General features: G+C 45.5%; 12 protein-coding genes across 41 annotated transcripts; 6 read left to right on the forward strand and 6 right to left on the reverse strand.

Moving 5' to 3' along the window:
• The first annotated feature begins 4,618 nt into the window (after window positions 1–4,618).
• On the forward strand, window positions 4,619–46,882 carry LOC110489148 (UDP-N-acetylglucosamine--peptide N-acetylglucosaminyltransferase 110 kDa subunit). Of its 22 annotated transcripts, none has more exons than XM_090198785.1 (23): window positions 4,619–5,367; window positions 7,263–7,413; window positions 7,990–8,233; window positions 8,504–8,572; window positions 12,422–12,538; window positions 13,219–13,298; window positions 16,607–16,802; window positions 17,360–17,500; window positions 19,654–19,754; window positions 19,914–20,067; window positions 20,323–20,424; window positions 20,708–20,905; window positions 21,517–21,675; window positions 22,456–22,545; window positions 22,728–22,853; window positions 26,941–27,111; window positions 28,243–28,359; window positions 28,699–28,869; window positions 35,833–35,880; window positions 36,146–36,298; window positions 38,811–39,063; window positions 40,064–40,187; window positions 45,424–46,882. In XM_090198785.1, exons 1-23 carry the CDS (start codon window positions 5,331–5,333, stop codon window positions 45,602–45,604), a joined length of 3,183 nt encoding a protein of 1,060 aa, XP_090054911.1. In that variant the 5' UTR covers window positions 4,619–5,330; the 3' UTR covers window positions 45,605–46,882. The 22 variants fall into 22 exon arrangements, with proteins under 22 accessions (XP_090054911.1, XP_090054915.1, XP_090054918.1 ...); XM_090198789.1 differs by having other exon boundaries at window positions 20,708–20,887; XM_090198779.1 differs by having other exon boundaries at window positions 4,638–5,367; window positions 7,230–7,413; window positions 16,607–16,817.
• Window positions 46,883–52,215: 5,333 nt separating this feature from the next.
• On the reverse strand, window positions 52,216–60,473 carry LOC110489154 (uncharacterized). 3 transcript variants are annotated; one of them, XM_021561761.3, is made up of 4 exons: window positions 59,215–60,473; window positions 54,636–55,183; window positions 53,664–53,817; window positions 52,216–52,545 (listed from the first exon to the last, which is right to left on the reverse strand). In XM_021561761.3, exons 1-4 carry the CDS (start codon window positions 59,405–59,407, stop codon window positions 52,430–52,432), a joined length of 1,011 nt encoding a protein of 336 aa, XP_021417436.1. In that variant the 5' UTR covers window positions 59,408–60,473; the 3' UTR covers window positions 52,216–52,429. The 3 variants fall into 3 exon arrangements, with proteins under 3 accessions (XP_021417436.1, XP_090054928.1, XP_090054929.1); XM_090198802.1 differs by having other exon boundaries at window positions 59,885–60,164; XM_090198803.1 differs by lacking the exon at window positions 53,664–53,817.
• Window positions 60,474–82,891: 22,418 nt separating this feature from the next.
• Window positions 82,892–91,175, reverse strand: LOC110489153 (uncharacterized). The gene is made up of 3 exons (XM_021561760.3): window positions 90,428–91,175; window positions 88,759–89,366; window positions 82,892–83,513 (listed from the first exon to the last, which is right to left on the reverse strand). Exons 1-3 carry the CDS (start codon window positions 90,618–90,620, stop codon window positions 83,247–83,249), a joined length of 1,068 nt encoding a protein of 355 aa, XP_021417435.2. The 5' UTR covers window positions 90,621–91,175; the 3' UTR covers window positions 82,892–83,246.
• A 1,891-nt stretch (window positions 91,176–93,066) lies between these two features.
• Window positions 93,067–95,308, reverse strand: LOC110489155 (uncharacterized). Its single transcript, XM_021561762.3, has 2 exons — window positions 95,012–95,308; window positions 93,067–94,728 (listed from the first exon to the last, which is right to left on the reverse strand). Exons 1-2 carry the CDS (start codon window positions 95,199–95,201, stop codon window positions 93,476–93,478), a joined length of 1,443 nt encoding a protein of 480 aa, XP_021417437.3. The 5' UTR covers window positions 95,202–95,308; the 3' UTR covers window positions 93,067–93,475.
• A 12-nt stretch (window positions 95,309–95,320) lies between these two features.
• LOC110487782 (germ cell nuclear acidic protein) lies at window positions 95,321–106,743 on the forward strand. 3 transcript variants are annotated; one of them, XM_090198804.1, is made up of 13 exons: window positions 95,321–95,453; window positions 95,595–95,708; window positions 95,832–96,042; window positions 96,375–96,441; window positions 97,689–97,738; window positions 99,108–99,171; window positions 99,255–99,334; window positions 99,719–100,183; window positions 100,486–100,651; window positions 102,637–102,784; window positions 103,041–103,176; window positions 103,783–103,987; window positions 105,656–106,743. In XM_090198804.1, the coding sequence occupies exons 2-13, from the start codon at window positions 95,619–95,621 to the stop codon at window positions 105,885–105,887; spliced, it is 1,914 nt and encodes a 637-aa protein (XP_090054930.1). In that variant the 5' UTR covers window positions 95,321–95,453; window positions 95,595–95,618; the 3' UTR covers window positions 105,888–106,743. The 3 variants fall into 3 exon arrangements, with proteins under 3 accessions (XP_090054930.1, XP_036799245.2, XP_090054931.1); XM_036943350.2 differs by having other exon boundaries at window positions 99,719–100,123; XM_090198805.1 differs by lacking the exons at window positions 102,637–102,784; window positions 103,041–103,176; window positions 103,783–103,987; window positions 105,656–106,743 and adding an exon at window positions 102,035–102,209 and having other exon boundaries at window positions 99,719–100,123.
• Window positions 106,744–111,835: 5,092 nt separating this feature from the next.
• LOC110489157 (uncharacterized) lies at window positions 111,836–119,043 on the reverse strand. 2 transcript variants are annotated; one of them, XM_021561765.3, is made up of 5 exons: window positions 118,699–119,043; window positions 117,752–117,913; window positions 117,168–117,296; window positions 112,776–112,913; window positions 111,836–112,287 (listed from the first exon to the last, which is right to left on the reverse strand). In XM_021561765.3, the coding sequence occupies exons 1-5, from the start codon at window positions 118,699–118,701 to the stop codon at window positions 112,198–112,200; spliced, it is 522 nt and encodes a 173-aa protein (XP_021417440.1). In that variant the 5' UTR covers window positions 118,702–119,043; the 3' UTR covers window positions 111,836–112,197. The 2 variants fall into 2 exon arrangements, with proteins under 2 accessions (XP_021417440.1, XP_036799249.1); XM_036943354.2 differs by having other exon boundaries at window positions 112,158–112,287; window positions 112,771–112,913; window positions 118,699–118,836.
• Window positions 118,829–128,520, forward strand: LOC110489156 (sterol-4-alpha-carboxylate 3-dehydrogenase, decarboxylating). 2 transcript variants are annotated; one of them, XM_021561763.3, is made up of 8 exons: window positions 118,829–119,459; window positions 119,651–119,709; window positions 119,863–120,024; window positions 120,202–120,348; window positions 120,550–120,678; window positions 122,174–122,316; window positions 122,661–122,763; window positions 126,567–128,520. In XM_021561763.3, exons 2-8 carry the CDS (start codon window positions 119,689–119,691, stop codon window positions 126,897–126,899), a joined length of 1,038 nt encoding a protein of 345 aa, XP_021417438.3. In that variant the 5' UTR covers window positions 118,829–119,459; window positions 119,651–119,688; the 3' UTR covers window positions 126,900–128,520. The 2 variants fall into 2 exon arrangements, with proteins under 2 accessions (XP_021417438.3, XP_021417439.3); XM_021561764.3 differs by lacking the exon at window positions 118,829–119,459 and having other exon boundaries at window positions 119,546–119,709.
• Window positions 128,521–132,643: 4,123 nt separating this feature from the next.
• Window positions 132,644–166,721, forward strand: LOC110487783 (uncharacterized). The gene is made up of 17 exons (XM_090198806.1): window positions 132,644–133,040; window positions 135,860–136,411; window positions 136,779–136,896; window positions 137,666–137,773; window positions 143,464–143,526; window positions 145,428–145,478; window positions 145,619–145,699; window positions 146,043–146,105; window positions 146,240–146,875; window positions 147,153–147,203; window positions 148,745–148,804; window positions 148,908–148,985; window positions 155,934–156,002; window positions 158,169–158,243; window positions 159,446–159,577; window positions 165,306–165,411; window positions 165,659–166,721. The coding sequence occupies exons 2-17, from the start codon at window positions 136,402–136,404 to the stop codon at window positions 165,755–165,757; spliced, it is 1,800 nt and encodes a 599-aa protein (XP_090054932.1). The 5' UTR covers window positions 132,644–133,040; window positions 135,860–136,401; the 3' UTR covers window positions 165,758–166,721.
• Window positions 166,722–169,644: 2,923 nt separating this feature from the next.
• Window positions 169,645–181,079, forward strand: LOC110489160 (ras-related protein Rab-9B). The gene is made up of 3 exons (XM_090198808.1): window positions 169,645–169,868; window positions 174,739–175,075; window positions 175,620–181,079. Exons 2-3 carry the CDS (start codon window positions 174,926–174,928, stop codon window positions 176,079–176,081), a joined length of 612 nt encoding a protein of 203 aa, XP_090054934.1. The 5' UTR covers window positions 169,645–169,868; window positions 174,739–174,925; the 3' UTR covers window positions 176,082–181,079.
• A 59-nt stretch (window positions 181,080–181,138) lies between these two features.
• Window positions 181,139–192,691, reverse strand: LOC110489159 (myelin proteolipid protein). 3 transcript variants are annotated; one of them, XM_036943356.2, is made up of 7 exons: window positions 192,538–192,688; window positions 190,787–190,973; window positions 187,106–187,262; window positions 185,989–186,160; window positions 185,218–185,291; window positions 184,521–184,586; window positions 181,139–182,025 (listed from the first exon to the last, which is right to left on the reverse strand). In XM_036943356.2, exons 1-7 carry the CDS (start codon window positions 192,539–192,541, stop codon window positions 181,849–181,851), a joined length of 837 nt encoding a protein of 278 aa, XP_036799251.2. In that variant the 5' UTR covers window positions 192,542–192,688; the 3' UTR covers window positions 181,139–181,848. The 3 variants fall into 3 exon arrangements, with proteins under 3 accessions (XP_036799251.2, XP_036799252.2, XP_090054933.1); XM_036943357.2 differs by lacking the exon at window positions 181,139–182,025 and adding an exon at window positions 182,315–183,999 and having other exon boundaries at window positions 192,538–192,691; XM_090198807.1 differs by lacking the exons at window positions 181,139–182,025; window positions 192,538–192,688 and adding an exon at window positions 182,315–183,999 and having other exon boundaries at window positions 190,787–190,989.
• A 17,916-nt stretch (window positions 192,692–210,607) lies between these two features.
• On the reverse strand, window positions 210,608–217,424 carry pcdh20 (protocadherin 20). Its single transcript, XM_021561771.3, has 3 exons — window positions 217,201–217,424; window positions 214,526–214,719; window positions 210,608–213,170 (listed from the first exon to the last, which is right to left on the reverse strand). The coding sequence occupies exons 1-3, from the start codon at window positions 217,222–217,224 to the stop codon at window positions 210,737–210,739; spliced, it is 2,652 nt and encodes an 883-aa protein (XP_021417446.3). The 5' UTR covers window positions 217,225–217,424; the 3' UTR covers window positions 210,608–210,736.
• A 1,611-nt stretch (window positions 217,425–219,035) lies between these two features.
• On the forward strand, window positions 219,036–228,093 carry LOC110489162 (uncharacterized). Its single transcript, XM_090198809.1, is given in 5 exon segments — window positions 219,036–219,209; window positions 219,484–219,669; window positions 220,558–220,638; window positions 224,144–224,206; window positions 227,827–228,093. Coding segments are annotated over 5 exon segments (498 nt in total). The 5' UTR covers window positions 219,036–219,166; the 3' UTR covers window positions 227,952–228,093.
• The last annotated feature ends 9,407 nt before the right edge of the window (window positions 228,094–237,500 follow it).

Genomic DNA, 237,500 nt, shown 5'->3' on the forward strand with positions numbered 1-237,500 from the left:
GTGTGTCAACAACAACAGTGTGATAGTGTGTCAACAACAACAGTGTGATAGTGTGTCAACAACAACAGTGTGATAGTGTGTCAACAACAGCAGTGTGATAGTGTGTCAACAACAACAGTGTGATAGTGTGTCAACAACAACAGTGTGATAGTGTGTCAACAACAACAGTGTGCTAGTGTGTCAACAATAACAGTGTGCTAGTGTGTCAACAACAACAGTGTGATTCTGTGTCAACAACAACAGTGTGATAGTGTGTCAACAACAACAGTGTGATGGTGTGTCAACAACAACAGTGTGATAGTGTGTCAACAACAACAGTGTGATCGTTTGACCAGCGCATAAGCAGGATACTGAGTAGCTAGTTATTTACTCCGTGTATCGGTCGTAGCTCATTATTTATCGTGTGTATCTATATGGGTAAACATCAAACATTTCCCCGGTAGGCTGTTAATAAGAATGGTGACGAACAGAAAACAGAGGAATACGGTTTCCCTTCACAGGTGGTGCTTTTTTCATTGGTTACATTCAATTAATTATATAAAAAAAAGGTTGTCACCTTTATCTCGCTATTCATTTTCTCTACAACCTTGAGGATTGGCCCTCAGTCAGCAAAATGTCAGGATCAGTTAATCATCTATTTATGTTTCTTTCTGCTGCCGGGTTTTCTTTACAAAGTCATGTGACGTTGCCTCTGTGGACTTTCAAGGTAACCTAGTGGCTGTTCTACCAACTGCAAGTCAGGGACCTGGAAGGAGGGAGATCCCAACTTACCCCCCCTATATTAAACAGAGACGTCTTCCCCGTTACTCATACCCCAACCTAACCCCCCTATATTAAACAGAGACGTCTTCTCCGTTACTCATACCCCAACCTAACCCCCCTATATTAAACAGAGACGTCTTCTCCGTTACTCATACCCCAACCTAACCCCACTATATTAAACAGAGACGTCTTCTCCGTTACTCATACCCCAACCTAACCCCACTATATTAAACAGAGACGTATGAGTAACGGGTAAGACCCCAACCTAACCCCCCTATATTAAACAGAGACGTCTTCTCCGTTACTCATACCCCAACCTAACCCCCCTACATTAAACAGAGACGTCTTCTCCGTTACTCATACCTCAACCTAACCCCACTATATTAAACAGAGACGTATGAGTAACGGGTAAGACCCCAACCTAACCCCACTATATTAAACAGAGACGTATGAGTAACGGGGGAGACCCCAACCTAACCCCCCTATATTAAACAGAGACGTCTTCCCTGTTACTCATACCTCAACCTAACCCCACTATATTAAACAGAGACGTATGAGTAACGGGGGAGATCCCAACCTAACCCCACTATATTAAACAGAGACGTCTTCCCCGTTACTCATACCCCAACCTAACCCCACTATATTAAACAGAGATGTATGAGTAACAGGGGAGATCCCAACCTAACCCTCCTGAGTGGCGCAGCAGTGTTCTAAGCCACTGTATCTTAGTGCTAGAGGCGTCACTACAGACCCTGGTTCGATTTCAGGCTGTATCACAACTGGATGTGATTGGGAGTCCCACAGGGTGGTGCACAATTGGCCCAGTGTTGTCTGGATTAGGATTTGGCTGGGATAGGCCGTCATTGTAAATAAGAATTTGTTCTTAACTGACTTGCCTAGATAAATAAAACAATATATTAAACGGGGATGTATGAGTAATGGGGAAGATCCCAATGTAACCCAACTACATTGAACATCATGAGCATAAGCTGTGCAGATATGTGTGCCAGTATCTGAAACTGGACCATCTGTACACTAAAACAATTGTGCTGAGACTCTGGTCACCCATGAGATAAGATGGCAGAACACTGTTGTCCAATAGGCCTAACTATAAAGCACAACCACATCCCCAAAAAGGAAACACCTCTATCGGTACAGAACAAAACATTATTGAGCTCGGGACTATATGGCTGCATTTACACAGGCAGCCCAATTCTGATATTTTGCCCAATTATAGGCCTAAGATCTGATCTGGTAAAAGACCAATAATTGGGCAAAAGATCAGAATTGGTCTGTCTGTTTAAATGTAGCCTATTAGGGACACAACCCAGCCTGAGAGAGTTTAGTGAATGGGTGATAGTTCTGGTAACCCATGAGATGAGCTGTCAGAACACCGTGGTGTGGTCCAGTAATGATGGCTCAAGAACATGGCTGAGACATCACCACTCTTTCCGAGGGTCACCGAGCAGATTATGGGATTATTGAGCGGGTGACCCTCGTCTTTTTACTATTTATGCAGAACATTATTGGGGACACAGCCCAGACCCAGTGAATCAGTAGGTGATAGTTTTGGTCACACATGAGATGGCAGAACTAAATGAGGTGGCCTAGTAATTAAAAAACACAACACCCCAAATATAATCACTACGGGCACAGGACTATGGGTCCTTTATTGAGGACAGTCCAGATTGAGTAAACTAATGTGAATGGGTGATATTTCTGTTCACTCATGAGATAGCAGAACAATCTGGCCTAGTAATTAAAAAATACCCCAAACCTCATACATCACCACTGGGTCGTGTTCCTTAGGCACCAAATGTAAGAATGGACTGAAACAGGGAGGGATGATCTGAACATGTCCGTTAAGAAATGCTTGTTTACCTTTGCAACATGTTTTGCTACAGTGTGCCCTGATAAATACAACCCTGTTCTAATGGGTACAAGATTGTGTATGCTTCCCAAATCTCACCCTATTCCCTGTATAGTGCACTGCTTTTCACCACAGCTCTATGGGGTCCTGGTCAGAAGTAGTGCACTATATAGGGAACAGGGTGTCATTTGGGCCTCTATCAGGGTCCCAGCACAGAGAGTTAGTGTGTGAGTGGGTGACCCTCTTTTTAATCACATTTCCTAAAATAGCCTGGCCTGCTGTGTCTATTCTCTGTGGGAAACTGAGCCATTGAGATGGGCGAAAGAATGAAAGCAGAGCTTGTTTTGGTGAATCTGCCCAGCAGTGAACCTTGGTGTTGAGGAGATGTGGAGGTGTGTGTGTGTGTGTGTGTGTGTGTGTGTGTGTGTGTGTGTGTGTGTGTGTGTGTGTGTGTGTGTGTGTGTGTGTGTGTGTGGGTGTGTGTGTGTGTGTGTGTGTGTGTGTGTGTGTGTGTGTCCACCCTGATGGGCCTGAACAAAGATAAAAACATGTCAGATAGAATTGCTGCAGACACTGCCCATTACCCATGACATCATTCCCCGGCCCTAGCTGCGTTAGGCGATGACTAACCAGCACAACAGAGCCGAGGGGAAAGAGAGGGATGGAGGGAGGGGTGTGGAATGAAAAAAAGGGGGGACAAACACACAAACTGGATGCGGCTATGCATGCTCTGAGAACATAGAGGGGACTAGAGAGGACCAGACATGACCAATGGTGTCGGCCCTGTTCCCATAGAGCGGCTCTGGGAAGAAAGAGCGGTGCAGAGTCCCCCTTTCCAACGTCTTCAAGCAGGGCAGAATGTAGAATGGGAAGTCAATCTCTCACATCAGGTCTCAACGTCCTTCAGGATCTCTCTAGACATGTCAGTCAGCTGGAGAGGCTAGAGGAAAGGGGAGGGGCTTTTCATTTCCATGGTAAAGAGGATGATGGAGAGTGGGGATACAGGAAAGGGCACAGGTTTAAGAGAGAGAAATAGAAAGGAAGAGAGAGAGTGAGATGACATGTTACAGGCCCTCTCGTACAAAAAATTAAGTATTTACAAAAGTTATAGCCTGCTTATTTTTGTCAGTAACTTATTCACACGTCACTTTCTCCAAAGATAGTTGACTCTGTACAAATGTTTTATTTAAAAAAACATCTTTATTTAACTAGGCAAGTCAGTTAAGAACAAATTCTTATTTACAATGACGGCCTACACCGCCCAAACCCTAACCCGGACGACGCCCGAGTGGTGCAGCGGTCTTTGTATTTATTACAGAATAGAAAGTTTGAAAAACAAAGATGACATGGTTATGCATGTCTGGTTATACATAGCTGTGTGTGATTGGATAATAATAAACATCTAAGGTATAATAATAATAATAATAAAAGTAATAATAATAACAGGCTGTGCATTACAATCTTGCAGAGTTTACATCAGGGGTGTCAATCTCATTCCATGGAGGGCCTGCAGGTTTTTGTTTTTTTCTTTCAATTAAGACCTAGACAACCATGTGTGGGGAGTTCCTTATTATTAGTGACCTTCATTCATCAATTAAGTAAAACGGAGGAGCAAACGCCTGCACACTCGGACTTCCGTGAAATGAGTTTGACACCTGTCCTTTACCTTCTCCAAATGTCTGTACAACGATTGAAAGATATGTGGCGACTGCCCCCTGTTGGTCGTGGTTCAAAAATGAAAGGTGCCTAAAGTCGGCGGTTCTCATTTTGCCAAGGTGTGCACTGTCACTGCACATTACGTACTATTTAGTTAGTTGTACATGGACACAACAATTATCAAACAGGGGGTATAGGAAAATGAAGGATACGCATCCATTGTTTAATCATTGTGCAACGAGAAAGATGTTGACCACAGATGTGAATGGTCGTGCCCCGCCTTCCTACCCAGACAAGTGTAAATGATTTCTAGTTAGCCATCAAACACTCGCCATATGTATTTTTCTGTCTTTCAATCAATGTCATAACAACTCAGCCTTTCCATCTGCTAACTGCTTTGGTTTATCTTCACTACCCTCTATTTTCAACCTTCAGAACATTCGTGTCACTCTTCGACTTGCCGCAGTGCACATGTGGGGAATGATGCACCACCAAAACTCTGTATCCATCCGCGCAAAAATAATTATTTACAAAATGTTTGCATATACTCGATTTTAAAACGTCGGGTGTGTTCCCTTTGAATAATTAATGAATATTAATTACGCTCATTGGACCACACACCACCACGCTCATTTTCTGTACAGTTTGTGGATTGATTATTTTTCGTTGGATCTATATTCTGGCAACAAAAAAAAAAAATCCCTGGCTGAGGCTCATTCGCCATTTTATGACTCGGGAGTCGCTTTGTTGAAGTCGAACCTGCGCTTCATGATTGTGAATTTGAAGTAAATGTAGAGCTAGGCTGATTGCGAGAAGTTATATCGGCAAGGACGGCAAATAGCATAGGAACTAGCCATCTGAAAATAGTGACATTCTTCTTGACTAGCTAGCGTTGACTCTGTGGTTAGCATAGCTAGGCTAACAGCTTTAGCAAGCAACGGCTCAAGAAACGTCGATCAATCGACGAAATAAAATTCTCTTAATTTGATATTATCAAACTACAACACTGACGACCACCGTGCAAGACTCGAAGACCGAGGAGATGGCGAGCTCCGTGGGAAATGTGGCTGACAGCACAGGTAGAGCTCGCCCCAGTTAGCATTAGCTCTCTAGTTAGCTTCCTCGCTAGCATGACACGAGCCTATGCGAACATCTTGCAGAACCATTTTTTTGTGCCAGCGTGTAACTAATCCAAATGTTGCGCCATCTTCAATTATAGCGTCAACTCAGATTGTATTGGTCACATACACATATTTATCAGATGGTATTGCAGGTGTAGTGAAGTGCTTGTGTTCCTAGCTCCAACAGTGCAGTAAATTATCTAACAAGGCACACATCTAAAATAATGGAATAAAGAAATATATAAATATTAGGAAGAGTAATGTCGGATTTGCATTGACTACAGTATAATATAATACAGTATAAATGAGGAGTAAAGCTATTTGTAAACATTATTAAAGTGACTAGTGTTCCATTATTAAAATGGCCAGTAATTCCATGTCTCTAGGGGAGCAGCCTCTAAGGTGCAGGGTTGAGTAGCCGGCTAGTGATGGCTGTTTAACAGTCTGATGGCCTTGAGATAGAAGCTGTTTTTCAGTCTCAGTCCCAGCTTTGACGCACCTGTATTGACCTCTCCTTCTGGATGATAGCGGGGAGAACAGGCAGTGGCTCGGGTGGTTTTTGGCCTTCCTGTGACATCGGGTGCTGTAGGTGTCCAGGGGGGGCAGGCAGTGTGCCCCTGGTGATTCATTGGGCAGACCGTACCACCCTCTGGAGAGCCCTGCTGTTGCGCGCAGCGATACAGCCCGAAAGGGTACCCTCAATTTTAAATGTGTAAACGTTTGGAGGTCTTAGGGACCAAGTCGAATTTCTTCAGCCTCTTGATGTTGAAGAGATGCTTTGGCGCCTATTTCACCTCACTGTCTGTGGGTGGACCATTTCTGATTGTCAGTGACCCAGAGGAACTTAAAAGCTTAACACCTCCACTGTGGTCCCGTCGATGTGGATAGGGGTGTGCTCCCTCTGCGGTTTCCTGGTGTCAGCCAGGTGTGGCTATGTAGCGATCTGTTGTGTAAACACACTAAATGGATCAGCTATGCAGATAAACCCGCCAGACATGAAGACGGAAGTATGTTATTGTATTGGCCAACTTGAACAGTCCCGCAAGACAACATTCGTTTTATTTTCTTGATGTCTTTCCTAACGTTTGATACAATACAATTTAGCTAGCTAATGTAGCTAGCTTGTTGATCCTGTGTGTATTGACTGATTGTGCTGGGTCTGTTTTCCTTTTAGGCATGCATCAAACGTTAGTTACCCAGATGTTGATGGGGTTGTATTTGTCCGCCATCTAGCGTCCATTTGTAAACCGTCACCTTACGTTTCATCCAGCAATGTACTTTGGTCCGTTTTCATTTCATCGCACAACATTGCGTTTTTCATACCATTTCATGTCAGACAGTTCTAACTAGCTAATGGTAATACTTATCTCTTCATGATAAGGGCGCTGATGACTAGCTAACTTTAGTTAAAATCCTAATAATTCACTTACTATGTTTCTTCAGCTCCTGTTATCCAGCTAACAGCAGCTAATCATCTAGCTAGTTGTCTTTCAAAGGAAGAATGACAGTTGAATTCTTGAGCTCATAAAACAGAATAACAGTAGCAACCTGGCCTATAGTCACACATTTTGTCTCTAAAACTCATACCCTGTGATTGACAGTTAATCCCTACACAGCTTTTTTTTTTGTCAATTATTGATTAATATACTTCAGTGCAATTATGTATCAACCAAAGGCATTTATCAATTATAAATAGTCTGATTTATGAATTCTCCAGTACTTTTATCTCGTTTATTATTTTGTCTCTGTCCTCGTGTTCTTCCATCACCTCTAACGTGTTGTTTCCCCCCTCCTCGGGTTGTTGGGTGTTGGTGCTACAGAACCGACAAAACAACGTATGCTTTCCTTCCAAGGGTTGGCCGAGCTGGCGCACAGGGAGTACCAGTCGGGTGACTTTGAGGCTGCCGAGCGCCACTGTATGCAGCTGTGGAGGCAGGAGCCCGACAACACGGGCGTGCTACTGTTGCTCTCCTCCATCCACTTCCAGTGTCGCAGGCTCGACAGGTGAGGTGGGGGGGAGAGTGAAAGACCTGGAGGTCAGGGGTCAGCTCACTGAAGTCAGTCTACATGGTCTGGAGAGAATACTGGGCCCGCTGTGACTGGCTGGGACTGTAATACACTGGCTGTGCCGACAGTTCATACTACTACGACACATCTGTGGGGGTGTGGCTTGTCTGTCAGTGATCTCCCTACATGTTCTATTGACCTCTTTTCCCACTCTGACATGACTCTTTTTACAGTGGTGGTGGTGGCTGTTTTCTCTTACAGGTGTTAGGTTTGATCTGTCTGTTTTTCCCAGGTGTCTTGGGTTGTTCCTCTGTCACTATGTATAATAAGCACAAGGAAGTTATTTGTTGTGAAATTTGAATTCAATTTAAGTTGAACCCCCACACACACACACCTATTCTAGTTGTCCCACTATCTCACAGAACACAACACACTAGCTAGTGTGCTAAATGAGATCTCCCATTGACTGACTTAAGTATCACTATTGGACCACACAGCACCACATCTCTCCAACCCAGTACTACCACACACCCTACCAGCCTCGTGACCCCCTCCACTCATCTGTCCCTCCAGGTCTGCCCACTTCAGCACCTTGGCCATCAAGCAGAACCCTATGCTTGCTGAGGCCTACTCCAACCTGGGCAACGTGTACAAGGAGCGCGGCCAGTTGCAGGAGGCTATAGAGCACTACCGCCACGCCCTGCGGCTGAAACCAGACTTCATCGACGGGTACATCAACCTGGCAGCCGCCCTGGTGGCAGCGGGGGACATGGAGGGAGCAGTCCAGGCCTACGTCTCAGCCCTACAGTACAACCCTGTGAGTAGACCTTGGGCCCAATTCATGTACCCCATCATAAACCACCAGCCCAGCACAAAACCCGATGTTTTGGTGTTCTGCCAAACCTTTATGCTGAACAGGTCTTACACCCCCCACCCCCCAAGCTACCCCAATCTGATATCTATTCCAGTATCCTACCCAGACATTTGATGATCACTTGTAGATCTCAGACTGTAACATGTGTTAGTCAGTCTAGTAGTCCATTTCTGGTTTGGAGCTCTAATCTCTTGTTTGTTTCCTGTCCCTCAGGATCTGTACTGTGTCCGTAGCGACCTGGGGAACTTGCTCAAAGCCCTCGGGCGTTTGGAAGAGGCTAAGGTATGTTCGAGGGGCTTGACACCAGCACAGCTTTTTGCTTATCTTTTGTTTGTTTAAAAATTTACTTTGTACTTTGATTTCTTTGTAAGATGTTTTGTCAGTTATATCCCCCCCGCCCCCCTTTGAGCCCGATGGCCAAAGTTGTCCCCGTTTCTTCCCACTCACTCAGACTTTTCACTCAATCACTTGAGTGTGATTTTTCTCTATCCCTGATGCCATCTAAGGCCCTTCTCTACCCACCCCCCCCCCACCCACTACGCCCTGCTCTGGGCAGGCCCCCCACTGGCTCTGGGCAGGACCCACGCTCTGGCAAGCACCCACTGGCTCTGGGAAGGCCCTACCCCCCCCACTACACCCTGGCTCTGGGCAGGCCCTGCCCCTCCCCTACGCTCTGGGCAGGCCCCACGCTCTGGCAAGCCCTACACCCCACTACACCCTGTTTCTGTGCAGGCCCCATACCCCCGTTATACCCTGGCTCTGGGCAGGCCCCATACCCCTCCTCCCCCAGATTCCCCCTCCCTCTTATGAGGCTAATAATGTTGCTTTATTTTGAAGGGAGAGGGGGTATTTTCTACACCCCCAACCCATTAAACCCTCCTTTTCTTTCTATTACGGATTTGAGACGGCTTTATACTTTTTTCTTTGGGCCCAGGTAGAATAGTCATCTTCATTCTCACTACACCTGCACACAATCCCCCTGCTCTCTCTCTTTAGTCCCACAATGCTCTTCTCGCTGACCTCTCCACCTCCGGTCAGCCCCCCTCCCCTCACAGGAAGAAAGGCTGGGCTTTACAAATTGGTAGCAGTAATTATGGTTCTGATATGGATATTTTATAAACACATAAAACAATAAAGTAAACAAAGGTGGTTTTGGAGGGATAATGCTGGCTCGGTCTTGGAAGGATAAATGAACTGATTAAGTTAGTTAATCTCTTTGCAATGCAAAAGATAAGATGGCCTCTAACCAAACCACATCACTCCAGTTATTTAACAAAAAAATTGACCACCCCACCACCCAATCCAGTTGTACCACTACCCCCTACCCATGCAGATTTGCTAGTCTTCTTGTATCTTATGGGGTGCCCTCTGACACCTTTATCTACTCTTAAGCCATTTTATGTCTATCCCATCTCCCTGATATGATATCTGTACCTTCCCTGGGTTGGGTGAAAGCTGGAGTTGACATCTTGCTAGGTGACCTGGTGCCAGGCCATCTTATTTGGTGCCAGAAGGGGGAGGAGCTCCAGGGAGCTGCCGGGCCAGCCCCCCTGCACTGTTGCTCCTTCCCCCCGCGCGCTCGCTAGGGCCGGCGGAGTGTGCGCGCTAAGAGCTGCTTTCCTGACACCCCAGCTACGCCCCCAAGCTAACAGCTCCCTGCTGAGTGGGTAAATAGAACAGTCAGGACTGTACCACGTTTTCATACTGTCACACACACCCCTCCTTACAAGAGCTTAGTACGTTCCGATGCTGCGTCAGGCAGACAGCTCACAAACTGCACTCCGCCGCCCGCGTTCAGTTGGCTTGGGTAGAGAGAAACACGCATGCGCAGCAACCAGCGCTGACCTCTTTATTTCAGAGATACCTATGGAGGCTTCTAGATGCCCAAACATTACACACTGAGGCTTTTCTTCTCACTCCCCATTGGCCAGGATTCAAGCACAACAGGACAAAGAAAAAGCCAACCATTCAAAAAAAAAACAACCTTTTTGAAGAAGAGGTTGAAGGAAAAGCGTATGCTATGACATATTATTCCCAAAGAAATGTCATCAGCTCATTTGATGAAGATCAAGCTAGTTATCCTCCCTCCTTTCTCCTAGCTTGGCCAAACTATTAATATTATGAAACGCGTTATCAAAGCCTTTCTTCCCTCCTGCCCCCCCCCCCCACCCTCCCCTCCTGAAACATCCATTATTTTTCTTAGAAAATACAGTAAATGTTGCATGAGTGTAAACAGCAGATTGTCTTTTGTAGTGTTTTCTTTTAAAAGACGTTTTAATTATTTTTCCATATGAGAATTAAAATAATTGTGTATTGTTTTGCGGAACTTTTACTAACGCTCTTGTTTTATTTTGTCTCTTGGTTTTTTTTTTTCCACGACTGATGATGTTATTTAGAAGGTTGTTTCAGGTGGGTGATGACATTACTCCTGCTACCGTACCCTAGGTGCCCTGGCTGAAACACGGATCACTAGGGCAGCATCAGTCCTCAACCACCAGCTGCTGAGGTTGCCGCCCGCCCCTCTGACAAACAATATGGTAACGGGTTTGTAACTGCCAGCGAGAGAGAAACCATGAACTACTACGTTATGCCTGAGCAAGAAGCTCCTCTGTCTTGTGGCAGAGACTCTGAAGAGCAGAGAAACAAAACAAGAAAAGTTAAACAAACAAAAACACACAAAAAAAAGAAGTACAGTAAGCATTCCTTTTTTAAATGTCTTAAATTACCATAACGGCCAAAACGTATATATCAGTAAATAAAATAAAAACATGGCAAAAATGGAAGCAATTAGCGGGGAAAAGATAAAATCCTGAGTAAGAACCTCTAACTTGTTGTCCTGTTGATGTAGTTTTTTTCCTTCTTGGTTTTGGAGCTGCAGCGTTCTGCAGATGATGCAGACTGCGCTGTGAGTGTGCAGTAACGCAGGGGCTGCGCAGCGAACAAGGCAACCAAGGCCAAGAAAGCATCAGGCACAAAGCTCCCCTCCCCTCCTTCCCCCCCGGCCTGCTGGGTACAGACCCCCCCTCCCCCCGACGCCCTCTGTCAGCCTGGCACCCAGCGTACCCCCAGCCTCCCAAGAGGACACCATTGGCTTGCTTAAACAACACCTCTATTTCCCCATTGCCCTGCAGAACAGCCCCTGGGCTCTGGTGGTAGATCAGCTCTCCTATCCTTCTCTTAGGGCATCAGACAATTGGCCGTCTTGATGCCCCATAACTTCCAAAACTCCCCTTCTCTATATTCCCCCTCTTATCTAACCATCCAACCAGCCGCTTGGCTGTGGTCTCCAGGTCCTCTAACCCCAACTCCGTCCCCTGCCACTCGTTGGTCCAGAAAGGCATTGTGGGTACAGAGAGTGTGGCAGTCTAGGTAAGCAGGGCGTCTCCCGGGGCTCCGGGTCTGCAGCCAGTCCGCAACGCGGCCGGGTTCAGCGAGCGCAGCGGCGGCAAACATCGACCTCTTGTTGCTAAGCAGCAGCAAGGTCGGCAGTGGCGGTGTGCGTGGTGATGTGATTGTAGCCAAACACACACCTAGGACATGCCCCACCCACGTAGCTTTTTGTGCGCAAGCATTACAGGGACCTCCACCTGCACGCAGCACCCGCCATTCAAGGTTGTGAGATACCACTAGTTACTATAGTCAGCTGTCAAATAGACTGCAACCAACATAGAAGTTACTGGTTGTGTTATGAATTTGAATATCATTTAGGTATTTCCCGTCACATTAGCATCTTATTATCGGCTGTACGTTACATAGTAAAGCAGAGAAGGCTCGTCAACATTTCTGTTCCTCGTCTTGTGAGAAAGAGGCCATGATAACTGCAGAATGTCGGTCTGCGTGTGGGTGCTGGTTGGATCTGCGCAGCGTAGGAATAAGCCAGGCAGCTTAGCGCCGCAGATTTCAGCGCAGGCGAGTCCATGCTGCACACTCACTTTTTGCTTTAGTTGAGAACGGTCACTAATTCTGTTTCCTCTGCCCCTTTTTGTTTTTCTTCCTGTTTTTATTCTCTTCCTATCTTTATTTTACAACCTTTCCTCCTACCTCTACCACTGCTCCCGCTCTTCTTTTCCTCTACCGCTACTCTTCCTCTCCTCCTCTTCCTCTGGTTTTGATTGTTAACCCATTTTGAAGGCGTGTTACCTGAAGGCTATTGAGACTCAGCCCAACTTTGCGGTGGCTTGGAGCAACCTGGGCTGTGTGTTCAACGCCCAGGGAGAGATATGGTTGGCCATACACCACTTTGAGAAGGTGAGACTTTTCTACACAGCCGATGATGTAAAAACAAAAGACAGGCCAGGATAGTCTGACTGACTAAGGGTTCATGTCTGGGTTGAAAAGTTTGATAATTCACAAACAATACTATTCATGTCTGAACTTTTTAAGTACCGTCCTAGTAGAGTGTACACAAGTGAACAGGGAAAGGACAGTACACAGTGAAGGGGATTTTTGGCTGAACAAAATTAAACACCAATGCTGGATCTATTCAATCGCTTAATACAAGTTGCAACAAGAGCAGAGGAAATGTCTAACTTGGCCTTCGACCAGAGATGCCCCTTATGACGTTGTTTTGCCCATTAAGCCAAAACAACGTCAGCTGCTAGCTACACAATCAGTGTTCCACAGAATACAACAACAATCGGTGTCCTTGGACCTGCAGTCTGGCGTCAGGCCCTATCAACAGATATGAGTAACACCCAGAATCGCATCTAGTGACCAACCCGTGACATCAATGGAACGCTTGAAATCATGTGGATTACATAATGAAAACATATATAAATATGCAGAGCATTGTGTTAATTACGCTTAACTTAATATTAACTTAAATAGTCCACATTACAACTGGTGTTTGGAGGAAATGTTTAACACACTTCTACTACAGTATATGCTGTTCGTTGTGTATGATGTATGGATTTATGGGTATTTGTCAGGCTGTGACTCTGGATCCCAACTTCCTGGATGCCTACATCAACTTGGGCAACGTTCTGAAAGAGGCTCGCATCTTTGACAGGTCAGTGACTGTTCCCATGATATAACCAGTTAAACCTGAAGACACTCCCTTGTTCGTGTCATTTTATAATTCTAATCATCTAATCATTCCAAACACCACCCTATTCCCTGTGTAGTGCACTACTCTTGACCAGGGCCCATAGGGCTCCAGTCAAAAATGGCACTATATAAGTAATAGGGTGCCGTTTCGGCCGTAGCCTAGGTATGACGTTCTGACACCTTGTAATTACATTTGAAGAAAGTCAAACACAGAGAATCATGCACATGAAAGTAGCAGTAGTAGTAGTAGCAGCAGTACGCAAACCCAATGTTTTTGTTGCGAGTAGAGCGTATGTCGAGCCTTGGTGCTGGTTTGTATGGGAAGTTTAGTATCTTGTCGGTAAGTCAAATAAAATAAAACATGTTTTTATGTAGATTGATGGATACTCTGACGTTGTGTGGTATTTATTTAACCTTTTTATTGAAAGCTGCAATATGTAACTCTGGGCGACCTGACCATGTTCACACAGAAATGTGAGTTATAGATCTGTCGTTCTCATTGAAAGCAAGTCTAAGAAGCAGTAGATCTACAGTGGCTTGTGAAAGTATTTACTCCCACCGTGGCATTTGTCCTATTTTGTTGCCATACAACTTGGAATTAAAAACAGATGTTCGGGGGGGTTTGTATCATTTTATTTACTCAACATGCCTACCACTTTGAAGATGCAAAATATTTTTTCTTGTAAAACAAACAAAGACAAAACAAAACTTGACCTTGCATAACTATTCCCCCCCCAAAAAAGTCAATTTTATTATTTTTTTCACCTTTATTTTACCAGGTAGGTTAGTTGAAAACAAGTTCTCATTTACAACTGCGACCTGGCCAAGATAAAGCAAAGCAGTGCCACAAACAACAAGAGTTACACATGGAATAAACAAGCAGACAGTCAATAACACAATAGAAAAAAATAGTCTATATACAGTGTGTGCAAATGGTGTGAGAAGTTAAGGCAAATAGGCCATGGTAGCAAGTAATTACAATTTAGAAAATTAACACTGGAGTTTTAGATATGCAGATGACGATGTGCAAGTAAAATACTGGTGTGCAAAAGAGCAGAAAAGTACGTTTTGAAAAAATGATATGGGGATGAGGTAGGTAGATTGGATGGGCTATGTACAGCTGCAGCGATCGGTTAGCTGCTCGAATAGAGTTATAAATATTCACTTACCTTTGATCGTCATCAGAATGCACCCCCAGAATCCCAGTTCCACAATAAATGTTTGTTTTGTTCGATAGTTCATCTTTATGTCCAAATACCTCAAAGTTAAAACATTCCATTACAGTTTGTAGAAACATGTCAAACGATGTACATAATCAATCTTTAAGAGGTTATCATAAATCTTCAATAAAATTCCAACCGGACAATTCCTTTGTCTTTAGAAATGAAAAGGAACGGAGCTCGTGCTCACGGCCGTGCGCGTGACTAAACTAATGGCTTTCTGCCAGACCCCTGGTTCAAACACCTCTTATTCGCTCCCCCTTCACAGTAGAAGCCTGAAACGTTGTGAAGACTGTTGACATCTAGTGGAAGCCTTATAGTAAGTGCAATACGACCCCATTTACACTATATTGGATAGGCAATCCCTTGAAAAACTACAAACCTCAGGTTTTCGCCTGCCATATGAGTTCTGTTATACTCAGACATCATTCAAACAGTTTTAGAAACTTCAGAGTGTCAAATCTACTAACAATATGCATATATTTGCTTCTGGGCCTGAGTAGCAGGCAGTTTACTCTGGGCATGCTTTTCATCCGAAAGTGAATATACTGCCCCCTATCGCAAACATGTTAATGATGCGGAATTAAAATTGCTGGCAAAAGCCTCTGTAAGTTTTCCTTTTTGGTTATAGCCTCTTACAGTTAAGTGCCTGCCTGCTATTTTTCCTCTCCGTGACAACAGTCACGATGACAACAAACTCACTCGTGAGGTAAAAGGTTGGCATTTGACCATGTATTCCAAGACTGGTGAACAACGGACGATTCCACCGTCCTCGAGTCAGCACACCAGTTGTTGTTGTTGATGAAGAGGGGGAGGGGGGGTGGATCTTTTCCAAGAGCCATGTTTCAAAAGAGCAGAGAATATTGCAGTTTCTAGAGTCCCGTTGGTTGCAAATCCGCCATCAAAGTTCATCCATCCCTCTTTTGAAGTGACTAGTAGAATTGAGGGAAAGGGTGGCTGGTTCTCCTGTCGCCTTAATCTCGCCAGTATCCCCTCTCTAGCCTCTAACGGCTGTTTCTTCTTGGTTTGCCCAAAAATTGGGTTGGAATTACAGGGCAGATGAGTTGGAAGTGTAAGGTGGAATTGCGCTAACTGCCGATCTGATGTTCAAAAGTTGTCGGTTTATAAGAAATCATAGCAGATACATTAAAAAAAAAAGTAAAAGTTTTTTATTCAAAATGGCAAAGTTGGGTGGTGGCCACTGCCTTAACAAATACTTATTTTACAAGGGAGACCTGATGAGAAGCTACAGCTCAGTAGCACCAGTACCACTCTACTCTCCTCTACACATCACTAGTACCACTCTACACATCACTAGTACCACTCTACACATCACTAGTACCACTCTACACATCACTAGTACCACTCTACACATCACCAGTACCACTCTCCACATCACCAGTACCACTCTACACATCACTAGTACCACTCTACACATCACTAGTACCACTCTACACATCACCAGTACCACTCTCCACATCACTAGTACCACTCTCCACATCACCAGTACCACTCTACACATCACTAGTACCACTCTACACATCACTAGTACCACTCTACACATCACTAGTACCACTCTACACATCACTAGTACCACTCTACACATCACTAGTACCACTCTACACATCACTAGTACCACTCTACACATCACCAGTACCACTCTACACATCACTAGTACCACTCTCCACATCACCAGTACCACTCTCCACATCACCAGTACCACTCTACACATCACCAGTACCACTCTACACATCACTAGTACCACTCTACACATCACTAGTACCACTCTCCACATCACTAGTACCACTCTCCACATCACCAGTACCACTCTCCACATCACCAGTACCACTCTCCACATCACCAGTACCACTCTCCACATCACCAGTACCACTCTACACATCACCAGTACCACTCTACTCTCCTCTACACATCACTAGTGCTACTCTCCTCTCTGTATCCATGCATGGCTGGCTACCTGAGTCCTCAGCCTTTAGTACCTACTATTACTACTAGCGTTTACCCACCCTTCTCTCTTTTTCCAACCATTCAGAGCGGTGGCTGGCTACCTGCGTGCCCTCAGCCTGAGCCCGAACCACGCCGTCGTCCACGGCAACCTGGCGTGCGTCTACTACGAGCAGGGTCTTATCGACCTGGCCATCGACACGTACCGCCGCGCCATCGAGCTGCAGCCCCACTTCCCTGACGCCTACTGTAACCTGGCCAACGCCCTCAAAGAGAAGGGCAATGTAAGGAAGAACACGGTGTGTGTGTCCAAGCAGTGAGACACTGCTCCGTTATTCTGCATCCCAACTGCCAGTGTGAGAGGCATGACGGTCCCACCAGGCTGTGCCCCGTGCATGCCATGTCTGTCGTGCCTTCCTTGACCTAATTTAGGAGATGGGGGGGGTGTTTTCTCCACATATACAGAGAGGAGATCAGACTGGGTGTGGTTAGATAGAAATGCATGACATCTTGGTCTTCCAGCTGGTCTGTTTCATGATTGTTGATAGGCCATCCCTTTCAACAGTGTTCCAGACAGAAAGATTATTTTGGGAAGTGCAAGCATCCCCTGTTCAGCTACAAACAGGGTTGCAGGTATGGGTTCCAGCTTTCAGTTAGCAGTGTTTGTGTAGCTGTTGTCTCTGTTGGGGTCTCCCTTTTCTATTGGCCCTGTCTGGGCCTTGGTGTCTGTCTGTACAAAAATGTCTGTTTTTCCTGTGTGAGGGGGGTGTCTGTCTGTATCTGAGTGTTATGTCTTTATCTGTGAATGTGTGTGTGTGTGGTTTAACCCCGTCTCTCCCAGGTATCCGAGGCTGAGGAGTGTTACAACACGGCCCTGCGTCTGTGTCCCACCCACGCAGACTCTCTCAACAACCTGGCCAACATCAAGAGGGAGCAGGGCAACATCGAGGACGCCGTCCAGCTCTACAGGAAGGCCCTGGAGGTGAGACGGATAACCATAACTATGGCAGAATGCTCATAAAAAGCATTGAAATGTATCTCTTCCTCCCCTTCTTCTTACCTGACATATAAAATACATTTTACCAAGACAAATTATTATTAGTGTTCTGAATCGTTCAGCGAGGTCTTTCTCGAACATAGTGCCTTCGGAAAGTATTCAGACCCCCTTTTCCACATGTTGTTACGTTACAGCCTTATTCTAAAATGTTTCCTCATCCATCTATACATAATACCCCATAATGACAAAGCAAAAACAGGTTTTTAGACCATTTATTTGGAAAGGCACACACCTGTCTATATAAGGTCCCACTGTTGACAGTCAGAGCAAAAACCAAGCCACGAGGTCAAAGGAATTGTCCAGAGAGCTCCGAGATAGGATTGTGTCAAGGCACAGATCTGGGGAAGGGTACCAACAAATTTCTGCAGCATTGACGGTCCCCAAGAACAGTGGACTGTGAAGCCACTCTTCAGTAAAAGGCACATGACAGCCCGCTTGGAGTTTGCCAAAAGGCACCTAAAGACTCGGACCATGAGAAACAAGGTTCTCTGGTCTGATGAAACCAAGATTGAACTCTTTGGCCTGAATGTCAAGCGTCACCTCTGGAGGCAACCTGGCACCATCCTTATGGTGAAGCATGGTGGTGGCAGCATCATGCTTGGGGATGTTTTACAGCGGCAGGGACTGGGAGACTAGTCAGGATCAAGGGAAAGATGAACGGAGTGAAGTACAGAGTGATCCTTGATGAAAACCTGCTCCAGAGCGCTCAGGACCTCAGACTGGGGTGAAGGTTCACCTTCCAACAGGACAAAGACCCTAAGCACACAGCTAAGACAACACAGGCGTGGCTTCGGGACAAGTCTCAATGTCCTTAATTGGCCCGGCCAGAGCCCGGACTTGACCCCGATCGAACATCTCTGGAGAGACCTGAAAATAGCTGTGCGTCAATGCTCCCCATCCAACCTGACAGCTTGAGAGGATCTGCAGAGAAGAATGGGAGAAACTCCTCAAATACGGGTGTGCCAATCTTGTAGCGCTCGTACCCGAGAAGACTCAAGGCTGTAATCGCTGCCAAAGGTGCTTCAACCAAGTACTGAGTAAAGGGTCTGAATACTTATGTAAATGTGATATTTCTGTTTGTTTTTTTGGATGAATTTGCTGAAATAAGTGTTCTTTGTCGTTATGGGGTGTAGATTGATGAGGGGGGGAAACCATTTAATATATTTTAGAATAAGGCTGTAATGTAACAATGAGGGGTCTGAATACTTTCCAAATGCACTGTGTAATTAATATAATTTCCAAGAAGAAGGGGTTTTTTTGGTAACGTAATACTTCTCATAATAAGCACTTAGCTCTGATTCCAAGAACACAGGATGAGATGTTACTATCCTTTGTGCAAGCACTTCCAAGAGTTCATGAACAGTGAGCCTGGTGAAATTTGGCTTGTTTTACACCCTGTGAGAATGTGCCTGAGGTTGGCTGGCATGGAACAGAGGGCATGACAGGCGCAGATTTCTCACCGCAACTTTTGAGAATTTTACATTTTCTGGTCGTTACATTTACAGCTACATTTATGACACGGGCCGAGTTGAATTTGAAAGCCTTTGTTAATCCAAATATTGGTTTATGCTCAGGGCTCCATTGACATCTCACATCCTCAGATGCTTGTTTATGTGAGAAATCTACTGAAAATAACAGGAATTTCACATCGATGTGAAAACGTATACTAAAATATGGAAATACATGTCTCAATATGGACCGTCTTGCCTCATTTTATGTCCTGCAGATTTGATTAAAAAGACTAGCTGATGCCGTTTCCCAGATTTATATATATAAATCTGGGAAACGGCATCAGCTAGTCTGGATTCTGTCCAGAATAAATGCTACCTGCCAGCTCACTGTTGAACTGGTCATCCTTTTTTATATATATATTTAAACACTTTCCTCTGGCCTTGATTTAGTCTCCCGGTCTGGCCATCCTACAAGGGTGAAAACTCTACTTTTGGACGGATTATAAAAGAGACATGACGTTTCGACCATAAGCTTTCATTGAGAAATGTCTACACAATTAACATATTGGTCAAATTGTGTATTTGATTGGGCACCCTATAACCTGTGGGTGTGGTTGGTGTCTTCAGGTGTTTCCAGAGTTTGCTGCGGCCCACTCTAACCTGGCCAGCGTTCTGCAGCAGCAGGGGAAACTCCAGGAGGCCCTCATGCACTACAAAGAGGCCATCAGGTCAGCAGACACACACACACACACACACACCCTCTCTCTGTCTCGCTCTCTCTTTCATCTCGTTGGTTTGACACTCCATAGATACACTTTCAGGGACTGTGTTTCAAGGTTCTGAATGGAGTTGTTTTGCGTCCTACTGAATTGTTTGTGTGTCTGTAGAATCAGCCCTACGTTTGCTGATGCCTACTCCAACATGGGCAACACTCTGAAGGAGATGCAGGATATCCAGGGAGCTCTACAGTGTTACACCAGAGCCATCCAGATCAACCCTGCCTTCGCTGACGCTCACTCTAACCTGGCCTCCATACACAAGGTGACTTTCACCTGCCATGTCTGTTATTTCCCACAATCCTAAATCAACTCCTATCAGACCTACAGCAGTGAAGTGAAGTTGATTTGGGATTGGTATTACTCTTTTTTTTCTGTCACTAATATTCCGCAGGGCCAAATTCACCTATTCTCTGCAATTTAGTTATTTAATTCATGAAAATATTAAAATGCTTGTATTTATAAAGTAAGTTGTCTTATGATTCCTTTATTATAATATGTTAATCTCCCTCCCCCCCAGGACTCTGGTAACATCCCAGAAGCCATTGCGTCTTACCGTACTGCCCTGAAACTGAAGCCTGACTTCCCTGATGCCTACTGCAACCTGGCACACTGCCTGCAGGTATACACACACACACACAGACACACGTCTCCTGTGCCAAGTTACTGCAGATACACTTGAAGCCAAATCCTGATTTGAGACTCAACTGTAACTTGAGTATAATGAATGTATTGATGTGAGACATTAGCAGAGAGTAGCCAAGTAAGGCCCAAGAGTTACTGCTCCTGTATTATGTTTCTCTGATTTACATTTCAGACTGCCTCACAAACATCTCTCACAAACACACTCAACACAGCTGTCTCCTCTCTCACAAACACACTCACACAACTGTCTCTCTCACCAGATTGTGTGTGACTGGACAGACTATGATGATCGTATGAAGAAGCTGGTGAGCATCGTGGCTGACCAGTTGGATAAGAACCGCTTGCCCTCGGTGCACCCCCACCACAGCATGCTGTACCCCCTCTCTCACGGCTTCCGCAAGGCCATCGCTGAGAGGCACGGCAACCTCTGTCTGGACAAGGTACAGGCCCTCATCAAAGCAAGTACAGTATTGACCTTTTATTCAGGTGAAAGTTGGGCTGGGGTGCTTGCATGGTAACGGGTAAACGGTAAGACGGGATGGCTTGGAAGTTACTCGTCTGGTACATTTTGAAGGAAACTTATTAGTAGTCTTTTGTTTGGTTAAAAATAAGCAGTAAAAAGCAGCCTTGGGTTGCTTGCAGGGTAAAGAGGTTGGTTCAGTCATAGATGGGTTAAGAGGAGTTAGGTTTGTGTGGTTAGTTGGCTGTTAGTTAGGACAGGTTCAGGCTAGTTGTAACGGTGTTATGGACGAGTGATCTGGTTTTACTCTGGCTTGTCTAGTTGGACCACCTGAAAGTAGCTAGTTTTAAGGTCATTATCTGACAGGCTATGATGTTCCAATGTCCATACTAGCAATCATTCAAAGTAGGATGCTAGTGTAGATTTGTTTGGAAGAGAGCCTTGGGTTATGTCTCAGATGGCACCCTTGTCATTACATAGTGCACTACATTTGGTTAAAAGTAGTGCACTATATAGGGAATAGGGTGTAATTTGGGACACATAGACTATACCACAGCTGATAAACTAACGCCCCCCCCCCCCCCCCCCCCCCCTCCTGTACCACCACAGATCAATGCGCTCCACAAGCCGGCCTTTGAGTACCCCAAGGACCTGAAGGCCAGCGCAGGGCGTCTGAGGGTAGGATATGTCAGCTCTGACTTCGGGAACCACCCCACCTCCCACCTCATGCAGTCCATCCCCGGCATGCACAGCTCTGAGAAGTTTGAGGTGAGCGGTTTCTAACTGTTGTCTCATTACCACTAGAGATGTTGTCAGGCAGATTGGCAACAACCAGTGATTTCACACCTGGATTTGATTGTCATTTGAACAAATGTTTTATTCTCAATGAGACTTAACTGAATAAATAATGGATTATTAACTGAATAAATAATGGATTATTAACTGAATAAATAATGGATTATTAACTGAATAAATAATGGATTATTAACTGAATAAATAATGGATTATTAACTGAATAAATAATGGATTATTAACTGAATAAATAATGGATTATTAACTGAATAAATAATGGATTATTAACTGAATAAATAATGGATTATTAACTGAATAAATAATGGATTATTAACTGAATAAATAATGGATTATTAACTGAATAAATAATGGATTATTAACTGAATAAATATTGGATTATTAACTGAATAAATATTGGATTATTAACTGAATAAATAATGGATTATTAACTGAATAAATAATGGATTATTAACTGAATAAATAATGGATTATTAACTGAATAAATAATGGATTATTAACTGAATAAGTAATGGATTATTAACTGAATAAGTAATGGATTATTAACTGAATAAATAATGGATTAACAAATCCATTTGTGGCCAAACGGTACATTTAAATTCTATTTAAAAAAAAAAAAAATTAAAATTAAAATACGTCTTAAATTGAGATATAACAGCCATACTATACTGGCTGTGCATCTGTTCTAACAGTTGGTCGTAACATGGTTATAACATGTCTGGTTGTTTCCCTCCCCAGGTGTTCTGCTATGCACTGAGCCCAGATGACAACACCAACTTTAGGGTTAAAGTGGTGGCCGAGGCCAATCACTTCACTGATCTGTCACAGGTGAGTTAACGCAGATGGAGAACTGAATCTGAGTACTTTAGAAGCAGCTTCATTTTCTCTTCGCCCGTTCCTCTATACTGTAGAACATAGAGCCACTCTGAAGCCACATTCAACACCTGAGAGAGTACTGATTTTTAAATCCTCTCCCTCCATGTCCACTCCTCCTGTCTGTCCTTTGTCAGCTCCCGTGTAACGGTAAGGCAGCAGACAGGATCCATCAGGATGGACTCCACATCCTGGTCAATATGAACGGCTATACCAAAGGAGCCCGCAACGAGCTGTTTGCCCTGCGCCCCGCTCCCATCCAGGTGAGATACAGGCTTTATTTGGCCATGTTAGTTTCTTATACATTTTACCCCCCTAGAATATTGGAGGAGGCATCCAGAGGTTTATATCCAGAGGCACAGGACTGAAAGTGACTGGCCACTGCTTTGTCATAAAGTCAGTGCTAAGTGATACTCCTGTGTCCCCTGTTTAGTGGCTGGGCTACCCGACAGGGATGTAGTGCTGCTGTAGAGTGGGGGAGTGACGCTCCCTCACCTTTTTTCATTCTTTTTTTTTTCAATTTGAGTGCTTGGCGCTGTTAAAATATTTCAGAAAAATTATATTTAATTACCAGTGAAAGTTCATGAGAATTTATCAAATGACCATTGGCTATAACGGCCTATGGGTAGTAGGCTATAACGGCCTATGGGTAGTAGGCTATAGCGGCCTATGGGTAGTAGGCTATAACGGCCTATGGGTAGTAGGCTATAACGGCCTATGGGTAGTAGGCTATAACGGCCTATGGGTAGTAGGCTATAGCGGCCTATGGGTAGTAGGCTATAGCGGCCTATGGGTAGTAGGCTATAGCGGCCTATGGGTAGGAGGCTATAGCGGCCTATGGGTAGTAAAATGGTGGTTTGTTCTGTCTGGCGGTGGTGCGAGTGATGTGTGTGCAGAGGCACGTCGGTCGCAGGCTTGACCACTTTAAGAGGCCCAAATCTGACAAGACCAGCCATAGACAGACCTCTACCAGGGGTTGCTAAAATGTCTGTCCTCGGTGTCATGGACTTGGGGCTCGTGTCCAACGCACTTTAACTCGCCATACTGTCCCGAGTCCTTAGCTTACAAAAAAACGCACGACTTCTATTGCGTATGCAGGTAAACTGATGTACTGCATGAATCTTGTCATCCCACCAACGTGATATAGGATCCGAATTCACTGCGCTTCTGCGTTGATGTTCATAAAACGCCACGGATCCCTTTCTCTACTGTGGAATCCTTTCAGCACCTGACTCGAAGGGTGCTCAAATCGCTTAATAGGCCTGCTCATCACTTATTATTATTTTAGCCTAACCGAAATGGGTGTTATGGGTTCGATACAGATTCCGATTTTTGGGGGGAGGGGGGGGGCAACTTACCAATATGATAGTGCCTTCGGAAAGTATTCAGACCCCTTAACTTTTTCCACATTTTGTTACGTTACAGCCTTATTCTACAATGGATTATAGTTTTTTTTCTGCAATCTACACACAATAACCCATAATGACAGTGAAAACAGGTTTTTAGACATTTTTCCATAAGTATTTAAGCCCTTTGCTATTACTCTAAATTGTTCTGATGCATCCTGTTTCCATTGATCATCCTTGATCTTTCCAGAAATTGGAGTCCACCTGTGATAAATTCAATTGATTGGTCATGATTTGGAAAGGCACACACCTGTCTAAATAACGTCCCACAGTTGACAGTGCATGTCAGAGCAAATGAGGTCGAAGAAATTGTCCGCAGAGCTCCGAGACAGGATTGTGTCAAGGCACAATTTTTTTGTAGATTGAAGGGGGAGAAACAATTGAATACATTTTTACTGTAACCAAATGTGGAAAAGGTCAAGCAGTCTGAATATTTTCTGAAGGCACTTTACAGCGTGGAAACTAAAGTTATATTTTTCCCACATCGTTCTCATAAATTACCATCCAAATGCCCAATTGTCAAAAACAGGCTTCAAATAGTGAATTCTTACAATGTGACAATTCAACAGATAACAGATATTAAATAAATTATCAGCCGATGTCGGTAAAAGGCCAATGTCTTCTGACGACAATATCGGTGTAACTATATATATCTGCTTTGTTGTGATTATTACAAATAGGAAATGATCACTTCTCACGATGGTGCTCGTTTAGTAGGCCTAACGTCAGATCAAAGCTGAATCGATGTCTCGCAAAGATCACCGAATGATTCATTTGTATGTTACGTAGCCCAACAGAACAGAATATAATGGCATACGCTGTTATGACATGAACACCGCTGTCATTTCTTATCCGAAGCTGAATAGTCAAACAATCCTCACGCAGCCAAAACTCAACAGTGTGCACCACAGAACAGTGAGCTAGGTGTTTCGCTGGATGTTTACATCTGAAGCATCCGGTTGGCATTTCCACTCACCACCAAACAAACACGGTAATGAGGAAGCCCAGTGGCCGGCAGTGGGAGGAGATACATTTTTGGCCTACATTCTGCAAATGTCCCCTTTTTTTTATTAAATTTGTTTTTCTCTATGTTTTTCTGTTTCCAAATCTAGAATCTTTAACAGTGGAGTAAGTTTTGTAGACTGCCAAAGTTTCCAAGAATTCTGTTTAGGAGCGTCAGGGCAAATTGAGATATTGCACATGCACAGATTAGGTGTTCCCTAACAGCAATATGCTACAACGCGCCAATAGGATCTTGCTAACGCGTGCTTGATTCTGCCCACCTCGTTGCTTGTTCTCTGCCCACTGATTAATTTGCTCCTGTTGGAAATGTCAGACCACAACCTCTCTCTTGGGTTAGTTATAAAAAATATTTGTCATGTTCCTGTAGGCAGGATATACTGAGTGTACAAAACATTAAGAACGCCTTAATATTGAGTTACAGACCCTTTTGCCCTCATAACTGCCTCAGTTTGTCAGGGCATGGACTCTACAAGGTGTCAAGCATCCACAGGTATACATACTGGTCCATGTTGACTCTACAAGGTGTCAAGCATCCACAGGTATACATACTGGTCCATGTTGACTCTACAAGGTGTCAAGCATCCACAGGTATACATACTGGTCCATGTTGACTCTACAAGGTGTCAAGCATCCACAGGTATACATACTGGTCCATGTTGACTCCAATGCTTCCCACAGTTGTCAAGTTGGCTGGATGTCCTTTGGGGCTTGAACCATTCTTGATACACACAGGAAACTGTTGAGCGTGGAATACCCAGCAGCGTTGCAGTTCTTTACACAAACCGGTACGCCTGGCACCTACTACCATACCCCGTTCAAAGGAACTTAAATATTTTGTCTTGCCCATTTACCCTCTGAATGGCACACACACAATCAAGGTATCAATTATCTCAAGGCTTAAAAATCCTCCTTTAACCTGTCTCCCTGTCTTAATCTACACCCAAGTGGATTTAACAAGTGACATCATTAAGGGATCATAGCTTTCACCTGGTCAGTCTGTCATGGAGGCGTTCGTCATGTTTTGTACACTGTGAAACCAAATAGGCCTATATGTGTAATAGTTAACACCATCTGCTTTAATTTGCTCATGAAACAGTAATTCAACAAGCTCTAACTGCATATCCCCATGAAAGTGATTGAGATCAAATGATTGGCAGATATGCAGTTAGAATGTGATGAAGGATCATTCCTGATTGACAGTGATGATGGCCTATTTGGAAAATAGGTATGCCTAATTTGGTGTTGAGGGTATTTAAATATATATGAACTGTTCCTTAGACAACAAAAAAATCCTATCACATGGTATTGGTCACATACACATTTATCACATGGTATTGGTCATGTACCAGGCGGGGATACAGTCCCGACAGGATGCTCTCAATTGTGCATCTGAAAGTTTGTGAGACGTTTTAGGGACCAAGTCAGATTTCTTCGGCCTCCTGAGGTTGAAGAGGTGCTGTTATGCCTTCAACACACTGTCTGTCTGGGTGGACCATTTCAGATCGTCAGTGACGTGAAAGTTTGGTCATAGGTCTATTCTACAGTGATGTGAAAGTTTGGTCATAGGTCTATTCTACAGTGATGTGAATGTTTGGTCATAGGTCTATTCTACAGTGATGTGAATGTTTGGTCATAGGTCTATTCTACAGTGACGTGAATGTTTGGTCATAGGTCTATTCTACAGTGATGTGAATGTTTGGTCATAGGTCTATTCTACAGTGACGTGAATGTTTGGTCATAGGTCTATTCTACAGTGATATTCAATAGGCTACATCTGTCGGTACAGTCTTTGATTGATTGAGAAATGATGACCTCATAGTGTACGCTCCTCACCCCCCACACAAAAAAATGTGCACTACACCAGTATAATGAATGTCCAAATAAAGTTCACACTGCCAACTGCTCTCTCTCCCCTTCACAGTGTATGTGGCTGGGCTACCCGGGAACCAGCGGAGCTCCCTTCATGGACTACATTGTGTCAGACAAGGAGACGTCCCCCTTCGAGGTGGCAGAGCAGTACTCTGAGAAACTAGCCTACATGCCACACACCTTCTTCATCGGAGACCACGCTAACATGTTCCCCCACCTCAAGGTGAGATTCCTGTTTATGCAGTAAACTAAGGTTTGTTGACGTGTGGACTTGATTGGACCATATTGTGCGGCTAATGTACAGTGTGATTGGTTGAAATTGCAAGCCCGCTTCTTGTTCTGCTGTAATGGATCAGTTTTTTATGTGGTTAATTTTGCGTTTTGAATGCTTTGTGCGGAAATCTTATTTGCGTAATATTTTTAAGGTTGTTTTTGTTTTGTTGCATTGGATGCGTCTCACCACATCCGCCTGTTTCGCACTTCCATATCGGTAATGGAAGGCGAACGAGCTAGACCGGTGTTTGTCAGACCATGAGACATCCCAAAAAGCGTCCGAATAGTTTGGGCTACACACTAATATGACCCCTCTGTGGTGACACTCATGATTCTAACTTACACGGATTCTAACTAGATGTTGAACTGAAAAACAACTATTTCCATTGATCGTTAATTCCCTAATTAACCTCAATACTCAACGCAGAGGACTAATCTTAAAATATTCTCACTCTCAAGACTTGCTGGTTCTAGAGGTTCCTCTGGTCTCAGAGTCTGGGAAGATTGTTTCGTTATTGTGACCCTAGCGCAGGGAATGACCTGCAGGCCACTGGGTCTTGACTGTCTGGTCTCGAAAGAGTCCGTTCGGGACTTTAATGAGGAATGTGGTGGAGAATTGCACTTGTTTTGATTGATGTGAAATGTTATGCCTCTTTTTTTTTTTTAAATTAGATTTGTTGAGATGTGAAAAAGTAAAGTGAAGGTGTTTTGAGACCGATCCTGTTGATTAATTGTTGCCAGGGCAGTCTTGAAAATGAGACCCTGGAGAATGTATGTATGTATGTATGTATTTTTAAAGCCTTGATCTGAAAGAAAAAAGACTAGCTTTGATGAATGAAAATGTCGTCTTTTTAGATCTACAACCCTGACTTGGTTTCTTGTAACGACACTTGCCATGCAGTTCACCTCTTCACCTCCAGTAATCTTCTGGTGTTTTCTTCAACAGTTCACCTCTTCACCTCCAGTAATCTTCTGGTGTTTTCTTCAACAGTTCACCTCTTCACCTCCAGTAATCTTCTGGTGTTTTCTTCAACAGTTCACCTCTTCACCTCCAGTAATCTTCTGGTGTTTTCTTCAACAGAAAAAGGCGGTGATTGACTTCAAGTCAAACGGCCACATCTTTGACAACCGCATCGTTCTGAATGGCATCGACCTTAAGGCCTTCCTGGACAGCCTGCCTGACGTCAAGGTGGTCAAGGTGAGATGGTGAATAGCCCTAACCCTTCCTGGACAGCCTGCCTGACGTCAAGGTGAGATGGTGAATAGCCCTAACCCTTCCTGGGCAGACGTCAAGGTGAGATGGTGAATAGCCCTAACCCTTCCTGGACAGCCTGCCTGACGTCAAGGTGGGACTGTGGGAATATTCTGTGACCATATTTCCATTTGACTAGGACCCACCAACTATTGGAGAGCCCCCCCATTGTCTGTTCCTGTTCTTCAATTTGAACTGTGAAGAGTTTTTTTTTTTTTTGCCCCCTTTTATCCTCCTGAAAATGCTTTGTAAATCACTCCTTCCTTCTTGTGGTCTCCTCTCCAGATGAGGTGTGCCAGTGGGGACAGTGGAGTAGCAGAAACCAACGAGGCTCTGTCCATGCCCGTCATCCCCATGAACACAGCAGCTGAGGCCATCATCAACATGATCAACCAGGGACAGATACAGGTCACCATCAACGGATTCACTGTCAGCAACGGACTGGCCACTACACAGGTACTGGGGGGGGACTGGCCACTACACAGGTACTGGGGGGGGACTGGCCACTACACAGGTACTGGGGGGGGGGGGACTGGCCACTACACAGGTACTGGGGGGGGACTGGCCACTACACAGGTACTGGGGGGGGGGGGACTGGCCACTACACAGGTACTGGGGGGGGGACTGGCCACTACACAGGTACTGGGGGGGGACTGGCCACTACACAGGTACTGGGGGGGGACTGGCCACTACACAGGTACTGGGGGGGGACTGGCCACTACACAGGTACTGGGGGGGGGACTGGCCACTACACAGGTACTGGGGGGGGACTGGCCACTACACAGGTACTGGGGGGGGACTGGCCACTACACAGGTACTGGGGGGGACTGGCCACTACACAGGTACTGGGGGGGACTGGCCACTACACAGGTACTGGGGGGGGACTGGCCACTACACAGGTACTGGGGGGGGACTGGCCACTACACAGGTACTGGGGGGGGACTGGCCACTACACAGGTACTGGGGGGGGACTGGCCACTACACAGGTACTGGGGGGAGACTGGCCACTACACAGGTACTGGGGGGGGACTGGCCACTACACAGGTACTGGGGGGGGACTGGCCACTACACAGGTACTGGGGGGAGACTGGCCACTACACAGGTACTGGGGGGAGACTGGCCACTACACAGGTACTGGGGGGAGACTGGCCACTACACAGGTACTGGGGGGGGGACTGGCCACTACACAGGTACTGGGGGGGGACTGGCCACTACACAGGTACTGGGGGGGGACTGGCCACTACACAGGTACTGGGGGGGGACTGGCCACTACACAGGTACTGGGGGGGGACTGGCCACTACACAGGTACTGGGGGGGGGACTGGCCACTACACAGGTACTGGGGGGAGACTGGCCACTACACAGGTACTGGGGGGGACTGGCCACTACACAGGTACTGGGGGGGGACTGGCCACTACACAGGTACTGGGGGGGGGACTGGCCACTACACAGGTACTGGGGGGGGACTGGCCACTACACAGGTACTGGGGGGGGACTGGCCACTACACAGGTACTGGGGGGGGGACTGGCCACTACACAGGTACTGGGGGGGGGACTGGCCACTACACAGGTACTGGGGGGGGACTGGCCACTACACAGGTACTGGGGGGGACTGGCCACTACACAGGTACTGGGGGGGGACTGGCCACTACACAGGTACTGGGGGGGGACTGGCCACTACACAGGTACTGGGGGGAGACTGGCCACTACACAGGTACTGGGGGGGACTGGCCACTACACAGGTACTGGGGGGGGACTGGCCACTACACAGGTACTGGGGGGGGACTGGCCACTACACAGGTACTGGGGGGGGGGACTGGCCACTACACAGGTACTGGGGGGGGACTGGCCACTACACAGGTACTGGGGGGGGGACTGGCCACTACACAGGTACTGGGGGGGGGGGGGGGGGGACTGGCCACTACACAGGTACTGGGGGGGGACTGGCCACTACACAGGTACTGAGGGGGGGACTGGCCACTACACAGGTACTGGGGGGGGGGGACTGGCCACTACACAGGTACGGGGGGGGGGGGGGGAACTGGCCACTACACAGGTACTGGGGGGGGGACTGGCCACTACACAGGTACTGGGGGGGGGACTGGCCACTACACAGGTACTGGGGGGGGGACTGGCCACTACACAGGTACTGGGGGGGGGGGGGACTGGCCACTACACAGGTACTGGGGGGGGGGGGGGGGGACTGGCCACTACACAGGTACTGGGGGGGGGGACTGGCCACTACACAGGTACTGGGGGGAGACGGGCCACTACACAGGTACTGGGGGGGGACTGGCCACTACACAGGTACTGGGGGGGGACTGGCCACTACACAGGTACTGGGGGGGGACTGGCCACTACACAGGTACTGGGGGGGGACTGGCCACTACACAGGTACTGGGGGGGGACTGGCCACTACACAGGTACTGGGGGGGGACTGGCCACTACACAGGTACTGGGGGGGACTGGCCACTACACAGGTACTGGGGGGGACTGGCCACTACACAGGTACTGGGGGGGGGACTGGCCACTACACAGGTACTGGGGGGGGACTGGCCACTACACAGGTACTGGGGGGGGACTGGCCACTACACAGGTACTGGGGGGGGACTGGCCACTACACAGGTACTGGGGGGAGACTGGCCACTACACAGGTACTGGGGGGGGACTGGCCACTACACAGGTACTGGGGGGGGACTGGCCACTACACAGGTACTGGGGGGAGACTGGCCACTACACAGGTACTGGGGGGAGACTGGCCACTACACAGGTACTGGGGGGAGACTGGCCACTACACAGGTACTGGGGGGGGACTGGCCACTACACAGGTACTGGGGGGGGACTGGCCACTACACAGGTACTGGGGGGGGACTGGCCACTACACAGGTACTGGGGGGGGACTGGCCACTACACAGGTACTGGGGGGGGACTGGCCACTACACAGGTACTGGGGGGGGACTGGCCACTACACAGGTACTGGGGGGGGACTGGCCACTACACAGGTACTGGGGGGAGACTGGCCACTACACAGGTACTGGGGGGGACTGGCCACTACACAGGTACTGGGGGGGGACTGGCCACTACACAGGTACTGGGGGGGGACTGGCCACTACACAGGTACTGGGGGGGGACTGGCCACTACACAGGTACTGGGGGGGGACTGGCCACTACACAGGTACTGGGGGGGGGACTGGCCACTACACAGGTACTGGGGGGGGGACTGGCCACTACACAGGTACTGGGGGGGGACTGGCCACTACACAGGTACTGGGGGGGGACTGGCCACTACACAGGTACTGGGGGGGGACTGGCCACTACACAGGTACTGGGGGGAGACTGGCCACTACACAGGTACTGGGGGGAGACTGGCCACTACACAGGTACTGGGGGGGACTGGCCACTACACAGGTACTGGGGGGGGACTGGCCACTACACAGGTACTGGGGGGGGACTGGCCACTACACAGGTACTGGGGGGGGGACTGGCCACTACACAGGTACTGGGGGGGGGACTGGCCACTACACAGGTACTGGGGGGGGGGACTGGCCACTACACAGGTACTGGGGGGGGGACTGGCCACTACACAGGTACTGGGGGGGGACTGGCCACTACACAGGTACTGGGGGGGGGACTGGCCACTACACAGGTACTGGGGGGGGGACTGGCCACTACACAGGTACTGGGGGGGGGACTGGCCACTACACAGGTACTGGGGGGAGACTGGCCACTACACAGGTACTGGGGGGGGACTGGCCACTACACAGGTACTGGGGGGGGACTGGCCACTACACAGGTACTGGGGGGGGGACTGGCCACTACACAGGTACTGGGGGGGGACTGGCCACTACACAGGTACTGGGGGGGGACTGGCCACTACACAGGTACTGGGGGGGACTGGCCACTACACAGGTACTGGGGGGGGACTGGCCACTACACAGGTACTGGGGGGGGACTGGCCACTACACAGGTACTGGGGGGAGACTGGCCACTACACAGGTACTGGGGGGGGACTGGCCACTACACAGGTACTGGGGGGGGACTGGCCACTACACAGGTACTGGGGGGGGACTGGCCACTACACAGGTACTGGGGGGGGGGACTGGCCACTACACAGGTACTGGGGGGGGGACTGGCCACTACACAGGTACTGGGGGGGGGACTGGCCACTACACAGGTACTGGGGGGGGGGGGGGGGGGACTGGCCACTACACAGGTACTGGGGGGGGGACTGGCCACTACACAGGTACTGGGGGGGGGGACTGGCCACTACACAGGTACTGGGGGGGGGGACTGGCCACTACACAGGTACTGGGGGGGGGGACTGGCCACTACACAGGTACTGGGGGGGGGGGACTGGCCACTACACAGGTACTGGGGGGGGGGGACTGGCCACTACACAGGTACTGGGGGGGGGGGACTGGCCACTACACAGGTACTGGGGGGGGGGGACTGGCCACTACACAGGTACTGGGGGGGGGGGACTGGCCACTACACAGGTACTGGGGGGGGGGGACTGGCCACTACACAGGTACTGGGGGGGGGGGACTGGCCACTACACAGGTACTGGGGGGGGGGGACTGGCCACTACACAGGTACTGGGGGGGGGGGACTGGCCACTACACAGGTACTGGGGGGGGGGGACTGGCCACTACACAGGTACTGGGGGGGGGGGACTGGCCACTACACAGGTACTGGGGGGGGGGGACTGGCCACTACACAGGTACTGGGGGGGGGGGACTGGCCACTACACAGGTACTGGGGGGGGGGGACTGGCCACTACACAGGTACTGGGGGGGGGGGACTGGCCACTACACAGGTACTGGGGGGGGGGGACTGGCCACTACACAGGTACTGGGGGGGGGGGACTGGCCACTACACAGGTACTGGGGGGGGGGGACTGGCCACTACACAGGTACTGGGGGGGGGGGACTGGCCACTACACAGGTACTGGGGGGGGGGGACTGGCCACTACACAGGTACTGGGGGGGGGGGACTGGCCACTACACAGGTACTGGGGGGGGGGGACTGGCCACTACACAGGTACTGGGGGGGGGGGGACTGGCCACTACACAGGTACTGGGGGGGGGGGGACTGGCCACTACACAGGTACTGGGGGGGGGGACTGGCCACTACACAGGTACTGGGGGGGGGGGACTGGCCACTACACAGGTACTGGGGGGGGGGACTGGCCACTACACAGGTACTGGGGGGGGGGACTGGCCACTACACAGGTACTGGGGGGGGGGACTGGCCACTACACAGGTACTGGGGGGGGGGACTGGCCACTACACAGGTACTGGGGGGGGGGACTGGCCACTACACAGGTACTGGGGGGGGGGACTGGCCACTACACAGGTACTGGGGGGGGGGACTGGCCACTACACAGGTACTGGGGGGGGGGACTGGCCACTACACAGGTACTGGGGGGGGGGACTGGCCACTACACAGGTACTGGGGGGGGGGACTGGCCACTACACAGGTACTGGGGGGGGGGGGGGGGGGGGGGACTGGCCACTACACAGGTACTGGGGGGAGACTGGCCACTACACAGGTACTGGGGGGGGGGACTGGCCACTACACAGGTACGGGGGGGGGGGGACTGGCCACTACACAGGTACTGGGGGGGGGGGGGGGGGGGGGGGGGACTGGCCACTACACAGGTACTGGGGGGGGACTGGCCACTACACAGGTACTGGGGGGGGACTGGCCACTACACTGGGGGGGGGGGGGGGGACTGGCCACTACACAGGTACTGGGGGGGGGGGGGGGGGGGGACTGGCCACTACACAGGTACTGGGGGGGGGGACTGGCCACTACACAGGTACTGGGGGGGGGGGACTGGCCACTACACAGGTACTGGGGGGGGGGACTGGCCACTACACAGGTACTGGGGGGGGGGACTGGCCACTACACAGGTACTGGGGGGAGACTGGCCACTACACAGGTACTGGGGGGGGACTGGCCACTACACAGGTACTGGGGGGGACTGGCCACTACACAGGTACTGGGGGGGGACTGGCCACTACACAGGTACTGGGGGGGGGACTGGCCACTACACAGGTACTGGGGGGGGGACTGGCCACTACACAGGTACTGGGGGGGGGGGGGGGGGACTGGCCACTACACAGGTACTGAGGGGGGGGACTGGCCACTACACAGGTACTGGGGGGGGACTGGCCACTACACAGGTACTGGGGGGGGGGACTGGCCACTACACAGGTACTGGGGGGAGACTGGCCACTACACAGGTACTGGGGGGGGACTGGCCACTACACAGGTACTGGGGGGGGACTGGCCACTACACAGGTACTGGGGGGGGACTGGCCACTACACAGGTACTGGGGGGGGACTGGCCACTACACAGGTACTGGGGGGGGGGACTGGCCACTACACAGGTACTGGGGGGGGGGACTGGCCACTACACAGGTACTGGGGGGGGGGACTGGCCACTACACAGGTACTGGGGGGGGGGACTGGCCACTACACAGGTACTGGGGGGGGGGACTGGCCACTACACAGGTACTGGGGGGGGGGACTGGCCACTACACAGGTACTGGGGGGGGGGACTGGCCACTACACAGGTACTGGGGGGGGACTGGCCACTACACAGGTACTGGGGGGGGACTGGCCACTACACAGGTACTGGGGGGGGACTGGCCACTACACAGGTACTGGGGGGGGACTGGCCACTACACAGGTACTGGGGGGGGACTGGCCACTACACAGGTACTGGGGGGGACTGGCCACTACACAGGTACTGGGGGGGGACTGGCCACTACACAGGTACTGGGGGGGGGACTGGCCACTACACAGGTACTGGGGGGGGGACTGGCCACTACACAGGTACTGGGGGGGGGGGGGGGGGACTGGCCACTACACAGGTACTGAGGGGGGGACTGGCCACTACACAGGTACTGGGGGGGGGGGACTGGCCACTACACAGGTACGGGGGGGGGGGGGGACTGGCCACTACACAGGTACTGGGGGGGGACTGGCCACTACACAGGTACTGGGGGGGGGGGGGACTGGCCACTACACAGGTACTGGGGGGGGGGGGGGGGGCTGGCCACTACACAGGTACTGGGGGGGGGGGGGGGGGGACTGGCCACTACACAGGTACTGGGGGGGGGGGGGGGGGGACTGGCCACTACACCGGTACTGGGGGGGGACTGGCCACTACACTGGGGGGGGGGGGACTGGCCACTACACAGGTACTGGGGGGGATGCACTGACACCACCACACAGGTACTGGAGGGGGACACACACACTGACTCCACTACACACAGGAAATGGATAAGAATGAATATCAGTTTATTTTGTTGGTTGGATGAAGCTCCTTTGTGGTTGACCTTTGATCCCAGCCATATGACATGACTAGAGTCTGTAGTGTTACATCTCCTGTATACTGTGTGTTTTCAGATACTTCCATTGGAGGTGGTTGTAGTATCAGGGTCTGTCTCCCTCCAGGTATGACACACAGACAGGCTAGTACTGGAGAAGTACATTGGGTCACTTGCATGCCTACTTTTGGGTTAGGACACCTGGGGAAATGGTTCCATTACTGTCGTCTGTTTTCTCAGCTCCGAGACCGAACAGGGGTGTAAGGGAAACACTGTCACTATGCACTGGCCTCTCCTCTGACCCCTCTCTTCCTCTCTCTGCCCCCCCCCTCCTCGTTTCTCTCTGGTCATAAATATCTCCATCGTAACCACCGCCTTGTCCTCCATCTCAGATCAACAACAAGGCGGCTACAGGAGAAGAGGTGCCTCGTACCATCGTGGTGACAACCCGCTCCCAGTACGGCCTGCCTGAAGACTCCATCGTCTACTGCAACTTCAACCAGCTCTACAAGATCGACCCTCCCACCCTGCAGATGTGGGCCAATGTAAGCATCAAGCTAGAAAACACTGTTCCAATCATCCTGTTGTCTGAGGTCTTCATGTTTCTTCAGGAATTCCTCTTGTCCCTGACTCTCCAGGTGAAATGGCATCTTAGTCCCTATGTGATAGTCTATTAGCTTTGACCAGGCACTATGCTCTGGTCAACAGGAGTACACTATATAGGGACTCTGGTCAACAGTAGTACACTATATAGGGACTCTGGTCAACAGGAGTACACTATATAGGGACTCTGGTCAACAGGAGTACACTATATAGGGGCTCTGGTCAACAGGAGTACACTATATAGGGGCTCTGGTCAACAGTAGTACACTATATAGGGGCTCTGGTGAACAGGAGGACACTATATAGGGACTGTGGTCAACAGGAGTACACTATATAGGGGCTCTGGTCAACAGGAGGACACTATATAGGGACTGTGGTCAACAGGAGTACACTATATAGGGACTCTGGTCAACAGGAGTACACTATATAGGGGCTCTGGTCAACAGTAGTACACTATATAGGGGCTCTGGTCAACAGTAGTACACTATATAGGGGCTCTGGTCAACAGTAGTACACTATATAGGGGCTCTGGTCAACAGTAGTATACTATATAGGGGCTCTGGTCAACAGTAGTACACTATATAGGGACTCTGGTCAACAGGAGTACACTATAAAGGGGATATGGACTCTGGTCAACAGGAGTACTCTATATAGGGACTCTGGTCAACAGGAGTACACTATATAGGGACTCTGGTCAACAGTAGTACACTATATAGGGACTCTGGTCAACAGTAGTACACTATATAGGGACTCTGGTCAACAGTAGTACACTATATAGGGACTGTGGTCAACAGGAGTACACTATATAGGGACTCTGGTCAACAGGAGTACTCTATATAGGGACTGTGGTCAACAGTAGTACACTATATATGGACTCTGGTCAACAGTAGTACACTATATAGGGACTCTGGTCAACAGTAGTACACTATATAGGGAATATGGACTCTGGTCAACAGGAGTACACTATATAGGGAATATGGACTCTGGTCAACAGTAGTACACTATAAAGGGGATATGGACTCTGGTCAACAGGAGTACTCTATATAGGGGATATGGACTCTGGTCAACAGGAGTACTCTATAAAGGGGATATGGACTCTGGTCAACAGTAGTACACTATATAGGGAATATGGACTCTGGTCAACAGGAGTACACTATATAGGGAATATGGACTCTGGTCAACAGTAGTACACTATAAAGGGGATATGGACTCTGGTCAACAGGAGTACTCTATATAGGGGATATGGACTCTGGTCAACAGGAGTACTCTATAAAGGGGATATGGACTCTGGTCAACAGTAGTATACTATATAGGGACTCTGGTCAACAGGAGTACACTATATAGGGACTCTGGTCAACAGTAGTACACTATATGGGGACTCTGGTCAACAGTAGTACACTATATAGGGAATATGGACTCTGGTCAACAGTAGTACACTATATAGGGGATATGGACTCTGGTCAACAGTAGTACTCTATATAGGGACTCTGGTCAACAGTAGTACACTATATAGGGACTGTGGTCAACAGTAGTACACTATATGGGGGCTCTGGTCAACAGTAGTACACTATATAGGGACTCTGGTCAACAGTAGTACACTATATGGGGGCTCTGGTCAACAGTAGTGCACTATATAGGGGCTCTGGTCAACAGTAGTACACTATATAGGGACTCTCGTCAACAGGAGTACACTATATATAGGGACTCTGGTCAACAGTAGTACACTATATAGGGACTCTGGTCAACAGTAGTACACTATATGGGGGCTCTGGTCAACAGTAGTACACTATATGGGGGCTCTGGTCAACAGTAGTGCACTATATAGGGGCTCTGGTCAACAGTAGTACACTATATAGGGGCTCTGGTCAACAGTAGTACACTATATAGGGACTCTGGTCAACAGTAGTACACTATATAGGGACTCTGGTCAACAGTAGTACACTATATAGGGACTCTGGTCAACAGTAGTACACTATATGGGGGCTCTGGTCAACAGTAGTACACTATATAGGGACTCTGGTCAACAGTAGTACACTATATAGGGACTCTGGTCAACAGTAGTACACTATATAGGGGCTCTGGTCAACAGTAGTACACTATATAGGGACTCTGGTCAACAGTAGTACACTATATAGGGACTCTGGTCAACAGTAGTACACTATATAGGGACTCTGGTCAACAGTAGTACACTATATGGGGGCTCTGGTCAACAGTAGTACACTATATGGGGGCTCTGGTCAACAGTAGTGCACTATATAGGGGCTCTGGTCAACAGTAGTACACTATATAGGGAATATGGACTCTGGTCAACAGTAGTACACTATATAGGGACTCTGGTCAACAGTAGTACACTATATGGGGGCTCTGGTCAACAGTAGTACACTATATAGGGGCTCTGGTCAACAGTAGTACCATTTCAGACACACAGCAACTTACTCACCATCTCTCCTGTAGATCCTGAAGCGTGTTCCCAACAGTGTTCTGTGGTTGCTGCGTTTCCCTGCGGTGGGCGAGCCCAACATCCAGCAGTACGCCCAGAACTTCGGCCTGCCCGGCTCCCGCATCATCTTCTCTCCCGTGGCGCCCAAGGAGGAGCACGTGAGACGGGGCCAGCTGGCCGACGTGTGTCTGGACACGCCCCTCTGTAACGGACACACCACCGGCATGGACGTCCTCTGGGCCGGGACACCCATGGTTACCATGCCAGGTGAGACAGAGCTTTGCACTCGTTCACTAGCCTCCACAAATCAGAGTTGGATTGGTGTTGACAGCCTCCACAAATCAGAGTTGGATTGGTGTTGACAGCCTCCACAAATCAAAGTTGGATTGGTGTTGACAGCCTCCACAAATCAGAGTTGGATTGGTGTTGACAGCCTCCACAAATCAAAGTTGGATTGGTGTTGACAGCCTCCACAAATCAAAGTTGGATTGGTGTTGACAGCCTCCACAAATCAGAGTTGGATTGGTGTTGACAGCCTCCACAAATCAAAGTTGGATTGGTGTTGACAGCCTCCACAAATCAGAGTTGGATTGGTGTTGACAGCCTCCACAAATCAGAGTTGGATTGGTGTTGACAGCCTCCACAAATCAAAGTTGGATTGGTGTTGACAGCCTCCACAAATCAAAGTTGGATTGGTGTTGACAGCCTCCACAAATCAGAGTTGGATTGGTGTTGACAGCCTCCACAAATCAGAGTTGGATTGGTGTTGACAGCCTCCACAAATCAAAGTTGGATTGGTGTTGACAGCCTCCACAAATCAGAGTTGGATTGGTGTTGACAGCCTCCACAAATCAAAGTTGGATTGGTGTTGACAGCCTCCACAAATCAAAGTTGGATTGGTGTTGACAGCCTCCACAAATCAGAGTTGGATTGGTGTTGACAGCCTCCACAAATCAAAGTTGGATTGGTGTTGACAGCCTCCACAAATCAGAGTTGGATTGGTGTTGACAGCCTCCACAAATCAGAGTTGGATTGGTGTTGACAGCCTCCACAAATCAAAGTTGGATTGGTGTTGACAGCCTCCACAAATCAGAGTTGGATTGGTGTTGACATGAGCTGGAGGGAGTTTCTGCGTCCCAGTCATTTCCTTTCTAATCTGTGATGGGAACAAATGGAGAGATAATTGGGGTGAACGGTTCTGTGTGCTGTTGTAATGGTGGTGGGTGAACGACAGGTCGGTCTTTAAATGTGACGTGTTCCCGTACAGGTGAGACCCTGGCGTCACGCGTGGCAGCCTCTCAGCTGCAGTGTCTGGGCTGTCCCGAGCTCATCGCCCACACCAGACAGGAATATGAGGACGTGGCTGTCAAACTGGGCTGTGACATGGAATAGTAAGGACCTCTGACTAACACACACACTCCAGCTAGCGCTGTCTCTCAATCTGCCTCCCTCTTCTCACTCTCAATCTGCCTCCCTCTCTTCTCTCTCTCAATCTGCCTCCCTCTTCTCTCTCTCAATCTGCCTCCCTCTTCTCTCTCTCAATCTGCCTCCCCCTCTCTTCTCTCTCTCAATCTGCCTCCCTCTCTTCTCTCTCTCAATCTGCCTCCCTCTCTTCTCTCTCTCAATCTGCCTCCCTCTCTTCTCTCTCTCAATCTGCCTCCCTCTCTTCTCTCTCTCAATCTGCCTCCCTCTCTCTTCTCTCTCTCAATCTGCCTCCCCTCTCTTCTCTCTCTCAATCTGCCTCCCTCTCTTCTCTCTCTCAATCTGCCTCCCTCTCTTCTCTCTCTCAATCTGCCTCCCTCTCTTCTCTCTCTCAATCTGCCTCCCCCTCTCTTCTCTCTCTCAATCTGCTTCCCTCTCTCTTCTCTCTCTCAATCTGCCTCCCTCTCTTCTCTCTCTCAATCTGCCTCCCCCTCTCTTCTCTCTCTCAATCTGCCTCCCTCTCTTCTCTCTCTCAATCTGCCTCCCTCTCTTCTCACTCTCAATCTGCTTCCCCCTCTCTTCTCTCTCTCAATCTGCCTCCCCCTCTCTTCTCTCTCTCAATCTGCCTCCCCCTCTCTTCTCTCTCTCAATCTGCCTCCCTCTCTTCTCTCTCTCAATCTGCCTCCCTCTCTTCTCTCTCTCAATCTGCCTCCCTCTCTTCTCTCTCTCAATCTGCCTCCCCCTCTCTTCTCTCTCTCAATCTGCCTCCCCCTCTCTTCTCTCTCTCAATCTGCCTCCCCCTCTCTTCTCTCTCTCAATCTGCCTCCCCCTCTCTTCTCTCTCTCAATCTGCCTCCCTCTCTTCTCTCTCTCAATCTGCCTCCCTCTCTTCTCTCTCTCAATCTGCCTCCCTCTCTTCTCTCTCTCAATCTGCCTCCCTCTCTTCTCTCTCTCAATCTGCCTCCCTCTCTTCTCTCTCTCAATCTGCCTCCCTCTCTTCTCTCTCTCAATCTGCCTCCCTCTCTTCTCTCTCTCAATCTGCCTCCCCCTCTCTTCTCTCTCTCAATCTGCCCCCCTCTCTTCTCTCTCTCAATCTGCCTCCCTCTCTTCTCTCTCTCAATCTGCCTCCCTCTCTTCTCTCTCTCAATCTGCCTCCCTCTCTTCTCTCTCTCAATCTGCCTCCCTCTCTTCTCTCTCTCAATCTGCCTCCCTCTCTTCTCTCTCTCAATCTGCCTCCCTCTCTTCTCTCTCTCAATCTGCCTCCCTCTCTTCTCTCTCTCAATCTGCCTCCCTCTCTTCTCTCTCTCAATCTGCCTCCCTCTCTTCTCTCTCTCAATCTGCCTCCCTCTCTTCTCTCTCTCAATCTGCCTCCCCCTCTCTTCTCTCTCTCAATCTGCCTCCCCCTCTCTTCTCTCTCTCAATCTGCCTCCCCCTCTCTTCTCTCTCTCAATCTGCCTCCCCCTCTCTTCTCTCTCTCAATCTGCCTCCCTCTCTTCTCTCTCTCAATCTGCCTCCCCCTCTCTTCTCTCTCTCAATCTGCCTCCCCCTCTCTTCTCTCTCTCAATCTGCCTCCCTCTCTTCTCTCTCTCAATCTGCCTCCCTCTCTTCTCACTCTCAATCTGCCTCCCTCTCTTCTCACTCTCAATCTGCCTCCCCCTCTCTTCTCACTCTCAATCTGCCTCCCCCTCTCTTCTCTCTCTCAATCTGCCTCCCCCTCTCTTCTCTCTCTCAATCTGCCTCCCTCTCTTCTCTCTCTCAATCTGCCTCCCTCTCTTCTCTCTCTCAATCTGCCTCCCTCTCTTCTCTCTCTCAATCTGCCTCCCTCTCTTCTCTCTCTCAATCTGCCTCCCTCTCTTCTCTCTCTCAATCTGCCTCCCTCTCTTCTCTCTCTCAATCTGCCTCCCTCTCTTCTCTCTCTCAATCTGCCTCCCTCTCTTCTCACTCTCAATCTGCCTCCCTCTCTTCTCACTCTCAATCTGCCTCCCCCTCTCTTCTCACTCTCTATCTGCCTCCCCCTCTCTTCTCTCTCTCTATCTGCCTCCCCCTCTCTTCTCTCTCTCTATCTGCCTCCCCCTCTCTTCTCTCTCTCAATCTGCCTCCCCCTCTCTTCTCTCTCTCAATCTGCCTCCCCCTCTCTTCTCTCTCTCAATCTGCCTCCCCCTCTCTTCTCTCTCTCAATCTGCCTCCCCCTCTCTTCTCTCTCTCAATCTGCCTCCCCCTCTCTTCTCTCTCTCAATCTGCCTCCCCTCTCTTCTCTCTCTCAATCTGCCTCCCCTCTCTTCTCTCTCTCTCAATCTGCCTCCCCCTCTCTTCTCACTCTCAATCTGCCTCCCCCTCTCTTCTCACTCTCAATCTGCCTCCCCCTCTCTTCTCTCTCTCAATCTGCCTCCCCCTCTCTTCTCACTCTCAATCTGCCTCCTCCTCTCTCTCAATCTGCCTCCCCCTCTCTTCTCTCTCTCAATCTGCCTCCCTCTCTCTTCTCTCTCTCAATCTGCCTCCCCCTCTCTTCTCTCACTCAATCTGCCTCCCCCTCTCTTCTCTCTCTCAATCTGCCTCCCTCTCTTCTCACTCTCAATCTGCCTCCCCCTCTCTTCTCACTCTCAATCTGCCTCCCCCTCTCTTCTCACTCTCAATCTGCCTCCCCCTCTCTTCTCTCTCTCAATCTGCCTCCCCTCTCTTCTCTCTCTCAATCTGCCTCCCCCTCTCTTCTCTCTCTCAATCTGCCTCCCCTCTCTTCTCTCTCTCAATCTGCCTCCCCCTCTCTTCTCTCACTCAATCTGCCTCCCCTCTCTTCTCTCTCTCAATCTGCCTCCCCTCTCTTCTCTCTCTCAATCTGCCTCCCCTCTCTTCTCTCTCTCAATCTGCCTCCCCCTCTCTTCTCTCTCTCAATCTGCCTCCCCTCTCTTCTCTCTCTCAATCTGCCTCCCCCTCTCTTCTCTCTCAATCTGCCTCCCCCTCTCTTCTCTCTCTCAATCTGCCTCCCCCTCTCTTCTCTCTCTCAATCTGCCTCCCCCTCTATTCTCTCTCTCTCAATCTGCCTCCCTCTCTTCTCACACTCAATCTGCCTCCCCCTCTCTTCTCTCTCTCAATCTGCCTCCCCTCTCTTCTCTCACTCAATCTGCCTCCCCCTCTCTTCTCTCTCTCAATCTGCCTCCCCCTCTCTTCTCTCTCTCAATCTGCCTCCCTCTCTCTTCTCTCTCTCAATCTGCCTCCCCTCTCTTCTCTCACTCAATCTGCCTCCCTCTCTCTTCTCTCTCTCAATCTGCCTCCCCCTCTCTTCTCTCACTCAATCTGCCTCCCTCTCTCTTCTCTCTCTCAATCTGCCTCCCCCTCTATTCTCTCTCTCTCAATCTGCCTCCCTCTCTTCTCACACTCAATCTGCCTCCCCCTCTCTTCTCTCTCTCAATCTGCCTCCCCTCTCTTCTCTCACTCAATCTGCCTCCCCCTCTCTTCTCTCTCTCAATCTGCCTCCCCCTCTCTTCTCTCTCTCAATCTGCCTCCCCCTCTCTTCTCTCTCTCAATCTGCCTCCCTCTCTCTTCTCTCTCTCAATCTGCCTCCCCCTCTCTTCTCTCACTCAATCTGCCTCCCCCTCTCTTCTCTCACTCAATCTGCCTCCCCTCTCTTCTCTCACTCAATCTGCCTCCCCTCTCTTCTCTCACTCAATCTGCCTCCCCCTCTCTTCTCTCACTCAATCTGCCTCCCCCTCTCTTCTCTCACTCAATCTGCCTCCCCTCTCTTCTCTCACTCAATCTGCCTCCCCTCTCTTCTCTCACTCAATCTGCCTCCCCCTCTCTTCTCTCTCTCAATCTGCCTCCCCTCTCTTCTCTCACTCAATCTGCCTCCCCCTCTCTTCTCTCTCTCAATCTGCCTCCCCTCTCTTCTCTCTCTCAATCTGCCTCCCCCTCTCTTCTCTCTCTCAATCTGCCTCCCCCTCTCTTCTCTCTCTCAATCTGCCTCCCTCTCTCTTCTCTCTCTCAATCTGCCTCCCCCTCTCTTCTCTCACTCAATCTGCCTCCCCTCTCTTCTCTCACTCAATCTGCCTCCCCTCTCTTCTCTCACTCAATCTGCCTCCCCTCTCTTCTCTCACTCAATCTGCCTCCCCCTCTCTTCTCTCTCTCAATCTGCCTCCCCTCTCTTCTCTCACTCAATCTGCCTCCCCCTCTCTTCTCTCTCTCAATCTGCCTCCCCTCTCTTCTCTCACTCAATCTGCCTCCCCCTCTCTTCTCTCTCTCAATCTGCCTCCCCCTCTATTCTCTCACTCTCAATCTGCCTCCCCTCTCTTCTCTCTCTCAATCTGCCTCCCCCTCTCTTCTCTCTCTCAATCTGCCTCCCCTCTCTTCTCTCACTCAATCTGCCTCCCCCTCTCTTCTCTCTCTCAATCTGCCTCCCCTCTCTTCTCTCTCTCAATCTGCCTCCCCCTCTCTTCTCTCTCTCAATCTGCCTCCCCCTCTCTTCTCTCTCTCAATCTGCCTCCCCCTCTATTCTCTCTCTCTCAATCTGCCTCCCCCTCTCTTCTCTCTCTCAATCTGCCTCCCTCTCTTCTCTCTCTCAATCTGCCTCCCCCTCTCTTCTCACACTCAATCTGCCTCCCCCTCTCTTCTCACACTCAATCTGCCTCCCCCTCTCTTCTCTCTCTCAATCTGCCTCCCCTCTCTTCTCTCACTCAATCTGCCTCCCCCTCTCTTCTCTCTCTCAATCTGCCTCCCCCTCTCTTCTCTCTCTCAATCTGCCTCCCCTCTCTTCTCTCACTCAATCTGCCTCCCCCTCTCTTCTCTCTCTCAATCTGCCTCCCCTCTCTTCTCTCACTCAATCTGCCTCCCCCTCTCTTCTCTCTCTCAATCTGCCTCCCTCTCTCTTCTCTCTCTCAATCTGCCTCCCTCTCTCTTCTCTCTCTCAATCTGCCTCCCTCTCTTCTCACTCTCAATCTGCCTCCCCCTCTCTTCTCACTCTCAATCTGCCTCCCCTCTCTTCTCTCTCTCAATCTGCCTCCCCCTCTCTTCTCTCTCTCAATCTGCCTCCCCTCTCTTCTCTCACTCAATCTGCCTCCCCCTCTCTTCTCTCACTCAATCTGCCTCCCCTCTCTTCTCTCTCTCTCAATCTGCCTCCCTCTCTTCTCACACTCAATCTGCCTCCCCTCTCTTCTCACACTCAATCTGCCTCCCTCTCTTCTCACCATTGCTGTAACTGACCCGGTTCTCCCCCCAGTCTGAAGATGATCCGGTCCCGTGTGTGGAAGCAGCGTATCTGCAGCCCTCTGTTCAACACCAAGCAGTACACTATGGATCTGGAGAAGCTCTACCTGCAGATGTGGGAGCGTCATGCCAGCGGCAGCAAGCCAGACCACCTGGTCAAACTGCAGCCCGTCGAGAGCAGTGAGAGCGCCTGAAGTCCCAGACCCAGGGTGTGTCCCAAATGGCACCCTATTCTCTATATAGTACACTGCCTATGACCGAGGCCCGAGACATAGGTAGTGCACTACAAAAAGGAACATGGTGCTTTATGGGACACGACCCCCCCTGAACCAGACGTCCCATCGATCGATGCACGTCGCCCCCACCCTGACCTCTAACCCCCAGACCTCTTAACTCCAGTCCCTCCAGAGCAGCAGAAGCATCTGGGCTTGAACTCTGACCCCCAATCGCCCCTAACCCACCACTCTGACCCTCCTGCCCAAAGCCTATATGCTCCCCTTTAGCCCCCTTCATCCCTGCCTCCCTCCCCTGTGACTTGGACTCTTGTCTGTTGTAGAGCCTGCAGGTGTGTCTCCCTCTACCCCCTCCCTGCCATTCACCTCCCTCGTCATCATATCCCATCCATGTTGGTTTCCCTGAGCCAGACTGAGCCAGAACCACTCTGCCCTTCACCTGAGACTCTTCCCCCAAACCACAGCATCCACACTGGGTACGAGAGGAGGAACACCCCTTCTCCATCCCTCCCTCCCTCCATACAGCGCCTAGAAGAGACCCCCCTTGGCTTTTTCACTTCCCTTCTGTGTGTGTATATGGGACTCGTTAGGGCCTTGAGGTTTGAGAGCCAGTCCCAAGCCTCCATGTAATAATTGAATATGTAATAAGAGGTTGATGTTATAAGAGTACAAAGGGACTGTGTTGCACCGCAGTTTGAAGATCTAGTCACTCGTCTTGAACTAAAAACATTGAATCAGCTTAAACATGTTAAAACATTGTCTTTAGTTTGCAGCTGCTCTTGGTAACTCTGCCAGGATTTGAGTAGATAGTTTCATTATCAGATTTCAGAGAGAAAGATCATAACCACTTCCTCCCCCCCCCCCCCCCACCCACCCAAATGCCAACTTTTAAGGATTTTGTCATGTGTCAATGTAAGAAAACAAAAAATATTCTCGATGGCTTTGTCCTCTTGTTCGATGTCACGCACTATGCTTGTTAAGACCAAACCTTGTGGATAAATTGAGGAGTTTCAGTACTACCCCATTGGAATGGTCCTGTTTTTCTTCCACCCTTAGTTATGCTGCTCCTCTCCCCCATGCAATGATTGATTTTTATCACTCAAACCAGGAATGGCCTAGGTAAGTATTTTCTGAGCAGTTTTAGTTTTGTACTCTTGCCTTTGTTTTATTGAAGCTCTGTCTGGTATGCTGCAAGGCTCTGACTCCATGTCTGTTGAAATAATAAAGAAATAAGGCCAACCTCTTGGAATGTGTGGATCATTTTACTACCTTAATCAGGGTCGTGTTGGAGCACATTCACCCATATTGCTTCCACCTTACAGATCTGTTTTTGTTTTACTCAATTTGGTATAAAAACTATTTAGAATTTTTTTAACTACACAAGACACGATGGGAACTGTGGCATTTTTCAAAGCTGTAAATATATTTTCTAAATGTAACATCCTATAGTAAGTAGTGTAATAGTTAACAAACAGCAAATGTGTTCATCAAAATAAAACTGCCTGCTAAACAAATAAACAATATAAATACACGGGACTCCCCTTCAAATGAGTGGATTTGACTTTTTCAGCAACACCTGTTGCTGATGTGTACAATCAGGTACACAGCCATGCAATCTCCATAGACAAACATTGCCAGTAGAATGGCCTTAATAAAGACCTCGGTGACTTTCAATGGGGCACTGTCATAGGATTCCACCTTTCCAACAAGTCCGTTCATATTGTTTCTGCCCTGCTGAAACAGCCCCGGTCAACTGCAAGTGCTGTTATTGTGAAGTGGAAACGTCTAGGAGCAACAACGGCTCAGCCGCGGAGTGGTAGGCCACACAAGCACACAGAACGGGACCGCCGAGTGCTATAGCGTGTAAAAAATCTTTGGGGAATGCCAGGAGAACACTGCGTGCCCCAATGCATCGTGCCAACTAAGGTTGGAGGAGGAACAATGTTCTGGGGCTGTTTCATGGTTCGGGCTAGGCCTCACTACCAGTGAAGGGAAATCTTAATGCTACAGCATACAATGACATTCTAGATGATTCTGTGCTTCCAACTTCGGCAACAGTTTGGAGAAGGCCCTTTCCTGTTTCGGCATGACAATGACCCCGGGCGTAAAGCGTGGTCCATACAGAAGTGGTTTGTCGAGATAGCTGTGGAAGAACTTTACTGGCCTGGACAGAGCGCTGACCTCACCCCTAATGAACACCTTTGGGATGAATTGGAACGCCAGGCCTAATTTCCCAAAATCAGTGCCCGACCTCACTAATGCTCTTGTGTCTGAATGGAAGCAAGTCCCAGCAATGTTCCAACATCTAATAGGAAACCTCAGAGTGGAGGCTGTTACAGCAACAAAGGGGGGAACTAACTCCATATTAATACCCATGATTTTGGAATGAGGTGATCAGGTGTCCACATACTTTTGTTAATGTAGTGTATGTTTACTTATTCAAGTGAGCTAGTGTATTTGGACCTGCATTGTTATGTTGAATGATGTCATGATTTTAGGCCTGAGAAACAAGACTCCCTGGTCTGATGAAACCAAGATTGAACTCTCTGACCCAAATGCCAAGCATCACATCTTGAGGAAACCTGGCAACATCCCTACGGTTTAGCGTGGTGGCAGCATCATACTGTGGGGATGTTTTACAGCGGCAGGGACTGGGAGACCTATCAGGATTGAGGGGAAGATGTACAGAGAACCTTGACGACAACCTGCTCCAGAGGGCTCAGGACCTCAGACTGGATAGAAGGTTCACCCTCCAACAGGACCACGATCCTACGCACACAGCCAAGAACGCAGGAGTGGCTTTGGGACAAGTCTCAATGTCCTTGATTGGCCCAGCCAGAGCCCGGACTTGAACCCGATCGAACATCTCTGGAGAGACCTGAAAATAGCTGTGCAGCAACGCTCCCCATCCAACATGACAGAACTTGAGAGGATCTGCAGAGAAGAATGGGAGAAACTCCCCAAATACAGGTGTGCCAAGCTTATAGGGTCATACCCAAGAAGACTTGAGGCTAAAATCGCTGCCAAAGGTGCTTAAAGTACTGAGTAAAGGGTCTGAATACTTACGTAAATGGGATATTTCCGTTTTTTTTATTTGGAATACATTTGCAAACATTTCTGCAATCCTGTTTTTGCTTCGTCATTATGTGTTATTGTATTTTCCTCAATCTACACACATCTAATCCATTTTTAGAATAAGGCTGTAACAAAATTTGGTAAAAGTGAATGAATGCACTAATTTCAGCCAATAGTTTTGAAGCTGGTACCCATTTTTTGTGTACTACATCATCCAATTGTGTACTATTTCATCCATTTCGTGTGATATGTTACAAATCCAATTGTGCAATATGTTATGCTTAAGATCCAGGAGGGCATCTTTAAGTTAAAGTATGTGCACTACTTTTAAGTCTTGTTTTAAGTCTTGTTTGGTGGAACCACGCCACGGGTGGGTAACCGCACATGTTCTTTATGCAAACTAGAATATTTGCATGGAAATATGTCGCCATGGAAACCTACCTCATGTAATTTACATATGGTGTAATGTGTTGCTGCTTGTGGGATGACCATCCACATTAGTTTCAGTTCATGACTGAAGCATTTCTAAACTATGTTCTACAACAGTCTATAGGTACATCATTCATTTTAAAATTCCAAATAAATATATAGCAATAGAAGATTGCGGCATTAACCGCGATTTTGCACCACCAACAATGCCGACCTTGATGTTATGGAGAAGGTTGTACTTTCTCCTTGTCCCGCCACTTTCTCAGCTCTTGATGTTTGACCTTGATGGCTGTTTTATGCTGCACAGGGTCAAATGAACCCTTGATCACTGTGCCACGGCTGCAAATAGATACCACAGGAGATCGTTAAATCAAATGGCAGTAATACAGTGGGGCAAAAAGTATTTAGTCAGCCACCAATTGTGCAAGTTCTCCCACTTAAAAAGATGAGGCCTGTAATTTTCATCATAGGTACACTTCAACTATGACAGACAAAATGAGAAAAAAAATCCAGAAAATTACATTGTAGGATTTTAAATGAATTTATTTGCAAATTATGGTGGAAAATAAGTATTTGGTCACCTACAAACAAGCAAGATTTCTGGCTCTCACAGACCTGTAACAACTTCTTTAAGAGGCTCCTCTGTCCTCCACTCGTTACCTGTATTAATTGCACCTGTTTGAACTTATCAGTATAAAAGACACCTGTCCACAACCTCAAACAGTCACACTCCAAACTCCACTATGGCCAAGACCAAAGAGCTGTCAAAGGACACCAGAAACAAAATTGTAGACCTGCACCAGGCTGGGAAGACTGAATCTGCAATAGGTAAGCAGCTTGGTTTGAAGAAATCAACTGTGGGAGCAATTATTAGGAAATGGAAGACATACAAGACCACTGATAATCTCCCTCGATCTGGGGCTCCATTCGAAATCTCACCCCGTGGGGTCAAAATGATCACAAGGAACGGTGAGCAAAAATCCCAGAACCACACGGGGGGACCTAGTGAATGACCTGCAGAGAGCTGGGACCAAAGTAACAAAGCCTACCATCAGTAACACACTACGCCGCCAGGGACTCAAATCCTGCAGTGCCAGACATGTCCCCCTGCTTAAGCCAGTACATGTCCAGGCCCGTCTGAAGTTTGCTAGAGAGTATTTGGATGATCCAGAAGAAGATTGGGAGAATGTCATATGGTCAGATGAAACCAAAATAAAACTTTTTGGTAAAAACTCAACTCGTCGTGTTTGGAGGACAAAGAATGCTGAGTTGCATCCAAAGAACACCATACCTACTGTGAAGCATGGGGGTGGAAACATCATGCTTTGGGGCTGTTTTTCTGCAAAGGGACCAGGACGACTGATCCGTGTAAAGGAAAGAATGAATGGGGCCATGTATCGTGAGATTTTGAGTGAAAACCTCCTTCCATCAGCAAGGGCATTGAAGATGAAACGTGGCTGGGTCTTTCAGCATGACAATGATCCCCAAACACACCACCCGGGCAACGAAGGAGTGGCTTCGTAAGAAGCATTTCAAGGTCCTGCAGTCTCCAGATCTCAACCCCATAGAAAATCTTTGGAGGGAGTTGAAAGTCCATGTTTCCCAGCAACAGCCCCAAAACATCACTGCTCTAGAGATCTGCATGGAGGAATGGGCCAAAATACCAGCAACAGTGTGTGAAAACCTTGTGAAGACTCACAGAAAAGGGTTAGGATCAGTGATGAGGATGAGTGCTCACTAAATGCAGGCGCATTTTTTTTAACAAGTGCCAGAGTTCCAGGATTCACAAGATACATGTACACCGTTGAAAAATATATTCAAATTACACACACACGCCTCAAAGTATTCTCTTTCCTGGCATAACCCTTTCTCCTCACTGTCAAATGAGAGCTTCGTATAGCCTTACAGGAAACTGATCAACCAATCAATTGTTACATGGCTTCAATAAGGCAATAAATCACAGGTAAGACATTCAGGCAATACCATCCGAATTCCCATAAAAAGTACACATTTCAATAAGCAGTGTGAACCCTTGTCCAAAGGACATGAAATGAAACCATACAAACTATCCTCCCCTGGGATAATTCCCCAGTGTCGCACATCTCCAAACAATCTGTTTGACCGCTGACTTCCAGACCAGGAAGCGCCAGAATCCTCGCCCAACACGAGAGACAGGAAGTTAATTACACAAACCTTTACAATTTCAGTGGTTAAAACAAAAAGAGAATCCCAAAGATAAAAAAAAATCCCAAGATAATCTCCCCTTTTGTCTAAGAAAGTCATGACCATCATGCGTTTAGGGGAAAAGGGATCATTTGGTACATGTATTAAACTATGAGTTTGACCAACTCCAGTGTCCTTGCTTAGGGGGTCCGGGGTCCTCCCCCGGGATAATTTGTATGTTGAAGGACTGAGAAGCTGAGTCATTCTACTCTAAAATCAAAGACAAAATGTCACCACCTGAAATATAATTTCCACCTCCAGAAATGGGCCCAAAAACATATTGGTAAAAACAATGTTTAAATTATTTTCAGATATTGGACTATGCATAAAGCCTAGGCATGGTCCGTCTATATTATCAGATGAGCCATTAGCAATAAGCATCATCGCCTATAGCCAACTGATGAAAGGTTTTATAATCTACATTTACCCCCATTGAACCAAACATCCCGATTGTTATTATAAATATATAAATAATTATTCACACAAAAAAGGTTTCTATTTAAAGAATTATTTAACTTCCTTTCTTCCCCCTTTAAGAGCTCTGTTGCACCTAAAGCTTGAAACTCTGCATTTGTTTAACGATGCCACACGCGATTGAAGGAGTAGAGAAATAAACGTGGTAGCAATGTAAAACTGGGTTCCCCCTCATTTTTTTTAAGGGACAAAACTGCTTTCAAAGTGTTTTTGCGAGATAACATTAAGAATTGCTGTGCATTGACTGCTTGTCAGAGAACCGGTTTCCCTCCTATGGCTCTCACAACTTGAATGCACCTCGAGAGGAATATTTATCTCACATAGAACACACAACAAGCAGACTAGATAAATAGATCTACTATTCTACTATGTGGTTGTCTGATTTTGTTTTAATAAAAATATGACATGACAAAAACAGTAGCACTGGAAAGTTCCATCCTGAGTTAAGTTTAGGCTTTAAAACACTTTCCCAGCAGCTACAAACAGCTGTCTGAGTTAAAGCGCTGTGCATTATAGAGACTATTTCATTCTGTTCATCTAAACATCAGTGTCATCAACAACCATGCATGTTGGTTCAGTGCATTTTTATAGTGACGGGCGTGCAGCTTCATCACATTCCATCTCATTCTCACTGTAGTCAGAAGAATGTCCTCCTCTCCTCAGGATCCGCCTGCTCTCCTCAACCTTCACACGCAGCATTTCTACACACACAGAGACAGAGAGAGAACATCATGCATCAAATATACTGAAGCCACGTCAGACTCAAACCAGGGTCCAGCGACTGTCAACCCAACATCTTAGCTGTTACGTAAAGTGATCAAATCAAACTATTTGTCACACGCGCAGAATACAACAGGTGTAGACCTTACCGTGAAATGCTTACTTACAAGCCCTTAACCAACAGTGTAGACCTTACCGTGAAATGCTTACTTACAAGCCCTTAACCAACAGTGTAGACTTTACCGTGAAATGCTTACTTACAAGCCCTTAACCAACAGTGTAGACCTTACCATGAAATGCTTACTTACAAGCCCTTAACCAACAGTGTAGACCTTACCGTGAAATGCTTACTTACAATCCCTTAACCAACAGTGTAGACTTTACTGTGAAATGCTTACTTACAATCCCTTAACCAACAGTGCAGTTCAAGAAGAATTAAGGAAATATTTACCAAATAAACTTGAGAAAAAAAAAGTAACAACATAACAATAACGAGGCTATATACAGGAGGTACCTTTACCGAGTCAGTGTGCGGGGGTACAGGTTAGTTGAGGTCATTTGTACCTGTAGGTGGGGGTGAAGTGACTATGCAGAAATAAAACAGATCCAAACCTCTTGATGAGGTCACTAGGTGTTGGGTTAAGGTCAGATGCTTCAATATTGTAAATGAATAAAGGCACCCCCTCCTTTTGGTGAGGTTTGGTGGTTGCTTAGGTGCTGCCCATGCTAAAACTAACTATGGTCCAAATGCACCCTTTCTCTATGGACTCAGGTAGCCAAGCGGTTCAGAGCATTGGGCCAGTAACCAAAAGGTGGCTAGTTTGAATCCCAGAGCCGACTAGGTGAACAATCTGTCGATGTGCCCTTGAGCAATACATTTCACCCTAATTGCCCTGTAAGCCACTCTGGATAAGAGCGTCTGTGAAATGTAAATGGAGTCAACTGAGCATGGAATGGACTCACCCCGAGTGGGTGGAATGGACTCACCCCGAGCGGGTGGAATGGACTCACCCGGAGCATGGAATGGACTCACCCGGAGCATGGAATGGACTCACCCGGAGCATGGAATGGACTCACCCGGAGCATGAAATGGACTCACCCGGAGCGTGGACGTCACACTGCCTGAGTCTGCACTTCTGTCTGATCTTATTGGATCCTCCAAACTTCTTCATGTCTTTACAGAAATCACACTGAGCACATTCCTCAGTCCTCCTGCATGGCTCACACTCCCCACACATACGGAATGAACGCTTCTGCACACATGGGAATCACACGGGAATCACACTACAGGGTGTTCTCTGTATATAAAAGGCTTGGGCAGGTCATTATATCTATCTATCTATATCTATATATAAATAAGTGATGGAGAAACACTGTAAACTTATCCATGGCAAAATGCATAGAATTACAGGACATTTGCTTTAAAACTGCAGCATTTTCTCTCAGCTTCATGTCAGAACGTATAGGATTGCAGGAAATTTGCTTTAAAAACACAAATTCCCTCAGACGTCAAGATCTCAAAAGTGTTCTTGCCCAGAGCCCAGAAAGAATTCAGCCGTGTCGACCCGTCCATTGACCCACCCACCACCTAAACCCCTTTTAAATCCAGGATCTCCCCCTGGGTCACTTCTGGTGACTCTTAAAAAAAGGACATTCTACTTCAAAATGAATTCAGATTAAATTGTGAACACCATATTAAAATGTTTTCCCTGTCAAAGACTTATAACATGTAGACCAACAGATGCAGCATAGCTGCTTTTAATAAATAGGCTGAAGCGTGGGGTTGGCATCTGCATTTACCCCCCAAAAAACTAAATTCAGCAAATATACATAGTAACTTAAAAGAGCGTCTCGGCAGAACTAAGATATGCCACAGAACTAATATATACCACAGAACTAATATATACCACAGAACTAATATATACCACAGAACTAACTCTGCTAAGTGAATATAGGGGAAACCCTGTACATTCTGAAGTATTTTCCACGCTGGCATTATATCATCTTTGTGTGCACTTTCCATACATATTAAATAAAAGAAAACATTTGACACAAAAGTCTTCCTACACACCTTGGATTTACCCCTCCTGCCTCCAGTTCTGGTATGGAACCTTTCTCCTTTCTTTGTCTGTTTTCTCTTTGACTTGAGTGTCTTAAATCCTGATTGTTGTCCTCTACTCTCCACCTCATCACTTTTCCTGTTTTCACTCTGAGCTGCAGAACAGTCTAGAGTTACTGCGGAGAGGGGCTGAGAGTCACTGGCTGGTTCTGATACTCTGTAGTCCTCTACATCAGGTTCTAGTTTGATCTCTATAGATGTGTTGGTGAGTAGAGAGTCCCTCTCTCTGTCCTCCACAGTTTGGGTTTGGTGAAGATGTGAGGGCTGAGATGGGTTCTCCTGATCACAGTCACTTTCCACACAGGAAGAAGTGAATATGGAGTCGTTGGTATCCAAGAGCTCTAGAAGCTCATCTTCCTCCTGACTGGTAAGCAGTTCCTCTTTAATCAGTCTGGGCTCTGGGCCCTCATGAATCAGCCTGACTCGCCACTCCTGCTCACAGTCCTGCTGCTCAGTGGGAACATCCTCTTCAGATTTGAGGAAAGTGAGCTGCTGGGGATCTGATAGAGAAACAATAGGACATATAAAGTTGTTAATAATTCAATAGAGGATTTCAATCTAAAGCTGAATGCGAAGTTCTTTCCTCTGGTCCCTGAAACATGTAATTGAAATATGTAGAAAAAGCTAAAGTTAGCTTGCTAATTTATAATTTCTGTTTTACTGGATTTAGAACCGTGTAACGGTATAGCTTCTGTCCCCCGCCCCTATCTGGGCTCGAACCAGGGACTCTCTGCATACAGACAACAGCCACCCTTGAAGCATCGTTACCCATCGCTCCATTAAAACCGCAGCCTTTGCAGGGCAAGGGGAAGAACTACTTCAAGGTTTCAGAGAGAGTGACGTCACCGATTGAACCGCTAGCTAAATGATTCAACAATACAATTGCAGTCATGAACAATTCTCTTTGTGAAACCGAAGTGAAATGGCTAGCTAGTTAGCGGTAGTGCACGCTAATAGTGTTTCAATTGGTGACGTCACTAGCTCTGAGACCTTGAAGTAGTTGTTCCCCTTGCTCTGCAAGGGCTGCGGTTTTAATGGAGCGATGAGTAACGATGTTTCGAGGATGACTGTTGTCTGTATGCAGAGAGTCCCTCGTTCGAGGAGAAGGACGGAAGTTATACTGTTACATTTCCAACATTAACTTGCTATCTTTCTGATGTTTTTAAATTCAGCTAATGCCCCCAAACCAGGCGCGAACTGCACTTGCCAGCAGTGAATTGCGACGAGTGAGGAGTGAGGAGTGCCGGTGGAGCATTACTGTCTCAGCTTCCTAAAGAAAAATCTGGCTTCCAAAAACGAAAAGAAAGAGGAGAGAAGAGAAAGAGGAGAGAAGAGAAAGAGGAGAGAAAAGAAAGAGGAGAGAAAAGAAAGAGGAGAGAAGAGAAAGAGGAGAGAAAAGAAAGAGGAGAGAAAAGAAAGAGGAGAGAAAAGAAAGAGGAGAGAAAAGAATGGGTAAAAGTGTGTCAACCAACTTTTCACAAAGGAAGGTGGGTGTAGTCCGTGAGTGGTGGAAATGAACCTGTTTAGCTTAGTCCATAGTGAAATAGGCTACTTTTGCTCCCCTAACATTAGTTAGTTAATATCTTCACAGAAAGTTCTGAGTGTTTACATTTCGCTCCTCTTGTAGCTGACATTTAATCAATGCAGGCAAACTTTTAGCAAGCTATCCCCTGCCTGGTGCCAGGCCCAACAGATGCAGCTTCAGGCTCAGCAGCCCTATCTCCCCATCAACCAGCCCCGTCTCCCCATCAACCAGCCCCGTCTCCCCATCAACCAGCCCCGTCTCCCCATCCCCATGAACCAGCCCTACTCCCAACTGAAGGAGGTGAGCAGCATTGTGTTGAATGACATGTCATTTGGCATAATTGCAGATACTGCAATGCATTGAGGACAGGAATGTAATTCTCCAGTCAGGAAAAATCTCACTTGACACAGAAGGCAGCCAATATCAGAGCCTTAAAGGAAGAGATGAATGGGAGTCTCTCCTGTCTGAGGCAACACTGATTGCAACATAAATGGATGCTGCACCTCAATTCAGCAAGGAATACAGCCACCAGAGGAAAAGGAAGAGATTCCATGATGAGACCTCTCAAGAAAGTGACTTTGCTAGTAAGAAGGCTCGGCGCTGGGCTCTAGGTGAGTAAGGCTGAGCGAGGGTCAGTGATAACTGTTTAATGGCTATGGATATTGGATCACTACACACATGATGCCCACAGGCTGAGAACACTATGGCATTGCGGTTGGTGATCTTCGGCTTGTGTGCGGCTGCTCGGCCAAAAACCTATTTCATTAAGCTCCCGACTAACAGTTATTGTGCTGACCGCCGTTGTTGATCCTAGACGCTTCCACTTCACAATAACAACACTTACAGACGCCCGGAGCAGATCTAGAAGGGCCAAAATTTGACAAACTGTTGGAAAGATTGCATTATATGACAGTGCCACGTTAAAAGTTACTGAGCTCTAAGGCCTCCCGGGTGGCGCAGTGGATAAGGGCGCTGTACTGCAGGGCCAGTTGTGCCATCAGAGTCCCTGGGTTCGTGCCCAGGCTCTGTCGTAACCCGCCGCGACTGGGAGGTCCGTGGGGCGACGCACAATTGGCCTAGGTCCGGGTTAGGGAGGGTTTGGCCGGTAGGGATATCCTTGTCTCATCGCGCACCAGTGACTCCTGTGGTGGGCCGGGCGCAGTGTGCGCTAGCCAAGGTTGCCAGGGGCACGGTGTAGCCTCCGACACATTGGTGCGGCTGGGTTGGATGCGCACTGTGTTAAGAAGCAGTACGGCTGTGTATCGGAGGACGCATGACATTCAGCCTTTGTCTCTCCCGAGCCCGTACGGGAGTTGTAGCAATGAGACAAGATAGTAGCTACTACAACAATTGGATACCACGAAATTGGGGAGAAAAAAGGGGTAACAAACAAAAAAAAAGCTACGGCCAATGTTTGTCTATGTGGCTGTCTACTTGATTTTATACACCTGTCAGCGACGGGATTACTGAAATAGCTTATCCACATAATTGTGTGTATATTTCACAGCGATTTAGACGGTACAACTCCAGGGTCTACGTCCTGCACAAACATTTAGCAATCTATCTTTGGTATTTGTTACGTTCCCCAGTTTATGTGTTGTAGTTTGTGTATTTGCATGTGTTTTATTTCAGGAAATGGCTTCCTGAAATCCCTCAAGCAGCTGATTGGTTGACTCCAGGGCTAATTGGAGAGCTGACCCCGCCCCCTCGTCAAGACACAGCTGTCTCCAATTACACATTCATTCTGAAGCTATATAAAAGCCAGTGTTCTGTTCAGGAGAGAGATTTGGAGGTAGGGATTGCTGAGAGAGATTTTGCTGAGGTCATTGCAGAGTGATTGATTGTGATAGAGAGAATTTTGCTGGAGGTTGATTTGCTGGGAAGTTGGTATGTTTTGTGAGTTTGTTGCTCATAGAGCTTTTTTGATGTACTTTGTTTCTTAGTTTGTTTGTGAAATTGTTTAATATTCTGTTTCATTTGTTCCCAGGGGAGAAGGGGAAGGCACCTTGGGAGTGTTTAGGCAAGAGGCCCGCGGGCATACATATACCCGTAGTATATTCACTGTCTAGGCACACTAGGTAAGACCTGGGCGGACCACCCCCTGTATTTTGGTTAGGGCACCAGGTGGTGCTAAGTTAGGTAAGTAATGGGCAGGCAAGATAGGACAGGGGGCTTTGAGATTTACTTTCTTTGTTTTGGTTCCGTCCAGCCCCTTTTCCCCATATTACCGTGTAAAGGAATAAAGTCCTTGTAAACGGTACCACATTCTGTCGTCATTCTTACTCGCACCTACAGTCGATACCTTTTTCACTTCACGGCGAGTTTAGTTGTAGCGGGGTGTTGCGTTCCCTCTTCATAGAGGCGTGCGTAACAGTATTGTACAGTTGATTTCTAAATGTATCTTCCGTCATTATGATGACTAAACTTGTATACTAACTCCACCAATATGAAGTAAAAGGGATGTGTAATTCCACTGAATTTTATGGGGTGAAAATGCAAGTTTGTAAGGTGAGTTAGAGACAAACTGTCAACATTAGGGAAATTAGCGCGATATACAATTTGATATGGAAAAATAATTAAACATGTCAATTTAGGATGATAGTATGTTGCCCACACAAAGTATTGCAACAATGACATCCATTTTTCAGTCATTGAACCTTTTATGCTCTCAATCACAATTGAACCAGCGCTCTAAACTAGCCTCCATCCAGTCTGTGCAGCCTGAATGCTTATACTTCCCTAGTTTAATAATGTACATGTTTTAAGTATCGACTGTAGAGCGACTGGAGAGTCGGAGGTTAATTTCAAAAACTTTAGCCTGCACTCAACTCCGTGAAGGAGATACTTGTCTAGCCAATACAGTAACTGGCTGTATCACAACCGGCCGTGATTGGGCGGCGCAACATTGGCCCAGCGTCGTCAGGGTTTGGTAGGCTGTCATTGTAAACAAGAATATGTTTTAACCTGACTTGTCTGGTTAAATAAACAAAACTGGTCAATACAAACCTGCTCTGTATAACTTTATCTCCGGGTTGAAAACCAAATCCAACAGCCTCCGCAGACGGTTATTCTCCTCCTTAGAACGGGAGATTTCTTCATACAACTCTACTACTGTTCTGTCGACCGCCACGGATATCTCTGCAACAGCCGCTGTTAGTCGTTCAGTAACATACACGTTCAGCAACTGTAGTTTAGACATTTTGACCGGAATGAAAGTCGACAAGTTGGTATTCTGTTCCGCCTATAACGTTACATTTGACATGGACGAAAAATACAATTGCGATAGCCTATATAAATAGCGTGCAAATATTAGCTTCGTCCTCTCTGGCAAAACGCGTTTAAACGTTTACTTTCAACCCCAACTTCAGCCTTTACCTAATATATATAAAAAACAACGCTTTCCGGTGAGAAATTGTGGGTGGGGTAATTCCTTATTCTACATGTCAGAGAGGTTTGTTCTACATACGGTATTTCTATCTGAACGTTCCAAAACGTTGCGTCATACTGAACCCGGTCTAGATCAACACTTTCTCCCTTGAAGCAAATTCACCAGAAGTTCAGTGGCGCTCACTGATAACAAAGTGTTGTACATCGTGAACAAATGCAGCTCTGGACAGTGGTAAGGCCACAATTGCCACTTGCGGTGCAAAAAAAACCCGATTAATTATGGACTCACATTTATTGTGGTATTGTGTTCGGAAGAAAAGTGTACTCATCACCTTGAAAGCGAAGATTAGAGACTCAATTCAATTTGTATTGCAGTAGCTCTTTTTCCAATGGTCAAATTAACTATCAGATTGGTCCCGGGAACTATATAAAGAAACGTTGAATTTGGACATTATGCGGAAATGTGCTGCCTTTTTGAATTTTGTGTAACGTCAGTAATCTAGTCAAGGAAGCGTCATTCTAAATATATTGGTACACTCCACTATATATTGGTACACTCCATTGCCAAATAAGGTGCTTGTTTCTAAATGAAACCAGAAGGCGGTACCACCCAGCACATCTAGAAGGGAGTGTATTTCATACCGAACCCCTCCCTTGAGGTGACGTGCCTCTACATCACGATTGTTCAAAAACTAGGGCAAAAAGAGCTAGATTTACTACTAAAATAGTCTACCAAAATATCACTTCTGCAAGGAAATGGCAAAAAGACCTAAATTGACGTGTTTTACTATAACTAAGCCTTGATGAGAACAAACAAGAAACCCGCACACTGCTGCTAGTATCGCTGCTCTTTTGATTTACGTATCGGCCTCAAGGCCTTCGTCCGGGGCTTTTGTCAGTGTTTATCATGTTCACTTGTATGTAGACATTACTCCACCCACACGGTTGGAGTCGGGGGAAAAGAAGCAAGTGTTACCAAATATAACAATGTGAATTTCATAAGTATTCTAATAAAGTGAGTACATAAAACGTGTTAAACACGTCTGTAAAACCACAATGAGGACATTGACATTGTCATTGATTTCCAACCCATTTCCTGTATGTGGGTGGCAGAAATATTCACACTTCATGTTGTTTCACTGTGCGCAACCTCAGCATTTAATATCTACCATTTTATTTTGTGGCTGGCAGTTGGCATGGACCAATTTGTCTCGTAAATTGCGACCTCTCCTATATACTATAAGTGGTGGATTCTTACATTGAGCTGGCAGAGCTGTGTCGCAAAAGCATTGCCCCTCTGACCAACAAGCCCCGAGACAGCTTCTATGACCAAGCACTAAGACTTCTGAATAGCCAAAGACTCCAAGAAGTGAGACTTCCGAACAGCTAATTAATGGCAGCCCGCCCACCCTCACCCATGGTCTATCTGCACTGACTACATGCCACTCACGGGTCTCTACCCACACACTCTTGCACAGGCCTACACTGACACACATACACTCACCCACCACTTATGCTGCTGCTATGTTGATCATTATTATAATTGCTGGTGCTACCAGTCACTGTTTTCTTCCCCACATACTGTACATGTACATTTCTACCCCTCTGGTATCTCTGTACATTTGGTACTGGCACAGACCCTGCAAATAGCTTCATTTCTCGTGTTAAAACAACAACGTTATACTATTTAACATTGAAGACTACATTGTTGGGAAAGAGCTAGCATTCCACTTCACTTGTTCATGTGACAAAACTTTAAACTAATTTGAAACTCGTGTAAATGTTGATTATTTTTGACTAATTAACTTCCTTTTGATATCAGTTATGAATAAAGTATGTTTCTTTGGACCAAATGTACTTGCATCTCTCTTGACGTTTTGAATAAACACATAGTATGGGTTGTATTTTCTCCAGTGTCCACCAGAAGGAAGATTGTAGGATATTTGGCTTTGACGTTATAAGGTATTTTGTAATGAAAATATGTGCATCCGATGCCACAGTAGTATAGTTGAACCATACAGCAGTAAAAGTCCAGCAACACTTCCTATGACTTAGTAGGGTGAGTTTGAACCTAACGCTGAGTCTTTTCCTCCTAACTTTAGCTGAGACAGGTAGTAAACTTTTTCCTCTGTAGTCCAATCAATATACACTGCATAGTTCTGTTGCATGGGTAAATAGTCAAACTCTGAATAACCAAATAATTAGTATTTATTAGCAAAAGATAGTAAGACAAATGCTGTGCACAGCACATAGCGTTACGGTTTGACAGAACTAGTGTAACAATACAACTTTATGGACCGTCCCCTCGTCCATACACGGGCGCAAACCAGGGACCCTCTGCACACATCAACAGTCACCCTCGAAGCATCGTTACCCATCGCTCCACAAAAGCCACGGTCCTTGCAGAGCAAGGGGAACCAAAACTTCAAGGTCTCAGAGCAAGTGACGTCACCGATTGAAACGCTATTTAGCGCGCACCACCGCTAACTAGCTAGCCATTTCACATCCGTTACACTAGGATAATGTTCCATATGCAGAAAAAGCTTATTTCTCTCAAATGTTGTGCACAAATTTGTTTACATCCATGTTAGTAAGCATTTCTCCTTTGCCAAGATAACCCATCCACCTGAGGTGTGGCATATCAAAAAGCTGATTAAACAGCATGATCAGTACACAGCTCCACTTTGTGCTGGGGACAATAAAGGCCACTCAAAAATTTGCAATTTTGTCACAGATGCCACAGATGTCTCAATGCTGACTGCAGGAATGCTGACTGCATGCTGACTGCAGGAATGTCCACCAGAGTTGTTGCCAGAGAATTTAATGTTCATTTCTCTACCATAAGCCGCCTCCAACGTAGTTTAAAAAAAAAAATTGCAGTACGTTCAACCGGCCTCACACCCACAGACCACGTGTACGGCGTCGTGTGGGTGAGCGGTTTGCTGATGTCAACTTTGTGAACAGAGCAAATATTCAGCAACTTCTCACAGCCATTGAAGAGGAAGGAGTGAGACAACATTCCACAGGCCACAATCAACAGCCTGATCAACTCTATGTGAAGGAGATGTGTCGCGCTGCATGGGGCAAATGGTGGTCACACCAACTACTGACTGGTTTTATGATCCGAGCCCCTGCTTTTTTTTTTTTTTAGGTATCTGTGACCAACAGATGCATATCGGTTGTATTCCCAGGCATGTGAAATTCATAGATTAGGGCCTAATGAATTTATTTAAATTGACTGATTACCTTATATGAACTGTAACTCAGTAAAATCTTTGAAAATTGTTGCATGTTGCATTTATAGTTTTGTTCAGTATACATGAGACTATAAACCACTAGAGGGTGTTACTAGGATAATATACGTGGCTAAATCTCAAGCAAACAGGAAATACATTTAAACCGTGATAGGATCTTTAAGAACCAAGAAACAATTTTAAGCATTGCACCACTCATATACATACACAATGAAATATTAGAAATATAGCAATTTCTCACTTATCTTTCATAAAATAGTCATTCTCTTTAGTTTAAATTGTTAGCTGATGTAGTTATACTTTTGTGACATTTTAACATTATCCACTGACAATGCAAAGCCGCAAAGAAAGATTGATTTCGTATCCTACGCATAGCGTTTTAACGCAGACTTGTATTTTAAAGGCAAAATCGGAAAACCGGCAGTCTTAATGTTTCTGCGGTGATGCTCATTTGAAAAAGCCACGCTGAAGAGACGTTTCCTTTCGCCTGAGTGACAGCATCCGCTTCGCCAGTTTTAAATCTGCCGAATGTTTGTCCATTGGCGCCACCGTGCGGCCAAACTGAAGTATTCCCTACTGAGAATCATTTTTATTTATTTAATCAGGTAGGCAAGTTGAGAACAAGTTATTTACAATTGCGACCTGGCCAAGATGAAGCATTGTAAAAGTCTAAACTCAAAGCTGTTACTTTTTCTAAATAGTAAACGTTGTGTCCAACCTCGAACACCAAATATTTAATCTTCAAATAGTGATGAATAGCGATATTAAAACTTTTGTTTTGTTTAACAAAATGTATTTCACCTTTATTTAATTAACCAGGTAGGCCAGTTGAGAACAAGTTGTCATTTACAACGGCGACCTGGCCAAGATAAAGCAAAGCAGTGCGTCAGAAACAGAGTTACACAAATGAACATACACAATAGAAAATATTGTTCTATATGTACAGTGTGTGTAAATGTAGAAGAGTAGGGAGGTAGGTAATAAATAGGCCATAGAGGCGAAGTATTTACAATCTAGCATTAATACTGGAGTGATAGATGTGCAGATGATGCGCAAAAGAGCAAGAGGGTAAGTAATAATATGGGGATGAGGTAGTTGGGTGTGCTATCTACAGACTAGCTGTGTACATGTAGATCGGTAAACTGCTCTGACATGTAAAACGGCAACAGCTGTAATTTATGTACCAAAATTACAGAACAAAAGTGACCACAACACATTCACGTAGGAGTCAAACTTGAATAGGTTATCATTTTGTTTTTTTAAACATAACCTGGAAAATAAAGGTTCATGTTTTGAAGCTGCAATAAGCAATCTGTAACCTAACCAACATCTTCCCAAGATGAAACAAGCGTAAGCAAAGATCATTTGGTTGAGAGACATGACTGGCTGAAATGTCCTTTGTCTCAATCTACAATGAATGAGAAAAAAACAAAACAATGGTTGATATTTTTTCCATTCAACCTTGACTTATACAGGTTATTCTCACTGAGAAATCTATTTAGCAAATAAACAGAACATGTAGTCCTAAACAGAAATGCACTCACATATCCAGAGTAGGGTTATAGAAGATGTGATGAAAATGTGACAGCAGGTCAATTGTAGAAAACATAATAAGCTTGTAAATAAATGTGTTGTATAGAAAATACAGTGCATTTGGAAAGTACTCAGACCCCTTCCCCACATTGTTACATTACAGCCTTATTCTAAAATGGATTAAACCAACACAAAAATCCTCAATCTACACACAAAACCCCATAATGACAAAGCAAAAACAGGCTTATACATTTTGGCAAATTTAAAAAAAAATAACTACTCAGACCCAAAATAGAGCTCCTGCATCCTGTTTCCATTGATCATCCTTGAGATGTTTCTACAACTTGATTGGAGTCCACCTGTGGTAAAATCATTTGACTGGACATGATTTGGAAAGGCACACACCTGTCTATCTAAGGTCCCACAGCTGTCAGTGCACGTCAGTGCTTGTCAAAACCAGGCCATGAGATCAAAGGAATTGTCCGCAGACGTCAGACAGGATTGTGTCGAGGCGCAGATCTAGGGAAGGGTACCAAAACATTTCTGCAGCATTGAAGGTCCCCAAGAACGCCTTGACCTCCATCATTCTTAAATGGAACTAGCCGGCGAAACTGAGCAATCGGGTGACAAGGGCCTTGGCCAGGGAGGTGACCAAGAACCCAACGGTCACTCTGAACGCGGAGAACCTTCCAGAAGGACAACCATCTCTGCAGCACTCCACCAATCAGGTCTTTATGGTAGAGTGGCCAGACGTGTACGCTGACAATCCAAAACTGCTTTCAAACGTGTTTTTGCGAGATAACATTAAGAATTGCTGTGCATTGACTGCTTGTCAGAGAACAGGTTTCTCTCCTATGGCTCCCACAACTTGAATGCACCTCGAGAGGAATATTTATCTCACATAGAACACACAACAAGCAGACTAGATAAATAGATCTACTATTCTACTATGTGGTTGTCTGATTTTGTTTTAATAAAAATATTACATGACAAAAACAGTAGCACTGGAAAGTTCCATCCTGAGTTAAGTTTAGGCTTTAAAACACTTTCCCAGCAGCTACAAACAGCTGTCTGAGTTAAAGCGCTGTGCATTATAGAGACTATTTCATTCTGTTCATCTAAACAACTGAGTGTCATCAACAACCATGCATGTTGGTTCAGTGCATTTTTCTAGTGACGGGCGTGCAGCTTCATCACATTCCATCTCATTCTCACTGTAGTCATCAGACCGATGTCCTCTTCTCCTCAGGCCCCCCTGCTCCCCAAGCCAGACAGGTCAACCTCCTCATCCTTCACACGCAGCATTTCTACACACACAGAGACAGAGAGAGAACATGATGCATCAAGTGAATTCAGGGGGAAGCCACATCCAAGACTCGAACCTGGATCCAGCGACTGTCAACCCAACATCTTAGCAATTACGTAAAGAGCTCCAAACCTCTTGACGAGGTCACTACAATACTGTCAGATGCTTCAATATTGTAAATGAATAAAGGCACCCCCTCCTTTTGGTGAGGTTTGGTGGTTGCTTAGGTGCTGCCCATGCTAAAACTAACTATGGTCCAAATGCACCTTTTCTCTATGGACTCAGGTAGCCAAGCGGTTCAGAGCATTGGGCCAGTAACCGAAAGGTGGCTAGTTTGAATCCCAGAGCCGACTAGGTGAACAATCTGTCGATGTGCCCTTGAGCAATGCATTTCACCCTAATTGCCCTGTAAGCCACTCTGGATAAGAGCGTCTGCAAAATGTAAATGGACTCACCCGGAGCGGGTGGAATGGACTCACCCGGAGCGGGTGGAATGGACTCACCCGGAGCGGGTGGAATGGACTCACCCCGAGCGGGTGGAATGGACTCACCCGGAGCGTGGAATGGACTCACCCGGAGCGTGGAATGGACTCACCCGGAGCGTGGACCCCACACTGCCTGAGTCTGCACTTCTGTCTGATCTTATTGGATCCTCTTCATGTCTTTACAGAAATCACACTGAGCACATTCCTCAGTCCTCCTGCATGGCTCACACTCCCCACACATACGGAATGAACGCTTGCAATTAGGAGCAGAATACGTTTGACTAGAAGATGTCAAATGGGGCAACATAGTGGCCGCCCTGCCTCCAGTATTGGTATGAGAGCTTTCTCCATTCTCAATCTGTTTTCTCTTTGATTGGAGTGTCTTAGACCCTAATAGCTGTCCTCCACTCTCCACCTCATCCTCACTTTCCATGTTTTCACTCTGAGCTGCTGAACAGTCTGGAGTTACTGCGGAGAGGGGCTGAGAGTCACTGGCTGGTTCTGATACTCTGTAATTCTCTCCATCAGGTTCTAGTTTGATCTCATCAGTTGTGTAGGTGAGTAGAGAATCTCCCTCTCTGTCCTCCACAGTTTGTGTTTGGTGTAGATGTGAGGGCTGAGATGGGTTCTCCTGATCACAGTCACTTTCCACAAAGGGAGAAGTGAATATGGAGTCTTTGGTATGACTGGTCTGTAGTTCCTCCTGTTCCTCTAATCTGTGTGGGCACTGGGTCCTCCTGAATCAGACTGGGGCTCCACTCCTGCTCACAGTGCTGCTCCTCAGGGGGAACCTCCTCTTCAGATATGGGGAGAGTGAGCTGCTGGGAATCTGGAGGAAAAATAGGAAATATAGTTGGACATTTTTCAAATTGTTGAATAATTTGCATCTAAAACAGAATCCAAAGTTCAACGATCTGGGCCCTGAAACATGCAATTATGAAATAATCTACCTAGTTATTTTATAATTTCTGTTTGATTTAGAACAGCTAGCTCTTTGATTCAACAATACAGTTGCAGCTAGAGTGCATTCTGGGGATCCGTATTTTACCACAGTGCATTCTGGGGATCTGTATTTTACTACAGTGCATTCTGGGGATCCGTATTTTACTACAGTGCATTCGGAAAGTATTCAGACCCCTTGACCTTTTCCACACAGCTTTATTGTAAAATTGATTAAATAGTTTTTCCTATTAATCCACACACACACACACACACACACTTCCCCATGACAGAGCAAAAACGTGTATTACAAATAAAAAACAGAAATACACATTTACATAATTATTCAGACCCTTTACTCGGTACTTTGTTGAAGCACCTTTGGCAGAGACTACAGCCTCGAGTCTTCTTGGGATTCTTTATTTAACTAGGCAAGTCAGTTAAGAACAAATTATTATTTACAATAACGGCCTAGTGGGTTAACTGCCTTGTTCAGGGGCAGAACAACAGATTTTTACCTTGTCAGCTCGGGGATTCTATCTAGCAACCTTTCGGTTACAAGTCCAACGCTCTAACCTCTAGGCTACCTGCCACCCCATAATGAATGGGCTGCACATGCCGAGAGAGTACTTTCGAATTGGTCTGCAGTGTAGCATCAGTCTATAAAATGAGCTGCTTGTTGTGCAGATAATCCTTTCTACTGATGTTTTTTCTAAAGATATAACGTCAGCCAAGTTGAACTGCTCTCAACCAGAGTGACTTGACAACGGGTCAAGCACGCTGCACAAACTGAACGCAAACGACACAGGACGTCTTGTTTAAAACCTGTTGAATCTAGGGGGCACTATTTTAATTTTTGGAAAAATAATGTTCCAGAGTAAATGGGATATTTTGTCAGGACAAGATGCTAGAATATGCATATAATTGACAGCTTAGGATAGAAAACACTCTAAAGTTTCCAAAACTGTAAAAATATTGTCTGAGTCTAACAGAACTGATATTGCAGGCGAAAGCCCGAGAAAAATCCAATCAGGAAGTGACTCATGTTTTGAAAGCTCTGAGTTCCGATGCGTCCCTATTGAGTAGTGAATGGGCTATCAACCAGATTCCTTTTTCTACGTATTCCCCAAGGTTTCTACAGCATTTTGACGTAGTTTCACGCCTTTATGTTGAAGAATGAGCGTAAGCGACTACATTGCTAAGTGTCCGGCTGAGGGTGTAATAGAGGTAGCTATTTTTCCTCCCGGTCTTAATGAAAAACAGCTGTCCCGGTGGATATATTATCGAATAGATATTTAAAAAACACCTTGAGGATTGATTATAAACAACGTTTGCCATGTTTCTGTCGATATTATGGAGCTAATTTGGAATATTTTTCTGCGTTGTCGTGACCGCAATTTCCGGTCTAATTCTCAGCCAAACGTGAAGAACTAAAGGAGTTATTTCGGCTACAAAAATTCTTTAAAAAAAAATAAAATAATAACATTTGCTATCTAACTGGGAGTCTCGTGAGTGAAAACATCCGAAGCGCAAAGGTAAACGATTTCATTTGATTGCTTTTCTGATTTGTGACCAGGTTGCCTGCTGCTAGCTAGGCATAATGCTATGCTAGGCAATCGATAAACTTACACAAATGCTTGTCTTGCTTTGGCTGTAAAGCATTATTTCAAAATCTGAGATGACAGGGTGATTAACAAAAGGCTAAGCTGTGTTTCACTATATAACATGAATATTAATATTTTCTAGAAAATATTTTTTGTCCGGTTTTTGTCCGTTGCGTTATGCTAATTACTGTAGTTGATGACAACGCTCCCGGATCCGGGATGGGTAGTTACAAGAATTAATGAAAAGGGGTTGCAGTCTACTGTCATGACGTTGGCCTGGGGGGGTATGTTTATGACAGTCATAAATACCTCTTCCCCCCCTTTTTCCTCACTCTACCCTACTGCGGTTACATTTACAAAACCCTTGTTTAACAGAGATTCTGGGAACATCTGTAGGTGGGGGGAAATTAACTACACTGCTCAAAAAAATAAAGGGAACACTAAAATAACACATCCTAGATTTGAATTAATTAAATATTCTTATTAAATACTTTTTTCTTTACATAGTTGAATGTGCTGACAACAAAATCACACAAAAAATATCAATGGAAATCAAATTTATCAACCCATGGAGGTCTGGATTTGGAGTCACACTCAAAATTAAAGTGGAAAACCACACTACAGGCCGAGCCAACTTTGATGTAATGTCCTTAAAACAAGTCAAAATGAGGCTCAGCAGTGTGTGGCCTCCACGTGCCCGTATGACCTCCCTAGAACGCCTGGGCATGCTCCTGATGAGGTGGCGGATGGTCTCCTGAGGGATCTCCTGCCAGACCTGGACTAAAGCATCCTCCAACTTCTGGACAGTCTGTGGTGCAACGTGGCGTTGGTGGATGGAGCGAGACATGATGTCTCAGATGTGCTCAATTGGATTCAGGTCTGGGGAACGGACGGGCCAGTCCATAGCATCAATGCCTTCCTCTTGACACACTCCAGCCACATGAGGTCTAGCATAGTCTTGCATTAGGAGGAACCCAGGGCCAACCGCACCAGCATATGGTCTCACAAGGGGTCTGAGGATCTCATCTCGGTACCTAATGGCAGTCAGGTTACCTCTGGCGAGCACATGGAGTGCTGTGCGACCCCCCAAAGAAATGCCACCCCACACCATGACTGACCCACCGCCAAACCGGTCATGCTGGAGGATGTTGCAGGCAGCAGAACGTTCTCCACGGCGTCTCCAGACTCTGTCACGTGCTCAGTGTGAACCTGCTTTCATCTGTGAAGAGCACAGGGCGCCAGTGGCGAATTTGCCAATCTTTGTGTTCTCTGGCAAATGCCAAACATCCTGCACGGTGTTGGGCTGTAAGCACAACCCCCACCTGTGGACGTCGGGCCCTCATGGAGTCGGTTTCTGACCGTTTGAGCAGACACATGCACATTTGTGGCCTGCTGGAGGTCATTTTGCAGGGCTCTGGCAGTGCTCCTCCTGCTCCTCCTTACACAAAGGCGGAGGTAGCGGTCCTGCTGCTGGGTTGTTGCCCTCCTACGGCCTCCTCCACGTCTCCTGATGTACTGGCTTGTCTCCTGGTATGCTCTGGACACTACGCTGACAGACACAGCAAACCTTCTTGCCACAGCTCGTATTGATGTGCCATCCTGGATGAGCTGCACTACCTGAGCCACTTGTGTGGGTTGTAGACTCCGTCTCATGCTACCACTACAGTGAAAGCACCGCCAGCATTCAAAAGTGACCAAAACATCAGCCAGGAAGCATAGGAACTGAGAAGTGGTCTGTGGTCCCCACCTGCAGAACCACTCCTTTATTGGGGGTGTCTTGCTAATTGCCTATAATTTCCACCTGTTGTCTATTCCATTTGCACAACAGCATGTGAAATGTATTGTCAATCAGTGTTGCTTCCTAAGTGGACAGTTTGATTTCACAGAAGTGTGACCGACTAGTTACATTGTGTTGTTTAAGTGTTCCGTTTATTTTTTTTGAGCAGTGTATATTCTGGTAATCCGAACAATTGAACATATGCAGTGGTACTTAATGAATATGATGTCAGTTCGGTTGTCATCGGAGACATTCTCATCAATGATAAGATGACAAACGCTACAGTGGAAAGTCTACACAGAGTTATCGGATTCACATGTTTGAATATGAAAGGATTTGTGATGGGAAGAAATGTGATTTTAGCTTCTAAAATGTGACATTTGTGTTTTCATAAGATAGGGCTGCTCAATCAGTGGCCCTCCCCTGTGAAGGGACAAGGGCTATACATTTTTTTATATATTTTTTAACCCTCCTCTCCCTTCCTATATAAAGCCTTGACGACAATATAACTTATATAACTTCTTAATTATAGGCAATTAGCAAGACACCCCCCAGCAAGCTGTTCCGAGGATAAGGAGGGTGTGTCAGTGTGTCATCCTATGTCAGAATGGTTCAGTTAATAACTACAGAACGAAGCCAACATCAGCGTGAGCTTTGGTTGCAAATGGTATGAACTTTGAACTCTTATTCACTACAGAAGTGATATCACCTAGCCGTTGAGTTAGCAACCGCAGCTGCAAACGTAGGTTAGGAAGGAACAGGCAGAGTATCCCATCTACCACACAACGATGTTACTTACGCCTTAATGTTAGCTAGCTAACATCAAACCTATTTTGTTAACTTTAGCTAGCTATGACAACCGGTTTGTATTGCTAGTGCTCTATGGATTGGGATTATGGTTCATTGTTTGGCTAGCTAGCTACATAGCTAAACAAGACTCCACTTCGCCAGATGATTACATGACCCATCAAGTTAGCCAGGCTGTGTCTGATGGTGATTACGGCTATCTGGAATTTGTCTTTCAGCATCAGTAGAACAACAGACTCTCCTCCACCAGTCATACAAGGAGAATTTGATGGGAGGCATCAGACCAAAGAGAGCTGGCCCAAGCAAGCACAGGTTACACCTGAAGCATGAGGACTTGCAGTGAGTTTTAAACTTCAACAACAACTACGCAGAGGATAATGCAATAGTATTACCAGGACACAAACACTTTGGTGGAAACTGCTGCCATCACGTGACAACAGCAGCGGTGTGGCGTCTCTACAAGGAATCGATGACAACACTTACGTGAAGCGTAATAACATTTTGATGTGCTGTCATCGATTCCACCAAGCTGAGGAAGCAAGAGCAGCATCACCTGCTTGTTCAGAGTGAGCGGTCTATCTACCAGGAGATGGTTGCTGACTGCAAGACCACCTGTCAAGACCTGTAGTTGTCTTTCCTTGCTGGTTCAGTAGGGCCTCCAGAGACATCAGGATACATTACAGCTTTGACTTCGCTCAACAAGTCAGCAACATGCCATCCTTTATACTGATTAAGGACATAGATGGGATATATACAAACTACATATGGGAAGAAATGGGATTTTTCCAGAACATGTGTGCTCATTTCTGCGGGTCTGCATCACTGCCTGGTATGGCAATTGCTCGGCCTGCGACCGCAAGGCACTTCAGATGGTAGTGCGTACGGCCCAGTACATCACTGGGGCAAAGCTGCCTGTCATCCAGGACCACTACACCAGGCGGTGTCAGAGGAAGGCACTGAAAATTGTCAAAGACCCCAGCCATAAACTGTTCTCTCTACTACCGCATGGCAAGCGGTACCGGAGTGCCAAGTCTTGGACAAAAAGGCTTCTCAACAGTTTTTACCCCCGAGCCATAAGACTCCTGAACAGGTAATCAAATGGTTACTCTTTTACACTGCTGCTACTCTGTTTATCTTATATGCATAGTCACTTTAACTATACATTAATGTACATACTACCTCAATAAGCCTTACTGTATATAGCCTTGCTACTCTTTTTTTCAAATGTCTTTTTACTGTTGTTTTATTTCTTTACTTACCTACACACGCCTTTTATTAGATTTTTTCCGCACCATTGGTTAGAGCCTGTAGGTAAGCATTTCACTGTAATGTGTTGTATTCGGCGCACGTGACAAATAAACTTTGATTTGATTAGACACCATTAGATGTGCGCCTGTCTGGGGAGTGGACATGACTGTTTATTTGTTAACCATTACTATGGCTCTTAAGTTTCCATGCCCTAATGTGAAACCAAACTCTGATTAGTCCAAGGCAAAAAGACAACGGTGGCTAAATGCCAGAGGAGATGAGTCATTAAGAGGAGTTACTGTGTGTGACTTAAGGATGTAACCTGTATAACGAGTGTGTGGCAAGGCTGGAAAGTTAGTTGTTTTCATGAACCAGCTCAGCTTTTATTATATTGCAATAAAAGTATATTTGAACTCACAGCCTCCAGTATTTGAGAAATATTATTGACTGAATATTTTCATGACAGACACAGGCAAATGCCTTTCACTGAGCTGTGTAAAGACAGACTGACAGAGGTGAGACAATTCATTAGAATTTCTTAATGTTAGTTGTTTGCAGGTGCACTATCCTTCTGACCCTATGCAGCCAGGTCCCATCTACTTTTTAACTCAAAAGTGTGTCTTGTTTGATGTCTGCTGTGAAGGAACACAAGTCAACTACTTGATTAATGAAGGCAAGTCATCCAGCGAAGGCAGCAGCTCAGTCATCAACTACATGCACCATTTCTTCACCAACTACAGAGATGGGGAAACACGTGGGGACCTGAAGTGTGATAACTGCAGTGGCCAAAACAAGAACAAGTTTGTGCTCTGGTATTGTGCCTGGTGGACCCGGCACAAGCGCCACCACAGTCTGGACCTTCACTTCCTGATCAAAGGCCACACCAAGTTTTTGTTATAAATAGTTGTCTATTTTTGATATTGCTACTATGCGAGTAACCATTTTGCTGTAGCGTTTGCACCTTCGGTAGAGACCCATACACTTGGTAAGATGTGGCTGGTGATTACAGCATTGCTTTCACATGACCCATCAATTGTGTCTAGGTGTGTCTGGGTAAGGTGTCACCTAATATTTATAAAATAGATATATTTTTTTTATATGGGCTCTTTGTTTACCTGTAATTTTTCCTTATTGTAGGCTTCTACTTTTAATCTTTAGTACATGACCTCATGTGAATTCTTAAAGAGATGGGTGGCTTTTACACGGAACCCAAACCTGCTGTGCACGTGCGCCATCGTGCATGAATTTATTTTGTCCCCACGCACCAAACGCGATCACGACACGCAGGTTAAAATATCAAAACAAACTCTGAACCAATTATATTAATTTCTGTACAGGTCTAAAAGCATTAAACATTTATGGCAATTTAGCTAGCTAGCTTGTCCTGGGATATAATTAATCCACACATAAAACAGTCAACTGAATCGTTTCTAGTAATCTCTCTTCCAGGCTTTTTCTTCTCTTGAATTTATATTGTGATTGGCAACTTTCATAAAATTAGGTGCATTACTGCCATTACCACTGACCTTGTTCGTCTTTCAGTCACCCACGTGGGTATAACCAATTATTATTATTATAATTTTTTTTTCACCTTTATTTAACCAGGTAGGCTAGTTGAGAACAAGTTCTCATTTACAATTGCGACCTGGCCAAGATAAAGCAAAGCAGTTCGACACATACAACGACACAGAGTTACACATGGAGTAAAACAAACATACAGTCAATAATACAGTATAAACAAGTCTAAATACGATGTGAGCAAATGAGGTGAGATAAGGGAGGTAAAGGCAAAAAAAGGCCATGGTGGCAAAGTAAATACAATATAGCAAGTAAAACACTGGAATGGTAGATTTGCAATGGAAGAATGTGCAAAGTGCAAACTATAAATAAAAATAATGGGGTGCAAAGGAGCAAAATAAATAAATAAATGAATACAGTAGGGAAAGAGGTAGTTGTTTGGGCTAAATTATAGGTGGGCTATGTACAGGTGCAGTAATCTGTGAGCTGCTCTGACAGTTGGTGCTTAAAGCTAGTGAGGGAGATAAGTGTTTCCAGTTTCAGAGATTTTTGTAGTTCATTTCAGTCTCTCGATGCGCAAAACTGATAGAGACATACCCCAAGCGACTTACAGCTGTAATCGCAGCAAAAGGTGGCGCTACAAAGTATTAACTTAAGGGGGCTGAATAATTTTGCACGCCCAATTTTTCAGTTTTTGATTTGTTAAAAAAGTTTGAAATATCCAATAAATGTCGTTCCACTTCATGATTGTGTCCCACTTGTTGTTGATTCTTCACAAAAAAATACAGTTTTATATCTTTATGTTTGAAGCCTGAAATGTGGCAAAAGGTCGCAAAGTTCAAGGGGGCCGAATACTTTCGCAAGGCACTGTACCTTGGCAAATAGAGGCGCAGTTCAGGTATGAATGTCTGGGATTATTTGTCAGTCTTATCCAATACCAGGAGTATCAAATTCCAGTCTTTGAATGATGCTGTGTCTGCATGTATGTATTACAATTATACACTTCAACAGTGTTTACCACTCTTGGTCCTGGGACATCAATGGTTACACATTGTAACTATGCATTAGATAAGAAACATTATTTTACTAGTTAAAGGCTGATTTGTAATTAATATATGCAGAAATATAATTTGAAAACAGCACACTACACTTCCTATGCATCATGTAAATACTCTAAAACAGGTTCATCTCAATATCTAATTTCCTTTAGCTGCATTGATCTGATCAACACTGGATAGGTGCAGTATTTCACCAAATGAGACTTAATTTCAACCAGTAGATAATGTGAAACGCTTTATTGAAAGAAGTTCATTATCCAAGTGTTATAAATACATAATACATGCATTAGAAATATTATAATTGTAATACTATAAATACCAGTTCAATCTGTACTTCACCGCACATCCGTTGTGAATGATAAAAACAGAGACATGGCGAGAGGTGTAAAAGACAGAAAGAGAAAGAGGTAAGAACAGAGAAGCAGGGAAGACAGCCTATGATTAATGAATCGCAGTGCTACCCTAATATTCTCTTTAGTTCTGATGGATTCTGGGTACTAACACCAAAAGTTGGGACAGGGTTAATTATCAGGTCTCCTATTGGAATATTGAGTGCTTTGGTTTAGAGGGTCTACACCAGAAGTTAATGGTTATCTGTAGGAGGAAGGTATATTGTTATGGTGAGTGAATGAGGACCCAAAAGCGAATTAACTTAAACAGAGCTTCTTTAATTACCAAACATAGGTAGGCTCAGACGGACCGGCAGATTCCGACAGGACAAGACAAGGTTACAGCAAACATGACGACAGTCTGGTTCAGGCATGAAACACAACAAACAAGAATCCGACAAGGACAGGAACAGAAACAGAGAGAGATATAGGGACCTAATCAGAGGGAAAAAGGGAACAGGTGGGAAACGGGGTGAATGGGTAGTTAGAGGAGACAAGGAACAGCTGGGGGAAAGCGGGGGAGAAAAGGTAACCTAACAACGACCAGCAGAGGGAGACAGGGTGAAGGGAAAGGACAGAGACAAGACACAACATGACAGTACATGACAGTACCCCCCCACTCACCGAGCGCCTCCTGGCGCACTCGAGGAGGAAACCTGGCGGCAACGGAGGAAATCCTCGATCAGCGCACGGTCCAGCACGTCCCGAGAGGGAACCCAACTCCTCTCCTCAGGACCGTACCCCTCCCAATCTACGAGGTACTGGTGACCACGGCCCCGAGGACGCATGTCCAAAATTCTACGGACCCTGTAGATGGGTGCGCCCTCGACAAGGATGGGGGGGGGGGGGGGGGAGACGAGCGGGGGCGCGAAGGACGGGCTTGATGCAGGAGACATGGAAGACCGGGTGGACGCGACGAAGGTATCGCGGAAGAAGAAGTCGAACTGCGACAGGATTAATGACCCGAGAAATACGGAACGGACCAATGAACCGCGGGGTCAACTTGCGAGAAGCCGTCTTAAGGGGAAGGTTCTGAGTGGAGAGCCAAACTCTCTGACCGCGACAATATCTAGGACTCTTAGTTCTACGCTTATTAGCAGCCCTCACAGTCTGCGTCCTATAACGGCAAAGTGCAGACCTGACCCTCTTCCAGGTGCGCTCGCAACGTTGGACAAAAGCCTGAGCGGAGGGGACGCTGGACTCGGCGAACTGAGATGAGAACAGCGGAGGCTGGTACCCGAGGCTACTCTGAAAAGGAGATAGCCCGGTCGCAGACGAAGGAAGCGAGTTGTGGGCGTATTCTGCCCAGGGGAGCTGTTCTGACCAAGACGCAGGGTTACGAAAAGAAAGACTGCGTAAGATGCGACCAATAGTCTGATTGGCCCGTTCTGCTTGACCGTTAGACTGGGGGTGAAAGCCGGAAGAGAGACTGACGGAAGCCCCAATCAAACGGCAAAACTCCCTCCAAAATTGAGACGTGAATTGCGGACCTCTGTCCGAAACGACGTCTGACGGAAGGCCATGAATTCTGAAAACATTCTCGATGATGATTTGTGCCGTCTCTTTAGCAGAAGGAAGCTTAGCAAGGGGAATGAAATGAGCCGCCTTAGAGAACCTATCGACAACCGTAAGAATAACAGTCTTCCCCGCTGACGAAGGCAGTCCGGTGACAAAATCTAAGGCGATGTGAGACCACGGTCGAGAGGGAATAGGAAGCGGCCTGAGACGGCCGGCAGGAGGAGAGTTACCGGACTTAGTCTGCGCGCAGACCGAACAAGCAGCCACGAAACGACGCGTGTCATGCTCCCGGGTGGGCCACCAAAAACGCTGGCGAATGGAAGCAAGCGTACCCCGAACGCCAGGGTGGCCGGCTAACTTGGCAGAGTGAGCCCACTGAAGAACGGCCAGACGAGTAGGAACGGGAACGAAAAGAAGGTTCCTAGGACAAGCGCGCGGCGACGGAGTGTGAGTGAGCGCTTGTTTTACCTGCCTCTCAATTCCCCAGACAGTCAACCCGACAACACGCCCCTCAGGGAGAATCCCCTCGGGGTCAGTGGAGGCTACTGAAGAACTGAAGAGACGAGACAAAGCATCAGGCTTGGTGTTCTTAGAGCCCGGACGATAAGAAATCACAAACTCGAAACGAGCGAAAAACAGCGCCCAACGCGCCTGACGCGCATTAAGTCGTTTGGCAGAACGGATGTACTCAAGGTTCCTATGGTCAGTCCAAACGACAAAAGGAACGGTCGCCCCCTCCAACCACTGTCGCCATTCGCCTAGGGCTAACCGGATGGCGAGCAGTTCGCGGTTACCCACATCATAGTTACGTTCCGACGGCGACAGGCGATGAGAAAAATACGCGCATGGGTGGACCTTGTCGTCAGAGAGGGAGCGCTGAGAAAGGATGGCTCCCACGCCCACCTCTGACGCGTCAACCTCGACAACGAACTGTCTAGTGACGTCAGGTGTAACAAGGATAGGTGCGGATGTAAAACGATTCTTGAGGAGATCAAAAGCTCCCTGGGCGGAAACGGACCACTTAAAGCACGTCTTGACAGAAGTAAGGGCTGTGAGAGGAGCTGCCACCTGACCGAAATTACGGATGAAACGACGATAGAAGTTCGCGAAGCCGAGAAAGCGCTGCAGCTCGACGCGTGACTTAGGGACGGGCCAATCAATGACAGCTTGGACCTTAGCGGGATCCATCTTAATGCCTTCAGCGGAAATAACAGAACCGAGAAATGTGACGGAGGAGGCATGAAAAGTGCACTTCTCAGCCTTCACAAAAAGACAATTCTCTAAAAGGCGCTGGAGGACACGTCGAACGTGCTGAACATGAATCTGGAGTGACGGTGAAAAAAATCAGGATATCGTCAAGGTAAACGAAAACAAAGATGTTCAGCATGTCTCTCAGGACATCATTGACTAATGCCTGAAAGACAGCTGGAGCGTTAGCGAGGCCGAAAGGAAGAACCCGGTATTCAAAGTGCCCTAACGGAGTGTTAAACGCCGTCTTCCACTCGTCCCCCTCCCTGATGCGCACGAGATGGTAAGCGTTACGAAGGTCCAACTTAGTGAAAAACCTGGCTCCCTGCAGGATCTCGAAGGCTGAAGACATAAGAGGAAGCGGATAACGATTCTTCACTGTTATGTCATTCAGCCCTCGATAATCTATGCAGGGGCGCAGAGACCCGTCCTTCTTCTTGACAAAAAAAAACCCCGCTCCGGCGGGAGAGGAGGAGGGGACTATGGTACCGGCGTCAAGAGCTACAGACAAATAATCTTCGAGAGCCTTACGTTCGGGAGCCGACAGAGAGTATAGTCTACCCCGGGGGGGGGGGTGGTTCCCGGAAGGAGATCAATACTACAATCATACGACCGGTGTGGAGGAAGAGAGGTGGCCCTGGACCGACTGAACACCGTGCGCAGATCGTGATATTCCTCCGGCACCCCTGTCAAATCACCAGGCTCCTCCTGTGAAGAAGAGACAGAGGAAACAGGAGGGATAGCAGACATTAAACATTTCACATGACAAGAGACGTTCCAGGAGAGGATAGAATTACTAGACCAATTAATGGAAGGATTATGACAAACTAGCCAGGGATGGCCCAAAACAACAGGTGTAAAAGGTGAACGAAAAATTAAAAAAGAAATGGTTTCACTATGATTACCAGAAACAGTGAGGGTTAAAGGTAGCGTCTCACGCTGAATCCTGGGGAGAGGACTACCATCCAGGGCGAACAAGGCCGTGGGCTCCTTTAACTGTCTGAGAGGAATGTCATGTTCCCGAGCCCAGGTCTCGTCCATAAAACAGCCCTCCGCCCCAGAGTCTATTAAGGCACTGCAGGAAGCTGACGAACCGGTCCAGCGTAGATGGACCGACAAGGTAGTGCAGGATCTTGAAGGAGAGACAGGAGTAGTAGCGCTCACCAGTAGCCCTCCGCTTACTGACGAGCTCTGGCCTTTTACTGGACATGAAGTGACAAAATGACCAGCGGAACCGCAATAGAGACAGAGGCGGTTGGTGATTCTCCGTTCCCTCTCCTTAGTCGAGATGCGGATACCTCCCAGCTGCATAGGCTCAGCTCCCGAGCCGGCAGAGGAAGATGGTAGTGATGCGGAGAGGGGGGCGACGGAGAGCGCGAGCTCCTTTCCACGAGCTCGGTGACGAAGATCAACCCGTCGCTCAATGCGAATAGCGAGTTCAATCAAGGAATCCACGCTGGAAGGAACCTCCCGGGAGAGAATCTCATCCTTTACCTCTGCGCGGAAACCCTCCAGAAGACGAGCGAGCAAGGCCGGCTCGTTCCAGCCACTGGAGACAGCAAGAGTGCGAAACTCAATAGAGTAGTCTGTTATGGATCGATTGCCTTGACATAGGGAAGACAGGGCCCTGGAAGCCTCCTCCCCAAAAACAGATCGATCAAAAACCCGTATCATCTCCTCCTTAAAGTCTTGATACTGGTTAGTACACTCAGCCCTTGCCTCCCAGATTGCCGTGCCCCACTCACGAGCCCGTCCAATGAGGAGAGATATGACGTAGGCGACACGAGCAGTGCTCCTGGAGTAAGTGTTGGGCTGGAGAGAAAACACAATATCACACTGGGTGAGGAACGAGCGGCATTCAGTGGGCTCCCCAGAGTAACACGGCGGGTTATTGATTCTGGGCTCCGGAGATTCGAAAGCCCTGGAAGTGGCCGGTGGATCGAGGCGGAGATGGTGAACCTGTTCTGTGAGGTTGGAGACTTGGGTGGCCAGGGTCTCAACGGCATGTCGAGCAGCAGACACTTCCTGCTCGTGTCTGCCTAGCATCGCTCCCTGGATCCCGACGGCTGAGTGGAGAGGATCCGAAGTCGCTGGGTCCATTCTTGGTCGGATTCTTCTGTTATGGTGAGTGAATGAGGACCCAAAAGCGAATTAACTTAAACAGAGCTTCTTTAATTACCAAACATAGGTAGGCTCAGACGGACCGGCAGATTCCGACAGGACAAGACAAGGTTACAGCAAACATGACGACAGTCTGGTTCAGGCATGAAACACAACAAACAAGAATCCGACAAGGACAGGAACAGAAACAGAGAGAGATATAGGGACCTAATCAGAGGGAAAAAGGGAACAGGTGGGAAACGGGGTGAATGGGTAGTTAGAGGAGACAAGGAACAGCTGGGGGAAAGCGGGGGAGAAAAGGTAACCTAACAACGACCAGCAGAGGGAGACAGGGTGAAGGGAAAGGACAGAGACAAGACACAACATGACAGTACATGACATATATAGTGTGGTGAATTAAGCTTGGAATGTGCTGAGTGCAGGGGAAGCGATCACACGTGGCAGGCATTGCAGTAAAGATGCAATGTTTGTTCAGATGTGTAGAAGGAGACTCAGCCTAGGAGAAAGGGTTAAATATCAGTGCTTGTGTGAACAATGTCTTTGTCTAATGCAGCTGTATTGATCTCTCTGGGAAGAATAAACTCGGTTTAAGCTTTCATAGTGTCTGAGTTTTTACTCTGAGAATTAGAACCTAACAGTTCATCACAATTACATAAGTGTCTCTAGTGGTGTCTCCTAACCAGCCTTGGGCTCCCAGTCAGCCCAAAGGTTATCTTAAGAAGGGAAAGGTGGTCAGTTGTACAACTGAATGCATTTAACTGAAATGTGTCTTCCGCATTTAACCCAACCCCTCTAAGTCAGAGAGGTGCCGGGGGCCTGCCTTAATCGACATCCAAGTCTTCGGTGCCCAGGGAACAGTGGGTTAACTGCTTTGCTCGGGCAGAATGATAGATTTTTACCTTGTCAGCTCGGGGATTCGATCCAGCAACCTTTCTGTTACTGGCCCAACGCTCTAACCACTAGAGCGGGTGAGGTGGCGATGATGGGACTGGGGGTTGGCATCCTCTCTCACATCAAAACATACCTGCAGACAGATGGAGAAAGAGAGAGCATGTTTAAGCCTTGTGTTTTGTCTTTATTCTAACACTGTCAGGCATCATAATCATCAGGAGGTGAAATGCAAAACTGACCTTGGATCATTAACTCTGGGACGACTGCATCTCTATCTATATTTCAATGTAAAGCGTCTCTTTAATAATACTTCCTGTTGACCCGACCAAGTGACCTCTCACCTCTGATCATGCTGTGCCCTCTATGTAGCCAGTTCAGAAGAGAGAGGGGTTCACCAACACAGCTGATATAACCCTAGAGGATTTAGGGAGAAGGGGGGAGAGGGATGAAGTGGAGGAGAGAGACAGTTATTGAGAAAATAAGGTAGTTAAAGAGACAGTGTTCAACAGGAAACTGTGTGGTTGGCCTCACCTGGTGTCCACACCACACTAAGTGGCTGCAGAGTACTTTATACTGAAAAACATGCACAGACACACGAGGACAAACAATATAGCGTAGTTATAGAAATAATGAAGTGTCTTACTATTCTCCATAGTTGGTCCTCTTGCCTATTCTTTGAAGGTGGAAGGAACCACAGTTATACACTTGAGCCTGCTTACTGCACAACACAATCCATCAATCAGATTGATACATGAGTGTGTAGGTGTTGGTTATAGGCTGTCTAATTGTTCTACATTTTTTCAATATGGGGGATTTAAAATAGCCTGTTTTGTTTTTGTACAGACATCACACCCTTACCTAAACAGCACCCTCACCTGAGAAGTAGAAATCAAAGGGAGAGAAACTGGGAATTGAATAACTGTAGTTGACAATAGCGTAAATGGAAGAATACTCTTATTGCAATGTGGATGTCTCTTAAAATAGTCTTTGGTTGTGCATAGTGTAGCATAGTGTCAACTAACCTGTACCCCCGCACACTGACTTGGTACCGGTGCCCCCTGTATATATCCTCCACACTGACTCGGTACCGGTGTCCCCTGTATATATCCTCCACACTGACTCGGTACCGGTGTCCCCTGTATATATCCTCCACACTGACTCGGTACCAGTGTCCCCTGTATATATCCTCCACACTGACTCGGTACCGGTGTCCCCTGTATATATCCTGCACTCTGACTCAGTACCGGTGTCCCCTGTATAGAGTCTATGTGTACATTTTACTTTAGCCTACTTGGTAAATATGTTCATAACTATTATTGAACTGCACTGTTGGTTAAGGGCTTGTAAATAAGAATTTCACAGTAAAGTCTACACTTGTTGTATTCGGTGCATGTGACAAAAAGTTTGATTTGATTTTCCACATTGTTGACACCTAAATGATTTCTCCCTTGTATGAGTTCTCATATGACATTTAACCCTTAGATACCCAGACCCAGTTGTCCTTGCACGAACATGAAGCTGTGATTAGGAGACCCAAATAACATATTACATATACTGTAACATATGTCTCTTTTAAATACAAAACACAGAAACCACTCAGTTTATCAACTCTTACAGCTCTATTTCAATGTGAACCAAGTATAACCCTGAGTTAAGTCCTGAATTGCAAAAGAAATGGCAAAATCTTCATAAATACACAAAATCTCAATAATAATTCATAATATATTCAACTCTGATAAAGACAGGAGAGAGAGTGTGTGTGTGTCAATGTGTAACATTGCGTTTAAATACAACAATAGCAATAAAATGGCATAAAACCATCGAAATATAAACGTTCATCATGAAGCCTGACTCATCACTTCTGAAATCCACGTTCCAAAAGAAGCATCATATATATTGAACAAGTTGTTCATCGTGTCAGTGTGTAATTATTTCTGCATCGTAAACATCTTGCACTAAGGCATGTGGTACAACTTGTAGCAATTCCTCTCAAAAGTGAAACACAGTCTTACGTCACATTTCTGACAGAGGGTATTCGTTACATTTTTCTGGCAGACTTTGCAGCGACCCCGGGTCTCACACTTCACTGGCCAGTGTTCAATTTGATCCGTGCGGACATCATCAGTAACTCCAGTACGGACCACTTTGGGTGGCTTTGGAGGGTGTACGGCGTCAGCAGCTGGACGTCCTCTTGTATTAGCTTGGTTCAGGCCTGTGGCAACCTAACCAAATAATCATACAATATCATCATTATTATCACTATCATAATGAGTTACTATTATTATTAGCCGTTAATCACTGTCGTCATAGTGATGAATGCAAAAGCATCTTAAACAGTTGAACGTTTCTTGGGTGGGATGCTGAAAAAAAGATGAACACGTATGAAATACAGACAGCCAGAGTGCACACGCACACGCACACACACACACACACACACACACACACAGACACACACAGACACACACACACACACACACACACACACACACAGACACACACACACACACACACACACCCACACACACACACACACACACAGACACACACAGACACACACACACACGCACACACACACACACGCACACACACACACACTACTTTTGAGATGGTTATTGTTCAACCAGTCTGAGAATGCATTGCGAGACAAATTATTGGGATTTATCAAACTGTTGCATGCAACATATACGCATGTTGTCATTGATAAATCAGAGCCAAACTAATTTGCTGTATGATATAGAGATGTTGGAACTGGGCCATGACAATTTCTAATAGAAAGCACAAATGGCAAATTTGATCACATTTCTGTAGGGTTTTTTTCATCTAAAAATGCATGCTGCCTATAGCCGTAGTCAATCACTGGCCGCGCATTCTGCAAGATTGATTGTCTATTCGAACAATTTAAAAATAAATGCTACAGCCCACACTTTTATGAAAAAGACAAATTGTTGTTCAATATTTAACTTATCAATACATGATTGTGTTTCTATCTCTTGCCTTGGTATAGGCTCTGAGATGAAAGGCTATGATGTCACGTTCCTATCGCACAACAATGCTGTAGCATATCCATATTGTCAAATATTTTAAATAGGCTACGGGTCTATTTACTTTCGAGCATTGTTGGCTATTAAATGACCCACTTCAATTTGCATACCGCCCCAACAGATCCACAGATGACACAGTCTCTACTGCACTTTACACTGCCCTCCTCCACCTGGATATGATTGGACAGGGTAGGCAACAACACCTCTGCCACGCTGACACTCAACATAGGAGCCGCTCAAGAGTGTGTGCTTAGTCCCCTCCTCTACTCCCTGTTCACTCACGACTGTGTGGTCACGTACAACTCCAACACCATCATTAAGTTTGCTGAAAACATGAAGGTGGTCGGCCTGGTCATGGACGAGGCAGCCGACAGGGAGCAGGTCAGAGACTTGGCAGTGTGGTGCCAGGATAACAACCTCTCCTTCAACGTCAGTAAGACCAAGGAGCTGATCGTGGGCTATAGGAGAAAGAGGGGAGAGCACGCCCCCATCCACATCGACGGGGCTGTAGTGGGGCGGTGTCCACATCACTAAGGACTTAACATGGTCCACACCAGAGGATGGAAGTGGAGCTGGAGTGGAGCGTAATTTGGCTGGAGCGTGGAGTGGATAAAAAAATTCATTAACGCCTGCCCATTTCAATTTTGCTCCGGTACCAATCAGCCACGAGCTCTGGGCATTTTTCATTTCTTTTATCACTGTTCTGTTGTAGTTATTTAGCCAACCCCACCACTAATGCACAGAGATGTTGATATGAGTCGACCAAGAAATAGGTCACAGCCTGTGTAATATATGTAGCCAGACAACCAATAAGCCCATCAGCAGCAGCACTGGAGACATTTGATTCCTTTAAAGGCTCTTGTTAAAAAAGAGAAGTCTACGTTTGTAACAGTGAAACAGTTGTCCATCAACTGTAAAATGTGAGCGCAACAGAGCCACTTACAACTGAAGTATCTGATCATGTCCTGTAATGTGATTACAGTTTAGTCCTATATGATAATAGACATGTCCTGTAATGTGATTATGATTTAGTCCTATATAATAATAGACACGTCCTGTAATATGATTATGATTTAGTCCTATATAATAACAGACATGTCCTGTAATATGATTATGATTTAGTCCTATATAATAACAGACATGTACTGTAATATGATTATGATTTAGTCCTATATAATAATAGACATGTCCTGTAATATGATTACGATTTAGTCCTATATAATAATAGACATGTCCTGTAATGTGATTATAATTTAGTCCTATATAATAATAGACATGTCCTGTAATGTGATTATGATTTAGTCCTATATAATAATAGACATGTCCTGTAATATGATTACGATTTAGTCCTATATAATAATAGACATGTCCTGTAATGTGATTATGATTTAGTCCTATATAATAATAGACATGTCCTGTAATGTGATTATGATTTAGTCCTATATAATAATAGACATGTCCTGTAATGTGATTATGATTTAGTCCTATATAATAATAGACATGTCCTGTAATGTGATCATGATTTAGTCCTATATAATAATAGACATGTCCTGTAATATGATTATGATTTAGTCCTATATAATAATAGACATGTCCTGTAATATGATTATGATTTAGTCCTATATAATAATAGACATGTCCTGTAATATGATTATGATTTAGTCCTATATAATAATAGACATGTCCTGTAATATGATTATGATTTAGTCCTATATAATAATAGACATGTCCTGTAATATGATTATGATTTAGTCCTATATAATAATAGACATGTCCTGTAATATGATTATGATTTAGTCCTATATAATAACAGACATGTCCTGTAATGTGATTATGATTTAGTCCTATATAATAACAGACATGTCCTGTAATGTGATTATGATTTAGTCCTATATAATAATAGACATGTCCTGTAATGTGATTATGATTTAGTCCTATATAATAATAATAGACATGTCCTGTAATGTGATTATGATTTAGTCCTATATAATAACAGACATGTCCTGTAATGTGATTATGATTTAGTCCTATATAATAATAGACATGTCCTGTAATATGATTATGATTTAGTCCTATATAATAATAGACATGTCCTGTAATATGATTATGATTTAGTCCTATATAATAATAGACATGTCCTGTAATATGATTATGATTTAGTCCTATATAATAATAGACATGTCCTGTAATGTGATTATGATTTAGTCCTATATAATAATAGACATGTCCTGTAATATGATTATGATTTAGTCCTATATAATAATAGACATGTCCTGTAATATGATTATGATTTAGTCCTATATAATAATAGACATGTCCTGTAATGTGATTATGATTTAGTCCTATATAATAATAGACATGTCCTGTAATGTGATTATGACTTAGTCCTATATAATAATAGACATGTCCTGTAATGTGATTATGATTTAGTCCTATATAATAATAGACATGTCCTGTAATATGATTATGATTTAGTCCTATATAATAATAGACATGTCCTGTAATGTGATTATGATTTAGTCCTATATAATAATAGACATGTCCTGTAATGTGATTATGATTTAGTCCTATATAATAATAGACATGTCCTGTAATGTGATTATGATTTAGTCCTATATAATAATAGACATGTCCTGTAATATGATTATGATTTAGTCCTATATAATAATAGACATGTCCTGTAATATGATTATGATTTAGTCCTATATAATAATAGACATGTCCTGTAATGTGATTATGATTTAGTCCTATATAATAATAGACATGTCCTGTAATGTGATTATGACTTAGTCCTATATAATAATAGACATGTCCTGTAATGTGATTATGATTTAGTCCTATATAATAATAGACATGTCCTGTAATATGATTATGATTTAGTCCTATATAATAATAGACATGTCCTGTAATGTGATTATGATTTAGTCCTATATAATAATAGACATGTCCTGTAATATGATTATGATTTAGTCCTATATAATAATAGACATGTCCTGTAATATGATTATGATTTAGTCCTATATAATAATAGACATGTCCTGTAATGTGATTATGATTTAGTCCTATATAATAATAGACATGTCCTGTAATATGATTATGATTTAGTCCTATATAATAATAGACATGTCCTGTAATGTGATTATGATTTAGTCCTATATAATAATAGACATGTCCTGTAATATGATTATGATTTAGTCCTATATAATAATAGACATGTCCTGTAATATGATTATGATTTAGTCCTATATAATAATAGACATGTCCTGTAATATGATTATGATTTAGTCCTATATAATAATAGACATGTCCTGTAATATGATTATGATTTAGTCCTATATAATAATAGACATGTCCTGTAATGTGATTATGATTTAGTCCTATATAATAATAGACATGTCCTGTAATATGATTATGATTTAGTCCTATATAATAATAGACATGTCCTGTAATATGATTATGATTTAGTCCTATATAATAACAGACATGTCCTGTAATATGATTATGATTTAGGACTTTAAATAGTAAAAGTAAATTTAATATACGTATGACATACCAACGGCAAATGCATCAGTTTTATCATTAGGATTACACTGTCTTTATATTAGCCATTATTATAATTTCCATCAAACCAATTCCACCAAAATGACATTTGCTTTCAATACAGTTGATCAACCACTAGGAGTTGTGTATATGAATGGGCGGAGATACGCACACTTTCCTATCAGGTTCAAAACTGATGAATGCCAATCTTTGCGGGAAAACGGGCGCATGCTAGGTTTAGAGAATGTTTTGTGCGTACACACTGATAAATGAGGCCCCAGGTGTTTAAAGACAACGTGACATGCTAGGTTTAGAGACTGTTTTGTGCGTACACACTGATAAATGAGGCCCCAGGTGTTTAAAGACAACGTGACATGCTAGGTTTAGAGAATGTTTTGTGCGTACACACTGATAAATGAGGCCCCAGGTGTTTAAAGACAACGTGACATGCTAGGTTTAGAGACTGTTTTGTGCGTACACACTGATAAATGAGGCCCCAGGTGTTTAAAGACAACGTGACATGCTAGGTTTAGAGAATGTTTTGTGCGTACACACTGATAAATGAGGCCCCAGGTGTTTAAAGACAACGTGACATGTCACACCAGGCGTTAACAGGTTAAGATGTACGTTCTGTGTGTAGTATGTCTATTACATTGATTGCACCCATATGGTTTGTCTCCTGTGTGACTCCTATGTATTGTGTGATCCCTATTCTTTAGAGAAACATTTGCCACAATCATGACAAGAAATGTTTTCTTCAGTATGAGTTTGTAGGAGACCTGTCATACTTTCTGTAGAATATATAGGTTTTTTTCCACACAGACCACACTGGCATTCTTTATGCTCTGTGTGTGTTTTTTGCAAATTAAATAAATATTTCACACACCTTACAACAATAAGGAGCAGAATACGTTTGACTAGATGTCAAACGGGGCAACATAGTGGCCGTCCTGCCTCCAGCACTGGTATGAGAGCTTTCTCCATTCTCAATCTGTTTTCTCTTTGATTGGAGTGTCTTAGACCCTGATTGTTGTCCTCCACTCTCCACCTCATCCTCACTTTCCATGTTTTCACTCTGAGCTGCTGAACAGTCTGGAGTTACTGCAGAGAGGGGCTGAGAGTCACTGGCTGGTTCTGATACTCTGTAGTCCTCTACATCAGGTTCTAGTTTGATCTCTATAGATGTGTTGTTGAGTAGAGGGTCCCTCTCTCTGTCCTCAACAGTTTGGGTTTGGTGAAGATGTGAGGGCTGAGATGGGTTCTCCTGATCACAGTCACTTTCCACACAGGGAGAAGTGAATATGGAGTCTTTGGTATCAAAGAGCCCTTGAAGCTGATCTTCCTCTTGACTGGTCTGTTGTTCCTCCTGTTCTTCTTTAATCTGTGTGGGCACTGGGTCCTCCTGAATCAGACTGGGGCTCCACTCCTGCTCACAGTGCTGCTGTTCAGGGAGAACCTCCTCTTCAGATATGGGGAGAGTGAGCTGCTGGGCATCTGATGGAGAAGTATAAAGCTACTTAGAATTCAATGTTAAAAATGCTACTGAGCTATTTGATCACTTCCATGTTATTGATTAAAACATTTTTATAGAGTCAATATTACAATTGAAGCTCAATTCTTGTATTAACTTGATATCAGTTTGATTCATGTAAGTTGAGCTAATACAGAGGTAGCCTGAATAGGTTCCTACACGTGCTATACAGCTGCACTGGGGTCTGATCAGCTTCCTGAGGGACAAGAGAGAGAAAACACGTTTTGATCAGTCATGGAAATAATTGTGCTGAAACGAATTGGCTCCCCTTTTAAAAAGAAAATGGAGAAAAGGATATGGAGTTTTGGTGAATGAGCAAAACATATGCTATATTTTCAAAACGATGGGATATATAATCTAAAAAATATCCTTATATGTAACTAACTATCTCCTTTTTCCCCCATGACTAACGAATGTCCAAGTAAGTTGAATCCTTCATTCGAAACATATGCTTATAACCCCGATCTGCAATAAATAATCTTTCAAATAAATAATTATACACTTACTGCACAGATCTATATGCTGTGTGTGCCCCCAGTTGTCGAACTACACTTCCTCCCCAGTTATGGATACACACTAGAGGTAGACCTCTAATACACACAGGTGTTCGGCCCACGCTAGATAGCTAATTGGCACAGGTGACCGAGAATGTCTTCCATTTGTCTTCTGTAAAGATACCATTTTAAAAAGAGCTGTAAACATGGAGATATGGCCGTGGGAACACTAACCCCAATCCTACTGTGTACAGTCATTTTGGAAATAGTGTATTGTTGATATGAAGAATACGTTCCTTATGTTTCCAAAACCTTACCCCAAGCGATGCGTTTTAATGAAAGAACGAGAGTAGGGGCTCGTATTATTAACAGAAGTCCCCTGACCAGAAGATACTATCATCAATTGGGCTGCAGCAGCAGTTAGCATCTATGACTATGAATGGGGTCCGACCCCAATGCAGCTGTAAACGAAGTGTAGGGTCGATGGTCGGAATCTATTCTGGCAAATACAGTAGCTAGTCAATACAAACCTGCTTTGTGTAACTTTATCTCCGGGTTGAAAACCAAATCCAACAGCCTCCGCAGACGGTTATTCTCCTCCTTAGAACGGGAGATTTCTTCATACAACTCTACTACTGTTCTGTCGACCGCCACGGATATCTCTGCAACAGCCGCTGTTAGTCGTTCAGTAACATACACGTTCAGCAACTGTAGTTTAGACATTTTGACCGGAATGAAAGTCGACAAGTTGGTATTATTCTGTTTCGCCTATAACGTTACATTTCACTTAGTCAAAATGTAGCAAGTGAGCTTCTTATTCTATGGTATAATGGTTATGTACCAGTAATAGATATAGAGATACATATTATATCAAAGACAGTACAGTATGAAGACTTGTAGGCGACGTTGGATAGCTATGCTCATGCGCAGAAACACATAATTGTGTCAATCGAACCCAAGATAGACCACAACCTGTCGTTTCCAATGGGAGCTAAATGAAAACGCGTCAGTTTGTCACTTTCACGAGTTTGGAGTAATAACATGTTCAACTACTTGGCTCGAATATAGGTTATGCCTTTGGATTTCGAGAAAATTAACTACTAAGGAATAACTTTTTACTTCTCTCATTGACTTCTCAAACCCCGGTCTTGTCTGCTTGCGATGTTGCGAGTCTGGGTTTAGAAACTCTTTGATTATATCCTACAAAACACGTAAAAAACTATTATCCGGAAGAGAGATCAAATCTCTCACGTTTCCTTTTTGCAAACGACAACTTCCGCCTCACCGAATGGCTTTGGCCGTGGGCGCCATCGTGTGGCTTACACAAAAATAGTCTCTCTATTGTAAAAGTCTCAACAACAAAAAATGATGACGTTTCTAATGCTATATACGTTGTATCCAACATTTCATGTTTTTGAAAAGGTAATAAGCAATGTAGCCTAACCAACATCTTCCCAAGATGAAACAAGTGTAAGCAGAACTTGGTTGAGACTGTTAAGTGACTGAAATGTAATTTGCGTCAATCTGTAATACATATGATTTTATTTTAACTTTATTTAACTGGGCATGTCAGTTAAGAACAAATTCTTATTTACAACGAAGGCCTACCAAAAGGCAAAAGGCCTCCTGCGGAGATGGGAGCTGGGATTAAAAATAAAATAAATAAAATATAAATATAGAACAAAACACACATCACGACAAGAGAGACACAACACAGAGACCTAAGACAACAACATAGCAGGCAGCAACACATGACAACACAGCATGGTAGCAACATAACATGGTAGCAGCACAAAACATGGTACAAACATATTTGGGCACAGACAACAGCACAAAGGGCAAGAAGGTAGAGACAACAATACATCACGCAAAGCAGCCACAACTGCCAGTAAGAGTCCATGATTGAGTCTTTGAATGAAAAGATTGAGATTAAACTGTCCAGTTTGAGTGTTTATTGCACCTCGTTCTAGTAGCTAGCTGCAGCGAATGAAAAGAGGAGCGACCCAGGTATGTGTGTGCTTTGGGGACCTTTAACAGAATGTGACTGGCAGAACGGGTGTTGTATGTGGAGGATGAGTGCTGCAGTAGATTTCTCAGATAGGAGGGAGTGAGGCCTAAGAGGGTTTTATAAATAAGTATCAACCAGTGGGTCTTGAAACAGATATACAGAGATGTATTATATGGTATGTATGTATATAATTTTGACATTTTCACTTAGGGGTGTACTCACTTTTGTTGCCAGCGGTTTAGACATTAATGGCTGTGTGTTGAGTTATTTTGACACTGTTATACAAGCTGCACACTCACTACTTTACATTGTAGCAAAGTGTCATTTCTTCAGTGTTGTCACATGAAAAGATATACTCATATATTCAGTTTTGTGATATACTGTAAATGGATGAGAGAGCTTCCTACTGCCTGAGCTATGTTGGTGATGTAAGAAGAGTGTGGGGCCTAGGATCGAGCCTGGGGGTACTCCCTTGGTGACAGGCACTGGTTGAGACAGCAAATGTTCTGACTTTATACACTGCACTCTTTGAGAGAGGTAGTTAGCAAACCAGGCCAAAGACCCCTCAGAGACACCAATACTCCTTGGCCGGCCCACAAGAATGGAATGGTCTACCGTATCAAAAGCTTTGGCCAAGTCAATAAAAATAGCACCACGACATTGCTTAGAATCAAGGGCAATGGTGACATCATTGAGGCCCTTTAAGGTTGCAGTGACACATCCATAACCTGAGCGGAAACCAGATTGCATACCAGAGAGAATACTATAGACATCAAGAAAGCCAGTCAGTTGATTATTGGCAAGTTTTTTCAACACTTTTGATTAACAGGGCAAAATAGAAATAGGCCTATAACAGTTAGGATCCGCTTGATCTCCCCCTTTAAATAAAGGCAGAACCGTGGCTGCCATCCAAGCAATGAGAACCTCCCCAGAGAGGAGAGACATGTTAAAAAGGTCTGAGATATGCTTGGATGATAGGGGCAACAACCTTAAAGAAGAAAGGGTCTAAACCATCTGAACCAGATGTTTTTTTGGGGTCAAGTTTAAGGAGCTCCTTTAACACCTCAGACTCAGTGACCGTCTGCAGGGAGAAACTTTGTAGCAGGGCAGAGATCAAGCTGATCCTAAAGAGGGAGAAGCATCGGGGATAGTCGCATTAGAAGGGGTGGGAGATGAGGAAATGTTGGAAGGACAAGGAGGCATGGCTGAGTCAAATGGGAATCCTGACTTAATGAAGTGGTGATTTAAAGAGCTCAGCCATGTTCTGACATGAGCAAGAACTCTGATTGCTTTTTTTCATTTAACCTTTATTTATACAGGTAATTCACATGGAAATACAATTAAGTTTGCAAGAAAATAAACAAAACATTTTAACAGAAATGCCCACATATCCATAGTAGGGTTGTACAAGATGTGATGAAAATATGATGTGGAAAACTCCGACATGCTGAAGAAATGTATGGAAAATACATGTTTATCTGTCACGTAGAGCAGGGCACGGGATTGTGTGAGTTCTATACATTGGATTTTCTATCTGAAGGTTTTACTCTACTCAGGATTAACTCCATTGTCATATGTTCTCATTGTTGTGAACAGTCCTCATGTGTCTTTTACAATTGGCTTCATCAGTAAAGCATCTGCTACAGTAGCTGCAACAATAGGATTTCTCCCCTCTGTGGATCTTTATATGTTTAGTCAAGTTTCCACGCTCAGTGAAGCATTTCCCACATTCTTGGCACTGATGTGGTTTCTCCCCTGTGTGAACTCTCATATGCCTGCTCAGGGTTCCACTTTCAGTGAAGCTTTTTCCACATGTTTTGCACTGATATGGTTTCTCCCCTCTGTGGATCATCATGTGATTGGACAGGGTATTCTTCTGTGTGAAGTATTTCCCACATTCTTTACACCTAAATGGTTTCTCCCCTGTATGAGTTCTCATATGATTTTTAAGGTGTACTTTCTGTGTGTAGCATTTACTACATTGAGTACACTGATATGGTTTCTCTCCTGTATGACTCCTAATATGTGTTTTGAGATCACCATTCTTAGAGAAACATTTGCCACAAACATGACAAGAAATGTTTTCTTCAGTATGAGTTTGTAGGTGGCCTGTCATACTTTCTGTCGAACATAAGTATTTTCCACACACACCACACTGGCATTCCTTATGCTCTGTGTGTGTTTTTCGCACATGATAGATTAAAAAACCGTTTGACAGAAAAGTCTTCCTACACACCTTGCAATAATGAGTAGTAACACTAGATGATGTCAAATGGGGCAACATTGTGGCCGTCCCCTTTTCTCCATTCTCAATCTGTTTTCTCTTTGATTCGAGTGTCTTAGACCCTAATAGCTGTCCTCCACTCTCCACCTCATCATCACTTTTCATGTTTTCACATGGAACTGCAGAACAGTCTGGATTTACTGCAAAGAGGGGTTGAGAGTCACTGGCTGGTTCTGATACTCTGTAATTCTCTCCATCAGGTTCTAGTTTGATCTCATCAGTTGTGTAGGTGAGTAGAGAATCCCTCTCTCTGTCCTCCACAGTTTGGGTTTGGTGTAGATGTGAGGGCTGAGATGGGTTCTCCTGATCACAGTCACTTTCCACACAGGGAGAAGTGAATATGAACTTTATGAGATCAGCCTCCCCAAGTCCTTGAAGCTGATCTTCCTCCTGATTGGTCCTGAGTTCCTCCTGTTCCTCTTTAATCTGTGTGGGCACTGGGTCCTCCTGAATCAGACTGGGGCCCCACTCCTGCTCACAGTGCTGCTGCTCAGGAGGAACCTCCTCTTCAGATATGGGGAGTGTGAGCTGGTGGGTATCTGATAAATGAAACATAAGAAATATAAAGTTGCTGATAATTCAATAAGTGTTTTGTCTAACTCTAAATGCATAGTTTTCTTCAGCAACTACATAATGTTAAAAAGCTAGCTAACTTGTTTATTGGTTTTGGTACACAGAGAATACTGCTGTGGGATTCAAAATTACAATTGCAGCGTTGCTTTAGTACTTGTATATTTGCAATCGTGTATCTTAAGATTCTATCTTGCCAAGTTGCCATATGATTGACGTGTGTTAATACAGTTGCAAGTCGTCAATGCAAACCTCTGTGTGACTTTATCTGTCGGTTGAAAACCAAATCCAACAGTCTTCGTAGACGAACATTTTCCTCCGTCGAACGGGAGATTTCTTGATGCAACTCTACTACTGTTGTCTCTATGGCTACGGATATCTCTAGAGCAGCAGCCGTTAGTCGTTCAGTAACATACGCGTTCAGAAACTGTAGTTTAGACATTTTGAGCGGAATAAAAGTATACAAATTCGTATTATTATTGTGAACAAAGCAACCATTTGTTGACGTAGGCCTAGTTCCGCATCTAGCTACGTCATTACTACTCGTTTTCGCTTTGCCAATGACAACTTCCGGTAAAAAAAAAAAGGAGGGAAAAAACACTTCCGGTGTGAAGTTTTGAATTTTCGTTGGTTGCTTTCAGTAGCTGTCCGAGACGTGGGCACAAAGCAAAAGTTCTTATCATCATCTTCAAAGGTAACGTTATGTCACGATTCGCGAACATCAAAAAATATGTCTAGTTTGTATGCATTTCCCAGAGGGCTATCCATTGGCAGAGCCACAGTAGCTATCTGGGAATGTTGTTAGCAGATAATAGTTGTATTGTCCCCCTTACAGAGAAGATAGACAGGGAAAAGTACCATGGATGACGACAATCACAGATTATTTCAAAGAGTTTCACAGAAACTGGGCTGGTCAGAGAAGGGAGGGTTGAAAACAGCAGAAGAACAGGTATGTTATTATCTTACTTAACTTGGTCACATTAATCAGAACTACCAGTGATTATGTTATCAATTGCACCAACTACATTTGACCTGGGTGCCATTTCAAAGACATCCCATGTCTTCTTTACAGCTGATTAAGAGCATCAGTAAGACTCGGCGTCCAGCCACAGGCGATCACTTCTCCAGGGGTGTTCAAGACCTTCCTCCCCGAGTCCGGCAACATCTGCCAGACAGTGAGGAAGAGGACGACGGAGGCTCAGGGAAAGAGAACCAGGTCTCCAAGGGCAACAGTTACAGGACCAAGGTGTTGATAGAGTCCAGCGATGATGATTTCGACCAGTGTAAGTGAGGGTCAGTGGGTTGTGTTGCTTGTCTATTAGAATATAAAGGGCCTGTTAGACACGTTCTCTGCTTCTGTGCCGAGTGGCTCCTTGTTGCAATTTATATTAAATTTGAATTGATTGATTGATGATGTTTGATTGACTTGACCTACGACTGCTTTCTTTTTGTTCACCTGGAAGATTCCTTTACACCTGGTCCAGAGCTGTATGAGCATTGGCCAACTCTTGATTATGGTTGTCGTGGTGCCAAACATGTAGGTCTATGACATGATAGCCATGCATTGAAATACTGTAGTTGAATGAATTAATCTCCATGTTCTTCTTGTCTGTAGTTCTTGTGGAGCAAGCTACACCCAAAGCTGCTTCTCGGAAACATTGCAGTGCTGCTAACAAAGTCAGGTAAAGTAGTGATTCGCCCAGCTAGTGCTGGCACAAATACTGTGTAACCAACGGTTATGGATGAAGACTGTCGTGAAAATAAAATAACCTTCAAAAAAATGTGTTTTCCGTGGAATAATCAGCTCACTGAAGATGGGACGGCATTCGTGCGGTTTAGTACGTTTCAAAGAGGGTGGATAAAAGAAAATAGTTCACTCAGGCCGTTTACCATTGGAAAAAAAGTGGTCACTTCCGGTCTGCTTAATGGGGTGGTTATCCCATAGACACCAATGAAATAGCAGTTGGGTCTGGTCTGCTTAGTTCATTGACTGTAATGTAACCATAAAAAATAAGGGACTGGGGTGTCTTGCTTCCTCTTCCGTCTCTGTCCGTTTCTGCTGTAACAACGTGATGAAGCTTTTTTGCTCCTTGCTGGAACAAGCAAACAAGTCTTCGATTGCCTAGGCTTATACCTCCCACAATGCAGCAGCAGCACACATAGAAATAGAATGAAAATAAAAGACTTAGAACCGCTAACCCTGGCAATTTGACTGGTAAACTCATGTGTACACTTGAAATGGCTGCCTGGTATTGTGATGCAATTTCCATGGTAATGTAGAATGTTCATTCAAATGATGTTAACTGATGTGGCTCAGGCAATGGAATGTTATTATTGTAATGTCACGTGACTTGAATCAACAAATTTAAAGCACATATTTAAGCATATATTTTACTTCCTGCTTTTTTGATATTGGTACACTCGCAATGGCTGCCAGGTCACCCATTATGCCGTCATTGACTTGAATGGGGACACCTGTTCTATTAATTCAATTTCTACAGTAGCACATACAGTCAGGAGCAGAGAAGAGTAGAAAATAATAATAAAAAAATAAATCATGTTTACGCTATTATGGTGAACGCTGTCATTTGGCTGGCTAATTACAGTCATCCAAAATACCATGAACGTCACAACCCTATTTCCAGCATATAGCCTTGTAGACTTTGGTCTCTATTCAATCTGGATAACTGAAGCCTTACAGATTAGCCAAATAGAAATCTAAATGTAATGTCTGATTGGGGAGAAGTATGCAGCGTTTACCGAGAACGCAATACCCATTTACCTGGGAACGTTGCGTTTAAATTTCAATCATGCTGTAACGCTGAACTTCCGCAATGCGGATTGAATAGTGCCCTTAATTCCATTTCATCTATCTGGTCATTCAATTGGACAAAATGTGTTGTTTATTTTCTGATTCTCTCCCCTCTAGTGAACCAGTCCTTGTATTAAGCTCAGACAGTGATGGCGGCTTTGAAAACTGTAAGTACCATACTGGTGCCTTGACTTCTGCATTAGTGAAGTCATGTTTTGTGTTGGGGTGAGGCTTCAGAATCCTTTATTGAAACAATGTTCTATGTCACTTCTGAATGGGTGTTAGTCATGTCTAATTTGGTGTATGTCATTTCTAAGTCAAACAACAGTATTGTTTATGACTGTCCAGGGCCCCGGTTTCCTAAATGCAACTTAAGGCTAAGTTCGTTGTTAGAACCTTTGTAGGAGCATCATTAAATCTCACAGATGTTTCCCAAAACCATCGTGACTAAAGTCGTACTTGAAAAGGCTAATTATTTACCAGCTGCCCCAAACCACTCGTAGAACAGCAAAGTGCGTCATTAGATTCATCACTTTATACATTGACGATCTCCGGTAAACATAGAATCAAGATGTGTATCATTCACTCTGTGACCGCCAATAACTTCACAACGAAGTACATCGTTTCCAATGTCTTTGCAATTGTTACAAACAAGCAAAGGATAAAAAGATTTGAAAACAAATCTTAAAATAAAAACCGAGATGACTGCATTAAAAGATAAATAGCCTACATACAGTATAGACTATAGGCTTGTATATTTAAATGATATTGAAATGATATTTGAAATCAATGTTAATTCAATTGTTTTATTTTGCTATTTGGATACTGTCTGTCATTTGTGCTTCTATATTTCATAATGTGTAGCCTAACATGCCAAATCTGTGAGTTATTATTATAGCGTAATCGTTAGAATAAGCCGCCTCAATATTTGCAGCCATAGATGATTATATCTCTTCAGGACCTGATCTGTCATCAGTATTGTGAAATCATTCTAATGTTTAAGGTAAAATTTGAATGGAGAAAGCTGTTCCGAGAGCAGCCCTGCTTTTCTTTTGATCCTATCAGTATTGACACTTCTCGACGACCAACTTGTGAACGTTCTCTCTGCGCGGTGTTCTGGGAAACATGTGACTTCTTCGTCCGTTGTAGTAAAGATGCATCATTAAAACACTCGTAAGTTCCATCGCTACCGGGAAACGGGTCCAGGTCTCTTCGATGTCTCCTTACTCATGTCATTGTTCCCCATGATGAAATCGGGGGGGGGACTGTGGCTCGGTCTCCGTATGAGTCACACGCGATATCTCAAGACAGCACTGGCCTGCTTTTGCAGAAACTCTGGTGAATGATGCTTCTTGTCATAGAGATCCCGCATTTACAAAATTACACTGGCCCAAAACAGGAGCTTCAGTAATAAACAGACATTTGTGAGTCACAGCAGAAGAGGAAGATGCGAAGCGAGAGGTATAACTGGCGCTGCTGCATCATGGGGGATGACATGTTTACTGTTCCCTTGTGTCTCGTCTGGTGCCCCTGAAGTCCTGAGCCGTGTGAAAACTCCCAAGCCGAAGCCCACGGAAGCGGGACGTGGCAGTGTAGACAGGTACCGTGGTTTCAACATCCTTACCGTGACTATGGTCCCTATCGTGTGTTAATACTCAGGTTTATGTCCTGTTTTGTCCTCAGCCTCAGAAACGTTATTGTCGACAACGCTTCCTCCGACGATGACGTCGTCCTCAAGAAGAAAAAAACACCTACCGCCAAAGGTAACATTCTGTGTCCCTAATGGCAACCTATTCCCTTTATAGGGCACTACTCTATTCAAAAGTAGTGGACTATATAGGGAATAGGGGGCTATTTGATACGCTTCCATTAACTGTCAACATACATGCTTGTAATGAACTGAAATCTGTTTCGAAGAAGTTCTTTCTGCTCAATTTCAGTTCAGCACCGTGGTGACTTTTTTCTTCTCATAGCCAGAATTGAAGTAATACCCAGGAGGCCTTGGTTATTTAGATATATTGTCACGGCTAGGGGGAGTTGTTAGGCCGACAGCGTTACCTACTCAACAGTCACTGTCTGTTTTGTTTAACTCATGGAGATATTATGATTCAGTCCCAACAACAGGTCACTGTGTCTGTCTTCTACAGGTACCTCTACCACCCCTAAGCCGTCATCCTCCCAGCTCCCAGTCAGAAGACCCCTGTCCCAGTGTGACGCCCCAGTTTTCCTCAGCGACAGTGAAGATGATGGTATCTTGATGAAGAGCACGTGGAGGACGCGCCACCCTGTGCGCCATCCGCCCACGTCTCGGACACACAAGGTCAAAGTTCCACAAAGTAACCAGGAGGACATCTTCTTTCCCTCGCCCTCCCCTCCTTCTCTGTCCTCTCCTCTCCCCTCTTCCACCCCGGCCCCCCTTCCACAGCGGACTCACTCAGCCCCGTCGAAGCTGGAGGACTCAGCCAGCTCAGAGGAGGAGTTCCTCAGCTTACTGGACAGAATTAAGAAGAACCACAAGACTGGCAACACCCCAACACCTAAACATGACACAGGTAACACCCCAACACCTAAACATGACACAAGTAACTCCCCAACACCTAAACATGACACAGGTAACACCTAAACATGACACAGGTAACACCCCAACACCTAAACAGTAATTGGGGTGGCACATACCTAAAAAATATTTAAAAACTTGTCCCAGGAGTTGGATCAGAGAGGGTAACGTAACTAAGTAAATATCCTCGATGGTATAATGCTCCCAAAGTGTTTAAATATAACTCCTATATTTCTATTCAGACCGTGTCCACCCACAAGGCTTCTTTCTGCCAGCTGTGGTTTTTAATTGGTACATTTCCTTTTTTATTTCTGTATCACTTCATCTCATTGGCTGCATCCTCGTGTGTGAATCCAGGGCCCAATCAGAAGCCCCCCCTGTCAGCTCCACGGCCCAAAGCCTCGAAAGAGGCCGGCCCTCGGCCGGTAGGGAGAACACCATTGGTTCTGAAGACTCCAGCGAGGCTGCTTGTCTCTAAACCCACAGAGACCAGACTTCAGACCAGCAGCCTTTCCTTCTCCAGGTAATATTAAGCAGGCCCTAGGACTGTACCTCAATACTCTACTGAACCGGCCCTAGGGCTGTACCTCAATACTCTACTGAACAGGGCCTAGATCAATACTCTACTGACCAGGGCCTAGGGGTGTAGATCAATACTCTACTAAACAGGGCCTAGGACAGGTTGTAGATCAATACCCTACTGACCAGGGCCTAGGGGTGTAGATCAATACTCAACTGAACAGGCAGAGTGTAGATCAATACTCTACTGAACAGGGCCTAGATCAATACTCTACTGACCAGGGCCTAGGGGTGTAGATCAATACTCTACTAAACAGGGCCTAGGACAGGTTGTAGATCAATACTCTACTAAACAGGGCCTAGGACAGGTTGTAGATCAATACTCTACTGAACAGGGTCTAGGGGTGTAGATCAATACCCTACTGAACAGGGCCTAGGACAGGTTGTACCTCAATACTCTACTAAACAGGGCCTAGGACAGGTTGTAGATCAATACTCTACTAAACAGGGCCTAGGACAGGTTGTAGATCAATACTCTACTGAACAGGGCCTAGGACAGGTTGTAGATCAATACTCTACTGAACAGGGTCTAGGGGTGTAGATCAATACCCTACTGAACAGGGCCTAGGACAGGTTGTACCTCAATACTCAACTGAACAGGGCCTAGTGCTGTACCTCAATACTCTATTGAACAGGCCCTAGGGCTGTACCTCAATAATCTACTGAACAGGGCCTAGGACGGGCTGTACCTCAATACTCTACTGAACAGGGCCTAGGGCTGTACCTCAATACTCTATTGAACAGGGCCTAGGGCTGTACCTCAATACTCTGTTGAACAGGGCCTAGGGCTGTACCTCAATACTCTACTGAACAGGGCCTAGGGCTATACCTCAATACTCTACTGAACAGGGCCTAGGGCAGAGTGTAGATCAATACTCTACTGAACAGGGCCTAGGGCAGAGTGTAGATCAATACTCTACTGAACAGGGCCTAGGGGTGTAGATCAATACCCTACTGAACAGGGCCTAGGACAGGTTGTACCTCAATACTCAACTGAACAGGCAGAGTGTAGATCAATACTCTACTGAACAGGGCCCAGGGCAGGGTGTACCTCAATACTCTACTGAACAGGGCCTAGGGGTGTAAATCAATACTCTACTGAACAGGGCCTAGGGGTGTAGATCAATACTCTACTGAACAGGGCCCAGGGCAGGGTGTACCTCAATACTCTACTGAACAGGGTCTAGGGGTGTAGATCAATACTCTACTGAACAGGGCCTAGGGCAGGCTGTACCTCAATACTCTACTGAACAAGGCCTAGGACAGGGTGTTGGTCAATTTTTCTCTCCTCAGTGTGTCAGACTCCAGACTGTGTTTCTCTCCTCAGTGTATCAGCAGGGTGTATGACTCCTGGGTGTTTCTCTCCTCAGTGTATCAGCAGCGTGTATGACTTCTGGGTGTTTCTCTCCTCAGTGTATCAGCAGGGTGTATGACTCCTGGGTGTTTCTCTCCTCAGTGTATCAGCAGGGTGTATGACTCCTGGGTGTTTCTCTCCTCAGTGTATCAGCAGGGTGTATGACTCCTGGGTGTTTCTCTCCTCAGTGTATCAGCAGGGTGTATGACTCCTGGGTGTTTCTCTCCTCAGTGTATCAGCAGGGTGTATGACTCCTGGGTGTTTCTCTCCTCAGTGTATCAGCAGGGTGTATGACTCCTGGGTGTTTCTCTCCTCAGTGTATCAGCATGGTGTATGACTCCTGGGTGTTTCTTTACTCAGTGTATCAGCAGGGTGTATGACTCCTGGGTGTTTCTCTCCTCAGTGTATCAGCAGGGTGTATGACTCCTGGGTGTTTCTCTCCTCAGTGTATCAGCAGGGTGTATGACTCCTGGGTGTTTCTCTCCTCAGTGTATCAGCAGGGTGTATGACTCCTGGGTGTTTCTCTCCTCAGTGTATCAGCAGGGTGTATGACTCCTGGGTGTTTCTCTCCTCAGTGTATCAGCAGGGTGTATGACTCCTGGGTGTTTCCTCCAGTCTCTGTCTGGACCAGGCTCCAGCTACAGCCGTAACTTCAAACAGACCAAGGAGGAGCTCACCAGCAAACTGTATCGCCTGTACAACACCAGCGTGTTCGACAACAAGGTATGCACACACACACACATTTTAAGCATACATGGGATATACAGGTTTAAACACACAGGTTATAAGCATACATAGGCTATACAGGTTTAAACACACAGGTTATAAGCATACATATACCGCCATATCACTTGGAGAGTGATGAAGATGGCATATCTTAAACAGTGTTTTGCGTTGACCTACACCATAACATCATGTGACCAGGGATTATCTTGCATGTTTTACCTTTTCTTTCCTTTGTAACGTCTTTGTTCCCCAGCTGCCCAGTAACATGTCAGTGAGCTGGAATAACAAGATGAGAAAGACTGCTGGCTACTGCGTCACAGGGCAGGAGAGAGGAGGAGGGAACCGATACGCCCATATCCAACTCTCGGAGAAAGTCTGTGACTCTGCAGGTAAGGCTTCACTGGTTGAAAAACTAATGACATGAGATTAAATCTATTTTGTTATAATGTTGAAATTAGGTTCTGGTGAAAGTAATTTAAAGTCAAACTTGAATTTGAACAGCCCGTGTCTATATGATTAAACCTGTGTAAAAAGTATCCTGCTTTCTCTCCCACCTTGCCTTGTTCTCACCCATCCTTCCTCTCTCTCCCACCTTCCCTCGTTCTCACCCATCCTTCCTCTCTCTCCCACCTTCCCTCATTCTCACCCATCCTTCCTCACTCTCCCATCCTTCCTCACTCTCCCATCCTTCCTCACTCTCCCATCCTTCCTCACTCTCCCATCCTTCCTCACTCTCCCATCCTTCCTCACTCTCCCATCCTTCCTCACTCTCCCATCCTTCCTCACTCTCCCATCCTTCCTCACTCTCCCATCCTTCCTCACTCTCGCATCCTTCCTCTCTCTCCCATCCTTCCTCTCTCTCCCATCCTTCCTCTCTCTCCCATCCTTCCTCTCTCTCCCATCCTTCCTCTCTCTCCCATCCTTCCTCGCTCTCCCATTCCCCCCTTGCCTCTTCTTTTCTCTCCCGTGTTACTTTCCATCCTCCCTCTTGCCAGACCGCCTGCGGGACACATTGGTTCATGAGATGTGCCACGCTGCCACCTGGTTGATCAACAGTGTGAGGGATGGGCACGGCCCCTTCTGGAAGCTGTACGCCCGCAAGGCCACGCTGGCACACCCTGAGCTGCCCATGGTCACCCGCTGCCACAGCTACGACATTAACTACAAGTACCAGTACCAGTGCAGCTGCTGCAAAAACACGTACAGTACCAGTCAAAAGTTTCATTCCAGGGGTTTTCGTTATTTTACTATTTTCTACATTGTAGAATAATAGTGAAGACATCAGAACTGTGAAATAACACGTATGGAATCATGTTGTAACCAAAAAAGTGTTAAACAAATCAAAATATATAATTTTTTTTTGATTCTTGAAAGTAGCCACCCTTTGCCTTGATGACAGCTTTGTACACTCTTGGCATTCTCTCAACCAGCTTTGAGGTAGTCACCTGGAATGCATTTAAATTCATTTCAATTAACAGCTGTTCCATGTTAAGTTCATTTGTGGAATGTCTTTCTTTCCTTAATGTGTTTGAGCCAATCAGATGTGTTGTGACAAGGTAGGGGTGGTATACAGAATATAGCCCTATTTGGTAAAAGACCAAGTCTATATTATGGCAAGAACAGCTCAAATTATTAAAAAGAAACAACAGTCCCATCATTACTTTAAGACATGAAGGTCAGTCAATACGGAACATTTCAAGAACTTTGAAAGTTTCTTCAAGTGCAGTCGCAAAAACCATCAAGTGCTATGATGAAACTGGCTCTCATGAGGACCGCCACAGGAAAGACCCAGAGTTACCTCTGCTGCAGAGGATAAATTCATTAGAGTTAACTGCACCTCAGATTGCAGCCCAAATAAATGCTTCACAGAGTTCAAGTAACAGACACATCTCAACATCAACTGTTCAGAGAAGACTGTGAATCAGGCATTCATGGTTGAATTGCTGCAAAGAAACCACTACTAAAGGACACCAATAAGAAGAGACTTGCTTGATGGCTAAACTCTTAAACCGCTTGATGTCTAAACTCTTAAACCTATTGATGTCTAAACTCTTAAACCTATTGATGGCTAAACTCTTAAACCTATTGATGGCTAAACGCTTAAACCTATTGATGTCTAAACTCTTAAACCTATTGATGTCTAAACTCTTAAACCTATTGATGTCTAAACTCTTAAACCTATTGATGTCTAAACTCTTAAACCTATTGATGTCTAAACTCTTAAACCTATTGATGGCTAAACGCTTAAACCTATTGATGTCTAAATGCTTAAACCTATTGATGTCTAAATGCTTAAACCTATTGATGTCTAAACTCTTAAACCTATTGATGTCTAAACTCTTAAACCTATTGATGTCTAAACTCTTAAACCTATTGATGTCTAAACTCTTAAACCTATTGATGGCTAAACGCTTAAACCTATTGATGTCTAAACTCTTAAACCTATTGATGTCTAAACTCTTAAACCTATTGATGTCTAAACTCTTAAACCTATTGATGTCTAAACTCTTAAACCTATTGATGTCTAAACTCTTAAACCTATTGATGGCTAAACGCTTAAACCTATTGATGTCTAAACTCTTAAACCTATTGATGTCTAAACTCTTAAACCTATTGATGTCTAAACTCTTAAACCTATTGATGTCTAAACTCTTAAACCTATTGATGTCTAAACTCTTAAACCTATTGATGTCTAAACTCTTAAACCTATTGATGTCTAAACTCTTAAACCTATTGATGTCTAAACTCTTAAACCTATTGATGTCTAAACTCTTAAACCTATTGATGTCTAAACTCTTAAACCTATTGATGGCTAAACTCTTAAACCTATTGATGTCTAAACTGTTCTCTTCTTCCTGCCCTCTGTAGACTCGGTCGCCACTCTAAGTCTCTGGACACCCAGAGGTTTGTGTGTGCCGTCTGTACGGGTCAGCTGGTCCTGCTCAACCCCTCCAAGCCCCGGGCACCCACGCCCTTCGCCAACTTCGTCAAGGAGAACTATGGCAGTGTTCGCCAAAACCTGGTGGGTCAGAGCCACGGTGAGGTAATGAGGAAACTCAGTGTTGACTTTGCCAACAAGACCAAGCTCAACCAGAACTGAGAGGGAGAGAGAGAGGGATCAGCTGTCCCTATATTTCACTGTATCCTTGGCTTGAAGAATTTCACTGGTCTCACATTATTTGATAGGTGTGAAAGAGATGAGGTGGATTCATTCTGAGGCAGTTGGAGGGCGTGGTTGCATGGACCTGGATTAGCCCTACACTGCTCTTGTCTCAGACTATAAAGCCCTCAGGATCTTAATAATAAGACATGTATTTTGTTCAGGAGTAGCTGTAAAAACCCTCGCTGAACATGCATTCTTCTGTTAATTCCTTGATGGTTTCCACTGCTCTGATTTGAAGCAATGATGGGATCCTTCTTTCAACCATCCTAATGTGTAAGATTAGTGGGATCTTCAAGTTGATAGGTCTTAAATACCTCTGTGGTTATATCAGGTTTTCAGAGGCAGCTATGGTGAGTCTGTCATTCCTTACCTCTAACTGGAGTCTCACCATTACAGAGAAGTGTTGCCAAGAGACACACTGCACAGTGACTAAAGGGAACGAGAATCAGTCATATATTGTTGTGTCAAGCCTGCCTGTGACATGGTTTCATACCATTCAAATATCATTTTTGGGATCTTTAGTGATGTAAACATATGGTGACTTGAAATTTGAATTCAGTGAAAATGATTATTGTAATATATTTTCAGGTATATTTTTGTTCCATTACATTTGAATCAGTGCATAACAGGCAGATGTGGCAACTTCTCATTCATGCGACGGGAAATATGTTTAAAAAATTAACGTTTGTCTTAATGTGTTTTTTTTTTTCGTCATGTTTTGTTGTTGATAACGTTACATGTTTTAATAAAAGATTTGATGTTGTACACGTTAGTGTCAACTCTGCAATATAAACATATCTGTTGATTTGCTGGTAGACTAACATCACTAAGGTGAGGAATGTTATCCCACTCATTACAACCATTCTGCTTGTTTTTTTGTGAAGAATCAACAACAAGTGGGACACAATCATGAAGTGGAACGACATTTATTGGATATTTCAAGCTTTTTTAACAAATCAACAACTGAAAAATTGGGCGTGCAAAATTATTATTATTAAATTATAAAAAATACAGTTTTATATCTTTATGTTTGAAGCCTGAAATGTGGCAAAGTTCAAGGGGGCCGAATACTTTCGCAAGGCACTGAATATATAAACAGTATTTTAAAATACTTAGAAAGGGTATTTTATTCAGTGTATTCAAGTATTTAAAAAAATATACTTTCTAAGTGTCTTAAAGTAATTGAAATTCACTAAATAGTATTTGAACCCAGGTCTGGCTGAGTGTGGTCACTCGCCTTCAGCTGTCTCACTGTGGCCAATCGCCTTGAGCTGTCTCACTGTGGCCAATCGCCTTGAGCTGTCTCACTGTGGCCAATCGCCTTGAGCTGTCTCACTGTGGCCAATTGCCTTGAGCTGTCTCACTGTGACCAATCGCCTTCAGCTGTCTCACTGTGGTCGCTCACCTTCAGCTGTCTCACTGTGGTCGCTCACCTTCAGCTGTCTCACTGTGGTCACTCGCCTTCAGCTGTCTCACTGTGGTCACTCGCCTTCAGCTGTCTCACTGTGGTCACTCGCCTTGAGCTGTCTCACTGTGGCCAATCGCCTTGAGCTGTCTCACTGTGGTCACTCGCCTTCAGCTGTCTCACTGTGGCCACTCGCCTTGAGCTGTCTCACTGTGGCCAATCGCCTTGAGCTGTCTCACTGTGGCCAATCGCCTTGAGCTGTCTCACTGTGGCCAATCGCCTTGAGCTGTCTCACTGTGGCCACTCGCCTTGAGCTGTCTCACTGTGGCCAATCGCCTTGAGCTGTCTCACTGTGGCCAATCGCCTTGAGCTGTCTCACTGTGGCCAATCGCCTTGAGCTGTCTCACTGTGGCCAATCGCCTTGCTGTCTCACTGTGGCCAATCGCCTTGCTGTCTCACTGTGGCCAATCGCCTTGAGCTGTCTCACTGTGGTCACTCGCCTTGAGCTGTCTCACTGTGGCCAATCGCCTTGAGCTGTCTCACTGTGGCCAATCGCCTTGAGCTGTCTCACTGTGGCCAATCGCCTTGAGCTGTCTCACTGTGGCCAATCGCCTTGAGCTGTCTCACTGTGGCCAATCGCCTTGCTGTCTCACTGTGGCCAATCGCCTTGCTGTCTCACTGTGGCCAATCGCCTTGAGCTGTCTCACTGTGGTCACTCGCCTTGAGCTGTCTCACTGTGGCCAATCGCCTTGAGCTGTCTCACTGTGGTCACTCGCCTTGAGCTGTCTCACTGTGGCCAATCGCCTTGAGCTGTCTCACTGTGGCCAATCGCCTTGAGCTGTCTCACTGTGGCCAATCGCCTTGAGCTGTCTCACTGTGGTCACTCGCCTTCAGCTGTCTCACTGTGGCCAATCGCCTTGAGCTGTCTCACTGTGGTCACTCACCTTCAGCTGTCTCACTGTGGCCAATCGCCTTGAGCTGTCTCACTGTGGTCACTCGCCTTCAGCTGTCTCACTGTGGCCAATCGCCTTGAGCTGTCTCACTGTGGCCAATCGCCTTGAGCTGTCTCACTGTGGCCAATCGCCTTGAGCTGTCTCACTGTGGCCAATCGCCTTGAGCTGTCTCACTGTGGTCACTCGCCTTCAGCTGTCTCACTGTGGTCACTCACTTTGAGCTGTCTCACTGTGGTCACTCGCCTTGAGCTGTCTCACTGTGGTCACTCGCCTTGAGCTGTCTCACTGTGGTCACTCGCCTTCAGCTGTCTCACTGTGGTCACTCGCCTTCAGCTGTCTCACTGTGGTCACTCGCCTTCAGCTGTCTCACTGTGGTCACTCGCCTTCACCATCTTCTCACTGTTTTCGCTCTTCTTTAGGTTCAGATTGTTAATTGCTTCCAAATCGACATGCCAATTCTGCAATCTTTTATCAATCTCATTTCAGGTTTCAGTCAAGTTCCTTAGGTTTCAAATGAGATGATATTTCGTCATATGCTGGGTGCAGCCGACCCATATCCCTCTCTCTTTCTCTCTCTCTCACAGCAAGTGAACGCTCACTGCAGTCCCCTGTCCCTAAAGCACATCACAAATACCACTGAGCCAATAGTTTGTTGCTGCTATCAAATATTACATGATCATATTCACAGCTCTGCTGTCTCTCTGCAGGAGTGGAGTCTGGTGAAGAGTCCCAAATGGCACCCTATTCCCTACATAGTGCACTACTTTGGACCAGGACCCATAGGGCTCTGGCCAAAAGATGTGCACTATATAGGGAATAGGATGCCATTTGGGACTCAACCTGGCTGTCAATGTGTGTCTGATAGCACATAAAGGACTGGCGTTGGGGGAATATAGAAACATTTACAGCATCTGTTACCCATAGGTCTAACCATGTCCATGGCCTTCCTTAAAAGCATCTCAGAGGACGAGTGCTGATCTAGGATCAGTTGTCCCTTTTAGATGATAATGAATAAGATTACAGGGTCAGTGAGGGTCTGATCCTAGACCAGCACTCTTACTTTGGGATGAGATGCTTTGTGAATTCATCTTAGAATGAGTCTACTCTTAGTAATAATGTACTAACATTAGACTAGAGATTAAATATGGACATGTGTAACACTGGAATGGACACTGGCAACATGATTATAGGACAGCCATCTTGGTCAGGGAAATCTTTCTTTCTAGAGACTTCTCCAACATGGTGACACAGTACATGGATGCATATGGTCAGAACATGTTGTTACAGCACCATGAACTTGTCTTACGAATACACTGGAAAGAAAACCGCTTAAAAGGTATTTCATGAATGAATATCTTAAATATCAATATATATCTGTACATGCAGTTTATATGTACAAAACATTCAATACAGGAGATCATACTGTAGATAATTCAGAGACAAATACAACAATACGAAGAAAAATACAGTCAACTTTCACTTTACATTAGACTTATAAGGTTGATGTTAGTGGGGAGGGGGTGCCAAGGGGTAGAGGAGGGGGGTGTTGGAAGGGGTGCCAAGGGGTAGAGGAGGGGGGTGTTGGAGGGGTGACAAGGGGTAGAGGAGGGGGGTGTTGGAGGGGAGGGGGTGCCAAGGGGTAGAGGAGGGGGGTGTTGGAGGGGAGGGGGTGCCAAGGGGTAGAGGAGGGGGGTGTTGGAGGGGGTGCCAAGGGGTAGAGGAGGGGGGTGTTGGAGGGGGTGCCAAGGGGTAGAGGAGGGGGATGTTGGAGGGGAGGGGGTGCCAAGGGGTAGAGGAGGGGGGTGTTGGAGGGGAGGGGGTGCCAAGGGGTAGAGGAGGGGGGTGTTGGAGGGGAGGGGGTGCCAAGGGGTAGAGGAGGGGGGTGTTGGAGGGGGTGCCAAGGGGTAGAGGAGGGGGATGTTGGAGGGGAGGGGGTGCCAAGGGGTAGAGGAGGGGGGTGTTGGAGGGGAGGGGGTGCCAAGGGGTAGAGGAGGGGGGTGTTGGAGGGGAGGGGGTGCCAAGGGGTAGAGGAGGGGGATGTTGGAGGGGTGACAAGGGGTAGAGGAGGGGGATGTTGGAGGGGGTGCCAAGGGGTAGAGGAGGGGGGTGTTGGAGGGGAGAGGGTGCCAAGGGGTAGAGGAGGGGGATGTTGGAGGGGGTGCCAAGGGGTAGAGGAGGGGGATGTTGGAGGGGAGGGGGTGCCAAGGGGTAGAGGAGGGGGATGTTGGAGGGGGTGCCAAGGGGTAGAGGAGGGGGGTGTTGGAGGGGGTGCCAAGGGGTGCCAAGGGGTAGAGGAGGGGATGTTGGAGGGGAGGGGGTGCCAAGGGGTAGAGGAGGGGGATGTTGGAGGGGGTGCCAAGGGGTAGAGGAGGGGGATGTTGGAGGGGGTGCCAAGGGGTAGAGGAGGGGGATGTTGGAGGGGTGACAAGGGGTAGAGGAGGGGGATGTTGGAGGGGTGACAAGGGGTAGAGGAGGGGGATGTTGGAGGGGGTGCCAAGGGGTAGAGGAGGGGGATGTTGGAGGGGGTGCCAAGGGGTAGAGGAGGGGGATGTTGGAGGGGTGCCAAGGGGTAGAGGAGGGGGGTGTTGGAGGGGAGAGGGTGCCAAGGGGTAGAGGAGGGGGATGTTGGAGGGGTGACAAGGGGTTGAGGAGGGGGATGTTGGAGGGGGTGCCAAGGGGTAGAGGAGGGGGGTGTTGGAGGGGAGGGGGTGCCAAGGGGTAGAGGAGGGGGATGTTGGAGGGGTGACAAGGGGTAGAGGAGGGGGATGTTGGAGGGGGTGCCAAGGGGTAGAGGAGGGGGGTGTTGGAGGGGAGAGGGTGCCAAGGGGTAGAGGAGGGGGATGTTGGAGGGGGTGCCAAGGGGTAGAGGAGGGGGGTGTTGGAGGGGAGAGGGTGCCAAGGGGTAGAGGAGGGGGGTGTTGGAGGGGAGGGGGTGCCAAGGGGTAGAGGAGGGGGATGTTGGAGGGGAGAGGGTGCCAAGGGGTAGAGGAGGGGGGTGTTGGAGGGGAGAGGGTGCCAAGGGGTAGAGGAGGGGGGTGTTGGAGGGTAGAGGGTGCCAAGGGGTAGAGGAGGGGGGTGTTGGAGGGGAGAGGGTGCCAAGGGGTAGAGGAGGGGGGTGTTGGAGGGGAGAGGGTGCCAAGGGGTAGAGGAGGGGGGTGTTGGAGGGGAGGGGGTGCCAAGGGGTAGAGGAGGGGAGTGTTGGAGGGGGTGCCAAGGGGTAGATGAGGGGGGTGTTGGAGGGGAGGGGGTGCCAAGGGGTAGAGGAGGGGAGTGTTGGAGGGGGTGCCAAGGGGTAGAGGAGGGGGATGTTGGAAGGGAGAGGGTGCCAAGGGGTAGAGGAGGGGGATGTTGGAGGGGAGAGGGTGCCAAGGGGTAGAGGAGGGGGGTGTTGGAGGGTAGGGGGTGCCAAGGGGTAGAGGGGAGGGGGTGCCAAGGGGTAGAGGAGGGGGGTGCCAAGGGGTAGAGGAGGGGGGTGTTGGAGGGGAGGGGGTGACTAGGGGTAGACGAGGTGAGTGTTGGAGGGAATGTCTAGGGATAGACCCTAGGCATCCTAAAGAGCTTCCTTCCCTTGTCCCAGTAACCTTCACGATGACACATGTGAAATGTGAAACAGGGCATTGATAGATGAAAGCACTGTTTTGGGACTCTACCAGCATTCTAACTAAGAGAAAGAGAAGAGCTATAAAGAATATCCAACTGATGAAAGGTCGTGACAGCAAGGAGATAAGGAAGGAGACAAGAAAAGGAAGTTGTCTAATTAAACTAGGACAAGCCTGGATAACTGAGTAATGACTTGACTAGTACATAACATGTAAAACCAAACCATAGTCTCCTCTGCCCCTGTATGTCCCCAACATCATTCTCCACCCCACAACACCCTGGTCTAGTCTCAGTACAAGCTGGTCTTCTTCATGATGCGGAGGAACTCTCCCTGGTTCACCTCTCCGTCTCCATCCCTGTCTGCCTCCTCGATCATCTCCTGGAAGAGTGGAGGTAGGTAGGTATGAGGGGGAAAGAGATGGAAAGGTAGGAGTGGAAACGGGACGGAAAGGGAGGAGAGGAAGCAGGGGACAGAAAGGGAGGAGAGGAAGCAGGGAACAGAAAGGGAGGAGAGGAAACGGGACAAAGGGAGGAGAGGAAACAAGAGAACAGAAAGGGAGGAAAGGAAACGGGGGACAGGGGAAGGTAGGAGTGGAAACGGGACAGAAAGGGAGGAGAGGAAATGGGACAGAAATGGAGGAGAGGAAACAGCAGATTCACAGTAAACAATTAAACAGAAGCCTTAGCAGTAGACCAGTATATTTCTCTTTAAATTATTATATATATATTTTTAAAGCAATCTTGTATCCTAACCTAAATCATCCTGTATGTTCACGCTGTGTGTACAGTACTGTCCGTCCGTCCGTGTGTGTGTGTGTGTGTGTGTGTGTGTGTGTGTATACAGTGCTGTCCAGATGTATACCTCACCTGCAGTTCCTCGTCAGTCAGGCTCTCTCCCAGTTCCTTAGCGACCCTCTTCAGGTTCCTGAAGGAGATCTTCCCCGTCTCATCATCATCAAACAGACGGAATGCTTTCAGGATCTCCTCCTTAGAATCCTTCTCAGCCTGGGTTGGTAGACAGTTACAACATAATAATGCATGGTGATACACTATCAATAAAATACCCCGTAATACAACACTCATATATATATATATATATATATATATATATATATATATATATATATATATATATATACACACACACACACACACACACACACACACACACACACACACACACGGAAAGCAATCAGACCTCTTGACTTTTTCCCACATTTTGTTAAGTTAGCCTTATTCTAAAATGGATTCAATTGTTTTTTTCCTCCTCTCATCAAAAACAGGTTTCTAGAAATGTTTGCAAATGTATAAAAAATAAAAAACGGAAATATCACATTTACATAAGTATTCAGACCCTTTATTCAGTACTTTGTTGAAGCACCTTTGGGAGCAATTACAGCCTCAAACCTTCTTGGGTATGACGTTACAAGCTAGTTACATCTGTATTTGGGGAGTTTCTCCCATTCTTCTCTGCAGATCCTCTCAAGATCCTCTGTCAGGTTGGATGGGGAGTGTCGCTGCACAGCTATTTTCAGGTCTCCAGAGATGTTCGACTGGGTTCAAGTCCAGGCTCTAGCTGGGCCACTCAAGGACATTCAGAGACTTGTCCCGAAGCCACTCCTGCGTTGTCTTGGCTGTGTGCTTATGATCGTTGTCCTGTTGGAAGGTGAACCTTCGCCCCAGTCTGAGGTCCTGAGCACTCTGGAGCGGGTTTTCATCAAGGATCTCTCTCTACTTTGCTCTGTTCATCTTTCCCTCGATCCTGACTAGTCTCCCAGTCCCTGCCACTGAAAAACATCTCCACAGCATGATGCCTCCACCACCGTGCTTCACTGTAGGGATGGTGCCAGGTTTCTTCCAGACGTGACGCTTGGCATTCAGGCCAAAGAATTCAATCTTGGTTTCTCATGGTCTGAGAGTCTTTAGGTGCCTTTTGGCAAACTCCAAGCGGGCTGTCATGTGCCTTTTACTGAGGATTGGCATCCGTCTGGACACTCTACCATAAAGGCATTGTTGGAGTACTGCAGAGATGGTTGTCCTTCTGGAAGGTTTTCCCATCTCCACAGAGGAACTCTAGAGCTGTGTCGGAGTGACCACCAGGTTCTTGGTCACCTCCCTGACCAAGGCCATTCTCCCATAATTCCTCAGTTTGGCCAGGCGGCCAGCTCTAGGATGAGTCTTGGGGGTTCCAAACATCTTCATGGAGGCCACTGTGTTTTTGGGACCGTCAATGCTGCAGACATTGTTTGGTCCCCTTCCACAGAACTGTGCCTCTACACAATCCTGTCTCGGAGCTCTATGGAAAATTCCTTCTACCTCATGTTTTTTTCTCTGACATGCACTGTCAACTGTTGGACCTGATATTGACAGGTGTGTGCCTTTCCAAATAATGTCTAATCAATTGAATTTACCACAGGTGAACTCCAATCAAGTTGTAGAAACATCTCAAGGGTGATCAATGGAAACAGAATGCACCTGAGCTCAATTTCAAGTCTCATAGCAAAGGATCTGAATAATTATGTAAATAAGGTATTTAAGTTAATTTTATTCTAAAAACCTGATTTTGCTTTGTCATTTTGGGGTATTGTGATGTCATTATGGGGTATCGTGATGTCATTATGGGGTATTGTGATGTCATTATGGGGTATTGTGTGTAGATTGAGGGGGAAAAAATTTAATTTAATCCATTTTAGAATAAGGCTGTAACGTAACAAAATGTGGAAAAAGTGAAGGGGTCTGAATACTTTCCAAATGCACTGTAGTTGGGAACTAAAATGTACAACTCCTGTCACATTTTTTTGTTGCTAAATTGCAATGTTACAAGCACTAATAAAAAGCATGAGCTGGCGCACACCCAGAGAAAATGATTTAGTGTCGAGGCGTTGACTAACGGTGAATAAACTGGAAGCTGTAAAAAGTCACACTCTATATATAAACCCACAGAAATGTATTGGGTAAACCACCAACCATTTGCCATTTCTGTGCCTTCTTCAGGGTGATGTCATAAATACTTGAACCAGGTTATGTAGACAAACTGTGCAATTAGTTCAACCAATGACAATAGTGAGGCGTGTGTCATAATTATTAGGTTGATTAGAATTAATTGAGTGAAAAAGTTTAAAAGACAATAGTTTACAGCATGTTGAATATATTAGGCTATTGTTATCATATGGCAACAAATAGATATTGTACATAATATTAGTATCAACATACATTTTTGTTTAATTTAATTTCACATATATATTTGTTTCCAATAAATATAATTTTTGTTACATGTAATCTTTTGGTTTAACCATAATGCACAATAAGCATCATCAACAGGGGACATATTGAGTGTACGCTGATCAGCTGGGGAAATAATATATTCATTTATAAGACTTTGTTCACTTGAGCACCCAATTGTCATACTTGAGTAAAAGGAAAGATACCTTAAAAGAAAATGACTCAAGTAAAAGTCCTCCAGTAAAATACTACTTGAGTAAAAGTCTAGAAGTATTTGGTTTGAAATGTACTTAAGTATCAAAAGTAAAAGTATAAATCATTATACATTTATAATTATTATTATATTTATTATTATATATTATTTATATTAAGCAAACCAGACGACAAAATGTTCTTGTTTAAAAAATAATAATTGACAGATAGCCAGGGGCACAGTTCAACACTCAGACATAATTAACAAATGAAGCATTTGTGTTTAGTGAGTCTGCCAGATCAGAAGCAGTAGGGATGACCAGGGATGTTCTCTTGATAAGTACGTGAATTTGACCATTTTCCTGTCCTGCTAAGCATTCAACATGTAATGAGTACTTTTGGGTGTCAGGGAAAATGAAAGGAGTAAAACATACATTATTTTCTTTAGGAATGTAGTGGAGTAAAAGCAAAAAATTGTCAAAAAAGTAATGTACAGATATCCCCCCAAAAACGACTTAAGTAGTACTTCAAAGTATTTTTACTTAAGTACTTTACACCACTGTTCGTAAGAAGGACCTAGAGATCAAAGTCAATATTCAGACCACTAGGGGTCAATGTTTTAGACAGTATATCCTGTAGGTCTCCCTCTGTATGAGTCAGATCTCCATGTTACCTCCTCTCCAGCACAATATCACATCCACAGTGGAAAGCTGTTTTGAATAAGGACAAATGTGAATTTCTATGTGTGAAATTTCTATGTGTGAAATTTCCTAAGCTACCAACTTTTTATACAGTCGCTAAATTACACAAATAAGTGTCTCCTCCCCCGGGTAGACCCATTGTAGCAGCAATCGACTCTGTGACATCTAACGTTTCTAAATGGCACTACAAAAACATCCTTCTTCAGACACCCACATACAGGTCGAAAACAATCTCTGTTAGGAGTATCATCTCATGCAAGACAAAGGGAGTAATCTATCTCATCACCTGTTCATGTGGAAAAGCCTACGTAGGACAAACAAAAAGACAATTATAACAACGCATAGCTGAACACCGCAGCTCAATCAGGTGCAAGAACACTGACTATCCAGTAGCAGCTCACCTTGTTGAAGCTAACCATCCAATCTCCTCCCTCAAATACACAGGCATTGAGCATGTTGCTCTACCAAGGAGAGGAGGTAACATCGAGATCATACTACTACAGAAGAAGACCTACAGGATATCCAGTCTAAAAACATTGATCCCTAGTGGTCTAAATAATGACTTTGATCTCAGGCTCTTTTTATGAACAATTCTTTATTTTTCATTTTTTATGAATATATTATTTCCCCAGCTGATCAGCGTACACCCAATATGTCCCCTGTTGATGATGCTTATTGTGCATTATGGTTAAACCAAAAGATTACATGTAACAAAAATTATATTAAATTGAAGGCAAACATATATGTGAAATTAAATTAAACAACATGTTGATGCTAATATTATGTACAATATCTATTTATGTTGCCATATGATAACAATAGCCTAATATATTCAACATGCTGTAAACTATTGTCTTTTAAACTTTTTCACTCAATTAATTCCAATCACCCTAATAATTATGACGACACCCCTCACTATTGTCATTGGTTGAACTAATTGCACAGTTTGTCTACACAACCTGGTTCAAGTATTTATGACATCACCCTGAAGAAGGCACAGTGATGCCGAAACGGTGGTTTACATGTAGAGTGTGCAACTCTTTTTATTTATTTTTATAGCTTACAATGTTTCAAACACTGACAGTTTTTTTTGGGACAATTTTTTTTAAAATATTGTTTTTATTCACAATGTTGTTTTTCTTACCATCTTCTGAGTCATGACGGTGAGGAAATCAGAGAAGGAGATCTTTCCTGTTTCGTCCTTATCCGCCTCTGTTATCATCCTCTTAATCTCCTCTTTCTTCGGCTCAAACCCCAGCGCCCTCATAGCAACCTAGAGAGAGACAGAAGAACAAATACCACTGTAAATACAACCCATATTTATGTTGATTTATTTGACCTTTTGTACTTTAACTATTTGCACATAGTTACAACACTGTATATAGACATAATAACATTTGAAATGTCTTTATTCTTTTGGAACTTCTGTGAGTGTAATGTTTACAGTTAATTTTTATTGATTATTTCACTTTTGTTCATTATCTACTTCACTTGCTTTGGCAATGTTAACATGTTTCCCATACCAATTAAGCCCTTGAATTGAATTGAATTGAGAGAGATAGATGGTTAAAACCAGGTGTGTTGGTGTTGAGTTGGAACAAAAACACCCTGTAGCTCCCCAGGAGGATCTTTGTTGCCCGACACTGTACTATGGGTACTGTAGTACATCATGTTACACAAATACTGTCCCTGTGCATAACCCCTAAACCTGAACCTCTGACCCCTGACCTTTAGCTCCTTGACATCGATGTATCCGGAGGCGTCGGTGTCGAACAGTTCAAAGGCCTCTCTGATCTCCTGTTTCAGCTCCTCAGTGAGCTCTGACTTGGGGTTGGACTTCTTCCTGGGGGGAGGGACCGGACCCAGGGACGGCCTCTTTACACTGGTTGCCTAGCGATGGCAACAAGGAAACACATTAAGGCTTGATGGGCATATCTCAATGGTTTTAAGTAGATTCCTTGTCTAATCTCCTTCAGTCCAGCTAGGTTCAGTTATTGAGATGTAGCCAGGAGATACAGAGAAATGGAAAGCCTTAGAAGGGTGTGATTTTAATGTATATGTATAGACAAGTCATCTTGTATCTGCAAAAGGTAATTTCATTTTTTTTAAACCTATATTTAACTAGGTAAGTCAGTTAAGAACAAATTCTTATTTTCAATGACGGACTAGGAACATTGGGTTAACTGCCTGTTCAGGGGCAGAACGACAGATGTGTACCTTGTCAGCTCGGGGGTTTGAACTTGCAACCTTTCTTTGTTCTTACCACTAGGCTACCCTGCCGCCCCAATGTAAAGTCAGATAGCCTAGGGGAAACATACCATAAATAGGGCGATGATTTAAGTAATAATAAATAAAACATGACTGTCACTATAGCTGATTATTTACAGATAGCTGGCAACAGTAGGCTAGCGTAGACATAGGAAAATATCCCCCAATACTTTTTTCATTCGGATTATTCACACCCCATTATTAACCCTTTCAGATAATATGCACGTGCTTCCATTGATTGAGTAATAAGCAAGCCTGGTATTTCTATCGCACAGCCAGTTAGGGTTAATACAGGTTTTGGGAGCCTCAGCGTAGCGAGGCCTCTTGTCATTTTGTAGCAGAAGCACAAGGAGCGTCAAAACAGAACTGCAAAACCGTTAATTGCGCTCCAGCATTAGCCTACTCACCATTTCAGATGATCACTCGCGAAGACAGACACAAGAGAACCGTGGATTTACTGAAGAGTGCTCTGTATAATATGTTTACGTCCCTCCTCTCTTTCCTCCTATCATCTAGGCGGGGATGAGATCATAGACAGAAGACCGGACCGTTTATTACAGGGGCTGCAATAACAGATATGCAGTTATTATATCTCAATGTTATAATAGGCTTAATATAATTTTGGGCTAATAAATTAAGTTAATAAAATGAAGATGTCCAGTCAATGAGCGCAGTATTCTGTCTGTGCTATGATAATCCTTCTGCACGCCGGGTATACAAAATGCCACATTCAGAATGGAAACAATTCGTATGAACGTGCCGAGCAAGCTAACTCGAGTGCATCGAGTCGGGCGAGAAGATGATTGGTTGTTGATGAAAACTTTATATGACAATTGGCTGGATTAATGGTTGGAGCACTGATCCAGAATCTGTTCTTCGTGCGCCAATTTATGTGTGGGAAATATAACAACGGATACAGGATCAGGTTTCGGGGCGTTTACACTTCTATAGCTACCCACTGTGGGTGTGGTCTCACTGTGGATATGTCCCGGTTGGTCAGAGCAGTGGCGTTCTTTGACGTAGGCTCCACCTCATTGGCTGTTCGAGCCTGTCACCTTTACACCCAAACTCCCATCTACCCAACGAGAGCGCCTCTCGGGCTCAGCTGATATAGGGTTTATTAATTGTGCGCGGGTCGATTTATATTGTTGTAAAACAGTTTGAACAGGTGAAAGGTTTAACATTTTCACTTATTTGATAGCATATTAAAGTGTCTTTATATTGTAAACTTGTCTTGAAATAAGCCTAAAGGTGTTTGCTTGTAGTCTTCATCATGATTCAATTGTCCGTGTGACATGATCTTGTCAAACTGTTTTCGAACGAGGGAACTTTAAACAAATACTCAAATTTCTCTGTCAGTTTGTTTCCCAACACCGACGACGCTCCTGCAGTTTGTCATGGCCACGCGCATACGACCGGTGAGTGCGCGGTAGTTTGAAGAACATACCAAATTCTGAGCTATATGCCACATATTCTGGCTATTTTTTGGTTCTTCTCCTATGTCTCATGCATGTCCGTTTCATTGTATCATAGTCTGTCTTTAATGAATGTTGTCGCTCTATCCGCTACAGAGCAGTAAGAGGTGTGCAGTGATCGGAGGCTCAGGGTTCCTGGGTAGACACCTGGTAGAGAAGCTGTTGGGTAAAGGCTACACTGTGTCGGTGTTTGACATCAGACAGAGCTACGAACTACCAGGAGTCACCTTCCACCTGGGAGACCTCTGTGACAAACAGGTGAGTGTCTCTGTCTGTCTGTCTGTCTGTGAAGGGTCTGTGCACTGAGATGGTTGGGGCCAGCTATATGACCTTGTTATGGCCTTTGTGCCTCATGTGTACATGTTAGGCCTGTGTTTCTGTGTGCGTCCTATGTGTGTCTGCATCTGGGCATCATTGTGTGTGGCCCTATCCCAGGCTCTCCTAACAGCGCTCCAAGGCGTCTCCCTGGTGTTCCACTGTGCCTCTCCAGCCCCAGCCAGTGATGACAAGGCTCTGTTCCAGAGAGTCAACATCCAGGGGACACAGACTGTCCTACAGGCCTGCACTGAGGCTGGAATACAAGTAGGGGGCAGTATAGGGTTACTATTAAACACATAGGCCTGTCATACAATATGTTACAAAGACAAACTAAATTCAATGAAAGAAATGCTCTGTTAAAATACTTGTACATTCTCCATAATTTAATGTAATTACTGATCAAGTGGATAGATAGTCCCCTATACTGACTAAAAGTTTAGGTGTGTTTCTGCCTGTCTGCCATAGAAAGTGGTACTGACCAGCAGTGCCAGTGTGGTGTTTGAAGGAACAGACATCAAGGATGGGAGAGAAGACCTTCCCTATGCCAAGAAGCCCATTGACTACTACACAGAGACCAAGATAGAACAGGAGAAGGTGAGGACACTACTACACAGATAACAGGAGAAGGTGAGGACACTACTACACAGATAACAGGAGAAGGTGAGGACACTACTACTACTACACAGATAACAGGAGAAGGTGAGGACACTACTACTACTACACAGAGAACAGGAGAAGGTGAGGACACTACTACTACTACTACACAGAGAACAGGAGAAGGTGAGGACACTACTACTACTACACAGAGAACAGGAGAAGGTGAGGACACTACTACTACTACACAGAGAACAGGAGAAGGTGAGGACACTACTACTACTACACAGAGAACAGGAGAAGGTGAGGACACTACTACACAGAGAACAGGAGAAGGTGAGGACACTACTACTACTACACAGAGAACAGGAGAAGGTGAGGACACTACTACTACTACTACACAGAGAACAAGAGAAGGTGAGGACACTACTACTACTACTACACAGAGAACAGGAGAAGGTGAGGACACTACTACTACTACACAGAGAACAGGAGAAGGTGAGGACACTACTACTACACAGAGAACAGGAGAAGGTGAGGACACTACTACACAGAGAACAGGAGAAGGTGAGGACACTACTACACAGAACAGGAGGAGGTGAGGACACTACTACACAGAGAACAGGAGGAGGTGAGGACACTACTACACAGAGAACAGGAGGAGGTGAGGACACTACTACACAGAGAACAGGAGAAGGTGAGGACACTACTACACACAGAGACCAAGATAGAACAGGAGAAGGTGAGGACACTACTACACAGAGACCAAGATAGAACAGGAGAAGGTGAGGACACTACTACACAGAGAACAGGAGAAGGTGAGGACACTACTACACAGAACAGGAGGAGGTGAGGACACTACTACACAGAGAACAGGAGGAGGTGAGGACACTACTACACAGAGAACAGGAGAAGGTGAGGACACTACTACACAGAGAACAGGAGAAGGTGAGGACACTACTACACAGAGAACAGGAGAAGGTGAGGACACTACTACACAGAGAACAGGAGGAGGTGAGGACACTACTACACAGAGAACAGGAGAAGGTGAGGACACTACTACACAGAGACCAAGATAGAACAGGAGAAGGTGAGGACACTACTACTACACAGAACAGGAGAAGGTGAGGGCACTACTACTACACAGAGAACAGGAGAAGGTGAGGACACTACTACTACACAGAGAACAGGAGAAGGTGAGGACACTACTACACAGAGACCAAGATAGAACAGGAGAAGGTGAGGACACTACTACTACACAGAGAACAGGAGAAGGTGAGGACACTACTACTACACAGAGAACAGGAGAAGGTGAGGACAGGAGAAGGGAGCTTGTTTATTTAGTAGAATAGCCTTAACATAGTTATGTTAATGGTACCAGAGCATTGCTAGGGGGAGAACTTGTAGAACATTTAGACATTGATGCTGTCCAGACATGTAACATTAAAACGATAATGTTCTCTTCTATCTCCATCTTGTCTGCCTGGTGTCTCAGCTGGTTCTGAAGGCCTGTGACAAGGAGAAGGGTCTCCTGACAGTGGCCATCCGACCTCACGGTATCTTCGGCCCCCGGGACCCCCAGCTGGTGCCCATTCTGGTCGACACGGCACGCAGGGGCAATATGAAGTTCATCATCGGGTCAGTCATACACAGGACTTGAATGTAACATGGACTCTTCACTGGACCTAGTGGGATTGACCAAAGTTAATGTTTTATGGATTTGTTTTATTCAACTAGGCAAGTCAGTTAAGAACAAATTCTTATTTACAATGACGGCCTAGGAACAGTGGTTTGACGGCCTAGTTCTGCCTTGTTCAGGGGAAGAACGACAGATTTTTACCTTGTCAGCTCGGGGATTCGATCTAGCAACCTTTCGGTTACTGTCCCAACGCTCTAACCACTAGGCTACCTTTAGCTCCATATGGCGCTGCCCTTGTTGATGTTGTCTCTCTCTCTGCCAACTATGTCTTCTGTCTCTGTAGTGATGGTTCTAACCTGGTGGATTTCACCTTCGTGGACAATGTGGTTCATGGACTCATCTTGTCAGCTGAGAGTCTGAGGCCAGAGTCTCCTATCTGTGGCAAGGTAGGAACCATCTCATACAGTAGACCTGCCTGCACTGTACAACTGTGTGATGATGACAAATGGGGTCAACTGTAGTGTGTTTGAAGAAAGATGCCTTTCTCACTCGCAAAATATTTGTTGGGTTCCAACCAATGTTCTCTATAAACTGGGCGCGCAGCTCTCAATCGGACTGCTGCACAGAAGAAACAGCACGAGATTGTACTTCACCCACCTTTCTTGCGTTTTCCCCTTTAGTTAACACGGTCAATGTTTCTCTTTACTGTGGGAATTGTTATCGAATCAACACAATATGAACAGCTTTCAATGCAACATACCATGCAAGACTTAGTATGCAAGACTAACTGTGCAAGAGATTTTGTTGTAGGCAGAGTGCATTGGAGTAGGATTCTATTGCATTGACAGGCACGCGTCAGGGCCGTACTCGACACAGACCGGTGCGCCATAACCAATCCGCACTGCAGTAGGCCTATATGCAAATAGACATTGCCATATGGATCTGTGCCCTTCACTTTGAACTGGACTGTGTTTACAGTATGAGCGGCCATGAGTAGATGCGCTTGTTTTGAGATCAAAGCGAGAGTTGCGTGTAGCCACGTGTGCATTTGTTAATATCCTTTGCTAGTAAGTTCAGACCCTGTTCTCAACGGGGTCTGACTAGTTCATTTCTAGTCAGCGATGGGGCAGTGATTGCTTCCTACAAGAGCACAAATGTGTACATTTCTAGACGTCTTTGAAAAGCGAGTCAGGTAAAGAGCTTTTTCTTGTCTTAAAGGGGCAGTGTTGTATTTTGAGACGGTCTTGAATAAGTTAAGTAGCCAATAGGCAGAGGGTAGCATCATTTGTCTGATTCTCTGTAGTAATGGAATGGGATTAATGTTTTTTATTTTGAAGTGGTTTCTTGCATCAAGCAGCACAGTTTCCGTCACCTCAATGTCTGAAGGACAAGTGGATAAACAGGTTAAAGGTCAAGCCCTGCATGATTCTTTTCAAAGTTCTCATGGAATGTAGGTCTACATAGAACACCACACATTGGCTGCTACTGTAGGCTGAATGATAGGACAGTTATTTCCATGTTAAAATGTTATGGGATGCATTTTCTCCATTGTTTGTGATGGGAGTCCACTCTGGTAGGCCTACATTATGACCAAATAGCCACAGTAGCCTACATGGTCACTGTTAACTGTAACTTAAAACAGGTACAGCCTCTGTGTTCACAGTAAGTTGCACTGAATTTCACAACCTTCAGGTCTGCTCTCAGCAGACCTTAAATTTGCTTGGTGGTGACATTTTGTTTTTGAGGGAACATGTAACAAACGTTGTTCCCATGTTCAGAGGTCGGGGACTATTAATGTTCTATCTGCTAAAAGATGATTCTGAGATAATTGGCTTTAAAGTTCCAACCCTCATTGGAAATTTGATCTTCTATTCTTTTGAACTTAACAACACAAATTGGGGTATTTAGAGTAATATGTATGTGCGTAGAGAACATTATACAGAACAAGGCTATGTCAATTACTCAATTTCACCAAAAATGCAGATTGATCCTTTTTATAGTCCCAAGCTCCCGATTATAGAGCCTGGAAATACTGTGCAACAAAGTGGTACTTGAAAGGGGCGTGGGTTAAAATGGAGGCGGGAGAGAGCCTTACAGCTGACTTAAAAAATACCAATCGTCAGTTCAAATGAATGTTCCATCTCAGCGGCCATCTTGTTTTGGGGTCAGTGTTATTTTTGGGAAGCCCAATTGATCCTAAGTTTGGGCATATAAAGTTTTAATGTGAAAACTAGTTTTTTTTTATTTAGCTAGGCAAGTCATTTAAGAACAAGTTCTTATTTACAATGACGTCCTACACTGGCCAAACCCGGACAACGCTGGGCCAGTTGTGTGCCGCCCTATGGGACTCCGAATCACGGCCGGTTGTGAGAGTCTGGATTCGAACCAGGGTCAGTAGTGACGCCTCTAGCACTGAGATGCAGAGCCTTAGACTGCTGAACCAGGGTCAGTAGTGACGCCTCTAGCACTGAGATGCAGAGCATTAGACCGCTGAACCAGGGTCAGTAGTGATGCCTCTAGCACTGAGATGCAGAGCATTAGACTGCTGTAGTGACGCCTCTAGCACTGAGATGCAGAGCATTAGACCGCTGAACCAGGGTCTGTAGTGACGCCTCTAGTACTGAGATGCAGAGCATTAGACTGCTGTAGTGACGCCTCTAGCACTGAGATGCAGAGCATTAGACCGCTGAACCAGGGTCTGTAGTGACGCCTCTAGCACTGAGATGCAGAGCATTAGACTGCTGATCCAGGGTCAGTAGTGACGCCTCTAGCACTGAGATGCAGAGCCTTAGACCGCTGAACCAGGGTCTGTAGTGACGCCTCTAACACTGAGATGCAGAGCCTTAGACCGCTGAACCAGGGTCAGTAGTGACGCCTCTAGCACTGAGATGCAGAGCATTAGACTGCTGATCCAAGGTCTGTAGTGACGCCTCTAGCACGGAGATGCAGAGCATTAGACCGCTGAACCAGGGTCTGTAGTGACGCCTCTAGCACTGAGATGCAGAGCATTAGACTGCTGATCCAGGGTCAGTAGTGACGCCTCTAGCACTGAGATGCAGAGCATTAGACCGCTGCGCCACTCGGGAGATGCATACTTTCCAATTTCCCCAACTCACTTCCTTGTTTAGCCTACATTAAATCACTTGCGCTGCTTGGACTCTGATATTCACAAATGTGGAGGTTGTAAGGGTTATGCTATATCAGGGATGGGCAAGTTGTTGGGTGAACTCAGTCGGGGTCTCAACTTACTGTTGCGAGTTAGAAAGTGCAATTTGGAAATTTGGTTCTACTGCTGTTATGTCAGCCAACATTATTTTTTTACTTTACTTTGCTAAGTTAGTTTAGCGACCAGCTATCTAAACTTTTCATCGTGTTTGAATTACCGACCGGGTTAGGCCCCCCATTTGATTAGTCAGTCTGACTCTGATATCTTATAGTACGCAGGCCCACGAGCAATGGCAGGCCCCTCATGTGTTCTGATTTGTTGTGGCCCTACACCTATCAAAGTCGCCCATTCCTGTGCTAGATGTTGATGGACTGAGAGATCAGCCAATAAACTCCCGCTGGATTTTCTTCTCTCTCCATTCAAGTCTCTTTCTGAGGCGCTGTGATACCAGACGGTTCCAGAAGCGAAAAGAGCCAACTGGTGGACAATATTGGGTTCTAACCAGTGATGTCTTTCTCTAACTCTGTCAACATTTTTTTTTTAACTTTTTTTTTTTAGCCCTTTTTCTCCCCAATTTCGTGGTATCCAATTGTTGTAGTAGCTACTATCTTGTCTCATCGCTACAACTCCCGTACGGGCTCGGGAGAGACGAAGGTTGAAAGTCATGCGTCCTCCGATACACAACCCAACCAAGCCGCACTGCTTCTTAACACAGCGCGCATCCAACCCGGAAGCCAGCCGCACCAATGTGTCGGAGGAAACACCGTGCACCTGGCATCCTTGGTTAGTGCGCACTGCGCCCAGCCCGCCACAGGAGTCGCTGGTGCGTGATGAGACAAGGATATCCCTACAGGCCAAACCCTCCCTAACCTGGCCAATTGGCTAGGCCAATTGTGCGTCGCCCCACGTACCTACCGGTCACGACAGAGCCTGGGCGCGAACCCAGAGTCTGGTGGCACAGCTGGCGCTGCAGTACAGCGCCCTTAACCACTGCGCCACCCGGGAGGCCAACTCTGTCAACATTTAACATTTTTCTCAATCCGTATTGCCTGGTCTTTCTCATCTCCCCTTTCCTCCCTCCAGGCATACCACATCACTAATGACGAGCCTGTCCGGTTCTGGGACTTCATGTCAGATATTCTAGTAGGTCTGGGATACGCTGCTCCACGCTACCACCTTCCCTACGCACTAGTCTACGGGCTGGCTCTGCTGCTGTGGCTGCTGTCTCTGTTACTACGCCCCCTAGTGGCCTTCAAACCCACCTTCACCCCCATGAGGGTGGCCCTGGCAGGTAAACACCACTTCTACAGCTGCTCCAGAGCCAAGCAGGACATGGGGTACAAGCCTGTGGTCGGTCTAAAGGATGGGATCAGACGCACGGTGGAGAGCTATCCTCATCTACGACATGGAGCCTGATGACTGTACCTGCAATAGGGTAGCCTGGAAACCAAACTGACATGCTCCGTGTAACAATGGTGAAATGGATCGTATCAGTTTGGATTCCAGGCTAGTGGTACAGAACCTCACTTGAGTCCTAACTTGAGCTCTATGCACATTAATCACTGCTGTCAATGGGAGAAAAGCATTTAAAGCTGTGAGTTGTGTACAGTTATCAAGTTAAGATTCAACCCGAAAAGTCGGACTGATTCATACTCTCACCAGTGTCTTGAGTCTTGTTCTTTTAGGTAACAAAACTCTGATATATTTGTGGGCCCATAATACTAACTGGGGGTATACGCCTGTGAAATGAGTGCGCTCTCATGTCTGTGGACCTATAAGGATCTGTGAACTCTCACCTTTCCTAGGACAGTCAGTAACACATTTTTGCCTGGCTTCAGTACCTCTCTTCACCAATAGAGAGCAGCACACATTTCTTCTCAATGTGGATACACAATCTAACATTGTTTCCAGCACTTCCTCTTGCCATTATTCATGAGCACTCATTTTGATGTACTGTGACTGTTTTCCCTCTACAGCCATCTTGTTTCTAGTCTCTCATACAAGTCTCTTATACAAATCACAAGCAGTCATGCAGTTTGGTCATTTAAATCACAAGCAGTCATGCAGTTTGGTCATTTAAATCACAAGCCGTCATGCAGTTTGGTCATTTAAATCACAAGCCGTCATGCAGTTTGGTCATTTAAATCACAAGCCGTCATGCAGTTTGGTCATTTAAATCACAAGCAGTCATGCAGTTTGGTCATTTAAATCACAAGCCGTCATGCAGTTTGGTCATTTAAATCACAAGCCGTCATGCAGTTTGGTCATTTAAATCACAAGCCGTCATGCAGTTTGGTCATTTAAATCACAAGCCGTCATGCAGTTTGGTCATTTAAATCACAAGCCGTCATGCAGTTTGGTCATTTAAATCACAAGCCGTCATGCAGTTTGGTCATTTAAATCACAAGCAGTCATGCAGTTTGGTCATTTAAATCACAAGCAGTCATGCAGTTTGGTCATTTAAATCACAAGCCGTCATGCAGTTTGGTCATTTAAATCACAAGCCGTCATGCAGTTTGGTCATTTAAATCACAAGCCGTCATGCAGTTTGGTCATTTAAATCACAAGCCGTCATGCAGTTTGGTCATTTAAATCACAAGCCGTCATGCAGTTTGGTCATTTAAATCACAAGCCGTCATGCAGTTTGGTCATTTAAATCACAAGCCGTCATGCAGTTTGGTCATTTAAATCACAAGCCGTCATGCAGTTTGGTCATTTAAATCACAAGCCGTCATGCAGTTTGGTCATTTAAATCACAAGCAGTCATGCAGTTTGGTCATTTAAATCACAAGCAGTCATGCAGTTTGGTCATTTAAATCACAAGCCGTCATGCAGTTTGGTCATTTAAATCACAAGCAGTCATGCAGTTTGGTCATTTAAATCACAAGCAGTCATGCAGTTTGTTAATTTCAAATAAAATATCTTATGTCTTACTTTCCCTTAATCTAAACATTGTACAGTTTATTAAAACGCGAACATAGAATGTGTTTGTATAGAAATCAACCAATAATAAAGTTTGTTCACCCTCATTAGAAAATAGAGTTGGCTGTCTGTTTGCATCTATCCACCATAACTCAGGAGGGCGAGGTTCAGGTGTGACGGTGGGCGGGGGAGAGAGAGAGGGTGGGAGACGGAGGGCGGGGTTCAGGTGTGAGGGCGGGCGGGGGAGAGAGAGAGAGAGGGTGGGAGACGGAGGGCGGGGTTCAGGTGTGAGGGCGGGCGGGGGAGAGAGAGAGGGTGGGAGACGGAGGGCGGGGTTCAGGTGTGAGGGCGGGCGGGGGAGAGAGAGAGGGTGGGAGACGGAGGGCGGGGTTCAGGTGTGAGGGTGGGCGGGGGAGAGAGAGAGGGTGGGAGACGGAGGGCGGGGTTCAGGTGTGAGGGCGGGCGGGGGAGAGAGGGTGGAAGACGGAGGGCGGGGTTCAGGTGTGAGGGCGGGCGGGGGAGAGAGGGTGGAAGACGGAGGGCGGGGTTCAGGTGTGAGGGCGGGCGGGGGAGAGAGGGTGGAAGACGGAGGGTGGGGTTCAGGTGTGAGGGCGGGCGGGGGAGAGAGGGTGGAAGACGGAGGGCGGGGTTCAGGTGTGAGGGCGGGCGGGGGAGAGAGGGTGGAAGACGGAGGGCGGGCGGGGGAGAGAGAGAGGGTGGGAGACGGAGGGCGGGGTTCAGGTGTGAGGGCGGGCGGGGGAGAGAGAGGGTGGGAGACGGAGGGCGGGGTTCAGGTGTGAGGGCGGGCGGGGGAGAGAGAGGGTGGGAGACGGAGGGCGGGGTTCAGGTGTGAGGGCGGGCGGGGGAGAGAGAGGGTGGGAGACGGAGGGCGGGGTTCAGGTGTGAGGGCGGGCGGGGGAGAGAGGGTGGAAGACGGAGGGCGGGGTTCAGGTGTGAGGGCGGGCGGGGGAGAGAGAGGGTGGGAGACGGAGGGCGGGGTTCAGGTGTGAGGGCGGGCGGGGGAGAGAGAGGGTGGGAGACGGAGGGCGGGGTTCAGGTGTGAGGGTGGGCGGGGGAGAGAGAGGGTGGGAGACGGAGGGCGGGGTTCAGGTGTGAGGGTGGGCGGGGGAGAGAGAGGGTGGGAGACGGAGGGCGGGGTTCAGGTGTGAGGGTGGGCGGAGGAGTGGAAGGGCAGGGTTTAGGTTGAAATGCCTGACATTCCTTCTAGTATAATGAGCCATGGTGAGACTCCCTGCTGCTAGGCTGAGCTGTTTAACTGGTTTAGCCCTCAGAGTGTAGGGGAGAGGGATGGGGGGGGTTGAGGAAAGAGCAAGCAGGTACCATAGACTTCACAGTTTACACTGACTATGAGCTGAAGTGAAACATTGGCACTAAAACCAAGCAGTTTCCTCATCCTTACACTCTACTCAGTCATATAGGTTCACTGTAAAGAGACCATGTGTAAAATTAACATCCCTCCCATGTCTCCACCCTGATCTATTTGAATAAGACTAAATATGTGTAAATTAACATCCCTCCCATGTCTCCACCCTGATCTATTTGAATAAGACTAAATACAGTGCCTTGCGAAAGTATTCGGCCCCCTTGAACTTTGCGACCTTTTGCCACATTTCAGGCTTCAAACATAAAGATATAAAACTGTATTGTTTTGTGAAGAATCAACAACAAGTGGGACACAATCATGAAGTGGAACAACATTTATTGGATATTTCAAACTTTTTTAACAAATCAAAAACTGAAAAATTGGGCGTGCAAAATTATTCAGCCCCCTTAAGTTAATACTTTGTAGCGCCACCTTTTGCTGCGATTACAGCTGTAAGTCGCTTGGGGTATGTCTCTATCAGTTTTGCACATCGAGAGACTGACATTTTTTCCCATTCCTCCTTGCAAAACAGCTCGAGCTCAGTGAGGTTGGATGGAGAGCATTTGTGAACAGCAGTTTTCAGTTCTTTCCACAGATTCTCGATTGGATTCAGGTCTGGACTTTGACTTGGCCATTCTAACACCTGGATATGTTTATTTTTGAACCATTCCATTGTAGATTTTGCTTTATGTTTTGGATCATTGTCTTGTTGGAAGACAAATCTCCGTCCCAGTCTCAGGTCTTTTGCAGACTCCATCAGGTTTTCTTCCAGAATGGTCCTGTATTTGGCTCCATCCATCTTCCCATCAATTTTAACCATCTTCCCTGTCCCTGCTGAAGAAAAGCAGGCCCAAACCATGATGCTGCCACCACCATGTTTGACAGTGGGGATGGTGTGTTCAGGGTGTTGCTTTTACGCCAAACATAACGTTTTGCATTGTTGCCAAAAAGTTCAATTTTGGTTTCATCTGACCAGAGCACCTTCTTCCACATGTTTGGTGTGTCTCCCAGGTGGCTTGTGGCAAACTTTAAACGACACTTTTTATGGATATCTTTAAGAAATGGCTTTCTTCTTGCCACTCTTCCATAAAGGCCAGATTTGTGCAATATACGACTGATTGTTGTCCTATGGACAGAGTCTCCCACCTCAGCTGTAGATCTCTGCAGTTCATCCAGAGTGATCATGGGCCTCTTGGCTGCATCTCTGATCAGTCTTCTCCTTGTATGAGCTGAAAGTTTAGAGGGACGGCCAGGTCTTGGTAGATTTGCAGTGGTCTGATACTCCTTCCATTTCAATATTATCGCTTGCACAGTGCTCCTTGGGATGTTTAAAGCTTGGGAAATCTTTTTGTATCCAAATCCGGCTTTAAACTTCTTTACAACAGTATCTCGGACCTGCCTGGTGTGTTCCTTGTTCTTCATGATGCTCTCTGCGCTTTTAATGGACCTCTGAGACTATCACAGTGCAGGTGCATTTATACGGAGACTTGATTACACACAGGTGGATTGTATTTATCATCATTAGTCATTTAGGTCAACATTGGATCATTCAGAGATCCTCACTGAACTTCTGGAGAGTTTGCTGCACTGAAAGTAAAGGGGCTGAATAATTTTGCACGCCCAATTTTTCAGTTTTTGATTTGTTAAAAAAGTTTGAAATATCCAATAAATGTCGTTCCACTTCATGATTGTGTCCCACTTGTTGTTGATTCTTCACAAAACAATACAGTTTTATATCTTTATGTTTGAAGCCTGAAATGTGGCAAAAGGTCGCAAAGTTCAAGGGGGCCGAATACTTTCGCAAGGCACTGTATGTGTAAATTAACATCCCTCCCATGTCTCCACCCTGATCTATTTGAATAAGACTAAATATGTGTAAATTAACATCCCTCCCATGTCTCCACCCTGATCTATTTGAATAAGACTAAATATGTGTAAATTAACATCCCTCCCATGTCTCCACCCTGATCTATTTGAAGAAGACTAAATAAGGGCAGGGTTGTGTACTGTAAACACTATCTGGTGTGGATGTTCATTTTGAGAGTTAATCTATTATGTTGCTATTGACAACTGTGCTTTGGAGCAGATGGTAGATGTTGGAGGACGCAGGTGTTCTGAGAAAGCGTGTCTCACACACACACATCTGTGACCTAACACCCTGTTCTGCCTACATCTACACCTCATGGTCCCATGGTTTAACTATTCATAGGTCAGCCGACTGACAGTGTTACCCAGGTCTGTCTTACAAGAGACTGCTATTAACTTAAACACACCTTATCAAGATGAGGCATGTTTTAATGGGGCTACATCATAATTGCCTCTAGCTTGGAAGAGAAATAGAGAGGCTTATTGAACTCGTAACATTACAAAGCAAATAGCAGTCCTGGTGTTTATTTAACACGTAGACTTTAAAGTGTGACCCAATTGTTAGAGAATATCCACAGTCACTGTTCTCAGATGTGTTGATGTCTCTGTCTCTTTCTGATGTCTCCCTGTCCAGTAAGCATGAGAGAAACAGTTTTATAGGAGCCTGTGTGTGTGTCGTCTGTGTGTGTGTGTATGTTTGGGTCATGCTCTACACTCCTACTGGCTATGCCAAGTATGTTCCTGCTCATCTGGCTCTCAGGTATGTGTTAAAAGAGAGGAGAATAAGCAGTAAACAAAACTCACTTCTTACCAATCTCACCCCTACACAAACACACACACACCCTAACACACACACCCCCTGGGTGGTGGCGTAGCCTCTAGGACTGTCTGAGTTAGTCTGTGTCCACGCCAGTTTCTGTTCAAACACCTGTCAGCTTGTCACACAGCTAGTCACACTCCCTCTCTCTCCGTTCACACACAGACCTAGCAATCTTTTACCTATACTTTTGTCCCTCACCTGCACTCACTCTACCTGTGTGGGATTCTCTACAGTTTGGGAGACCGTCTGTCCCTCACCTGCTCTCACTCTACCTGTGTGGGATTCTCTACAGTTTGGGAGACCGTCTGTCCCTCACCTGCTCTCACTCTACCTGTGTGGGATTCTCTACAGTTTGGGAGACCGTCTGTCCCTCACCTGCTCTCACTCTACCTGTGTGGGATTCTCTACAGTTTGGGAGACCGTCTGTCCCTCACCTGCTCTCACTCTACCTGTGTGGGATTCTCTACAGTTTGGGAGACCGTCTGTCCCTCACCTGCTCTCACTCTACCTGTGTGGGATTCTCTACAGTTTGGGAGACCGTCTGTGGATACAGTATCCAGTGAAAGTAGGTACTTTTTACTCCTGTTGCTTATTAGGTTATTTTGTGCCATGTTTGTCAGGGCTTTTAGAATGTGGATTCTCTCTTTCTTGACCCTCTCTTTTTCAATCAGTATAGATCAGGAATATAATCAATCATATCCTTTGCTAACGGTTTAATGTTATGCTAAATCCTCAGACCCTGACAGACACCTACGATGGTTGTCAGGCAGTCTGTTTGTCCCCCCAGAACCATTATTCTCTGTGCCTTGTTTGCCATAATTGCCTGTCATATGAGCCTTTCCATCCTTCTGCTCCCTTACCGTACCTTATCATTTAACGTGTGTGTCTGTGTCTGTGTCTGTGTCTCTGTGTGTGTCTGTGTCTGTGTGTGTGTGTGCGTGTGTCTGTGTCTGTCTGTGTGTGTCTGTGTCTGTGTGTGCGTGTCTGTGTGTGTCTGTGTGTGTGCGTGTCTGTGTGTGTGTGTGTGTGTGTGTGTGTCTGTGTCTGTGTGTCTGTCTGTGTGTGTGTGAGTCTGTGTGTGCGTGTGTGCGTCTGTGTGTGTGTCTGTGTGTGTGTGTGCGTGTGTCTGTGTCTGTGTGTGCGTGTGTCTGTGTGTGCGTGTGTGTGTCTGTGCGTGTGCGTCTGTGTGTGTGTCTGTGTGTGTGTGTGTGCGTGTGTCTGTGTGTGTGTCTGTCTGTGTGTGTGTGAGTCTGTGTGTGCGTGTGTGCGTCTGTGTGTGTGTCTGTGTGTGTGTGTGCGTGTGTCTGTGTCTGTGTGTGCGTGTGTCTGTGTGTGCGTGTGTGTGTCTGTGCGTGTGCGTCTGTCTGTGTCTGTGTGTGTCTGTGTGTGTGTGTGTGCGTGTGTCTGTGTGTGTGTGTGTCTGTGTGTGTCTGTGTCTGTGTGCGTGTGTCTGTGTGCGTGTGTGTGTGTGCGTGTGTGTGTGTGTGTCTGTGTGTGTGTGTCTGTGTGCTGGTGTGTGTGTGCGTGTGTCTGTGTGTCTGTGTCTGTGTGTGCGTGTGTGTGTGTGTCTGTGTGCGTGTCTGTGTGTGCGTGTCTGTGCGTGTCTGTGTGTGCGTGTGTCTGTGTGCGTGTCTGTGCGTGTCTGTGTGTGCGTGTGTCTGTGTCTGTGTGCGTGTCTGTGTGTGTGCGTGTGTCTGTGTGTGTGCGTGTGTGTGCTGGTGGTGTGTATCTTGTAAAATGTATCATGTGTGTAGACTGGTGTGTATCATGTATGATCAATACAGTATCTAAGCCTTCAGTCTATTTGATCTGTCCTCACTGGCAGAAGGTATTCAGAAAGAGACATTCCACTGCCTCAGGCTGTGAATTTACCACTGGGGCATCATTTGCATAGTGAAATTGACAGCACTCCCTTTTATTTGGCATGAGGTCAACTTTGCCTGTCGTTTGATTAGGAAAAATCATAACAGTGTTTTATTACAATTTCCACTTGCTTTCAGTTTCCTGAGGAGAAATGTGAGTGAGCCGTTTGTGTTTGATTAGGGATAAGAGAAAGACACCTGTGAATTGTGTAATATATTTGTAGTTCATTTCTATCAAGCCACTTCATTGAATATTTGTGAGAAAAAGCAAGCAGACCAGGTTTTAATTAACATCTCAGACCCTACTTCTAAAACCATACGTTGAGGAATTATGTTTGCTCCAGTTTGTGTGTGCATGCGTGTGCATGTGTGTGTATGTGTGTGTGTGCATCTATCTTTGGCTGACAGAGGGTATGTTTGCTCCAGTTTGTGTGTGCATGCGTGTGTATGTGTGTGTGTGTGTCCATCTATCTTTGGCTGACAGAGGGTATGTTTGGTCGTTCGGCAGTAAGTGGTAGGACAGGCTCACCTGCATAATTAAAGGATGGCTGTGGAATGTCTATCACATGTTCCTGTTCCTTACATGAGGAGAGGGAAACTGCCAACCCTGCTTTTGACTGAGACTGAACAGTTGTAGAACAAACTAGAGGGGTAAGCCCGAATGGCCTGCAACCCTGAGTGTGTCAGTCCCAACACCGATACCAATACTGTACACCAAGAGGTCCAATCTTATCAAATATACACAAGGACCAAGTGGGACAGAGACTAGGGCTTGTTTCTGGACCCAACCTCTCTTAATCAAATCAAATGTATTTATATAGCCCTTCTTACATCAGCTGATATCTCAAAGTGCTGTACAGAAACCCAGCCTAAAACATCAAACAGCAAGCAATGCAGGTGTAGAAGCACAGTGGCTAGGAAAAACTCCCTAGAAAGGCCAGAACCTAGGAAGAAACCTAGAGAGGAACCAGGCTATGAGGGGTGGCCAGTCCTCTTCTGGCTGTGCCGGGTGGAGATTATAACAGAACATGGTCAAGATGTTCAAATGTTCATAAATGACCAGCATGGTCATTTATAATAATAATAATCACAGTAGTTGTTGAGGGGGCAACAGGTCAGCACCTCAGGAGTACATGTCAGTTGGCTTCTCATAGCTGATCATTCAGAGTATCTCTACCGCTCCGGCTGTCTCTAGAGAGTTGAAAACAGCAGGTGTGGGACAGATAGCACGTCCGGTGAACAGGTCAGGGTTCCATAGCCGCAGGCAGAACAGTTGAAACTGGAGCAGCAGCACGGCCAGGTGGACTGGGGACAGCAAGGAGTCATCATGCCAGGTAGTCCTGAGACATGATCCTATGGCTCAGGTCCTCCGAGAGAGAGAACGAGAGAATTAGAGAGAGCATACTTAAATTCACACAGGACACCGGATAAGACAGAAGAAATACTCCAGATATAACAGACTGACCCTAGCCCCCCGACACATAAACTAACCTATGTCTGTACTGCTGTCTGTGGTACTCAGGGAGACAGTGGAGGAATCATAGGAACCAGATTGGGAGCCAGCGGAGGAATCATAGGAACCAGATTGGGAGCCAGCAGAGGAATCATAGGAACCAGATTGGGAGCCAGCGGAGGAATCATAGGAACCAGATTGGGAGCCAGCAGAGGAATCATAGGAACCAGATTGGGAGCCAGCGGAGGAATCATAGGAACCAGATTGGGAGCCAGCGGAGGAATCATAGGAACCAGATTGGGAGCCAGCGGAGGAATCATAGGAACCAGATTGGGAGCCAGCGGAGGAATCATAGGAACCAGATTGGGAGCCAGCAGAGGAATCATAGGAACCAGATTGGGAGCCAGTGGAGGAATCATAGGAACCAGATTGGGAGCCAGCAGAGGAATCATAGGAACCAGATTGGGAGCCAGCGGAGGAATCATAGGAACCAGATTGGGAGCCAGCAGAGGAATCATAGGAACCAGATTGGGAGCCAGCGGAGGAATCATAGGAACCAGATTGGGAGCCAGCGGAGGAATCATAGGAACCAGATTACAAACGACCCGACTATGTCAAAAGGTGAGTTGACAGGTTTACTGACTGACTGAGCGGATTTCAGTAGGATGAGCATGTGATAGTGTATTTCCTACCATTGTAAGATGTGTTAGTAGGTCCATACCAAGGGGATGAGGTGATGGATACCATGTTTATTGCACTATAGTTCCATCCATTCCTGCGGTGTGATCAGTGTGAAGTATGTATCATAATGCTGTTTTCTCTTAATCAGATGGTGCGTGCATGTGTGTGTGGGATTGTTTCATTATTATGTGCACGTGTGTGTGTGTTTCTGTCTAATGTATGTGTGTGTGTGTGTGTGTGTTTCTGTTTCTGTCGTGTGTGTGTGTGTGTGTGTTTCTGTCTAACGTGTGTACTGTGTGTGTTTCAGAGGGGGACAGAGCATCAGTGTTGAAGACCTCTAAGGTTCGGACCAAGCTGAAGGGAGATGCCAGCTGGATGCAGAGACTCAGTGAACCTCAGTCTGAAACAGAGGAGAAGAAACCATGGTAACGCAGACAGACAGACAGAGAGACAGAGAAACAAAGTCATTAGAATGAAGTTAGTCACATTAGTCTGGTTTACCAGCCAGATCTCTCTACGTGGTATCAGTTAACACTGGGGATGAGGCTCCATTCATATGGACCCTATTCAATGTCTCTCCCCATTCTCACGCCCTCTCTCTCTCTCCTACCCTCTCTCTCTCTCTCTCTCTCTCTCTCTCTCTCTCTCACTCTCTCTCTCTCTCTCTCTCTCCTATCCCCTCTCTCTTGCTCTCTCTCTCTCCTACCCCCTCTCTCTCTCGCTCTCTCTCTCCTACCCCCTCTCTCGCTCTCTCTCTCCTACCCCCTCTCTCTTGCTCTCTCTCTCTCCTACCCCCTCTCTCGCTCTCTCTCTCTCTCCTACCCCCTCTCTCGCTCTCTCTCTCTCCTACCCCCTCTCTCTCTCCTACCCCCTCTCTCGCTCTCTCTCTCTCCTACCCCCCCTCTCTCTCTCTCTCGCTCTCTCTCTCTCTCTCTCTCTCTCTCCTACCACCTCTCGCTCTCCCTCTCTCTCTCTCCTACCCCCTCTCTCGCTCTCTCTCTCACCCCCTCTCTCGCTCTCTCTCTCTCTCCTACCCTCTCTCTCTCCTACCCTCTCTCTCTTTCGCTCTCTCTCCATCTCCCTCTCTCCTACACCCCTCTCCCTCTCTCTCTCCATCTCCCTCTTGCTCAGCCTATCTCCTCCCTCCTCCCTCTCTCTCTCCCTCTCCCCCTCTCTCTCTCCCTCTCTGAACAGGATGGCAGAAGTTAGAGTGAATCGACTGAATGGAGCCCCTATAGACAGCCCAATAGCCTCTCCCACATCCAAGACCCCTCCCTCCCCCACCAGACCTGCAGAAGATAGGTAAACACTACACACCCACCTCAACACTACACACCCACCTCAACACTACACACTGACACCCACCTCAACACTACACACCCACCTCAACAATACACACTGCCACCCACCTCAACACTACACACTGACTCCCACCTCAACACTACATACTGACACCCACCTCAACACTACACACTGACACCCACCTCAACACTACACACCCACCTCAACAATACACACCCACCTCAACAATACACACTGACACCCACCTCAACACTACACACTGACTCCCACCTCAACACTACACACTGACACCCACCTCAACACCACACACTCACTCCCATCTCAACACTGCACACTGACCCCCACCTCAACATTACACACTGACCCCCACCTCAACACTACACACTGACTCCCATCTCAACACTACACACTGACTCCCATCTCAACATTACACACTGACACCAAACTCAACACTACACACTGACCCCCACCTCAACACTACACACTGACACCCACCTCAACATTACACACCCACCTCAACATTACACACTGACCCCCACCTCAACACTACACACTGACTCCCACCTCAACACTACACACTGACCCCCACCTCAACACTACACACTGACCCCCACCTCAACACTATACACTGACACCCACCTCAACACTACACACCCACCTCAACACTACACACTGACACCCACCTCAACACTACACACTGACACCCACCTCAACATTACACGCCCACCTCAACATTACACACTGACTCCCACCTCAACAGTACATACTGACACCCACCTCAACATTACACACCAACCCACCTCAACACTACACACTGACACCCACCTCAACACTACACACTGACACCCACCTCAACACTACACACTGACACCCACCTCAACACTTCACACTGACCCCCAGCTCAACACTACACACTGACCCCCACCTCAACAGTACATGCTGACCCCCACCTCAACACTACACACTGACCCCCACCGCAACACTACACACTGACACCCACGTCAACATTACACACCCACCTCAACACTACATACTGAAACCCACCTCAACACTACACACTGACCCCCACCTCAACACTACATACGGACACCCGCCTCAACACTACATACGGACACCCACCTCAACACTACATACAGACCCCCACCTCAACACTACACACTGACACCCACGTCAACATTACACACCCACCTCAACACTACATACTGAAACCCACCTCAACACTACACACTGACCCCTACCTCAACACTACATACGGACACCCACCTCAACACTACATACAGACACCCACCTCAACACTACATACTGAAACCCATCTCAACACTACATACTGAAACCCACCTCAACACTACATACTGAAACCCACCTCAACACTACACACTGGCACCCACCTCAACACTACACACTGACACCCACCTCAACACTACACACTGACACCCACCTCAACATTATACACCCACCTCAACACTATACACTGACCCCCACCTCAACACTACACACTGACCCCCACCTCAACAGTACATGCTGACCCCCACCTCAACACTACACACTGACACCCACCTCAACACTACACACTGACACCCACCTCAACACTACACACTGACACCCACCTCAACACTACACACTGACCCCAGCTCAACACTACACACTGACCCCCACCTCAGCAGTACATGCTAACCCCCACCTCAACACTACACACTGACCCCCACCTCAACACTACACACTGACACCCACGTCAACATTACACACCCACCCCCACCTCAACACTACATACGGACACCCACCTCAACACTACATACGGACACCCACCTCAACACTACATACAGACCCCCACCTCAACACTACACACTGACACCCACGTCAACATTACACACCCACCTCAACACTACACACTGACACCCACCTCAACACTACACACCCACCTCAACAATACACACTGCCACCCACCTCAACACTACACACTGACTCCCACCTCAACACTACATACTGACACCCACCTCAACACTACACACTGACACCCACCTCAACACTACACACCCACCTCAACAATACACACCCACCTCAACAATACACACTGACACCCACCTCAACACTACACACTGACTCCCACCTCAACACTACACACTGACACCCACCTCAACACCACACACTCACTCCCATCTCAACACTGCACACTGACCCCCACCTCAACATTACACACTGACCCCCACCTCAACACTACACACTGACTCCCATCTCAACACTACACACTGACTCCCATCTCAACATTACACACTGACACCAAACTCAACACTACACACTGACCCCCACCTCAACACTACACACTGACACCCACCTCAACATTACACACCCACCTCAACATTACACACTGACCCCCACCTCAACACTACACACTGACTCCCACCTCAACACTACACACTGACCCCCACCTCAACACTACACACTGACCCCCACCTCAACACTATACACTGACACCCACCTCAACACTACACACCCACCTCAACACTACACACTGACACCCACCTCAACACTACACACTGACACCCACCTCAACATTACACGCCCACCTCAACATTACACACTGACTCCCACCTCAACAGTACATACTGACACCCACCTCAACATTACACACCAACCCACCTCAACACTACACACTGACACCCACCTCAACACTACACACTGACACCCACCTCAACACTACACACTGACACCCACCTCAACACTTCACACTGACCCCCAGCTCAACACTACACACTGACCCCCACCTCAACAGTACATGCTGACCCCCATCTCAACACTACACACTGACCCCCACCGCAACACTACACACTGACACCCACGTCAACATTACACACCCACCTCAACACTACATACTGAAACCCACCTCAACACTACACACTGACCCCCACCTCAACACTACATACGGACACCCGCCTCAACACTACATACGGACACCCACCTCAACACTACATACAGACCCCCACCTCAACACTACACACTGACACCCACGTCAACATTACACACCCACCTCAACACTACATACTGAAACCCACCTCAACACTACACACTGACCCCTACCTCAACACTACATACGGACACCCACCTCAACACTACATACAGACACCCACCTCAACACTACATACTGAAACCCATCTCAACACTACATACTGAAACCCACCTCAACACTACATACTGAAACCCACCTCAACACTACACACTGGCACCCACCTCAACACTACACACTGACACCCACCTCAACACTACACACTGACACCCACCTCAACATTATACACCCACCTCAACACTATACACTGACCCCCACCTCAACACTACACACTGACCCCCACCTCAACAGTACATGCTGACCCCCACCTCAACACTACACACTGACACCCACCTCAACACTACACACTGACACCCACCTCAACACTACACACTGACACCCACCTCAACACTACACACTGACCCCAGCTCAACACTACACACTGACCCCCACCTCAGCAGTACATGCTAACCCCCACCTCAACACTACACACTGACCCCCACCTCAACACTACACACTGACACCCACGTCAACATTACACACCCACCCCCACCTCAACACTACATACGGACACCCACCTCAACACTACATACGGACACCCACCTCAACACTACATACAGACCCCCACCTCAACACTACACACTGACACCCACGTCAACATTACACACCCACCTCAACACTACATACTGAAACCCACCTCAACACTACACACTGACCCCCACCTCAACACTACATACGGACACCCACCTCAACACTACATACGGACACCCACCTCAACACTACATACAGACACCCACCTCAACACTACATACTGAAACCCACCTCAACACTACACACTGGCACCCACCTCAACACTACACACTGGCACCCACCTCAACACTACACACTGACACCCACCTCAACACTACACACTGACACCCACCTCAACATTACACACCCACCTCAACACTATACACTGACCCCCACCTCAACACTACACACCCACCTCAACACTACACACCCATCTCAACACTACACACTGACACCCACCTCAACACTACACACCCACCTCAACACTACATACTGACCCCCACCTCAACACTACACACCCACCTCAACACTACACACCCACCTCAACACTACACACCCACCTCAACACTACACACTGACACCCACCTCAAAACTACACCCCCACCTCAACACTACACACCCAATTCAACACTACACACTGACATCCACCTCAACACTACACACCCACCTCAACACTACACACTGACACCCACCTCAACACTACACACCCACCTCAACACTACATACTGACACCCACCTCAACACGACATACTGACACCCACCTCAACACTACACACTGACCCCCACCTCAACACTACATACGGACACCCACCTCAACACTACATACAGACTCCCACCTCAACACTACATACAGACTCCCACCTCAACACTACACACTGACCCCCACCTCAACACTACACACTGACCCCCTCTTCAACACTATACACTGACACCCACCTCAACACTACACACTGACACCCACCTCAACAGTACATACTGACACCCACCTCAACATTACACACCAACCCACCTCAACACTACACACTGACACCCACCTCAATACACACTGACACCCACCTCAACACTACACACTGACCCCCACCTCAACACTACACACTGACACCCACGTCAACATTACACACCCACCTCAACACTACATACTGAAACCCACCTCAACACTACACACTGACCCCCACCTCAACACTACATACAGACACCCACCTCAACACTACATACTGAAACCCACCTCAACACTACACACTGGCACCCACCTCAACACTACACACTGACACCCACCTCAACATTACACACCCACCTCAACACTACACCCTGACACCCACCTCAACACTACATACTGACACCCACCTCAACACTACACACTGACACCCACCTCAACATTACACACCCACCTCAACACTATACACTGACCCCCACCTCAACACTACACACCCACCTCAACACTACACACCCACCTCAACACTACACACCCATCTCAACACTACACACTGACACCCACCTCAACACTACACACCCACCTCAACACTACACACCCACCTCAACACTACATACTGACCCCCACCTCAACACTACACACGCACCTCAACACTACACACTGACACCCACCTCAAAACTACACCCCCACCTCAACACTACACACCCACCTCAACACTACACACTGACACCCACCTCAACACTACACACCCACCTCAACACTACTTACTGACACCCACCTCAACACGACATACTGACACCCACCTCAACACTACATACTGACACCCACCTCAACACTACACACTGACACCCACCTCAACACTACACACTGACTCCCACCTCAACACTACATACTGACACCCAACTCAACACTACACACCCAACTCAACACTACACACTGACACCTCAAAACACAAACCACAAAACATGTTCTTCATCATAAACTGCCCACAAACTTCTCGTTCCTAAATAAAGAGCACCATCTCCAGGATACCTCATCAGGTAAAACAGACCTCCACCATTGCATCACTTGGTCAAATGCTTATTCAATGTAATACATTCATTAATTGTGAATAATCCAAAAGGTGAATAATCCTATATATTTTTTCAGAGGGGTTTTTACCGAGACAGACACCAAGCCTGCTGCCAACTCATCTACATCCAATGGCTTCAGGTAAATAAAGTACTGTTACAGCTCTACTGACAGCAGTAATGTCAGAGCTCTACTGGCAGCAGTAATGTCAGAGCTCTACTGACAGCAGTAATGTCACAGCTCTACTGGCAGCAGTAATGTCAGAGCTCTACTGACAGCAGTAATGTCACAGCTCTACTGGCAGCAGTAATGTCACAGCTATACTGGCAGCAGTAATGTCACAGCTCTACTGGCAGCAGTAATGTCACAGCTCTACTGGCAGCAGTAATGTCACAGCTCTACTGGCAGCAGTAATGTCACAGCTCTACTGACAGCAGTAATGTCAGAGCTCTACTGACAGCAGTATTGTCACAGCTCTACTGACAGCAGTAATGTCACAGCTCTACTGACAGCAGTAATGTCACAGTTCTACTGACAGCAGTAATGTCACAGCTCTACTGACAGCAGTAATGTCACAGCTCTACTGACAGCAGTAATGTCACAGCTCTACTGGCAGCAGTAATGTCAGAGCTCTACTGGCAGCAGTAATGTCAGAGCTCTACTGGCAGTAGTAATGTCACAGCTCTACTGACAGCAGTAATGTCACAGTTCTACTGACAGCAGTAATGTCAGAGCTCTACTGACAGCAGTAATGTCACAGCTCTACTGGCAGCAGTAATGTCAGAGCTCTACTGGCAGTAGTAATGTCACAGTTCTACTGACAGCAGTAATGTCACAGTTCTACTGACAGCAGTAATGTCACAGCTCTACTGACAGCAGTAATGTCACAGCTCTACTGACAGCAGTAATGTCACAGCTCTACTGACAGCAGTAATGTCACAGCTCTACTGGCAGCAGTAATGTCACAGTCTACTGACAGCAGTAATGTCACAGCTCTACTGACAGTAGTAATGTCACAGTCTACTGACAGCAGTAATGTCACAGCTCTACTGACAGTAGTAATGTCACAGTCTACTGACAGCAGTAATGTCACAGTTCTACTGACAGCAGTAATGTCACAGTCTACTGACAGCAGTAATGTCACAGCTCTACTGACAGCAGTAATGTCACAGCTCTACTGACAGCAGTAATGTCACAGTCTACTGACAGCAGTAATGTCACAGCTCTACTGGCAGCAGTAATGTCACAGCTCTACTGACAGCAGTAATGTCACAGCTCTACTGGCAGCAGTAATGTCACAGCTCTACTGGCAGCAGTAATGTCACAGCTCTACTGACAGCAGTAATGTCAGAGCTCTACTGGCAGCAGTAATGTCACAGTTCTACTGACAGCAGTAATGTCACAGTTCTACTGGCAGCAGTAATGTCACAGTCTACTGGCAGCAGTAATGTCACAGTCTACTGACAGCAGTAATGTCAGAGCTCTACTGGCAGCAGTAATGTCACAGCTCTACTGACAGCAGTAATGTCAGAGCTCTACTGGCAGCAGTAATGTCACAGTTCTACTGACAGCAGTAATGTCACAGTTCTACTGGCAGCAGTAATGTCACAGTTATACTGGCAGCAGTAATGTCACAGTCTACTGACAGCAGTAATGTCAGAGCTCTACTGACAGCAGTAATGTCACAGTCTACTGACAGCAGTAATGTCACAGCTCTACTGGCAGCAGTAATGTCACAGCTCTACTGACAGCAGTAATGTCACAGCTCTACTGGCAGCAGTAATGTCACAGCTCTACTGGCAGTAGTAATGTCACAGTTCTACTGGCAGTAGTAATGTCACAGTTCTACTGACAGCAGTAATGTCACAGTTCTACTGACAGCAGTAATGTCACAGCTCTACTGACAGCGGTAATGTCACAGCTCTACTGATAGCAGGGACTCTATTAAATAGAGTAGAGTCTATTCTGTGTACTCAGTCTATCATTTAGACAGACAATGCCCTGTTAGATGGCTTGATTACATGGTGTCCTTCTATTTGCAGTGGGTCAACATCCAGCTTCACCAAGAGGCCTTCAGAGAGCTACAAGAGAATGTAAACCTTATACAATTCATATGAGTAAACTCGGTGAATGTGTTTGAGTGTGTGACGCTGTGTGTGGTAAAGGATTATCAGAGATAACTGTAGTGACTGTGTTTGATAAGTACTGTATGTGTGTGTGTCCTTCCCTCCAGAGCTCCTCACACAGTGTGTCCCACCTCAAACCTCCCAGTTCAAACTGAGGACCAGTTTTCTCCAGAAGAGAAGGAGAAACGGTGAGAAACACAAAAAGTGCATCCCAAAATGCACCCTATTCCCTTTATAGAAGTCTACTTTTGACCAGGGCCCTATACTGTATAGGGCCCTACATAGGGAATAGGGTGCCATTTCAGATGCAGCCTGCGAAACTCTTATTTTACCTCAGGAAATATATCTTTCTTTCTTTCTCTCTTTCTTTCTTTCTCTCTCTCTTTCTTTCTCACTTTCACTCTTTCTTTCTTTCTTTCTTTCTTTCTTTCCCTCTTTCACTCTCCATCTCTTTCATTCTCTCCATCTCTCTCTCCATCTCTCTATTCCTCTGTTTGTGTCTTATCACCTGTTCTCCTGTTCACCTGACAGTTGTACTGACAAACCACCAGAAACCTCCCTGACCACAGATGTTACATCTTTTGTGGCTAAAAGGTAATTGATGCCTGTCAAAGAACCGTCCTGACTTGTTTTGTCCCGTATGGAAAATGACGATGTTGTCTGAAAGGAAAGGCTTGACGGGAGATGTTTCGTTTTTCTGACATGTTGTTTTTCTTGTGTGTCTAAAGGGTGGTGATCACAGACAATGACGACTCTGTCTTCACTGAGACTCCCTCTGTCCCCAAAGAACCAGCTGCACTATCTGTGAAAGGCGTCCCTCCTGTATCTGTGAAAGATGTCTCTCCTGTATCTGTGAAAGACGTCCCTCCTGTGTCTGTGAAAGATGTCTCTCCTGTATCTGTGAAAGACGTCTCTCCTGTTTCTGTGAAAGACGTCTCTCCTGTATCTGTGAAAGACGTCTCTCCTGTATGTGTGAAAGATGTCTCTCCTGTATGTGTGAAAGATGTCTCTCCTGTATGTGTGAAAGACGTCTCTCCTGTATGTGTGAAAGACGTCTCTCCTGTATCTGTGAAAGGTGTCCCTCCTGTATGTGTGAAAGGTGTCTCTCCTGTATCTGTGAAAGACATCCTCCTTTCAACCCCTGTCATAGTTGACACCCCAGCAGTGATTGACCTTTATGAGGGCATGAAGCCAGGGCGTACCAAAGTGGCCACTGAGCTGTCCCCAGAGAGTAGTGTCCTGTTGAAAGTGGTCTCCCCAGTGTCCCCTGTCCCATACAAACCAGTGAAGACAGATCCTGCCCCAGTGGACACTCTGACAGCCCTGTCTGACACACTCATCTCCTTCGACACAGGTTCATCCAGGTACAGTATTGATTCATTACTGTATCTATTCATTTGAAAAAGTATAGATAGAAACATTTGGACGTATTGACCAAACAATGATCAGGTATGTGGCACCACAGTGTGTGTAGTGTTGAGAACAGACCATTTTATTTACATTATGGGTAGGGCTCTGGGTGAGACTATTAAAGTTGGTCCAACCCATTGTCTTTAGAAAACCTCCATTAGTCAGTTGTACAGTTTGAACCCCAGATAGCTGTAGTCCAATAACACAAAGTGTATCTCCCATCCCCCATAGCTCCAGAGTCCCTGACCCAGTATGGACAGAGACAGCAGAGCCAGAGGACAGGTAGGAAACCACAGAGACACACTTCCTCATTCACGTCATAGTGGGTGATATGAAACCGGTTACAGTAGGTTACTAATGACGTGTATTCATTAGGGCACACCGTACCAAACCGTAACAAAATGCTTTGCAATGAAAACTAGTGTTTATTGGACACCTTCAGGTTAGTCCTTCCCTGTTTCAGTCGCTTCCGTTTGGTGTCTAGTGAATACACCCCTGGTGTCAACGGTCATTCTGTACTTCTACACTGAGTGAACAAAACATTAGGAACACTTTCCTAATAACGAGTTGCACCCCCCTCAGAACAGCCTCAATTCATTGGGGCTATGGGCAATACAAGGTGTTGAAAGCGTTCCACAAGGATGCTGCCCCATGTTGACTCCAATGCTTCCCACAGTTGTGTCAAGTTGGCTGGATGTCCTTTGGGTGGTGAACCATTCTTGAATCACGTGTGAAACTGTTAAGTGTGGAAAAACCCAGCAGTGTTGCAGTACTCGACACAAACTGGTGGAACCTGGCATTTACTACCATACTCCGTTCAAAGGCATTTAAATATTGTGTCTTGCCCATTCGCCCTCTGAATGGCACATACACAAACCATGTCTCAATTGTCTGAAGACTTAAAAATCCTTATTTTACCCGTCTCCTCCCCTTCATCTACACGGATTGAAGTGGATTTAACAAGTAACATCAATAAGGATCATAGCTTTCAGCTGGATGCCCCTGGTCAGTCTGTCATGTAAAGAGCAGGTGTTCAATACTCAGTGAATATTAAAACACAATCCTGCTGGTGAAGTACCTTAAATAGAACCAAAAGAGGAAGTGATCAAACAACTTTTGATACAGAATTAAATGTGGTTTTTACACAGGTGTTGTGCAGTGTGTGCATGATTGCTAGCCAGGTGCTGCTATAATAGTCTGTTAGCTGTTATAATAGTCTGTTAGCTGCTATAACAGTCTGTTAGCTGTTATAATAGTCTGTTAGCTGTTATAATAGTCTGTTATCTGTTATAATAGTCTGTTAGCTGCTATAATAGTCTGTTAGCTGCTATAATAGTCTGTTAGTTGCTACTATAACAGTCTGTTAGCTGCTATAACAGTCTATTAGCTGCTATAACAGTCTGTTAGCTGTTATAATAGTCTGTTATCTGTTATAATAGTCTGTTAGCTGTTATAATAGTCTGTTAGCTGCTATAATAGTCTGTTAGCTGTTATAATAGTCTGTTAGTTGCTACTATAAGTCTGTTAGCTGCTATAACAGTCTGTTAGCTGTTATAATAGTCTGTTAGTTGCTACTATAAGTCTGTTAGCTGCTATAACAGTCTGTTAGCTGCTATAACAGTCTGTTAGCTGCTATAACAGTCTGTTAGCTGTTATAATAGTCTGTTAGTTGCTACTATAAGTCTGTTAGCTGCTATAACAGTCTGTTAGCTGCTATAACAGTCTGTTAGCTGTTATAATAGTCTGTTAGCCGCTGCTATAACAGTCAGTTAGATGTAAACCGTTGTGCTCTTCTATTCAAGTTCTCTCTGTCTTGTCTGCAGATTGCATGGTGAGCCGATCCCTCAGCTCATGGTTGATGATCTCTTCTTTCTCACTAACGGGTTTGTTCCAACATTAACAGTTTTATTTAATACAACAATGTATCATGTCACACTATAAGCCTTGTAATTATATTATATTTTGACTCTCCTCTCCTCTGTGTAGTCTAGAAGAGGAGTTGGTAAAGCCCATCCCTCCCAGCCTAGGATCTAGGAGTCAGGAGCTTCTCAGTGGATCAGACAGGTGGGAAGAGAGGAGACCCCTTATATAAGACACTAAATCATTCCTCCATACATCACAGTGCAACTGTGTCTCTGGTTCTGATGGACCAGGGGTTAGGGGGAAACTTACTGACCAACTGTGTCTGTAGTTCTGATAGGCCAGTGGTTAGGGGGAAACTTACTGACCAACTGTGTCTGTAGTTCTGATAGGCCAGTGGTTAGGGGGAAACTTACTGACCAACTGTGTCTGTAGTTCTGATAGGCCAGTGGTTAGGGGGAAACTTACTGACCAACTGTGTCTGTAGTTCTGATAGGCCAGGGGTTAGGCGGAAACTTACTGACCAACTGTGTCTGTAGTTCTGATAGGCCAGGGGTTAGGCGGAAACTTACTGACCAACTGTGTCTTTGGTTCTGATAGGCCAGTGGTTAGGGGGAAACTTACTGACCAACTGTGTCTCTGGTTCTGATGGACCAGGGGTTAGGGGGAAACTTACTGACCAACTGTGTCTCTGGTTCTGATGGACCAGGGGTTAGGGGAAAACTTACTGACCAACTGTGTCTGTAGTTCTGATAGGCCAGTGGTTAGGCGGAAACTTACTGACCAACTGTGTCTGTAGTTCTGATAGGCCAGTGGTTAAGCGGAAACTTACTGACCAACTGTGTCTGTAGTTCTGATAGGCCAGTGGTTAGGGGGAAACTTACTGACCAACTGTGTCTGTAGTTCTGATAGGCCAGTGGTTAGGCGGAAACTTACTGACCAACTGTGTCTGTAGTTCTGATAGGCCAGTGGTTAGGGGGAAACTTACTGACCAACTGTGTCTGTAGTTCTGATAGGCCAGTGGTTAGGCGGAAACTTACTGACCAACTGTGTCTGTAGTTCTGATAGGCCAGTGGTTAGGGGGAAACTTACTGACCAACTGTGTCTGTAGTTCTGATAGGCCAGTGGTTAGGCGGAAACTTACTGACCAACTGTGTCTGTAGTTCTGATAGGCCAGTGGTTAGGCGGAAACTTACTGACCAACTGTGTCTGTAGTTCTGATAGGCTAGGGGTTAGGGAGAAACTTACTGACCAACTGTGTCTGTAGTTCTGATAGGCCAGTGGTTAGGGGGAAACTTACTGACCAACTGTGTCTCTGGTTCTGATAGGCTAGTGGTTAGGGGGAAACTTACTGACCAACTGTGTCTGTAGTTCTGATAGGCCAGTGGTTAGGCGGAAACTTACTGACCAACTGTGTCTGTAGTTCTGATAGGCCAGTGGTTAGGCGGAAACTTACTGACCAACTGTGTCTTTGGTTCTGATAGGCCAGTGGTTAGGGGGAAACTTACTGACCAACTGTGTCTGTAGTTCTGATAGGCCAGTGGTTAGGGGGAAACTTACTGACCAACTGTGTCTGTAGTTCTGATAGGCCAGTGGTTAGGCGGAAACTTACTGACCAACTGTGTCTGTAGTTCTGATAGGCCAGTGGTTAGGCGGAAACTTACTGACCAACTGTGTCTTTGGTTCTGATAGGCCAGTGGTTAGGGGGAAACTTACTGACCAACTGTGTCTGTAGTTCTGATAGGCCAGTGGTTAGGGGGAAACTTACTGACCAACTGTGTCTGTAGTTCTGATAGGCCAGTGGTTAGGCGGAAACTTACTGACCAACTGTGTCTGTAGTTCTGATAGGCCAGTGGTTAGGCGGAAACTTACTGACCAACTGTGTCTGTAGTTCTGATAGGCCAGTGGTTAGGCGGAAACTTACTGACCAACTGTGTCTGTAGTTCTGATAGGCCAGTGGTTAGGGGGAAACTTACTGACCAACTGTGTCTGTAGTTCTGATAGGCCAGTGGTTAGGGGGAAACTTACTGACCAACTGTGTCTGTAGTTCTGATAGGCCAGTGGTTAGGGGGAAACTTACTGACCAACTGTGTCTGTAGTTCTGATAGGCCAGTGGTTAGGCGGAAACTTACTGACCAACTGTGTCTGTAGTTCTGATAGGCCAGTGGTTAGGGGGAAACTTACTGACCAACTGTGTCTCTGGTTCTGATAGGCTAGTGGTTAGGGGGAAACTTACTGACCAACTGTGTCTGTAGTTCTGATAGGCCAGTGGTTAGGCGGAAACTTACTGACCAACTGTGTCTGTAGTTCTGATAGGCCAGTGGTTAGGGGGAAACTTACTGACCAACTGTGTCTCTGGTTCTGATAGGCCAGTGGTTAGGCGGAAACTTACTGACCAACTGTGTCTGTAGTTCTGATAGGCCAGTGGTTAGGGGGAAACTTACTGACCAACTGTGTCTGTAGTTCTGATAGGCCAGTGGTTAGGGGGAAACTTACTGACCAACTGTGTCTGTAGTTCTGATAGGCCAGTGGTTAGGCGGAAACTTACTGACCAACTGTGTCTGTAGTTCTGATAGGCCAGTGGTTAGGGGGAAACTTACTGACCAACTGTGTCTGTAGTTCTGATAGGCCAGTGGTTAGGCGGAAACTTACTGACCAACTGTGTCTGTAGTTCTGATAGGCCAGTGGTTAGGGGGAAACTTACTGACCAACTGTGTCTGTAGTTCTGATAGGCCAGTGGTTAGGCGGAAACTTACTGACCAACTGTGTCTGTAGTTCTGATAGGCCAGTGGTTAGGGGGAAACTTACTGACCAACTGTGTCTGTAGTTCTGATAGGCCAGTGGTTAGGGGGAAACTTACTGACCAACTGTGTCTGTAGTTCTGATAGGCCAGTGGTTAGGGGGAAACTTACTGACCAACTGTGTCTCTGGTTGTCTCTCCCTCATGCTCAGTCTCTCCCCCTAGCCTCTAACCTCTCCCGCTAGCCTCTACCCTCTCCACGCTAGCCTCTACCCTCTCCCGCTAGCCTCTACCCTCTCCCGCTAGCCTCTACCTTCTCCAACCTAGCCTCTACCCTCTCCCGCTAGTCTCTACCCTCTCCCGCTAGCCTCTACCCTCTCCAGCTAGCCTCTTACCTCGACTACCTGCCACTACTAAATCTACTAATACTACTACTACCTGTCACTACTAAATCTACTACTACCTGGCACTACTAAATCTACTACTACTACCTGTCACTACTAAATCTACTACTACTAATACTACCTGTCACTACTAAATCTACTACTACTAATACTACCTGCCACTACTAATACTACCTGCCACTACCTGTCACTGCTAAATCTACTACTACTACTACCTGCCACTACTAAATCTACTACTACTACTACTACTACTACCTGCCACTACTAATGCAATCTCACCATGCAATCTCACCATGCAGTCACTACTAAATCTACTTCTATTACTACTACTATTACTACTACTACCTGCCACTACTAAATCTACTACTAATACTACCTGTCACGACTAAATCTACTACTACTACTACTATTACTACTACCTGCCACTACTAAATCTACTACTTCTACTACTATTACTACTACTACCTGCCACTACTAATACTACTACTACTACTACTACTACCTGTCACTACTAAATCTACTACTTCTACTACCTGCCACTACTAAATCTACTACTAATACTATTACTACTACTACCTGCCACTACTAAATCTACTACTACTACTACTACTACTACCTGCCACTACTAAATCTACTACTTCTACTACTATTACTACTACTACCTGCCACTACTAAATCTACTACTACTACTACTACTACCTGCCACTACTAAATCTACTACTTCTACTACTATTACTACTACTACCTGCCACTACTAAATCTACTACTAATACTACTACTACTACTACTACTACCTGCCACTACTAAATCTACTACTTCTACTACTATTACTACTACTACCTGCCACTACTTAATCTACTACTAATGCTACTACTACTACTACTACTACCTGCCACTACTAAATCTACTACTACTACTAATACTACTTGCCACTACTAAATCTACTACTACTACTAATACTACCTGCCACTACTAAATCTACTACTACTACTAATACTACCTGCCACTACTAAATCTACTACTACTACTAATACTACCTGCCACTACTAAATCTACTACTAATACTAATACTACCTGCCACTACTAAATCTACTAATACTAATACTACCTGCCACTACTAAATCTACTAATACTACCTACCACTACTAAATCTACTAATACTACCTGTCACTTCTAAATCTACTAATACTACCTGTCACTACTAAATCTACTACTAATACTACCTGTCACGACTAAATCTACTACTACTACTACTACTACTACTACTAAATCTACTACCACTACTACTACTACCACTACCTGCCACTACTAAATCTACTAATACTACCTGCCACTACTAAATCTACTAATACTACCTGCCACTACTAAATCTACTACTACTACTACCTGCCACTACTAAATCTACTACTACTACTACTACTACCTGCCACGACTAAATCTACTACTACTACTACTACCTGTCACTACTAAATCTACTACTACTACTACTACTAAATCTACTACTACTACTACTACCTGCTACTACTAAATCTACTACCACTACTACCTGCCACTACTAAATCTACTACTACTACTACCTGCCACTACTAAATCTACTACTACTACTACTACTACTACCTGCCACTACTAAATCTACTACTACTACTACTACTACTACCTGCTACTACTAAATCTACTACTACTACTAATACTACTACCTGCCACTACTAAATCTACTACTGCTACTACTAAATCTACTACTACTACTACTACTACTACCTGCCACTACTAAATCTACTACTTCTACTACTATTACTACTACTACCTGCCACTACTTAATCTACTACTAATGCTACTACTACTACTACTACTACCTGCCACTACTAAATCTACTACTACTACTAATACTACTTGCCACTACTAAATCTACTACTACTACTAATACTACCTGCCACTACTAAATCTACTACTACTACTAATACTACCTGCCACTACTAAATCTACTACTACTACTAATACTACCTGCCACTACTAAATCTACTACTAATACTAATACTACCTGCCACTACTAAATCTACTAATACTAATACTACCTGCCACTACTAAATCTACTAATACTACCTACCACTACTAAATCTACTAATACTACCTGTCACTTCTAAATCTACTAATACTACCTGTCACTACTAAATCTACTACTAATACTACCTGTCACGACTAAATCTACTACTACTACTACTACTACTACTACTAAATCTACTACCACTACTACTACTACCACTACCTGCCACTACTAAATCTACTAATACTACCTGCCACTACTAAATCTACTAATACTACCTGCCACTACTAAATCTACTACTACTACTACCTGCCACTACTAAATCTACTACTACTACTACTACTACCTGCCACGACTAAATCTACTACTACTACTACTACCTGTCACTACTAAATCTACTACTACTACTACTACTAAATCTACTACTACTACTACTACCTGCTACTACTAAATCTACTACCACTACTACCTGCCACTACTAAATCTACTACTACTACTACCTGCCACTACTAAATCTACTACTACTACTACTACTACTACCTGCCACTACTAAATCTACTACTACTACTACTACTACTACCTGCTACTACTAAATCTACTACTACTACTAATACTACTACCTGCCACTACTAAATCTACTACTGCTACTACTAAATCTACTACTACTACTAATACTACTACCTGCCACTACTAAATCTACTACTACTACTACCTGCTACTACTAAATCTACTACTACTACTAATACTACTACCTGCCACTACTAAATCTACTACTACTGCTACTACTGCTACTACTGCTACTACTACCACCTGCCACTACTAAATCTACTACTATTATTATTACAACTCCTACTACCTGCTACTACTACCACCTGCCACTACTAAATCTACTACTGCTACTACTACCACTACTACTACTACTACTAAATCTACTACTACTACTACCACCACTACTACCACTACTACTACTACTACTACTACTACTACTACTACTACCACTACTACCACTACTACTACTACTACTACTACTACTACTTCATTGTGTTCAATTATAACAGTAACATATAATGATATTATTTCAACAGAGATATTGTCTCGACAGAGGTAGTGTCCCCTGACAGTTCGACCCCTAGTACTGACTCCAGGTGAGATATACTGTTCCTGTCTACTGAGAGAGACCACCTGTTAGATATACTGTACCTGTCTACTGAGAGAGACCACCTGTTAGATATATTGTACCTGTCTACTGAGAGAGACCACCTGTTAGATATACTGTACCTGTCTACTGAGAGAGACCACCTGTTAGATATACTGTACCTGTCTACTGAGAGAGAACACCTGTTAGATATACTGTACCTGTCTACTTAGAGAGACCACCTGTTAGATATACTGTACTGGTCTACTAAGAGAGACCACCTGTTAGATATACTGTACTGGTCTACTAAGAGAGACCACCTGTTAGATATACTGTACCTGTCTACTGAGAGAGAGAACACCTGTTATATATACTGTACCGGTCTACTGAGAGAGACCACCTGTTAGATATACTATACTGTACCTGTCTACTGAGAGAGACCACCTGTTAGATATACTGTACCTGTCTACTGAGAGAGAACACCTGTTAGATATACTGTACCCATCTACTGAGAGAGAACACCTATTAGATATACTGTACCTGTCTACATAGAGAGACCACCTGTTAGATATACTGTACCTGTCTACTGAGAGAGACCACCTGTTAGATATACTGTACCTGTCTACTGAGAGAGACCACCTGTTAGATATACTGTACCGGTCTACTGAGAGAGACCACCTGTTAGATATACTATACTGTACCTGTCTACTGAGAGAGACCACCTGTTATATATACTGTACCGGTCTACTGAGAGACATTGTGCTTGTAAATTATTTTCCGTTTTGGATTACACTTGTATATATGATGTCTTAATGGTGTGTGTGTGTTGTAGGTCATCTGACAGTGATTCACCGTGGGATAGATGGAGTGCACCAACTGTCTATAAAGAGAAGGAGGACAGGTATGTACCTATATTATATTACAACCTCTATAGGACTATTTAGTCATATTGACGTCTTTATATTACAACACAATGTCTTTAATCATTGACTAACATAATGTTAGAAGCATGTCAGAGAGAGAGAGGAAGGAGAGAGAGGGGAAAATACCAGAGAGAGACTGAGAATGAGAGAGAGACTGAGAATGAGAGAGAGACAGAGAATGAGAGAGAGATGAAAGAGTGAGTGAGGTAGGTAATGGTTAACTGAGAGATGCAGTATGACTAAAATGGAGGAGAGGAGAGGTCGGTCAGAGGAGAGGTCGGTCAGAGGAGATGTCGGTCAGAGGAGAGGTCGGTCAGAGGAGAGGTCGGTCAGAGGAGAGGTCGGTCAGAGGAGAGGTCGGTCAGAGAAGGTAACACTATAGTGAAGAAGTTTCAGACCACACCTTTCTTAACCAGTAAAGCAGCTAGAGAAACATAATCCCCAAGTTAGAAGAGGAAGAAGTGACAGGTTAGAAGAAGAAGAAGTGACAAGTTAGAAGAAGTGACAAGTTAGAAGAAGTGACAAGTTAGAAGAAGAAGAAGTGACAAGTTAGAAGAAGAAGAAGTGACAAGTTAGAAGAAGAAGAAGTGACAAGTTAGAAGAAGAAGAAGTGACAAGTTAGAAGAAGTGACAAGTTAGAAGAAGAAGTGACAAGTTAGAAGAAGTGACAAGTTAGAAGAAGTGACAAGTTAGAAGAAGTGACAAATTAGAAGAAGAAGAAGTGACAAATTAGAAGAAGAGGTGACAAATTAGAAGAAGTGACAAATTAGAAGAAGAAGAAGTGACAAATTAGAAGAAGTAGTGACAAGTTAGAAGAAGAAGAAGTGACAAGTTAGAAGAAGAAGTGACAAGTTAGAAGAAGAAGTGACAAGTTGGAAGAAGAAGAAGTGACAAGTTGGAAGAAGAAGAAGTGACAAGTTGGAAGAAGAAGAAGTGACAGGTTAGAAGAAGAAGGAACACGTTAGAGAACATTTAGATGAGAACCCACTGGGAACACACTGGTTGAATCAATGTTGTTTCCACGTAATTGTAATGAAATGACGTTGAACCAACGTGGAATAGATGTTTGTGCCCAGTGTGAAGACGCGTGTTGGCTATTGAAAGACATTCTCTAGAAATGGATGCTCTGACTGATATTACTGTCTCTCCATCGCAGAGACCCAGAGCCTTCAATGGACCGGTGAGTGTGTCTAACACAGCAACATGTTAATATCTCATGTTAAATGTTTCCCTCATGCCTGTGATAGCACATCTTCCCGTTGTCTGCTGTAATCTAAAATCTTTACAACATTCTCTATGCTGCTGTGGCAAGGAAACCTAATGCATGTTGGATATAAGTAAGTTAGGGACGCTACAATAATAAGGAATATATTGGTAGTAAGATAGGAAATCGAAATACGTGATATTGGGGGTACTAAAGGTATATCCAGGAGACACTGTGAGGGTCATAGTACATCCAGGTTAACCAGGAGAAACTGTGAGGGTTATAGTGCATCCAGGTTAACCAGGAGAAACTGTGAGGGTCATAGTACATCCAGGTTAATCAGGAGAAACTGTGAGGGTCATAGTACATCCAGGTTAATCAGGAGAAACTGTGAGGGTCATAGTACATCCAGGTTAATCAGGAGAAACGGTGAGAGTCATAGTACATCCAGGTTAACCAGGAGAAACTGTGAGGGTCATAGTACATCCAGGTTAATCAGGAGAAACTGTGAGGGTCATAGTACATCCAGGTTAATCAGGAGAAGCTGTGAGGGTCATAGTACATCCAGGTTAATCAGGAGAAACTGTGAGGGTCATAGTACATCCAGGTTAATCAGGAGAAACTGTGACGGTCATAGCAAGCCTATCTGGTACTACTGACAGTCATACCAGTATAGCCTGTCTTCTGTATCAAGCCTCTCTGGATTTACTCATAGACATACCAGTATACAGATGACAGGCTATACTGGTATGTCTATGAGTAGTACCAGAGAGGATTGATACAGAGGACTAGGCTGTCCTCTGTATCAATCCTCTCTCGTACTACTCATAGACATACCAGTATAGTCTATCCTGTATTTTTCTGTCCCATTCTATTTCTCTGCTATGTTGTATTTCACCCCTTAACGACACACTCTGATATACAGTATTATTTCCTCTAGTTCTAGCTCCTACTCCAGGACCTTGGACAGTTCTGCCAACCAGAGACCCAAGTCACCAGACACCAAGTCCAAGAAGTGAGTGAATCATGAGAAGGATTGGAAGTACAGTTAGTTATAACCATTAGCCTAGTAGTGATGGTTACTATGTGATGGGTACTATCATGTGATGGTTACTATGTGATGGGTACTATTTGTGATGGTTACAATAAATTAAGTCTCTCTCGACCCTCTACCGCTCCTCTCTCTTTCATTACCTCTCTCTCTCTTTCATTGTCTCTCTCTCTTGCATTCCCTCTCTCTCTCTTTCATTGCCTCTCTCTCTTTCATTGCCTCTCTCTCTCTTGCATTCCCTCTCTCTTTCATTACCCCTCTCTCTCTTTCATTGCCTCTTTCTCTTTCATTGCCTCTCTCTCTCTTTCATTGCCTCTCTCTCTTTCATTGCCTCTCTCTCTTTCATTGCCTCTCTCTCTTTCATTGCCTCTCTCTCTCTTTCATTGCCTCTCTCTCTCTTTCATTGCCTCTCTCTCTGTCATTACCTCTCTCTCTCTCATTACCTCTCTCTCTTTCATTGACGCTCTCTTTCATTGCCTCTCTCTCTCATTCCTCTCGCTCTCTCTCTCTCTCTCTCTCTCTCTCATTCCCTCTCTCTCTCTCTCTCTCTCTCTCTCTATCTCTCTCTATCTCTCTCTCTCTCTCATTCCCTCTCTCTCTCATTCCCTCTCTCTCTCATTCCCCCTCTCTATCATTGCCTCTCTCTCTCTCTCTCTCTCTCTCTCTCTCATTCCCTCCCTCTCTCTCTCTCTCTCTCCCTCCCTCTCTCTCTCTCTCTCTCTCTCTCTCTCTCTCATTCCCCCCCCCTCTCTCTCTCTCTCTCTCTCTCTCTCTCTCTCTCTCATTCCCTCCCTCTCTCTCTCTCTCATTCCCTCTCTCTGTCATTCCCCCTCTCTCTCATTGCCTCTCTCTCTCTCTCTCTCTCATTCCCTTCCTCTCTCTCTCTCTCTCTCTCTCATTCCCTCTCTCCCTTTCATTGCCTCTCTCTCTCATTCCCTCTCTCTCTCATTCCCCCTCTCTCTCATTGCCTCTCTCTCTCTCTCATTCCCTCCCTCTCTCTCTCTCTCTCTCTCTCTCTCTCTCATTCCCCCTCTCTCTCATTCCCCCTCTCTCTCATTGCCTCTCTCTCTCTCTCTCTCTCTCTCATTCCCTCCCTCTCTCTCTCTCTCTCTCTCTCTCTCTCTTTCATTGCCTCTCTCTCTCATTGCCTCTCTCTCCTCCCTCAGGTGTTTTGTGTACCTGAAGGAGTATGTGGACGTTACAGATCTAACCAAGCACAACACTAGAGACAACGATCCTGACTATGTAACGTCCAGTTCTACCAGCCATTCCTACAGTAGCCCCTCCTCTTACACCAGGTAACAATACTTTGTCCAAGCCCCAGTTTGAAAACAACCCATAGGCCCTTGTTGTTTAAATCTGAAGGAACCCAGATAGGTGTAATCAACACGGCAGAAGGAAGCTACAAGGTTAGCTGGGTGGAGTGGGGTCAAACATTTTAACGAAAAATAAACAATCTTTGACTGCAAAAATTAAATAAAAACCATCAAATTATGTTTTGTTTTAGTTGTTTTCATCTTAACCTTGTGCAAAAATCAAATGGGGTTTTCAAGCTTTTTTTCCTAATGGGTTTTCCGAGCTTCTGAATCTTGCAAGCAAAAGCTTCCGGTAGATGACGATGTTTCAAATAGGCCTAGCTTGTGCATCACTATCCCTAGCTAACAGGGATGAAGTCAGAGGGCGAGCACGGAGCGTGACTGGGCCAAGCTAGAGCAGCTTGTGCATCACTAACAGGGATGAAGTCAGAGGGCGAGCACGGAGCGCGACTGGGCCAAGCTAGAGCAGCTTGTGCATCACTATCACTAGCTAACAGGGATGAAGTCAGAGGGCGAGCACGGAGCGTGACTGGGCCAAGCTAGAGCAGCTTGTGAAGTTGCTGGAGCCGTCCACACCGACCAACTTCAAACTGACAGCCAGACGCTGTCTGATGTGGCGTCGTGTCTCCTCAACCTTGAGGCACACTTGCAGTCACTACTGTTGCAAAACAGTTGGCACTGGTCCTCCTGAAGTCACTGCGTGAGCACCTCACATGCATACTGAGTCCTCTGGCAGCCAACTTCAATCCAACCCCTGCAGCAGCTTGCCTGATGGACCCAGGAGTGTCTCTGGCACTTCACCCAACAGAGATGAAGCCGCTGATGAGGGAAGCAGAGTCTTTTGTACTTCAGGAAATCAGAGAGTACAGCCGTGGAGCAGCAGGACCCCAGTAAGATCCCAACACGATGAATTCAGCAAGCATCTCGACCACAGTGCATCAGAACAATAGCTTCCTCGCATCGAAGACTGTGTCTGGGGTCACTGTCCAGCCGGAGGATCAACCTGGCAGGGCCTTAAGTGTGAGGTGTGGAAATACCTGGAAGAGGTAAAGGAGGGCATGTTTACAGAGGCAAGTGTTTGTTTATCCAAAGCTGTGCCCTGTGGGACTGGATCTGGTTTCTGCCCCTGCATTCCAAGCTTTCTAAACCAGAACATCTTGTTTGGTTGAAAATAAGAAAAAAATAAAACACCCACTCAATCAGGCTGGCTGTGAACTGATACACTCAATCAGGCTGGCTGTGAACTGATACACTCAATCAGGCTGGCTGTGAACTGATACACTCAATCAGGCTGGCTGTGAACTGATACACTCAATCAGGCTGGCTGTGAACTGAAACACTCAATCAGGCTGGCTGTGAACTGATACATTCAATCAGGCTGGCTGTGAACTGAAACACTCAATCAGGCTGGCTGTGAACTGATACACACACAGGCTGGCTGTGAACTGATACACTCAATCAGGCTGGCTGTGAACTGATACACTCAATCAGGCTGGCTGTGAACTGAAACACTCAATCAGGCTGGCTTTGAACTGATACACACACAGACTGGCTGTGAACTGATACACACACAGGCTGGCTGTGAACTGATACACTCAATCAGGCTAGCTGTGAACTGAAACACTCAATCAGGCTGGCTGTGAACTGATACACTCAATCAGGCTGGCTGTGAACTGAAACACTCAATCAGTCTGGCTGTGAACTGATACACTCAATCAGGCTGGCTGTGAACTGATACACCCAATCAGGCTGGCTGTGAACTGAAACACTCAATCAGGCTGGCTGTGAACTGATACACTCAATCAGGCTGGCTGTGAACTGATACACTCAGTCAGGCTGACTGTGAACTGATACACTCAATCAGGCTGGCTGTGAACTGATACACCCAATCAGGCTGGCTGTGAACTGAAACACTCAATCAGGCTGGCTGTGAACTGATACACTCAGTCAGGCTGGCTGTGAACTGATACACTCAATCAGGCTGGCTGTGAACTGATACACCCAATCAGGCTGGCTGTGAACTGAAACACTCAATCAGGCTGGCTGTGAACTGATACACTCAGTCAGGCTGGCTGTGAACTGATACACTCAATCAGGCTGGCTGTGAACTGATACACTCAGTCAGGCTGACTGTGAACTGATACACTCAATCAGGCTGGCTGTGAACTGATACACCCAATCAGGCTGGCTGTGAACTGAAACACTCAATCAGGCTGGCTGTGAACTGATACACCCAATCAGGCTGGCTGTGAACTGAAACACTCAATCAGGCTGGCTGTGAACTGATACACTCAGTCAGGCTGGCTGTGAACTGATACACTCAATCAGGCTGGCTGTGAACTGATACACCCAATCAGGCTGGCTGTGAACTGAAACACTCAATCAGGCTGGCTGTGAACTGATACACTCAGTCAGGCTGGCTGTGAACTGATACACTCAATCAGGCTGGCTGTGAACTGATACACTCAGTCAGGCTGACTGTGAACTGATACACTCAATCAGGCTGGCTGTGAACTGATACACCCAATCAGGCTGGCTGTGAACTGAAACACTCAATCAGGCTGGCTGTGAACTGATACACTCAGTCAGGCTGGCTGTGAACTGATACACTCAATCAGGCTGGCTGTGAACTGATACACTCAGTCAGGCTGACTGTGAACTGATACACTCAGTCAGGCTGGCTGTGAACTGAAACACTCAATCAGGCTGGCTGTGAACTGATACACTCAGTCAGGCTGGCTGTGAAATGATACACTCAATCAGGCTGGCTGTGAACTGAAACACTCAATCAGGCTGGCTGTGAACTGATACACTCAGTCAGGCTGGCTGTGAACTGATACACCCAATCAGGCTGGCTGTGAACTGATACACCCAATCAGGCTGGCTGTGAACTGATACACTCAGTCAGGCTGACTGTGAACTGATACACTCAGTCAGGCTGGCTGTGAACTGAAACACTCAATCAGGCTGGCTTTGAACTGATACACACACAGGCTGGCTGTGAACTGAAACACTCAATCAGGCTGGCTGTGAACTGATACACCCAATCAGGCTGGCTGTGAACTGATACACTCAGTCAGGCTGACTGTGAACTGATACACTCAGTCAGGCTGGCTGTGAACTGAAACACTCAATCAGGCTGGCTTTGAACTGATACACACACAGGCTGGCTGTGAACTGAAACACTCAATCAGGCTGGCTGTGAACTGATACACCCAATCAGGCTGGCTGTGAACTGATACACTCAGTCAGGCTGGCTGTGAACTGATACACTCAGTCAGGCTGACTGTGAACTGATACACTCAGTCAGGCTGGCTGTGAACTGAAACACTCAATCAGGCTGGCTTTGAACTGATACACACACAGGCTGGCTGTGAACTGAAACACTCAATCAGGCTGGCTGTGAACTGAAACACTCAATCAGGCTGGCTTTGAACTGATACACACACAGGCTGGCTGTGAACTGAAACACTCAGTCAGGCTGGCTGTGAACTGATAGATTTGTGAAGAAGTGTTGTATTGCTTATGTTTTTGCTGCTGTTGCTTGCAGCTGTTTGTATTAAACCTATTTGAAGTGGTTAGTCAGTGATACATGTTTAATATTACATCATGTCAAATGTGCCATGATTTAATTTGTTGTTTTTTCCTCTCTCATCTACTACTAAAGTTAAAAAAGCATTGGATTGGTGTAAACATTGGCAAGAGCCTTTCCTTCCACCATATTTCTTGCTCCAGTCTAGCCGTTTGTCCTTTAAATCCAAGTCACATTAGGATTGTGTTAATATTTAAACCTAACCAATCCTATGTCCTGGTCGTGGAGTTGTATGGAGTCCCGTGGTGGCCAAAAGCCAGTGTTAGCATGGGCAGCGCCCCTGGGTCATCAGGTGGGATCAGCAAATTAACTTTACTTTTTGAGTTAGAAAATTGACTATTTCAAGGTGGAGATGGTCTCAATGGTGCTGCCCCTGCCCTCGCAGACACCATCATGACAGAGATACATAGATGTTATGTCTTTCCAAGTCTATGGTCCTGGCCCATCATCTTATGAATTACTGCCCCCAGTGGCAGGAAGTGACACATACATGGCTCCCACTAAAACCTCAGCCGGCCTGCTCATTAGGCAGGACTGACGAGGGCAGCAATTCCTTAGCTAAACTGACCAAGATGCACCTCCAACAACACATAAAACCAAACATAATTATACCCAATGACAATTTCTCTCAACCAGTGGCATATGGGCTTTTTAAAGGAGCTCTGATGCCACCCTGTTATAAACAGTGGCCGCTTTGTCAAAGGCAGGAGCGCAACATATGTATCTCTTTCATTCCCAGCCTGTTTCTCCCGGGTGCTGCTGGAGAGATGCATCGCTGCGGTTCTCCCCCAACGTTCCGTCCCAAAAAATGAACATAAATCATGTAGCAGATATAGGATATGATAGAAAAAAGTATGTGGCCTTTTCTGTAGCCTACAGGCTGGAGATAAAATGGATGACAAATGTAATGAGACGGACACTTTTTACATCATGCAGGTTTCTCCCATCGAATAGCCCAACCTGGCGCCCAATCAAATAAACATGCTCTGTCATGTTAAAACAAACAACATATCCTAACAACAGGACAGGTCAAGGTAAATGGACAATATGGAATGGGACACTCAACTATTGTCTAGGAGTTTCACTTCATTGTCATGATCAGAGGTTTCACGTTTGTATCTATACATTTTTGACAAGCTGATCATAGTGAAAAAGAAAATACTTCTGTGTTTCCTGCCAATAGGATCACGATAAGTCCTGATGAAGTTGGGTAGCTGATATTCAGAGCTTGAATAGCCAAATCGATAAGTCACAGGAATCAGGACTAATAAAGCCAATGTTTTACAAATGGTGTGCCTACCATATAGATGGGCATTCATAAAATTCAGTTTCAGGCAACACTGTAAGCACGAGCTGACCAATGCCTTTTGGAAATATTTTTTGGGGCATTGGTTTTTTGTTCAGTCCAGACCAAATCTGAGCCAATCATAGACGTCTATTTTTGGTTCATATTTTGTCCGGTCTGGACCAGCCTTTATTTGGCCCAAACATAGACATCGATAAATGACATCTTTTCAACTTTCATTCAGAACCAAAAATTAACTTGATTTCAACATCCGTAAAATACGTATTTTTCAACATCCGGAAAAGACTCCTTTTCAACGTCCTAGAAAACATGTATTTTAAACTTATGGAAAATAAGTATTTTCACCTTTTATTCAGACCTTAAATTGAACTTAACTTCGACGTCTGGAAAATACCTATTTTACATGTCTTTCAAACGTCATTGTGCTTACTGGGTGTATTCTAGTTTTGCGGGGGCTGTATTCTTTGCTCTCGCCGAGAGCGGCAGAACGACAAGGCCCTGACTAAAACAAAATAGTATAGTATAGAATAGAAATAGTATAGTATAGAATAGAAATAGTATAGAATTTTTTTTATCAAACTGAAACTAAATAAAGACGAGCAAATCAAGTCTGAACACTAACTGTAACTAAACCAAATGTTCTATTTAAAAAAATATATATACTAATAGAAATAAAAACAAATATTAAATCACAAAACTATAATAACCTTTTGTCATGCCATTTTGTCATGCCTTGGCTGGAAACTTGTAGATACAGGCTTTGATCGATTAGAGCTGAGTCCCATGCTCAACACCTCTCCCCCATCCTCTAGGTCTACCATGACGTCTGCCTGTACATACTGTGGAGAGCAGGTGGGCAACGATGCCAAGATCACCATCGAGCACCTCAACATCTACTGCCACCCGGCCTGCTTCAAGGTAACGACACCTGGTTATAAACATGTCATACTCTGGTTATAAACATGTTATACTCTGGTTATAAACATGTTCTACTCTGGTTACAATCATGTGATTGGCTGTACACTTTGAGCCTGTATCAGCTGCGGTAGTGGTAAAAGTGGTTGTTGTGTTACTAGCAGGTATAATTATTGAAGACTAGAAGGAAGCTGAAGCCTTCATATAGTCTTGGCTGTGCTACATTAACAATATGCTGTTGTCATTGCAGTGTGGTGTTTGCAGTAGGCCAATGGGAGACTTTCTGTTCAACATGTTCCTGCACAAAGGGAAAGTCCACTGTGAGAGCTGCTATGCCAACGTCTTGTAGGATGCTTCCTTTCCTTGTCTCTTCGTCTCTTTTCCTTCATGGCCACTGAGAGGTGACAAGACTGGATGGTTGATATAACTGCTCTTTCCCATCAAGACCTGTCGTCTGCTAACAGACACAGGGACACTGCACCTTGAGTTTGACATGAATTTCCATGTGTGAGATTTTGTTTTCATACCTTTGTATGGATCTGAATTTCATGAGGTTAACACTGGAATTCTATGGCAGTTACTCTATGGTTTAAAGAGAATAATATGATAAAATGACTGATATTGTCTTCCGTTCATTTGAATGACCACTTTTTTTTTGTCTTTTTTTCTCCTTAAAGGCCCAGTGCAGTCAAAAAACGTGATTTCCTATGTTTTACATATACTGTATTTCCATGCTATGAGGTCGGAATAATACTACGAAATTGGGAAAATTATGATAATTCTCTTTAAGTGTGTGTTGGGAAAATTATGATTAAATGACCGAACAAATCATTTTAAATGGAACTGTATAACTAAGTAAAACTTATACTCTGTTTTATTATATCTGATTAACAATATGAGTTCATAAGAAGGGATTGTGAGACACGGACAAGGAGTAATTAAAGTTAATGAACACCATTCCAACTAGGAAGAAACGAATGGGTTGTGGATTAAGTAAACAGATAAGCTAGTTAACCTATGGTTGAACCGACGAAACTGAGCTCTGGGGTTTTTAGATAACCTAGGAATGCACTCACTGTCTTTTCTGTTAATTAGAACTGTCAGCTAAGTGGTGATCGATAATGTTGAGGGGTCAAAAGTTACCTGGGAGTGTGTTAGTAAGTTAGAATGAACTTTTCACCTCACTTTGTCCCTGTCGAGAGGAGGGGTTTCTGTTAAGCAATGAAATGATGTCATGTTTTGTATATAAACTGTTGATCGTGGTGAAGTGGCAGCGCGCTCCGAGAATAAATTCTGTTACCTATTATTGAAAAGACTGGTCTCCGTCTATTTTATGCAAACAAGAATCTTACAAATTCTCATAAAATAGATTAAGGGTTTTCAATTAATAAAAACATATTGGCATCATTAATTTACAGTAACAGTGTGTAAGCTCTGTTTGAAGAAAAAAAAAACGCCAGAAATGTCTGCTTGTTTTAGTGGGAGGAGTTTTGGCCAGATTGGAGGTATCACCAGGTGGTATACGAATAACAACACGTTTTCATCAAACATATCCTTCCCATTAGGCTCGTCCAGTTAGAACTCTCACTCAGGCCTACCAAAATTGTTTTTCGAGAAATTGCTCTTTGCTCTTTGCTTTTTGTTTCTTTTTGACAATTTTAGCGAGGTAATTAATTACCCAGAAATGGTTTGATATTGAGATAAAAACGGCTGCATTGGCCCTTTAATGTCGAAACTTTGTTAATTTATTGTGAAATATGAAGGAACTGTATGTAAAAGTCTCTAGATATTATTATGTAATGACACAATTTAACTGGGAACTGGCTATGTAGATTAGTAGTTGGGTACAATTTCCTAATTTCAGGCTTGACTATGCAAAGTAAATAATTATATATTTTTTTCAAATGTTCATTTTTAATTGTCTGATCCCTTTTCCTCACAATAAACAATCAAAACAGATTCACATAAACATGATCATTATAGAGTATAGCATATTTTTGTACATGATTGAGTGTTGAAAATATTGTCGAAAAGAGCAGTTAAGGCGACAGGTTTGAGAACTGTGGAACAATATCAAATATATTGCACAAAGATTTTCATTGCAGAGGGGGGTAAAAAAAAAAAATACTGATCTACTGTTACTTGGAGATACATTAGGCCCTTGGGTGCCACAGATGCGGCTACCAAACACCACCTCAAGTGGATGGCATAAACACCATACTGTATTCTTCTTCTTCTCCAGTTCAGTAACAGTTGATCTTCTCTAGTTCAGTAACAGTTGATCTTCTCTAGTTCAGTAACAGTTGATATTCTCTAGTTCAGTAACAGTTGATCTTCTCTAGTTCAGTAACAGTTGATCTTCTCTAGTTCAGTAACAGTTGATATTCTCTAGTTCAGTAACAGTTGATCTTCTCTAGTTCAGTAACAGTTGATCTTCTCTAGTTCAGTAACAGTTGATCTTCTCTAGTTCAGTAACAGTTGATCTTCTCTAGTTCAGTAACAGTTGATATTCTCTAGTTCAGTAACAGTTGATATTCTCTAGTTCAGTAACAGTTGATCTTCTCTAGTTCAGTAACAGTTGATCTTCTCTAGTTCAGTAACAGTTGATCTTCTCTAGTTCAGTAACAGTTGATATTCTCTAGTTCAGTAACAGCTGATATTCTCTAGTTCAGTAACAGTTGATCTTCTCTAGTTCAGTAACAGTTGATATTCTCTAGTTCAGTAACAGTTGATATTCTCTAGTTCAGTAACAGCTGATATTCTCTAGTTCAGTAACAGTTGATCTTCTCTAGTTCAGTAACAGCTGATATTCTCTTCTCTGGTGCTTTCCTATAGGCCCGTTCAGCTTCCAGTCTGGTATTATCCTGGTCACAGACATAGCACTCAAAGCCGTTGAGGTAGTTGGGTTTGCTCATGTCGTTCATGCCCCACTCCCTGCTCTCCAGAGCCTCCATCAGGCCAACGTTGGTAACTTGGCTCGGCTTCTTAAACTAAATACTTAGCGTACTCTTCATCGTTCTCATCCAGCGGCTTGGGGAACTTGGCTACGTCCTGAGGTGATGGGAAGTCATTGATAAGGATGACAGTGCGGTGGATGGGCATCCAGTCGGCTACTGATGAGGAGCTGCGGTAGACTGGTACACAGCCCCGGTGGAGAGGGAACCATAGCTTCTCTGTCATGTAGTCCTGGAGGAAATCAAATCAAATTGAATCCAACTTTATTTAAAGTGAATTTAAAATTCATTCTTTACAACAATGAAATGAAAGAGACGAAAACGATTAAATGAAATATGCTATGAAAGTAAGCAGGAAGTGACTACCCCCTCACCCTTGTAGTTTTTTTAACGTTTTTGAAAACTTTTTTGAATGGATCTTCAATGCTCAAATTCGCAGTGCAATAGTCTTCATCCGGTAGCAGTAAATTCATCCACAAACAAATAGAATTTTATATACACCTACTTTTTGTGTTGAGCATCCAGAAACAGTTTCACATTTATTTTGGCATTGTCTACATGTAAAACAATTATGGAAAGATATTCATAGTTTTATAATTGTTAATATTCTTGATGACTTTTTTGTATTTTCATGGGAGAATGTGCTGCTCGGTCTCCTTAACCATAGTAAAGATAAAAAAAAAACAATTTTACCTTATACATCTAATTGTGTTAATGGCAAAATGTAATATTCATGAATGTAAATTTACTAATAAAAAAACACTGTGTTTTCTATGAGGAATTTGAGCAGTACATTAAGACCATTATACATCCTTCTAATGAGAAAGCTGTTAAAACAATCAACATGTGTGCATCATTTAAGGTCTTTGTATAATCTGTCATTTGTTGCACCCTCTAGCATATGTTTGTATTATTTCTCCAATAATAATAAATAAATAAAACTGACTTGCCTAGTTAAGTAAAGGTAAAATAATAAAACTCTTGCTGCATTACTACCATCTACAGATCTGGAGTGGAATCGCACACTGACTGTGCAATTTGACATTATTTTCTTTAACGATAAAAAGTTATTTTTTTCAGTTAAAAAAATAGAGAATATATACAGTCAAAGCAGAACTATTTGAACATGTTGAAGAATCCAGGCTCACAGAGCATGGACCAAATTTGACAGCAAAACACATAGATAGACCTGGGAGGGCGATCTCGCGGGCTTTAGGACCAAGCGTCGCGACTGGACTCAGGGTGTATTCGTTACGCCAATTCTGTTTCAAAACTTTCTTAAACGGAAGCAAATGGAATGGAACGGGGCGCGACCTACATTGAATTTGTCCAATATAAAATATCGGGTTTGTTGCAAAAAGAAACTGTTTGCAACCGTTTGGACTAATTATTACCCTGGACTGGAAAATACTGGGGACGCGCCTCAACAAGCAAGTGTTCACAATCCGTCAAAATCTCAGATGCAAAACTGGGCAAGCTACGATTTATAACACGGTACAACATGAGGTAACGAAAACGATTTTACGCCTTAAATTAATGCAGTCACATGTAGTAATATTGAATATGGTGCGTGTTTGTTCAAACCGGTCTATTTATTCGTAGTTTAGTTTAATAATTCAGAACAATTGATGTCAACAACACAACCCATCCCGGTGGATAGCAAGCTAACGGTAACAGGCTAGGCTAGCTGGCTACTGTTTGGCATTTTGTCATCATCATCATCGCCATTTCATTTGCCAGCTATTCATCCCTATATCTAGCTAGATGTCATGTGTAATATCTAGCTGCATTTACGAAATGGGAACCCTCAGATTTCATTCGCTACAGTAACATTGCATCAGAACAACAATATAACGTTAATAGGTACAGTAGTTGGTGAGCCTCTAATCAATTCGGTGATCCTCATGAAACCAGTTTTAGTCATGGCAGTGGCAAATTGAGTTAGTTTGTTGCAGATGCATCATGGTTTTCTATCTTTCTGAAGACTAAGATGCCTAGTTTATGACACAGTGTCGAAAGTAAAATTATAAATAATTTAAATTTCCCTATATTAAACAAACCAGGCGGCACCATTTTCTTGTTTTCTTATTTGCGGATAACCAGGGGCACACTCCAACATACATTATATGTATATTTTTTAACATTAATATAAGTTTACATTAAACTATAATATTTATTATATAAAAACACTCATTACCATAACACTTTTTCAAGTTGCTGTAAAAAAATGAATGTATAAAAAAATATATTTCTTAAAATAAAGTGTTATTCACCCATGATGCATCATCTAGACTAGAGGAGCAGTCGTTAGATGAGTTTATATACCTTCAGAATGAGGATGGTATTCTCAAACACCCTTTTTACAACACTTAACTTTCTCATTACCGAAATGACTCAAATGCTAAAATTGGGATAAACTTGAAGAACCATTACCTTACCAACATGGAAGCATGAATGGGCTTTACTGATGTGGTCAATTGTTGATCCATAATGGCAGTCTCCTATTACTTGCAGATTGAGCTAAGGGCCCCTCTTGTTATTTTACTGCTGCTCTTTAATTATTTGTTACTTTTAAATTTTTTAGGTATTTTTCTTAAAACTGCACTGTTGGCTTGTAAGTAAGTATTTCACTGTAAGGTCTACGCCTGTTTGTATTCGGCGCATGTGACATATAAAATTGTATTTGATTACCAAACACACATTTCTCATTACTGCATCATTTTTAGGTGAGACTTTTAATTTCGGTAATAAAATAAACTCGTTCTAATGTATAATTAATGGGTGTGCTGTGCTGGTAGCTTTCATTATTTACTAGGACCATTGCTTACACCTATTGTATGGATTATGTGTAAAACAGTTATTTGATTAGGTAGGTGGTAGTCAAGAAATATAGGTTTGTAAACCCCATTTAATTTACTTACAATCTAGAGTTTGTTTTTTCAGCAAAGAGAAACTGACACTTAAGGAGGTTATTCTCTATTATGACACAGGTACCTGTTTTAGCACTTACTTAAACTGTTGTTTGATATCCCAAGACAGTTTTTGGTCCATATCTCACATATTGAGATACTTTAGGCATATCATGTTATGCCGTCCCGTTCAATTTACAAATACATCTAAAGAACCACACGCATCCATGTACTAATACAGCAATATTACCTGGAAAGACCTTGGAAATGTTACATTTAAGGAACTTTTTTTTTATGCTTAAGTCCATTTTGGATTTTTGAAGATACATGTACGTAATTACAGTCCTTTATACTTAGGCTAAAATAAGGGGTATTTTAGTCAATTGCATTTTGATTTTAGTGATTTTAGTTTTATGCAAGTCATTTGGGATTAACAACTGACACAGTTTGATGTATTGGGTTACTGAATCTCTAATAGAGCTCAGTACAGTTTTTCAAACTATTAAACCCTCATCTCTGAAACCACCTTATTGCACCGATATTTAGGAAAATAAAATGTCTACTTTAGTTATTTTTGGCTTAATCTGATAGTGTGCCTTTTTGTTCTTTATACAAATGTGTACATAAAAAAAAACATGTATACACAAGTAATTATGACAAAAACAAGATTCAGAAAATGTTTTGTTGCGGTAATGAGAAATTGCTAAATAAATGTTAATACATTAAAATAAATCAGTGTCATGGCCTTTTTATTAGGTGAGGAATGTAAAATATATATATTAGAAATGGATTTGTTTAACTTTTTTGGACTTGGACACAAACTATTGCGGTAATGATAATTTTTGTTGGTAATTGTGGTAAAATGCATAATATATGATCAATAAACATAAAAATAATTCTGAAATAGATGAATACAGATCCTAATATTAGTGATCCAAGAGGAATTGTGGTGGGAAATGTTTTTTTTTTTTTTTTTTGGTCATGTTTGTTGAGAATCACCTAATTAAACACCTTTTGACAGAAAGCTTGTGCAGTCATGGAGCAGAGCAGGCTCATTGTCGGGTGTACCTGAGTCAGTCGCGTGCTTATCTTCCTGACTCATCGTTGTTGTTATGGAAGTCTCTGGTAGTGAAGAGTACATTCTGAGTTGTTGTTAGTTAGCTAACGATCTGTTCTTGGGATCTCTCATCCGCATTCCAGATATGTGGCATAGTAAGAAGCAGTTTACTAAAAGCTGTATTGTAAATCAAGAACCATGTCACATTAATACGTACTTCTCCCATGTGATTTTCAACCATACTGTACACGGGTTCAGCGTTGCTTCCTATACATTGTTATCAACAACATGGACGTCGTGATGTACAGCAGAGTAACTTTAGCTCATCAGTAGTACATTTTACGACTTGCCAATCTCCAGCTCAACCAATCCCTGGGTTTGTTAGAGGGGGAGTTTCTCTGGGTCATTCACCCCTATCAGGTGTCCCTAAGGACAACCAACCCGGTGGGTGATCTTACACATCTCTATACCCAGCACATCTCATACAGGAGGGGCATCACTTGCAAATAGCTCCAGATACAGTGGGTGTGAGAAGAGAGATTGTTGTTGTATCAGTATTGTTGTTACCATTTTTAAGGCTGCTGCTATTTTAGTTTGTTAATTTTAGTAACCACTCTCTCTTGTTCTGTCTCTAGCTATTCTCTCTCTCCACTTCTCCTCCTGGTGAAAGACAACCACTTGATGTTGTTCTGTCTCTAGCTATTCTCTCTTTCCACTTCTCCTCCTGGTGAAAGACAGCCACTTGATGTGGTTCTGTCTCTAGCTACTCTCTCTCTCCACTTCTCCTCCTGGTGAAAGACAGCCACTTGATGTTGTTCTGTCTCTAGCTACTCTCTCTCTCCACTTCTCCTCCTGGTGAAAGACAGCCACTTGATGTGGTTCTGTCTCTAGCTACTCTCTCTCTCCACTTCTCCTCCTGGTGAAAGACAGCCACTTGATGTGGTTCTGTCTCTAGCTACTCTCTCTCTCCACTTCTCCTCCTGGTGAAAGACAGCCACTTGATGTGGTTCTGTCTCTAGCTACTCTCTCTCTCCACTTCTCTTCCTGGTGAAAGACAGCCACGTGATGTTTTCTGTCTAGGCCTAAGTTCTGTTGCTCATTGTCAGGGTCTACCAGCATGTATCCATTTGGAAGACCCACATGCGACCAAGCTTTAACTTCCTGACTGATGTCTTGAGATGTTGCTTCAATATATCCACCAAATGTCCCTTCCTCATGATGCCATCTATTTTGTGAAGTGCACCAGTCCCTCCTGCAACAAAGCACCCACACAACATGATGCTGCCACCCCCGTGCTTCATGGTTGGGATGGTGATTTTCGGCTTGCAAGCCTCCCCCTTTTTCCTCCAAACATAACGATGGTCGTTATGGCCAAACAGTTCTATTTTTGTTTCATCAGACCAGAGGACATTTCTCCAAAAGTACGATCTTTGTCCCCATGTGCAGTTGCAAACCGTAGTCTGGCTTTTTTTATGGTGGGTTTGGGGCAGTGGCTTCTTCCTTGCTGAGCGGCCTTTCAGGTTATGTCGATATTGGACTTGTTTTACTGTGGATATAGATACTTTGGTACCTGTTTCCTCCAGCATCTTCACAAGGTCCTTTGATGCTGTTCTGGGATTGATTTGCATTTTTCGAACCAAAGTACGTTCATCTCTAGGAGACAGATCGCGTCTCCTTCCTGAGTGGTATGACGGCTGCGTGGTCCCATGGTGTTTATACTTGCGTACAAGTGTTTGTACAGATGAACGTGGTACCTTCAGGCGTTTGGAAATTGCTCCCAAGGATGAGCCAGACTTGTGGAGTTCTATAATTTTTGGCTTTCTTTGCTGATTTCTTTAGATTTTCCCATGAGTTTGAATGTAGGCCTTGAAATACATCCACAGGTACACCTCCAATTGACTCAAATGATGTCAATTAGCCTATCAGAAGCTTTTAAAGCCGTGACATAATTTTCTGGATTTTTCCAAGCTGTTTAAAGGCACAGTCAACTTAGTGTATGTAAACTTCTGACCCACTCTAATTGTGTGAACTAATCTGTCTGTAAACAATTGTTGGGAAAATTATTTGTGTCATGCACCAAGTAGATGTGCTAACCGACTTGCCAAAACTATAGTTTGTTAATAAGAAATTTGTGGAGTGGTTGAAACATTTGTTTTTAATGACTCAAACCTAAATGTATGTAAACTTGCGACTTCAACTGTATATTCCGGACTTTGACATTCTACTATTTATATTTTTCTAAATTATTTTCTTAAAATATTTGGGATTTGCATGTTTTATATTGTTAGGTATTACTGCACTGTTGGAGCTAGGAACATGCATTTTGCTACACGATAATCTGCCAACTATGTGTACGTGACCAATGACATTTGATTTGATATATTTTAAAATCTCTCTGCTCATCCTTCAGGTTGCATTGACCCTGATAGTACTACCCCAGTAGCCTAGCACGAGGTGAAGGCTGGGTCACAGTGGTCAGTAACCCAGCTAGAAGGCTTGGCTCCAGGCTAGCCAGCCTGTCAGCGGAGGGAGGGTTGCCTTGCCACGGAACGGCCTGGTGAGCTGCGGAGACTAGCAGCGGCGGGGGGGGGGTTGTGATGAGTGGGAAGAGCCTGCTGTTAAAGGTGATCCTGCTGGGGGACGGTGGCGTGGGGAAGTCTTCCTTAATGAACCGCTACGTCACGGACCGCTTCGACGCCCAGTCCTTCCACACCATCGGGGTGGAGTTCCTCAACAGAGACCTGGAGGTCAGATTTAGAGCCCTTTCTGAATTCATCTTTTCTTCATTCGTGGCATTATATCCCCTTGCCTTCTTCTCAAAATTTAAAATGAGGGGAGGGACCTTGGACTTTCTCCAATAAGATTGAGGAGGCGGCGAGGAGATAGAGCCAAGGTCTGTCTGAAATTGAATAATGATAATTATTATAATGTGTCTTGCATCTGAACAAACCAGAGCATCTGCACGTGAGTGCATAGATACATAAGTGCATGCAATAATTACAGCAGACAACATCTGGATACAGTTCGTAATTCGGTTTGTTAATTTAAATTCCTGGGGTGGGCAGGTTGAGCAGTAATTTGTTCTGTTCTCTCTATAGGCTAGTGCAGTGGATTACTTTTTGACAAAATGTGTTTTATTAAGGTTTTGTTTTACTACTGTCATTGATTCTTGCCTACTGTTTTATATCTTTATGATGGCGGTGTATATTATGTACAAATCTAATTGTCTTTGGGGACAGTAAAGGTTTCTCTTCGGGACAATTCATGTTTTCATTCACTTCCTCCCTCCAGGTGGACGGGCGCCTGGTGACCCTTCAGATCTGGGACACGGCGGGTCAGGAGCGCTTCAAGTCCCTGAGGACGCCGTTCTACCGTGGCGCCGACTGCTGCCTCCTCACCTTCGCTGTAGACGACCTGCACAGCTTCCAGAACCTGGCCAGCTGGAAGAAAGAGTTCATGTGTTACTCTGACGTACGAGACCCAGAGAGGTTCCCCTTCGTTGTCCTGGGCAACAAGGTGGACAAGGAGGAGGGGAAGGAGGTGGGGGAAGACGAGGCTCGGGCCTGGTGCGAGGAGAACGGCTGTTGTCCCTACTTCGAGACCAGTGCTAAGGACGATACTAACGTGGGAGTGGCATTCGAGGCAGCGGTACGGGAGGTTCTGGCGGCGGAGGATCAGATCGACCACACGCTGTTGAGTAGCACTATCGATCTCCACGGCAACCGTAAAGTACCGCGCTCTTCTTGCTGCTGATTGGTTGAAAGGACTGGTTTCTCTCTCCGTCCAGCCTGTAGCATCCTGAGGGCTAGAGAGCTGTTCTGCTCTCCACTGATCTCTATGGTTACTTACCTGATGCAGGTACAAGCTGCTGAGACTGATGATCGCTATCAATGCAGCTGATTTTAAAGAGTGTTGGGTTGTCGGTATCGACACATCTGAATTTTAAAGTTTATCAATGAGGTACAATGTAACAGGTACACCATGTTGTTCAACTCGGTCTGCTTTCAGCAGTATAGCACAAAACTGCTCTTTACATCCATCCAGCCAGCTTCATGTATCTGCCCTGTGTAATGTTTTCAGCATATTTTGTTATTTTTTATTTAACTAGTCAGTTAAGAACAAATTCTTATTTTCAATGACGGCCTAGGAACTGCCTGTTCAGGGGCAGAACGACAGATTTGTACCTTGTCAGCTTGGGGATTTTGAACTTGCAACCTTCCGGTTACGAGTCCAAAGCTCTAACCACTAGGCTACCCTAGCCCTCTTACAGAACAGTCATTTTAATCTGATAATATTCATGTGTCCTTTCTGTTCTCCTCTCCAAGAGCACAGGCTGCTTGTGGCACAGCAACATTCTCATTCATTTCTTTATCTGTCTGTCTGCTAAGTCTTCTAAGGTCTTAGGTACTTTGACCAGAACACGATTCTATCACACTGTCAGGTCTCATGACAGTGGTTGGCTGACTGACCAGAGGAATATCATTTAATACAATACATATAGACATGGTGTGTTGACTGACCAGAGGAATATCATTTAATACAATACATATAGACATGGTGTGTTGACTGACCAGAGGAATATCATTTAATACAATACATATAGACATGGTGTGTTGACTGACCAGAGGAATATCATTTAATACAATACATATAGACATGGTGTGTTGACTGACCAGAGGAATATCATTTAATACAATACATATAGACATGGTGTGTTGACTGACCAGAGGAATATCATTTAATACAATACATATAGACATGGTGTGTTGACTGACCAGTGGAATATCATTTAATACAATACATATACATATTTAATACACTGACATAGACCTCTACATGAAGCTGGACTTGATCCAGTCACATCTTGTTTAAGAACTGACAACATTGATTGCACACATTACTGTACCAGGACAAATGCTTACTGCACAAAAAGGGATTTTATTTGTTTGATTTTCTCCAAAGGGAGATATGTTTCTGTTCTGTCATATCTGTTCAACACTGGGTACATATCTGAGGTAGTTTGTATCTATACCAGATGCGACAGTATTTTCTCGTCCTTTAGGCTTTCTAGGCCTGTCTGAATCAGAAGTGTTAATTTTCTCGTCCTTTAGGCTTTCTAGGTCTGTCTGGATCAGAAGTGTTAATTTTCTCGTCCTTTAGGCTTTCTAGGCCTGTCTGAATCAGAAGTGTTAATTTTCTCGTCCTTTAGGCTTTCTAGGTCTGTCTGGATCAGAAGTGTTAATTTTCTCGTCCTTTAGGCTTTCTAGGTCTGTCTGGATCAGAAGTGTTAATTTTCTCGTCCTTTAGGCTTTCTAGGCCTGTCTGAATCAGAAGTGTTAATTTTCTCGTCCTTTAGGCTTTCTAGGTCTGTCTGGATCAGAAGTGTTAATTTTCTCGTCCTTTAGGCTTTCTAGGCCTGTCTGGATCAGAAGTGTTATGTCTACGTGTGAGAGTTGCAGGAGACGCCTGTTTTAATTTCATCCCTTACCTACTACGGTAGGTACAGTTCAAGTTTACATACACTTAGGTTGGAGTTATTAAACCTCGTTTTTCAACCACTCCACAAATTTCTTGTTAACAAAGTTTCACCTACTACGGTACACACCGGTTTTTTTTTGTGAGATCCCTTTAATTTTTTTAGTCTCTTGACACCAATGATATGTTCTTAATAAAGTGTATTCCTTCTAGATGTAACAGTTCTTTTGTTTGGCTTATAGCTGATCCCCATTTTCTTTTCATTAGTTCATTTAGGTTCTGATATTTCTGTGGGTTTTCTACCATCTACAGTGGCTTGTGACAGTATTCACCCCCTTGGCATTTTTCCTATTTTGTTGCCTTACAACCTGGAATTAAAATATATATTTTTTGTTTGTTGGGGGGGGGTATCATTTACCCAACATGCCTATCACTTTGAAGATGCAAAATATTTTTTGGGGTAAAAAAAAAACAAGAAATAAGACAACTTGAGCGTGCATAACTATTAACCCCCAAAGTCAATAATTTGTAGAGCTACCTTTTGCAGCAATTATAACTGCATGTCTCTTGGGGTATGTCTCTATAAGCTTGGCACATCTAGCTACTGGGATTCTTTCCAGAGTACCTTCTTCCATATGTTTCGGGAGTCTCCCACAAGCCTTTTGGCGAACACCAAACATGTTTGCTTCTTTTCTTCTGGCCACTCTTCCGTAAAGCACAGCTCTGTGAAGTGTACGGCTTAAAGGGGTCCTATGGACTGATACTCCAATCTCCACTGTGGAGCTTTGCAGCTCCTTCAGGGTTATCTATGGTCTCTTTGTTGCCTCTCTGATTAATGTCCTACTTGCCTGGTCCGTGAGTTTTGGTGGACGGCCCTCTAAAGGCAGGTTTGTTGTGGTACCATATTCTTTCCATTTTTTAATAATGGATTTAATGGTGCTCTGTGGGATGTTTAAAGTTTGTGATATTTTATAACCCAACCCTGATCTATACTTCTCCACAACTTTGTCCCTGACCTGTTTGGCGAGCTCCTTGTTCTTCATGGTGCCCCTTGCTTAGTTGTTGCAGACTCTGGGGCCTTTCGGAACAGGTGTGTGTGTGTGTGTATATATATATATATATACACACACACACACTGAGATCATGTGACTCTTAGATTGCACACAGGTGGACTTTATTTAAATAATGATGTGACTTCTGAAGGTGATTGGTTGCACCAGATCTTATTTAGGGGCTTCATAGTAAAGGGGGTGAATACACATGTACACATCACTTTTCTGCTTTAAAGTTGTCATTTTGCAATTTTTTTAAATTTCACTTCACCAATTTGGACTATTTTGTGTATGTCCCTTACATGAAATCCAAATAAAAATCCATTTAAATTACAGGTTGTAATGCAGCAAAATAGAAAAAACGCCAAGGGGATGAATACTTTTGCAAGGCACTGTAACTTATGTTTGGGGTGTCACTAAGGAAGAGTGATGGTTTGTTTCTCAGCCCTACTGCCTTGCCTGTCTACCGCATGGGCCCTGCTCTAGAACACTGACAGAACCTAGAATGTTCCAGAACTATGTAGAACCTTATATTATCTAGAACATTGGTAGCTGTAGAGCATTCCAGTCAGAGAACATTCTAGACAGAATATAAGAACATTCCAGTCCTTCATCTGATATCATAGCCACCTCTCTACTCCTCTGATTTACCCAGTTGATTAGTCTTATTTGAATGTGAAACAACCTGAACGGACAGAAAAATAATTGTACTTTTTTAATGTGTAGGTATTGATAAGAGGGAAACACAAGTGAGGATTATCTTAAAAGCATTATTTTTGGGTACTTGTTTTTTTTTCTGTTATTTTACCTCAGGGGTGACCTATGCTGGCCTGCCCTCACTGGATTTGAATGATGAAGCCAAATTCAAAGGAACATTTTGAGGACCTTATTTGAAGGAAAATAGCATTACTGATGTTTATACAATACTTCTGATGCCTGAAGCCACAGTTGACACTTCAGTTGTCTGTTTCCAGTATTTCACCTAGTCGTCACCATGGTACCGTTGCTATGCCTACCACATTAATCAACCAATGCGGTGTTGCATTACTACTACAATACATCATTATTTTTGCGTGCATGTGAAATTCACTGATTCAACTTACATGTCTTAGTCTTTAAAAAGACTATGTTTGTGTGCGGTACCAATCTACAGGAAGTCATCTGCCTCTCGATTCAAATGAAATGCCTGTCTGGTACAGCAGAGGGGTCCACTGTGAAAGAACCAGCCGTTCACTGAAACTTCAGCACTGTTATGTTCACGCTGACGTCGCGGTACACCTGTATCTACTGAAGATGTTGATTGTCAATTTACTCAACCTGTGGTATTCAGAAAAACAGTACAACAAGTACAGTTGGAATGTTCTGTAACAAAGTGTTAACAGATGAAAAAAACATGTATTTTACCCAATAGAAAGAGGGCTGGACGTCTGTTACGAGACATCACATTCCACTGCTACGGTCAACTATATTCCCTGTCAAACTCTTAACATACAGTTCTCATGTCCTCCTCACCATCTAGTCTTGTCTCACTCCCACTAACCAATGTTGATGACCTGTTTTTAATCTATATGTTGAATAAGACATGTACACAGTAATGTTTATTTGCTTGCCACAGTGCACCAAGACATGGCTACACGTACATTGTAAAAGGGCATTCGTTTCATTCCTGAAATAACTGTACAATCAATGAAATCCTCAATACTACTGTACGAACTGACTAAAATATCATTTAACCTCAGCTAAGTGTTTGTTAGCCTGCTTTGAGCTGAGTAAGAGGTGTATAACTGACTATCATAGAGTTGATGTAGGAATATAACTGTATATCTGCTGATTTGCTTGTAACGCCAATATCAAACCTTCCTTAACCTCTTCATTGCCCTATGGAGGTTAAGACTGTCCCTTTACAGTCCTGCGTCCCAAATGGCACCCTGTAAATAGTGCACAACTCTTTATCAGAGCCCTATAGCCCCTGGTTATAATGATGGCACTATATAGAGAATCAGCCCTATGGCCCCTGGTTAAAATGGCACTATATAGGGAATCGGCCCTATGGCCCCTGGTTAAAATGAGGGCACTATATAGGGAATCGGCCCTATGGCCCCTGGTTAAAATGAGGGCACTATATAGGGAATAGGTTGCCATATGGGATGCAGAAAGACTGATGTAGGTGTGAATACTATCCAATAATGTACGACAACTAATAAAACCAAAAACATGCAACATACCAAATACAGGAACTGACTTCTGTGGTTGAGGTTCAATCAGATCATAACAACGGGATAGTCACAGTAAACACATCTTTATTTACCTTGATTTGGCCAAAAGAAAAGCAAAACACATGAAAGGTTATATATCAAATTCATCCCTTCAGAGAAAGAAACTAAATATAAAAGCAGGGCCCTAATAGGGTTGTTTTGTCCAACATATCGCCACTGTGTACAACTCAAAGTCTAACTGGGAATTTAAACTGGAACGCAAGTCATGTAAAACCTACAAAATGAACACACTTAACTTCATAGGACTTCAGAGCCCATGTGTGGGCTAGTGTCAGATAATCTGTACATAAAGAATATATTTTAACATGGAATAATATCCTGACAATGGGCCTGGTTCTAGAACAGCTAGCTAGGTCAAAAGCAGGAGAAAGTAGAAGTATACTCTGCAGGAATCTCAACAGCTCTCCAAACTAAACCACCCACTGGGATAAGACAATAATAACGTGAGTGGGTTTAAAGACTAAGGATGTAAACCAAATAATTGTATTCAATATTAGGGAGGAACCTTTCACGGGACAGTTTCCCAGACTCAGATTAGTAGGTTTAGTTCTGGATTAAAAAGCATGCTCAATGGAGATTCTCCACTGAAACTGCTTTTAAATCCAGGATTAGGTTTAAATCTGGGTACAGGAAACAGGTCACTTCAAGTTTAGGGAGTCAGCTCCAACTGATCGTTCTCAGGGGTTACCATGGAGGATTGGAAGGGGAGGGGGGGGGTCAGTCAGGAGGTAGACTATCAGATATGATGTGGGGGGCGTAAGGGGAGCGCAGTGTCCCTCCTATGTCCTTCTGCAGTCTACCGTACAGCTCATAGCTTTTCCTCTGGTCTTTCTCCTGCCTCCTCTCTTCCTTTAGGGCCACCTGTCTGACTGCCAGCTGGAGGCAGCAGTGGATCTGTGGGGGAAGAGAAACAGCCCCAGGATGACATGGCCTTCAGTAGCATCAAGGCACAAAAACAGGCTTTTCTCACAACACATTTACTGATAGAGGTGTAACAGAGTTGGTTCAGTGAGCTACGTTTGTGCGATGAGCAGCCTAGTTTCCCGTGGCAGACTTGACATAAATGTTAATAAATAAAATGCCCCATCGAGGAGCTGGCAGGACACACATGGTAGTAGCCTTAAGAGTAGCATGGACATCATGGGTTCGATACCCGGTCGTAACGAAAAGAGAGAATAACTTCTTTTAAAAAAAGTAGAGGACATCTTTTATTACCAAACCAACAGTTTTCATAAGACACAAATAAACAACCAGCTGTCAATTCACAAAACCAACCATCCAATTGGATAACCTACACTCACAGTATGTTACAAGATATGTTGTTAGTTAAAGAAGCCGTCTTTTGTTTAAAGCTAAGTAAATTGGAATTAAGATTAGTACATTTATCTACAGTAAGTAGTGGGGTGTTATACAATAACTACTCATATTTTCTAGACAGCTACAGAGACCAAACTGCATCGTTTGGCCTCTATAACGGAACCTCATCTCTTGCAAACGATACCATCAATACCGCCAGAAGGGAGAGCAATACTAAAATCACCTCACTGTGGTGCCAATCAGAGTAAAGCATCTTAAGAGAGGTTTTAATCTTCTAAATAACATAAAAAAGGTTGCTAAAAAAATAAGCAGCTGTAACAACTTTACCATCTTAACATTAAAAGACAGAGAAATGAAGGACTTCTCTACATCTGTTCCAACCAGAAGTCTGACACAAAAGCACTAAAAATGCTGTCCCTTTTCTCAGATGAGATATCCCCAAATTCAAACAAACATTAACCTTTTTCTTTCCAAGTCCCTTCACAGGGTCCATCACCTCCAACAGATGGGGTGTCGTGCAGCAGTGGGTTCGTCACAGCAGGGTTGTATTCAGGCCATTGAGAGATGACTTCAGCCTTTTTCCCTGTCTTTGTCATGAAGACATTCTCCCAAAGACATTCAATATGACCCTTGCCACAGACTAAGGTCCTTATAGTAACAAAGGGGCCTTGTCACACAGACCCCCCCCCCCCTCCCGTTCCACCTCCCACCCGGGGGCCCGGGCAGGTGGACCCTAGGAACCCCCTCTGATTGGTTAGTTTTCTAAGAAGTTCTAAGGGGGGCGGCCTCCATTGTTGAGGCCTTTCTGCTGCCCGTGAGAAAAGGACCTGAGGTCAGAGAGAAGAACTGCAAATGCACACTTGTCTGGCACCATGGCAACCAGATGTGAGGGATGGTACCCATAGTAACAGATTAGAATCCCATAGCCTAAACTAGGCAAGTAGTCCCTAACCATGAGAGTCAGTGTGACATTTATAACTGAAGATATTTGTCAAATATACATTTTGTTATGTTACCAAAATTATTAGTTAGGTTTTACATGTGATTTATTTTTAAAAATAAGGAAAGATAAAACATGGGAGGTGTATATGCCATGTACACTCACCTCAGTATATGAAGAAGATTACATCAATCTTTACAAACATTTGGTGACACACAACAAAAATACACATGGAGAATAACAGAAACACAGAACTTGAAGACGGCTTCAGAGCAAACTAAACGTAACATGAAAAAGACTGACAAAGCAGTAGAAAAAGGTAGTATACGTCTGGGTTTCTCAACAACACATCCACTAAACCACCCGTTGTGCAATGAGGACAGTACAGGGAAAGGCTGATGGGTCTTGAAGGGGAAATGGACAGAATAGGATTCGCTCAAGGTATCGATCACTGGTGGTGGTGAAGATAGGTAAGAGGGGTGTTAGGGAGTCATAGTGTCCCCTCTGGGTGTCTCTGTCGGATGGAGAGTCTAACACCGTGTTCCTACACCCTTTCTCCCCAGGTACCGCAGCAACGCAAAGTTATAGGTGGTGGACACCATGTAGGTGAGCTAGAGAGAGAGAGACACAGAGAGAGAGAGAGAGACACAGAGAGATAGAGACACAGAGAGAGAGAGACACAGAGAGAGAGAGACAGAGAGCGAGAAAGAGAAAGAAAGAGAAAGAAAGAGAGAGAAAGAAAGAGAATGAAAGGAGAGCATTGAAGAAAAGGAAAGAGAAAAATACAGAATTGAGCACCATTTCACACTTATTATGTTCCTCAAGTTCCATGACAATCTCAGTGTAATGCTGAAAATCTACAGTAGGCTACATTAACAGTGTACTGATATGGCAATGTAACTATGGGATCTTCCCAGCAGGAAAAGTACCAGCCGTTATGACGTTATTACAGTGTTTCTATGATCAGAATCAGCTGAGAAGTGAAAGAACAGAGAGCTACAGTGAGACTCATCAGCCATGGAGGCCTGCCATTCCTGAACACCTACACTGACTATGTCACATGGGACACAACTCTATTGTAAGGCTGTAGCCAATCTGCTCCCAGTTAAGAGATTAGGGCAGGGTCACTCACCAGCGCCAAGAGTGTGATGCCAGCCCCGGCAAACGTTGCGATGTACAGGTCGTAGGTCAGACGGAACTGTAAAATAACAAAATCAGAGATGAGTCAAAGTAACCATGTGTCAATTCTAGACACACGTCGACGCTCTAGACACGCGGCGACGCTCTAGACACGCGGCGACGCCCTAGACACGCGGCGACGCCCTAGACACGCGGCGACGCCCTAGACACGCGGCGACGCCCTAGACACGCGGCGACGCCCTAGACACGCGGCGACGCCCTAGACACGCGGCGACGCCCTAGACACGCGGCGACGCCCTAGACACGCGGCGACGCCCTAGACACGCGGCGACGCCCTAGACACGCGGCGACGCCCTAGACACGCGGCGACGCCCTAGACACGCGGCGACGCTCTAGACACGCGCCGACGCTCTAGACACGCGCCGACGCTCTAGACACGCGGCGACGCTCTAGACACGCGGCGACGCCCTAGACACGCGGCGACGCTCTAGACACACGCGGCGACGCTCTAGACACACGCGCCGACGCTCTAGACACACGCGCCGACGCTCTAGACACGCGCCGACGCTCTAGACACGCGCCGACGCTCTAGACACACGCCGACGCTCTAGACACACGGCGACATTCTAGACACACTTTATTTCCTTGTGTCTGCCAAGTCTCATCATGAGAGAAACTGTATGACTGACCTCTCTGGTTGTGCAGACAGTGGATAGTGTCATTCCACAAGCCTTGCCTGGCAACGCATTCCATGGTAGAAGCCCTGAAAGAAATGGAAAAAATACTTCTGATTCTCTGCTGTCAATTTTCAGCTTCTGTAGTTGGAAACGTCACTCCAGATTTCCAGAGTAGATTTTAATGAATTGAGCACTCGGAATCTACATGAATGATTAGGTCATATAGAGAACTACAGTGAGGGAAGGTTTACATATAGATGATTAGGTCGTATAGAGAACTACAGTGAGGGAAGGTCTACATATAGATGATTAGGTCATATAGAGAACTACAGTGAGGGAAGGTCTACATATAGATGATTAGGTCGTATAGAGAACTACAGTGAGGGAAGGTTTACATATAGATGATTAGGTCGTATAGAGAACTACAGTGAGGGAAGGTTTACATATAGATGAGTAGGTCATATAGAGAACTACAGTGAGGGAAGGTCTACATATAGATGATTAGGTCGTATAGAGAACTACAGTGAGGTCAGGTTTACATATAGATGATTAGGTCATATAGAGAACTACAGTGAGGTCAGGTCTACATATAGATGATTAGGTCATATAGAGAACTACAGTGAGGTCAGGTTTACATATAGATGATTAGGTCATATAGAGAACTACAGTGAGGTCTACATATAGATGATTAGGTCATATAGAGAACTACAGTGAGGGAAGGTCTACATATAGATGATTAGGTCGTATAGAGAACTACAGTGAGGGAAGGTTTGATGTCCTTACCGTACTGCCTGGCGTCAATACAGAGCTGGTTGATGCTAGCTGGGTTCTTCTCAGTCAGGACGGTGATGGTGTGGCAGGTAGTGTCCATGTTGTAGAAGAAGTAGACAGGCAAGGCAGAGAAGGCAAACACCAATAGCCACACCACCACCAGCAGGTACGTTATCAATATAAACTGGAGATGAAGGGAGAGAGAGATGGATGTTTATGAATCATAACAGGCCAAAAATGAATCCGTTTTGTTGAGCGCTCATCTCCACCCTCAAACTGACCCTCACTCTCTTACCTCAGGCCTCACTCTCTTACCTCAGCCCTCACTCTCTTACCTCAGCCCTCACTCTCTTACCTCCATCCCACTAGCCTCAGCCCCCACTCTACCTTCACCCCACCCTGTTACCGTCACACCTCCACCCTGATACCCTCACACCTCCACCCCACCCCGTTACCCTCACACCTCCACCCCACCCTGTTACCCTCACACCTCCACCCCACCTTGTTACCCTCACACCTCCACCCCACCCTGTTACCCTCACACCTCCACCCCACCCTGTTACCCTCACTCCTCCACCCTGTTACCGTCACACCCCACCCTGTTACCCTCACACCTCCACCCCACCCTGTTACCCTCACTCCCCCACCCTGTTACCTCCACCCCACCCTGTTACCCTCACTCCCCCACCCTGTTACCGTCACACCCCCACCCTGATACCCTCACACCTCCACCCTGTTACCCTGTTACCCTCACACCTCCACCCCACCCTGTTACCCTCACACCTCCACCCCACCCTGTTACCCTCACACCTCCACCCCACCTTGTTACCCTCACTCCTCCACCCTGTTACCGTCACACCCCCACCCTGTTACCCTCACACCTCCACCCCACCCTGTTACCCTCACACCTCCACCCCACCCTGTTACCCTCACACCTCCACCCCACCCTGTTACCCTCACACCTCCACCCCACCCTGTTACCCTCACTCCTCCACCCTGTTACCGTCACACCCCCACCCTGTTACCCTCACACCTCCACCCCACCCTGTTACCCTCACTCCCCCACCCTGTTACCGTCACACCCCCACCCTGTTACCCTCACACCTCCACCATTCCCCCACTCTCTCACCGTGCTACTAAGACATCGTCCACACAGGGTGCTCCTGAACTCTCCGAAGGTCTGCTTGGTGGCGCTGGTGGTGTAGAATCCCTCCGCCAGCAGTATGATGCAGTAGAGGAAGAAGAATGAAGCCAAGAAATAGATAACATACTGGAAGTACTGGATACTATGTAGAAAGAGAAGGAAGTACAGGAGGGAGAACCGAGAGGCGGAGGGGGAGAACAGAGAGGCGGAGGGGCAGAACAGAGAGGCAGCAGGGCAGGGGGGAGAACAGAGAGGCAGCAGGGCAGGGGGGAGAACAGAGAGGCAGAACAGAGAGGCAGAGGGGCAGGGGGGAGAACAGAGAGGCGGAGGGGCAGAACAGAGAGGCAGGGGGAAGAACAGAGAGGCAGAGGGCAGAACAGAGAAGCAGCAGGGCAGGGGGGAGAACAGAGAGGCAGAGGGGCAGGGGGGAGAACAGAGAGGCAGAGGGGCAGAACAGAAAGGCAGAGGGGCAGGGGGGAGAACAGAGAGGCAGAGGGGCAGAACAGAGAGGCAGAGGGGCAGGGGGGAGAACAGAGAGGCAGAGGGGCAGAACAGAGAGGCAGAGGGGCAGGGGGGAGAACAGAGAGGCAGAGGGGCAGAACAGAGAGGCAGAGGGGCAGGGGGGAGAACAGAGAGGCAGAGGGGCAGGGGGGAGAACAGAGAGGCGGAGGGGCAGAACAGAGAGGCGGAGGGGCAGGGGGGAGAACAGAGAGGCGGCGGGGCAGGGGGGAGAACAGAGAGGCGGAGGGGCAGGGGGGAGAACAGAGAGGCGGAGGGGCAGGGGGGAGAACAGAGAGGCGGAGGGGCAGGGGGGAGAACAGAGAAGCGGAGGGGCAGGGGGGAGAACAGAGAGGCGGAGGGGCAGGGGGGAGAACAGAGAGGCGGAGGGGCAGGGGGGAGAACAGAGAGGCGGAGGGGCAGGGGGGAGAACAGAGAGGCGGAGGGAGAACAGAGAGGCGGTGGGAGAACAGAGAGGCGGAGGGGCAGGGGGGAGAACAGAGAGGCGGAGGGGCAGAACAGAGAGGCGGAGGGGCAGAACAGAGAGGCGGAGGGGCAGAACAGAGAGGCGGAGGGGCAGGGGGGAGAACAGAGGCAGGGGGGAGAACAGAGAGGCAGGGGGGAGAACAGAGAGGCAGGGGGGAGAACAGAGAGGCAGGGGGGAGAACAGAGAGGCAGGGGGGAGAACAGAGAGGCAGCGGGGAGAACAGAGAGGCAGCGGGGAGAACAGAGAGGCAGCGGGGAGAACAGAGAGGCAGCGGGGAGAACAGAGAGGCAGCAGGGCAGGGGGGAGAACAGAGAGGCGGAGGGGCAGGGGTGAGAACAGAGAGGCAGAGGGGCAGGGGGGAGAACAGAGAGGCAGCGGGGCAGGGGGGAGAGAGGCAGCGGGGCAGGGGGGAGAACAGAGAGGCAGCGGGGCAGGAGGGAGAGAGGCAGAGGGGCAGGAGGGAGAACAGAGAGGCAGCGGGGCAGGGTGGAGAACAGAGAGGCAGAGGGGCAGAACAGAGAGGCGGAGGGGCAGGGGGGAGAACAGAGAGGCAGAACAGAGAGGCGGAGGGGCAGGGGGGAGAACAGAGAGGCGGAGGGGCAGAACAGAGAGGCGGAGGGAGAACAGAGAGGCGGAGGGAGAACAGAGAGGCGGAGGGAGAACAGAGAGGCGGAGGGAGAACAGAGAGGCGGAGGGAGAACAGAGAGGCGGAGGGAGAACAGAGAGGCGGAGGGAGAACAGAGAGGCGGAGGGAGAACAGAGAGGCGGAGGGGCAGAACAGAGAGGCAGCGGGGCAGGGGGGAGAGAGGCAGAGGGGCAGGGGGGAGAACAGAGAGGCAGCGGGGCAGGGTGGAGAACAGAGAGGTGGCGGGGCAGGGGGGAGAACAGAGAGGCAGAACAGAGAGGCGGAGGGGCAGGGGGGAGAACAGAGAGGCGGAGGGGCAGAACAGAGAGGCAGAGGGAGAACAGAGAGGCGGAGGGGCAGGGGGGAGAACAGAGAGGCGGAGGGAGAACAGAGAGGCGGAGGGAGAACAGAGAGGCGGAGGGAGAACAGAGAGGCGGAGGGAGAACAGAGAGGCGGAGGGGCAGGGGGCAGAACAGAGAGGCAGCGGGGCAGGGGGGAGAGAGGCAGAGGGGCAGGGGGGAGAACAGAGAGGCAGCGGGGCAGGGTGGAGAACAGAGAGGCAGAGGGGCAGGGGGCAGAACAGAGAGGCAGCAGGGCAGGGGGCAGAACAGAGAGGCAGAGGGGCAGGGGGGAGAACAGAGAGGCAGCAGGGCAGGGGGCAGAACAGAGAGGCAGAGGGGCAGGGGGCAGAACAGAGAGGCAGCAGGGCAGGGGGCAGAACAGAGAGGCAGAGGGGCAGGGGGGAGAACAGAGAGGCGGAGGGGCAGAACAGAGAGGCGGAGGGGCAGAACAGAGAGGCGGAGGGGCAGAACAGAGAGGCGGAGGGGCAGAACAGAGAGGCGGAGGGGCAGGGGGGAGAACAGAGAGGCGGAGGGGCAGGGGGGAGAACAGAGAGGCAGAACAGAGAGGCGGAGGGGCAGGGGGCAGAACAGAGAGGCAGCAGGGCAGGGGGCAGAACAGAGAGGCAGAGGGGCAGAACAGAGAGGCAGAGGGGCAGGGGGGAGAACAGAGAGGCAGAACAGAGAGGCAGAGGGGCAGGGGGGAGAACAGAGAGGCAGAACAGAGAGGCGGAGGGGCAGGGGGGAGAACAGAGAGGCGGAGGGGCAGAACAGAGAGGCGGAGGGGCAGGGGGGAGAACAGAGAGGCAGAACAGAGAGGCGGAGGGGCAGGGGGGAGAACAGAGAGGCAGAGGGGCAGGGGGGAGAACAGAGAGGCAGAACAGAGAGGCGGAGGGGCAGGGGGGAGAACAGAGAGGCAGAACAGAGAGGCGGAGGGGCAGGGGGGAGAACAGAGAGGCAGAACAGAGAGGCAGAGGGGCAGGGGGGAGAACAGAGAGGCGGCGGGGGAGAACAGAGAGGCGGAGGGGCAGGGGGGAGAACAGAGAGGCAGAACAGAGAGGCGGAGGGGCAGGGGGCAGAACAGAGAGGCGGAGGGGCAGGGGGCAGAACAGAGAGGCAGCAGGGCAGGGGGCAGAACAGAGAGGCAGAGGGGCAGGGTGGAGAACAGAGAGGCAGAGGGGCAGGGTGGAGAACAGAGAGGCAGAGGGGCAGAACAAAGAGGCGGAGGGGCAGGGGGGAGAACAGAGAGGCAGAACAGAGAGGCGGAGGGGCAGGGGGCAGAACAGAGAGGCAGAACAGAGAGGCGGAGGGGCAGGGGGCAGAACAGAGAGGCAGCAGGGCAGGGGGCAGAACAGAGAGGCGGAGGGGGAGAACAGAGAGGCGGAGGGGCAGAACAGAGAGGCGGAGGGGCAGGGGGCAGAACAGAGAGGCAGCAGGGCAGGGGGCAGAACAGAGAGGCGGAGGGGGAGAACAGAGAGGCGGAGGGGCAGAACAGAGAGGCGGAGGGGCAGGGGGGAGAACAGAGAGGCGGAGGGGCAGGGGGGAGAAGAGGAGGGAAAAAAGTATCACAACACATCAGTACAGAGGTCAGTAGGTCTACCATTTAGTTGAAAATAGTTATACAGCAGACCTAGGGGACATCTAAACCAGAGGTGGCCAATCCTGGTCCTGGGGGGGGGGGGGGGGGGGGGTAAAGCAATAGCCTTTGAGCCACTCACAGGTAGGCCAGGGTACTGTAGTCCTGTAGGTTACGGGCGAAGTATCTCTCGATGAGTCTCTCCATCTCAGTGAGGGCCTGGTGACCACAGCCACAGAACAGAGCTATCCCAGAGAAACACAGCAGAGTGGCCACCAGGGAGCAATATGGTACTCCTCCCAGGCACTTCATACAGCAGTCATAACAACCTATAGGACAGGACATAACGACATAGGGGTTAATGTAGGGTTACGTATGGGTTACCTGTAGAGAAGCATAGGGCAATCCTCCCAGGCACTTACTACAGCAGTCACAACAACAAAGACAGGCTATAACACCACCAGGAGAGTGTTAATGAACATAACGCCACTACATGGATGGATAAACAACAGCTGTACACTGGAAGGATCTGGCTACCGTTATTACACTATTCAGCTGTGGTCGTAAAATAGCTCATCCCTGAGTTACTCCGAGGCCTTGGACTGTTCTGTTTTCTATGCACAGTAGTGTTTGGTCTGTCTGCTAGATACGGGGCATTCTTCCCCAGAGTCATGTGCTGTGAATGGGCCGTTAGGACGTGAGGATCTGTCCGTTTGTCCCAACACTAACCCCAGCTCACACCATGGAGACAGTGAGAAAATATGGAGGACAGCAAAAGAGAGACGAAGAAGAGAGAGGCTGCTTGTGTGACTACAGAGACAATGTTCTTTGTCCCGGTGCAGTGTGGGAAGACAAGGGCCACCAATGTCAAGCAAACAATAGCCAGAGCCACCTCCAGCACCCCCACTGGGGTTTATAGGAGCAGAAGGAGGCTTGTGACAACCAGAGGGATATCCAATAGTCTGAGGTGGAAGTGGGGAAAGATCTCAGAAGACTGGCTGGAGCTGGTACAATTATAACAGATGGCAGGAAGAGGAAGCACACACATGCACTCGGCGATTCCAGGGTTGTGTGTGTGAGCCAGAGATCAGACCGTCTTCCAGGTTGCATAACAACACCAGTTTGGAAATGAGTTTTAAACCAATTAAAAAGTTTGCCAATGAAAGAACACTGACTAACCGCCAGCACATGCAGTGATAACCAACACTTGATAATCAACACTTTACTTTTATCGTCTCAATACTTATGTTCAAGCGATTCTGTTATTTTGACAAAATAGCAGCACTTCTCAGTACACAGAGGAAGGAAAATAGCATAGTCACCCAGCAACAGGTGCAGGGGTTCTCACTCTAGTTTAAACAGTTTCACTTGTCTCTATTTACACTGTTCTGACCTCAAAAGGCCCTCAACAATCCGAATAAACATACGGACCTATTAGGAACCTCAATTAACTTCTCAGTTACATCACAGCACAGTATGCCCGAGGAAGCAAGTTTAACATTTTTAGGAACCGAAGCCCATTTTGTTCAACTTGTTGCAAAGTAGCCTATAATTAACTCACCTGCTACTTTCCTCAAACAAATACTACTTAAAACGCGGTATTTCGGTAAAAAAAAAAAAGAAGAAGAAATTGTAAGTGAAAGCAAACGCGACAAAGCACTTCTGAAAAGTAGGCCAGTATGTGTGCCTCTAGAAGCGTTACATTAATTACATAGTACTGGCATCACCAGTGAGTATAGGCAATCTTACCCTTCCATGCCAGCCATTGCCTAATAGTATATGTTATAATGTGAAAATCATTAAAAGAATACCAAAGAAAACGTATAGTTTGTTTGTGGTTGGTTGGCTATAAATAGCCTATTAGAGGTACCTTAACAAACGTAGATAACTTACCCATGTTGTCTCTGGTAGGATGTGCGCTCAACAGAGGCGTTCTGTGCTGTTCGGATGATATTATGCACGACTTGTGCTCAGTCCCCAAAACATCAACCTCAACTCGCTCTCTCTTCAACAAAGAACAGACTGACCCGTTGATGGCTGACGGTCGAATCTTAAAGGAACAAGGTCGCTTTTCAATGGACTACTGTTCAAGACGGAGGATAATGAAGGAGGGCTATGAGGGGCTATACATGCCGTATTGTCAATTGTAACATGTAATATTCAACTAATAACTGATAAGGAAATGTAGCAATTTGGAAAAATGTACTTCAGTTCATTGTTGGTCAGCAGCACCATGTGTATTTGCATATCATTTGGTTGCATCTCCAAGATTTCTTGTCAGAAAAGGTTCCATGTTATTTTTCTTCATGTTTCTCTTTCTTTCTATTTTTCTTTCTGTCTTTTTCTTTATTTTTCTCTTTCCTTCTCTCTTTCCTTTTCTTTCTTTCTTTCTCTCTTCAACCGATTGTTGCCCGTCCAGCATCACTACTCTGGATGGTTCTGACTTATGGTTCTGGACAACTATAAATACCTAGGTGTCTGGATAGACTACAAACTCTCCTTCCAGACTCACATTACGCATCTCTAATCCAAAATAAATTCTAGAATCAGCGTACTATTTTGCAACAAGCCTCCTTCACTCATGCTGCCAAATATACCCTCGTAAAACTGACTATCCTACTGATCCTTGACTTCGGCAATGTCATTTACAAAATAGCCTCCAACACTCTACTCAACAAACTGGATGTAGTCTATCACAGTGCCGTCCGTTTTGTCACCAAAGCCCCATATACTAACCACCACCGTGACCTGTATGCTCTCGTTGGCTGGCCCTCACTACATATTCGTAGCCAAACCCACTGGCTTCAGGTCATCTATAAGTTTTTGCTAGGTAAAGCCCCATCTTATCTCAGCTCACTGGTCACCATAGCAACACCCACCCGTAGCACGCGCTCCAGCAGGTATAATTCACTGGTCATTCCCAAAGCCAACACTTCTTTTGGCTGCCTTTCCTTCCAGTTCTCTTGCCAACGACTGGAACGAATTGCAAAAATCTCCCTCTCTAACTTTAAGCATCAGCTGTCAGAGCAACTTACCGATCACTGTACCTGTACACAGCCCATCTGTAAATAGCACACCCAACTACCTCATCCCCATATTATTACTTACCCTCTTGCTCTTTTGCACCACAGTATCTCTACTTGCACATCATCCTCTGCACATCTATCACTCCAGTGTTAACGCTAAACTGTAATTATTTCACCTCTATGGCCTATTTATTGCCTTACCTCCCTACTCTTCTACATTTACACACACTGTACATATATTTTTCTATTGTGTTATTGACTGTATGTTTGTTTATTCCATGTGTAACTCTGTGTTGATGTTTTTGTCTCACTGCTTTACTTTATCTTGGCCAGGTCGCAGTTGTAAATGAGAACCTGTTCTCAACTGGCCTACCTGGTTAAATAAAGGTAGTCCAGTCTCTCTGTCTCTCTCTCTCTCTCTCTCTCTCTCTCTGTCTCTCTGTCTCTCTGTCTGTCTCTCTCTCTCTCTCTGTCTCTCTCTCTGTCTCTCTCTCTGTCTCTCTCTTCTCTTTCTTTCTTTCTTTCTTTCTTTCTTTCTTTCTTTCTTTCTTTCTTTCTTTCTTTCTTTCTTTCTTTTGTTTTCAAGTGTAACCTAGTCTAATAGGTCTAGTAGTAGTGATGTAGGCCTACTGTTTCATGGGATAATAAACAAAACAATAGTCCATTATTGTGTTGTGCAATGTGAATCGACAGGCATAGGCCACAGCCTACTAGCCTTGTATGAACCATCCTGATCATACGTACATATTGTTTCGGCTAAAAGGATGTATGTAGCGAAACAGAATGTAAGCTTGAGAGATCAGGATGATTTGTACGAGGCTAACAGTCTACAGGAATGAAGCCTATAAAAGGCAGTTTGGGTTCTCTTCTAGCTCCATGATTGCTGGACTGACCAGATGACGTAGTGGCTGATGTTTGTAAAGGTTGGTTTTGGAACATATGGACTGAAGAAAAGAGGGGGGGGGGGGGGGTTAGACACTGTGACATCATCAGTCTACTCTTGATGTTTCTCTGACAGATATCTGTTATTAGACCGTTGTGTGAGAACATTAGGCCGTTGTGTGAGAACATTAGGCCGTTGTGTGAGAACATTAGGCTGTTGTGTGAGAACATTAGGCCGTTGTGTGAGAACATTAGGCCGTTGTGTGAGAACATTAGGCTGTTGTGTGTGAACATTAGGCCGTTGTGTGAGAACATTAGGTTGTTGTGTGAGAACATTAGGCCGTTGTGTGAGAACATTAGGTTGTTGTGTGAGAACATTAGGCCGTTGTGTGAAAACATTAGGCTGTTGTGTGAGAACATTAGGCAGTTGTGTGAGAACATTAGGCTGTTGTGTGAGAACATTAGGCCGTTGTGTGAGAACATTAGGCCGTTGTGTGAGAACATTAGGCTGTTGTGTGAGAACATTAGGCCGTTGTGTGAGAACATTAGGCTGTTGTGTGTGAACATTAGGCCGTTGTGTGAGAACATTAGGTTGTTGTGTGAGAACATTAGGCCGTTGTGTGAGAACATTAGGTTGTTGTGTGAGAACATTAGGCCATGGTGTGAAAATATTAGGCTGTTGTGTGAGAACATTAGGCAGTTGTGTGAGAACATTAGGTTGTTGTGTGAGAACATTAGGCCGTTGTGTGAGAACATTAGGTTGTTGTGTGAGAACATTAGGCCGTTGTGTGAGAACATTAGGTTGTTGTGTGAGAACATTAGGCCATGGTGTGAAAATATTAGGCTGTTGTGTGAGAACATTAGGCCGTTGTGTGAGAACATTAGGCCGTTGTGTGAGAACATTAGGCCGTTGTGTGAGAACATTAGGTTGTTGTGTGAGAACATTAGGCCGTTGTGTGAGAACATTAGGCTGTTGTGTGAGAACATTAGGCAGTTGTGTGAGAACATTAGGCTGTTGTGTGAGAACATTAGGCCGTTGTGTGAGAACATTAGGCCGTTGTGTGTGAGAACATTAGGTTGTTGTGTGTGAGAACATTAGGTTGTTGTGTGAGAACATTAGGGTGAGAACATTAGGTTGTTGTGTGAGAACATTAGGCCGTTGTGTGTGAGAACATTAGGGTGAGAACATTAGGTTGTTGTGTGTGAGAACATTAGGTTGTTGTGTGAGAACATTAGGGTGAGAACATTAGGTTGTTGTGTGAGAACATTAGGCCGTTGTGTGAGAACATTAGGCCGTTGTGTGTGAGAACATTAGGCCGTTGTGTGAGAACATTAGGGTGAGAACATTAGGTTGTTGTGTGTGAGAACATTAGGTTGTTGTGTGTGAGAACATTAGGCTGTTGTGTGAGAACATTAGGTTGTTGTGTGAGAACATTAGGCCGTTGTGTGTGAGAACATTAGGCCGTTGTGTGAGAACATTAGGCCGTTGTGTGAGAACATTAGGTTGTTGTGTGAGAACATTAGGCCGTTGTGTGTGAGAACATTAGGCCGTTGTGTGAGAACATTAGGCCGTTGTGTGAGAACATTAGGCCGTTGTGTGAGAACATTAGGGTGAGAACATTAGGCCGTTGTTGTGTGAGAACATTAGGCCGTTGTGTGAGAACATTAGGCCGTTGTGTGTGAGAACATTAGGGTGAGAACATTAGGCCGTTGTTATGTGAGAACATTAGGCCGTTGTGTGAGAACATTAGGCTGTTGTGTGAAAACATTAGGCCGTTGTGTGAGAACATTAGGCCGTTGTGTGAGAACATCAGGCCGTTGTGTGTGAGAACATTAGGCTGTTGTGTGAGAACATTAGGCCGTTGTGTGAGAACATTAGGCCGTTGTGTGTGAACATTAGGCCGTTGTGTGTGAACATTAGGCCGTTGTGTGAGAACATTAGGTTGTTGTGTGAGAACATTAGGTTGTTGTGTGAGAACATTAGGCCGTTGTGTGAGAACATTAGGCTGTTGTGTGAGAACATTAGGCCGTTGTGTGAGAACATTAGGCTGTTGTGTGAGAACATTAGGCCGTTGTGTGAGAACATTAGGCCGTTGTGTGAGAACATCAGGCCGTTGTTGTGTGAGAACATTAGGCCGTTGTGTGAGAACATTAGGCCGTTGTGTGAGAACATTAGGCCGTTGTGTGAGAACATTAGGCCGTTGTGTGAGAACATTAGGCTGTTGTGTGAGAACATTAGGCCATTTTGCATCACACAGTGGCTGTGTGTGAAACAGTTGGTGTCCGCTTCTTTGAAGCTGTTTGAAGCCGGCGTTGTGAGATAACTGGACCCGGTGGAACACAACGATAGGAGCGCTGATTTCAAAGAGCCCTCCATAAGCCATGCCCCAGTGGGCAGAGCTAGGCATGTTGGACTGGGACACGGTTTAATATGGTGAAATGCCTCTCCATGGTTCTGTGTAGCCTAGTTATGCTTATACATTTGAGACCGGTGTTTTGAGGTTCATTTCGTCTTTGACTTGATATGTCAAATATCTTTCAGTCGTAAACAAGGAAACGAGTCCCAGACAGTTTGCAACAGAACATACTAGAGGGGGGCATCGTTTACTAGGCTACATACAGTAAATTATTGGGATCGTATGGTTACCACCAGTGTTTGGAGTACATTGAGTTCGTTGACAAAACAGACCATGGGATGCCTTTTCACACAGAGATGTATTGTCAAAGGTCCGTGGGGAGTCTGTGTAAACTGTGAGATTTATATTCGAGACAGGTTTATAGCAGTGAATGCAGTGGAGGAAAAAGTGCCCAATTGTCATACTTCAGTAAAAGTTTTTTTAAAAAGTAAAGTACTTCAAAATATTTTTACTTTGCACCCCTGAGTGAATGTCATCTATTCATTAACTTTTTAAAAACTATTTCAAAGTAACCAGAGAAACTAATTGTTCTCACTATGTGATAGAACGTTCAGATTTTTCTGCTTGACTGTGGCGCTCTTTATCTGAATTGTTTGGATTTTCTTGTGATCACGACAAAACCACTTCTTTTGCTCAAATGGAGAGAATTAAATTGTGTTTTCTTTGAAAAGACAGGCCTGGTTGGAATAGAATATCACTTTTTCTGCCTGAGTGTGGCGCTGTTTACCGCAATTTTCTGGAGTAGCTTGTGACCAGAAAAAAAACGACTCATTTTACTGAACTAGAGATGGAAATAAATTGTATTTCTTTAAAAAGTTGGTCCTGGTTGACATGGACTGTTTCTTCACCTTATTATCCACGAGGACAGAGATGGATGATTGGTATGCAGCCATCCATTTCAGGTGGCTTCATCAACAGATGGGTTGTATCCCAAAGGGCACCCTATTCCCTATACATAGTGCTCTACTTTAGACCAGAGCCCCATTACACAGGAAAAAGTAATAGGGAATAGGGTGCCCTTTGGGATGCCTGTTGAGCCCCACCCCGTCTACTGTACAGTAAACCATTTCTCCATCCCATTCCCCCAGTTAATCACACGAACGGGAAAGGCTGTGACTATAATTGATGTAGTAAATCACTTTTCCTGTCAATGACTTTATTTTATAAACTTCCTTTACTGTGCGTGTTGCTGTTTAAGGTTTAATACAATGTTTATTCAGACAAGAAATCCATCTTTCCATTGATTGAATATTCAACAGACTGAGCAGTCATGTACCAATGAGATTAATTAGTTGCATTGTAGTTGTGTGTGGTGTTGTTGCCATCCAGCCTCATCTAGCCTTGGTGTGGAATAACTGATAACTGCCTAAATACCTTAGCCTTAGGAAATCATTAGGGAAAGAAGTCACAATTCCTGTTTGCACTAATCTTTATTTGACTTGCTGTCTGTAATACAGATATATAGGTCATATAAAAGCATACATTAAATCTCTAACATTGTCTTGATTGAAAATGAAAGTCTCGGTGTCAGGCCAGAGTGTCCTCAACCTCAGGCCCTCTGGAAGGGGACACAGAGAAAGAGAAAACATGAGGGTTAGTGAGAGCATGGCTAACACCGTAGACCACCACATGCACAGAGGGTAGAGAATAATCAACAGAGTTGCTGTGGAAAATCTACATTTGACATTTTAGTCATTTAGCTGGCACTCTTATCCAGAGCCAAACACTGCCACACTCAGGCACTGTTCTTTGAGCTGATTGAAATTCAGCATTTGAGCAAAACTGAAAACGCAAACCACCGCATTTAACCATGGAAAGTTGACCGGGAATATGGCCGAATACAAACAGTGTAGTTGTTCCCTCCTCAAGGAAATCAAACAAGCGAAATGTCAGTATAGGGACAAATTGGAGTTGCAATTCAACGGCTCAGATACGAGACATATGTGGCAGGGTCTACAGACAATCACACCCTACAAAAAGATAAGCAACCACGTCATGGACACCGACGTCTTACTTCCAGACAAACTAAACACCTTCTTTGCCCGCTTTGAGGATAACACAGTGCCCCGACGCGGCCCGCTACCAAGGACTGTGGGCTCTCCTTCTCCTTGGCCGATGTGAGTAAGACATTTAAACGTGTTAAACCTCGCAAGGCTGCCAGCCCAGACAGCATCCCTAGCCGCGTCCTCAGAGCATGCGCAGACCAGCTGGCTGGTGTGTTTACAAACATATTCAATCTCTCCCTATCCCAGTCTGCTGTCCCCACATGCTTCAAGATGGCCGCCATTGTTCCTGTACCCAATAAGGCAAAGGTAACTGAACTAAATGACTATCTGTCATCATGAATTGCTTTGAGAGGCTAGTTAAGGATCATATCACCTGTCACCCTAGACCCACTTTAGACCCACTTCAATTTAACCTCTTATTCAACAAAACAAAGGAGATGATCGTGGACTTCAGTAAACAGCAGAGGGAGCCCCCCCCCCTATCCACATCGACGGGACAGCAGTGGAGAAGGTGAAAAGTTTTAAGTTCCTCAGCGTACACATCACGGACAAACTAAAATGGTCCACCTCATAGATAGTGTGGTGAAGAAGGCGCAACAGTGCCTCTTCAACCTCAGGAGGCTGAAGAAATTTGTCTTGTCATCTAAAACCTTCACAAACTTTTACAGATGCACAATCGAGAGCATCCTGTCGGGCTGTATCACTGAGGTATGGCAACTGCACCGCCCACAACCGCAGGGCTCTCCAGAGGGTAGTGTGGTCTGCCCAACGCATCACCGGGGGCAAACTACCTGCCCTCCAGGACACCTACAGCACCCGATGTCACAGGAAGGCCAAAAAGATAACCAAGGACAACAACCATCCGAGCCACTGCCTGTTTACCCCGCTATCATCCAGAAGGCGAGGTCAGTACAGGTGCATCAAAGCAGGGACCGAGAGACTGAAAAACAGCTTCTATCTCAAGGCCATCAGACTGTTAAACAGCCATCACTAACACAAAGAGGCTGCTGTCTACATACAGACTTGAAATCATTGGCCAATTTAATAAATGTATCACTAGTCACTTTAATAATGCCACTTTAATAATGTTTACATATCTTGCATTGCTTCTTGTACATGTACTGTATATACTGTATTTTATACCATCTACTGCATCATGCCTAAGCCGCTCGGTCATTGCTCATCCATATATTTATATTTATATATTCTTATTCCATTCCTTTACTTAGATTTGTGTATTAGGTAGTTGTTGTCAGATTACATATTAGATATTGCTGCGCCAGAAGCACAAACATTTCGCTACACTCAAAATAACATCTGCTAACCATGTGTGTGTGTGACCAATAAAACTTGATTTGATATTTCAGTCAGGCTGAGAATTCAGGTTAAAAGGCCACAGTCAGGCAGAGAATTCAGGTTAAAAGGCCACAGTCAGGCTGAGAATTCATGTTAAAAGGCCAGTCAGGCTGAGAATTCAGGTTATAAGGCCACAGTCAGGCTGAGAATTCAGGTTAAAAGGCCACAGTCAGGCTGAGAATTCAGGCAGAGAATTCAGGTTAAAAGGCCAGTCAGGCAGAGAATTCAGGTTAAAAGGCCAGTCAGGCAAAGAATTCAGGTTAAAAGGCCAGTCAGGCTGAGAATTCAGGTTAAAGGGCCAGTCAGGCTGAGAATTCAGGTTAAAAGGCCACAGTCAGGCATAGAATTCAGGTTAAAAGGCCACAGTCAGGCAGAGAATTCAGGTTAAAAGGCCAGTCAGGCTGAGAATTCAGGTTAAAGGGCCAGTCAGGCTGAGAATTCAGGTTAAAAGGCCACAGTCAGGCAGAGAATTCAGGTTAAAAGGCCACAGTCAGGCTGGGAATTCAGATTAAAAGGCCAGTCAGGCTGAGAATTCAGGTTAAAAGGTCACAGTCAGGCAGATAATTCAGGTTAAAAGGCCACAGTCAGGCAGAGAATTCAGGTTAAAAGGCCAGTCAGGCTGATAATTCAGGTTAAAAGGCCACAGTCAGGCTGAGAATTCAGGTTAAAAAGCCACAGTCAGGCAGAGAATTCAGGTTAAAAGGCCAGTCAGGCAGAGAATTCAGGTTAAAGGGCCAGTCAGGCTGAGAATTCAGGTTAAAAGGCCACAGTCAGGCTGATAATTCAGGTTAAAGGGCCAGTCAGGCTGAGAATTCAGGTTAAAAGGCCACAGTCAGGCTGAGAATTCAGGTTAAAAGGCCACAGTCAGGCAGAGAATTCAGGTTAAAAGGCCAGTCAGGCTGAGAATTCAGGTTAAAGGGCCACAGTCAGGCTGAGAATTCAGGTTAAAAGGCCACAGTCAGGCAGAGAATTCAGGTTAAAGGGCCAGTCAGGCTGAGAATTCAGGTTAAAAGGCCACAGTCAGGCAGAGAATTCAGGTTAAAAGGCCACAGTCAGGCTGAGAATTCAGGTTAAAAAGCCGCAGTCAGGCAGAGAATTCAGGTTAAAAGGCCAGTCAGGCAGAGAATTCAGGTTAAAAGACCAGTCAGACAGAAAACTCTCGATCTTCTGTCATAAAGTGAGAACAATTAGTTTCCCTGGCTGCTACTTAGAAACACTAGAACAGTAAATGATATATAAACCTTTCTCCAATATAATCCCATAGTTTACACAGACTCCCCACGGACCATTGACAAATAAATCTCCATGTGAAAAGGCATCCCATGGTCTGTATTGCCAACGAGCTCAATATATTCCAAACACTGGTGGTAACCAGATGATCCCAATAATTTACTGTATGTAGCCTAGTAAACGAAGCCCTACTCTGGTATGTCCTGTTGCGAACTGTGTGGGACTCGTTGTTGTTGTTTACCTCTTTACTACTCAAATATATTTTACTTATAAAGTCAACCGGGTTCCCAAGGTTTTTTGGCCCGTGAACACATTTTTGGGCCCAATTTTTTTCCCCGCAACCCCACCATGTAAAAAAGACGGAATCAGCGGCCAATATAGACTTTTTTTTTACTATGACAGTCGACTAGAAATCAGTCTGACAGTACCTTTGACAGTATTTAAAGCTGAAGGAAGTATGGTTTGAATTGACTGAAATGCATCAGAAAAGTATTGGGAAGTTCAGGCAATAATTTGGTATGCTCTTCTGTGTATAAAATAACATAATCATTGACAAAGTTATTCCCCCCCCCCCCCTTGTCTGATTTAGTGCCTGGTCTTGTCTATTGTTCTTCTGAGGCTTGTGGGCATTGTTGAGGGTAATAGAAGAGGCTTGTGGGCATTGTTGAGGTTAATAGAAGAGGCTTGTGGGCATTGTTGAGGATAATAGAAGAGGCTTGTGGGCATTGTTGAGGGTAATAGAAGAGGCTTGTGGGCCTTGTTGAGGTTAATAGAAGAGGCTTGTGGGCATTGTTGAGGATAATAGAAGAGGCTTGTGGGCATTGTTGAGGTTAATAGAAGAGGCTTGTGGGCATTGTTGAGGATAATAGAAGAGGCTTGTGGGCCTTGTTGAGGGTAATAGAAGAGGCTTGTGGGCCTTGTTGAGGGTAATAGAAGAGGCTTGTGGGCCTTGTTGAGGGTAATAGAAGAGGCTTGTGGGCATTGTTGAGGGTAATAGAAGAGGCTTGTGGGCCTTGTTGAGGGTAATAGAAGACACATATGTGTTCCAGCCTTATCTTTCAGCGATGAGGTCATGATATTGTGTAGTTTAAACGGTTCAAAAGATCCACATTTGTAAGAAGAAAACAAAAAACACTCTGTTTGTTACAACCGCGTTTTACAGCTACCGGAGCTCAGGGACACTGGTTCTAGGAACCACAGTTTCTCCCACAAATCCATTCTCAAATTAGATGACCCCACATTGCTTTCGCGATCCTTAGTTTGGGAAACGCTGGTGGACAGTATATACAGTATAACAGTATATCATTTCCCTCACACATCACAGCCACCAGGTGGCAGCCTTACACATGATAAGCCTGCTCCATATGTACAGTAAGTCATACTGTTCTACACAGGCTCTAATCAGTATTAGATGTAATAGCCTCAGGAACCCAGGCTTCTCACGTTCTGAGGCCACGAGACTAGATCCATTCTAATAAAAGGCTATTTTCATAAGGCTGTGGTCATTTCTATGTCAGGTGACTGAGAAATCCTCAGATCAAAGCTCGTCCTGTGAATAGGAATAGACTTCCAGTAGACCAATGGTTCTTAACTGGTTTTGCCTCGGGACCCAAATTGAACCAGGTTGTCTAAGTTGCGACCCAATAATTGGGTAATAGCGCTATGTTGAAAATACAGGGATTTTTTCTTCTTCAGAGATTCAATTATAATAATACTAAAAAAAAAGTGAATTATAATTTCTACACACTTTCTACCTGCTTTAAGTTGTTTAAGTTCAGGCTGGAGTATTTTATTAATGACACTTTTTAAGTTGGTAGTCGGTAGTCTACAGTTTGAGGAGGTTCTCTTCTCCCATGGAATACCTGAAGATGACTCAGGGTTCAAGAAGAGGATAAAACCACTCCTTCCTGGTGCTTTTGGAAATACATTGACATTCCATTGAACTGTGGATTCTCTGTGAGGCTTTTTCAACATCCAGTTGACTGCTGTGTAAACCAAGTCACACGCTAAGGAGGAATGAGGATGGAGACACAGTAGAGGAAACTAGTTGGTGGCCTATAGTGCCTGTCTACCTAGATGTCTATCTATGAGGTTGCACGCATACATGCACACTCACACATACACACACTCATCTACCCACACATACTCTCCCACCCATACACACACACACACACACACACACACTTCAAAACGAGCATGATGACAGGTGCAATTACCCAAGGTGCCAAACTCCAAAGGCTTGAATAATTATTTCAACGACTGTGGTGTGAGGTTTCAAGATGGCTGGAAAGATTATGTGATAAGGGGAGTTCACTCAGCAAAACAATTTAATTCCTCTTATGTCACCTGTCTTAACTTGTGAAGAACCTGAGAGAAACTGACTGAACAGGAATTGCATCTATGACAGTTTGTGTTTTCAACGCTGGATATATAGTAAACATTGATTTGTAGTCTCTGTGTTCTATATCATCTTGTTGTACTAATTGGACATGTTGCAACCTGAGGCCTTTTTCAAGTTGATTCTTCTTAACTTTGTGACATGCATGTTAAGTCTTGTTTGATGTTTTCCCTCACTATGAACAACAGTCTACAAATATTAAGGATACCAAGGAATAAGGGCATGCCGGAGTACCCGAAGATAAGAACCCTGTCAGTTGTCACATCACATTCCTCACCTGGGAAGTATTCACAACAGTAAGGTGAAACAGTGAGAACGTCTCAAAGACGTAACGAGGAGAGCAGACACGACTCCCTACTCTATAATCACATCTGGTCTACACAACAGACAACACGACTCCCTACTCTATAATCACATCTGGTCTACACAACAGGCAACACGACTCCCTACTCTATAATCACATCTGGTCTACACAACAGGCAACACGACTCCCTACTCTATAATCACATCTGGTCTACACAACAGGCAACATGTCAGGGGTCTCTTCTATAATCACATCTGGTCTACACAACAGGCAACACGTCAGGGGTCTCTTCTATAATCACATCTGGTCTACACAACAGACAACACGTCAGGGGTCTCTTCTATAATCACATCTGGTCTACACAACAGGCAACACGTCAGGGGTCTCTTCTATAATCACATCTGGTCTACACAACAGGCAACACATCAGGGGTCTATTCTATAATCACATCTGGTCTACACAACAGGCAACACGTCAGGGGTCTCTTCTATAATCACATCTGGTCTACACAACAGGCAACACGTCAGGGGTCTATTCTATAATCACATCTGGTCTACACAACAGGCAACACGTCAGGGGTCTATTCTATAATCACATCTGGTCTACACAACAGGCAACACGTCAGGGGTCTCTTCTATAATCACATCTGGTCTACACAACAGGCAACACGTCAGGGGTCTATTCTATAATCACATCTGGTCTACACAACAGGCAACACGTCAGGGGTCTCTTCTATAATCACATCTGGTCTACACAACAGGCAACACGTCAGGGGTCTCTTCTGTAACGTTGTCCTGAACAGGGCCTTTGACAGGGAAGAGAGCTGACACGACTGTTCTATAACTGACAATCACATCTGGTCTACACTACTCTTCTAACAGTGGGCTCTGTAACATTGCACCCTTCTGATCAAGGCTCCTGACAACAGCAGAAGAAGTAGTCTATTTATTTTAGAAGTACAGTACAGAGTATTCTGTCCTGGCTGGGTTCTGTCCTGGCTGGGTGAAATGTGATCTAACACTACATTAGTGAAGTGAGAATGGCAGATATCGGGTGATGGAGGGAGGGCTCTCTCTGTGACTTGAGATGGTGGTGTACCTTGCTGCTGCTGCTTCTCACCTGTCTGATGACCCATACAACCCCTCCACCATCTGCCCCCCCAGCCTCTCACCTGTCTGTTGATCCATACAACCCCTCCCCCTCCCCCCATATACCCCCCAGCCTCTCACCTCTCTGTTGACCCATACAACCCCTCCTCCATCTGCCCCCCAGCCTCTCACCTGTCTGTTGACCCATACAACCCTCCCCCATCTGCCCCCCCAGCCTCTCACCTGTCTGTTGACCCATACAACCCCTCCCCCATCTTCCCCCGCCCAGCCTCTCACCTGTCTGTTGACCCATACAACCCCTCCCCCTCCCCCATATACCCCCCAGCCTCTCACCTGTCTGTTGACCCATGCAACCCCTCCCCCTCCCCCATATACCCCCCAGCCTCTCACCTCTCTGTTGACCCATACAACCCCTCCTCCATCTGCCCCCCCAGCCTCTCACCTGTCTGTTGATCCATACAACCCCTCCCCCATCTGCCCCCCCAGCCTCTCACCTGTCTGTTGACCCATACAACCCCTCCCCCATCTGCCCCCCCAGCCTCTCACATGTCTGTTGACCCATGCAACCCCTCCCCCATCTCCCTCCCCAGCCTCTCACCTGTCTGTTGACCCATACAACCCTCCCCCATCTGCCCCCCCAGCCTCTCACCTGTCTGTTGACCCATACAACCCCTCCCCCATCTTCCCCCGCCCAGCCTCTCACCTGTCTGTTGACCCATGCAACCCCTCCCCCATCTCCCTCCCCAGCCTCTCACCTGTCTGTTGACCCATACAACCCTCCCCCATCTGCCCCCCCAGCCTCTCACCTGTCTGTTGACCCATACAACCCTCCCCCATCTGCCCCCCCAGCCTCTCACCTGTCTGTTGACCCATACAACCCCTCCCCCTCCCCCATATACCCCCCAGCCTCTCACCTGTCTGTTGACCCATACAACCCCTCCCCCTCCCCCATATACCCCCAGCCTCTCACCTGTCTGTTGACCCATACAACCCCTCCCCCATCTGCCCCCAGCCTCTCACCTGTCTGTTGACCCATACAACCCTCCCCATCTGCCCCCCCAGCCTCTCAGCTGTCTGTTGATCCATACAACCCCTCCCCCTCCCCCATATGCCCCCCAGCCTCTCACCTGTCTGTTGACCCATACAACCCCTCCCCCATCACCCCCCAGCCTCTCACCTGTCTGTTGACCCATACAACCCCTCCCCCATCTGCCCCCCCAGCCTCTCACCTGTCTGTTGACCCATGCAACCCCTCCCCCATCTCCCTCCCCAGCCTCTCACCTGTCTGTTGACCCATACAACCCTCCCCCTTATACCCCCCAGCCTCTCACCTGTCTGTTGACCCATACAACCCCTCCCCCATCTTCCCCCGCCCAGCCTCTCACCTGTCTGTTGACCCATACAACCCCTCCCCCTCCCCCATATACCCCCCAGCCTCTCACCTGTCTGTTGATCCATACAACCCCTCCCCCTCCCCCATATACCCCCCAGCCTCTCACCTCTCTGTTGACCCATACAACCCCTCCTCCATCTGCCCCCCCAGCCTCTCACCTGTCTGTTGATCCATACAACCCCTCCCCCATCTGCCCCCCCAGCCTCTCACCTGTCTGTTGACCCATACAACCCCTCCCCCATCTGCCCCCCCAGACTCTCACCTGTCTGTTGACCCATGCAACCCCTCCCCCATCTCCCTCCCCAGCCTCTCACCTGTCTGTTGACCCATACAACCCCCCCCCATCTGCCCCCCCAGCCTCTCACCTGTCTGTTGATCCATACAACCCCTCCCCCTCCCCCTTATACCCCCCCAGCCTCTCACCTGTCTGTTGACCCATACAACCCCTCCCCCATCTTCCCCCGCCCAGCCTCTCACCTGTCTGTTGACCCATACAACCCCTCCCCCTCCCCCATATACCCCCCAGCCTCTCACCTGTCTGTTGACCCATACAACCCCTCCCCCTCCCCCATATACCCCCCAGCCTCTCACCTGTCTGTTGACCCATACAACCCCTCCCCCATCTGCCCCCAGCCTCTCACCTGTCTGTTGACCCATACAACCCTCCCCCATCTGCCCCCCCAGCCTCTCAGCTGTCTGTTGATCCATACAACCCCTCCCCCTCCCCCATATGCCCCCCAGCCTCTCACCTGTCTGTTGACCCATACAACCCTCCCCCATCACCCCCAGCCTCTCACCTGTCTGTTGACCCATACAACCCCTCCCCCATCTGCCCCCCAGCCTCTCACCTGTCTGTTGACCCATACAAACCCTCCCCCTCCCCCATCTGCCCGCCCCCAGCCTCTCACCTGTCTGTTGACCCATACAACCCCTCCCCCTCCCCCATCTGCCCCCTCTCCAGCCTCTCACCTGTCTGTTGACCCATACAACCCCTCCCCCATCTGCCCCCCAGCCTCTCACCTGTCTGTTGACCCATACAACCCCTCCCCCTCCCCCATCTGCCCGCCCCCAGCCTCTCACCTGTCTGTTGACCCATACAACCCCTCCCCCTCCCCCATCTACCCCCTCAGCCTCTCACCTGTCTGTTGACCCATACAACCCCTCCCCCTCCCCATCTGCCCCCTCTCCAGACTCTCACCTGTCTGTCCATATGCAATTTATAGCCCCTCACTCCGTCTCTCCTACTGCATCCTTACCTCTTCCACTGTCACCACCCCTCCCCCACCACCTCCCACCTGTCTCTCCTGCCTTCCCCAATCCTCACCACACCACACCCCACCTCCTCAGCCTCCCTCCCTACCTGATCCACGGCCTCCTGCAGTCCTCTAAGCAGCTCCTTGGAGGAACTTTCATCACCTCCCCTCAAGAGGAACATTAAACCCTTTAGTGTGTCTAAATACCCGAGAGCAGCCATCAGTCAGAGAGGGAAATCGGAGAAAGCTCCAATCAACTTAACCTGGGCCTTACCTCAGTTTAGACCAGACCTGGGTTCAAATAGTATTTGAAATCATAAAAGTCTTTGAGCATTTGCTTGAGGCTCCCTGGAGTGCCAGATGGGCGGAGTTTGCATGTTTCAGGTATTATTCTATTGGTTCCGTTGCGGCAGACAAGCTCAATTAAGCATAGATCAAGTATTTGAAAGATTTCAAACACTGTTTGAACCCAGGTTTGTATGAACAAGATCTCAGTCTTCAGGCCTAGAGCTGCTCTGTGTTTCTCTCCTCACTGTCGTCATTAAGGGACTAGCGTACAGTTGCTTAACACCTGATACCCCACACAGACAGTTCATGGTCTTCTAGCTACTTCAGGTTTACAGTGAGTGACTATTCAGTTCACCTACTGTCTATTTAGGTACACAAGTCATTTTCATGTCTTGTTTTTGTTGTTTTATTCCTTAGAGAAAAAAACAGCTGGTGCACAAATAGAAATAGAGGGGTAGCTGTCTCCCAGGTTTGAAAACACTAGATCAGAGTATGCTGGGTCTTGTTAGGCATTTTGTGTTCGGCTGATAGATCAGATAATGGAAAACAAACATAAAGATCTCACTAAGGATTAGACTAAAGATAATGGAAACCAAACATAAAGATCTCACTAGGGATTAGACTAAAGATAATGGAAACCAAACATAAAGATCTCACTAGGGATTAGGCTAAAGATAATGGAAACCAGACATAAAGATTTCACTAGGGCTTAGGCTAAAGATAATGGAAACCAAACATAAAGATATCACTGGGGATTAGGCTAAAGATAATGGAAACCAAACATAAAGATCTCACTGGGGATTAGGCTAAAGATAATGGAAACCAAACATAAAGATCTCACTAGGAATTAGGCTTAAGATAATGGAAACCAAACATAAAGATCTCACTAGGGATTAGGCTAAAGATAATGGAAACCAAACATAAAGATCTCACTGGGGATTAGGCTAAAGATAATGGAAACCAAACATAAATATCTCACTAGGGATTAGGCTAAAGATAATGGAAACCAAACATAAAGATCTCACTAGGGATTAGACTAAAGATAATGGAAACCAAACATAAAGATCTCACTAGGGATTAGGCTAAAGATAATGGAAACCAGACATAAAGATTTCACTAGGGCTTAGGCTAAAGATAATGGAAACCAAACATAAAGAACTCACTGGGGATTAGGCTAAAGATAATGGAAACCAAACATAAAGATCTCACTGGGGATTAGGCTAAAGATAATGGAAACCAAACATAAAGATCTCACTAGGAATTAGGCTAAAGATAATGGAAACCAAACATAGAGATCTCACTAGGGATTAGGCTAAAGATAATGGAAACCAAACATAAAGATCTCACTGGGGATTAGGCTAAAGATAATGGAAACCAAACATAAATATCTCACTAGGGATTAGGCTAAAGATAATGGAAACCAAACATAAATATCTCACTAGGGATTAGGCTAAAGATAATGGAAACCAAACATAAAGATCTCACTAGGGATTAGGCTAAAGATAATGGAAACCAAACATAAAGATCTCACTAGGGATTAGGCTAAAGATAATGGAAACCAAACATAAAGATCTCACTAGGGATTAGGCTAAAGATAATGGAAACCAAACATAAAGATCTCACTAGGGATTAGGCTAGTACGTTTTGAATTTGTATCCGTTATTGAAAATCAATGTCTGCCTCTGTTGACAGGTCACATTTATCTAGTTAATGATTTCCTTGAATGTCTCAGATTTCATTCTCACTCACATTTTGATTAGATATCTGTGTCCCAAATATCACCCTATTCCCTATATAGTGCACTACTTTTGACCAGAGCCATTCCAAAAGTAGGGCACTATGTTGGGAATAGGGTGCTATTTGGTATATAAACAAAGTCACACAGTCTTGTCTTTGTTTGCATTACTTTGGGTTAGCTTCTGCTGCTAATTTTAGTCTACAATTTGCTGAAGTAAATTAAATATTAAGCTCACGGCAAATGAAGAAAGAAATGTTCCTTTGTAAATAATTTTTACTAGGCAAGTCAGTTAAGAACAAATCCTTATTTTCAATGACGGACTAGGAACAGTGGGTTAACTGCCTGTTCAGGGGCAGAATGACAGATTTGTGCCTTGTCAGCTCGGGGGTTTGAACTTGCAACCTTCCAGTTACTAGTCCAATGCTCTAACCACTAGGCCACCCTAACATCAATGATGTTCTTTAATTCATCACCTCAGCTTAAAGCTGATAAAATGTATATTGGATCGTATCAGACATTTAACCAGAGCGTTTCATCTTAGAATATTGAAAGAGAGAGACTCCTTTGTGTGAAAATAGTGAAAATGTATTTTAATTGTATTTAATTTTAAGCATTTCATGCTTTTAAAAAGGTATACAAGAAACGTCAACAATTCATAATATAGAGTCCAGTCAGAACAAGCCTCTCTCTCGTTATAACTCTTCTCCTAAGAAATATCTCTCCGGAATGCGTAGAGGAATCTGATTCTCCTCATTTATCCCCCTCCTCTGCAGTTGTTCCCCTCTAGATCTCTTCCTCTGTTTCATGTATAAAACAACCGTCGCCAGAAACAGACAGAGCGAGGCCACCATCATGCCCAGGCCTAGCAGCAGGATCAACTGAGCGTGTCTGTCGCAGACGGGCATCTCGGAGGGGGTTTCGGAGGGCGTCTGTGCCAGTCTGTAGGGCAGGGATCTGGGCATGGTGTCCAGATGGCATGGTTCCAAGGTGTCGTTGACCAGCAGATTGACCCAGACGGTGGTGTGGAGGGGCGCTGGTTTCCCACCGTCAGTCACCACGATGAACAGGTGGTGCATCCCCAGGTCCTTACCCATGAGCCTCTGGGCTAAGGTCACGTTACCAGACCGAGCGTCCAGCTGGAAGGGACTGCTGCTACTGTCACCGTGGTGATGGGATGATGGAGAGGTGCCCGGTGGTTCCCGCGCTGCAATGGTGTATGTGATCTCCGAGTTTAACCCTGAGTCCTTGTCGATGGCGTAGATCTTGGTTACCATGGTGCCCGTGGTGGTCCCCGTGGAGATGGTGAGACACGACAGGTTGCTGCTGGGAAGGATGACCTGGGGCTGGTTGTCGTTAACATCCTCGATGAACACTGTTACCCTGGCGACGGAGGTCAGAGGTGACGGGCGTCCGTTGTCGGTGGCGAGCAGATCTAACTCGTAGCGGTCCTGTTTCTCGCGGTCGACATCGGCCATGCAGCGCAGCGTCCCCTGGGCGTTGTCTATGACGAAGGGGCCGACACTGCTGTTCACCACCCTCACCTCCACCTCCCCGTTAAGCCCTGCGTCTATGTCTGACACCCCCACCTTCCCCACCTGGGCCAGAGGAGGTATATTCTCAGGGATGAAGAAGATGAAGTGAGGGGTGATGAAGACAGGAGCGTTATCATTCTGGTCCAGGACGGTGATCGTCACCATCACAGAGGACTCTAATGGAGGAAAGCCGTTATCTCTGGCTACAATTGTCAGTCTGTGAACATCTTGCTGTTCCCTGTCCAGGGGTACAGAAACTGTCAGCTGACCTGTGTTCTGGTCGATTCTATAAAGGGCTATTGCTGCCGCCGTGTGTGATGGTCGATCCAGTTTGTAAGTGACCTGCCCGTTCTCACCGCTGTCTGCATCCTGCGCCCTGACTTTCAGCAGAGACGCCCCAGGGGGGTTATTCTCCTCTATGTCTATCAGATAGTGACTCTGGAGAAACTGTGGAGCATTATCATTCACATCCACCACCCTCACCTGGATCTCTCTCCTGGGGAAGCCCTGAGCTGCAGGCTCTTCAACATCACCACGCATCACTACAGAAACATGATATTCACTCTTCACCTCGTAGTCTAAAGGCTTTGATGTCGACAGGAGGTATTTGCCATTCTGCCGGCTCAAAGAGAACGGCACCTCTCCTTCAATGGAGAGATACGAAGAGCCTCTAACACTACTAGTATCCCCCGGTAGCTCTAGCAGAGCCAAGACAGTGGGGGGCTGGTTTTCCTGCAACACTATCGTCTGGTTTTGATGCTCTGCTATGAACCTGATCTTTATGCCATTCTCCTGGTATGGCGCGGGGAGCAGGGATACGGTTACCTGAGTGTCTGCAGGGGGGCAGTGCGGGCCGCTGGCTAACACTTTCAACACCACCTCCTCTCCCCTGTCACTAACACTGTCACTGTGGCGGTCTCTGAGGTCTCCTCTCAGGCTGATCAGGCCAGTGTGACTGTCCAGACTGAAGAGTTCCCTGGCCCGTTCTGAGACCTTGGGGCTGAGGGAGTAGGTAATGGCAGCGTTGGGGCCCAGGTCTAGGTCTGTGGCTCTGACCCTGGCTACTACTGTGTCTCTGGGTGTGTCCTCTGTAATAACCACCTTCTGGGTGCTGTCCAGGCTAAACTCTGGGCAGTTGTCGTTCACGTCAGTCACTTTTATGACTAACGTTGCTGTGGCGCTTAGTGGGGTAGAACCACAGTCTGTGGCCACTAGAGTCATCTCATGAAGATCCTGCTTCTCGCGGTCTAGTCCTTGTCGCACAACCAAAAAGAAAATGGCCACTTCATCTTCTTCTTCTACTGTCACACTGAAAAACCCACCGGCTCCACCTAGGTGGTACTGCAGCTGTCCGTTACGTCCCATGTCTCTGTCCTCTGCCTGGTCGTCCAATAAGAAACTGGTCCCTACAGCCACATCCTCAGAGACACTCAGATGGATCTCAGTGTTGTCAAAGTGAGGAGCGTGGTCATTGATGTCCTCTACTACTACCATGAACTTCACCAGCTCTGCCTCAGGGCCCACGATGGCGTCGTGTGGGACGATACACTCCTCAGCCTGGAGTTGGTCAGGACACAGGGCCTCTCGGTCCATCCTGCAATAGATAGATGGATAAATTACTGTTACAACATACACTATATATACAAAAGTACGTGGACACCCCTTCAAATTAGTGGAATCGGCTATTTCAGCCACACCCGTTGCTGATAGGTGTGTAAAATCGAACAGACAGCCATGCAATCTCCATGGACAAACATTGGCAGTATAATGGCCCGTCCTTAAGAGCTCAGTGACTTTAACGTGGCTCCATAATAGGATGCCACCTTTCCAACAAGTCAGTTAGTCAAATTTCTGCCCAGCTAGAGCTGCCCGGACAACTGAAAGTACTGTTATCGCGGCTGTGGTAGGCCACACAAGCTCACAGAACTGGACCACCGAGTGCTGAAGCGTGTAGGGTGTAAAACTCGTCCGTCCTTGGTTGCAACACTCACTACCGAGTTCGAAACTGCCAGTGGAAGCAACGTCAGCACAATAACGATTATTCGGGAGCTTCATAAAATGGTTTTCCATGGCCGAGCAGCTGCACACAAGCCTAAGATCACCATGCGCAATGCTCACCACCATTGGACTCTGGAGCAGTGGAAACGAGTTCTCTGGAGTGATAAATCACGCTTCACCATCTGGCAGTCCGATGGATGAATCTGGGTTTGGCGAATGCCAGGAGAACGCTACCTGTCCCAATGCATAGTGCCAACTGTAAAGTTTGGTGGAGGAGGAATAATGGTCTGGGGCTGTTTTTCATGGTTTTGGCTAGGCCCCTTAGTGAAGGGAATTCTTAACGCTAGAGCATACAATGACATTCTAGATGATTCTGTGCTTCCATCTTTGTGGCAACAGTTTGGAGAAGGCCCTTTCCTGTTTCAGCATGACAACGCCCCTGTGCACAAAGCGAGGTCCATACAGAAATTATTTGTCGAGATTGGTGTGGAAGAACTTGACTGTCCTGCACAGAGTCCTTACCTCAACCCCATCGAAAACCTTTGGGATTAATTGGTACGCCGACTGCGAGCCAGACCTAATCGCCCAACATCAGTGCCCGACTTTACTAATGCTCTTGTGGCTGAAATGTTCCAACATCTAATAGGAAAGCCTTCCCAAAAGAGTGGAGGCTGTTATATCAGCAAAGGGGGGACCAACTCCATATTAATGCCCATGACTTTGGAATGAGATGTTCGACGAGCAGGTGTCCACATACTTCTTGTCACATAGTGTAGATAATTACTTTGCTACAAGTCAAGAGGAAGTGTCTTTATCAGCAACCGCTATACATTACAAACATACAGCAATAACAAATGTCAAATAAGTGCAGAAATCCATCCAGGTATGTAAAGAAACAGTCAGAAGGCCTGTAGGCTACCACATCTAGAATGAGTTTCCATAAATAACCACCTGTTGTCGGTGGTGTAGACATCCCCTGTCCCCTGGTCCACCCTGAGGTAGAACTGGGTCAGGAGCTGGTAAAGGGGGGGGAACGTGGACCCGATGGACCCGACCCGGATCCCAGCCTCCTGCTCCTCTGGAACCGAGATCCGAACAGAACCGGAGCACAGGATCTGCCTGAGATGGACCGTGACCAGCACGTTCTAAAGGAGAACATAGAAATGAAAACGTAGGACTTGGAACACTAGAAGACATTGGTGTGAAGTAAACCACTGATATGTACCACGTTCTAAAGGAGAACCTGAATAGGGAACTTAAACACTGGAGAAAAATTGTTGTGAGGAGGAAAAACATTCATCTGAGGAAATTATAATCCTTGGAATTTCCCCCTGAAGTAGGCTAGGACGAAAACATCTTCCTTCCTTTAGTGATCTATTATCAACAGTGACATTTCTACCTCAGTGGCTCCTTTAAAACAAGGGACTGTGCCTGAGTCCTAAATATTCCTATTTAGTGCACTACTTCTGACTAGGACCCAGTGCACTACTTCTGACCAGGACCCAGTGCAGTACTTCTGACCAGGACCCAGTGCAGTACTTCTGACCAGGACCCAGTGCAGTACTTCTGACCAGGACCCAGTGCAGTACTTCTGACCAGGAACCAGTGAACAACTTCTGACCAGGACCCAGTGAACTACTTCTGACCATTACCCAGTGCAGTAATTCTGACCAGGACCCAGTGCACTACTTCTGACCAGGACCCAGTGCAGTACTTCTGACCAGGACAAAGTGAACAACTTCTGACCAGGACCCAGTGAACTACTTCTGACCAGGACCCAGTGCAGTACTTCTGACCAGGACCCAGTGCACTACTTCTGACCAGGACCCAGTGCAGTAATTCTGACCAGGACCCAGTGATCTACTTCTGACCAGGACCCAGTGAACTACTTCTGACCAGGACCCAGTGCAGTAATTCTGACCAGGACCCAGTGCAGTACTTCTGACCAGGACCCAGTGAACAACTTCTGACCAGGACCCAGTGAACTACTTCTGACCAGGACCCAGTGCAGTACTTCTGACCAGGACCCAGTGCAGTACTTCTGACCAGGACCCAGTGAACTACTTCTGACCAGGACCCAGTGCAGTACTTCTGACCAGGACCCAGTGAAGTACTTCTGACCAGGACCCAGTGCAGTACTGCTGACCAGGACCCAGTGCAGTACTTCTGACCAGGACCCAGTGAACAACTTCTGACCAGGACCCAGTGAACTACTTCTGACCAGGACCCAGTGAACTACTTCTGACCAGGACCCAGTGAACTACTTCTGACCAGGACCCAGTGCAGTACTTCTGACCAGGACCCAGTGAACTACTTCTGACCAGGACCCAGTGCAGTACTTCTGACCAGGACCCAGTGAACTACTTCTGACCAGGACCCAGTGCAGTACTTCTGACCAGGACCCAGTGCAGTACTTCTGACCAGGACCCAGTGCAGTACTTCTGACCAGGACCCAGTGCACTACTTCTGACCAGGACCCAGTGCAGTACTTCTGACCAGGACCCAGTGCAGTACTTCTGACCAGGACCCAGTGAACTACTTCTGACCATTACCCAGTGCACTACTTCTGACCAGGACCCAGTGCAGTAATTCTGACCAGGACCCAGTGAACTACTTCTGACCAGGACCCAGTGCACTACTTCTGACCAGGACCCAGTGCAGTACTTCTGACCAGGACCCAGTGCAGTACTTCTGACCAGGACCCAGTGAACAACTTCTGACCAGGACCCAGTGAACTACTTCTGACCAGGACCCTGTGCAGTACTTCTGACCAGGACCCAGTGAACTACTTCTGACCAGGACCCAGTGCAGTACTGCTGACCAGGACCCAGTGAACTACTTCTGTGCACCATTTAGGGAATTAGGGTGGCATTGGGGACAAATCCTGTGTGTGCAGCAGTACTGTAATATAATCTGATGCATCTCACCCCCCCCCATCCACTTACTATTCAAACCTACTGCACCATGACTAATGACAAAACATGCTTGTGGAATTATAAAGAATAGTTATTAAAAAAAGCACTTAACGAAACACATGCAGAGAATTTACATTACAATTGACATATTTACATGACGATGTTCCATATTAAATAATAGTGAATAATAGCTGTCCTCTAGCATTATTCTTTATACACCCAAGGAGTGTAAAGAGGGGCTTCTTTTTCATGTGCTCCCAGTCACAACAGTAATCCATTAACTCAAGGACTTTGTGACTTTTTTTCTCAACAATATCCCACAACCCGTGACCTATCACCCATATACTAGCTCCCTGTGATAGGAGAGCTACCAAAACAAGGACCAAGTAATGATCAACAATAATACCATGCTGCCAGAGTAACTAAATAAACAGGCTACGAATGAATGTAGTCAAAGATAACACTGTCATATTGCCTTCTGTTAGCTTCCAGAGAACACTATTAATCAGTCTGTGTCAATGCATGAACGAGAAGATGTAGTCACAGATACTGCACTCATATTGACCTATGGTCAATGACCTTTGGCGAACTAATATTTATTAGACAATTACATAGATACAAGATATGATATGACAGATGATATGACAGATAAATTGCCGTACAGTGATTCATTAATTAAGCGATAAGGAAATGTTCTAATGATTGACTGACCTGAAGGAGTACAGCCCAGTTCATATTTTCATCCGTCCCATGGCCCGTAGCCTACACACATGACACCTGTCTGGGTTTCCTCTGCCTCCACCTCTGCTAAGAGTAGGAAGACTGGGGCTGGAGGTAGCTGTACCTGTAGCCTACCTGGATACTGTTAATACCGTCTACTCCTCTCCCACCCCTCCCACCTGTCACTCTGCCAGACTAGTGTAGGGAGGAAGACTGGGGCTGGAGGTGGGTGTTGTACACCTACTGCCTTATTTGGGCACTGCTATGCTAACACACACACCTGCTGCCCCTCCCACTACTGTAACTTACTGAGCTGATTGGACAGTTTGCAGCAGCAAATTAGAACAACTGGTTAGTCAGTATTCTTTGCACTACAGGTAACTGAATAACCTGATTTGACAGTATTCTTTAACTTCTTCCTGTACCCTTTATCTCTGGTTCAGTGGTTTGAGGAATTGACCAATTGAAAGTAAAATGATTATGTAAATGGTTGTGGTGAAAGAAACATGACATACAAAAGGTTCTTCTCTGTAACCGTGGTAACATACTTACTGTTAATCAGGATGAGAAACGAGTCAGTTTGAGGACAGCTGTTCCACCACAAAGTTCCAATTCCACCTGTGTCAACTGTGGCCACAAATGGCAAATGATCACTGTGGTCTCAGAGTGCTTCTCCAATTCTAGTATTGTCCAACTCAGTATAGAAATATGACTTAAAAGAGCTATAATATTTCCTCCCCAGAGGTGTAGGCATGACACCAGTAAGTCAGCCAGTAGGACAGAGGTCTACGTTGGCAGTGACATGAATTGTAGTGTTTTATTCACAATTCTTGAGTGACCCCTGTTGGTTGGTTGGAGTAGTTTCATGTGACTTTACAACAATGGGCCTTCTACAGTGAACATGCAGTACCAGGAAAAACGGTTCCAGGCTGTGTAAGGGCTATTTGACCAAGGAGAGTGATGGAGTGCTGCATCAGATGACCTGGCCTCCACAATCACCCGACCTCAACCCAATTGAGATGGTTTGGGATGAGTTGGACCCCAGAGTGAACGAAAAGCAGCCAAAAAGTGCTCAGCATTTGTGGGAACTCCTTCATGACTGTTGGAAAATCATTCCTCATGAAGCTGGTGGAGAGAATGCCAAGAGTGTGCAACGCTGTCATCAAGGCAAAGGGTGGCTACTTTGAAGAATTTCAAATATAAAATGTATTTTATTTGTTTAACATTTTTTGTTTACTGCAAGATTCCATATGTGTTATTTCATAGTTTTGATGTCTTCACTATTATTCTACAATGTATAACTATTAAAAATAAAGAAAAACCCTTGAATGAGTAAGTGTGTCCAAACATTTGACAGTTACTGTAGTTTGGGGTTAATTTTCAAAAATAATGATAAAAACGAACTTCATGAATTGGATTTTACAGTGAGGTTTTGTTAATAAAGGTTATTTCCTGGGAAACAGTAGTAGGATAGCCAGATTGGCTGTTTATAATAGATAGTAGGAAACAGTAGGCATACAATTTACTACATAATGGTTGAACTCATAGACAAAATCTTTTTGCAAAATCTCATTATTCCATTCGTCAATTTCCTTTAAACTCTATACTGAATTGGCAGCATAGAGAGGATTTCTGTGACGCATGGAAAACCCATCAGAAAAATGTCTCCGAGTTGCATAAGACTCTATTTTGGGGTTTCTGAGACTGTTCCGTTCATTCGTTTACGTTTGTTTTTCTCCTCGCCCTTTACTGTTACTTTCGAGACGCCCACTCACTACTGTAACCACAGAAGCCGCGCACGCAGTGATCTGATTGGGTGCTGCAGAGCGCGTCCCGTTGTGAGTAGAGTCTAAGGAGGCTTTATAAACAGAAGACCCCATGTGTCCACTTCAAACTTAACTTCTTGAACAGTTCAAGTATTCTAGTAGTCATCGACGCATTATTCCCGCTTTTCAGAATGTCTACAGAAAACTTCAGAATGCCCACAGACAACTTTTCAGGTGGGTTCTGAGTGTTGGCTTGATGTGACATGTTTATCACTAGGCTATTGATTATTGCAGCGTTTTTTTCTTGTATTTTAGTCCTACTGGTGTAGATTTTTAATGTGGATCGATTTCAAATAGCCTGATTTTGTTTGGTAGCGGTTATTTCGTTTTTGACGTTAATAACGTTTATTAATAGGCTAATTAAAATACATGTATAAAGTTATTATATTTAATCACTAATTGAATTATTCTCACTCTAACTAAAACCATATTCGAAATCCCCTATCAGACTTGGAGCTGGAGCTAACTGATCTACTCCAGGAGTTCGCGGATGTGGTTGAGGAGTTGAGCGAGCCTTCACAAAGCGTCCCGTACGAATACGAGCGGCTCCTGTCTGAAGCCAAACGGCGCACCGGGCTAGGGGACGACGGCTCAGTGGTCAGCGACAGCGGCGTGGAGGACAATAGTGACTGCAGTGAGTAGCCTTTAGGTCTAAACCTTTATGGTCGTTGTTATGTGTCCATTACATACGTGGAAGAGGGCGCGTGTTGTTTATGCGTGAACGGTGACTCAGATGAGGTATAGCGGGTGAATACGCACGTGGGCAGCGACGGTCAACCCACACTTGATAGTTTTCACTGGTGACATCATCGGCTCATGAACATGCATCAACTTTACATGAAAATAGAGAGTAACATTAAAATAGAAAGTAACACAATAACACCATTTCAACTAATGCATGTTTGCTCCATTACATGGAATGGATGTGCATGACTGTCTGTGGATGAAGAGTTGCATTAGCTTATTTAGCACATCATTCATTCTGAAAGTTATATTCAACATTAGCTGTCAGAATAGTCCTCTGTAGCTCAGTGGGTAGAGCATGGAGCTTGCAATTGTAACGGCCGTTGGTGGAAGAAGGTGAGGACCAAAACGCAGCGTGGTAGTGTTCGTCATTTTAATGGTGAAGCTGAACACTAAACAACAAAAGAACAACCGAAACAGCTCCGTCAGGTGCAAAACAGAAAATAACTACCCACAACCCATAGTGGGAAAAGGCTACCTAAGTATGGTTCTCAATCAGAGACAACGATAGACAGCTGCCTCTGATTGAGAACCACACACGGCCAAACACAGAAATCCAGAACATAGAAAATGAACATAGAATGCCCACCCTAGTCACACCCTGGCCTACCAAAATAGAGAATAAAAGCCTCTCTATGGCCAGGGCGTGACAGCAATGCCAGGTAGGCATCCAATACTGTAAGTTGCTTTGAATAAAAGTGTCTACTAGATGGTAAATATTAGTTGTTCCACATGGTCTAACCTTGTCTGTCCCTCTCTTGCTCATCCCTTCCTCCAGGCAGTGAGGTGTCTCTGGGTAACAGTTGGAACACCAGCGAAGAAGAGCTCCACACTGCAGGCATAACAGTGACGCCCAAAGGTAAGAGACTAATACCACTACATCTCAACCCATCAGTTGACCATCTAAACTAGCTCTGAGCTATCTGACCAGCTAGAGTCATAGTAGCACAGTATTTTCTGGTCCTCAAGCACCTCCAACAGTAGACATTTAGTCAACTAATTATCAAGCCCTCAATGAGTTGAATGAGGGGTGTTTGTCAAGAGCTACAATGAAACAGCTTCCTGTTGGGGATACTGGAGGACCAGGGTTGAGAAACACTGCAGTAGGAGATCATTATCAGTCCATTCAATATTACTTTTACACAGATAATTAGTGCATTACCATCGATCACCATTGAGTTGAGTTTACACAACAAAGCTGGGCTGCTGTGCTTCTACAGCCTGTCTCCTGCAGGGCTATTGAGCGTCATCTGGGGGTTGGGGAGTGGGGTTCATGGTTGGTATAGGTGTGTGGTGGGGGTTTATGGTTGGTATAGGTGTGTGGTGGGGGTTTAGGGTTGGTATAGGTGTGTGGTGGGGGTTTAGGGTTGGTATAGGTGTGTGGTGGGGGTTTAGGGTTGGTATAGGTGTGTGGTGGGGGTTTATGGTTGGTATAGGTGTGTGGTGGGGGTTTATGGTTGGTATAGGAGTGTGGTGGGGGTTTAGGGTTGGTATAGGTGTGTGGTGGGGGTTTAGGGTTGGTGTAGGTGTGTGGTGGGGGTTTAGGGTTGGTGTAGGTGTGTGGTGGGGGTTTAGGGTTGGTATAGGTGTGTGGTGGGGGTTTAGGGTTGGTGTAGGTGTGTGGTGGGGGTTTAGGGTTGGTATAGGTGTGTGGTGGGGGTTTAGGGTTGGTATAGGTGTGTGGTGGGGGTTTAGGGTTTAGGGTTGGTATATGTGTGTGGGGGTTTAGGGTTTATGGTTGCAATAGGTGTGTGGTGGGGGTTTAGGGTTGGTATATGTGTGTGGTGGGGGTTTAGGGTTGGTATAGGTGTGTGGTGGGGGTTTAGGGTTGGTATAGGTGTGTGTTGGGGGTTTAGGGTTGGTATAGGTGTGTGGTGGGGGTTTAGGGTTGGTATAGGTGTGTGGTGGGGGTTTAGGGTTGGTATAGGTGTGTGGTGGGGGTTTAGGGTTGGTATAGGGTTGTGGTGGGGGTTTATGGTTGCAACAGGTGTGTGGTGGGGGTTTAGGGTTGGTATAGGTGTGTGGTGGGGGTTTAGGATTGGTATAGGGTTGTGGTGGGGGTTTATGGTTGCAATAGGTGTGTGGTGGGGGTTTAGGGTTTAGGGCTGGTATAGGTGTGTGGTGGGGGTTTAGGGTTGGTATAGGTGTGTGGTGGGGGTTTAGGGTTGGTAAAGGTGTGTGTGTGTCAGTGTGTGGTGGTGGCCTAGGGTTGGTATAATGGTTAAATAATGTACCACTGATCAGAAGAGAGTGTCTGGAGTGGAGTGAAGTGTGTCTGGAGGGGAGGAGAGAGTGTCTGGAGGGGAGGGGAGAGTGTCTGGAGGGGAGGGGAGAGTGTCTGGAGGGGAGGGGAGAGTGTCTGGAGGGGAGGGGAGAGTGTCTGGAGGGGAGGGGAGAGTGTCTGGAGGGGAGGGGAGAGTGTCTGGAGGGGAGGGGAGAGTGTCTGGAGGGGAAGACAGAGAGAGTGTCTGGAGGGGAAGACAGAGAGAGTGTCTGGAGGGGAAGACAGAGAGAGTGTCTGGAGGGGAAGACAGAGAGAGTGTCTGGAGGGGAAGACAGAGAGAGTGTCTGGAGGGGAAGACAGAGAGAGTGTCTGGAGGGGAAGACAGAGAGAGTGTCTGGAGGGGAAGACAGAGAGAGTGTCTGGAGGGGAAGACAGAGAGAGTGTCTGGAGGGGAAGACAGAGAGAGTGTCTGGAGGGGAAGACAGAGAGAGTGTCTGGAGGGGAGAGGAGAGTGTCTGGAGGGGAGGAGGAGTTTGATGAGAGGAAAGAGTGGTTTGACGGGAGGAGAGAGTGGTTTGAGGAGAGGGGAGAGTGGATTGAGGGAGTGGTTTGAGGGGAGGAGAGGAGAGTGGTTTGAGGGGAGGAGAGAGTGGTTTGAGGAAAGGAGGGAGTGGTTTGAGAGAGTGGTTTGAGGGGAGAGAGTGGTTTGAGGAGAGGAGAGAGTGGTTTGAGGGAGTGGTGAGAGGAGAGAGTGGTTTGAGGGGAGGAGAGAGTGGTTTGAGGGGAGGAGAGAGTGTCTGGAGGGGAGGAGAGAGTGTCTGGAGGGGAGGAGCGAGTGGTTTGATGAGAGGAGCGAGTGGTTTGAGGGGAGGAGAGAGTGGTTTGAGGAGAGGAGAGAGTGGTTTGAGGAAAGGAGAGAGTGGTTTGAGGGAGTGGTTTGAGGGGAGGAGAGAGTGGTTTGAGGGGAGGAGAGAGTGGTTTGAGAGAGTGGTTTGAGGAGAGAGTGGTTTGAGGGGAGGAGAGAGTGGTTTGAGGAGAGGAGAGAGTGGTTTGAGGGAGTGGTTTGAGGAGAGGAGAGAGTGGTTTGAGGGAGTGGTGAGAGGAGAGAGTGGTTTGAGGAGAGGAGAGAGTGGTTTGAGGGGAGGAGAGAGTGGTTTGAGGGGAGGAGAGTGGTTTGAGGAGAGGAGAGAGTGGTTTGAGGGGAGGAGAGAGGAGTTGGGGGGAGGAGAGAGTGGTTTGAGGGGAGGAGAGAGTGGTTTGAGGGGAGGAGAGAGTGGTTTGAGGGGAGGAGAGAGTGGTTTGAGGGGAGGAGAGTGGTTTGAGGGGAGGAGAGAGAAGTTGGGGGGAGGAGAGAGGAGTTGGGGGGAGGTAGAAGCAGCTGTGTGTGGCTGGGTGAAAGAGTCTACATTGTCTAATGTAGATGAAGGAATAATGTTAATGGTAAGACCACAGAGTGCTGGTTGAGGGGCACCAGTCTGTCTGTCTCCATTATACTGGCACACATTGCATTACTTAAGACATGAATAGCACTACTTAAGGCATGCATTAGACATACATAACACTTCTTAAGACATACATTGCAATACTTAAGACATACATAACACTACTTAAGACATACATTAGACATACATAACACTACTTAAGACATACATTAGACATACATAACACTACTTAAGACATACATTAGACATGCATAACACGACTTAAGACATGCATTAGACATACATAGCATTACATAAAGCATTCATAAGCCATACATAAGTTAAATATAACACTGTAAGATCCATGTCGGTCAGTCTGAGGTGTGCTGCAGGCGTCTCACTGGCTCAGTGTAGTTTTACATTATAGGCTGTTTAAGATGTGATTTTTTTATAAAGCCAGCTGAATAAGAGTCTGTGCATTTTATTTTCTATCTTGGTTAAACCAGGGGTTGTGTCCTGACTCCTTCATTGTGTTCCAAATGGTACCCTATTTCCTATATAGTCCACTACATTTAACCAGGGCCCTAAGGGCTCTAGGGAATAGGGTGCAATTTGGGATGCAGTTTCTTCTTATATAATCTGCTGAATCTCTCCACAGAAATGTTCCTTTCAACCACTCTCTTTTTCTCCTTCTCACATGCTCTCCTTTTTGTCTGCAGCCAGAATGGGAGACACAGGAGACCTACAGAGATTCATCGACAGTTTGGACCGGGAACTTGCTGGTATGCATCTTAAAACAAAACAAAAATTCAGCACAACCTGACAATGCCATTTTATCCCATGAATCTAGTGTTTCAATCTCCTTATATTCCATTAGTCTAGTGTTTCAATCTCCTTATATTCCATTAGTTTAGTGTTTCAATGCCATTATATCCCATGAATCTAGTGTTTCAATCTCTTTATATCCCATTAGTCTAGTGTTTCAATCTCCTTATATCCCATGAATCTAGTGTTTCAATCTCTTTATATCCCATGAATCTAGTGTTTCAATCTCTTTATATCCCATGAATCTAGTGTTTCAATCTCTTTATATCCCATGAAACTAGTGTTTCAATCTCCTTATATTCCATTTGTCTAGTGTTTCAATCTCTTTATATTCCACTAGTCTAGTGTTTCAATCTCTTTATATTCCACTAGTCTAGTGTTTCAATCTCTTTATATCCCATGAATCTAGTGTTTCAATCTCTTTATATTCCATTAGTCTAGTGTTTCAATCTCCTTATATTCCATTAGTCTAGTGTTTCAATCTCTTTATATTCCATTAGTCTAGTGTTTCAATCTCTTTATATTCCATTAGTCTAGTGTTTCAATCTCTTTATTTTCCATTAGTCTAGTGTTTCAATCTCCTTATATTCCATTAATCTAGTGTTTCAATCTCTTTATATTCCATTAGTCTAGTGTTTCAATCTCTTTATATTCCCTTAGTCTAGTGTTTCAATCTCTTTATATTCCATTAGTCTAGTGTTTCAATCTCTTTATATTCCATTAGTCTAGTGTTTCAATCTCTTTATATTCCATTAGTCTAGTGTTTCAATCTCCTTTATATTCCATGAATCTAGTGTTTCAATCTCTTTATATCCCATGAATCTAGTGTTTCAATCTCTTTATATCCCATGAATCTAGTGTTTCAATCTCTTTATATTCCACTAGTCTAGTGTTTCAATCTCTTTATATCCCATGAATCTAGTGTTTCAATCTCTTTATATCCCATGAATCTAGTGTTTCAATCTCTTTATATTCCACTAGTCTAGTGTTTCAATCTCCTTATATTCCATTTGTCTAGTGTTTCAATCTCTTTATATTCCACTAGTCTAGTGTTTCAATCTCTTTATATTCCACTAGTCTAGTGTTTCAATCTCTTTATATCCCATGAATCTAGTGTTTCAATCTCATTATATTCCATTAGTCTAGTGTTTCAATCTCTTTATATTCCATTAGTCTAGTCTTTCAATCTCCTTATATCCCATGAATCTAGTGTTTCAATCTCTTTATATTCCATTAGTCTAGTGTTTCAATCTCCTTATATTCCATTAGTCTAGTGTTTCTATGCCAGCTGAGCTCAGTATATCATGAGGTCTATTTTCTATTGCCGTCCCCTCACAGTTAAACCTACAACCTGGCCTCAGTGGCCTGCACTATTTACTGCTGGTTAGGCCTTTAATATAATTCATTCCCCTTTTCATTGAGATGCTAACATGTCGAGCGGCTAGTAGCCTACAAGCCGCATAGTGCACTGCTTTTGACCAGAGCCCTATGGGGTAGTACATCCCTAAAGGGAATAGGGTGCCATTTGGAAATCACAGCTCCCCTAGTGTCATCCCTGCAGTATCCAGCTGAATCCCATATCTCCTCTAGTGTCATCCCTGCAGTATCCAGCTGAATCCCATATCTCCTCTAGTGTCATCCCTGCAGTGTCCAGCTGAATCCCATATCTCCTCTAGTGTCATCCCTGCAGTATCCAGCTGAATCCCATATCTCCCCTAGTGTCATCCCTGCAGTATCCAGCTGAATCCCATATCTCCTCTAGTGTCATCCCTGCAGTGTCCAGCTGAATCCCATATCTCCTCTAGTGTCATCCCTGCAGTATCCAGCTGAATCCCATATCTCCTCTAGTGTCATCCCTGCAGTATCCAGCTGAATCCCATATCTCCCCTAGTGTCATCCCTGCAGTATCCAGCTGAATCCCATATCTCCTCTAGTGTCATCCCTGCAGTATCCAGCTGAATCCCATATCTCCTCTAGTGTCATCCCTGCAGTATCCAGCTGAATCACAGAGCTCCCCTAGTGTCTATATGCAGTATCCAGCTGAATCCCATATCTCCTCTAGTGTCATCCCTGCAGTATCCAGCTGAATCACAGAGCTCCCCTAGTGTCTGTATGCAGTATCCCACTGAATCAGAGCTCCCCTAGTGTCTATGCAGTATCCCGCTGAATCACAGACCTCCCCTAGTGTCTGTATGCAGTATCCCGCTAAATCACTGCTCCCCTAGTGTCTATATGTAGTATCCCGCTGAATCACAGCTCCCCTAGTGTCTATAAGCAGTATCCCGCTAAATCACTGCTCCCCTAGTGTCTATATGTAGTATCCCGCTGAATTACAGCTCCCCTAGTGTCTATATGCAGTATCCCACTGAATCACAGCTCCCCTAGTGTCTATATGTAGTATCCCGCTGAATCACAGCTCCCCTAGTGTCTATATGTAGTATCCAGCTAAATCACAGCTCTATGTCTGCAAGGTTGAGGTGGGCTATCTACACACCCTCCAGTGATAGTAGTCTATAGTACATGACTATCACTGATACCACTATCAGCAGAGAAGCAGTGCTGTTTCAGAGAACACACAGAGACGTAGACATGCGCACACACATAACTGTACCTGACTGCTGCATGCTAATGACTGTGTCTGACAGATATGTGAACGGAAAGAGACGGAGAGATGTAGACGGAGAAAGACGGAGACGGAGAGAGAGACGGAGAAGGCGAGAGAGCTGCTGAGACCACGTGGAAAGAGAAGAGAGAACAGGCTGCATGGATGGCTACTGCTGAACACACACACACACACACACACAGATCTTAAATAGCACAGTTTTGTCCTGTTGTGTTCGGAGAAAGCCAGCTCTCTCCTGGTCCCTCTGGGGAAAAAAAGGTTAAAATATGAGGAATTAAAAGAGCATCATGTTCCAATATCTAGAACACCACTGGACCTGAGGTGGTAGACTACATCCCTTCCCTCAGACTGGTGACATATTCACACCTAAATCATGCTGTCTTATAGTCATCGTGTCTCTCTTCAACAGGAGAACATGATGTGTCTCTCTTCAACAGGAGAACACGAACGTGTCTCTCTTCAACATGAGAACAGGAACGTGTCTCTCTTCAACAGGAGAACACGATCGTGTCTCTCTTCGACAGGAGAACATGATCGTGTCTCTCTTCAACAGGAGAACATGATGTCTCTCTTCAACAGGAGAACACGAACGTGTCTCTCCAACAGGAGAACACGAACGTGTCTCTCTTCAACAGGAGAACACGATCGTGTCTCTCTTCAACAGGAGAACACGATCGTGTCTCTCTTCAACAGGAGAACACGATCGTGTCTCTCTTCAACAGGAGAACATGATCGTGTCTCTCTTCGACAGGAGAACATGATCGTGTCTCTCTTCGACAGGAGAACATGATCGTGTCTCTCTTCAACAGGAGAACATGAACGTGTCTCTCTTCGACAGGAGAACATGAACATGTCTCTCTTCGACAGGAGAACATGATCGTGTCTCTCTTCGACAGGAGAACATGAACGTGTCTCTCTTCAACAGGAGAACATGAACGTGCCTCTCTTCGACAGGAGAACATGAACGTGTCTCTCTTCAACAGGAGAACATGAACGTGCCTCTCTTCGACAGGAGAACATGAACGTGTCTCTCTTCGACAGGAGAACATGAATGGTTGCCATTTAATATGCAGATATGAAGGAAACCAATCAATGGGGGAAGCAGTAGAGACTCCACAGTATCTTGTGATCAGTAAGTGGCAACCTGCTGTTTCTTGATGGAAGGCCTTATAATAGTGAAACCCATTGTTATCACAACCCAATGTGTTGGAACCTCCCCATGTACAGTAATTGTGAAAATGCTCTGTTTTATATTGTAAAGTGCAAAGTGATGTACAGTATTATATTATACTATACTACAAACAGATCAGTCCCTAACCTGATGATTATAAGGATTTTTGTACAAAGGAATAAAGATACATATTTAAAAAAATGTTTGCTCTCTTTTCAAGTTATTTAAAAGCAAATAAAGAGTCTAGAAGCATGGAGTAAGCTATCAATGATATCACATTATAAGAATAATGATGCTATTGGATCGGATTTAAATAGCACTTTTCTCAAAACCCTTTACATTGTTTGGGGGGGCATCAGCTATGTCACCGAGGAGATATGAGTGAATATGTTGAATTGATCAAATATTTAGGAAAATACGAGGATTAACAGTTAGCAAAACTGTTACGTACGCCTCTTGGAGGAGGGAACGCAACATCCTGATACATCTCAGCTCCCCGTGGAGGGAAAAGGTATGTGATCGTAGGCAAGGGGAAGGATGACAGATGCAGAGAAAACGACAGTTTACAGGAAATGCCTTCTTCCCTAACACGGTAAAGTGGGGAAAACGGGCTGGATGGAACCAAAGTAAAAATGAAAGAGTCCCCTATCCTACCTTACCTGCCTTCCCACTACTTACCTAATTTATAGCACCACCTGGCGAGCTAACCAAATACAGGGGGTGGTCTGCCCAGGTCTTAACTAGTGTGCATAGACATTAAATATGACGGGTGATGTATGCCCGCAGGCCTCTTGCCTAAACACTCCCAAGGTGCATCCCCCCCCTGGGAACAAATGAAACAGAATAATGACCAAGACTTTAAGAGAAACATTACATTAACAAAAAACACCAAGTCCTATTCACATACACATACCTCTGAAGGAGTGGCTACAAAATAATACCAACAAACTTTCACTGACTTACAACCAACACAGGACATTAAAAGAAGCTGTCTTTCTGACAAAGGAACACGGGCTTTAATCAAGCTGGAGAAGGAGTTGGTATTGAAGAGCCAGCTGTATCCCCTGACGACAGGAAGGGGTTGTTTATTGTGCTATTACTGAACCTACGGTACTGGTACATACTGAACTGTTCATCACCTTCCTTTAGCTTTTCCATTGCATCATGGGTTATGTTCACAGTAAGAAGGTTTCCCCCTATGGAAGGGACGGCAGGACATTCTAAACAGTATGTTCTCTGTGTGTTCAGGGTTCATTTAAGACACTTTGTCCATGGGAGGGACTTCTGAACCCTTGCCAACACGACTCAACCCCACCTGACCACAACAAGACTTAGCACTTGAGAGAGTAGTGTGTGTGTGTGTGTGTGTGTGTAGGGAGGGGGAGCAGACGCAGGAAATGTGGGGGTTGAGAGAGAAATAGAGAGAGAAACGCCAAAACAATAGTCACCAATAGAGGAGTGTGTCCCTGTCCCCGAGCTGCCTGTCTGCTCCAGCCAGATAAAGGAGATGTACTGACTGATTGAGGCCACAGCGGCGCAGGGAGGACAAACCTGGGTTGTATCCAAAATGGCACCCTATCCTCTATATAGTACACTACTTCTGACTGGGCCCATAGGTATCTGGTCAAAGTAGTGCACTATGTAGGGCATAGGGTACCATTTAGGACACAGCACATACTATTGTTTTACCAGGTAGCGGTGTAGCTAACATACTAACACCAAATTTGGCCTGGCATCAACACTGGAGATTGTCTGGAACTTCCCCTTGAAGTTTGGGTTTTAGGATTGATGAGGCAGTTTCCTGTACAGGGTGGTGTCGGGGTGAGAGCCATCTAGAAAGGAAGAGCCACAATGACGAGGAAAACAATGCAGTCAGTGGTCAGGTTCAGATTGAAACTGAAAAGGCTGTGGCCCTTCTCACTTCACTATTCCCAAAATTGTGTCAGGGATTACTTCAGCATTTAATTAGTTTTTGTCACTAGTTATTCTCAATGGGGATACCCCGCCCCACTGTGTGACAATAGATTTCTCAAAGAGCATATGAGGAGAAATGCACATCAAATTTTCATTAGCGGGCCTCCCGGGTGGCGCAGTGGTTAAGGGCGCTGTACTGCAGCGCCAGCTGTGCCATCAGTGACTCTGGGTTTGCGCCCAGGCTCTGTCGTAACCGGCCGCGAGGCCCGCGAGGTCCGTGGGGCGACGCACAGTTGGCCTCGCATCGTCCGGGTTAGGGAGGACCTAGCCAGTAGGGATGTCCTTGTCTCATCGCGCACCAGCGACTCCTGTGGCGGGCCGGGCGCAGTGCGCACTAACCAAGGTTGCCAGGTGCACAGTGTTTCCTCCGACACATTGGTGCGGCTGGCTTCCGGGTTGGATGCGCGCTGTGTTAAGAAGCAGTGCGGCTTGGTTGGGTTGTGTATCGGAGGACGCATGACTTTCAACCTTGGTCTCTCCCGAGCCCGTACGAGAGTTGTAGCGATGAGACAAGATAGTAGCTACTAAAACAATTGGATACCACGAAATTGGGGAGAAAAAGGGGTAAAATTCAACAACAAAAAAATTTCATTAGCGAGCTGGGCCAGATAAAATAAAAAACAGGCTAATAAAAATGGTATTCACAATCACATGCTCCAATACATACCTTGTCTTGGGAGGATGTGAGAGTGGAGGACCAACATGACTTAATCCCAATCACATCTCCACTCCCTACCTCTATCGGTGTCAGAAACCATCTGTGCTTACCTGCAGTGATCTGTGTTATAGTATCGTTGCATTAGCAACATCACTCTGTTGTCTGATGGCAGTGTTGTTATCATGAGCAACTCCCAGAAAATTACCTTCAATATGATGCGAACGTAATGTATTACATTCATCAAGTAAGGCTGCCCCGTGTTGTCTCCATGCTAATTGGTCTCCTTGAACTGTTTGTGGGTGATGATTGGCTGTCTGTGAAAGTCAAGGGTCATGTCATCTATGGTTCACTTTGTTAATCTAAATGACAGAGAGTAATGATGTAGAGAGTCAGTCTACTAGACAGGAACATTATTGCATAGTTCATCCATATTATCTTTTCATTTTGCTAGGAAAGGATGTATAGTTCCAGTAGTTAGCTACACCGCTACATGGTAAAACAGTAGTGTATAGTTCCAGTAGTTAGCTACACCGCTACATGGTAAAACAGTAGTATGTAGGTCCAGTAGTTAGCTACATGGTAAAACAGTAGTGTATAGTTCCAGTAGTTAGCTACACCGCTACATGGTAAAACAGTAGTGTGTAATTCCAGTAGTTAGCTACACCGCTACATGGGAAAAAAGTAGTGTGTAATTCCAGTAGTTAGCTACACCGCTACATGGTAAAAAAGTAGTGTATAGTTCCAGTAGTTAGCTACATGGTAAAACAGTAGTGTATAGTTCCAGTAGTTAGCTACACCGCTACATGGTAAAACAGTAGTGTATAGTTCCAGTAGTTAGCTACACCGCTACATGGTAAAACAGTAGTGTGTAGTTCAAGTAGTTAGCTACACCGCTACATGGGAAAAACTTAGCAACTACTCAAAACACTACCTAGATTTGAATTTAGTTAAACTACCACCAATCTACTGCAAAATGTAGTAAAATGACTAGTTGAACTACATGTAGTTCACTACTCCCCAACACTGCAAACCCAACAGGGCTGATACAAATGAAAATGGTCAGGCTGATACAAGTGAAAAGGGAGAGATAGACAGGCCTTCCACAGTAGTACTAAACACACAGTAATACAAAGTTACACAAAGATACAGAAACATTACCGGTAGGTGAATTTAGGTTGTTTACTTTTAATGTGCACATTAACCTAATAAAGATAAAATATAGTTCAGTAAACCACTGCCCCTTTTCGAAATACATTCCCCAAATAACCAATAGAATCGTAACTGAGAGGAGAGAAGACATTGGGGACTGGGGAGAATACCAGACATAGTTAACTACAGAACAGTAGGACGCAGTGTCCTGTCTGCCATCTGCGTCGTTCCACCTCAAAAAACACAAGAAAGAGGATTTTGACACCCACCATCTCGGATAATCTTGTTGAAATATAAATTGATCTCTGAGAAATTAAGCTAATTGATTGTACCAAAACTGGCCATTTTAATTGATAGGATTTAGATAATATTCAATAAATATAGTGCCCAACATCTGATTTGAACCAAACCAATGAGTAATGTATTAAATGTCACCCAAGCCACCCGCCTCAGTGATCTGTTGTTGCTGGAGAGCTGAGGGCTGAAGGGTCACTTAGAGATGATAAAGGAGAACTTGACCCCAGATATATAACACTTGTGGGACAATATGAGATCATTTTTGTGTAGAAAAGATAGGGAAGTATCGGGAGTTAGTCTTTTTACAGCTTCATGTGATGAGGACCTCACATGCTTTTTCTATTGTTTTTAATTAGGTGAAAAATTCAATGTCACATTCAAGGTTAATTCTTATGGCTGCAGGGGCAGTATTGAGTAGCTTGGATGAAAGGTGCCCAGAGGTGCCCAGAGTAAACGGCCTGCTCCTCAGTCTCAGTTGCTAATATTTGCATATTATTATTAGTATTGGATAGAAAATACTGAAATTTCTAAAACTGTTTGAATGATGTCTGTGAGTATAACAGGCAGGCAAAAACCTGAGAAGAAATCGAAACAGGAAGTGAGAAATCTGAGGTTGGTATATTTTCAACACAGGCCCAATTTAATTCACATTGGGATATGAATGAAGTTGCACTTCCTAGGGCTTCCACTAGATGTCAACTGTCTTTAGAAACTTGAATGATGCTTCTGCTGTGTTGTGGGACTGAATAAGAGCTGAATGAGTCAACTTACTGGCAGAGAGACATTTCCTGGTCACGCGCATTCCAAATGATATCGACTTGCGTTCCATTCCTCCTCAAGACATTCCTCCATTCCTCCTCAAGACAACAAAGAAATATCTGGTTGGAACTTTATTGAAGATTTATGATAAAAACATCTAATGATTGATTCTATACTTTGACCTGTAATATAACTTTTTAAAGTTTTTGTCCAAAGTTTTTGTCCAAAAGCATGAGCGTTTGGATATGTGTACCTAACGCTAACAAAAGCAGCTACTTGGACATAAATAACAGACATTATCGAACAAATCAAGCATTTATTGTGGAACTGCGATTCCTGGGAGTGCATTCTGATGAAGATCATCAAATGTAAGGGAATATTTATCATGTAATTTCTGGTGTAATTTCTGTTGACTGCAACATGGCGGCTAATTTGATACATTTTCTGAGCAACGTCGCAGATTATTGCATGGTTTGCTTTTTCCGTAAAGTTTTTTTGAAATCTGACACAGCGGTTGCATTAAGGAGAAGTGGATCTATAATTCCATGACTCCAACATGGCGGCTATAACTTGTATTATCATCTCATTTATGATAACTATTTATGTTGAATCGATGTGGCTATTTATTTTATATAAATATGAACTTTATCAAACAAAACATACATGTATTGTGTAACATGAAGTCCCGTGAGTGTCATCTGATGAAGATCATCAAAGGTTAGTGATTCATTTTATCTCTATTTGTGCATTTTGTGACTCCTCTCTTTGGCTGGAAAAATGGATGTGTTTTTCTGTGGCTTGGTGGTGACCTAACATAATCGTTTGTGGTGCTTTCGTCTTAAAGCCTATTTGAAATCAGACACTGTGGTGGGATTAACAACAAGATTACCTTTAAAACGGTATAAGATACATGTATGTTTAAGTAATTTTAATTATGAGATTTCTGTTGATTTGAATTTGGCGCCCTGCACTTTCACTGGCTGTTGTCATATCATCCCGTTAACGGGATTGCAGCCCTAAGAAGTTTAAAACAATTCCTTTTACACCATTGAAGTGAACTGTAAGATTGAGACATGTCCCACTTTAGAAGAACTTGCATGTTCCCTTTTAAAATGTAAAAATATCTGTCAAAAGCGATGAATGAAAAGAATGCAGTCATTATCCACACTTCTTATTTTATTTGAGGTACTTTTTACCAGTTTTTCTCCCCAATTGGTAGTTACAGTCTTGTCCCATCGCTGCAACTCCCGTACGGACTCGGGAGAGGCGAAGGTTGAGAGCCATGCATCCCCCGAAACATGACCCCGCCAAGCCGCATTACTTCTTGACATACTGCTCGCTTAACCCGGGAGCCAGCCGCACCAATGTGTCAGAGGAAACAATGACATCCTGGCCGGCCAAACTCTCCCCTAACCCGGAGGACCTGGCCAATTGTACGCCGCCTCTTGGGTCTCCCGGTCACAGATGGCTGCATCACAGCCCGGGATCGAACCTATATTTGTAGTGATGCCGCTAGCACTGCGATGCAATGCCTTAAACTGCTGCGCCACTCGGGAGGCCTGTGAGCCACCCTTCTGAGAGAAAAACAGACACAGATTCCCTTTAAAATTCCCATGGTCAACACAACAAGGCACATCACCATGGGGAACACAGGAAATCATTTTGCCTTCTATTTCTATGTAAAATGATACCTGGTCCTGCTATTTCCTGCTGAGCTTTGTGTCTCAGTCTACATCCTGTTGTGTGTGAAAGGAAACCATTGGAATTTTTCTCCAAGATATTCATTTCAATGGAATGTGAATGGCTTCTCCCTCTACAGACTTCCAATGAGGCATTACTTCATTGGTGACTTTGACTTTTTTGACAGCATACTCTAGCTTTCCACCATTGCAAATCATTAATATAATTGCAATAATCTCTTTGCAGACTGAACATTTGCTCTGAAGTTTTCTGCCACTACACATTACGCTACTTTCCCCTTATTTCTATCAGGCATTTCTAGGACATCATTATTCTAATAAAACGATTAGATTCAAGAAAGGACTTATGCCAGATTCAAAATGTAAGGAGCCCCCTGCACAGATGTTCTTGTTAAAATCATAGAGATCCATCACGGATTAAATAGTTAGGAGAAATGTGTGAAGTTCTGCTTGTTTAACTTTGTCAGGAGCAGGAAATGATGTCAGACGTTGTTGACATGTCTGTGTGCACACTCTTAAAGGGAATAAATTACTATTTAAAGGTCCACTGCAGCCATTTTTATCTCAATATCAAATCATTTATGGGTAACAATTAAATACTGTACTTTGATTGTTTTCAATTAAAATGGCCAAAAATAAACTAAAATAATTTCTGTGGAAAGAGCGATTTCTCAAGCAAGAATTTTACTAGGATTATCTGGGAGTGGTCTGAGTGGGGAGTGGAAAACTGAAAATTAGCTGTTATTGGCAGAGAGGTTTGGAACTCTCTTTCTTATTGGTCTATTAACTAATTTACCTCATGGTGATGTCACCACGGAAGGCCAATACTCCACCCCACCAAAACATGCTGGCATTTCAGGTGGTCTTTTCAAACAGCTCTTACACTAAAATGGTCTTATAATCATTTACACAATTTCTCAGTATCATTCCAACCTGATAGTGTCACATTTCTGACTGCACTGGGCCATTCACAGAAAAAAACTTCAACCAGAGTCTACAGTACCATCACTCCTCCTTTCCTCCCACCAGTAGACTGATCTATGAAAGCCGATGGTAGACTGCCATCTGATGGTCAAACAGCCGATGCAGCCCTGAGATATTCAGATGGACATGCTATGGTTTCTAACAGCTTTACGGAACACAATGTTCTACAACACCAATTAAATGGTTCTGGAAGTGAAACTGATTAGTTCTAGAACTAGAAGTTAATAAATGTGTTCTAAAATAAATGTAAGAACTAGAATGGAATGTTCTAAAAGTGGAATGATTAGCTGTAGAACTGGTTTGTCTTGACAGGGTACAGACATTCTACCAACAAACCAGTGTTATTTACAGAATGAGGACCTCTTCGCCTTTCCCCTCCACACACGCCAAGGACCATAGAACATCAGACTGACTCTGTGTTGTGAAATAAATTACTTCTAAGTGCTCTGCTAGCTATTAAAACACAAGTGCAGTTTCATAGCTAATTTCATGCTATTCTACACATTTTGCCATGGGGCAGAGAGGGAAATGTGCAGTTTTAAAGCTCATCTCAAGCTATTCTACACATTTTACCATGAGGCAGAGAGGGAAATGTGCAGTTTTAAAGCTCATCTCAAGCTATTCTACACATTTTACCATGGGGCAGAGAGGGAAATGTGCAGTTTTAAAGCTCATCTCAAGCTATTCTACACATTTTACCATGGGGCAGAGAGGGAAATGTGCAGTTTTAAAGCTCATCTCAAGCTATTCTACACATTTTACCATGAGGCAGAGAGGGAAATGTGCAGTTTTAAAGCTCATCTCAAGCTATTCTACACATTTTGCCATGGGGCAGAGAGGGAAATGTGCAGTTTTAAAGCTCATCTCAAGCTATTCTACACATTTTGCCATGAGGTTGAGACAGAATTGAGCATCTTTAAAGCTAATTAAAGGTGTTGACTGTGATAAAGGCACTGGATTATGAGCTGTCTTGTTTGCTAAATTATCAAATTAAGTAGGCTGTGGCATGGTGCAAATAGCCATAGAAGCACAGTGATGTCTCATTGAGGTCATATTCGTGGCTTATTGGGAGTGTGGCTCTCAGTTAGTTATTTTTGGCAACCCATCGCATGAGAGTGAATGTCAATCCAGTTGATCTGTTCTGTTATATTTCAACAAACCCGATTAAGTGACGAGTTTCAGAAGAAAGTACTTTGTTTCTGGCCATTTTGAGCCTGATATCGAACCCACAAATGCTGATGCTCGAGATACTCAGCTAGTCGAAAGAAGGACAGTTTTAATGCTTCTTTAATCAGAACAACAGTTTTCAGCTGTACTAACATAATTGCAAAAGGGTTTTGGAATGATCAATTAATTAGCCTTTTCAAACAATAAACTTGGATTTTCTAACACAACGTGCCATTGGAACATAGGAGTGATTGGTGGGCTTGGCTCCCCAGTGGGTGGGCCTGGCTCCCCAGTGGGCGGGCCTGGATCCCCATGCCTACGCCCTGTATTGTACTGAGCTGGTTCAGTTGCCAGGTGTAGTTGTCCTAATTGACTGAGTGATACTCCATAGAGATTTGTATCTGTACTCATACAAGCAGCCTGGGGTGCTTCCCAAATGGCACCCTATTCCCTATATAGGGAATATAGTGCCATTTGGGACAAAGGTTGGGAGTGTATAGGAGTGTGTCTCCATGGCCCCAGTGATTTATCCAGGCCATCCATCTCACAGAGGCCACATCATTACGGAGAAGACAGCTAGGCCGCTAGAGTCTGAGCTAAAATGATTGTGGGGGCTGTCTTGTTAGACTTCAGTGCAGCTTTTGACATTATCGATCATAGTCTGCTGCTGGAAAAACTTCTGTGTTATGGCTTTACACCCCCTGCAATAATGTGGATAAAGATTTACTTGTCGAACAGACAGTGGGTGTTCTTTAACGGAAGCCTATAA

Source organism: Oncorhynchus mykiss, chromosome 14, assembly GCF_057628025.1.
Source record: "Oncorhynchus mykiss isolate SJ-2025 chromosome 14, ASM5762802v1, whole genome shotgun sequence".
NCBI classification, from domain to species: domain Eukaryota; kingdom Metazoa; phylum Chordata; class Actinopteri; order Salmoniformes; family Salmonidae; genus Oncorhynchus; species Oncorhynchus mykiss.

Bases quoted from the DNA above. Each gene is read 5' to 3' on its own strand.
- LOC110489156 (XM_021561763.3), top strand. From the start codon at position 119,689: ATGGCCACGCGCATACGACCG. The intron at 120,025-120,201 runs GTGAGTGTCTCT...GCCCTATCCCAG, and splicing joins GAGACCTCTGTGACAAACAG to GCTCTCCTAACAGCGCTCCA. The intron at 120,679-122,173 runs GTGAGGACACTA...CTGGTGTCTCAG, and splicing joins CCAAGATAGAACAGGAGAAG to CTGGTTCTGAAGGCCTGTGA.
- LOC110487783 (XM_090198806.1), top strand. The intron at 156,003-158,168 runs GTATGTACCTAT...TATTTCCTCTAG, and splicing joins TATAAAGAGAAGGAGGACAG to TTCTAGCTCCTACTCCAGGA. The intron at 159,578-165,305 runs GTAACAATACTT...CCCATCCTCTAG, and splicing joins AGCCCCTCCTCTTACACCAG to GTCTACCATGACGTCTGCCT.
- pcdh20 (XM_021561771.3), bottom strand. From the start codon at position 217,224: ATGAACTGGGCTGTACTCCTTCAG. The intron at 214,720-217,200 runs GTCAGTCAATCA...GTTCTCCTTTAG, and splicing joins ACTGGGCTGTACTCCTTCAG to AACGTGCTGGTCACGGTCCA. The intron at 213,171-214,525 runs GTGGTTATTTAT...TATCTATTGCAG, and splicing joins GTCTACACCACCGACAACAG to GATGGACCGAGAGGCCCTGT.
- LOC110489159 (XM_036943356.2), bottom strand. The intron at 185,292-185,988 runs GTAAGGACATCA...CATTTCTTTCAG, and splicing joins TATTGACGCCAGGCAGTACG to GGCTTCTACCATGGAATGCG. The intron at 184,587-185,217 runs GTCAGTCATACA...GTTATTTTACAG, and splicing joins CTGTCTGCACAACCAGAGAG to TTCCGTCTGACCTACGACCT.
- LOC110487782 (XM_090198804.1), top strand. From the start codon at position 95,619: ATGGATGACGACAATCACAGATTATTTCAAAGAGTTTCACAGAAACTG. The intron at 97,739-99,107 runs GTAAGTACCATA...GTGCCCCTGAAG, and splicing joins TGATGGCGGCTTTGAAAACT to TCCTGAGCCGTGTGAAAACT. The intron at 100,184-100,485 runs GTAACACCTAAA...GTGTGAATCCAG, and splicing joins AACACCTAAACATGACACAG to GGCCCAATCAGAAGCCCCCC.
- LOC110489157 (XM_021561765.3), bottom strand. The intron at 117,297-117,751 runs GTCAGGGGTCAG...GTCTCTCTCTAG, and splicing joins TCGATGTCAAGGAGCTAAAG to GTTGCTATGAGGGCGCTGGG. The intron at 112,914-117,167 runs GTAAGAAAAACA...CTACCAACCCAG, and splicing joins CCGTCATGACTCAGAAGATG to GCTGAGAAGGATTCTAAGGA.
- LOC110489154 (XM_021561761.3), bottom strand. From the start codon at position 59,407: ATGTCTAAACTACAGTTGCTGAACGTGTATGTTACTGAACGACTAACA. The intron at 53,818-54,635 runs GTGTGTAGGAAG...CCATGTGTGCAG, and splicing joins GCAGGAGGGGTAAATCCAAG to AAGCGTTCATTCCGTATGTG. The intron at 52,546-53,663 runs GTGAGTCCATTT...CTGTGTGTGTAG, and splicing joins GTGTGACGTCCACGCTCCGG to AAATGCTGCGTGTGAAGGTT.
- LOC110489153 (XM_021561760.3), bottom strand. From the start codon at position 90,620: ATGTCTAAACTACAGTTGCTGAACGTGTATGTTACTGAACGACTAACA. The intron at 89,367-90,427 runs GTTTGTATTGAC...CTTCTCCATCAG, and splicing joins GATAAAGTTACACAAAGCAG to ATGCCCAGCAGCTCACTCTC. The intron at 83,514-88,758 runs GTGTGTGAAATA...TTATTTGGTTAG, and splicing joins CTGCTCCTTATTGTTGTAAG to GTTGCCACAGGCCTGAACCA.
- LOC110489155 (XM_021561762.3), bottom strand. From the start codon at position 95,201: ATGTCTAAACTACAGTTTCTGAACGCGTATGTTACTGAACGACTAACG. The intron at 94,729-95,011 runs GTTTGCATTGAC...TTCATTTATCAG, and splicing joins ACAGATAAAGTCACACAGAG to ATACCCACCAGCTCACACTC.
- LOC110489148 (XM_090198779.1), top strand. From the start codon at position 5,331: ATGGCGAGCTCCGTGGGAAATGTGGCTGACAGCACAG. The intron at 20,906-21,516 runs GCAAGTACAGTA...GTACCACCACAG, and splicing joins AGGTACAGGCCCTCATCAAA to ATCAATGCGCTCCACAAGCC. The intron at 36,299-38,810 runs GTAAGCATCAAG...TCTCTCCTGTAG, and splicing joins CCCTGCAGATGTGGGCCAAT to ATCCTGAAGCGTGTTCCCAA.
- LOC110489160 (XM_090198808.1), top strand. From the start codon at position 174,926: ATGAGTGGGAAGAGCCTGCTGTTAAAGGTGATCCTGCTGGGGGACGGT. The intron at 175,076-175,619 runs GTCAGATTTAGA...TCCTCCCTCCAG, and splicing joins TCCTCAACAGAGACCTGGAG to GTGGACGGGCGCCTGGTGAC.